This window comes from Denticeps clupeoides, chromosome 9 (genome assembly GCF_900700375.1).
Source record: "Denticeps clupeoides chromosome 9, fDenClu1.1, whole genome shotgun sequence".
Classification (NCBI taxonomy): domain Eukaryota; kingdom Metazoa; phylum Chordata; class Actinopteri; order Clupeiformes; family Denticipitidae; genus Denticeps; species Denticeps clupeoides.
This window is the reverse complement of record NC_041715.1, coordinates 8410987-8654779: the sequence shown is the minus strand read 5'-3', so window position 1 is coordinate 8654779 and position 243793 is coordinate 8410987. Positions and strand designations below refer to the sequence as shown.

General features: G+C 44.4%; 11 protein-coding genes, 1 long non-coding RNA gene and 1 pseudogene across 24 annotated transcripts; 8 read left to right on the top strand and 5 right to left on the bottom strand.

Annotated features, from left to right (window-relative positions):
- The first annotated feature begins 309 nt into the window (after positions 1-309).
- itga4 (integrin alpha 4) lies at positions 310-16150 on the top strand. 2 transcript variants are annotated; one of them, XM_028992196.1, is made up of 28 exons: positions 313-715; positions 1052-1167; positions 2299-2393; positions 2524-2653; positions 2853-2920; positions 3138-3267; positions 4124-4209; positions 4630-4695; positions 4785-4922; positions 5429-5537; positions 6093-6187; positions 6520-6610; positions 7238-7283; positions 7549-7703; positions 8537-8691; positions 10025-10177; positions 10265-10341; positions 11110-11260; positions 11434-11532; positions 11616-11692; positions 12502-12591; positions 12950-13037; positions 13109-13216; positions 13295-13420; positions 13512-13637; positions 13721-13819; positions 13908-14027; positions 15002-16145. In XM_028992196.1, the coding sequence occupies exons 1-28, from the start codon at positions 381-383 to the stop codon at positions 15092-15094; spliced, it is 3222 nt and encodes a 1073-aa protein (XP_028848029.1). In that variant the 5' UTR covers positions 313-380; the 3' UTR covers positions 15095-16145. The 2 variants fall into 2 exon arrangements, with proteins under 2 accessions (XP_028848028.1, XP_028848029.1); XM_028992195.1 differs by having other exon boundaries at positions 310-715; positions 13721-14027; positions 15002-16150.
- On the bottom strand, positions 14739-52903 carry cerkl (CERK like autophagy regulator). 2 transcript variants are annotated; one of them, XM_028992198.1, is made up of 13 exons: positions 52426-52903; positions 44557-44790; positions 35189-35320; positions 32159-32249; positions 28529-28671; positions 24149-24223; positions 21697-21874; positions 21421-21489; positions 21130-21161; positions 20931-21039; positions 18182-18278; positions 16560-16750; positions 14739-16375 (listed from the first exon to the last, which is right to left on the bottom strand). In XM_028992198.1, the coding sequence occupies exons 1-13, from the start codon at positions 52766-52768 to the stop codon at positions 16294-16296; spliced, it is 1776 nt and encodes a 591-aa protein (XP_028848031.1). In that variant the 5' UTR covers positions 52769-52903; the 3' UTR covers positions 14739-16293. The 2 variants fall into 2 exon arrangements, with proteins under 2 accessions (XP_028848031.1, XP_028848032.1); XM_028992199.1 differs by having other exon boundaries at positions 15975-16375; positions 32186-32249.
- Positions 52904-54093: 1190 nt separating this feature from the next.
- Positions 54094-57464, bottom strand: neurod1 (neuronal differentiation 1). The gene is made up of 2 exons (XM_028992200.1): positions 57150-57464; positions 54094-56525 (listed from the first exon to the last, which is right to left on the bottom strand). The coding sequence occupies exon 2, from the start codon at positions 56514-56516 to the stop codon at positions 55491-55493; it is 1026 nt and encodes a 341-aa protein (XP_028848033.1). The 5' UTR covers positions 56517-56525; positions 57150-57464; the 3' UTR covers positions 54094-55490.
- A 5359-nt stretch (positions 57465-62823) lies between these two features.
- On the top strand, positions 62824-87130 carry itprid2 (ITPR interacting domain containing 2). Of its 4 annotated transcripts, none has more exons than XM_028991364.1 (19): positions 62827-62995; positions 70643-70855; positions 70942-70984; positions 72486-72535; positions 73662-73715; positions 74912-74954; positions 75066-75164; positions 76165-76373; positions 78085-78713; positions 78953-79001; positions 79976-80061; positions 80300-81802; positions 82078-82152; positions 82465-82580; positions 82914-83058; positions 83772-83825; positions 83961-84311; positions 85166-85302; positions 86437-87130. In XM_028991364.1, the coding sequence occupies exons 2-18, from the start codon at positions 70684-70686 to the stop codon at positions 85271-85273; spliced, it is 3786 nt and encodes a 1261-aa protein (XP_028847197.1). In that variant the 5' UTR covers positions 62827-62995; positions 70643-70683; the 3' UTR covers positions 85274-85302; positions 86437-87130. The 4 variants fall into 4 exon arrangements, with proteins under 4 accessions (XP_028847195.1, XP_028847197.1, XP_028847196.1 ...); XM_028991363.1 differs by having other exon boundaries at positions 62830-62995; positions 86434-87128; XM_028991362.1 differs by lacking the exon at positions 86437-87130 and having other exon boundaries at positions 62824-62995; positions 83961-85297.
- Positions 87131-90283: 3153 nt separating this feature from the next.
- ppp1r1c (protein phosphatase 1, regulatory (inhibitor) subunit 1C) lies at positions 90284-98540 on the top strand. Of its 2 annotated transcripts, XM_028992179.1 has the most exons (6): positions 90284-90736; positions 91653-91713; positions 94726-94757; positions 95059-95125; positions 97129-97344; positions 97653-98540. In XM_028992179.1, the coding sequence occupies exons 1-6, from the start codon at positions 90656-90658 to the stop codon at positions 97718-97720; spliced, it is 525 nt and encodes a 174-aa protein (XP_028848012.1). In that variant the 5' UTR covers positions 90284-90655; the 3' UTR covers positions 97721-98540. The 2 variants fall into 2 exon arrangements, with proteins under 2 accessions (XP_028848012.1, XP_028848013.1); XM_028992180.1 differs by lacking the exons at positions 94726-94757; positions 95059-95125 and having other exon boundaries at positions 90285-90736.
- Positions 98541-101319: 2779 nt separating this feature from the next.
- pde1a (phosphodiesterase 1A, calmodulin-dependent) lies at positions 101320-136110 on the bottom strand. Of its 2 annotated transcripts, XM_028990809.1 has the most exons (16): positions 135372-136110; positions 133184-133210; positions 112732-112845; positions 110082-110264; positions 107291-107357; positions 107027-107143; positions 105725-105865; positions 105535-105635; positions 104036-104161; positions 103858-103959; positions 103565-103685; positions 102638-102719; positions 102397-102511; positions 102102-102289; positions 101784-101990; positions 101320-101559 (listed from the first exon to the last, which is right to left on the bottom strand). In XM_028990809.1, the coding sequence occupies exons 1-16, from the start codon at positions 135470-135472 to the stop codon at positions 101513-101515; spliced, it is 1839 nt and encodes a 612-aa protein (XP_028846642.1). In that variant the 5' UTR covers positions 135473-136110; the 3' UTR covers positions 101320-101512. The 2 variants fall into 2 exon arrangements, with proteins under 2 accessions (XP_028846642.1, XP_028846643.1); XM_028990810.1 differs by lacking the exons at positions 133184-133210; positions 135372-136110 and adding an exon at positions 121333-121735.
- LOC114796557 (uncharacterized) lies at positions 120983-121778 on the top strand. The gene is made up of 3 exons (XR_003750746.1): positions 120983-121283; positions 121392-121570; positions 121637-121778. It is a non-coding gene; the product is annotated as an uncharacterized LOC114796557 (long non-coding RNA).
- A 21892-nt stretch (positions 136111-158002) lies between the features above and the next one.
- Positions 158003-161252, bottom strand: dusp19a (dual specificity phosphatase 19a). Its single transcript, XM_028990631.1, has 4 exons — positions 160475-161252; positions 160295-160341; positions 160065-160217; positions 158003-159304 (listed from the first exon to the last, which is right to left on the bottom strand). Exons 1-4 carry the CDS (start codon positions 160695-160697, stop codon positions 159089-159091), a joined length of 639 nt encoding a protein of 212 aa, XP_028846464.1. The 5' UTR covers positions 160698-161252; the 3' UTR covers positions 158003-159088.
- Positions 161253-161893: 641 nt separating this feature from the next.
- On the top strand, positions 161894-189306 carry nckap1 (NCK-associated protein 1). Of its 5 annotated transcripts, none has more exons than XM_028990628.1 (32): positions 161894-162208; positions 165164-165181; positions 166401-166511; positions 170083-170169; positions 170610-170666; positions 170864-171006; positions 171211-171301; positions 171458-171595; positions 171832-171880; positions 172074-172230; positions 172351-172407; positions 172501-172597; positions 172980-173086; positions 173538-173670; positions 173881-173962; positions 174125-174183; positions 176710-176855; positions 177057-177189; positions 179436-179555; positions 180208-180347; positions 180815-180946; positions 181716-181934; positions 182328-182458; positions 182540-182637; positions 183533-183626; positions 185496-185578; positions 185699-185779; positions 185866-185959; positions 186572-186688; positions 186784-186893; positions 187275-187364; positions 188306-189306. In XM_028990628.1, exons 1-32 carry the CDS (start codon positions 162101-162103, stop codon positions 188420-188422), a joined length of 3399 nt encoding a protein of 1132 aa, XP_028846461.1. In that variant the 5' UTR covers positions 161894-162100; the 3' UTR covers positions 188423-189306. The 5 variants fall into 5 exon arrangements, with proteins under 5 accessions (XP_028846461.1, XP_028846460.1, XP_028846459.1 ...); XM_028990627.1 differs by having other exon boundaries at positions 170077-170169; positions 174128-174183; XM_028990626.1 differs by having other exon boundaries at positions 170077-170169.
- A 1601-nt stretch (positions 189307-190907) lies between these two features.
- frzb (frizzled related protein) lies at positions 190908-193422 on the top strand. Its single transcript, XM_028991656.1, has 7 exons — positions 190908-191572; positions 191656-191694; positions 191789-191845; positions 191934-191999; positions 192113-192317; positions 192393-192456; positions 192627-193422. The coding sequence occupies exons 1-7, from the start codon at positions 191137-191139 to the stop codon at positions 192669-192671; spliced, it is 912 nt and encodes a 303-aa protein (XP_028847489.1). The 5' UTR covers positions 190908-191136; the 3' UTR covers positions 192672-193422.
- A 3739-nt stretch (positions 193423-197161) lies between these two features.
- LOC114797527 (uncharacterized) lies at positions 197162-197298 on the top strand (annotated as a pseudogene).
- Positions 197299-201229: 3931 nt separating this feature from the next.
- Positions 201230-210628, bottom strand: dnajc10 (DnaJ (Hsp40) homolog, subfamily C, member 10). The gene is made up of 23 exons (XM_028991411.1): positions 210495-210628; positions 209645-209879; positions 209403-209565; positions 209265-209315; positions 209059-209141; positions 208847-208978; positions 208680-208773; positions 208450-208527; positions 208171-208214; positions 207951-208082; positions 207761-207850; positions 207569-207679; positions 207130-207244; positions 206455-206582; positions 206244-206360; positions 205629-205730; positions 205372-205527; positions 205147-205280; positions 204718-204771; positions 204059-204206; positions 203787-203909; positions 203569-203685; positions 201230-202468 (listed from the first exon to the last, which is right to left on the bottom strand). The coding sequence occupies exons 2-23, from the start codon at positions 209855-209857 to the stop codon at positions 202457-202459; spliced, it is 2397 nt and encodes a 798-aa protein (XP_028847244.1). The 5' UTR covers positions 209858-209879; positions 210495-210628; the 3' UTR covers positions 201230-202456.
- A 105-nt stretch (positions 210629-210733) lies between these two features.
- nup35 (nucleoporin 35) lies at positions 210734-214596 on the top strand. Of its 2 annotated transcripts, none has more exons than XM_028991597.1 (9): positions 210734-210883; positions 211727-211888; positions 211988-212112; positions 212232-212286; positions 212859-213000; positions 213261-213330; positions 213431-213559; positions 213648-213800; positions 213890-214596. In XM_028991597.1, exons 2-9 carry the CDS (start codon positions 211732-211734, stop codon positions 213965-213967), a joined length of 909 nt encoding a protein of 302 aa, XP_028847430.1. In that variant the 5' UTR covers positions 210734-210883; positions 211727-211731; the 3' UTR covers positions 213968-214596. The 2 variants fall into 2 exon arrangements, with proteins under 2 accessions (XP_028847430.1, XP_028847429.1); XM_028991596.1 differs by lacking the exon at positions 210734-210883 and adding an exon at positions 210932-211371.
- The last annotated feature ends 29197 nt before the right edge of the window (positions 214597-243793 follow it).

Sequence of the window (243793 nt, the reverse complement as noted above, 5' to 3'; positions counted from 1 at the left end):
TAAACTGGTCAGTGGCACCTGAGTGGTACCTTTGGCGGTTCAGGATTCGAACCTGCAACCTTGCTCAGCTTTACTTAGTAACGAGTTTGATTAAACCGGCCAGCCATGACGTCAGCTAGTGAATATCGTTGATTAGGCGTTTCCTTGGGGTCAAAAAGGTCAACTTTTTTTCTCACAGCCAAAAAAAGGGAGCCGCGCGGCGACGTCGACACTCTAACGCTGCTGAACGTTTCCGCAACGGAGTCTCAACGCAGCGTCCGCGTCCACGTTTTCTGGCCCTTTTCACCCCCACCCCCCCCTCCTGTGACGTGGGCGGGGTCGGCGCGCGCCCGCTTCAAAGCGCCGCGGAAAGTTGGAGAAGTTTCACGTGACGCGCGCGGATGCTGGGCGGGCTGGAGTCGGCCGGACGGACCTCGGCTTCCAGATACGCCGCCGCCGCCGCCGCCCTCCGACAGTCACCTCTTTCTTCCCCCTCTTCTTCTTCCTCCTCCTCCTCCTCTCCGTACACGAGCCGAGAAGAAGGAGCGCGCAGGGGAATGGAGGCGCGCGTCCGGGACGGGAGGATGTTCCTCGGCGAGGCGCTCTGCCTCTGCTACCTGTGGAGCTTCGCCGCCGGGTACAACTTGGACGTGGACGGTCCCCTCCAGTTCCGCGGACCGAACGGCTCTCTCTTCGGATACACGGTGCTGCTGCACCGGGCGCAGCAGCAAACATGGTCTGTACGCCAGGTTCATGGAAACGATATCTGTTTAGAGCAGAACTTATCGTAGCTTGTGTAATGTTTGCGTTTTCGGGTCGCCAAGTTGTCCTCAGAATAAACGTCTTGGCGACTTTTGACAAAGCGGCCCATTCATTAGTGGCGAGGCGCATGTGTGCATGCTAATGAATGCGTCCTCACGCACACTAATTATGCAAAATAAAGAGAGAGCAGGAAAGAAAAGGACTTTTGACGTGTGGCGTACCGACGCCCCATTCATTACTCTGCTGCTGCTGACCATGAGGACGAGGACGATGATGATGAGGATGATGATGATGTCTGCTCTGCCTCCAGGCTGCTGGTCGGGGCGCCGGTCGCAGATTCCAGCTTCAGCCGCGCAGCCAAGAAACCCGGGGCCGTATACAAATGCAGCGTTACGGACGGGAGACACTGCGAGCAGCTCCCTTTCGGTCGGTATCTCCCCCCTTTCCCCTCCTCCTTCACAGTCGAAGCCCTGTGCTGTAATCAAAAATACTGATTATCGACTAATGACCAATAGTCGGACTCACCTTCAGTCACATAGACATATTATGGACTAATACTTTCCCTCTGTATAACAAAACCATCAAATAACGCACGAGAGGCCAAAATATAGTGAGCAGAGCACAGGCCCCTACAAAGCGGCAAACCTCTCCGACTCTCAGCCACATACAGTACAGGCCAGGACACACCTTCTCATTCAACGTGTTTTCTTTATGTTCATGACCATTTACGTTGGTAGATTCTCACTGAAGGCATCAAAACTATGAATGAACACATGTGGAGTTACGTGCTTAACAAAAAGTGGAGACCTGACCTCCACAGTCACCGGACCTGAACCCAATCGAGATGGTTTGGGGTGAGCTGGACCGCAGAGTGAAGGCAAAGGGGCCAACAAGTGCTAAACACCTCTGGGAACTCCTTCAAGACTGTTGGAGAACCATTTCAGGTGACGACCTCTTGAAGCTCATCGAGAGAATGCCAAGAGTGTGCAAAGCAGTAATCAGAGCAAAGAAACTAGAATATAAAACATGTTTTCAGCTATTTCACCTTTTTTGTTAAGTACATAACTCCACATGTGTTCATTCATAGTTTTGATGCCTTCAGTGAGAATCTACCAACGTAAATGGTCATGAGAATAAAGAAAGCACATTGAATGAGAAGGTGTGTCCAAACTTTTGTCCTGTACTGTATGTCCATTCTGTGTTATGAAGCTGCATGTGATAATCCAGCGGTGATGAACCAGGTTCTTCCTCCACTCTAGTCTCCATAGAGTAGGACGGATGGACAGATGCCACGTGAAAATGGCCAGAGACTCAGAGAATTTTTTTATTAGCAAAGGTTAGACTGGAAAGCGTGGAGAAAAAAGAAGCATTTTGTGAGGGCGGAATTATTTGCAAGCGCCGGTTTGCTTTTCTCTGCTCTGGTCGGTGTGCTGGCTGCAGCTGGAGCCTCATGTTTGCGCCATGTCACAATGTCATGGTCACTTATCTGATTTATGGCAACCGCGAGGCCACGCCGAGGCCTTACGGAGACAACAGTGCGTTGTGTTTGTGTCGTAGGCCATCACAGTTGTGGGAAAACCTGCTACCCTGAAGACGACAACCAGTGGATGGGCGTGAGTCTGTCCCGGCGGCCTGACGGTGGTGACGTTGTGGTACGTGCCAGTCTGTACGCCAGTATTCTAGTATTCGCATCATATCGATTCCTACGTACGAACTCCAAACTGAAAACTCATTTGAACCGGTTTTGTGTGTGTGTGTGTGTGTGTGTGTGTGTCTCTGCAGGCATGTGGGCATCGCTGGAAGAACGTCTTCTACAGCAAGCAGGACAATCAAAACAAGTTGCCTCACGGCGTCTGCTACAAGTTCACGCCCGATCTGACCCAGTCGCGCGCGCTGACGCCATGCTACAGAGGTATTGCGGTATTTCGTGTTGCAACCGAACTGTGGACGCGCCAGTTCCGCGGAACGCGAGTGGCGCCGTTCTGATAGTTTGCAAGTATGCAGCCATGTGTTTCCTAACAGCGCAAAAAAATACTGTGTTCGTCCGATACTGGTATTAGTGTCCACGAGGGACGTGGACAAGTCGAAATTTTCACTTTATCTTTTGTCAGATCACCAGCGGAAGTTCGGTGAAGACTACGGTTCCTGCCAGGCAGGAATATCAAACTTCCAGACAAAGGTTATTGTTCTAACTGATTCTTTCAGTAGATTTAGAACAATTAAAAACATTTAAACAACGTACACTAGACCGTCTGTGTAGTAATACAGTAGTAAGCCAGTGCGTTGGCGAATTTTGGGATGTTTGCTACTGGTATATCTACATTGTGATTTCTTCAATTCCAAATATGAAATATGCAAGTAATGGCGCCGGTTTAATTCTGCTTTCGCGCCTACAGGACCTGATTATAATGGGAGCTCCCGGAACGTCATACTGGACCGGCTCGGTTCTGGTTTACAACACCTCAAGCAACGTGGTGGCAGCGTATCTGGATGATGACAGCACCGTTCAGTATGGCAGCTACCTCGGTGGGTTTTCTGTTCTGCAGCTACTGACTGCACCGCTCGTGGCTTTTTTCACATGCGCCACTCTTTTGACGGGGGTTATTTTGGCTGTTGAGAACAGGAAGCTGATTGTCAGGTGCAAAATCTTGCCTGGTGTTTTTCTTGCTCATATCTGCACATGTTGGCACATACATTGAGCAAGTGGGGGGGGGGGGGTAAAGATGTATGCAATAGAACAAAAACCCTCATAATGCGTTTTATATGTAAGGTTGGGTATACTTTGCTTTTAACTGAATTCCAATTTGCATTCCATAAAGGCAGAAAAAAGGTGTTTATTCTGAACGTTCAAAATGCATGGGAGTAAAATGCTGACGTGCATTCAGTGCTGTGCACCAGAAAACCAGAGGAGGAATGTTAGAGATGATGTATTTTAACAGTATGCGCAGTCTTTCTAGTCCTTCGGCGTCCTCTAAATAAAGCGGCTAATTCGTGTGAATTATTATGCTACATATGTATTTTGGCCTGTTTAAAGTGTTCTTCTGTTCAGTCTGAATATTTTATTGCAATTTATAATACACCTTAAAAAGGTGATAATTCTAATAATTGTTTAAATGTTCAAAATTTACCTGGGTAAAAGCGATAAAGCTGTAAACATAATGGCCACAGATGCACTTTCAGGCTGGGCGTTTGTAAAACATCCGTTAAAACATGCATATACCATGTTCGCACTTGGCACTTGGCTCCACTCTTGCAAGCTTGTGTTTTAAGCAAATAGTCTCTAGAGATTGATTCTAACTGAGAACCATTTCTTTCTTTTCCCAACCCTTCAGATATGTATTTTTCTTGTAACCCACCGAAATGTGTGCTTTGTCTCTGTTAGGATATGCAGTCAGTGCTGGACACTTTCTCCACCGTGAGAGCATGGAGATAGTGGGCGGGGCTCCCCAGCATGGGCAGACTGGTAGAGTAAGAGTTAAACTTCAAGTTCTTATCATCTGAAAAATATTATTTTCCACCCTCTTTTCTCCTGCTCTCGCACTCTGACTTTGCGAAACACAATGTCGTTGTTGATAGGCCTACTCATTTATGGCAGTAAATGGCAATTTGATTTAAGGCTTTGGCAAATTTGAAGAAGCTGGTCATTGTAGGACAGCACTGTTTGGTCACAGTATGGTCTTTCAGTTGCTTGAGACTGAAATTTTGTCCAACCGCGTGGAAGAGGAAGTCGGTGGTTATTATGAGCGTGGCTGCATGCAGCTTTACGCGCGTGCAGCCCGAGTATTTATGAGCGCAGCGAATGTTGGCTGCGCCTGATGGACTTAGCAAAGATCCGCGAGCTGTTTTTTCATTTGACTAACGACACGACCCCTCCTGTCCTGGGCGCAGGCGTACGTATTCAGCATGCAGGGGAACCTGCTGAGCATTATTAACACGGAACTAAAGGGCACTAAGGTGAGTGCTGTTGGTCGATGTAATTAAGGTAAAACATGACATTATCAAACATTATTCCTCACCTCAAACACACACTCTCCTCCCCACAGTTGGGATCCTACTACGGAGCCAGCGTCTGCGCCATTGACCTGAACTCGGATGGCCTGTCGGACCTGCTGGTCGGGGCTCCGATGTACAGCTCGGTGCGAGAGGAGGGCCGCGTGCACGTCTATATAAACCAGGGAAACGTAAGTGGATTTTTTTCATGATTACTCTTAGATTTCTCCACTCAGTGTCATAACATTCATTTCGTGGAACGCTGTGGCTCAGAAATCGTCTGAACTGGGCTCTTTAAAACATTTGTGGTTTTGCTTTTTACACGTTTACAGAAGAATGTGGCAAATGTGCATATACATTTAGTGAGATACCAAAAAAACGGTTCAAGCCACGGTCACGGGCACATTGGGCAGCACTCTCCCTGTAAATAATTAACAACATGCAAAGCAAAATGGCTTTTTTTTGGTAACTTGTGTCAGCAAATTAAGTTCTACTTGTGGCAAAAATCAGTATTATAATTTTACAGTGTTGTGTAATTTTCACAAAAAAGACAATGTTGTAAGTACATTATGAGTAAAATACTGAATTGACTTAAAGCCACAGTTCTCCGTATTCCCTGTGTACTTGCCCGTTATTTCAAAGTAGGTTTTTTACTAGCGATTAGCCACTCATCATGTAACATGCATGTGTCCCACAGGCAAATCTGACAGAGGCCAAATTTGTACTGGTGGGGAGAGACTCCTATGCTGCACGTTTTGGGGAAACCATCGCTAACCTCGGGGATATTGACAATGATGGATTTCCAGGTAATCATCTTTATGCAAATCTATTCTGAATAATATGATGATAGCGCAATTTAATATCTTTCATATGGCATCAACACCAGCGGCTGCATCAATGACCACCACCTTATCCTGATGCCGATGGCATTCCATCTTCAGTATCACTCTTCTATTATGACATCATTCTAGCGCATATAATACATGCACACGGGTAGAATTTCTACTTCTACATCCTGATCTAAATGTTTTTGAGTGACAGAGATATTACAATATTTTCTACTTATTTTTGTATGACATGATGCACAGCAGAGACACATGGGTAGCGGCAGTGTTTTGCCAAGTAATGGGTGCACATATCGGGATAAGAGAAGGCACCTGGCTGGCCAAGGGGAGCAGGCCGAGGTGGCAATAAAAGTCACAGTAAAGTCCATGCTTGGATGTGCCAGACGTATTCTGAAAAGGACGAGGTGTTTAGTACTTCTCAGCAACTTTGTTCATGACATCAGCGCCTACAGTTTTCCACGGTGTTGCTTGGCCCCCTGAGTCCCTGTAACCCCCCCGACTGTAAATGTGTTGCAGATGTGGCAGTCGGTGCTCCTCAGGAGGACGATCTGCAAGGAGCTATTTATATCTACAATGGGAGGAAGAATGGCATCACACGGACCTTCTCGCAAGTACGTCCCAGCTGGTGTTTGCGTGGCGTCTGCTGGCCCAGCAGATACGGGGGAGGAGGAGGTCAGGGCCTCCCTCCCCGGACCCCGGCTCTCCATCCTGTGACAATTGTCCCATTGTTTCTGTCCGCACTGTGGGATAGCTGGAGGGGCTTGTTGGCCGAATTGCTGCAATTTCCTGAGGCTGTTGGTTCCGTTCACTGTAGAGATTAAACTTTCAGAATTAGAAAAATTATCCTAACAATCATATTTCCTCATAAATGCACATAGATACATGCAGTTCACTTTTTTTTTTTTGCCATTATCTGACTTCCTGACTTCCTTGTCTTTCGTAGCGCATTACTGGAGCGGATCTGGGCAGTCCCCTAAAAATGTTTGGCCAGTCTGTGTCTGGGCTCATCGACATTGATGGAAATGGTTACCAAGGTAACGGTCACATTTTACACATAGCTGTCTGGGTCTTCCTTCTTTTAGAACTGTCCACTGAGTTGCCAGTCAGAGAAACATGTCTTATGTTTAACATACAGGTGTCACAATATAAAAGACCAATAATGGTCTGGTTTAGTGAGTACCTGATGATTGATGGAAAACCATTGATTCTATAGCCCCCTCATGGGACCTTTTTTCCCATGAGTCCACTTTGCACTTGTCTTGACCCTAATCATAGCAAGATAAACAGGATATTCTGCCGCCGGCTTGTGAGGTCCAGCCAGACATTGCCGTGTTGAGACTGTGTCCAAGTTTAACCACGGTCATGGAATGCAGTTCTTGAGAGGAAGGTGTCACGGCGGCAGTACAGGGCACGGTAGAAGGAAAACAAAGCAAAAGACAGGACAGGCACACACATGCAATGGCCCAACGAGGGCTAGACACAATAAGGCTGCATTTACATCAGGTGCACACAATAAGGAGATCGGGAAGATGACATTGACAACATAAAATTCCGGACTGGAACACGGAGCCGGGGCACCGCCCAGAGTCGGACCTTGACAGAATGGCAATGAAGGTTGATGCCTATGTCGCTTTAATCCCTAATCTTTCATTTTTTTGCAGATGTTGCAGTGGGTGCTTTCCTCTCTGACTCAGCCGTGGTGCTCAGGTAACTGCAGCCCTGGTACATGTAGCTCATTGGTAGAGTGCATGCTTTGCGTCTATGAGGTCCTGGGTTCAATCCCCGGCATCTCCATAGTCACAAGGGGCAGTGGCTCCTTTCATGGCTGCCCACTGATCACTGGTCAAAAGCAGAGGACACATTTCATTGTGTGCACCATGTGCATGTGCAATGACAATCACTTCACTTTCATATTAGTAACGACTGTACTTAGCAAAGCTGGAGCCCTTCAGTCAGTCTCTGTCCTTTGCAGGACGCGACCTGTAGTGAAGGTGGAGGCCTTCATGCTGCTGCCCGACAGGGTGAACCGCACCATACCTCAGTGCCGGGAGAACGGCCAACCCACGGTCTGCGTCAACGTCAGCGTGTGTTTCCGAGTGACGGGCCGTCCCATCGGCGGGCGCATTGGTAAAATTTGTTGTGACATGTAGCCTTGTCCTTCTTATCGTGATTGACTTAGACATGAGGATGGCAACTTCAACCGCCAAGTCCGCACCACACCTTTATCTGTACTGTACATGCCTGTGTTTTTCCGTTGGCCTAAACAGGGTGTACACTAGGCAAGAATCGTCAGATAAGACCACGTGATCCACGCACACTGGACAGTTTTGTTTGTGAACCCCATAGAACCTTCTTGATTTCTGCTTAAATATGACCTAAAATAGCCTTAAATATATTGATACATAGCTATATAGATGTTTTATTTTGCAAAGGTCTGGTCACATTCATGAAGACAAAATAACGAACTGAATGTGGGTAGCAAGACAAGACAATGGCCCTAAGCATACAAGTTGAACTACCAAAGATTGATGTAACATAAAGAGTGATGGGAATGTTTCGGATCGGGCGAGTCAAAGCCCTGACCTGAGTCCCGTTTGAGGGAGCCCACCAGCACCTCAGAGGTGAAGCTGTTCTGTACGCAGGAACGGGCTAAAAGGGCACCAGGCCAAAGTGCAAGACTGATCAACAGTTGCAGGAAACACCAGATACTGAAAGCAAAGGCATCGTTTTGATGTGCACACACAGATGTGTAATATTGCAAAAAGCATTCAATTTTTCTCATTAGTTTAATTGGGTTCTCCTTATCTACTTTTAGGATAATGTTTTAGGTCATGTTTATGCAGAAATATTCAACCGCAACTGTTAGCACACACTAGATAAGGATGTTGTATTACATCATAAATTACCATTTTGTTTCTGATCAATTCTTTTTCTGTTTACTGTTTCTGTTCGTTGTTCAGAAATGCGGTACAACCTCACAGCAGACGCGCACCACAAAGAAGCCTTTCCCCTTCGCTTCTATTTCCATGGTAACGGGACGTCTAACATCACCGTGGGCCGCGTCAAGACCAAACACAACGAGCTCACCTGTGAGACCCACCAGGCATTTATGAGGGTGAGTGTGTGTGTCCAGCATGCACAGAGCTGTTCTGAATTCAGGGGACCCCTGGCCCACGCACCAGCAGGAGTGGCCTTGTTTCTGAACGATGATAATGGTCCGGAAGAGCGATTGGAGTAGCAGGCACTGAAAGATGTTGGGTTTTGTAGATTTAGAAGTAAAAATTTTGATGCAAAAATAATAAATTGTTCATATATCACACAAGCATGTCACATCGTGCTGTTTACCTCAGTGCTTTTAAAACAACTGACCAATCAATGCCTTTGTTGGTTTGTGCCAAAAAGAATGCTTTTGTGAATAAAGAGTTCCTGTTTAGGGTCTATTCTGTGTCTTGTGTAGACACACCCTGAATGCGCATCAGCACAAACATATGAAAGGGTTAATGTTCCAGGTGTCTGAAGGGGACTCACAGGATCAGATCTGATTAGAGAACACATCTGATCAGGCTCATGTTATAGAGAATAATTAATGCCCCCCCCCTCTGTCTGCCTGGGCTGTTATAAATAGCCAGAGGCGGAGTTAGTGGCTATAAACCAGTGTGATTATCACACTGGCACCTGTACATTTGATGTATTTTTCAGTATTTTAATTAATGGTTGATTGGACTAATGAAGGGAATGTGCAGCAGATGTGATGGGAACCTTGTGTGTAGTTTTAGTTTTTAGAAATGTATATCTCTCACACACTCACATAAACACAGCATCCAAAATGTGGTGTTGCTTACCAAATGAATAAGATGCCTTTATCTTCACACATTTGACTTCACACATATCTTTCTGTTGTCCGGTGTGTTTGTCACATCAGGTTATATAGTATATGTGTTACATTACTGAATACATCCTGTATTGCTTCTCTTTTGTAGTATTTATTTTTGTGGACATGGTGTTTAGCATTCACTTAGTATTATAATGTAGTATTTTGTGGACAAGGTGTTTAGTATTCATGGTGCTGTCCCCACGTTTGGGTGTAAATCCTTCAGCAAAGGGCGCACGTCCCAGCTTTGACTTTGAGTTTGTGAGATCCAGCTGAGATCGGCCTCTACCGGTGGAATGAGCGGCTCTCGGGACGTCCGCGTGGCCGAGGTCCAGGTCCTTTAGACGGACGTCAGATCAGCGTGCCAGAGTCCAGCTCACTTGCCAGTTCCGTGGCCAAACTGAGCCCGGGAGAGTCGGCATGCAACCCTCGCCAGCTGAGCTTGGAATAAAAACGAGCCGTTTCTTACCCCACTTACCAGCCAGGGCTTCGTCTGTAATCAGGATGGAGGACGAGCAGGAGTTTTTTTTTTTTTTTCAACTAAACTGAACTGTTTTGTCATTTCTCTCTGTTACAGAAAGATGTCCGTGACATCTTCACCCCCATCTATTTTGAGGTGACCTATGAGCTTGGGGAGCACAGCACTGCAAGGTCAAGCTCGCGAACCCTGCCTGCCCTCAAGCCCATTCTGCAGCAGAGGGGAGAGAACAGCAACGTGGTGACCAATAAGGTGTGTCCTTCATTGTTCCAGTATTCCTCGCATGTCTGGTTCGGGCAAAAAAACAAAGAAATATGTTTCCTGACATCTGTTTTGTAGACGGAATTTGCTCGATACTGCGCCTGGGAGAACTGCTCGACTAACCTGCAAGTGTTCGCTCACTTGGTCTTACCGCAGTAAGTGCATATATTAGCACATTAATGGGAAAATTAATATTGATTCATTATTATATTTTACACCCTTCTTTTCTTTTTCTGGTATATTTCAATGTCAAAGCAAATAGTAGGTCAAAGGTCGAACGAAATGCTACCACTGCCCTTTTAAGCTTGCCTAATTAGGAGAAGTGTGTGTGTGTGTCTAGTGTGCATTTGCGAACAGATCCACTAATCCCCTAAACACAAGATAATTTATGGGCCTGCCTCCCACAACTCGGTAATAATACATGATTTGATTATTCATAAGGCAAGACTTTGCATCTGTGTGCATGTGCTCGTGTGTGTGTGTGTGTGTGTGTGTGTGAGAACTTGAGTCCTGTCACCCTCCCAGATGCACACCTGGTGCTCGTAGATGAGAAACATCAGGCGCGGGTCCTGGGCTCCACCAGCAGCCGTGTGAAACGCTCCCACCCCCGGCAGCCCAACTTATCCGGCCCCCCGGCATATGCTGCTGTTTTTTTTTTGTTTTTTTTTACAGCAATGTTTTTTTTTGGGGCTAATAAAGACCATCAGGCTGACAACATCTCTTCCTTAAAACGCCATCCAGCACAACACGCAGGGGGGTGGAAAGGGCCCGGTTCACATGACGGGCACCGCTTTCGAACTGGCACCATGCGCGGGGCTTGGTTGCTAGCGTAAGGCCAAAGGCGACCTCAGGACGTGCATAAATAAATGGGTGGCGCGGGTGTGAACGTTCTCACAATTCCAAACCGTATGTTGCTCTGCCAGGTCCTACAACAACATGCCGTACTTTGCACTCGGAAACGGAAAGACCATCATGCTGAACACAACGCTGGTCAACGCTGGAGACGACGCCTTCCTTCCCATGCTGCACCTCAGATTCCCCAGTAATTTGCACTACATTAAAGTGCTGGATGCAGTAAGTGGCTCATTACAGTCTTCCGAGAATAGCCCGGTAATTATTAACAATGTGAGCAAGACGGAGGCAAAACAGCTTTGCGGTGAGAGCGAGCTCACGAAAAAAAAAAAAAAATGGTTGAAGTCTTCTTGCTACTTAACACGTTTCTTGTCAACTGATAATTACCATTTCAGGAGGAGAAATATGTTAGCTGCGACATTACTGAAGAAAGCAAGTCGATTGTCGGGCTGGACTGCAGCGTGGGCAACTTGTACATCGGCCCTCACGCGAAGGTAAACGCACGGCCCGCTGCAGAGATGCGCACAATCGGGAAAATCTGCCCGTAGCCTATTTGACCGTGGCATCTCCAACGCAGGTGAACATCAGCTTCTTGCTGGACGTGAACCAGAACAGCAGCGCTGGGAATGTTAGCATCAGCATCAACGCTACAAGGTAAAGAGACCGCTGGGTCTGCAAAGTGACTTGTGTTTTGACGAAATGACTGATTCTGAAAGACATGTGGCTTCAGTGGGGTCATAATTTCAACACCGGAACAGATGACTCAGTGCTACTCGGTCATTTTTTTTGTTGGCTAGACAATTTTGCAATCTTTTTTTGAGGGAAAGAATGAGTCAGCATGGTTTACCACAGAGCTAGTTATGGTCATGTTTGATGGTTACTATGGCTTGTGTTAGGGTTGCCATGTCATTGCCATTTTTAGGTGGCTATTTACTGTCATGCAAATAATTCATTATTAAATAATAATTAATAATATTGTTTTAGAGTCAGTCTAATAACAGTAGAATTATAGCCATAAAAAGCAATTTTTTGCATTGCGTCCAGGAGTATATAAACAAAAAAAAAGCAAAAAAATGCATTTCAGCATATTGGATAGGTTAGTGGATCTGCCTGGGGTTTTGTGGATTTGTCACACCACAAATTTGACCAAAAGTGCACAGTGGAGACCTGTTTTTTGGCGTTGATATTACCCATGATGCTCCACTTGTAAAGTTAAATAGAAGAAGAATCGCAAAGAAAATATTAAACAAGCACCAGTCAAATATTGTGTGGTTAATAAAAACAGAATTGTTGATAAAGATTTTATCATTCTGTTTATAGAGAGAAACCGAAACAATTCTAAAAGCGAATCTTAAAATAAAATAATCTCAATTGTGTAATTATGCAACAAGCGTAGTTTTTCAAATTGCTTGTTCCCATTCTTTTATTATTTTTAATAAATATGTCTATTTTTATTTTTTCAGTGACAGTTTTGAACAAAGTGACCTCCTAAATGACAACTTTGTCACCGTGTCACTACCCCTGAGATATGCTGTTGATTTCAGTGTCCACGGGTAAGAAACCATTTCAACCAGTGTTCAGTAACCACTTACGCTGTAACTCGATGCAAAAATCTATTTTATTCATGAAAATATTTGGGGGGGGGGGAATTAGCTCAGTATTTTTGTACATCAGAATCCATGAGCAATAATTATCTTTGTGTGCAATGTCATATATATAAAAATTTGCTCCTGTGTTATCCCTGTGTTCTGACTCGGGGTAAATATGAGCTGAAATGTTTCTGAATATAAACTGTTTTATAAATAATTGTTTGTATGCTAGCTTTTAGTCTTTGGGGTTTTTTTGCATAGAAATGTGTGTGTGTATATTTAATTTACATAAACGCTTAAATTTTTTGCTCTTTACCTGCAGTTATGTATCTCCAACATCCTTTGTGTTTGGTGACCCAGATCTCATACCCATTGACTGCTATGCTGAGAAGTTTAATTACACATATAAGGTACAAACACTCACCATCACGTGATGTTTGTTGAATTTGGTCACATGTAACGCTTTCACCATGACCAACAGGTTGTAAATACGGGTCTGAGCAAAGCTCTCAGTGCCCAGGTGGAAATTCTCTTCCCGCAGACTGTTGCTCCGCATACGTACAGATTACTCAGGGTGGCAGGAGTGCAGGTAGGTTTTAAATGCAGTTATAGACGGAGTTTCATGAATGAGACTTGCAGTTTTCTAAGCTCTTTTTTTAAACCCTAGACCTCGCATGGTGAGTGCTTTGTTGGAAATGAGAGCCGGTGGACCGATGACGAATGCGAAGTACCCGAATCAAGTTTTCTGTCTGAGCTTTTCTTTTTCTTCTCAAAACGAAGCAAGCGAGAAATGGTGAGTGTTCAACGACTAACAAACATTAACTAATTTACCTGGGACAGGTCCTGTTCTTGTGGTAACACTAACAAAGGAAGTTCTCCTCCAGTTCTGCTCCCCTGGGGACAGCCTGTGCCTGCCTGTGAGGTGTGCCTTCGGAGACCTGGATGTTGGAAAGGAGGTCACCCTTCAAGTGGAGGTGGAACTGAATCCTATGGTTCTCCAGCTCTTACCGGTGAGCGACCATGTCTTGACCCCTTCGGAGGTGCCGGCAGATTGTTTGCCAGTTACTGAGGAATTCTGTTTAATGTCTTTCAGGGGAGACACAGCTTGATGCTTATGGAGAGCTTAATCTCAATCACCTCGCCACGGCCTGACGCCAACGTTATCCTGCTGCAGGACCACATCTCCGCTTCGGTATGTGACCTCTGGACGGTAGGAATGGCAGGCTTGCATCGGCAGGATAACACTGACCGCTCTCTTTTCACCCACTCAAACCCTGTAGGTGGCATTAGAGGCTTACTTCGACCAGAAGCCACACCCGTACATGGGGTTGTGCATTATTGTTGGCAGTCTGATTTTTGGGCTGATCATTCTGTCCCTGCTCATCCTGGTTTTGTGGAAGGTGAGTGGAATTTCTTTTTTTACAATTACTTCATATTACAGAATAGATGTCATGCTGCAATATACACTACCAGTGAAACGTTTGGCATACCGACTCATTTATGGGTCTTTGTTTTTTTTATATTGTAAATTGAAGATGCAGGACTATTAACACATGAGGTTATGTAATAAACAAAAAAAACAGGGCAAAATGTTTGAATATTTGAGACAAAAGCAAGAGCTTTTGCTGTGATGACGGCTTCTCTCCACCACCTTAAATCAGGATGATTTTCCAACATTATTGAAGGTTTATGCTGAACAATTTCTTATCATTCACTCATGCTAATGAGCATCTCATGAAGCGACTTTTGATGATGACAATAGCGAACAAAGCCGCCATGAAGGTTAAAAGAGGCGACTCTGAAAAAGCAGATTCATCAAATATACTTCACTTCCTCCTTAACCGTCACAGAGTAGGCGCGTCACAACGTTTGACTGGTAGTGTACATCAATATTTTTCATCTTGGCTTTGACTGACTGTTCAGAGCAGTGCTGGGTGCAATATCCTAAACACTATATGTTCATCTAACTGCATCACCAGACAGTAGAACCTATTTACATTACATTTTAATCATATGATTATATGATTTAGATTTTTTCAAATTAGTACTATGTGCTGAGAGTGCGGCTTGTTTGCTAGTGTAAGGTAAAATGCATCTACAGGATTTACATATACAAACAGAAACAGGATCTTTAATGATGGTGTGCAGGAGAGAAGTCAATCATTTTATAAAAAATATCATCGGCTGACGGAAATAATTACACACCAACAAAAAAAGGTAGCTAGCTTCTCCTCTGTGGGATAGAGATAACTAGCAAGCAGTAGATCCCGGGGAGACCTTTTACCTTACACTAAAGCAAAGTGCATCAACACGGCTACACCAGAAGTTGTGATTCAAGATTTGATGCAAACATTTCTTTTTTTTTTTGTGACAGGCTGGATTCTTTAAAAGGGAGCTGAAGAAAAAGCAGGAGGAGGAACGCAGAGACAGCTGGGACTACGTTTCGAAGAGGAACAGTGTGATATAATCAAGCAACAAAATGCGACGCCACAGACAGAGCTGGAAAACGCATCCGGAACGCCTTTCAAAACATAAGGGAAAGCTGGCTTGGACTATGGCTAGAGACATAGAGCCAAGGAGAACACTGATAATGACCAGTAAACGGTAAAATGACGGTGTCAAAACATGCACGAGACCTTTTTATCTCCTAATTGAGTCCTGGCAAATGAAAAAAGAAGATTGCTGTCAGCAGGAAGAAGAAGAAAATTCCAAATGCACTTTAGCATTGCAGTGGGCGAGTTGGACTGAACTCTTGCATACAGCCTCCAAATACAGAGTGGGCCGTCCGAGCCGAAGACCCACATCTGTGGCTGCTGTTGGGGGCCGAATGCGCCGCTGAGTCACAACGAGAAGAAACACTGGGGCCGCGCCGCCCTGCGCCGGTTCCCACGTGCATCGTGAAAGGTGTGAACCGCGCCCCCCCCCTCCCCCCTCGTGCCGAAGTTAAGAACCCACAAGCGAGAAGCGACTCTCGTTTCCTATTGCCACGCCCGCATTGCGGGCCTCTCCGCCCTTCTCGGTTCCCCCAAAAGGAAAAAAAGAAAAGAAATGTTTAAAAAAAAACAAAAAAAAACGGCGCAAGCGTCCGCGCGCAACGGCTAACATTTCCGCCGCGCTTCTAGTGTGAGAGAAAGCGAGCAAGACGAGTTCGAGTTCGAGTCCCTTCCCGCCGCAGAGCTCAGCATCTCCAGGGAGGAACGCCGTAATCTGCATGCAGCTGCGCCGGTGGAGGGACCCAGATCAGGAAAGCCCACCGAGGGTTGGGGGAGGTTGAGCTTTTAAGACACCGGAGTGCATTTTAATACCATGTTGACAGGACGAGAGGAAAAAATAAAATGCCGTCAGTATTTTTCAATTCAGGGAGCTACACATGAAAGCACATTTTTATTACAATTTTCTTTCATTTTTTTGAAAGTTTTTGGTGCATAATTCTGTTAAACGAATGTGTAAACAGTGTTAACATATTTGCTTTGGTTTTTGCATTTGTCATGCACTGGAATGTGTTGTCTTTTGCTTTTTATATAAAAAGTTGTCTATTTAAAAAAAGGAAGAAAACAGTCGTGTGTTTGGTTTTAAATCCTGACGTCTCGGAATGCCTTTCAGATACTGAGTGTGTTCGTATGAGGGGATGCGTGTGTGTGTGTGTGTGTGTGTGTGTGTGCATTTCTAAATGCAGCTGCACTTAACAGGAGACTCCTCTGCCTCCTCCACCGTCTCTCCGTACAGAGTCAAAAGCTCGGGGTGAACTCTGTAATAACGTAAAAACAAACACAGAGACCTCTGTTAACCATCACCACAGGCACACTGACAATCTGAAAACTCGCAATTTATGACAAAGCTGTCGAAACCCATTTCACATTAAATACATATATCCGTTTCACGTGTCAGAGGCTGCCTGTGGGCGCCGTGCGGTGAGCAGAGCTACCCCATACCTAATGAGGATTTCAGCGGGAGCTTCCAGAAGGTCTCCATCGATGTTCCAAGGGTACATGCCCTCTGAGGAGAGGATGGGAGTGCTGTTAGAGTCGTTATCCTCCGATGTGTCGTCTGTCCAAAAGCCCTGGACCCGCGGCCGGAGCTTCACCGCCTTGACGGTGTGTGTCTCCACGAATGAGAAGCTGAACTGTTCAAGAGACAGATGATATCCTTGAATACCAGTGCTAATGTAATTTTTTTTAAAAAGTATTTTAATTTACAATAACGATTTAGAGAGAAAACAGGTTCACAGATAAACACATTTACATTCGATTATTAAATAAAATCCCTCTTGACCGCTGTGTATATATTATCCTCCACAAGGGGGCACTGGTGGACGGTGCAGCAGCCCTCACTGCATGAGCCCGTCAATCCCCAGCTGACCTGAGGTGAACCTGGTCGTTGTGGCTGCTGTGGTCGTGGCCCCTGTACTGTGAAGTGTACATTTTAAAACTTGACTGTAATAAAAGCTTGTGTCCGACTTTATTTATATAGCACATTTTAACTCAAACAGTTTCCAAAGTGCAGCACAAAAGACAAAAACCAAAGTAAGATGCGGCATACTTGGCAAACATTAAAATTATTTATTTGTTTGTTTGTTTGTTTGTTTATTAATTAATAGGCTTAAAAATGAAAACATAAAACAATAAAGGTAATAAAAATAAATAAAAACATTGCCATAAGGCTAAACTGAGTGGGAGAGTGCAGAATGACTAATTCCTGTTTAAATTGCATTACAGACGTCCGCCTGTGAAAAATAAAAGTGTGAACAACTTCCTTTAAAGTTCTCAAAGATACAGTAAAAAAGGTTTTAATTTGGCTAGAAGCCTTAGATGACAAAACCTAGATTTAACAGTGCCGGTCACTTGCTTGTCAAATTGAAACTCACTGTCCAGGGATTTCCAAGGTTTGTGACCAAGGGCTTGAGGTGATTATCAAAAGGACCTAAATCAATTTGGGGGTCTCTGGTCCCAAAGTTAATCACCTTATTTTTACCCTAAGTTGTACAAAGAGGGGTGTCGGGGGTTGGATGACAGGTAAATCTGACAGTCCCTATTGTACACCGTGCATCTTAAAAATAAGGATAAGAGGGAGGAGGTAACAGGTGCCAGAATTGAACCCTGGGGGATTCCACAGTTGAGAGGTGCGGAGGGCAAGGTGGAGCCCCCCAGCCTCACAGAGCATGACCTGCCCCCCGAGGTAAGACCTGAACCATTGAGAGAAACGGCTTTCTATTTGAGTAAAATGGGTCCGCAGACACGAAACCCTACTGATGAAGCCAGCTAGTCTACATCACACGTATTGTACAGTAAATACATTTTAATATAGAATGTAGGTTAACAAACAGCCTCAGATTGGATTGCTTGGGGAAAAAAGGACGATCTAAAAGGGGCTAATCTGTATTAGCCTGAAAAGTGTTTTACGGAAATCTGACAACTGGGAACTAATTTGACTTGACAGTATGCTAATTCCGCTTAAGCTGGGAAGGGTTCTAACTCCATTAGCGTCTCCTGGATTTCCTGCGTGGGCCGCAGACACAGCAGGGCTCACTGGGCTGACAGGAATGGGATGATCTCACCTGATTGCTTCTGCCGCTGTATCTCTTCAGGTGCTTGATGAACTCCGACCTGGAAGCGTTCCGAGCGATGATCAGGGCCATGCTGCCATTGTTCAGCCTTGGAAGTGGAGAACGAATTGTGTCAGCTACTCAAACGTCACTAACAACACGCACGTTGTAACAACGCTCACAGATTCACAGGGAAATCATACTAATTGCCCCATCAGTGGAATTAATTTACTTAAAGGAGACAGAAATGAAAGTGTCATTGTACCACAAGCCACCAGAACAACATGTCTGTTCCCATACTGGACGAATGGGTACGCTTCCATTTGGTGTTTTAATGATGGTGATGAACATGCTTAGACTTCACTTCCACTGGTCTGGCCTATATAATACCTAATGGCAATTAATAAAAAAAAAACTCACTATATACAGTGGAGAAATGAAAAGTCTCAGAACAGTATCATTTTAATGGTAGGTTTACATTTACATTTACATTTACAGCATTTATCAGACGCCCTTATCCAGAGCGACTTACAATCAGTAGTTACAGGGACAGTCCCCCTGGAGCAACTTAGGGTTAAGTGTCTTGCTCAGGGACACAATGGTAGTAAGTGGGATTCGAACCCGGGTCTTCTGGTTCATAGGCGAGTGTGTTACCCACTAGGCTACAACCCACTAGGCTACTACCATTTTAACAGTGACAGAAAGCACATCAAAAGGAAAATTGAAAAAATAACTGAGTCATTGAGTGAAATAAGTATTTGAACCCTCTAACAAAAAAAGACTTAATACTTAGTGGCAAAACCCTTGTGCACAGGGGTCAAACGTTTCTTGTAGTTGAACACATTTTAGGAGGAATTTTGGTCAACTCCTCTTTGCAGATCATCTCTAAATCACTAAGGTTTCAAGGCTGTCTCTGTGCAACTTTGAGCTTCAGCTCCCTGCATAGGTTTTCTATTGGATTAAGGTCAGGAGACTGACTAGGCCACTCCATGACCTTAATGTGCTTCTTCTTGAGCCACTCCTTTGTTGCCTTTGTCATGCTGGAACAACCATCCACGACCCATTTTCAATTTCCTGGCAGAGGGAAGGAGGTTGTCGCTCAGGATTTTACGATACATGGCTCCGTCCATTTTCCCTTTGATGCGGTGAAGTTGTCATGTGCCCTTAGCAGAAAAACACCCCCAAAGCAAAATGTTTCCACCTCCATGCTTGACATTGGGGACGGTGTTTGGGGGTCATAGGCAGCATTTTTCTTCCTCCAAACACGGCGAGTTGAGTTAATGCCAAAGAGCTCAATTTTGGTCTCATCTGACCACAGCACCTTCTCCCAGTCACTCTCTCAATCATTCAGGTGTTCATTGGCAAACTTCAGACGGGCCTGCACATGTGCCTTCTGGAGCAGGGGGACCTTGCGAGCACTGCAGGATTTTAATCCATTGTGGTGTAATGTGTTTCCAATGGTTTTCTTGGTGACTGTGGTCCCAGCTACTTTGAGGTCATTAACTAACTCCTCCCGTGTAGTTCTAGGATGATTTCTCACCTTTTATCAGAATCATTGAGACCCCACGAGGTGAGATCTTGCATGGAGCCCCAGACCGAAGTCTATTGATGGTCATTTTGTGCTCCTTCCATTTTCGAACAATTGCAGCAACAGTTGTCACCTTCTCTCCCAGCTTCTTGCTAATGGTTTTGTATCCCATTCCAGCCTTGTGCAGGTCCACAATTTTGTCTCTGACATCCTTGGACAGCTCTTTGGTCTTTCCCATGTTGGAGAGTTTGGAGTCTGTCTGATTGATTGATTCTGTGGACAGGTGTCTTTTATACAGGTGACTAGTTAAGACAGGAGTCATTAATGAGGGGGACTAATTGAGTAGGCGTGTCTAACCACTCTGTGATTTGCATTTCACTCAATGAAATGCAAATCAGTTATTTAAAGTTATTTTTTTCAATTTTCCTTTTGATGTGCTATCTGTCACTGTTAAAATAAACCTACCATTAAAATGATACTGTTCTGAGATTTTTCATTTCTTTGTCATTGGACAAACTTACATAATCAGCGAGGGGTCAAATAATTATTTCCTCCACTGTATATAGATATCTGGAAAAATAAAATTACTCTCAGGAGCAATTATTTAGCATTTACAGGTCACATGACTGTTTTAAATACATGGCATGTTATGTCTGGATGGATGAGGAATGATTTCCTGTGGTCCCCTCTAAAGGTACCAAAACTTAACCAAAACAGCAAAACTGGAGTTACGGCAGTTTCCCTCAGATTTCTGGTTTTCTCCTTAATTTCTCATCCATTTCTGAGCTGGGACAACAGAGACGGCCGCAACACTCGCCATGTTCCGCAGTTCTGGACCTCACACTGCACAAGTTCCAGCTCTGGGGTCCGTGGAATCCCAAAGGCCCATAAGCAGATGCTCGGATCTTAAGGCTGCCTGCCACTCAGTTTAATCATAGTAATTACTTGCTGATTAGTCCAGTTTGATGCCTTTGACCTCAGTGGTCTGATCCAACCACTGATTCCAATCTCTGGGATTACCTCCTCCAGCCTGGCCCCCTGCCATCAGCGCCACCCAAGGGACTGTCCAGCCAGGATGCTGGAATCCCATCTAGCCTAGTGCGTTACAGACACGCTGACCCAGTCTCATGGGGTTTACATCACGAGACATCCTCACGACGGTCCTGGCAGGTCAGCCAGGTTTTCTGGAACCCGTCCACGTGTAAATCATCTTGATCGGGTAGACAGACTGACCTGGTGTTGGGGGCCAGTCCTCTAGGGGCCATGGAGCACAGGCATGGGATGGCCATGATGCTAATGTTCAGGAAAAGGCCCTGAGTGGTCTGCCAGGGGTCAGCCGCCTCTAAACGAAGGGATGGAAAGAGCCGGAATCAGAATACGGACCGAAGGTCATGCTATGAAATGGTCAAACGAAGGTCAGAAAAACACTCACCAGCCTCTCGGACGACTTTACCAGACTCACTTCTGTAACCAAGTTATTTTAAAAATGGTGAAATGTTGGTGGTAAAATAATATGTAGTTGAGAGCAGAGCTTTTTGTTAGCTAACAAAGACTAAATTTGCCTCCCATTAGCTGGGTGACCTTCAGCAGTGGAGAGTTTTCACTCTTTTCCAATGGCCAACTAAGCCAGGGGAGGCTTGTTAAAAATTACGAAAGCCATTACATTCAAACCGAAACAAAGAAAAGGCTGAGAGCGAATCCAAAGATGCCTGCTGCCACCCACTTTGTCTGTTCTGCGTTTTCTCCATGGGAGACCCTCAGAGGCAGATAGGACAACTCACAGTCTTCCGGCCTGAGCAAAAGAAAAAAGTAAAGTTTAACGCATGCGTTATCTATAAGCAGAGACGCATCTGCCTGCTGAAACCGCCTTCACAGAAGCTGGACTGAGAGCTTATGATTGAATGTTGCCAAGCCCCTGTCTCCAGAGGCGTTGGCCAGGGCTCTTTTAACGTCTAGCGCACTTTCGATGGGTTGAAATGCTGGCTGCATGGATGCTTACTTGAGGTTCGCCAACATTCTGATCAGCGCAAAGTCCCGACGCTGGCTGGGGGGCATCCAGCGGTGTTTCTCGGCCAGGGCAAGTGTCCTGCCGCCAAAACCAAACATGGCAGAGAAACCAAAGCGTAGGAGGCGTCCCAGAGAGCTGAAGGTGCAGACATCCACAGGCTGGTGGTGTCCTGCAAGCAAAACAAGGCAAAGGAAGCGCACAATAAAAGCTTTTATGAAAAACCCAGGCAATGGCAAGTTCAAATGGTGACAATGGGGTATTGGGGGGCATTTTACTTGCATGATTTGAGTTAATGTGACATATCACCATCTTATAATGAAACATTTCTATACTGATGGAATTGGTGTCCCCCAGTCACAGGACCTGAATGTTCATTTTTCTTCTAGCACTATATTTCTCACCCTCTTTATAAGTAATGCATCTTACATTCCGAAAATATTACAGAAGTAATACTTTTTAAATAATGTTATCGTATTGAAAAATGTTTGTACACAGAGATACTTTCAAGGTGCTACTGATTACACAGCATGTCCATAGTGTCATGTGCACTGATAATGCATATTTGATATGGTAGTGGGCGTGGACCTGAGATGTCTTGCGGAAAGGAGGATATGGGAGCTGCACTACACTTACATGTATGGCATATTAACCAGGGGTTAAAACTAGCCACAATGAGGAAGCAGGGTGGGTGAGAGTTGTCAATTATCACTATAGGGTCCTCCCATTAGTTTATCTTCTAGGTGTCAGAAAAAAATTACACACCAACATACATATAACTAGCAAGCACTGATTTCTTGTTTGTGTTTGTTTATTTCTGTAAATCGTGAAGACAGACTTACCGTGACAGAATTAATATGCCCCAATTGCTACCTTTACTGCGGTGGCATGAAAATAGGGCCCTTAGCATACATAGGCATTGCATCTGATCTCATGGTGCCAACGCACAGGTTCCAATTCAAGCACCCTGGTGCACTCCTGACCTCTTTCTGTCTGGCGTGCATACAGCTTGATGCGCCTCATGCATTATTCATAAGCGCGCAAAAAAAAAAAAAAAAAAATCCCGCCAGTTGGCCTTATTCACATGCGTGAATATTGCTTAATTAGAAATGAACAAGCCTTACATTGGACCACGCAAATAAGCATTGCGCCCTCGTTTGTGTAGCTTGCTTTGCAGATTATGCAGATTATAAGATGCAAACAAAAACAAAACAAAAAGTTATTTTTTCCTTTTGCAGACCTAACCGATTTTAAGGAAGTCTTGTGCAAATATGTCAGAAACTCTCGTGTTTCTGATTATTCATAAGCTGAGATGAGTCATGACTTAGCTCAGCAATTCATGCCAAGCGCTAAAACTTGGCTAATTAATCATATAGCCACGCCCATCCTCTCAAAAGAAGAATGACGGGCTTCTGGAACTGGCCACGTTCCCGCTCCGAAAGCCGGTGCCTTCCTCCGTCAAAGGCTATGAATTACAGGACCATATGGCCTGATTCTTAAGGCTGAGGACTTAATGATGAGGATTCTCTCGTGTGAGAAGGTCGGCTCCAGGTTAATCACACAAATGCACTAAAGAGCATGATGCCTTTGAGAAGATTTGTTCCGTCGGGGGAACCTCACCTCCCAAAGATTTGTTACAGTTCTTATGAAGAAAGTCTCGATTTTTCCAATTTTGTTTAAAAAAAAAAAAAAGTTTTTTCATTCTGATGTTTTGTCACTTTAAGAATGAGTAAACAAACACAGAGCTATTTCGAACAGAAGAGGCGGTGAAGCTACTGCTAAAGTTGTGCTGGCGCCTCTTGGCAGCGATGCGAGCCTTCCTCTCGAGTCTAATCCCCTGACACAAGCCAAATCGGCTTGTCTGTCATCCTAAGCCCAGAGGACCCTGCACAGCCCACACGATGGGCCGAACGTATCGCCGCGAACTTCAAAACACCCCACAAACACAGGTGTCTTGCCCTTCCAGAATGAGCAGAGAGTGAGCGGAAGCATGAAAACCCAGGCATTTGTGAGAATGAGAGCGGCCCTTTTCACGAGAGAGGAGGGATGAATGATTGACAGCAGAGCCTCTCCCCACCCTGCCCCCCCTGGGACTGGCTCCTCTTCCATGGGACCTGTTAACCGTATCTACCAGTCAGGAGACGGAACCAGCACAGGGGGCTAAAGCAACCCCCCAACACACACACACACACACACACAGAGTCAGAGTCTCTAATTAAGCAGCAGATTGCTGAGACCACACATTCTGCCATTGTGGCGAGAAGGAGCCGCTTCCAACACTGAAACGGGTACCAATTGCCCCGCCGCACATAACTCAGTGGAATTGAAAAGTAAATATGAATCGCATTTACATATTAATATCGTGTATGTTTTTGCTCCATTAAATCCCTGTTCCTCCAGGCCCCCGTGTCACCAAGCTGGCTCCGTAGTGTGGTGTAACGCATACCCAGGATGATGTGGAGGGCGGCGCTGGCGGCGTGTCTGATTCCGTGCACAGAGCAGGCGACCACATTGGTGGACCCTGCACAATTGAAGAGGGAGAGTGAGTGAGCACCAAGGGTCAAAGGTTACGTGCCACATTTTATAAATGACGCGTCGTAATGACGCAGGATCAGGACTTGGCCTTGGCCTTTCTGCATGAGGAAAAAAAAATGCCATTTATTTTCTCTGACTACTTTTAACTTGCTGCAGGTTTGCTAAGGCCTTGGTTTCTTGCTATTAGTAAAGGTTGTTAACTCAGCAAGTGTTCTGATGAACTTGTAAAGCACCCAAGGGTGCTGAAGTGGAGCTGCACAGTGAACTCTGGTTACAGCAAAATGTGCATCGCGGTCACTAAACCAGCTACTAAGCAAGAAAACAAGAAATGTGATCTGCATTAAAAACACCACAAAAAAACATGGCTGATTTTTATTGTCTTATTATTTTATTGGCCTATTACTACTAATAATAACTATGGTCCCAAAAATATTGAAATTCCTATTCTTTTTCCAACTCACAAGGGCTTTTTAATTACATATTACGTAGGTAGGACTTCCATAGTGCAAGAACCCAGATAAATAATTATAGCCATATACACGTTTATAACAAGTGTAATGCTAGAGAGAACAAAATACATTTTTCAAGGGTTTATATATATTATATATTATAAATATTATTTTTACTAGTACATTCATACTATAAAGTATGAAAAAAGTTTCCATAATCTTACTAGAAATTGTGCCCTATTCATCACAAATAAAGATGAATCTTTATGATGATTGTCCACAATCTAGAATATTACCTACAATCACTAACAAAAGATTCTGATTGTTTCTGAAAGGAATGTTTATGCATAGACACAATTCTTAATTGGGGCTTCTGTAATCTGAATTTATTGTCATTCTGTTAAGTATATAACAAAATTTATAATAAGCATTCACAATGATCTCTTGATTTGCCAATGTCTCTCTGGTTTAGTCAGATATAATCTCTAATCAAAATCAATTATAAAGGACACTATCACAGGCCTTTGAAGCCTCCTTGACGTTCCTCAGCTTTCCAGGAAAGTGTACACGTCCCATCGTGCAATATTCCTCTGTAGTGAGGCTCAAATAAACAGGGGCGGCCAAGTGTCCGTATTTTCTCAGTCTCGGCCTCGGATGCAGCGGCAGAGCGCACGCAGTAGGTGAGGGCGGAGTTAATGATTAAAACGCGCCGAGCGCTCGGTAAAGGGCATTAATTTAACGTGATATTGTCTTGTGCCAATTAAGCGGGTTTACCTTGCTGGCGGGGCCGAGGAAAGGACAGGTGTCTGTATTTGTCCTGATTACCAGCAGGGGCGAACACACAGAGCAGCGTGTCCTTGTCGGGTGAGTAGGCATTTCCTTTCATGCCGCTATCTCGCCATTTTGTTTGCTCAGACTAACAGGGTATGAAAGCAAATGTCTGTAAATGAGTACAGGACGCCCCCTTCCTCGGACGGGTGCCGGCCCCCGGACCGCGTGCTGGAGCGCGCAAGGTGGCGTCGACAGCTTGGCCGCAGGTACAGGGCCGCGTCCGCGGGCCCCCCCCCCCGCTTCCCAGGTTACCGGTTACTGGATGCCACCCCCCTCCCGCCCCTCTGGCCCTCTGGAGCCTCGCAGACCTCCAGCACTTCCTGGCCTCTCTGGGAGTCCCCATATGCCGCAGTGATTTTGTAGAGCAAGAGAGAGAGAGAGAGAGAGAGAGAGAGAGAGAGAGAGAGAGCAAGAGTGCCCACATCCCTGCCACAATGGGCACGATGGCTTAAGGCATCGCCTCCTCCTCTCTGTCTTGAGATGACCCTCTTCCTGTCTGCTCGCCATGATTAGCAATAATTGATTATTACCAACGGCTTAACTGTGTTTTACAAGCCATGAACATCCTTTCATTTCATCAGTTACAAGGAAATCAAGGTAAACTGTAAAGGGAAGATAAGAAAATGAACATGGGAATGTATAGCACCTATTTATCCACCCTTTTATTTGTTATAGCAACCTGGGATCAGATAGGATCCATGAATCAACCTCATCATTCCATCTTGGTGATAACGCGGTCCTTTTTTCTTTCCCGCCTCCTTTGTTTGGCAGCATTGTTGTTCGTGCCGCTTGTATCATCACCAGGAGTCGCGGTTCCATATTTCACCTCATTCATTTTCTCATCCCAAAAGGCACAGTGGTGCGGGCCGTGCCAAGAAACGTCAGGTCTCTCATACATTTGCATTATCCATTCCTGGGTGGCGTGACGGATGAAGGTAGCTAACATGCAGATATTTGTGAAAGGGAGGTGCAGGGGGTGGATTGAAAAGGGGAAGAGGAAGGGGGGAAAATGTCCTTGGAAGTGCAAGCACTTCTGCAGAACAATTAACTTAATTAAGCAGACAGCATGAATATTCATAAGGCTGTTAATGTCTCACCCACCCAGGCAAATGAATGTGATGCAATGAGTCGCTAGTCAAGCATGTCTGAAAGACTCATGAAAACTGCACCAACATTTTGGTTCTTTGCCTGGAATATCAAAGAAATTAACAGTCCCCCTGAAACCCTTAAGACCAGGCAAATTAATTAGGAGACTAATTTATATGCTATACATATAAAGCAGCATATATTGTGATATGCAGAAAAGCTCTTAATTGGTCTGTGCTGTGCATCCCACGTATTGCACGTCAATCTTTTAAGCCGGCATGCAATAAAACGCAGTCTTCGAAGCATTGAATTTTTTATTTAAAAAAAAGAGAAAAATTGCAATAAGGAGACTAAAGCTAAAATAAGGCTGTAATGAATCTTTTTCCAAAGCAAAGTAGAAAAACAAAGACATTTTTTTTATATATTTTTATGTTTATATATTTTGGACAGGGCTGTCAACACTGACACATTATTTTGTATTTTATGCCTGTTAATCATACACGCTGAACCTCACATGCTCCCATATTAAAATCCCATAATTGAAAAGCAGGGCGACCAGAATAACAGGAGACATCCCCTGGTGCATTTTGGGTCGTCAGCTGTCTTTACAAGCAAGGTGTAAAAAATGGAATGGAACATGGTTGCGTTTACATTGTGTTAAGGTTGCATGAATGTTATTTGCTTGTGATTTAGCACTTGAGCTGCATTTGTAACGCCAAATGCCAGAGATCAGATTCCGGTGTTTAGAAGACATCTAAAACTAAGATGTGATATATAAAAAAAATGGGTGATGATTCTGTGCCTTTCTTTGTACCAAGACCACGGATTTGTGTTGTGCATCTTCTCAAAAAACACAAGCAAAGTACTTGTCATTGTTATGAACTACACGTGTTTTGGAATTGATTGACACCACTACAGAGGCACGTGGGCATATATAGTTGCCGGCTCCTGTTTGACGTCTGCGTTGACAGGTTTATGTGAGTAACGTATGAGGAAGCAGCGGAGGGCCTCAGCTGCTTCGAGCTTCTCCTCAACAAAGAGTGATAACTGGGAACGATGGAGCCTTTCCCACCAGACTGACCCGCGCCTGGTACTGCGCGGCAATTCCTCGGGGGGTGCCTATCTCTCCCTGTTCGTGACAGGAAACTGTTTACAAATGCTCCCGTGGGACGACGCGCTAATGAAGAGAAACAGTGACCTGAGATCGGCCAATTTACGGCGAGTGCGGTTTTGGAGGGCTTCCATCGCTGCGAACGACGCCGCTTCGTTTCGCCGCAGCCGCGCGGATGACAAGTGAAGGTCAAACTGTTGGCCCAAAAAGTAGGCCCACGCTCTCGACAGGAGGGGGGGTCCTGTTGGCACCAGACCGGGGGTCACCGGCGGCCGTTTTCTGCGTTTCCCTGGCTTCCCCTCCCAAAAAAAAAGAAGAATAAACTCTGCCTGAGTGTTCCTGTGTGGTTTTTTTTCTTCAAAGAGGGGGGGGGGTTTGATAAGACTGGAAGCAGCTCCATTTCCAAAGTGTTCAGGCGCAATTAACTCGCGACGCAATCCGACTCTTCAGACGGCCGACTGCAATCGCATCAATTTGATAATGATACACCGGGTCGGCGCTTGTTTGTTGGTTTTTTGCAGGAGGGAAAGCTGGAGATCACGATCCGGCTGAATCATCCTGACATTAGGGGTGCACATTTAAAGTAAAGTGCTTTAAATTGGAGGTGCTTCTGGGTGCATTAGCCACATAAACCCACGTTCTCTCTGTTGAGCGTAATGGCTTCAAAATGTTAATTTAACCTAGAAAGTTCAACAACATTAGGGGCACAAGGAATAAGGCCACGGCCAATCAGAGGAGGGGAAAGGTGTTCCAAATCTCGGGCCGGATTGGGAACAGCTGCAGCGGCCAATGAGCCGCCGCGCTTGCTCCTCACCTGCTGGTATTATGCCGAGAGGAAGCGCTGCTTGGACGGGCGTGAAGATGGAGTCTGTGTCCCTTCCAGCATCCATCTGGGCCCGGAGCAGCAACCCGTGGGCCACCTCGGCGACGGAGCCGTCACCCCCGACACACACCACACTAGCAGATTAACACACAACGCAGGCATCCGTTACACACATAAAGAAACACACACAACACAAACCAACAAGCCAATCTGAGGCTCCAGATAATTAATACATTAGAGATAATTTCACTCTGCGGTTAACGCAATTATTTATGTTCAAACAATTAATTATTTAACATGTTTAAAGCCAGAATGTAAATGTAAATGAATGTAAATGTATAATTGATCTCTTTCTTTCTGTCCTAAATAAGCCACCAGTGAGTGCGATTAAAAATTCATAACCACAAACTGAATGTCGTGCAATAATTTCAATTAATCACACTCATTATTCCCCTTAAACATATTGAACGGATGCACATTTGTAATAGGAAATTTGTCAGATCTCCCTTTGCAAGATATAGCTTTTTTTTTTTAATGCCTGAGCCCCTTAATCTGCTTTAAGCAAATTACTAATAAATTCAGACTGCGGAGCAAAGCTGATTACGTTCATTTCAGAAATGCCTTTTTTAACAATACCTTATCAGCTCACATGTAGATTACTCCAGCCCCTGTTACAATGGTGCCACTATACACTACTCACGCCTAGTAACGGTTGCATCAATGACAAACATTCGGCTCAGGTTAATTAAGTCATGACCCATCCCACAGCCTTCTGCATATGTGCAAATAATGCAAATAACTGTTCTGCCATTTAAATCCGTGGATTACCATATCAGGACTCAATTAGTGGTTGTGTGTTAATTCGGTGGCTCTGCGGAAATGGCAAGCTCCGGGCCCTGACCTAGACTAGACGCGCCGTTCTAATTTCGGGGAAGCCGTTTAATGCTCTGTCACTCGCTGAAAGGTCCTACTAACAAGAGCTCAGGCCATACAACGCTTCCGGTTTACCATCCATCACCGGCAGTGAAAGAAAAATCTGTATAAATAAAGGCTTTTTTCACTTTGAGGTGCTGATCATTAACATTAATGTGTGACCGGAATAATTGCAACTCTGGCAGTGGTGGCACCTCTTTAACATTCTTATTGTGCCTCACTTTCCCGTGTCTCGTCACGTGAAACGGAACCAGACTTGCACACTTTCATTAAAGGCGGAGCAGAACTTTCAGATGGCAGAAGTAATTAATGAGTTATGATCTATTAATGTGCGATTGCCATTACCTTTTCGGGCTGAAATCTTAGGAGATTAATTAAACGAGCGCTGTAAAGTTAAAGTGAGAAAATGCAGCGCACAGCTCTGGCCGTGTTTCAGAGCTCGGCAACACATTTGTCTTCGGGGAAAAGTCAGCGAAGACAATGAGAGATCTGTGTGGAGAATTGTTGCTTGCGTTTAAGGTGTTGATTACAGAATTATCTGAAGCTGTTTTTAGCCAGAGAAATATCAGAACGCTTATTCGCTCCCATTTCAACAGCACAGGGGTGTGTTTGAGAGGTCTGTCAAAATAGTATAGATGATCATTAGGTGAGCAACACACACAGGAGCAGAAAGTCTCCTTTGTATAGGTTTTTTATTATGGGTGTGGCCTGATAGTAATTAGCATAATCTGCATAATGGTTCTCTGAACTAAAGAATAGAAGCATACTAACAAGTATAATAATATGCATATATTAAGAAAACCATTTTAAAATGGTATACTCAAACATACTTTACTTTTATCCACCTAGAGCAGAACTAAAGAAAGGTAATACACAACATGGTACCTATAATAGCAAACAAGTTAGAAAAATGTAATATAAAGGTCATAATAATAATTTAGCCCGGGAAGGTATTAGTTATAATCAATCCAGTATCAAACATGAATTATATTACCGTTATATTCCTATTTTGTAAGTATTGAACTCAGTTGACCCCCAGAAGGAATAAGCCACGCAGACGTACAGTAGATGCATCCGTGCTTTTTAAGTCACTGACGCAGATTTCCCAGATTAAATATTCTCCTGTTTTGCAAACAACAGGCTGCAGTTAGCCGAGTTAAGAAGCTTAGGTCCTGACAGCGACTTAACAAGTGATTTTGTCATGCAAGAAAAAAATAGAAAAATTAATACCCCCTAAAAAAAAAAAAAAAAACTCACTTAGGGATGTTTGTAAATCTTCAATAAGTAATGAGTCCATTCGAATTAATCAACTCTGACTAAAAATAAATTGGAGCTGCTACTGGGCATAATATTTAATTCATGAGCAGGTCTGTGGGACCATTTTTTTCCCACAGTGGAAATGGCAGGAATATTTTTTTATACCTACTTTTGACTGATGTTAGTCAGTATATTATTAACCAAATGCCTCTATGAGAATGCATAGGCTAACCTGACATATTAATGAGCAACAAACCATGGACTTGAGTTAAAGTACAGATACCCAAGATAAAACATAACTAAATTATTTCTAGACATCGACTCATTTTTTGGTGAAAATACATCACTACTTTTGTAATATCATTACTTTTGATCTGTTGTGCATTTTGTCCCCCCACTCCTATGCAAAAATGAATGACTGATTTTGAAAGTGGAGATACACTAAAGCTACTTCAGTACAGTCCGCCACTGGGAATAAAATATATGTATTTTAATGTGTATAACATGGAAATTAGTCTCCCGAACCGTGCGCTGGTGCCGAAGGTGGACGTAATCAGCTGGTGAGAGCAGGATCAGGGGCTCAGTCTCTTCAGTCATCCCCTTCACCTGCTCCATCTGTTGCCTGCAACCGCAGAACTCCATCGCTCCCTGAGAGCCCAGGTCCCCGCAGAAAGCCAGACCTCCAACGTGCCGAAAGGCCTGACGCGTGGCGTAATTAGCTCTCCCGCAAATTTCACCCACCACGTCCATTCCAGAGCATTTTTTGGGAGTGTGTGTGTGTGTGTGTGGGTGGGGGGGGTGTTGTCCTTGTCCTTTGTCTCCTATCAGAACTGTCATGCTGTGCTTTTAATCAAAGACCTGCAGCGCTGGGTCCATCCCCCCCCCTGCTACTGCACCCAAACCTGGTGGGCCGACGGCCTGGGCTTAAGTGACGGGTGGCAAACAGGAGGCCAGAGATGTTTAAGAGGGGCTAATTGTGACTCGCGCTGGAGAGCCAGGGAGCGGCGGTGTGGCGAGAGCCCCGGCACCAGCAGCCGCGCTGGACGGAGCCACTTCATCACCGCTTCCAAAATAGGTAATTAAAGGGCCACCTGCCGCGGCCACACAGGAGACGGGCTCCGCTACCGGAGAGCGGCGCGGCTGGTGCCCCGCGGCACACTGTTCTAATCAAAGCATTATCACTCATTTTTTAAAACCTAGCCCCGCTCACCAAACACTGCTTTATTCATTACGGCTAAATGCCACCTTAGGAGAGGCGAGCTGAGAGCAGGGGGCGAGATTACACCGTCATCTGCTTCCGAGGCGGTGCCATCGCTGCTCTCGTCACCAGCTTGTGCAAAAGCCCTCCTTTTAATTGGAATTTTTTTCAGCTGCACTTGCGACCGTGTGCCGGTGATGCGGTGTGGGGGGGGGGGGGGGGGGGGGTCCAACCTGTTCTGGCTCCAGGAGAACACGTACCCATCATACCCGTCCAGCTTGCACTCCTTCAGGATGGCGAGAGCGTGGCCCTTCCTCTCCGTGACTGTCGGAGAAAGGAAGACAAAACTGACATTAGCACTTTTTTTTTTAAACCCACTATGTGGCAAAATCATGCAGAGGAGCATATGGCGCTGGCCGTGAAGAAGAATTTACTCTTGTGTGCTGATACACAGACCCTGGCGAGTGTGTTCGTACATGTAAAATCTGAAAAATACGGACTGGATATAAACACATCCTATACACGTGACTTATTCCATATATGCGATAAATGCCAGACGTTAATGATACACCACTTTTCCCCACATTTTTATTAACTGACTGGCTTTATAATACTTGATAGCGATGCATTATTTAGCCAGGAAGGCTGAGTAAATCAAACCCTACAGTGTATGTTGTTAGGATTCATTTCCCACAATATTGTGAATATTGCGCTTATTCCTGCTGCATGTGCCAGCTGGTACCTGGATAAGGGCTGGTTTTTAGGGACTACATCCTGTGGGTGCAACGAACAATCATGCAGGGTGTGGTGAGACAATGAAAAGGGGCAGGGGGTGTGACACCCGCCTCTCAAACTCTCCAGAGACGTAGGGGAACTGCCGCTCCGCATGGCTGCCGTGGAAACCGCCCCTGCTTCGCGGCAGCCCAGGAAAATGCCAGCGAATCGGGGGAACGGGGTGGCACACCGCAGATGGCACCATGGGCCCGCGCCCCACTTAGCATTTTTCTGGGGCGCCTCCGCCAATGCAGCGGGTCCCAGCTGTATGCGCCCATCAAAGCCGTCACTCTGACTGATGTGACACTTGCAGATGGATTTTTTTTTTTGTGTAAGAATGTGCATCTTTATGGGCATGAATGTTTTATGCATGTTTGTCCCTGGTACCAGCAAAATATCAGTTCCGTACATAAGACCTGTGCGTATCCAGCAGACTTTATATTGCAAAATAATAAAGAATGCATGTAAAACTAAAAAAACGATAAACTATTAGGAAAATATATAACAAATAAATATAATAATTTCCTGCATGTACTATTTGCATCTAAAATTAAAAAAATTGATCTGCTTTGAAGAAACTTGGAAAAAATCAGAGCCTGTAATATTAATGGTGTTTTGATGTCCACTCATCCACTTGAAAACAATTTGTGAACACAATATGGCGCAATGGCGGCTGACGACCTTTAGGGGGAGCGTGAGCAAACTAAAAATAATGGCCAGACCGGCCTGACCAGACTGGCCAAGCCGCTGGCATTGACCTTGCCAATCTCATCAACAACAGAGGGCACCGAGGGCTCGGTGGGCACAGTTTACTCAGTTGCTCCTCAGTTGTGCCGAGAGAAGCGGGTTAGCATCCTTGGGATCATATACAATCTAGGATAATTAAGTATAGTAAGAACATTATCGTTCATTATCATGCAAATGTGATTGCCCGACATGCGCAGAAACGGATTAGAACCAACTGTAATCTCCAGCAGTGTTTGCTGAATAAATATCTATTCATCAGATTGTTTCAGTTATGTGATCCCCATCACACATAGTGAAAATTGCTTGCTTCACACTCACTTCACTTTCATTTTCGACCTAGGCGTTGTGTGTTACAATTGTGCTCTTGCGAAGGCACAGTTTATCAATTTTAATCAAATTTCAAAACATCTGTGAATTAGATAATCACATCTCACGGATTAACCCGTTTTATTCAGGATGCAACAAATACCAATAATTAAAATGGGGGGAAAAAAAATAAATCAATAAATAAAAGAACAAAATCCCCAGTAATCCAGCCGTGCTGGCTGGCCGCAGAATGAGGTCTTTCATTTCTATTAGGCGAAGCGTCTTTTAATGGCTCCGCCTTCGACCGCTCATCTGCTGCCCCCGGGAGCGCATCATCAGGAAGCGGATTCTATTACCGTTCAAATGGCTTCTGGACTCAGGTACCTACATTCATTAGTGTCCAGATTGCGGCATTCCCCTTCCCAAAAGTAGGGGGCGTCTGCCTTGCAGTGTGGCGGGGGGAGGGGGGGGGCTGAGACCTCCACCCTGTCGGAACAGATGGGTGCGGCTCCTCCCCCTGTGTCAGGTTACCAACGGGAGAGACGCGGCTCTTGTCGTTATATATGCGAGATGCACTTAAAACCCCTCCACATCGGTGTGTTACAGCTGCTCTGCCCCCCCCCCCCCCCCAACACACACACACACACACAAACACACACAAATCAGTGAGGATGTGCAGACACGTGTTCCATGAAATTTTACGCGCTAAAAAAATAATACAGTCACACACGCGCATGCTTGTGCACACATGCAAAAACACGGATAAACATGCAGCGCCAAATTATTCAGCGCGACAAACAGACGGAAAAACACTTGCACACAACAACAAAAGGTAAGTCTGCGGTAACGAGCCGAGCGGCATCCGCCTTATTCACATGCAAAGCGCGTTTGCGGCGGCTCGCATTACCGCGGCGGAGACGTGGCGGTCTTCCACCTGAGCTGCTGGTTTAAAACGGGGGGGAAAAAAGAAGACTGTTGCTATGAAGCCATATGCGAAGACGGCGGCGGTGTGATGTGGAGGGATGTGATGCGATGAGGGGTGAGTGATGCGAGTGAGCAGCGCCTGAGGGGTAGACATTAATGCACCTTTTTCCAGCAATACTGCCTGAGGGGCAGCGTGTTGCAAACACAAAGGCCTTATTAAGTGGCGTGCATGGACACACGGACACACACACACACACACACACACACACAAACTGGACGGCGTCAACCTGCTGCCGCTGCCCGCGTTCCCGTCACTGGTGCATGCAGCAGCCATCACTTTGGAGGATCTTCCAGTCATTTTCAAGATGGTGCCATTTATCCCATCCAATGATCTTATTGCATTTCTTAAATTCAATCTGGTACCAGTCTGACCTTTGACCTTTTGAGTTTGTCCTTGTCTTTGTTTGCAATCCTATTGCCACTGTATACAAAATGAAAAAAAAATGGCTTACTGGTGACGTTGGCATCAATGTCAGCCAACTTGAAGAGCGGTGCCACTTCGTCCAAGTAGATTTGGTACGCTTCCTTCTTATGGCTGGCGGGGTTCACAAATACCTTCAGAGACTTTGGCCTGTTCGGGAAACCTAGGAAATAAAAATGTTGCAACATTAAAGGCCGGAACAATGTAGTTACTGCTCTTTCTTTTATGGCTCTTTCTTCTTTCTTTAAACATTGTAAAAACTGTAACTCATTTGCACACCTTCACCCTACCAGTTACACATATTTTATGTTAAAGACGTAAAAGTGTAATATTTGGTTATGTTTGCAATATTTGCATATTGGTTCATTGTTTACTTGCAACATTTGCAATACTGTGGTCTGTAGCAGTTGCAGAAAGCATTTCACTGCGCATCATACCGTGTATGACTGTGTATGTGACAAATAAAATTTGAATTTGAATTTGAATTAGTTCACGTCAGAATTATTGAAATCAAGTGCTCATATTCTGATGCTTTGGTTTGGTAGTAATAGACTAGGATTAGGTAGACTAGCAAATGCTTTGGTCACCTGGTTACCTTGTTACTTGGGGCAGTGGTGGCCTAGTGGGTAAGGAAACAGTCCCATAATCGGAAATCGAATCCCGAACCGCCAAGGTGCCACTGAGGTGCCACTGAGCAAAGCACCGTCCCCACACACTGCTCCCCGGGCGCCTGTCATGGCTGCCCACTGCTCACCAAGGGCGATGGTTAAAAGCAGAGGGCACATTTCATTGTGACACAGTGTGCTGTGCTGCAGTGTTTCACAATGACAATCACTTCACTTTCACTTATCATCAGTTAAAGGCATTACAGAGATGTGACAAGACAAAAAATACGACTGTCTGGCATTAAAAACTATAGAGAAAAATGTAAATTTCCCACGTGTCAGACTACTAAAGGATCATCTTATCTCGAGAATCACCTGGACTATAACGTTACACGTGCCAGCAGTTTCCTGTCCTCCAAGATACAGATAACTTGTGATCATGGTTAATAATGCCATGACATTACTGAACATGCCCAAAGAACTGCAGGAAAATGGACCGATGGCCCCAAACTGTACAGCAAGACCACTGTTTCCCAGTTTACACTCCTCAGGAGTCACTGTCCCACTCGACACACTCCTTGAGACATCCAGACCTCCTGTCAGATCTGAGGGGCGCACATCTGTTTCCTGCAGCCTAAGCCCTCTCCCCATATGATCCCGATCTGTCCAAGCGTGTTTTGGGCTTCGCCACTTTCACACAGAGAGGGTTCAGTCTCCTCCAATTCAGAAAGGTCAGAGCTGCGGCTCTTGTTTACAGTGCCTGAAGCGCTGCCAAGACCGATGGAGAGTCATGAATAAAGAGCCGCATGGGCCCTCCCGTCGCGCTCCCTCGCTCCGTTCCGTCTCCGACGCTGCACAGTGCGGAGGGCTGGCCGATTATTAGTCAGAATTAGGAGAGTTCCCAACTGGCCTTCCCGGTGTCTGGGATCGATGGACGTCCACGCGCTCCGTGCCCTCTTCCCATTATCTCCCTCATTACTCTAATCCGGCCCCTGAAGGTCCTGACCCTGACCCGCTAACGAGCCGCCACTCTCAGCCAAACCTCCACCATCCGCCCTGCTGACATCACAGTCGCGGGGTTACCGGGGGGATGTGCGGGGGGGTCACAGGGTCGCGGTTTCAAACGGAGGTGCTGGGGAGACGTTGTCCCGGATGATGAGGAGGAAGAGGTGGGAGGGCGGGGCGGGCTTACGGAAGCTGAGAAAAGAGAACCGTGGGGGCTCGGTGGGGATGGAGACCTGATCCTCCAATCCGCCCAATCCTGGGCGCTCCTTGGTCCTGACACAGGGGAGCAGGTGCAAGGGGGGAAGCTGGAGCACGCCGCTGCTGTCGGTGGGGCTCAGGAGGCCGGGCAGCAGCAGGAGCCGGCCGCCTCCAAACAGCCCACAGCCACACAGCACACCCTCACTGTGCCACGGACTTTCACACCGCTGCGCTTGCGGCAAACTGTGTAAACTATCTTCTGTGGGTGTCCTCTGAATTTACCTAAATAAATAGATAAAACAAGAAAGATATGCTTGTTAGTTATCGGCATCTCCAAGAAGAGAAACTAATTCCCTTTTTTGTTGGTGTGCAATTATTTCTGTCGCCTGGAATAAACCTTTATTGATGTATCCACGAATGAGCTAATTATCGGGATCCTGAAAATAGGCCAAACGTCATTAAATATCATCTTCTGGGCGAACACCAAGTAAAAGGGTGCGTAGGACACCCTTGACTGATGAAAACGCTTCACACTCAGCACATAGTACTGTGCGTAGCGCCAATTTGAAAAATGTGCCCTACGAATAAGCTTCATAACTACAGCACTTTCAATTTTCTTCTATTCCTTTATCTAACTTTGCATTGTTGCATTTGTGAATTGTGGGACAGACCCACTTTAACTACTGGTCCAAGATTTGAGTTGAAACTGTCTTTGTGGTTCAGTTTGTTGAAAAGGAAGGCTACTGGTGGAAAGGATTTTGCCGTTTTCCTTGCTCATGTTCGGTCATGAGGCTCCCTGGAAGCCCGCTGCACAGGCCGTGTTACTATGGAACATAATCCAGTGTTTGTGTGGCTCCGCGGTGGGCCTCCAAGTGAAGCTGCAGAAAGACGACACCGAGGGGGAGGCCGGGAGTTGGGTTTCACAATGAGCTCCAAGGTCCTCATAAAAAATAGGCCAAAATAATTAGTGGCCAAAGAATTAATGTGACCTGCAATTTGCCTGCATTAATTAGTCACTGTGACCTTTAGGAACCCCTAATCTACATATAAAACTCCAACCTTTATTTTGAGGTGAGGCTGGTCAGTTTACCTATACAAGCATCACACAGACATTATTGATATGACAAAATGGGGAGATTATGTTTTGTCAATAAGTGTAATCGTTGAATATATAGCGATATTTAAATATAAAAAAAATGTATTGGTCCCAGTGTCACTTGTTCTTAGGCGTCCTTGTTGGTGAGGCCTGATCTACGTTGTTCATCAGGCCAGACACACATTCTTCCATCGCACCATGGTCACATTCTATTGCTCATGTCCCCACTCTAGGTACTTTAGGATGTGTACAGGGGTCAGCAAGGGGTCACGCTGACCTTTCTGCAGTTACACAGGGAGTTTAAATCCACACTCGGTGAACTGGCGTCTTGCTCCTACTCCTTGCAGGTGATGAAGAATGTGACAATGACTCTTTTACATGACCTGATGTGGCAAACAGACGAAAAGTACGCTTCCTGAATCGGATTCTTCATAGGCCCCTCTCTTAGCTTTCATGACTGTTTTACACATTGGCATCATCATTTACATTTATATTTACAGCGTTTATCAGACTGCCTTATCCAGAGGGACTTACAATCAGTAGTTACAGGGACAGTCCCCCCCTGGAGACACTTAGGGTTAAGTGTCTTTCTCAGGGACAGAATGTGGGCTGTGAACCTGGGTCTTCTGGTTCATAGGCAAGTGTGTTACCCACTACCACCACCATCATCACTGGCATCATGAGAAGATCAGTAACATGAGTGAAGTGCTTAAACATACAAACTCTTTGTACAAAGAGTTTTACTTATTTCATTGTTGTGTCATCAATTTTAATATCTAGTTTTAAAAAAAAAATGGCATGGTAGTTTATTCCGCAGTTCCAGAAACCTGGTCATTTGGACACCGGCAAAGATGTCGCTAATGTGTTCCCGTTAATATTTAAAAGCGGCGAACGGACCACTTCCTGCCACCTGTGCACATTCCATGAGGTCATCGGCTCCTTCAGATGATGCCTGCTCCCGCGGACCCTGTGGCCTAATGATGTTTTACCCCTGAGGGTCATCAGCCCAGCCCTAATTTCTCCCAACACTGCGAGTGCAGCGCTGTGCCGCCACGGCGGCCCAGGAGAGCGTCTGTGAAGACCTGCTAAGGGCCTCTCTCCGGAGAGCATTTGGCACCGGGGACGGCTCTCCCGGTAATGAGCAGTAAATTACCTGGAGCCGAGGTCACATTTCATATTGATCTCGGCGACAAGACAAAGAGCCGGCAGAGTACCGCTCTGCCGGCAATGTTTACAGCAGGAAACGCGCGGCGCCGGTTGTTTTCCCGCGTTGTATCCAATCGGTGTGGCCTCCTTAGCCTTCTTTGATGGTCTCTTAATCTCTAGTTTAAAAGCGTTTAAAAGACACAAAGACCCAAGCTCCGGCGACTGGACAAGAACACACACACACAGGCGCGGTGAGGGTATGAAAGAGAGGGAGGGAGAAAGACAAAGAGCGAGAGAAAGAGGGAGTGCGCGATGGTAGTTGTAGTCACATGTGCAGTTCAGCGCCCTGCTCCATTCACAATGCACCAATGGGCTTTCGGAGGTGCACCGAATATTTGCTAATCCTCAGGAACAGATGTCTTATTTTTTTTTTTTTTCGGTGAAAATCCCTGGCTGGCTGGCAGATCGGCTGACTGGCAGGGGAAACATGCCCTCTCATGGACGAGCCCGGGCTGGGGGCCTGGGTGTGGGAAAGGTCAGAGCTCCGGAGGCTTGGATTGGGTAGGCCTGGAGGGAGCGCTGGGCTTCGGGAGGGGGGCATAAAGGAGACGGAGCAGGAGGACGGGAGAGGCGCGTCCCCTGTCTTCAGCCGCTCTCCTCCTCAGCTCGTGGCCTCTGTACAGGGGGTGAACACCCAGACATTTCCTCAGATCCTCTGCCAAACCGGAGCATCTGGCGCTGTGTCAGGAACTGGCATTAGCGCGCATTAGCAGTGGGGGAGCCCCAACCCTCTCCAGATTTGTCCCCTCAAGCAGGGGGATCACCAGGCAGGATCTGCTGCTAAAGCCTCTATGAGGAAGATGTAGAAAGGATACTGGGACCTTGAGCCAATATGAGATTTAAAATATTTTTACTAGGTTCATGCGGCTTTGAAAGGACTTTTACATTTTATTTTGGATTCTCGGTCTATTTTTAAGATGCCTTTTCAAATAATTAATTTTAACGTCTATATAATTACATAATGCTTAGCAAAAAATTCTATATGTCTACAGGACTATATGCAATAGCTATGCTGACTTATGTGCAAAAATACAGGTAAATAGTGTACATCACAGATTTTTTTGTTTTTACTCTAATGAGCATTGAGGATAATCTTTGGTATTGCAAGGTGGATCGGAATGCAAGCCCATCACTCTGTGAATACTGAAGACGATATCAAATGAAATCCTACAATTTGCTGCACGTCAGCCCTTCCTTAAGGAAGCGAAATAAGAAGAATTGAGGGGAAGCTGAAGACTTTTTTCAGCACTGTATATACAGTATATGAGAGAACTCTGTAGTTCCACTTTCACGTGTGGCAGAAACACAGCGACATGTGTCCTGGGCTGCCACAATGGTAGATAACACCTCCACCGAGGGGCGGGGGGGCTGGTGTGACAGACAGAAAAATGAGGAGGCAAGTCTGCTGGGAATACGGCGAGAAACCAACACGCTGTATACAGGGAAAGTGATACCGCTGCAGTACCTCCAGCACAGACCGGCATCTGCCGAGCCCTGCACCTTCCCCACCGAGGGCCACGGGAACAGACGGTCTCGCCCCCTTCAACACTTCACCCGTTCGCCTATTCACTCGTTCATTCACTCACGCGACTTCCCACTACCCTGGTAACCATGACGTTTTGATGTTCATAACCCAGATACAATAACCCAGAGCCAACAGATGTATTATTTCAGTGGGACCAGTAAATGGCTCATGTCACACTGACTACTATAAAAATGATTTTGATGTGACAACCGGTCACACAGAGTGTTTTCCATAGTTACTGGTTAGTTCTTATCTAAAGAGGTACATGGAAGGACAACTGATGAACCAGAAAAAGTAGTGTAGTGCATTCTTCAATGAGACATGAAGAGGTAATGTACCACGTCTTGGTCTCAGGTAACACAGGACACTTGTGTCACAAACGACCGAGACACTATCACACACTGCTCCACATGATAACTAGTAGCTTCTTGCACAAATAGTGTTCCAAGGTGATGATTGAGGAGAATGTTCAAGTTCTTTACTCCAGTCAAGCTCTCACAGCCAATTATATGTTTAAATTGTTTTAATTTTATTTGCACAGCAAGTAAGTTCTCTGTCGAATGAAGAACTTGTTTAATTGTGGTTTCGGGGGGAAAAGGATTCTGGAATCACCATTATTAAGGGTTTTAGAGACATAAAAATCGTCCCATGGTGACCGCGTGATGCTCAAATTAGCACTTTCATTCCTAAGAGTGTACACTGAGCCATGGCTCAATAAGACACACCACTGAGAGAACGATATGTTTAAGCGGGCCTAGAAGAAAGTGTTTCCATGGATACCTAGGGTGACTTAATGGAAAATCTGTTAATATGTAACCTTATACACTTAGGCACGAATGCAGGGTGAGCAATGGAGAAATGTAAATGGCGTTCTGCATCCGCCAAATCTACAATGGCTGTCCAGCTCCAGACTCATTCTTTTATACACGCTGTAAAAAGAGCTTTATCCCCCCGGCCGCTCTCTTTATCCTGTTAAACAACTCAACGCGATTTTATACAGCGCATACACTAGGAGTTGCCTCGTCTTACTCCAGCGCTCGTATGAATTCGGATTGGACACAATGGCGGCTGGATGAACAGGATGGCCCTCGGCACTGAACTTTGCGCTCGCCCTTCTCCCCCTCCATTTTCTTCCCCTCCGCGGGCCTTTGCCGCGCCAACAATATAGTTCAGCTTGATGCTGGAGTGTGACCACGCACTTTGACAAGAGCACCAAGGGCACAATATCGGGCCGGGGCAATACGGCCAGGGGTCTGTGGGGGCTCTGATTGACCTGGCCCCTGCTGAAAGCTGCCTAATCTTTGAAAGGGGAGTTTAGAAAGCGTGGAGTGGCGCGAGGCTATCAGATAGATGCCTCGCCTCATACAGGTGCAGCCATTGTCCCGGTCCGGGCCCCTTGCGCACGTTTGTGTCGGCGGCCCGGCTGGACCTGCCGCTGGCCGCTTAATCTGTACCCTCGGCCTCCCGGGCCAGACCGCCACACCTCATGTGTCATGGTGCATCACATGGCCTGTCAGGGCGATTTCCCCCCCCCAAAAAAAAAAAAAGAAAAAGAAAGAGGGGGGGAAAAAAGAAAGGAAAACAGATTGGCCCGGAGTCCGGCATTCAGTCCACCTTTGAGAAGGAGTGAAATCACGGGTCCGAGGGGAGGGGGGTTTGTGGCGCACCTTTTGTGCCGAATGTCAGCTGGGACACACCCTCCATTGTGCCCCGCTATTGGGGGTTCCCTGGGAAACCCGGACCAGGATGCACCACTGTAACAGGTGAGAGCTCCTGTAATTCAGCGCGCTCTGTCTCCCCTGAGGCAACATGATTTAGTGGCATGGACTTAGCAGCCAATAAAACAACAGCGATAATCCGTCCATGGAAAACAGAGCGAGGCCAGGCGCTAAGAAAGGGGGGGGGAAAGAGAGCACCATTATTAACTATTGTGGGAAGCTATCAAGGTATAATTTTCGGGGGGCAGTCAGGTGCAGCAACATGTGGCACCTGCAGCCTTATTGCCACGGTGTGGGATAATGTGGGAACCTAACGTTCGGATATATGCCAGCGCGTCTCTGTTCACCTGGACGTCTCATTAAAACGGGATTATCGCACAGGTTTTCATGCTAAAACTGTCCCGCCAGACGCAGCCCCCATTTAAAACAGCGGCCTACGGGATCGTGGTGAGTCAAAAGACTGCAGTCTCGCTTTTCGATTTCTTTCGGGGGTCAGTCTGCACGTTACTGCAGATTCCTTGTCCGAACCCGAACTGTATTCACCAGAGCTCCCCCCTCGTCCCAACAATAAATACGCCTGTTCTGTGTCCTTTGGGCCCCCTCAAGGCATGTAATTTTAATTATGTTAATGAATTCATGTCAAGTACAAAGTGCTTGCAGTCCTTCTTTCACCAAAACCCTCCAAACACACACGCTCAAGACAACAGCAAAACAACAACAGCGGGATTTAAGTACTTGTGAGCGCAACCACGGAAAAACAAGGTCTTTCACCAAAAAGCCGAGGGTCCACAAAGGGTGAGGCGGTAATGACACACGTGGCAATCCACGGTAATTCCCCGTGAGTAATGCACCTACCGAGACGTGTTACATCATTGCTAAATTGCCCGGGATTAGGTTGTACTGTACGCGCCGGCATTACATGTGCTATGAGCTTCCAAAACGCGAAATCAGCAGTAGGTAATCTTTCGTACTCCTGGAGACACTGAATGCACTTGGTGAATGAACGGATGGACGGGGGGATGAGGGCTTTGATAACGTAGTGTCTCCTCTTTGGGATTAGCAGAGATTACACATCTTTTCTTAAATGACAAGAGCCCACTGATGCTGGCAGTATTTTCTGATGACACAGGATTTTACTGGATGCTCATCGCAGCTAACGCCACTGAAAAGGCTTAGGAAGGCGGGAGGGGAGGCCGGTCTAAGCGCGGTCCAGCTTGCCTTCGGCCCCCCACCCAGTGCCCAACGCAGGACCTGGAGGAAGAGACCAGCCACGTGGGGAAGGACACCTGTGCCTGTCCGGCCCGCTGCTTCGTCTTGGCAGTCCCCGGCGCTGGAAGGGGACAGATAATTACAAACTCCAGGGTGGCTGGGACCAACCTGTTCCTCCACCGAGGTCCAGCGGGTCCTTGTGGCCAACACCTCCACCCCCACCCCCCACACCGCCTCCTCCCTCCCCTCCTCACACGAGGAAACGGACGCTCGCGGTGAAGCAGACAAGCTGCACAATGACATGGTCATCATACAAAAGAGCAGGCGCCCCAGCACCTCTCAATGAGTGCCTTTGTGTCTACATTCCTCACCCTGACTTTGAGACCCCTTGGGAGGGATATCATGGCTGGAGAGGAGTGGAACTCTGCTGAGACACCCATGGACCACTCAGACTGAGAAAAGAGACATATTATTTCTATTTACATATAAATAATATAGTAATATTATATATTTAATTTCTCTCTCTTTCTCTCTCTCTCTATCTATATATATATACACACACATATATATAGAACCCTGTTTATCTCATTATGTTAATGAGGGCAATAAAACATAAAACTCAGACTGTGTTGCTGAATGGAGGCTTAAGACGTGAAGACTTATTTGGACTAAAAGCTTTTGGTGTTTTTGATTTTCCAATCAGTAATTTAGCAATTTAGTAATTTAGCTCAGCACCATAGACGCCCCTTTCATTCATCTGTAATGACATGTTGTGAATCTATGGAATGCGTGTGTTAGGAACGTCAAGGACATGCATTTTCTTCATTCAAGTTGCACCTCTGAGCAGCTCCTTCAGGTGTCTGAACCAGACCTCGCAGTGGTCCACGCTCAGGTTGTTGAAGTGGACTTCGGCGTCTTTGAGTTTGATGCCCTTCCGCCTGCAGTGGAAGAGTGTGATGCCAAGCAGGGTGCCCCCAGACTGCTGGCCAATCGAGCGCCGGCGCTTTACTTTCACGGCGAAGACGTCCTTCAGCTCCACGTGTTCTTCTGTACTTGCTGAGCCCGAGTCCCCTACAACAGACACAACAATATGACACAACTAAACTAATAGTCAAAAGTTTAGACACACATACTCATTTATGGGTCTCACATTTTTTAACATTATAGAACAAAACTGAAGACACAGGACCATGAAATAACACACATGAGGTTTTGCAATAAAAAAAAATTGCAAACAAGGCAAAAAGTTTGACATTTGAGTCTCTCCAAAACCTTAAGTTAAAAAACGGGGACAGTTTCCAAAGGTCTTGAAAGTTTATGCTGAACATTTTCTTATCATCGACTCATGTTAATGAGCACCTCATGAAGCGGCTTTTGATGATGACAATAGTGAACAAAGCCGCCTTGAAGGCGACTCTGAACAGGCAGATTCATCATACTTCACTTTCTCCTGCAAAAAAATTATACTAAATATGTATCTTGAATTGGGTTCTTCAAAATGGCTCCATCGTAGTTTCCAAGTGCATCCAATCCAAATGACACCCTATGAGCTTCTCTGCTGCTATATACCCAGTGCAGTGGTCTGGTGCACTGGTGGTGTATCAATTAAGGATTTCGTCAAGCGTTTAGTGTGTATATAAATATATTCTTTTATCATATTATTTTTTCTGTTTCTATTTTTCTTGGTTGTTTCACTGTGACAATATTATTATTGATCGGACAAAGAATTTATGTGGATTGAATATTATTATTCTCAAGCAATAAACCTAACCCTGCACAGGATGTGATAAAGATCTGTAACGTAAAGTATGTTATGTTTGCATGAGTGTTTATTCCAGTTATTGACATGAAGAATGGTTTATTAGAAAATTGCACACTGTGTCATATCCAAAAATGGCCCTGGTGGCAAATAGTCTGGCTCTGTACTTTGCTGACCTCCCGCTGAAAACGGTCACCATCAGACAAGCTCCAATTAAACAGCGCCGAGGTCCCTGTGCAAGTCGCATGCTCCAAGATGGCTGTCAGCGTCCCGACTCCTTCCCTTAAACGCGTCTGCGCCTCCTCATGTGAAACCCTTTCTTCATTAGCAGCGCCCCAGCCGCACCGCTATGTTTCAGAACATTAACTACCCTCTCACATTACTGAGCAGGACACCCGCCACCATCTGTTCGTGCTCAGGCCTCGCCTTAAACTCCCCCAGCATCTCTCTATTTATTTAGCTTTGCCGCGCCACTTCTGTGGCTACTGCAAAAAAAAGGAGTCAATTTAATTACAGGGAATAAAGATAATCTCTGCCGACAGGCCGAGGTAAGCGACAAACTGGCCCCGTGTTAACAGCGAAGTACAGGAAGGGGCCACTGAGGGACAGAGAGAGAGGGAGGGGACAGATTTTGGGCAGAAGGGTGCGAGCCCCTCCCCTGCTGCATTATTGGAAGCCGGCGCCCTGTCTTCATCAATCTTGGCACATCTGCCTGATGCGGACCGTAAACAGGATTAGAGGGGGACTTATCTGCTTGATGCTAATTGTGTTGCAGTTTCTGCACATGTCTGGCCTGTCAGGCGCTGCTTTATATATATATATATATATATATATATATATATATATATATATAGAGAGAGAGAGAGAGAGAGAGAGAGAGAGAGAGAGAGAGAAAATCAGGAGCCTCCAAAATGCAGTCCTGCAATGGACTTTTCTGCAAACTCAGCTGAGTTGGAAAAGAAAGATACAAGCCCCCCTGGGTCTGTCCACAAAGTCAGCAGCCTATGGGGCTTCGTTATTTATCACCCAATCAGAGGGAGCTGCAATTTGGATTAAATCATCTTAGTAGAGAGCAGACATATTAATAGACGAACATACGGTAGAGACAGACATCAACACAAAAAAATATATCAATTTGAATGGCATTCAAAGGATTTTTTTTTTATGAACAAAACAGAAATACTGAACAGAAATGCAACTCTCTTTTGTTTTATGCAGTCTCACATTGTGCTGCTTGAAAAGGACTAGCCTACACTGCAGACTAGCCTGCAGTGTAAATATGCACCGAATACATTTCCAATTTGTATATATATAGTCTTATGGTCCTATTGAGAGAGAAATACCTTGGTTAATTAATAATAATTTAATAAATGGACAACGAAGAGTTGACTAATGTTGTTTGTTAATACTGAGTGCTTCATAATCCTATCAGGGACTGCCAGGAACTACCTGCACGTTATGCAATCAATACCCTGCTGACGTGAACATGGTAATAAGGAGCAGAGTAGCAACCCTCGACATGTTCAGAGCCGCGCAGCATTAAGCCTGTTGTCAGGAAGTACAATAAAAGCCCCCGGGTGCGAGGAGCGTTAATCCATATCCTTTCATATCCTCTGAAATTCTGCAGCCATCGAAGTTTTTTTTGTTGTTGTTGTCGCTGCTTTTTTTTTTTTGTGACTGAGGGATACAGACAAGACTGCTTTTCATGCACAGCGTGCAGACAAATAAGCTGCTCCTTTCTTTTTTTTTTTCAAGTGACAAATTTCCAAGTCCTCAGGCCCTGACACAACAACACAATGCAGAAACTGTATGGCAGGATTTGCTTCGCCACCGGTGGGGTAGCGGCTCCGGGGCAAATACGTCCCAACATAAGATGGACCATATGCTCTAGGTCATTGCTCTGTATGGCCTGCCACAGGCTAGATCAATATGATTGGTCTGGTAACGCACCAGGTCATATGACACCAATCTGTACCCCCCCCCCTCCCAACCCACCCCCCCACACACACACAGCCTGTCTTTCTATGGATCTTTACCGTCTCAAGAGATCTTCCGAGCACGGCCTCGCTGAAAAATACATGCAAACACTCTGATGTGCCAAGATCTTCTCGTAAGGGTGTCATTATAGGCTGTCGACTGTAATTTAATACAACCCCCCCCCCCCCCATTTCATTTTAATTTCCTGTAAAAGATTTGCAGTAGAACAAAGCGGGCCATCGCGTGAGCTTTTAATCAAAAGTGTTTTGCAGATTTGACAAAATTTGACTAATTTAATAGCCCGAAACACCACCAAAATGTTTCATTACTGCTCCTAGTGTTTGTGTCAAAGTGGGGCGTTCAATTTTTTTTTTTTTTACTGCCTTTATGCAAACAGTGGTCTCCTGCCTGGCAAGTGTCATTTTTTGGCAAACATGAGGCTGATTTAAGATGACATGACGGGAACAGCCCTTCATTTGGTTCACAGTGAGACGCGCGGGGATTAAATAAAACTGTGCACTCTCCTAGAAAACTTTATTGCTTCCAGATGGATACAAGCTTCCTCCCAGCACTGCTCCTGTCTGCAGCAGACACGGGGGGGGCCGGCAGCATGTCATCGTGCAATTAATGTATAGACAAAAGAAATCAATTCTGCAACCATCTCGGGTGTAATCTAATACACACACATACACACAGGGTGTGCGCGCAGGATGAAGGATGTTCAGGAAACCGAGTGAAAACTCTAAAATGCTGAAATGTAGATGCGTTTTTTTTAATCAATGCACCATAAATTCACGCTCCGCTGCTTTGTTATAGGAGAACGGGTGTCTGTTGGGGCTAAGAACCCCCTTTTGTCTCATCCCCGCGCTCATTGTTGTTCGGGGCCTACAGCGCTCTCGCAGATGAAACTAATACTGTTGGTTGAAAAGTGTCCAAGCGCTGAAGGCCCGTGCCAGGTCAGCATGCTGCTCTTTGCCCCCATGTTGCGTGGGGCCATGTGGTTCCCAGTACGGCGCCCGAGTCCATATTTTCCACCTGTGCCTTCGGAGTACTCTGCGTCCAGACTGACACACCAAAACTCAATATTTACATTTTTATATTGCCATTTTCGGGCCCCCGGGAAGCAAACAAAGGAGATGAGAGTGTCTGTTTGTTCCTTGTGCGCAATTGCGACACTGTATGTCCCGCTTCCTAATAAAATGTTTCACCTTTCGCATCCTTATTCAGTGCAGCTAGCAGGAATAATTCAGTCGGAGATCTTTTTTGGCTGAGTAAGGCTCAGTTATTCCTGGTTAAAAGGAATATTTTGAATCCTGTTGATCAGGCTCAGGCTGCAATGTGGATGTAAAGTGTCTCTTCTTTAGATGAGCTCTGACTGAGCGTGAAAATTTCTGAATTTTCAGGACGGACCAGGTAAAAAAAAAAAACATGAAAAGCAATCAGTTGTATTCTGTTCTTACTGACTAGGGACAGGGACGTTAGGGAATCCAGGAATATGACGCTGGTTCAGTATGTTGCCCACGATAACAACGGTCCACCAGGAATAATTTACATTTCTGAATTTTATCATAAATCACTGTGTTTTTTTTTTTTTTAGAAGTAACATTGTCCTCGGTTCCTCACAAACATGCAAACCTCCCCTCTAAAATTCAATACTAGTCCGTTGGTAACGTATGACCATTTTGTGCAGCATTTCTTCTGTGCCGCCCACAAAGTCATACATTAAAATTGCAATAAGAGTATAAAGAAAATGAGCCATTGCCACGCATGGAAGGGACGTGATTGGCCCAACTTCTTTGCCGCTGCGCCTGACCTATTCAGGTAGCGGGGGTCTCTTTTCACTGTTTTAATCACTGCCGTGCACCTGCCCTGGAGTCCCTCGTACCGGAGTCCCAGGTGTTCCTGAATGAGCGGCGCATGACTTGGCATACGGAGCCGCCGCTGATGCTAATGACACCTTGCTTTGTCACTTGGATTTTGCGCCTGCTTATTTATTCAGGCTGGAGGGCTGGGATGAGCGGAGCAGGCAGAAAACATATGTATTACTTATGAATATTTAGCAGAAGACATTTTAGTGATGTTATGGTATCCTTGACCTGTCAAATATTACAAATAAGAGAAAAAGACGAAAGTTCTGTACACAAATAATTAAGCGACAGATAAGACTTAACTCTGCACTACTGGTGCACTACTTTTAACGTTCTTCATTGGATGGGAAAAGCCTTCAACTGAAAATATCCCTTTTTTGGACTCCCTAGACCACACTGTAAGTGACTGGATCAAATAACCTCCATGGTCCAATTAGCTCCAAGAAATGCGAGGACAGGCAAGATGGACCAGAAGAGCAGTAATGTCCTCAGTGGTCAGTCTTACTCATCAGGGTGCAGGAAAAGGGGTCATTTTAAAGATCTCATATCAACACTGGGGGGGGGGGGGGGGGGGAATGTTTTCCAACATAAATAAAGCTAAAAAGAAGAGTATTTGAAATTCATATGACATTATGAAAATTCTCTTCATTGTCTGAGTATACCTAAACACTTACATGAGCCTGTATTTGTCAGAATTGTCATTAAATTCCAGGACTATATATATATATATATATATATCCCCCCAGTGTATCCCTATTCGGTCTGAAACACTCTCAGTAGAGAGACGTTGGTGAATCTGCGGGTGCAAACAGATGATGAAAATGAATGAAGACCAAAGCTGAGGAGAATTGCATAAAGAGTCCTAAGCAGTACCTCAACACAGAGGTCAGACGTAAATGTGAACAAGGGGTGATCTAACAACACCACCACATCCAAAATCTCCTGATATATGTTCTTGTAAAATGTTTGACAGAACAAAGTCTAGACTATAGACTGTATAACCACTTATAACCACCATTTAGTAGCATAATAGCACAATGAAAAAGAAAAATGTCTTCTAATGCACCATCAGCTCCACCAAGGGATAAAACCAAATATTCTGATTCGCTGTCCCCAGGCCGAGAAGAATCACAAAGCCATCAAAAAGAGAGCCCCGGCAAATCGGCATTTCGGTTGAATTTTTTGGCAGTTTCATGACAGCATTTGGTAAAGGCCATAGGGGGTATTATTAGATGGATGCTTTCTGTGTAATGAGAGTGCTGGCTTAATAACATTAGCTTGGATCACAGATAAAAAAAAAAAAAAAAAAAAGTACCGTCTATAAAGCTTAAGCAAAACTAAACCCTCTTGCACTAGGCAACACCGGGGATTTAAAAAGGATCCAGTACAAAACAACGACGTTAGGAGGAGAAAAAATAATCATAAAAAAAAAAGGAGGCATGTTTTGGCCTCAAACCCTTGGACGTTCATCAGAAATGTTCCCGTTCTGGCTTTCCACGATGGGGATGAAACGGTCGTCATTCTCCACCAACAGCTCAGCACCTATTACATTTCGTCTGTGTGAACTAGGAACAAATGAGGAAGGCTTTTCCTGGCAAACTGCTTAAAGATAAGGATCAAAGTGAAAACAAAGACAGACAAGCGTTGATATATTATAAAAAATATAATATAATATATCAAATATCACGTTCCTGTCTGAAGTGAGCTACAAAGCCAGCAAAATCTGACTCTGTAGGCTAATGCTGTGTTTAGCCCGTGAATATGGACTGGACTTCGGCGGCGGATTTGAAAATGTCATATGGTTATCTTCTCCGCTCACTCATGCAGATGGTCGTTTTGAGTATCATTTACTTGGACATTTGCTAACTGTCCACAAGACTGACAGATGCCCTACTTTAGGTGGTCACAACAGTGGCCCGGGATCTGTTACCGGCACATCTGTTACACACGACTTCTGGCATCGCCAGCCGAGCCGTTCATTCCCCGCTTGTGTCTGTTTTGTCCTTTAGATGGGTATGTGCTGTTTGTGAGAATCCGGCCCACGTGCAGTATCATTAAGCATTTGGGAGGGTGCTGATGCAGGCCACACGGAACTAACATGCACTCAAAATAAGATTTGTTGGGTTAACTTAATTCAATTATGACCCCTATTTCCACAAATTTGAATTATGCTATTTGAAACTATGGCAGGCAAATAGAAGGGTCCTATCCTGCCTTAGTTTCAAACAGCATAATTCAAATTTTTTGAGTGTGGGTGGGCTCTGCGGGCTTCAGTGTGTTTATAGGGCAGTGAAATTTAGTCATACATCTTAACAAATGTAAAATAATCAGACGCCCTTATCAAGAGCGACTTACAATCAGTAGTTACAGGGACAGTCCCCCCCTGGGGACACTCAGGGTTAAGTGTCTTAGGTGGTAGTAGCCTAGTGAACCCAGATTCAAATCCCACTCACTACCAGCACATATCCTGAGCAAGACACTTAACCCTACGTTGCTCCAGGGGGAAACTGTCCCTGTAACTACTGATTTTAAGTCGCTCTGGATAAATGTAAAAGTCTGTAAATATAAATGCCTGTAAATATTAATGTAAGTGTCTTGCTCAGAGACACAATGGTAGTAAGTGGGATTTGAACCTGGGTCTTCCGGTTCATAGGCGAGTGTGTTACCCACTAGGCCTCTACCACCCTAAATAAAAAAAAGCTTATTAAAATAATAACAAGTAATAATTTTGCATCCCAAGGGCCAAATCCAGAAATGTTTGTATTGATGATCATGCTGTAAAGACATTGGAATATGTGCATCATGAATGTATGTTTTGGTGCTACACAGACCCCCTTAAACTTCTCCAAAACGGGCAGAAATAAAGAGAAGACCACGCAACATGATGTTGTTGTTGTTGTTGTTGTTTTTAGAATAGCCGCCATCCTGTAAACAGAAGCTCGCCTCCTGATTCGCTGGCTCCCCTCGGCCACGCGTCACGTGACCCGGACCGCTCGTCCACGCGCCCCGACCGTCGGCTTCGACGCCGATTTCCACGTGCGTCCCGGGACCGGAAGAGCGTGAGCTAGTCGCCGTGGGAACGGAGGAACCGCGGCCGCTCACCTGTGGGGCTCTCGGGCTGGATGGGCGTCCATGTTACCCGCCTGGCGGTCAGCACGACGTCGTGGCTCCGTCTCCCGATCCGAAAAATCCCTCTAATTATCGGCTCGTCCGCGTCCCCGGCCGCGCGGTCCTCCTCCGCCGTCGCCGGCGGGTCGCGGGGCGGCTGCGGGGCGGAGGCGCCGAGCTCGAGCTCCCCTCTCTCCTCCTTCCGCCTCCTCCTCTTCTTCTTCTTCTTCTTCTTCTTCCTCGTATTCCGGCCGCCGTCCGCCTCGTCGCTCGGCTCTTCCCGGCTCTCGGACCAGGCGCCGAGGGCGCCGGCGGACTCGCGGGGCGGGCCGGACATGGCTCGCGTCGGTGCGGGTCGAGCGGCAGGTGGCCCCGGGTCGCCTGTTCCCGGGTGACTGGCGGGTCGGCGCGCTCGCGGGGGCGCGCGTCGGGACCGTCGGTGGCGCGCTCTGCTGGGAAGGACGAGCCGGCATCTCCCAGCGTGGAGATTAGCGCTGTTCTCAAAGCACGGACACCAGCACGAACCGGTGCGATGTTTAAGGACAAGTTTTGGTCAAACTGCGTTACAACATTATTATAAACGTCGTAATGCAGTTTGATTTGAACGAAACGAAACGGGTTTGAAAAGCAACATTACGAAAAAACAAATAATAGGGGGTGATTGACAAAGTGATGTTATATATTCCATCATATTCCATCTGGACCGGAGTTTTCACCCCCCCCAGAAAAAAAAAAGCAGCCCAAAACTTTTGAACGTGGAGTTTTGTAGTTTTATTAACGACATTGCTTAAAAAGTACATTACCTATCAAAGCATTCCAGTACAGGGCCTACTGTAGAACAGGATATTTGTTCATCAGGAGTGGCGTGATGCTGTGCTATTATTGTGTTGCTACTGTTTTGGTCCGATGAAATATGGAACGTTTTGCCTCATTTCGGACGAGACGGTTACAGTCACAAGGCAAGTTATAACAAGGCAAACGTAGATTTCCAAACAGCACCCTGGACAGTTCATTCTCAGGCGTTCAGTCCGATGTAAGGTCCTTTTTCATTTCTTTAGAAGTGATATGGGGGGGAACCAAGATGAATTTTGCTTCCTTCGTGTGTTGACTTCTTCCTTGCATGTCCCCGAATGCATTAAAATACTTCAATGTGCCATAAGTGAACCGGGCGCGTCTCTCTTTTTTTTTTTTTTTAAGAATGTGAAATGATTGTGAACCCATCACCCTTGGTGAGCAGTGGGCGGCCACGATGAAGCAGTATGTTGGGCCACCACTGCCCCAACGGAAGTACTAAAGCATCCCTGTTCTGCTTTGGATTGTTTCATACCCTGGTAGACGTGTGAGGGATGTTGCAGGATGGATGTAGGGGCTGCATTGACTATTGATTCCCGGCGTTTTGGGGGTTAATGGGGGGTTAATGTTCCAACAGTTCTACTGGCTTTGTTAGATGCACTGGGCCAGGCAGCGAGTGTTCGTGCATAAAGAAAGAGATCATTTTCATGAATTAAAACCCCTCCTGCAGAAGCAACATCTGTGCCCCCCTCTCAGATTGCAGGAAGGCCTGGGCAGGAACAGGCAGGAACAGCCTAGAACCTGCAACCATCCGTCCACGCCTCGGTCTTCATCATCATCATTATCATTACTTAGATCACTTAGTCAAACAAAACTTTCGTTCTTTTATTATTAATACATGCCACAGGGCATTTTTTATTATTAATGAATGCCAGGAGACACAGAAATCACGGCTCAGCAAGGAGAATTATGATTGTAAGAACATTTACTTCCTAAAAGAGGTCAAGGAAACACACATTTTTTTTTCTTCTTCTTCAAATAATGTGCAGAACTGCAATGAAACTTAAAGGAAGAACGGATACGTTTTTCCTTAGAAACGAATCCCAGGAAATCCGACTTTCTCGCACGTTTTTTTAAACTTGTTCTGGGGTGTTTTTTCATTTTTTTTTTTTTTTGATATGTAGCAAAAGAGCGTCGTCAGTAATGTAACGTCAAAATTGTAATTATTCACTTTTATTCTACAAATAACGCGAGCGCGCCATCACATCAACATAAATGACAAGAGTCCCACCGGAACTCTGATCAAACTGGAGGCGAATCAATCAAAAATATTCTGGCAATACACATTTTTTTTTTTTTAACAAACATAAGTATACAGCACAAACTCAGACGGCCGCGCATGCAACAGGGGGGGGGGGGGGGGGGGGGGGGGCTGTCTTTTTCTTTTAAAAGAAAATAGATTTAATATGTTTAACGCGGGCGACTGATAATGTGCATGAGCGCCGCCCCCCTCCCCTTCCCGCACCACTGCTGATGGCTACGAAATAAAACCAAAAAAAAAAGGTGATTATAGTATTACACCGTTTTGGGAAAGACGAGGATCTTCCCGGGGGGGGGGGGGGGGTTGTGCAATTCCTGCGTGCAAATATGAATACTATCATCAATTTTTTTTTTTTTTTTTTTTGCTAAGGCAAAATTTTGATTCTCGAGCACTTTGCCTGCAGGTCACGCCACTAAATTATTAGTCATTTTTTGTTTATTCATATAAACTTGATGTAGATAAATCTATTGTTTTGTTTTAAACAAAAAAACATTAACATGAAGCTGCGTGGAATGATGGAACTCGTCTTTATAACAAAAAAAAAATCAATTGACAATTCCTTACAAAATCGCAACAAAGTAATTCAGCGTGGGAATCAGGTAAAAGTAGTAAAATGCAGGTTGGAAAAATATAGAAATCTCTTATTCGTTTTCATAATTGGCCCAGTGTCTCGTGGGGAATAAAAGAGAAACATTGCATAGATATTATTATTATTATTATCATTATCATCCAAATTATTGCTCGTGTGATTTTTTTTTTTTTGTAACGTGGATCGTTGAAACACATTCTGCGCATCAGATCGCACCCATTCCCTCCTGTAGAAGCGCTCTAGAATACAATACATACAGGTGAACGAGAATGAACATCCTCACTCCTCCTAAAGGCAGTATCGACAATAAATACACGGACGGAGGTTGGCGCGCGTGAAACAGTCAGTGGGCCGCGTTCACGAGTCGTGGAAGATGGCGTTGAGCTGCGCGCTCATGACCCGCTCGTGGTGGCCGTGGCCGTCGTACGACAGCATGCTCTCCATGGGCACGTCGCAGCGCGGCGCGGGGCCCGCGTACAGCGGCGGGTGGCCCTGCGCCTGGTAGTGCATGGTGAAGGCGAACTCGGACGACGGCTCGTGCTTGAACGAGAAGTTCCCGTTGACGCTGAGCGGCGGGCTGAGCGGCCCGTCGAAGGAGGGGCTGGCGCAGTCCGTGAGGGGGGCCTCGAAGAAGGGCTCCAGCGCGCTCCCGTACGCGTGCGGCTTGACGTGGAAGACGTGGGAGCTGTCCATAGTGCCGTACGGCGGGCTGGGGAGCCCGGGGGTCTGGTAGGAGTAGGGGTGCGCGGAGAAGGACGCGCTGGCGCCCTGCATGTGCGCGGGCATCTCCTGGGCGTGCTCCGGCAGGAACGTCCTGGGGTTCAGCTGCAGGCAGCCCGCCACCAGGTTGGTGGTGGGCTGCGACAGGCCCTTGCACAGGGCCTGGACGAAGGACATGAGGTCCGGGCTCTTGCCCGAGCGCAGGATCTCGGAGAGCGCCCAGATGTAGTTCTTGGCCAGGCGCAGCGTCTCGATCTTGGAGAGCTTCTGCGTCTTGGAGTAGCACGGCACCACCTTGCGCAGGCTCTCCAGCGCGTCGTTCAGGCCGTGCATGCGGTTCCTCTCGCGCGCGTTCGCCTTCATGCGCCGCATCTTGAACCTCTGGAGGCGCGCCTTGGTCATCTTCTTCTTCTTGGGCCCGCGTCGCTTGGGCTTGGAGTCGTCTCCCTCTTCCTCCTCCTCCTCCTCCTCCTCCTCGTCCTCTTCGTCGTCCTCCTCGAGCCGGTGGAGGGCCTCGTCGTCGTCGTCGTCGTCCGCGTCCTTGTGCGCGCTCTTCTTCTTCTCCACGTCGTGCTCGTCCTGCGAGCTGTGGCACTCGTCCGTCCAGCCGGAGGGGTTCTGGGCGTCCAGCATCACGCTGTCCTCGGTGTACGACTTGGTCATGGTCCAACTCTGGAGGGGAAAAGGCGCAGTGATGGCAACGTCAGCAAGAACAGAGTAGACAGACAGACATATATCTATATCTATCTATCTATAACTATATATCTATATCTCTCTATCTATAACTATCTATCTATCTATCTATCTATCTAGATAGATAGATAGATAGATAGATAGATAGATAGATAGATAGATAGATAGATAGATAGATAGATAGATAGATAGATAGATGTTTGTAACAGGTCCCGTCTCGTCACTCGGTGCGCAGATTAATCGTTTATTCGTTACGCTCCGCTGTGCCTGAAGACCGAACTTCGGCGTAAAGTCAACTCCGTTCGAGGCTGAAAACGAAGCACCGCTTCTAAAAAAAAAAAAAAAAAAAGAAAAAGAACGCCCTCTGTTTCTTCCCCGAAACACTTTTCGTTCCCAATAAGACTACCGTCGCCCCACGGGACGTGTTCAGACAACTCCGAGGAAAGAATTACACAGATTTGCCGTTGCAGTAAGAAACGAGAGAATGTACAACGAAACATTTATTTCTTATATAGTTCAAAATCACAAACAGTGTGTCTCAATGAGCTTTAAAAGGGAGTGAGTGGGACAGAGAGAGAGAGAGAGCTGAGGGGAAGTGGGTACCTGTGTGTTGCGGGATGGAAGGTTAAGATGCTCTCATGCCCTCCTCGCTGCTGCAGCTCCGGTGAAACTACGGTGAGTGGTGCTCGTGCCGCGGGATGCTGCGGTTATATAGGCGGTGCCGCCGCCGCCGCCGCTGAAGGTGATGATGATGATGAGGAGGAGGAGGAGGATGCTGGGAGACCAACGTGTACGTCTGGGCCAGGGAGCCCCGCCTCTTTCTCCGGCACGCGCCATATGGCCGCCTACGTCAGGAAAACGGCCCCAAGCGTCACGTGACCACCTCCATTCGCCCTCGCCAGGGCTCCGTATTGCGTCCCTTTGTGGCCGAAAGAAAGTGGCCATCTGTCGCCGGTTAGGGACTCCGCGGACCTGTTTGTACCCGCAGGACGGGTTAACCCATTCGGTACCGGGACACCGCGCACAGATTTTCCCGCAGAATTTTAGACATTTTAAAAGTGTCGCTGAGTTCGTTCGTCGTCTCGAACCGACGCCGGGCGGCCTGTAACATCTGCTCGTTATAATAATCATTTTAATAAGCAGGGACCGCAGGGCCGTGATTGGCCGGAGGGGCGCGGACGCGGCACGCGCGCCGCACGCGCGCGGACAGAAAGCCCGTTTCACGCCCGCCGCGCCCCGCCATTCACCCCCATACAAGCAGGACGACGTGCACGCATATACACCAAATTTATATACACACAATTTATATACGCCAGATTTATATACACACAATTTATATACACACAATTTATATACACCAGATATATATACATCAAATTAATACGCACCAAATGATTATACACCAGATTCATATACACCAAATTTATATACACCAGATTTATATACACACAATGTATATACACCAGATATATATACATCAAATTAATACGCACCAAATTTGTATACACCAGATTTATATACACACAATGTATATACATAAAATGTATATACGCCAAATTTATATACACTACGAGCAATTTCGTTAGACGCTGATCGAACGTCGAGAACGCGTCTCTGCTGTTCTCCATCTGTAGACTTCTAGCGCACCTCGACACACCAACACATTAATTCTCATCTTCATCACTTTTAAACAGCTGCCGCGTGGAAGATGCGCGGCACTTTTTGCACAGGACTGGACCCGGACAGCGTGGACGCGTTTTAAAGCGCAGGTTATAAAGGGCTTCGGGCCCCACGCACCGGTGTTTGGCCACGCGTGACAAATATGTCTCGCTCGGCGTGTTTGCCGAGCCGCGATTTATCTCCAGCCGACATCTGCTCGGGGCCCCGGACATTCGATCGCCAGGTAGCGGTGAAGTGGCCATGGCAACCCCGCCGGTGGAGAGCCGCTAATCTTCCTCATAAAATCCACAAGTGGGGCGGGGTCAAAAGTCCACCCGGTACCGTATAAACCAGAGAGAGAGGAGAGAGGAAGAGAGAGGCAGAGAGAAGGAGAGAAAGACAGAGGAAGAGAGGGTGAGATGGAGAGAAGGAGAGGGAGATATAGAGAGTGAACAGAAGAGAGAGAAATAAGGAGAGAGAGAAAGAGAGAAGACGATGAGATGGGAGAGATGCAAAGGGGGAGAGAGAGAAGGAGAGGACATAAAGAAGAAGAGAGAAGAGGGAGAGAGAGAGAAGGAGAGTGAGACAGAGGAATAGAGAAAAGAGGCGAGAGGGAGATAGAGAGGAAGAGAGAGGAGATACAGAGGAGAGAGAAAGAGGAGAGAGAGTAAGGAGAGAGAGAGAGACAGAGAAAGAGAGAGAAAGCGTGGAGAGGAGAGAAGAGGAAGATAGAGAGAGAAGGAAAAGACAGAGGAAGAGAGAGAGAGGGAGAGAGACAGAGGAAGAGAGAGAGAAGGAGAGAGAGACAGAGAAAGAGGGAGAGAGAGAGAGAGAGAGACAGGAAGACAGAGAGAGAGAGACAGAGAGAGACAGAGGAATATAGATAGAGATAAGGAAAAGACAGAGGAAGAGAGAGAGGAAGAGAGAGAGAGGAAGAGAGACAGAGGAAGACAGAGGAAGAGAGAGGGAGAGAGAGAGACAGAGGAAGAAAGAGAGAGAGGGAGCGAGAGAGACAGAGGAAGAGAGATAGAGAGGGAGCGAGAGAGACAGAGGAAGAGAAAGAGAGGGAGCGAGAGAAAGATAGGAAGAGAGAGAGAGTTCAGCACCACAGACAGCACCACCACCCCCGCCCCCCGCATCTACAGAGTAGGTCATGTTAACGCACAATAACTATTTTATATAATTAAGGATTAATGTATGTAGGATTGTTGCGTTTCAGATTATTTCCTCTGTAGTTACTAACAATAATTTAAAAAATCCTAAAAAGACTCTTTTAGTCGCTGGAATGCTTTCTGGGATTTAAATAAATAAATAAATATTTTTCCATTTGGCCGCGTTCTCACCGCAGCATTTGCATATGCAAAAAAAAAATGAAAAATGCAGATTGGTATTAATTAGTCGCTCCAAAATTTCTGGCGCGCCGGATGCGGCTCTCGGAGTTGAATATTAAAAGTCGACCTTACAGCAAAGGCGGGGTTGTGTTGCAGGTGAGACCCCCTGCTGCGCTGCTACTGGGGGGCGTCACCGAGGTCAGAGGTGACGTCATCATCAACAACAACAATAATAATAATCATTATTATAATACTAGCAGGAACCACAATAATACTACTAATGATAATATTTACTTTTGTTACTAAATAAATCAAAGATATAAATATACAGCTTGCATTACATAATAATGCATAATATAAAAATACTGTAGTGGAAGAGTGGCTCATATTACTGATTAATAGTAATAGTTTCAATGGCCTTTAATACGGTCCGGCGCTTTTAATAGATAGTCCTGTTTCTGGGGCGGTGGTGGCCTAGCGGTTAAGGAAGCGGCCTTATAATCAGAATCCCGATCCGAGCCAAGGTTCCACTGAGGTGCCACTCAGCAAAGCACCGTCCCCACACACTGCTCCCCGGGCGCCTGTCATGGCTGCCCACTGCTCACCAAGGGTGACGGTTAAATGCAGAGGACACGTTTCGTTGTGTCACCGTGTGCTGTGCTGCAGTGTAAATATTTCATTGCACGCAAGACACTCACGCCGCTTGAAAAAGTTTGCCCTGTGGATGAAACTCCTCTGCTGACGGCGCCACCTGGAGGCTACGTGTTTAATAGGCCTGATGTAGGAGAGACTTGAATAAAAAAAACAAAAAAAAACGTAAAATGTACATAATGTCAAGATAATATAATACAAATATTCTTTATATGTAGATATATTATAAAAATATAATATAGCTGCATCCACCTGTTCTCCAACTTTCACGTTCAAGAAAAAAAAATTATTTAACTTCCCTAAGGCTGAAGGAAGGCTGTAACAACTTGCACTCGTTTATTTATTTTTATTCCTTCACTCTGTATTGCATGAGAGCAGGTCTACAGAGATACAATGGCGCGACCCTGTGGTAAACCTTCAACATTACACCTTCCACTGACCAAGAAGGGTGGCATTTATCAGACGCCCTTATCCAGAGCGCCTTACAACCAGCAGTTACAGCAGGACAGTGCCCCTGGAGACACAATGTCCCCATAAACAATACTCTTTATTAATCTTGAACAAATGCATAGTATAGCACAGTATGTAAGAGATATTATATTTATAGACATTTACAGCATTTATCAGACGCCCTTATCCAGAGAGCCTTACAACCAGGAGTTACACGGACAGTCCCCCCATGGAGACACTCAGGGTTAAGTGTCTTGCTCAGGAACACGGTGGTAATAAGAGGGGGTTTGAACCTGGGTCTTTTGTGGTCTTCTGGTTCATAGGCGAGTGTGTTACCTGCTAGGCTCCTACCCCCGACATCAAGTTTTTACTTGAACAAAAAAAAAAAAACATTTATACATATATACAGTCGATATCCAAATTTTGTTAACATACCAAAAACCCCTGTGTCAAACATTAAGAAAATTTCCCTATTTTCATTAAACAATGACATTATGGGTGTACAGACACATTAGATTTTTTCCAGAAATCAAACAAAATGATTGCTTCTTTCATTTAGTTATTAGTTGTTATAGTGCAAAGTGTGGAGCAAGGCACAGGAAAGGGAACACACAATGTGACAACACACAGCAAGACAAAATGACACAATCTTGCACTCCACAGTTTCATATCCCTAAATCGAGAACGACTCCTCCTTTGTCCGTCTGGAGAAAAGAGACTGAACTGACGGTGGTTTCTCTGTGGTCCAGTCAGACCTCAATTGTCGTTTGCCAATGAAACGTTGGTAGAAAACACCAGAGAGGGGCATCCATCTGTAATTAGACAGCTGACGCCCTCGCTGCGGCGCCAGTTGCTCGGGGCCCGAAATGCAACATTGTCCAACTTTGACAAATAAATAGATAAATAAAGATGGAATTATATGGAACGCACAAGAAATGCAACCAAATGTGTATTTTATATACCGAAGAACCAAAATCGGAACAAAAAAAAAAGGTTCTACTGGTGACTAGTGAGCCCTGAGTCCAACACACACCATTCACTCACACCTATGACCAACTTCGGCGTCGCCAATCCACCTTGTGTGCTGACTTATGGGGCAGGTGGTGGCCTAGCATTTAAGGAAGGGTATTCATAAGGTTGCATGTTCGAATCCCAATCCGAAAAGGTGCCACTGAGCAAAGCACCGTCCCCACACGCTGCTCCCCGGGCGCCTGTCATAGCTGCCCACTGCTCACCAAGGGTGATGGTTAAAACGTATTTTGGACGTATTTTGCTGTGTCACCGTGTGCTGTGCTGCAGTGTTTCACAATGAGAATCACTTCACTTCACTTTGGATGGTGGGAGGAAACCGGAGAACCCGCAAGAAACCCACGCCAGCACAGGGAGAGCATGCAAACTCCGAGCATGCAAGGTCTGAGCTGTGATTTGCCACCCAATGCAAATGTTGTTCACAGTTGCACGGCTGATCTCATGCAAAAAATGCACAATGGAAAAAAACAAAACAATACTCTTTATTAATCTTGAATAAATGCATAGCACTGCACAGTATGCAGGAGAGATTAAATTTATAGACGTTTTATTGCATTTGTTAAGACGCTCCTCACGATCAGTAGTTACAGTCCACCCAGAGACACTCAGGGTTAAGTGTCTTGCTCAGGGACATAGTAGTATGTGGGCCACTACCACCCATGTGTGTAATACTATCTGCTACATGTTATGGCCTAGCGGTTAAGGAAGCGGCCCCATAATCAGAAGGTTGCCGGTTTGAATCCCGATCCGCAAAGGTGCGATTGAGGTGCAACTGAGCAAAGCACCGTCCCCACACACTGCTCCCCGGGGGCCTGTCATGGCTGCCCACTGCTCACTCAGGGTGACGGGTTAAATGCAGAGGACAAATTTCACTGTGTGCACCGTGTGCTGTGCTGCTGTGTATCACATGTGACAATCACATCACTTCTCATGTACCATGAAAATAGGACTCAGGTGAGCCATTGTGAGGCTTTTAATATTGGAACCGCACGTTTGAAAGGACATTTTGAAAGAACAAGTTGATGTTCTGGGCAACCTGGAGATCCTCGGGTGCGCATCGTTTAACCAAACGTCTCCATAACCAACAGCAAATGGCGTTCCGCAGCGGACCCCGACAAACGTGACGAACCTGTTCGCCTCGAGCCAGAGAACCGGGCGGCTGCACTTTGTCTTTCCTCCAGCAGGCTCCGGGACGGGCGGGCCGCTCCCGCCGCGGCCGCCGCGTTTACTCTCCGTCCGGAAGCGGAAGAAGTTTGGGAGAAGTTTGGGGAGCGCTGCGCTGCGCTGCGTGTCGGGCGTCCAGCGCGCACCGCGGGAACGCGGACTATGGTGAGTGAGCATTTCTTTCTTTTTTTATTTAGTTTTTTACCTTTTTTTTTTTTTTTTTTTAAACACTTTTACACGTCCGTGTCGTCATCTGTTGGCGGACGCCGCGTTTTGGACGCCGTCGTTCGCAGCACCCCGGTTTGCGGTGACGGGTGCGACGCTGGGGTCACTTTTCTTTTCTTTTCTTTGCTTTTCTTTTCTCTTTTTAACCCCACTTCTCGCCTCGTGTGCGCCACTCTTCAGAGGGCCGCGCGATTCTAAACAGACCCGGTCATACACCTCCTCCCACGACGACGTGCTTCTTTCACATATACTTTCACATTCACGGATCATACGGCGTGGCATCATACGGCGACCATCTGTACGTGGAGGGCGTTGGCCCGTGATTCCGTCCCGAGGGCGAATGACGCTGTTATCACCTGGATGCCATCCAGCCGTTTACTTTGGCGTCGTTTGTCACGCGAATTGCGTGCGACTGTCAATACAAAACAGTACGAGATATGTATATGTATATATTAGTGTGTATGATTTAAGTGTGTGTAAGCGTTCTTTCTAACTTTTATGTATATTTTTCTTTTACTGAGATTAGCGCGTGACACCTAGCGCCCACTTGCCCCGCCCACCAGAGGACTGGACACGTGACGACAGCGCGCCGATAATCACATTCGATCACCGTAATCACGCCGTGCGTCGCCCGCACGACCACGCTGGCCCGCGTATTCACGTCAATTCGCGTTAATTCACGTTATTAATGACTTGCGACGTTACCGTAATCACGACCACGCTGGCCCGCGTATTCACATCAATTCACGTTAATTCACGTTATTAATGACTTGCGACGTTACCGTAATCACGACCACGCTGGCCCGCGTATTCACGTTAATTCACGTTATTAATGACTTACGACGTTACCGTAATCACGACCACGCTGTCCCGCGTATTCACGTCAATTCGCGTTAATTCACGTTATTAATGACATGCGACGTTCAGGTAATCACGACCACGCTGTCCCGCGTATTCACGTTAATTCACGGTATTAATGACTTGCGACGTTACCGTAATCACGACCACGCTGGCCCGCGTATTCACGTTAATTCACGTTAATTCACGTTATTAATGACATGCGACGTTCAGGTAATCACGACCACGCTGTCCCGCGTATTCACGTTAATTCACGTTATTAATGACTTGCGACGTTACCATAATCACGACCACGCTGGCCCGCGTATTCACGTTAATTCACGTTATTAATGACTTGCGACGTTACCGTAATCACGCCGCACGGCCACGCTGGCCCGTGGTTGGACATTTTAGGGAACGTTCCGATTACTTTTGGTCTTCTTTTCATTTGGCGAGAGAGGCATTCGGTGTGCATACGATTAGTTTTCAATTTCCTTTGCAAATTTTTTTATTCCCATCTAAATAAGGACTGTTGCTATAAGGAAAAACACATAATAATTAACAGATAATCCCTTATTGATATTTGTTTTTTTTGTTTTTTTTTTACAGATTTCTTTCAAATCTGGCCTTTCCAGGCCAGTTCATTGAAAAAATGTCCTTAGCTACTTTTCAGTGTATTTCGGTATAGCTACAGTTCCTGAGGTCTGGCTATTAATCAACTAAATGTATTCGCATGTTCCATATAAACAGTTTTGGTGCGGTTTTCTTGCTGGAAAAGCTGGTTTAATGCTGCCGAACGTCTGCGCTGCCGGACACCCAGGCGCACTCAGGCTAGTTTACGTCTACTTCTCTTCCTCCTCTGATGCCTGTTGATGTTACGGAGGTGCCCAGCACCCACACCCCATCGGTCATCGTGTTTACAGTACCAACAGACCTCCGGGTGCATCCGTGTTCTGTCACATGACCCACGGCATTCCTGTCCGGCCCCTGGACGTGTCGTCAAAGCTGCTTACCGATCCACAATCTGGGTGATTGTTCACGATGACCTTTTAACGAATTGCCAGGGTGAATTGCCCAGATTGTAGAAACGGTGACCCTAAGGCAAGTGTAATTGCATTAATGTCACGCTTTAGTTTTTAGTTTTTATTTATTTACTCGCTCACGCAATTTCCATGACTGGTTAGTCCTTACGCAGTGTCACGGGAATCCCGAGCCGGGATTTGAACTCACAACCTTGGAGGCGTGAGGCCACGACGCCTCACCACGCAGCCCCCAAATCCGTTCCTCGTCTATAAAGTTATGTTTGCACGCAAGTGCGTTTCAAGTACGATCATCGCGTTGCCTAGTGCAACTTTGGGGCTACAGGAAGGCAGGAAATCTGTTAGATGAGGCCGGGTCGAGGGGACTTGGTGAGTTATCTTCAGCAGCGGGGTTAAAAGGTCCCAGGGAACATGCGCCCTCGTAGGATTCTTTTGAATTTAGTCCGGGGAAAATTCTGCACATTCAGGGCTATGTGAAGACCTTCCGGCTTTGGACACAGGAAATGAAGTTGGCTATAAGCCCACAGTCAAGCGCACACACACACACACACACACACAAGTTGTGGCCTCTACTAAAGGAGAAGAGAAATGGAGATCCAGATGTTGACAACATAGAATACGTCCCAGAATGCAACTCCTGTGAGAGCGCAGAATACATTTACGCGTATGACATTTGCCAAAGTTTCAGGGACCGTCCCCCTGGAGACACTCAGGGGGGAAAAAGAGTCTTGCTCAGGGACACCATGGTGGTAAGTGGGGTTTGAACCCGCGACGTTGTCATCTGGTTCGTAGGCGAGTGTGTTACCTACCAGGCTAGTGCCGACTATGACCACAACGTGTATACTGTAATGCCGTAATGTTCGTAAAAAGAAATGGTGCCAACACAGTTAGATTATATACTGAGCTATAATCACTCTTTGTGAGATGATTGGTCCTCGTCATCTTTTGAACATGACCAATGGGACGGCTTGTTTATTGGTGCGTCAGTGTTTGGCCCTTGCAAATATGTCGCTATTATTAGACGTTGCTTTGCATTTAGAAAGTTACATGCAGTTTATGCAAACATGCCAACATTTGGCTTTACTGGCATGGTGGCCAAGATCATCATACGCCAAGCTAAGAAAAATGTATGTCTTGCTGGTTATCCGTATGTTTTGCAGGGTTTAAGCAAAGCTGCAACTGTATTTTAATGGGGCTAATTTGATTTTAATGGTGTTAGCTGGTAATTGAAAGAACCAGCTTGGTAAGTAGCTGTGGCTGATTTGAGGAGGAAATACTGCAAATATCTTTTTTTAAAATGTGGAAGATTCAATGGGGTGGGGGCTGATCAATGTAAGATTTTGTAAAACTTTATAAATACTACTTTTTTTAAATTATTAAATATTAAATGTTTTTGATTTTATGAAGACCTTGTCTTTTCTTTCTGGGCCTATTTGTGTATATGTACAGTACGGGACAAAAGTTTGGACACACCTTCTCATTCAATGTGTTTTCTTTATTTTCATGACCATTTACGTTGGTAGATTCTCTCTGAAGGCATCAAAACTATGAATGAACACATGTGGAGTTATGTACTTAACAAAAAAAAAGGTGAAATAACTGAAAACATGTTTTATATTCTAGTTTCTTTGCTCGGATTACTGCTTTGCACACTCTTGGCATTCTCTCGATGAGCTTCAAGAGGTCGTCTCCTGAAATGGTTCTCCAACAGTCTTGAAGGAGTTCCCAGAGGTGTTGAGCACTTGTTGGCCCCTTTGCCTTCACTCTGGTCCAGCTCACCCCAAACCATCTCGACTGGGTTCAGGTCCAGTGTCTGTGGAGGTCAGGTCTCCACTTTTTGTTAAGTACATAACTCCACACGTGTTCATTCATAGTTTTGATGCCTTCAGTGAGAATCTACCAACGTAAATGGTCATGAGAATAAAGAAAACACGTTGAATGAGAAGGTGTGTCCAAACTTTTGGCCTGTACTGTACATGGATATAAACGGGGTTAGCAGTTGTTTCAGCAAATACAGCATGTTTGATTATGATTGAGATGCCTTCAGTAGTTTGTAGAAGAAGGTGACGAACATGATATTTTAGAATTCTCTGTAGTTCTGTTGTCGAGGGTTCCGGCGCGCATGTTAATCGCGTGAAAATGACTGATGACTTTCGCAACTCCAGCTTTACGGCCCCACGCCTCCACCGCTGCCCCCGTCTCCACGTGTTTGTTTTTGTCGCGTTGCTCGGATTGAAACCCGGGGCAACGGCGTGCGGGCCGGGGCTAATGATTAAGCGGTGTTGTGATAATGCGGTGGCGCACCTCGGGAACGGCGGCGGGGTCGGCCATATTCCCTTCAATGATTTATTCCAGTTTTCTTTCACATGATCTTCAAGCGCTTGCTTATAGGTTTGGAACGAACCATCGAAACGTTTGCCGAATTACGCCAACCCTCTAATGATGCATGTTTTAAGTTATTTCTTCCGCCTGCGTCTCGCTGTGCTGATAGTTGGTACGCTCAGATAAGGAACCGTCCCGCCAGAAACGGGACCATCCGGGTCTGCTTTACTTAAGTGGCCGTCTGTCGTCTTTGGCAAGTCCTCGCCGTCGCCTGGCTTTCTTCTTGCTAAATGGCGTAAAAGACGCAGAACGGTCACCGGCTGTGGGGACGGGGGACGTACGGCAGAGGAGCTCTGGCTCGTCCAGACGCCGACAACGTCCACTTGAGATCTCCAGATTTCTGGATTTAGGCTACGGTGAGGGAAAAAAAACCAACAAAACGTCTTGTTCTTGGACACGCTTTGTTTAAAACCGAAGCGGAAGAAGGACCTCCCGGCTTTAGCGGGGTCGCGCTGCGACGAAAGCGATGTTCCTGTAAGCAGCGTGTCAGGTCCAAAATAATGGACTCGGTTTGAGAGGATCCGGGGGACCCAGAGCTTTTTGGAGGTACGGCGAGAGGCCATTCCTCTTTCGTAATTGCGTTGGGCTGAGAGATGCAGCTTTGATTCTGGTTTCTTTCGACGGTGCTGATGGGATCCAGAAGTGAAGGTCCTCCTCTGGTCCTGGATTCGGCGCCCAGTAGGTGGGTGTTTGGGTGGAGTACAGGAAGGTGTGTGTGTGTGTGTGTGTGTGTGTGTGTGTGTGTTTTTTGCCCTCATGACTCACCCAGCACCCGGTGAAACAATGCCACAATGGATTGGACTCGGTTGTGCCAGGTTCACCCGGGCAAGTGCTTCCGTTCAACAACTGGTAAGGAGCAACTGAACCAACGCGATGAACGTATTCGTTTTTCGATTTAGATTTTTCCCCCCCAAAAAGAAGGCCGATTGACAGGACACCGATAGCCCGGCACAGTTGGAACCTCGGACCGGGCTCTTCCAGATGAAGCCGTCGGACCAGCGATCCGCTTTTTAGTGCCGCCTCAGATCTTGCTGTTTCCGCTGGCTATTTTTAGGGCCGTGTCGAGTAATTATTGACGGCGGAGGCCTTGTTTTGACCGAAGGATGATGCGCGAGACGTGCGGACCGTCACGGCGGATGGCCGCTCCGATCTGGCACGAGATGTGGGAACTGGAACATCCGGAGCCGTCGGAAAGGGGTCGCGGCGGGGGCATGTGTGGGGGTACGCTCAGGCACTCCAAAATAGTCCTTTTTTTTTTTTTTTTTTTTTTTCCTCTCGAGGCGTTGCGACGGACACGTGCTTCTGTTTATAGGCTCTTAATAATAGCTGCAGAGCTGGAAGGGGCCGGGCAGGATGGGAATGGACCCATTCCCATGGACGCCGACGACAAGGCTTTGATGGCGAGGGCGCTGGATAATGTAACCGCTCTCTCTCTCTCTCTCTCTCTCCACCGCTCGGTGCCTTCCGACACACGTCTCGGCTCACAAGCGATGGCTTCCCCTCGGGGGCCCGTGAGCCGAGGGCTCCCCTGCTGGAGCCCCCCCGCTGGTTGGACGTTTCGTTATCGCTTGTCCACCTGTGGCGGTTTTGCGTGGTGCCCGTGGACCGGGAACGGCTTCGCATGAGCTTGGCAGCTGGGAACGGCGCAGAGCGATGGGGTATCTGGACCAGGATGTTATCTACAGATGCTGGAGGAATGGCCGCCAGAGCATCTGTGTGTGTGTGTGTGTGTGTGTGTGTGTGTGTGTGTGTGTTGTCCGGATCTGGGGTTTAACCTCTTCCGCCGCTTCTGTTTAAAGCGGCGTACGCGCCTCCATCCGCGGTGGTTACGGTGGTGGCCGGGCGTCGCGGGTCCGGCATGGACAGGGTCCAGGGGTTGGGGCGTGTTTACTGAAGCAGGCAGATGCTCTGTAGGTCGAATTGCGTGTCTTCGCGTACGCACCACTCTACGCTCAAGGTGGCGCCGTCTAACTTTGTCTAGATTGTTCCCGCCACGTATTAAATATTAAAGGGCTGGCTCAATCATTTTATCTCATGTTCAAATGCGTTTTTCCGTTCACATAAATTGGAACATTAAGAAGAAGGACTAGCAGGAGGGATGAACATGCAAATAAGTTGTCACAAAACTTTTGTACTTTTAGACTTCTATCGGCCAGTTTTATTGCTAATTTTGGAATGAGTTATTTTGTGGGGAAAAAATGTGAAAGTGAGTTGTTTTTGTCATTGTGATGCACAGCACGAAATGTGTCCTCTGCATTTAACCCGTCACCCAGGGCACAGCAGTGTGCGGGGACGGTGCTCAGTGCGTCTCAGTGAAACACAACTTTGTTCAATCACGAGCCTTTGTCTTTGCAGAGGCTTCGCTTTAGAATAATGCAAAGGCGGAGTGGTGCTAGTGGACGTGAATAGCAGCTCTTCAACACGACGTTGAGCAGTTCTTCATCATCTCAGCCTCTTACCTGATCGAGAACATGTGAACGGGTCGCACGTGGCGGGCATGCCAGCTTCTGCCTTGTTCAACCGCGCGTCATTTGAGTGGATTTGATTTACTGCATTCATTCAGAAGTGGGTGGGGTTCATTGGAACCGATCGGTGCAAGTCATTGTTTACTTCCAGACAGGTATGTTGGTTTGCATCCAGTCCCTGGCAGCTCAGTAACTCACTTTTGCCGCATATACAATAACGTTCCAGCTTTTTATGAAAACGTCTCTGGAAATAGACACACGCTAATAATAACGTTCTTTTTGGAAGCCCTTAGCGAGGTTAGGCGCTTGAATGACAAATCCATCCATTCCCCTCAGAAATGTGCAGATGCAAAACAGGAAAAGACCCTGCACCAGCTCATAATCTTTCAACTAAACAGACATTTCCTGCTGCAATTTTTATATATATTTAAAAAAAAAAAAACTTCTCCGTCCGTACCGGGATCCCTCTGTCTGATCGCTCGGTGCTTCATTCAACCTTTTTACTTGTCGACAGGAGGAATCTGGTGGTATTATTGGTGTCTTGTGGTTTGCGTTTCTTGTCCTTTGTTCACTTTTATTGGATTTCAGAGACATCCTTGTTAGGTTTCTATGACCTTCTTTTTTTTTTATTTTTTGTAACAGTTGGAGTTATGTAGGGCAGCACTCTATGTTCTGTTTGCATTGTGGTTCTGACATGTCTGCAGCTGTCATGGCTGAGATAAAAGGTGAACTTGTGTAGAGGTGATTGGTTGGCCGTGTGATGTAACCCAGTACTCGGAGCCTGAACTCCACCTGACCCTCTCCGGAGCCGGACTGCAGCTGTCATGTGATGCCGAGCTGTCGCCTCTGCCCCCGTCCTGCAGGTGGCTTGCTCCGCTCAGTAGAGTCCCACAAAGCAGACCCCATGGAGCAGTGCGAGTCCTCCACCACGCAGCAGCACCCATGGAAGGCCGCCATGAAGAGGAGGGCCTGGGCCCAGAGCCGAGACTCCTGGCAAGGCCCCGAGTCGCAGGACTCTGAGCTGCTGCTGTCTGAAGAGCCCATGGAGGAGAAGCCCTCTCCGTCTGAGGAGTCAGGTATTAAAAAAAAAAAAAAATTTATATAGAGTTACTTATATCTTTATATTTTTGTGTGTTAATGCATTTTGTTTTGCACTTTTTAGGGCCCATACCTATCAAAATTGCAAGCTGGCTCAAAGACTGCAGGTAGGATGGCCCATAAAATATTTAATGTTCAGTTCAGTAGAACATCAGTAGAAACTGCATTTTGACAGACACCACAGAGAGCAATAAGGCTTCTCATAAACACTGAGAAAAGACGCACATTTTCCTGGTGACATTCTTGGTGACGTGCTACTTGTGGCTCTGTCCCCAGGGGCCTCTCAAGTGACGTTTGACCTCCTTGTTTAAATTGTGTCACTGTGTATGTTGAACAAACATCAGGATTGTCATGCGAGCGCCTGATGTTAATTGTTTGGCAGTGTGGGTTGCACGAATATGGATGTTGTCACACGTTGATGTAAAATTATAATTTTTTTTTTTTGTCCGATACGTAAGAGCTAGATTTATCCAACATGACCCGTGTATTTTATATTTTTACCTGTGATATTGTTAATGTCCACCCTTCGTTTCTCCTTGATGGACAGCGTAATATTGAACAAGTGTCCATGAATATCAGCAATTCTATTCATGAAATGAGAATGAATGCTTTTGGCTGCCGTTATGAAGCCGAAATGCAGCTTCATCCTCTCGCGCTGATGCGACAAGAGCCGAAGCCTCTTTGTGCAGGTAGACACTGGATCACCGAGTACGTACTCGCTTGTTCAGGCATTTAAACGTACCGACCGGCGTCGCCTGTGCTGAGCCCAGAATCCATTCTCGTTCTGCCACAAAACCCGCGAAACGCGGCTCGCGCCGTTCGTGTTCGTCAGTGTGCACCAGAAAACGGATGCAGAATAATGACGCGGTGAACGTCGTCATGCGTTGCTGTTGCCGAGGTCATCCGAGCACCACTGCCCCACCCCGCCCCACCCCTCGCGCGTTCTCCGGAGCGCCCTCCACTTAACCGGGGACGAGCGTCCGAGACGGTTCAGAAGGTGCGGTGCTCGGCCGCTCTCCGCCTCCTCGCGTCCTCCGCTTGTTTGACTTTCCACCCGGTGCCACGGCCGTGTTTGGTTAGACGTCCAGGGCTGTAAACATCTCGTCCACGGCGAAACAAAAGCGGGGAACAGACGGGAAATGCGCCGGTGTTGACAATCAGAACTTCTACACCGTGTCAATACAGAATCTGGCAAAACCTCCCCGTTTGCTTCTCGTGCCAAGTCGGCCTGGCAAACATCCTTCATGTGCGAGGAGCCGCGTGAATCTGCAGCCTGGGAGACTCGCTCTCTCGGTGGACCCGTTCCGGGAGAGATATGGCAGGATTGTGAAACGGCGGACGCCCGTCGGCCTGCGCGGCCAGGTTATTCTTAGTCTGGAAGCGGCTGTCGCCGGCGGATTCTCGCGGATTTTTCCGGGTGTCTTGATGAAACTGGCAGGAGGGCTCGGCTGCGCTGTCTTGTAAGTGCCTCGCCACCGACTTTGGAGGAAACTTTTTTTTTTTTTTATTTTAAATTGTGGCTCCTGCTATATTTACTCACGCGCCGGGCGCGCCGCTGCGATGTGTGGTGGCTGATAGTGGGATGATGTGTCCGTATTGCCTTTGCAGGTCTCCTCTTGGGGCCTCTCTGGACGAACAGAGCGCCACACCGACAAAGGGTGCGTATGACCACGCGAGTGTGGTGTGTGTGTGCGCGCGTGCGTGCGTTGTGGATGATGTTGTGTGAAAGTGTGGGGCTGCACAATTAATCCAGGGTGCAGCTACTGTTTATGCTTAATATCTGAGCGGTGCAGAATTTTATTGGCTAGAATCCCTTGATGCAGGGGTTACTCTCCAATACGCAGTCATGTATTTTATTACTGTGGTCATTAAAAATCTTTTAAAATGCAGCTGTAAGATTCTAAGCTGTATGGATAAAATCTTTTTTGATTGCGTGTGTAAGACCACACTTAATTCAACATTACTCTTCACCTGATTGAATAGATTGACACAAAAACTAAATCAATATTTCATTAAATCGATACCTTTTTCTTTTTTTTTTTTTTTTGTCTGTCTGTGATTAGGAAGATAATTGGATGAGTGTCCGCTCCCTTGTATACATTTGCACAGTAGTTTGTAGATACTCCCTTATTTCGCAGGCAAGACCCATATTCTCTTGAGATAATGCATGCCACCTTCGTCTTTTTATAATAAAAATAAAAAATAATAATAGAAAAAACCCGTCACTTACCGCTGATTGATGGTTGATTCCAATGAATGAATTAATTGTTTGTTAACATGGATTCAAATACAAATACCATTTTTTGGAAACATTCCTGTATAGACATAATGTACATGTCGCCACCATGCATATGCTGGGACATGATTTGCTTTGAAGATTTCACAATACAGCCTGCAGACTAGACAAAGACATAGAAGATTATCTGTGTGTGACGTGTGGGCCACCACACCTCATGAACTTTGGAGCGATTGCACCCATAGCACAGCCTGAGAACAAACAAGACAGGCAGAATAAAAATGACTAAAAAACAACTTAAAAAAAGAAGTTAAAAAAAAAAAAAAAGTTTTTCGGTTCACCAGCCGCTAACAGCGTAAGCACGTCTCGACGTGGCGGATCAGAGTAAACGTTTGCTTTGTACCGTCCTGGGAATGTGACACCGGTACAAGCTTTTTTTTTTTTTTTTTTTTTTTTATTGTTCCACACTCCATTCTGGTTTTACTTGGTTTCCACATCAGAATTCTTCACCATGTCAGAAGGTGAAGGAGTCTCCATGTCTGTTACAGGAGTCCTGAAGAACTTCTGCAGCTTTGAAGATGACTTATCCCTGGGAGCCGAGGGTAAGTGCCTGTGCCCTTCCTGTGAGTGCTTTAATTATTGCAAAGTACCCGGATACGTGCCAGTTTTTTTTTTTTTTTTTATTATTATTTTTGTTTATTTTCTCCATGGCTATTTTTGGTGACATTTTTCTCACTTGGTTGAAGGACCTGATGGGACTGATAGGCTTTTGTCTAACCAACATTACCCGCGCGTTTGACATAACTTTGCAGATTACTCATCATTCCATTCCACCAGATTTTGCGTTTCACGTTGCCGCAGTGCATGTTAACTTGCCATGCTTTATTCAGAAAGTGGCACAAATAGCTTAACCATGGAGTTGTTGGACAGGGTTGGGCAAAACATTTTGCAATGGCTGAACACTAAATGTGCTCAGTAATGTATTCTGTAAAAAAAAAAAAAAAAAAAAGAATACTTTTTGAATACACACAATATGTAATTGTATTGAAATGCATTTTTTTTTTTTTCGCAATACTTGTGGCTGGTGAATTTGACTCACACGTTTGCACAGGAAGCAGAAATCACGTCCCCTTCCCACATATGGGATTTTTATGACAGTAGAGTCACGGTCCCAAAATACGGGACCCTACATCATCGCCTACATCCACATTTGAGTTTACTTAGTTAATGAACTGAATTTGTGCCTGTTGAACTCCCAGCTTACAGCTGTGTTACTGTATGGATGCTGGTCGAACCCACAGCATATGATGTTAGTATCGGGTTGCGCAGCAGGTTCCCCCTCTCTCGGGGTGGGCAGGATGGCGGAGGAGGAGCGGCTCCGGGCCAAGCGCTGACCTGTCTGAGCTCAGCATGGGAGAGAGGAGAAACCTGTACGTCCAGGCCTCCATTGTGCTGCTGTCATCGGGAGCCGGGTTTCACTCCCCGCCTGGCACGCAAGCGTGAAAGCGAGTCGGGACTAGCCTGTCGCGGCTCCACCGCCGCTGAGAACAGCGCGGATCCTTTTAACGGTGCTTTTGAGGGCCAACTCGGAACTCTTGGGCAAGGTCCCCAGCCCCGTTGTGATTTTATTTAGGTTTGATTCGCGGCGAACGCCGAGATGGAGTCAGACGTCACTGCAGGCTCAAGGAACCAAGGGCGCTGCACTGATGCATTGTTACCAAAAGAGGTGTCATTTTCAGCAGTCCGTGTGAAACTTAGGCCTGCCCCTCCTTCACGTTGACCCCCTTCTCTTCCGCAGCCAATTACCTCGAGCACAACGGCACAAAGACTGAGCCCACGTGGTAAGTATGCCCGAAGCCAGCGCTCGCACTTCCTCCTTAACCCCCCTCATTTCCACTGCTGTGGTCCAGCAGCGAAACTGAGCGCTCGTGTGCTCCGTACTCCCCCCACAGCTATGGGATGCCCGCGCAGGAGAAGAGGAGTCAATTCCGGCAAAAAGCCAGGAGCATGAACTCCACGGGCTCTGGCAAGAGCAACACCACCGTATCCAGGTATGAGGGGCGTGTTGAAGTAAGGTATAACCCGCTGCGAGGTGAGCGTCAAATAGCCTTTTCATACCTCAGAGTGGATTATTCCTTCTTCCTAATTCATGCCGGCTTGCCAAAATAGATGAAATGGCATTTGTTTGATATCTGTGTATATATATTTATTGTTATTTTCACAGGTCTTTGGCGTGTTAACATTGTTAAATGAATTCTAGCAACATTTAGGCTCTTCCAGACCTTGGTTAAAATGGTTATACAGACTATTTTGCAAGATATTCTCCATTTAGAATGAAATATTCAGCCAGACAATGCTCTTACTTTGTATTTAGTTGTATTGAATTAACGGATATGTGTATGTGACCTGTTACCTGCATTGCATATTGGATAAATGGTGGATGGGGGGGAGGAGGAGGAGGAGTGTGTGTGTGTGTGTGTGTTTTGGCCAAGCTCAGTGACCTCAAATATATTTATTCAATTAGATTTTCCACCCTATTAACAAAATTGGACCCTACATATACATGCTTTCTTAATTTGACAAACTGTTCTGTAACTTAACAAGGTGGAACTTTAAGATTAAGACAAGGAGGAAAATAGACGGACATTTGAAGCTTATCTTGGTTTACACAATTGAATTCCCACGAATTCCTGAAAATGGGTTCAAAGTTAACTTCTGAGAACGTCACACATGTATGATTAGATGAAGTTGAGCTTGGTCAACAAAAAGAAAGTGTGTAAAATCTAAAAGAATCTATTGTGTCTCTGTTAAATACTAAAGAAGGTTAAATACCTTAAATTCACCCATTTATACCAATTTTTGAGAAAGCGTGCAGAAAAGTCACCACATATCAAGAACAATGCATGTCATTGTCTCTGTGTATATACGCGCTTTTTAATGTGCACAACCAAATGATTGCAGATCGATTGAATGCAGCAATATAAACATATGGGTATAATATTTTAGTGTTATAGTGCATATAAAAACATAACACTGCTTGTGAATTGCCAGCGTGTCAGAGCTGCTGGACCTGTACGAGGAGGACCCGGAGGAGATTCTGTACAACCTGGGCTTCGGTCGCGAGGAGCCGAGCATCGGCAACAAGGTTCCCTCGCGCTTCTTCAGCTCTGCCTCCGGTGCCAAGGGCATCGACATCAAAATCTACCTGGAGGCCCAGATGCAGCGCATGGAGCTGGAGAATCCCAGCTTCGCCCTGACAAGTAAGGCCAAGTGGACACGCATCTCGATAAGCCCGTTCACGCCATGATAACAGTAAAACACTGCTAGTGGAGCTAAAACAAAACCAACAAAGCGGTCTTAATCACACACCGTACCGCCAGACAGTGGTTTCAGTGCGAAGGCCCGCTCGCGTTCCATGTCGTTTTGGCTTCATTTCCCCTTTCCACCCCCTCAAAAGCACATCCACATCCTGTACTCAGTACTCTTATGTGAGCGACTCCGGTTGTCGAGTGAATAGGATCGCCGCACAAAAGGGTCTTTGTGTGCTGTGGGTACACAGTGTTGTGGCGGGCCGCGGCAGAGCGGCAGACCTGATTCTGCTCTCCCCTCACATCGGCTCCCTCTTGGCCGCCAGCTCGCTGCCGGCCCCTCCGCCGCCCTACATTTGCATAGCTCTTGTGGCCCGCATTGGAGGGACAAAGCGGCTGCCGCAAATCAACCGGAGAGGGACAAGGAGTAGCGGGACGAGACCGAGGGGGACGTGTGAACTTCCTCACACAGGGCCCTCGTTGTTCCCAAACTTCAGGAAAAACGCTCTGGGTGAAAAGAGTTGTGCACAAGACGTGGTTGCAGGGATGGATGGCATGACCTTCAAGCAGTATCATGACTAATGGAACATTTTACTTACTGCAATTAGTAAACTAGCTATTTATAATAATCTTATGAAAAAAAGGTCCCATTTTAGCTTTAACGTTAAAACGTGCGAGTCCAAGTTCTTTTAAAGCACCATCTCAGATGTGACTGAAAAAAAATGATAGCCAGTAGTGTTTTGTCAGGGTGATCAAGGTGCTTGGGGATTGAGTCTTCTTCCATGTTGCAAGTTGGAAGGGGCGGAATCACATGACAAAAACACCACTCAGTGTGGAGGGAAATATGTACATGAACAGATTCTCATTGTGTTTTTGTAGTATAATTTTTCAATTAAATGCCCGTCCCTAATGGTGGATTTAATTTTGCATTTTTACATTGAAATAGTGCTAGATTAGCTAACATCTTTATCTTCTGTGTAATAACCATAACTGGAGGCCTGTGTTCCTACTGCCAGACCCAATGGCATTTCACAACGGCCTGAGACCGAACGCGACTGGAAACGGGTGTGCATTTCTCACAAAGACTCATGTTGACTTATGTTATGTAAGCCTTGTTTTTCTTCTCAGAAACTGTCCCTTTGGGGACACAATCAGTAATAGAACATATCCTCCTCTCTTGGTGGGGGGAGAAATGAAGAATTCCTGGAGAATGTGCTTTTTTGGGTTTTTGTTCCCCCCTGCTCTGTTCCTCTTTGTTCCGGTTGCTTCTCTGAAGCTTGCAGCCCTTGTGCTGAGTCAGGCAGTCGTGCACAGGAAGAGCCTGCAGAAAGGGAGATAAATGCCGAGGCGTACTGAATGCGCCACGCTGTATCCCGCCAGTGTAGGTTTCAGGGCTGGACCTTCTTCAGCATCACCCTTCAGGACCATATCTACATTACATTGATCTTCCTGCTATTGTCTCCACCCTGCTCCCTGCCTGTAAGGTTTAAATAGGAGTTGATGTGGTCCTCCCATGTCAGTGCGCCTACTGTACATGCCTCCTTTGTTCCAATATCAGGCCCTGCCTCTGCCATTAATCATAGCTTGTGCTGAGGTTATTGACGCTGGCGTTGTTCATGCTGAATAATCCCGTCTGACTCAACTTCCTGTTGCTCCCCAAAAGGTCGTTTCCGCCAGATTGAGGTTCTGACCACCGTGGCCAACGCTTTCTCTTCGCTCTACTCCCAAGTGTCCGGCCTGCCAGTGGAGAAGATTGGCAACAGCGATAGTGACCCCAAGGAGCTCAACCTTGACAAGAAGCCCAGCCCGGCCCTTGCAGCTGCCAAAATTCTGAAAAAGACCATCAGCAGGCAGAACCTGCTTGCTTCAGGCGACTGTGCTCCGAACTCTGGGAGCCCTCCGGCGGACAGCCCGGCTTTCAGGAAGAAGGACTCGCCCCCCCTGGCCACAGTAACCGAAGAGGCTCTTCAGAGTAGCACTGAGCTCTCTATAGAAGTTGAAATTGAGGACCGCAATGGAACGGCCACCGAGCTTCCTGTGCTGAACAGCGAAGAGCCGATGCAGAAAGACGACCATGACCCTGCATTAGAAACCGTGCTCAACGGAGAGGACAAGACTCCGAAAGTCAACGCGAGCCGCGCCAGCGAGGTCGACATGGGCAGCGAACAGGTCAACCAGGAAGTTGTCACCTCTACACCCGACAAGGAGCCGCCGTCAAACTTTCTCCCCAACCCACACATCAACCACCTACGCAACTCTCTGCAGCCCCGGGACTCATTTGAGATGGACGAGGTAAATAACAATATTTGTACACTTCTATTTTAGCTCTATAACGCTGTATTTCTGCACAGAGCAGGCCTGGCATAGTTTTGCTATTTTTGCTCTTGTCGGCCTGGCAGACTCGTTACATTAGTCCTACAGCACATGTTTTTAGGATGCTCTGTAATATGCATGTCTGTGTCTCGGTGTCATCCGCTGGTTAATGACGCCGTTAATGCCACTTTTTTTTTCCTGTCTGTAATGATATTTAGTTGCAGGAAGATGAACCTGGGACTCGCAGTACCTCCAGAGCTGGCAGTGGTAAGCTGTGCCCTGTCATCTCCCCCCTTAAAAACCTCATATAACTTGTCTGGGTCTTTTGTTCCTCTCTATACGGACAATCAAAAGCAGATGCAACCAGTATCAAGAATTTGATTTATTTGTTTAAAGGCATGACCTCAATTAGTTCGGCCCTCCAATTTTAGCCACTTTGACAAGCAAGCTTTTGTCAACAGCTAAATTCAGAGCACTCTGCTCCCTCCGCTCTGTTCCGAAACAATAGATAGGCAAGCTTTTCACCATTTCAGGAGAAAAGCATGTGGTCTGCATCTGCCTTCTGTGGCGTTATTGAGTTAATGCTGGATTGAAATCTGCAGCTAAGAATGCCGCATATCGTAATTGCATTTTTGCATCCTGTGCCACAAACAAACATGGCCTGACTGGATTCAAAACTGTTGAGAGTAATGTTCTGGAACTCCTGGCTTGCAACATGTAGCAAGGCCTCCTTCTAGTGGTGGCTTTGAGTTTGGTGGGTAGAACTTGTACAGCTAATGAACAATTTTATTCCCTCCTGAAAAATAAAATTTTCAAATTGACTATGAACATCTTCATTTCTAAAGTCACCCCCCATTTTCAATCACATGTACCTATAGATTCAGGCCAGGTGACAAGCATGTGACAAATCAAATAGGATTAAACCATTAGAATAGAACCGATCCATCAATGGCAGTGGCTTGGTTGGACCACCTACATTAGTCAATTATGACCATTAATTGTAAAGTAGAAAAAAGGTGCCATCAGCATGAACATGCCAATACTCCCAACACCTTCCCATAATTCCAGTACATATTCTTTCCCTTTGGCTAGGGTCGACAGCTGCCTTCGTCGTGCAGTAGTAGTAGTAGTAGTAGTGTATGGATTATTTTGGTCCATTTTACAATCAAGCTAGAAAAGCAATTAGGATTCCAAATAAATTGCAAGAATTAACATGTTAACAACTCCCTTTCGGCCTCCAGAGCAACTACTGAGGACGGCTAGCCAGCAGTCAGACAGCAGCGGCTTTGCAGAGGATCCCTCCACTGATGCCTCTTCTAATTTGAAGGTATTCGCAAAAACCCTTCTGAACTTAAGAGTTCGCTTGGACCAGCCAGGAGTTGACTGTACGGGTGCTGGTCATCGTGAGACGGCACGGCGGTGTAATGTGTTTACATATGATTTGGCTTATCTCGCATTGCTGGCAGTGACGTCAAGAGTGTGATACGCGCAAATATTTTTGAACATGTTAATGGTTTTGTAAAAAATCAGCAGGCTTTGATCTTTATCACTGTGTTGCGGTGTAGGAGCAGGACAGCTCAGACAGCTGTGACAGTGAGACCACTGTAACGTCCAATGTGGGAGACGTGTCCAACTCTACCGGTCCCGAGGCACCAACATTGGACGTGGGCCTGCAGTCCACAAGGCAGACCCAAGTCGAGGAAGCTGAGAAGATTCCTGGTTATGATGCCCACCAAACTGGAGACCTGCAAATGAGCTCTACCGACGAGTCTGATCTCACCACTGAAAACCGGTCCACTCCAGAAACTGTAACCGAGCAAGAGCCTGGCCTGGCAGATGTTGGACTTGGCACTGACCAGAATTCTGACACCAGTCCTGTTCCTACCACTGACATTGACCTCGCTCTTGAGCCTGGTTCCAATTCAGAGATTGTGGAACGCCGTTCTTCTCCAGATCATCACACAGCAGCTGCAGTTTCTATGGGTGCCGGTGGCATGAGCGCTTCAGAACGTGTGCGTGTGGCCCTGCATCGAGCCCAGCTGAGGTCCTCCTCAGTGTGCGAAGAACGTCTGGGTCGTGTCTGGGTGAAGTCCCGTGACCTTCTCAGGGTCCAGGAAAGGAACCCATTCCAGCGGTCCAGCTCCCTACCCGATCCCCAGATAAATCCCACCCGGATGGTCTCATCTGTTTACATCGAGTTGGGCCAAGGCACCCGATCTGCCTTCTCATATCATTATACTCCAGAGCCAGAAAATCAGGAGCAGGCAGATGTAAATCCTGTCCAACATGAGGAGGCTGACGGAGACGGTCGCTGTCGTTCCACCCTTATCATAAACTCCAGTGGTCCAGTGGAGACGGGCTCTGCTGAGCCGCAGCTGACAGACGGGCCGTTCAGCAGACTCCCCCCTTACCCACTGCATCTCCCCTCCCACCTAAACCGCTCCACCACCTCCCTGTACAGTGTTCCCCAGGACTGGCCTGCAAGGCCTCTGGGTGAGGGCCACTCCTGGAGTACCTGGAGTGTGCCTAACCTCACCCAGCACACGCACGTGCCCAAGCCCCCACTTCCCCGTCCTCTCCAGTTCGTCTCGCCGTACAGCCAAAGCCCTTATGGGTCTCCTTACAACAGCCTCTCGTCGTCCCTCAGTGGCCACTTCAATCCGCCTCCTAATGCTTCCTCTACCGCACCGCTTCATAACGCCTACTTCGCCCAGCCACCGAGCTCCACGGAGCCCCACACTGCCCCCTACGTTCAGCCACCCTACGGATCCGCCTATTATCCACTCCACCACCAGCCGCATCCGGCTGCTCCTTTCAGCTCTTCAGTGACCCACCTGCATCACAGCACGCTCCCGCACACCCACAGCGCCCCCTACAGTCTGTCTTACAGCACTCCACCAGTGGCCCCCGCCGGACTCTACGGTCACCCATATGGCCTCCCGTACCCAGGCCCCGCCTCCTACCCCTTGCCCCACGAGCCAGCGCCCTCTTCAGCACCCTCCAGCACAGAGATGCAGCTGAGACGTGTGCTGCACGAGATCAGGGGGGCGGTGCAGAACCTGTCTCAGGTGAGCACAGCAAACACAGCTGGGGTCGCGCCCTTTTTGCCCCGGAGCAGTGCAGTACTTGACTGACATAGCGTCAGGGATGCTTACTTTACCCACCTCTGCAAATGCTGGTAGAACGTTTCCAATTTTGTTTGCTTTGTTTTCCCACCCAGACATTAAACACACACTCACGCGCACATGATCGATATTGCATGTTCTTGCCCTAGCCTGAGGTCGAGCATTATGGGATTAATGGGATCTCTCTTTTCTTTTTTTTTTGGTCATTGTCCGGGCAGAGTTCCTCAGTCCCAGGAGAAGAGAGCCCATGTGGAACCTACAGTCCCCAGAGGTCTCTTCAGCCACTTTATGAGGTACCGCTTCCAAGGGAAAAGGGTCTTGACCGTCTTCTCATGTCAGCTTTGGGGGGTTAACGGCTGCAACCTTGAAAGTAGCCTTTGTCTTACCCACTAGTAGCCTAGTGGGAAAGACGCTCATCTATGAACCAGGAGGCCCAGGTTCAAATCCCACTCACTACCATCGTGTCCCTGAGTAAGACACTTAACCCTAAGTTGCTCCAGGGGGGGGACTGTCCCTGTAACTACTGATTGTAAGTCGCTCTGGATAAGGGTGTCTGATAAATGCTGTAAATGTAAATCAATTTCCTTTTCACTCAATTCACTTAGGAGCTGCAGTTGAGAAGGAAGAGTCTGATCGTGTTCCGCAGGCAGATGATGGATATAGAGTTGGCTCTGATGAGACAGCAGTCTCAGGTGTACCAGCACCTAAGTCATGAGGAGAAGTGAGTCTCGCTCCTTGGCCCAGTACTTCATTTTTATGCCCACAGTTCGGCCCTGCACATCATAAGTCATGCTGACTTTGTATATGTAATGCCACCAAATGTGCGACACGTGGAATTTATGATGGTGCCACCAGCGCGTGCTTTTCCCAACCATACAGAGGCATGTTTTTGTTTAAGATCCGTTGTGCAGCAAGAGCGAGCGAAAAAGAACATTCAGTTCCTGATAGCACAGACTGCTGTAGTTCTGCGGTCGCTACTTAATGTTCCCTATGCTGGCCGCCTTGTTTTTCTCTCTCTCTCACTCACTCTCGCTCGCCCCCTTGTGCATCCCAGGCGGGAGGCGGAGCAGTTGCAGCGTCTTCGTGCTGAAGTCAGGCAGGAACTGCAGGAGCTGGAGCTGCAGCTGGAGGAACGCCTGCACTTTCTGAGCGAGCAGCTGCGTTCCGTTCAGCACCCAGGCATCTGCCGCCACCCCATGGTCAGTGGGTGCACTCACAGCAGCTTAAATGCTTTTCTTATGTTCTCGTGTTGCCAATGTCAGATTCCAGTGGGAATGGACTCGCATGCACGAAAGCACCACAACAAGCACACTTCACACATGTTTCTTTAAACAAAGCTTAATGTCTCTTAATGTTTCACGGACTGTTTGAGTGTCCCTTCATGGAACTGAAACATGTTTATATTGAGTGACAAAAAAATGATCATACTAAATCGAATCAGCCAAAATTTGAGATTTAGTTTCAGTGTGTCAGATGCAGGTTGGTAGTAGCCTCCAGGGGGGGGAATGTCCCTGCAACTACTGATTGTAAGTTGCTCTGGATAAATGCTGTAAATGTAAATGTCATTAATGGTAACACAGGAATGTTAAAGCGATTGGTAGCCACATGTGACACACTACAGCACAGCACCCAATGCGCAGTGAAATGTGGTGTCTGCGTTTAACCCATGCCCTGAGGGAGCAGTGGGCAGCCATGAAAGGCGCCGGGGGAGCAGTGTGTACTTTGCTCGGTGGCACCTCAGTGGTTCGGGATTCGAGCAAGCTTCCCATTACATCGGAAATAGAACAGGCGGGGGATACTCACCACTATACTAACAAGGAGATAACATAAGCATTCATATTCCATATGTTGCCCTTATTTAGCCTAATTAATCCGTTCCAGGTTCGATATTCTCTGTTTGTCTTACACACAGGGTCACAGTATGGACAGTCTGTCTAATGAATCTGGCGTGAGGGCCATGGAGCTGGTGAGTATCATTCCTGTGAGAGTTGAATGCATCCGACTTTAAGCACGTAGGTGGGAATTTGTCATTACTTGGAGTTTGTGTGTACGGGTGACCGGTTTGTGCCCGGACGACCCTCTCACCTGGTTTTGTCTGCAGGTGTCTGACCTCCTGAGGGAACAGCTGTACCTGCAGTCAGAGCTGGGCTATGATGGGAGTGTCAGTGTGGCCAGCACGCCCAGGTCTGGCCTCTCTTCACGGTCCGCCAGCCCAGTCAGGATGCGGAGGACGTCGGAGCGTTCTTCAGAGCAGAGGGGAGGCCTTTTCCGATCCACTCTCTCCCTGACCCCGGCCATCCCTCCGCGGCCTGGTGTGGACAGCCCACAGCCGACTGCTTCAGACAGGGAAGAGACGATGACCTCCCCTGAGGGTGAAGGTGATAGAGGCCCTGCTGCTGGTGGTGCTGATAGAGCTGCAGATAACCCCCAACTGCAGACACTGATCAAGGAGGTGAGAGAAAGGACCGACGACATGGTGACTTTTCCTGACTGTTTGTTTATCTTGTCAGTTGGTGAAGAAACACACTCATGGCTGTTGGGGGGAATTCTGGTTTTACTTATTCAACTCTAAACAAACCGTCTAAACCCATATCCTGCAGTGCAGGCACGGAATGGTTGATATATTTTTTCAGTTTGACCAATTTCAGCTAATAAAAATGACCTCTATTGATTACAAAAGCCCATCAATAGATCAAATGTTTATCCCCAGTCTACTTTTCCCAACTGAGCAAGTCTTGTTTTGTTAAAGCAAGTTTGAGGAAATCGAACATGAACCACCACGTACCATCACTCTATTGGATTTACATAGAAAACAACTTTACCGGAGTAACAGAAACAGAGCAAAATGGGTTTCTCCTTCAGTTGAAAATATGAAAATGATTATATGTTCCAGACTGACTGATGTGCTTCTACATTTGCCAGATTCAGACCTGGCAATGTCCTAGGCTTTTTTTTTTTCTGTAAGGAAACTTGGAAATGATTTTACGTTGGTGGGTCCTGGATGCTACTGTGTGTTTCTCTGTGGAATGATGTCATGGTTTGGCGGGCCTTCACGTGTTGTGAGTGAGATGTTCCCAGCCTGTGTGTCAGTGTGTGTGTGTTTGACACCCCGTGGTACAGGCTGTTCCTGGCAACGTTGGCTTCACTTTTAACTCCACTGTGTGTTTACATGATATCGCCACGCAGGTCCAGTCTATGTGGTGAGAAGGGGGGGTCCGTCCTACCGACGTTCTGTTCTGTATTAATCATCGTGACCTGCCCGCCTACCTTCTTTCATCTTTCATCTTGCCTTGACTCCTGTTTCAGATTCGAGACAGCATTGCTGATGAAATCCGGAAAGAGATTGTAAACGAGCTCTTGGCTGCTGTGTCTCCCCGGAGGTCTCCTGTGACACCAAGGGAACAACCACTTTGAAGAGTGCCTGTGGATTTGCAGAGGAGGAGGTATACACACAAAAACAACTTGTGCTTAATTTTTTGCAGTCCCCTGTCCTATTACTGTAATGCCCAAAGCTATTATCTTTCATTAAGATCTTTCGATTTGTCGGTGCAGGCTGAGGCTCCACACTTAACCAGCCTTTAATACCACAGGGTAAATGCACTGTGCAAAAGCCTGAGTTTACTTCACTTCACTTACAAGTTTGTGGCAGCCTCTTTGATTGGCCTGTATGTTAATGTGACATGATCTTGCCTCTAGCATACAGAAACCTTTTTTTCCCCATTTGTGGTCCCTGTGTGTCCATATTTAAAGTCGGGGCACCACAATTTTAAACTTTCGGAGCAAGTTCGTTTTTTAGACCCCCTAATCCTAACCATGGGCCTGATGTGTGATGAGCACTGGAATTTAATTTCTCTGTCATACACGATCATTAATGCAACTAATGCAGCCCTACTTCTCAGCCTTGTTAAGTTGGTGCTGATTTTTTATATATATATATATATATATAGATAGATAGATAGATATAAAGAGAAGAAGACAGTGTGTCTCCTCACAACTCTGTTATCTTGAGGCCATTCTCTGAGCTGTTTAAATTCTATAATCTATCCATCTATGGATCTGTCCGTCTGCCTGCCTGCCTGTCTGGCTGGCTACAAATGGCTGACATGAACGAACGTACTTATTCCAAATGAAAATATCAGATCTTAGTAATTATTAAACCTAGATCAAGGGTCTATAAAATATTTTCCATAATCTATAAATACAAGTGATATGCGCTTGATGTCACTTGGATATTTATTGGGATAATAATGTATAATAAAGTTGGGGCATTCACTTTATTAGTGCACATTTTTACTGGCTGCTTTGCCGTTACCGAAGAATGAAGTAGATAAGACCAGTTCTGCCCCCAGCCAGCCCCCAAACTGTTCAATGCCACGTCTCTCTTATTGTGAACTGAATGCCATTTGTTGCTAATTAAGCCAAGGTGATGCATGACGCAAGCAAATGTTGGGATTATTAGAGCGTCGTGCTGCTAGACGTCTGATGTATTGAAGGTGGAAAAAGAATATTTTTTTTGTTCAACAATCCATCAAACCAGTCACTGACGCACGTTCCCCCTCCCCCCTTTTGCAAAGGAGAACCCTGTGAAAGAGTCGCTTTGAACACTGTTGAAGCCTGCACTGAGAACCAACTCCACCCGTCCTCTCCCCCCACTGTGTCTGAGTCAGAGACCCAACCCCCCCCTCCTCCTCCCTGGGGCAACGCGAGACTCCAGTTCTGCTGTGCACGAGCTACTCTCAGCCGTCTGACTTTAACACGTCCCCGGTGGGACGAGGCGACCTGCCTGAACCCGGCGTGGTGGTACCGGAGGAACGTGTTTCTTTTTAGGGTGGTGGTTAAGTATGTGCTGTGGGCCCGAGTGCATGTCTGTCTGGGAAATATGAACAAGCCTGAATAGACAGTGGTTGGATGTGCAGATCTCTGAGAGTGTGTGTGTATAGGTGATATGTCTACTGTAATTAGATTCTCTTCTAATGCAACCTCTGTGAGGACCTAACTGTGCAATACTTTACATTTCACTTTCGACTTGAACTGATCAATAGCAACTACTGTTATTAGGTGTGTGCCACGCCCTTTTCCCCTCTTCCATCATGCAGACTTGTCCTGTTTTGTCGTATTTATGTGTGTAAAAAATCTGTCTAAAGCACATTCCTTATTGATGTATTCCCCATCTTTTCTGTAAGCACTACTTTTTTTTTTTTTTTTTTTTTAACATGGGAGATGATTTTAAGTGTTATCTACGAGGTTGTACTGCACCCCCCTTGTACATGGAGACAGAGGCTCATTTTCCTTATTTCTTTAATTTTTTTTTTTTTTTTTAAATAAGTGATTTCTAATACTAACTGATTTATGATTTAAGATTATGTGCGCTAATGAAATGCTTTACAAAGGGACTATAACTTGTCACCTGGGATACATGAGGGATAATCTCTAAAGCAAATCTTTAATAAAGATTTATTTATTTTCAATACGATGGGCTCTGCTGTATTTTTTTTGTCCTCGGATGTATGTTGCAGTTGCCTTTGTTGTGTCCACTTTTTATGAAATGCACGGCTTTTTCCTTCATTGTGCAGCATTGTTCTAAGCACACACATCCTTGTCCCAGTTTAATGCAGCCCTACTTATCGGCCCTGTTAAACTTGCACTGAGCCCCACTTTGTGGCTGTTCAGTGCAGCCCTCAGTTTGTTTTTCACCACACACCGAGTCACTTGTGCACACAGTGCCACAGACACTTTAAGGGCTCTTTTTGTAATGGGCGGTCATTAAAAGGGACGCTGCCCTGTCCACTGTTCTATTCGGGTAAAAAGGTGTGCATGAGAAAAGCACGTTCATTACTAACCCCTGTCTGCTGCTGCATTGCCATGGAAACCCATCATCTCTGTGAGAGGACACGCTGCAGGCCTGTCAGAGGTGCTCCGGGTGAATTGGTGCTTATGCGATTTGATCGAGCGATATGATCCATTCAGAGCCGCTTTGTGCAGTACAGTTCTGGGTCCGTGAACTTACGCACCCCTTAGACGAAAAAAAAAAAAAACGTCAAGGGGGTAAAGCTGGTGAACCAACTATCTTAACCAGCTTAAAGAATGTTTTTCTACATTTGTCATACCAGCTACAACCTGCTTTGACAAGCATAAGTTGTTTTCCTTCTGGTTTTACTGGTCCTACCAGCTAAGACTATTAAAAACCAGTTATGGCTGACTTTGTATGTATGTTGGTTGCATGTTGTTTTTTCCTACCTGTGTAACAGCTAAGGTCATTAAAAACCACCTAGGAACCAGCTGTGCTTTTTTTTTTTTTTTTTTTTTTTTCCTTCTTCAGCAGGGACAGAGGACACCCTTGCATGACGGACGGGTAAGATGTTGTTGATGTTGAATGTCACCAATGGTTTATTGGGAAGGTTTGTAAGTGTACAATGAGAAGCAGAACCAGATGTTGTGTGAACATCTCGGCCCTTTCCTGTTTTTCAGCGCAACCCTGTTCTCATTACACCACTCCCCTTTCACTTTTTCCACAAGAACACAAATCAGGCCTTGTGCTTCTTTTGGAGGAAAGAGGAGAAAAAGAAAAAAAAAAAAAACCCTCATGTTCTACAGGTAGAGTAACTGATGACTTCACTCGTCAGATTTTCTGATATGGCGTTCAGACCCGCCCCTCAACCCCAACATATGGATGACCTGTAATTCCTCGGCATTTCCTCCAGAGGTATTAGGTGTTCTGCAGACGCCTGTGGGAACAGGGGGATGACTTCATAGCAGGTAAATGGGCACGACTGACGAACTGGCAAAAACAGGACACTGAGACTGTGGGCTACTGTGCTTTGGAGGTGGCACTGGGCTCATGTGAATAACATTTTGTCCTCCAGTATTCACCAGCCTGTAACTAAATGGCGGTGAGTATTACAGAATTTATAACCAAACTGGTGGACTCGACCTTCTGTCATGGATCATTCTAGACAATCACTGGTTCTGCGGGTGGCAGGTCACCTGGAAGATTTCTGAATATAAGACATTGTACTACTGGGACATTACTGGATAGAAACTAAAAATTAATTCAGATCAACACGAGCTGGATGAGCGTATCGTATTTACTCCATAATAATCATTATTTCTTTTCTTCTACGGAAGCAAGAGAGCAACTGGAGAAAGATACTTCATTTAAAACGTATAAAACACTCACTGTCCATGACTGCTGGCCTTCTGTTTAACAAAGCTGATTTAGTCTAACACTTTAGTTCAATATCACTGATATCAGATGACTTAAGATAAGTAGTGTTTGAGTATGAAGGATAATTCACTAACAACTTCTAACAGTAATAATTTTTGTAAAACTCTTATAATATGCATTTTTAATAAATTTGTTATAAAATAATTATGTTGTGCCAGGCCAAACAGGAATGAAACCAGAATGTATGTAATGAAAGCTTAGTGGGTAAGACACTCGCCTGTAAACCAGATGACAACAACGTCACAGGTCTAAACCCCACTTTACTACCATTGTGTCCCTGAGAAAGACATGAGGGCTATTGTCCCTGTAACTACTGATTTTAAATCACTCTGATAAATGACATAAATGAGTATATGGAATATATTTTGTATGTACACTACCAGCCAAATGTCTGTACACACCTCCTTATTTATGGGTCTTGCAATTCTACATTATAAAACAAACTGAAGACACACAACTACGAAATAACACAAGTGAGATTATGTAAAAAACTAAAGGTTTAACAAAAATAGTTGAACAACTTCTCTCCACCACCTTAAGTTAGACAACAGGGATGGTTTCCAACAGTCCTGGACCATTATGAACACTTTATCATCCACTCATGTTAATGAGCATCTCATGAAGCGGCTTTTAATGATGACCATAGTGAACAAAGCCTCCATGAAGGTTAAAAGAGGCAACAGATTCATGAAAGATACTTCACTTTTTCCTAAATACTAAATATGTTTCTTGCATTGAATCCTTCAAAATGACCTCCATCTTCCAAAACTGCTACAGACTAAATGTTCCCAAACTTTTGATTAGTATTATATGCATTTATGTATATGTTTCTATGCACACATTGCACTCTTTTGCACTGCATTCACTGCCTACATTCATGTTCCATGTGAAAATTAGACAGGTTTGCCTAAAAATAAAATCTCATACTGAGCAAAGTGACACTGATTTATATTCACAACTGCAGGATTTATCAATAATGAATCGTCCATAAATGATGTGCCAGGATGATCAAGCACATTATGCATTATGAAGCACATTCTCCTGTCTCAAGGTTTACATTGACCAGGAAGGGAAGCTCAGGCACTGGGCGAAAATGGCCAGCAGAACTCGGATCATCAATAATTAATGGCGCATCAGCAGGTCCCGATGGGGGCTTATATTGCACTTCTTTTCTGAGCGTGGCTAATGGTGCCGGGAGGAGGCTGGGCTGTCTCGTCTCAGAACGTCCAGCCAGAGCAGACGTCCGGCAGCCGGGAGGGAGATTTGGATCCTCCAGGAGCCGCTGGGAACACTGGGAGAGGAGAGCTACTGGCCTCCGGAGTGGAGACAGCACTTCTCCCCCACCCCACCTTCCACTGGCGTTCTTTTCCCTCCCTGAGTGGACGAGGGGAAGGTGGGCCGTCCGGCTCGTAAGGAGGGGGCCAGAGGGGAGGCTGCTGCCGCTTACTCTCACTCGCCCGCTCACTCTCTCTCCTTCTTTACCTCCCTCCCTCTCTCCCACCCTCCACATCTCAGCTTCCCCTTTTTTTTTTTCCACCTTCCTCTCCTGCGCCTGGCTGCTCGTTCGCGACATGGAGCCCAACAGCCCCAAGAAGATCCAGTTCGCCGTGCCCCTCTTCCAGAGCCAGTTGGACCCGCAGGCGGCTGAGCATGTGAGTAGAGGTCCCTCAGAGCCTGCTGAGCTCCCATTACTTCCAGGCTAATGGACTGTAGGCTGTGGAGACGCCGGGTCCCTCTGAGACCCCCACCAAGTGCTTTGTTCTGCTAAATGTAGTTTGTGATATGGATGCATTAGAGGATCATGATGGCTGGAGAAGCATTTATCTGCCTTTGGTATTTTATGAAACGGTGATGTGACATCTCATGCTTTTTAGAAGAAAAGAGAGAGAGCCGTGCAGCTTGTTCAAGTTCTTCCGGTGATTCAAGCTAAATATTTGTGGGGATTCTGATTTAGATGGAGATTCAGTAATTTAGACAAAGGGCTGGACACTCGGTCAGCGCAGAGCCGTCCTGTGAACTTTTCCTGAGGCTGGTAAACAGAAAAATTCCAGGAATAAATTTATGGCGACGGCGCTCGCTGCGCCGGCCAATCGGCAGCGGCCTTGCAGGTGATGACTGCGTAAATCATTAGCGCAGGCACTGTCAGATGATAGTCCACAAATGAGCAGCCAGTCAAAAAGTCCCGGGAAGGGGGAGGGAGGGGGCTGCATGGTCAGGGCCGTGCCGGTGACGCTCTCTTGTTGCTTTCCTGCTGCGTCCATTACAACAGGGACGTACCACAAAAAAAAAACACGCCGATGGTCTGTTATGTGCCGATGGGGGGGGGGTGTTGAGAGAGCGGACTTTAGAGCGATCGCCACTTCAGTTGCAGCATTGATTGTATTGACGCACAGTCTGTGCGGCCTGTAAAACAAACACGAAGCCCAGACGGCGGCCTGAACTCATTAAAATAATTAGCTCTTCAGATTGCAAAAGCCATTGTCGCCGTCGGCTGATGGGCATTTTGCAGGTATTGACCGGCGGGCCGTCGACAGAGCGCCCTGATCTGTGCTTATCTCTCCTGTATAGATCCGAAAGCGGAGGCCGACGCCTGCCACGCTGGTCATCTACAATGACCCCAATTCATCAGGTAAGCCTGCACCGAATGACAAGCGTTGACTGATTCAATAAAACTGTCTCAAATACTCCGAAAGTTCAGACGCGTACAGAATATGTTGAATTGCGGGCTTTGTTTTTTGCATAATGCAGAACATTATTATTTTGTGATGTGATGCTGATAGAAACATATGTTCCAGATTAAGGGTTAATAAAAGAGTTCTAAATGTGCTCCACAAGTAGGGATTGTGTAATGATGCCCTTGCACACGTGCGGACGCAGGGCAACAGTTTTGTCTTTTTCCCATAATTCTAAGGCTGCGCTGTAACCTTGAGATAGAAACAGAGTAACATGTCGTGTGTGGCGCTGGGTCACGCAATCAGCACAAACATCCTCCCCGTGGCGTCAGCATATGGGACCGGAGGGACGACTGGGCCCTCCATGCAGAGTCATCACAAACGGCGCCCCGTCACATCCCCCCGCCTGGCCCTGGCAGCTGGTGATGGTCAGTGGGCCAAGGCTCTGACATCGGAGGGGACGATGTTGACTGCGTTCATCCTGCGTTCAACAACAGAAACTGGGCGCGCTGTTGTGAGCAACAAAAGCCTTGTGATCCTTCAACAGAAGAGCCACATCATCACAGGAGAGGTCTGCCAACCCTGGGAAAAAAAGATGCCCGTGCTGCTAATTGACGGAGCGCGTCGCTGCCCGTACCGATTTCCGACATCTTGCAGTTGCCTTTTTTTTTTCCCTCCGTGACAAATGCACAAATCTTCAGGGCTGCAATTAAAACGTCCGATCGCAGCCAGACCCCGCCAGCCATCTGAACAAGAGATAAATAAAAAGCTCAAGGAAGTTGTTCCAGCTCTCCTGATTCTCCCATACTGTCTTCCCTCCTCATCCTCTTTTCCACCCCTCACGTAATATCCGCCAATGGTGATTTCACAACTATAATATAAAACCGTGTTTACTTCTGCCTGCTGGAGAGCAGATTTATGGACGATGCTTAGATTTGAGCTGCGTGCATGGCCAAAAAGTTCTTCCCTAATAGCTGCATGCTTTCTGTCCCGCTGGCCTGAGGCTGGGATGTGTGTAGGCCTGTTTGTCTCACATGGCCTGTTGTGTGGCGTGAGCATAGTAGACAGTGTTCGATAATCTCCATGTTGTGGGGGAGCCGAGTGGGAGAACAGCATTCATTCGACAAGCGGCCCATTGTCCCGCCGGCATTTTCGCTCTCATCGCAATCCTTGCGGTTCGCTCCGTGTAAAGGCCATTAATAAATAATAAATAACGCTTAATAAGCTTGTGTCCCTTGGCCGCCGCGCGATACGCTATCAGAAGGGTCTCCGGCACTCTCTCGGCATGTTTGTGCAGCTGAACCGGGTTGTTTTTTCGAAGAGGCGCCGATCGCTACGTGGTGCGCCGTAACCGTTCCAAAGCCACAGGCTTTGGCTGGGCCTTTCTTGCGCAATCCGCTGTGCTAACAACGTCCTCATGTGCAGGAGCTTGAGCCGTGAGGCAGACGGGGCTAGTTAAAAACGGCCCCCCTGGGCTACCGAGGCGTTTATAAGAATGAACGGCGCTCTTATCCACATCCCATGTCCGTTCCCTTGGACGGCACTGAATGGCTGCGAGCCTCGTAACCGGGGAAGTGTAGTTTTCTTTTCCTGGCATGCGTAATCCGCAGTAGTGGCATAATAATTCTTTTTATCCATACATTTTTTTTTTTACTTTACAAGGGCAGTTTTTACATGATAAGTAAATATTTCAAACCTAAATGATAAGTTATATTAATTTAGTCTAATGCATTAAGCTAGAGTCAAAGAACTTATTTTGATGAGACCCATTCTTGACATTCCAGTTTTTTTTTTTTTTTTTTAAGTTTTTGGTCAAGACTTGCTTCATTTTGCTATTGCTTGGCTGACTGTGCTCACTGTGATGATAATTTGGTGTAGGGTATCTGTACACACGCAAAATGACTTACGAGCAGTTCAGTAGTCCCATTAGCCATCAGAAATACACTCCTCATCAAATGTACACACGTACAATGGCGCTGTGGTTAACGCATAAATCAACTCTTCCTGGTCGTTTAAATTCATTAAATGTCAGTGAGTCAGAGAGAGTGATCAACTGCTGCTGGATGGGACTTTTACTGTGGCCAGTGGAAGAAAATCCACTCAGAAACAATGAAAAGACACTCAGCTAATGTGGAGACAGAGAATATTTACATCATTGCTAATACAATCAAAGATGTCTTATCCCTTAAAAGATTTTTTTTGAAAATGATACAATTAATGATTTCTTTAGGTTCTAAAATGTGACTTAGAAGCATTCAGGGCATCAAGAGGTACTTTTATGTTGCATTTACTTTATTCAGCTTCGTGATTGCCACTTTATTCATTGGAATTTTATAAACTATTTAATAGAAGTCAAAAGGCACAAGGGATACATTTTTTTTATTGCAATTTAACGTTGTTTTATTACTATTTAGCATTTATTATTCTTTTAAACGCTTATAAATCGGTTCTGCTTATCCAAGACATGGCAAAATATTTGATAACCAACTTGATTGCTAAATGAACGCACTAAACTGGGTCATTTTATGCTGCTTTTGCAAATTTGAAGCTTGTCAACCATAAGCTGCCGATGAACTACATTTTTCACTTTTGTTTGCATTATGTAATTGTGCTGCTTTAAAAGCGCAAAGCCATTACACTCCTCATAAAACTAAGAAAGCAAAACTGCAAGACTGTGAATTATTGTGAGCATTTTCTCCCTGGATTTCACTTGGGCATTTGATGGAATGGCACAGTTAATCAAACTGCGTGCATTTTACTTCCTGCTCTGCTGCACAATACTGCATTCAAAGCCTCTGCACTCATTAAAACCAGGTTTTAATGAGCTAACAGACTGATTTTACAGCTTTTTATATTGATGAGGACCACAAATGTCATTTGTGACTGACCAATAAAGAAGCGTTCGCTGCACAGGTAAAGGTGGACTGTATGTTGTGGAGTAAGTGCGCTTGTTCTATTTCCTTCGGCAGATGACGCGCAGACGACAAGCAGTCAGGGAGAGGTACGTGCCTCCCCCGTCTATTTTATATGTCCTGAGCTTTAGAGTGTCCAGAAACCATAGAGGTCTCCTTCCAGCCTCCTCGGCCGGTATCTTCCATTTATCTTCTTTTTTCCCCCTCCTTTACTTGCGTTACAATCCTATATCCTACATTAGGCAGGCCTCGGCCAGGCTGTGGGGTATTATATGGAGGCCAGTGTGATGCAGTTGTCATTGATTATCTGGGAGAGCTCAGCTCCTGAAATAGAGTCGGGTGAAATCGGATCTCGGCTCTCATGCTGTTCTTTTCCATCCCTGGATTCAGGCGTCCAATGTCCAGCTTTCTCCTGCTCAGAGGAAGCAGAGTGTTTACACCCCACCCACAATGAGAGGTACCTTCTCCAGCACAAATGATACCGCACACCGAGCATCACGTTATATTTTGATTTCGTTCCCGCTCCTTGCCCATCCTTTTACGACCATCGCTTTGTTTTTGCCTGCAATCTTGTTTTTCGTTATATATATTTATCGCTTATTGGTTGGTATGTTCAGTTTATCAAGGATCGTTCAACTTACTTTGGCACATTTTGTGGGTTCATTTTATATAAGAGCATGCACTGTATTGTTGCTGATCCTGGTTAGGATCAGTAGCCACTGTGGTCGTGATGTTTATTAGGCTGCGACCGTGTAAGACCTATCTGAAACACTTCAAAGAAGCTGCTGTCAGAGACCTTTGTTCTGCCGCACAGACACTGCGTGCCGCTGAAGCGCAGTTCCTCCCAGGTTGGATATATAAAATTGTTCCTGCGTTCTGGCTGTTTAAAAGCGAAGGAAAGGAAAGGAACGGGAGTGAACGGCCTTGAATCGGTTGGGGAAGGCAGACAATTTCCATCACGGGGAGTTTTTCAGGACAAGACTGAGCGCGAGAGGCTCTTCGCTGACTCATGGCGAAAGCATTTCCTGTAATGGACGTGCTAAATCCACATTAGCTTCAGCTATCAATTGATGGGCCCTCGCAGCGTCCCGGCCATAAATGGGCAGCAGCCCGGCCCTCTCCATAATGAGTGAACACTCAGCATCCTTTCAGCTTTCATTAACTGGAGTAGCACTTACGTATAGGCGTTGGGCAGACAACTGGCACGCTCCTCGCCTTATAGATTGAAGCACAGACACATGATGTCATATTTTTAATCATTAGTAATGCAATAAAGGTTTACTTTACTTTCCAGTAAATTACTGCAGACACCGCATATATTAGTGAGCACAATCAAAATGGTTCATTTTCATTTAGCAGTGCTTACTAATTACATAATATATCTTTTTGATATATTATGACACAGCTTAATGGGCAAAATCTAGTATAAAACACATACACATAAACAAACAATTTTGATGCTGTTACCGAAGTTAGTTGTAATTGATAATCATAGTTCTATTTACGATGAGACGGTGCTATGGAGAGTAATAACTTTGTATGGCTGGTAGGGCTGTCAGGTAATTAAATAAAATAACAAATAAAAGTTAATTACACAAGATTTATCACAATTAATTCTTATCTCCCGCGTTAAACACCCTCGTCCAGGAGATGTCATTGGCCCTACATCTTTGTCACTGTCTGTCTCTATCTTTATGTAAGGATTGTCTCTGGCTAGGATGGATTTTACTGCCATGTCATTGGTCAGCTGTGTTCATTTGAATGTGTTAAATGTAAAAATGAATGGAAGCAATTAAGGCCAAGATTTTGACAGCCCTAATTTTACCATGTCACTCAATAAAAGGTTATTAAATCCAGTCACTTCTTTAATGCTGCTCAGAAACCGTCCCAGCAATTGTTTAGATTTCTTGGATAGTTGGTGGTCTCTTTGAAAGCCCTCAGGACCAGTAAAGCTTTTGATTTGGGTTTTTTTACTGTAGCACTGCAGCCCATATAAAGATGATTTACTACGCAATCTGTGCCTCTGACTGTGACCCAGGGTCTGTGGCATTGCATGTGTAGGCTTGGGAGCCATAAAATGAAGAATTGAAGCGTTCTTTGTGAGGTCATTGTTAAACATTTGGTCATTGATTTATTGATTTCTTCCTGCAGATTTATGTTATGCAGCATGCCTTCATCATGCTTCTATCACGCTTGTTCCTTTTTGGTTTGCATATATTTTTCTTGTCATTCAGTAGTTCAATCTGTAAACTCAATGTCATTTAACATATTGGGTATTAAAAGCCAAAAAAAAAGCAGTTTACATTGCTGGTTTATAGAGGATTGATTATGCTGGAATTGTTCCTGTTTAGACAGAAATTTGTGTTTCGTGTAGACGTGAGTAAAAACAGTGGCGAGCAGGGCGGTCAGAGAGCTGACCAGCGGTGTGGTGCTGTGCTCTCTCTCCTCTGTTGGGTGCAGAGCTGCAGCTGGTGGTGGAGCAGCACTTTCAGAGGCAGGAACAGAAGGAGGCGGGGTTCTGTGACAGCCCAGACACGCCCAGTCCAATCACGGCGCAGCGCTATGGCAACGAGGCCCAGTGGGCCAACCACAACTGCCCAGAGCCCAATGGTAATGAGGCATATGTCAGTGCGCCCCTCAGCTCTGAGGAGAGCCCAGGCTGCAGTGGTGTTGGGGGTAAGTTCGGGGCAGGAACAGGACAAAGTGCTCGAAAAATTCCCATGTACAGAATTGCATGAACGAGAGAGTGGATCTCAGTGCATGTGTGTAGTGTGTATTGTTGTGGCCAAATTTTTTTCTGGGCCTTAAAAAAGAATGCATGAATAAAGGTCATCAGACTGCATGAAGACTGATGCCACATATACAACTAGGGTTGTATACTGAATGTTTTTTTTGGAGATCTGGCTAATGGGCGCCATTTGTCTCTCTCTTTTTATATTTTTTATTCTTATGATTGTTGTTGTTATTTTGAAAATTTTATGCAGGAGAGTCACCAGAGGCCTCAGAGTGTCAGCAGAATAACTTGTCAAGTCCTTCATCAGTCTCTCGATAACCTCACATTAACAGCCTCATTCTCATGGATCTGTTCTCTATTCCTTTCTTTTAACTAAGTCAATACCTGCAGAAAGGTGTAATCATAAAAAAAAACTATATATGTATGCAAACAACCCATGAAAATCTGCTTACCTCTGGCTACTCAGTCAACAAGCATAAGACTGTTCAATATTTTCTACTGATTTGTCAAGATGAGCATAAAAAATGTCTTTTATTATTTTCTTTTTTTTAAAATGTGTAATATTTGGAAACTTCTTACCAATACGAAAATTCTCTCTGTGGTTCCAAATATTGTTCTGTTTTCCGGACACACACATACAGAACATTTGAACAATTGTAATTGTTTTATTTTGCATTCTGTTTGTGGAATGAGGTTTGAACATTAAATAAAGAGATTACTGTATTTTAAACGGATTAAGCCCTTTAGTTTCTTTGTGATGACATGTTTTAATTGAGTTGAGTATTTTGTCTTCTAGAAAAGGCAACCAGAGCTGTATGTTAGTGGAATTAAGTGCACATAAAAAGGCGGACACTGTGTTTGCAACATAGTACCTTGACACAAAAGTGTTATCGAGCTAACTTGCATGCAGCCTTTTTATTGGAATCCCTGTGATTTACTGCTAGCTAAAGTGCAGCCCTTACCAACAGATGTATGAAGCAGAGGTACATTGGTAACTGACTATATTATTTGGTTGAACTGTGAAACAAACTTCCCTCTATGGGCCACTGACACCAGACTTTTATCTGGAAACAATGGAAGGCGGCCTTGCCCCTCACCGTAGTCAAAGCAGCTGATGACTGTGATGGCGTGTGCTGATGGTGTGTCTCTCTGCAGGCAGGGATCATACAGAGAGCCAGAGAGGACACGACGAGGTCCGGGACACCCAGCACCCAGCCCGACACGCCCAGCCTCAGCTAGACACATTGTCTGAGGAGCCGTCTGCGGCCCCTCCGAGGCGTAAAGACACACCCTATCAGCACCAGCCACCCTTCTCTCCAGGTAACACGCCGAAAGGGCTGCTCATGGTCTGTGTAATGCTTATCAGTTCAATTCAAAGTACAGACACACCACCACAGCAAACGACCAACCCCTCATGCAGCAAATCTTATTACTGAATATGGAACATTGAATAACTGGAGACCAGTTTTTACCTTTCATCTGAATAAAAACAGTAAATTGTACATTAACTTAAAAATCCCAATTTAATATTTCAATAAAAGGTTTTTCACCAGAGCTGCCTGGAATTTTTATTGAATCTCTACGCAAACAGCAGCATACTGTTTCTAAGAAACTGCACAATTGACTGATTTAATAACAAATTACTTGCCCGATGAGTTCTGTGCATGCGCAACAATTGGGGTTGAGGTCAGGATTAGGCCGCTAACATTGTGGCTTTCGGAGTACGCATGCATACACACACAAATGCAGAACCAATTGGGCAAGTGGTACCGATTTGGTACTGACAAACACCACCATGAAGCCCTTACACTATCCTGTTATCATGTGAAGTGCTTGTCCCATGATCCTGCATTCCCAGCTTGGAAATTGTAATTACAACCTATGCCTCTCAAGTGCATACCTGGGAAATACACACAAATTAGGACAATGAGTGCGACTAATGTCATTTGAAAAAAATGATGTCATTTAAAAACAAAATATGCACAGACAGACACTCATCACTTATGTGCACTTATATATATATATATTAGTATTGATTATCTTAAACATGACCATTTTCTCATGTGATGCACCGTGAAAAAATAGCATTTAAATATTTGAATATACCAATGTAAATATGGGTTTGTTTCACCATTTATGTGCTCAGTACTCATAATTAGCACATGAAGGTAGCCTTAACCTTGATGAAACCACAATTCTGAATTTTAATAACAAAAACCAGTAAATGGCGGTCACTGTTACACAGCTTTGTACTTGTCCAAGGGGACATAAACAGGAAGTCTACCACATAAGAATTGATCTTCATGTTGACCTTCTTTGCATCTGACTCAAGGGACAAAGGTGCTGAAGACCAAAACAGCATCTCCTTTTCCTGAGGAAGAGGAGACTCTCGGCGATCAAAAGGACTGCAATCCAAATTGAAGGTCTCCGCAAGATGCCCCCCCAAATCAATTGGAGGGTCGAATGGAGGTTTTGTGGGTATTTTTCTACGGGGACATTTTCATTGCTTTCTTTAATTATTCATGGTAGCAATAGAGTCGACGTCAGTAAGAATGTCAAGTGCAGAAATGTTGAAAGCATTGACTTTAATCTGAAGGACGTTCATGTTTTTACTTTTCGTGTTAACTCAAGCTTCTCTGTGATAACTGCTATAGGGAGACTAGTCAGATCAGAAGCAATAGAGAACAACCCAGTTTATATTGATCCAAATGGTATATAAAAGTATGCAAACTGTCTTTTCTGACAGATGTGCTATTTTTGTAATATCTGCTGTGTTTCATATTGAGGTGCTGTATGAGATTTAGACTTAAATTTGAGTTTATGTGGGCCATAGTGTTTTGGGCTCCTGGTAAGACTTTTTCCTACTCTTTCTCATCTGATGTTTCTTTCCTGTCACATTTTTAAATGCCATTATCCTTCTCTCTGAGTTACAATGGTAAGCCAAGCTATTTTTTTTTTTTACCAATCATGATTTAAACAGATTAGTGCCTTAATTACAGGGGAATAATCAGGTAGTCCAAGAACTTCTACTGTTATGGTAATTATGTTACGTTATAGATAAGATGTGATCACATTAAAGGGTTAACTAAGACCTAAATGCCGTATACATGATTCATCTTCCAATTTGTGGTAATTTTCATTGCATAAGACCAGAATAACGCACACGACCATGAAAAAATGAATGGGATTAAAACAAGTAATTATGTTGTCATTTTTTTAATTACTAACAATTGATGAGTGATTGAAATTCCCGGGAACCCGCAGTGCAAAACTCAAGACCAAATATGCAACAGCCGCGTTCTTTCCCTGTGACTATGTGTGGAAATGATCTGACTGACAAAAACACAAAAACTGTGACTGGGGCTTGACACTTCTGCCAGAACCTTTTGGAATCGTTTTTAAAGATGAATGATGGATTATATTTTTTCCAAGGCATAATCAAATACACTCTGTTCCTCATCAACAGGACCCCCCCCCCCCCCCCCCCCCCCCCCCGTAATGTGCTCTTTGCTTTCTATCAACATGAAATAAATAAGACTGCTTATTTTTCCTTTTATTGAACTCCTTATATTTGTATGTGCTCATTTATGAAGTAAAAAAATCTAAAACAAACACAGATGAAGTGACTTTAGTTCCCTTAAAGTGCCTTGAAATGCATTCATTATGAATCAGAGCACTTTGGAACCAAGTGAACCTCCTCATGCTGAATTATAAATCATTACGACTGTGAGCTCTAAGTTCACAATAGTCTAGGTCCTGATGCTATTACCAGAATCCATCAGCACTTTCGATGTGAGAGATAATGACCTATGGCACCGAAGTTGCTTTATAAAATCTAAAGCCACTTGTCAATCAGAGAGCCACGGTCGTTCCTGTGAAGAATGACTGACTCAAACAAATGATGATGAAGACGGGACTAATGGTGGTGCAAATGGGAGCAGAACAATCTTTAATAAATAACAATACAGTTGACTGAAAATAAAAACTGATTTACAAAAAATAGATATAATAATCATAATCATAATAGTAATTATCGTTGTCATATTAATACATTAAAAATACAAACAAACAAAGAATAATGCCTAGGAAGCAAAGTGGCAGCATTGGGTCTCAAGGGCTCTGAGCATCTTCGTCAAGGGCTGGCTGGGGTCCTTCTCCTGCAAAAAAAAACAGTATCCATGACAACAACTGCACACAAGTGTCTTCTGATGACAGTCACCCTGAGGACACCTTACACATCAGTTACCATAGCGATACAGCGTGGCTGTCTTTTAATAACAAGGACTTTCTGAGGGGAGGAATATCAAGGCCAAAAGCCAGGCACGATTTATTAACATACTGCACACACACTGTATGGGGTTTGGTATAAAAGCTTTGTTACCGTTCCACGGGAGAGGGTCAGAGCTGTGGGCGTCTGCGGTGGAATTGTCCTCTGGGGATTCTGGGATCTGGTTCAGAGAGTCTTGGGAAGAGTTATGGGACTCTGTGTTGTTCAGTTCATTCAGAGACTTTGGCTCGGGGTCCCTCCCTCTGCCCGGACTGCGCTCCTTGGTGCAGGAAGTCAGCTCTTGCTCCTTCCTTGCCAGCTCTGAAGAGCAGAATAGTTGAGATATGACGAGACCTGGTTCTGACCGAGCAAAGCCACGTGACAATGCGATGTAGATGAAATACGTGAGTGAGTGTGTGTGGAGGAGGCAACCTTGAACAGAGAGCTCCTTCCAGCGCTCCTTGTTGTTGTGAATGACGTCAGCCAGCGTGTGGCGCACTCGCTTCAAGTCAATACTGCCCAGTGAGTAGTCAATAGGAGGCCCCTGATCGGACCTGGACCCAAGGCCGCTGTGTCTTTGTACGGACTCTACCACTGCCGCGGACCCCCTGCCAGTCAAACTACCAAGGAAACTAAATATTAAATTACAGATAAATTAACACTTATCGAATACTAACTATTACATTGGTGGAAGACAATATATTGGTAGAAAAAAAATATGGAGTACCTGGACCTCCGGACATCCCCTGATTTCAGTGCTTCCTCTATAAGAGGAGAGATAATTTTCTCTGTTGTATCGACTAACACAGAGAAAGTTGGTTCCACAATGAAGTCAATAAACCCTGGAAGAATTACAAAAAGTTTAAGTGAAGAAAAGCTTTTCATTCCTGAACAGGTCACTATGTGCAATGTCTATGCGTAACCTGAAGGAGGCAGTGTGGAGCTGTTTCAGCTTTCTGACTCCCTACCTATTTGGGACTGCGCAATCATGGTAGCTTTGCGATCACATAGCGGAGAGAATGGCAACCCCAGTTCAGCCTCCTTATCCCCCTGAAAAACCAGCAAGTCACAGTTCTCAGTGCTTATTTTAGAAATAGTCATTTTCCTGCAAAGAATTAAACCACAGTATGTCAGACATATCACCTTTAATCATATGAATCAAATTTGGGGAGTCCAGATAAACATAAATGATTACAAAGGGTTAATAATATTAGTAAAAAGAAGAACAACAGTCAAAATAATTTCAAAAGTAAAATGAAAGTTTAATTATTAGTAATATTTAGTCCTTTCTTGATCTGGAATAATTGATCCTTTCCTCCATTACATTACATGCAACTATGCTTTTAAAATCATACAACTTACAGTTTATCTAGCTAATGCTGTCTAGCTAATGTTGACACCAAAGGCTTTAACTTAGATATCATCAATGGTGTGTTTTTTACTTCTTTGGTAGAAAAAAATATTTTTTTTTACTTTTCAAAAACATTAGTTATATCTACAGGGTGGGCCATTTATATGGATACACCTTAATAAGATGGGAATGGTTGGTGACATTGAACACATTTTATAAGTGGTCAAAAACCTATAAATAACTAATGAAAGAATAAAGTTACGCTATTGCACACCATTGTTTTTCTTGTGAAATTACCAATGAATATGATGTCACATGACCCTCTTCCTATTTAAAAAACAAAAGTTGGATCCAATGGCCGACATCAAAATGGCCACTATGGTCACCACCCATCTTGAAAAGTTTGCCCCCTCACATATACTAATGTGCCACAAACAGGACGTTAATATCACCAAATATTCCCATTTTATTAAGGTGTGTCCATATAAATGGCCCACCCTGTATAGAAACTATTTTGCCTGGATATTTTTTTCAGTGGCTGTACCTGTCTGAAGAACTCCTCCATGAGGGCTTGTGTCCAGCGGTAGTGCAGCTTCCAGGCTTTAGCCGGGTGGCTTATGTCGGCCGCGTGTAGCATCAGTGACAGGGCCTTGGGCTTGTCTATTCTGCCAACCACAGAAGAAACAACACACACTTCAGCCCACATACACCGCAGGCCAATCACTCAGAGAAATGTGTGAGGGGGCAGCACATGAGGGGAGGATGTGGGCAGATAACATCCGCAGCTCCACGAGGGAGGAACAAGGCTCGGGTTGATAACATCTGCAGCACTCTCACCCCTCTGGCTGCTGGAGGGCGCTCCTCATGGTCTTGATTTGCTGGAAGTGGCAAGACATGTCTGTGCTCATGACCATTTCAATCACCAGGGAGCGCAGCTCTCTGTAGGGGACACATGAGACACTTAGCCCGTTAAGGTCCCAGACGCAGGAAAGTCAAAGATCATGGCCGCTCCTACCGCCAGTCATCCTTCGACAGGTTCACCAGGATATTCATTTCATCCTCTTGCATAAGACGGTAGGCCGCACTCACATGGTGGTTCTCAAGAACTGAGCGGTCGTTGTACAGAATGGCCACCTCAGACCTGGCAGAGCATCATGGTGTTACCTTCACAGCCTTTTCACACAGAATTCACAAGTACACTCATACACACAAATTATTTATATATATATGTGCGTGTGGACATTTTCCCCCAAAATTTAATCTTTTAATTGAGAACTAGAGCCTGCCAAATAGTTTCAGAAATGATTATTCTGCAAAATACTGTTTGCAAAAACTATTATTATGATATAATTAATAAATTTTTTCATAAATTATTCATTGTATTCAGTGTTTTTTTCAAATATTGTATTTTTTTTATATCAAAAATATTTAAATATATATAACATTGTAAATGATGCCTTCTTCCATTTTACTTTCAGTAGTCCAGGACTTTTTCTTGCATACTGCAATTGTTTCTTCCTTTTGCAAAAAAATTATATTTTAAATCATTTCAGGTCACAATACAGTGTGTCACTCAAACAGCTCAGAGCACAATAAGATACCTGAAAGGAACAATACCGATATCCTTTTCCACCACAAACGCTCATCATTCACAATCCGACAGCCAGGCCGGTTGTTTGTTCTGTGAGGGCGAGGCATATAAAGGCAGCGCTTTTTAAGTGGCACATTTGTATTCTCAGTAGCTCTGGCGCTACCCTGCTTTTTCCCAGTCTGAAGGCCAGCCCTGAAATGCAGAGCATCCTATTTATCCTCTCCACGTAATGACTCACAGTCGGAAATGTGCTGCTATATAAAAGGAGTCCTTTCCTGCGGAGTCTACCGTTCTCGAGAGTCCACTGGCATTTACTAGACACGATCAGACAGAACGTCTCGCAGGGGACGTAAAACGAGTTAAACCGAGTTTCAGCAGGATCCCGGGGTCAGCCTAGGCATGGCCACGTACCGTTTCCGGATGAGATGAAATAATGCGATGATTAACTGAATCTCTTAATAAGATCCTTAATGACTGTCCAGAACAGGCCAGCTCCTGATTCGATAAGAGAACCGGTGAAATGACTGCGCGTGTGCCGGAGTTAAATGGTTACACTAGATTTATAAGTATATTTCTTCTTTCTTGTGTCCTTTATTTTCTTATTTTCTAAAGACTTTTAATTTTTTTTACCTGTATTCTGATGTGGGTAAGGGAATTATAATGACAATCCGGGTGTTTGTTTAATTGTTAAAATGTGTTAATGTTTCTGGTTAGGTCAAATATCTTTCTGGATTTTTGTTTGTTCAATTTATGGTTATTGTAAAAAGCTATGTGGGTTCTAAAACTTTGATTTATGTACATAATTTATGTACATATTAGGAATATTTTGCATGTGTGTTATTTTGTGACATATTTTTGTACAGTTATTACAGTGCTAATTATGGCCATTGACAAGTAGCCCCACGCGGCATGCTGGCACACACCTCGTCTGGATGTGGAAGTTGTTGGTCGTCCCCGTGTGTTCGAAGTCATGGATCGCGGCTGCAAACACCATGGCCAATATTTCCAGTTCTGTGAGCCAGTGCTGAAGAAAGAGAAATATTCTCTCATAAAACATTGTTTTTTGCATCCTTCACTGGAGCTCTCAGGCTCTCCGTCGGGGCGTCGCCTCACCATAACACCGGTGTGGAGCATCAGGTAGTGCGCCGTCTGCGTGACGTCGGCGGCGTGGATCAGGTTGTGGTAGGGGTTTTTGTGCTTGCTGTATCCCACCTCCAGAGCTTCAACAAAGGACACGAGCGAGGCCACCGGTATCTAAGGGGACAAAGAGAATGGGAGAATGACGCTGACTGACGACTCTGCCCTCACAAACCGGCAACTGAACAGACATTTACATTTACGGCATTTATCAGACGCCCTTATCCGGAGCGACTTACAATCAGTAGTTACAGGGACAGTCCCCCCCCTGGAGCAACTTAGGGTTAAGTGTCTTGCTCAGGGACACAATGGTAGTAAGTGGGATTTGAACCTGGGCCTTCTGGTTCATAGGCGAGTGTGTTACCCACTAGGCTACTACCACCCATGAGTTGGTGGTTAGCTAACCCACATCATACACATGAGTTCAGAATATAATATGAGTATAATGTTTTGAGAAACAGATGAGAATTTACTTTTAAGATAATGATGATAAGATATCATGGTGGTGCAGCAGGAAGTTGAGGGTTCAAATTCGGGTCCAGGACCCCAACATCCTTAACTAAGCAAGCAAACAAGGTGGTGACTGGTGAGTGTAAACTGGCCGTAGGTGTAAGCGTGCGAGTGAATAGTGTGTTCGTCCTGGAACAGGCTCTAGTGCAGTTCAGCCAGCAACTGAATTTGAGTGAGTAAAATAAACTTTCATCTTTTAGATACATTTATCGCCATTATATTAAGTAGCATAGACAAATGAATAAAAACTGCAAAAAAAAAAAAAAAAAAACTACAACTAAATAAACCACTCAAGACTCAAACCCCTGTTATTAAGTAAGTAATAAATACTAGCAGCAGTTAAATACAAAATAAAAACTCTTATACTCAGGCCAATGCGGTAACAGCACTAGTTTTGCCCACTTTCGGCGGGCTCTACTGTGAGCAGTAAGACTTGATCGAAGCTGACAGAGCATCTGTGGGAATGAAGAGAAGCAGATGGAAAATACAATATGCCTCATGTGTGCGTATTTATACTGCATAAATCTTTATTTGCACATCACTGGAGACACGCAGCCCTCCTGGCCTGCTAGCGGAGAGGGGGCTGGCCCGCGGCCGCCAGGCCGTAGTGCCGACCAGGTTCACGTCCGGACGCCACGGACGGCGAGGTCTGAGGCTTAATGACCGCGCGGCGGTGCCTCATTAACTCCTGGCCGGTAATGAGCGGTGGAACTGTGGGCTCGACCCGGCAGGCTGCTGTAATGAGAAGTGCAGTAACGAGAGCCGTACCCTGAACCGGCTGATCAGATCGTATCTGGTGAGTAGCTCGTACACCAGGAACTTCAGCGCGTGTTCGCCACTGGCCTCGTGGAGCGCGAAGACGTCGAATGTCCATTTGTCAACGTCCTGCAGAACAAAACACACCACTTTCAGACGTCAAAATTCCACCAAACTGTTCCATCATGAAAGGAAGGACCTCAACCACCTACAGTTTTGCAGTTATGACAGAAAATTATGACGTCCTTAGATACTGCATACGAAGAAAAAGAATACCTTCAGCGCTGCGCTCACGGTTGGGGGGTACGTCAAGCCTGCCATGTTCGACGTTCGTCTGTACATCCTAATTTAGCAAAAACAGCAAACAACAAGAATGGTGTGACGTGGTGCAGCATTCTCCTCGGGTACTCTAATTCTGACACCCTGACCCTGAGTAACTCCACTACAGGTTCACACGTTGGTCATATGGGAGACACGGGGTCTTTAAGTCGAAGGTCATTACCACCTAGAAATAATATAGCAATGAGCCGCTGGATCCGTGTCGTTTCATACACCAATAATTAGCACATTTTCCTAATGGTGATCTATACACTATACATCACTGCTAATGCTATGGAAGATCCTCATTACAATGGCACCTGCCAAAGGGTGGTATTTAACAGGCAGCAACTGAGCGAGTTGATGCACTGGAAGCAGAAGAAATGGGCAAGTGTTAGGACTGCAGAGATTATGACCAGGACCAAATTATGTTGGAAAGATGCTGGTTTATTCCGGGTATGCCGTGGCTTGTTGTCTGATCCCAGAACAGTTACTCTAGCTGTAGTCACTGCGTAAGAACATGCAGAACCGCAAAGTACCAGCGGGGTGATGGAAGGAGGTTTCCTGGTCTGAGAAATCTATTTTTTCTTTTAATCTTACAAAGTATCCACGTAATATGTTACCTAATCGTTATTGCTGACCATGTACACCCCTTCATTAGCCTTAAATGACCTGCTACTGACAGCTCAGTGCCTGATACCTTCTAATGGACCTACCCAAAATTAGGTGGATTTTTGCGTCGATTAGACTAAAATAAGATTGTTTATATAAGTTTATTTAAATTTACAGCAATTTTACAGCAAATTTACAGCGCCTGTATCCAGAGCGACTTACAATCAGTATTTACAGGGACAGTTCCCCCCCTGGAGCAACTTAGGATTAAGTATATACAGGGATTTAAGATTTTATATATCCTCCTTCTTAAGATAATATTCCAGGACATCTGAAAGGCGTTGAAAATTGACATATTAGGCAAAATAGCACGCTGATCGATAATTTTTGGTGAAAACGTCTTACGGAATAGATTAGCATGAAGCTAATAAAAGAAGAAACGGAATTTGCCGATGCCAGAACAAACCCCAAATTCTCGGTCTAAGACATGGATTGACTATGGATATCTATGTGGCTTGCACCGCTGTCACCAGGCCTTGTTTTTTACGATCGCTCGCACTCGACGTTCCATAATCACTCACAGAGCCCCTGAGGGGTTTTGGGGTGAGCATTCCTCACGCACGGGGGAGCACAATAACCCTCCGAGCCGCCCAAAACAAGCAAGCGGCGTGGCGATGTGGAATAAGAGCGATAAGACTGCATTTGGAATTTGGCAGCCGCTAACAAAAGCAAGGTGTGACATGCTGAGAGACCAGCCAATTCACTCTGGACTTTCAAGTGTCCACGTTCTTGTTGTGGGGGAGGGTTTCATCGGGCTAACTCGACTTTGTGGAATTGGATGGCGCTCCTCTCGGGTCTCAAGTGTTCTAGGCAGAATATGCTTTTAATCATAGGGAGTAAAAGTAAGGCAGCGCATAAACAGTGAAACTGCTTTCCTTCTTTTGATTCATTAAGTGTGGCTCTGGAGAAATATGGAGTCATGACAAACATTTTCAGCGCTGCATCTTTACAAGAGTCTGTAAAATCTTTCGAAACATCAAAATTGCAGGGTGCAATTTTTTTTGATCGAATTGTCTGTCAACAAAGTTGACTAAAAATAAAACTGTAAAGTTTGCTGTGATCTGCTGGTTTTTCTTCTGAGTCAGAAGCTTTACTGTAAAGCTACTCGGCGTCTTCTGGACCGTGCCAGCATCACCCGTGGTAGCTGGTGAAAGCGAAGTCATTGTCATTGTGAAACACTGCAGCACAGCACGCGGTGACACAACGAAATGTGTCCTCTGCTTTTAACCCATCACCCTTGGTGAGCAGTCGTGACAGGCGCCCGGGGAGCAGTGTGTGGGGACGGTGCTTTGGCCAGTGGCACCTCAGTGGCACCTTCTGGTTATGGGGCCGCTTCCTTAACCGCTAGGCCACCGCTGCCCTTAGCGGATGCTGTTTCCGATGGCCGCTCATAATGCTTGTACTTTTATTGAATTTTAACACCGACTTGCAGAGTGTTACCATGCTGTTTGTGTGTATTGAAGTATTTCACTTACTGCCTCTGCTGCCTTGTCTCTCGTCTTGTTGTGGTCTTGTGCTTAGATTCCCCTTCCGCGCCAATGTTAGCACCCGTTTTATGGAGCAAATGTCAGTGTAAGCCAATCAGAGAGGCAGAGAGGGGATGGAAACACACAACTTGTCGCCTGGTCTCCGGGGTCGTCGATTTCTGCCTCTGATTATTCTGTTAATGCCCTAGTTTGCTCTATGCTAGCCTTCGCGATGCAGTGGGGGCTTATAGGCAACAGGTGTCTGTGCCATTCTGCAACTGTTGCCATGGAAATGAGAGATACTGGCCTCGGCGTATCCATGGAGGAAGGCTGATTGCTGTGAAGCATTACTCAGACGTGAAAACTCGAGGCAGGCAGCAAAGTTATCATTTTGAGCAATAAATGTCAGTTTCGGGGGAAGAACTGCGGCGGCTAATGACCCTTCTGCGCTTTCTCTGTCTCGGTTATCTTGAATGTAATTTTGTTTTTGTGCCTCGCAAGTGTTGATGTGGCGGATAATTCAATTTAGGTTTTTTTTTTTTTTTTTGAGTGAGTGTTGCTGGCGGGAAAAAGGCTTAAAGAAAGCGAGTGTGTCATCGGTGGTGGGCTACCTCTCGACGAAGATGCCCGCCTGCACGGCGTGGACGATGCTGCGGAACCTCGGCTTCTCCTCTGGCCGCCGCCGCACCACACCCATCTTCCTGGTGAAGGTCGACGCCAGCCAGTCGCGGACCTCCAGGGGCACGGAGTCGGCCTGGATGTCGCTGAGCTCATCCTCAGTGTCCAGCAGCCTCCTGTGGGTCAGTTCACAACCAATACCCCCGAAACTCATTATGGAACAATCCTAGTCCTAAAGTTCTACAGTGACAAGGTCACAACCACTTACTATCAAGCGGGTTTGGGCCTGGCCAGTGTTTGGACTTCATTCAACAGCTCCACTTCTGCTAGATGAGGTGTTAAATTAAGGGCTTAGCTTGTCAGGTAACTCTAGAAAAAGGATCAAGTTCCCACTGTGGCAATTTAATTCTGGCACCATCCCCTACTTGAATCTGAGGAAAGTGTAGATAGGGGGCAGATGCTGCATATCAATGATGGTGAGAAATGGTGACGTTCTTCAAAATATTCTTCAAAAACTACTGATAATTTTATTAATTAAAATGATGTCATTCATCAAAATCTGCACAAAACAAATTGGACAGTATTAAATATTATACTAATAATATTAACAATAACATTTAGGAAGGCTTAAGACTGTCAAGATAGTATGAAATTGGAAGGTTAAGTGGCACAACAGTGGTTCCCAATCCTTTCCTTTATTTGGCGAGGTTTGACTGATCTGATCATCTAATCAGCAGATCAAGTGTTGAAGAAGGTGTGTTTCAACAAATTCAACAAGTAATGGACATGGAATGGCTGCCCAAAACTTCCATAATTAGCCTTCCTCTAATTTCTCCATTTTTGTTAAGGATTTGTTGTCTACAAACACACGGATCCCAGGGCAAGCTGTGCATAGTAAAAAGTAGCCGGCTGCTGCCCACGCAGAAAGATCATGGCTCACCCCACAACAGTCTCTCTGCAGCAGCAACAGCAGCACTGCTCGAAGCCGGGCTAAATGTAAGTGCAATTATGGGTGGACGGAGCACTCAGAGCTCCTCCATCTCCATTTGTTTAGCATCTAACAGCAGTGAGTCATCCTCCCATCGCACGATTAGGTGGCAAGGAGAAAAGTTCCATGCAAAACAGTTCTTGAAAGAATAAATATTGAAAACTGTGAACTTCACAGGAAAAAAAAAAAACTCTAGCGTCAGATGGATGCATTCCACTGAACGCTTCCTGTCCAAATGTACTAGAAAATGTTCAAAATGTGCATGTAGAAATGTAATCTGCTCCGACGCTGATAAACACCGGATTGTCTGATGCTTTCTTCCTTCAACAGATATGTCCTGCGGGAGCACTTGGCAGACGTGACTATTGCTCTAAGAAGAGGATTGTCTGTTTGAGAGTGACAGTCGCACTGTTAATTAAGAAAAAGTGTTAATGGGGGTGCTGGGGGGCGGGCAGGATGGATTGACAGGACTACTGGCGTGGTAGGGGAGAGATGCTGCAAATTATTATCAGATGCCACAGCAACACAACGTAGCGAACATCTGACACAATCTGTATCAACGCTAGAGCCCTGAGAGAAGCTGTCTGTGTGGAGTGAGACGGGGCCGACAGCCACTCAAACACCCTCCCACCCATCCACTAGACCCCCAATTCTCCTGAGTGAAGGAGATGAGTGCTCCTCAGGGCTGAACATTTATCCTATTTCAAAAATGTTTCTCCTCCTCTTTCCCTGTCCAAGGAGAAAACATGATGGAGAAAATTATTGAAGTATTGTTCATAACAGTGTATGAACAGTGGGGTCCAATTATAGATTAAGACCTGTGAGTAAACTGAAAGTTCTACGAATTTATGAAATATTTGTACTGCTAATAAACAAATAATTATTTAATTAAGTTTGAAATGGGACAGCTTCAGCCTGATATGTTCTTACCGCTGTATAGGACCACTGTACATTAGAAGAGTTATTAAATATCTAATAACTGAAAAAATATTGTAATCTTTAATATGTTAATATACTGTAATATTATTTAAAGAAAAATAGCTTTTCATAGAAAACTATACAGATATTGAAATCAGTCTTACAGTATTTTAATATACTGACATGAAAATGAAAACATAGTAATAATTGTTTCCTTTATTTTGCAATATATGATACTTATGACGGTTTAGAAATTATTATAAAATAATTATAATGCATTTTACCCAGAACATAATGCATTATGCATATCTTTATGAAAGTTATTAAAAAAGGTTTTATATATTTAGTCGCTAATGCTAATTAAGTTTATTTCTGAAGCTGACCATGCTGACTATGCTGTATAAAAGGTCAGATTTCTATGTAATATCACATCACCCCTATCTGAAAGTGATCATAAAAGGATAACATGGATCACAAATCAGATTTTGCACAATACTGTGACGTAAATGCATCTCACGTGCTGTCATTGAAGCAAAATTTTATTTTACGTTGCATAAATATTGCTATATGTCGAATTGTTTTAACTTAGACAGTTAGGTTGAGCTTTAATGCAGTCAATAATGAACAGTATAATGTTTCTATAGAAATGTTTCATTTGAACATTTTCATTTTTGAAATTGCTCAATCTGGACTGGGAGAGAGTTCGTGCTTTGCGGGTGTGTTGCAGGGAAACTCACCGTGTCTCGTCGATGTACACGGCTTCCAGGACCGAGGCGGCATACTCAATGTTTTTCCTCAAGTCCACAACGTTCACCTCGCCCTTATCCAGCTGCTTAACCAGGCACCTCAATCTGCAAAAACACAGACCCAGTTGGCTGTCTGGATGCACACCAACCCAATAAATCACCACTCGCTCACACTTACTGCATTAGCCAGTGTTCGCATGCTCATTTCCTCACATGCCTTCTTCCTCAGGAAGAAGGTTATTACGCATTTAACCTTTGCTGAACACAGAGCTTTATAAATGACATCACAAATGGCCAACGCTTCCCATGTTTCTGATCGTATTCATCCTTTTTGGACATACAACACCCATTCAACCCTTCTTAACATTTCTATTTACGCGCTTTTCCAGAGTGACTTACAACATGCAGTGATTGTAGGTAGGCCATGATGTCTACAGTTTACTGTCAAGAGCAGCCAGGTGAGTTCAAGACAATGAGCCTCATCATCAGTGTTGCCAGAGGTATAATAATGTACGATCAATAATTCCAAAAATCCCATTATATTATACACCGACTTGTCAAGTTTTCATATTTTGTCTTTGGCATTAACTACTGAATAAGAAAGTGTATCCCATGAATCTTTCTGGAATCTTTCAGAAAAAAAAAAAAAAACATTATATGCTGTTTATTTATTTCTTTTTTTGCCATATACATTTTTTTGGTAAAAGTACAAAACCTATGAGCTGCACAAATTAGCCTGTCATTTTACGATGGTAGTTTGAAAAACACATTCTGAAAACCATGGATTATGATGGATACTGGTTTTATTGGTTATGACTAAGAGAAATTACGCAAATGCATAGCAAATGCCAGCTTGATCTGGTGATGCTGATTATTTCAGCAGGGCTGCAGGACCATTGAATCACTGATGGCCATAATAGCCAAGAAATAATTAAAATCTTTTTGTCCCTACATTTCATAGAATTTCCAAAATGAACGTTACCTACAGCCAAAGGTTACAGATTTATAGATTTGGTAAAGACTTTAAACAATAAATAAAAAAGTTTGTGTCATTAGCCTTATGTTTTGCTTGTGGGGATTGTAAAATGCTGCGGGACAAGTTTATATTGGTTTTAAAAACTACTGAACTGAAAGATAAATGATTGTCCCCTGCCCTGCAGTGTGTTTGAGGAAGGCATGCTCGGCTCTGGTTTCTCTCCGTCTTAAAGCACGCCAATTTACAACGTACCGCACAAACACTCCTGCCAGGCCGAGCGGAGTCAGTAGTTATGGGGGGCCATAAAAATAATGTCTCCATTGGAATCCTTCTTAATCCAATCAAAAATCTTGTGTGTTAAATCACCAAAAAATATCCTCCATGCCCCCTGCCCCACAAAACGTGCTGCGTTTAATCGCTGTATTTTATCTGGGTTTCAGAAGGGATGCGTAGAATGTACAACGCAAACCCGCAAACCGTTTCCTGGTTTCCACTGAAGTCTAATGCCACCTTTCCTCCAGCAGTGTCCTTGGCAGCGTGATTCCATTTCTTCAAGGGCAACACAAACACGCTAGCCTTTCAGGGACAAACCTTTTATTTGAATTGCGAAAGTCTAAAACGTGAAGGCATGAAAGCATCGTTAGTGGGTGGAGCTGCGGCAGCGCCGCAAAGCAATGCAGCCAACCGGAAAGCATCCTTTACCAATTGGCACGGCCCGTCCGACCAACAAAGCGTAAAGAGACCCCTCCCTAACCGTTAATGTGGATCTCGTACAACATCCTTAAATATTTATCACACCGCTGGGTCGTCTTCATAATCAACGGGGAGAACACGGTGAACTGTGAGCCTCATCTCTCCTACATATACACAGTTCTCGGCAGCTCCGCGAGATGAAAATAATGAAATTAATAAATATACTCTGTCCTATCCTTTCTGCACCCATATCCATGCCCCACGCCACCAGCGTGCAGGATAACACGGATAACACGCACGCCCAAACACAAACTCTCGAAAGCACAGGAAGCGACTGACAACACTGCCAATTTAAGAATTCAGGGAATTTAAGGAACAATGATATTGCAAACTCATTATCAGAGCAGAGGAGTAAAACATGTGGAGATATGTACAGTACACCACCTTTCAAAAGTTTAGGGTCAAATAAATATAAATCCATTACAATAACATCAATTTGAGCAACTCAAAATGGCTGATGGTACATTGTCATAAATGTAAAGAAGAGTTTTGAGGTTCAATGGAGTGCTGTCACTTTAGAAGCTTAATTGACTATTTGGAAACCCTTTTGTAATGATGTTACTCATTTCAAACTTTTTAATTTTGTAATTATTTCTATTTTTCTCCTCCTAACACTTTTAGGGCTATTTATCTAGCAAGACACAGATGCGAGGATCTGCCAAGGGTCCGTAAGAGCACCCTGAGCCGCCGTTGTTAAGGGCAAGTTTAAAATGGCACTTTGAGTCAGACCAGGAAATTACTTTGGAATCTTTAAATAATATCGACCTTTGCATGAGTTATGAAAAATGGGGGGGGAGGAAAAAATTTTCCAACCATTAGCTAACATTTGACATGCAAGTCACTTCACTCCGCCACACTCCTCCCTTGAGTATTTTTTTTATTTATTTTTTGTGTGCCATCTGTCCGCTTAATTTTTCCTAAGATGACGCAAATGAAATTTTTCACCAGCGGTGGGTATACATTAACGACACGGGCACCGCGTTCCAAACAGCAGAGCCCCACAACGTGCCATGACTCAGGCCTGTTTACAAGCGGTGTCAATGCCGACCTAAATCCACCTATCAGGGCCTATTTTTACCTGGTGCCTGTTGGCACGGGGCGTGAAGGAGGGATGCCATTTGGGCAGTGGGGTGTGAGGGGAGAAAAGGTCAACGGATTGATAAAGGCCCTGGAAGTGCAAGTCAGAACTGGATGATTCGTTTTTTTTTTGTTTTTTTTTTGGTCCTCTGGATGCACTTATACCAGACCAGGCTGTATGTGGAGACCTGCAGCAGATTGCTGCCAAGACGACGGCGATGGTTATGTAGTGGTGCTGTTAGAATCTCTCTCGCTCTCTCCATCTCCCGTCACTCTCTAACCAGAATGGAGCGGACACACCAGCCCAAATGCCACAGCGGGTATCATTATCACTCGGGGTCTGTGAACTGCAGAAAGCACGGGTCTGCCAAGCGTGAAAAAGCACAGCAAATTATTCCTTATGGCCTCCTGACGGACATCATTTGCAGCAATGCAATAATTATGGCCATTAGGCCTACAGCCTCAGAAAAAAGCCCCAAAACATTGAATTTCACAGGTTAAAGGCCATATAGATTTATAGACGGATTTTCTATCATATTACTGTAAAATTGTTGCAACCAGTAAATTTTACTTGTTGACATTGAATTAAGAATTGCTGAAAGGGTGGCGGGTGTCTTCCTTACACAGAAAAATAGTAGATACCATTATGATACTTTTCTGCATTTCTTGCACAATTGGTTTATTTCTACTTTTTTTAACTTTTAGCATAAATCAAATGCACATTTAACTATGAGACAAAGGAAACTGATTTCATTTAAATTATTTAAAAAAACACAATAAACCTTATCACCATTATTTACAAATCAAAAGCTCCCATTAATTTGTCTTGGCAAAAAAGGGGGATCAGGCCAAGCTACACTAGCTAGCCTACAACATTTATCAAAAAGTCCATTAGGGCATTAAAACTCCAAAAGGATATTAGATCAATGACCAGAATTACAGCAGTTACCGTAAGATAATGTCTGAACCGCACATCACATTCCTGGACTGCAATCAAAATGAAAATATGGGATTTATTATGGGATCTAGCTGCATCCGGACTGGCTGAATTCGGCAGTGGCCCTCCGTTCTGACCTCTCCTCCGTGACCGCCCTCCTGGCACGCCCTTGTCCAACCACGCACGGTCTGCCAAATCGGTGCGGATTCCTCGGAAACGTTTGGCCGGTTTCAGTTAGAATGGATGTTAGGATTCGGGACAGAAGCAGTGCTGCAGGGTTAATAAACCACCATACGTTCACCCGGTCATGCATGTGCAGGGGGAGAGTGGACGCGAGCATTTTCCCATGAGCTCGCGGTGCCATTCCCTATGTAAACTTCCTCCTCAGAGGGGGCTGCTGCCGTCACTTGGACCCAGACAGATCCCTGGAGGGCACAGCTGTGGGGAGAGCAGCTGCCAACCTTTGAGAATTCCTTGCTAAGATGGCACCCAGAGGACTGCTCTGTGACCCGACAACAATCTCGGAAAAGACAGAGGAGCGCGTGATTCCTTCAGAGCGGGAATAGCAGTTCCTTTTAAGTATGAAAAACGGCCCCTTGGCAGCATTGGCAGCATTCTGTGTGCACGACTGGCTTCCCACACCACTTCCTTACACAAATAAATGCAGCAAATGCTGGCAGAGGAACATTTAAACTTGTTTTCAAGATGCTGTTTTTTGTCCCCTTTAATAATAAAATGCATCGCATGCAGCCAGATATTTATTACATGAAATTAGGGGGAAAACATAGTTGATTGGCTCCACTGATCATCTGAAACCCCCAAGTGGAACATTCATTGCCATTTGTTGTCCTAAAATTCCATGTCTAAGTGAGGATTGGAAGCAGAGATAGCACTGAGTTTTAAATATGAAAAACTGTCTTTTTGGGTATGGCCTTATTACCAAAATGCTAATCATTGTCCCCTTTAATACAAAAAAAGGTAACATCTGAAACCCCTAACAATGGTGACTTTGCAGATTGGATGCTGGGAAATTCATTGCCCTTCATTGTCCTAGTATTCAGTGGCCTTTAAAGAATCTAAGTCAGGATGGAACGTAGAGTTCCTCAGACCCGCTGGACCCGTGACTGAAACTGGAGATTATATGGCTCGGCTCCGGGGGCCAGGACAGAAGCTGCCGAGCCCTGATTAAACAAACAGCCCCTTCTCTCCTGCCACTGGCACATATGCTCTATTACTCCACTTGAGATCGAGTTGTTCATGTAGCACGTTGGTTTATTTCCACTCGTACACCAGGCTCTTGGGGTCCCACTTAAAGCCCTTCAGTCAGGGCCTTGAACCGCGTTGCTCTTGTGTCGGTTTAATCCTGTTTTTGGCTGAAGCCAGAAGGGTCGAATCCTTCATTAGAGCACCACTATCTATGTCTGACATCGCTTTCGTCATGCGACAGTCTGGGGCCGACTGTGTGTCTTTTCTGTAGTGTCTCCGTTCTGCCATCTCGCTGGGAACAGTGCTAAAAACATCATTACAGTCCTATAAAAGCGACAAAAGAATCCCGCCGCTTTGAGCACAATTACATCACTCTCCCGGTTTTCGGGATAAATTAAATAGAGTAGCTGCTCAGAGATTCTGCCAGGAGAGCAATGAAAGGCAATTAGACATTAATATTCCCAGGCAGCCAGCAGACATCCCAGACTCCTAACGCATCATCTTTAAAAGCCAGTCTGGGCAGCGCTATAAAGTGCTGACTGGGTGACTTGATGTAAAACACTGTATTGTACATCCACAAGCAGCGCAAAGTAAAGGGTCATGGACATCTCACCATCTTACCACAGCGTGTGTAAGGGATCTTTAATGTAAAAGCCTGATCTAGATCTTAAACTACCATGACAATGCAAGCTTCTCAGTTTCTCAAATACCCACGTATACTCGAGGAGTAGAACACAGTAATTACATGTATTAATTATTCCCTAGTTGCTTGCTATCATAATATCCATGGCATTCATTAAATTCATTTATATTATATTAAATAAATACATTCTATAACTCTAGATGCTAGCTTTCGGAAGGACCTAAGTTTTGCGGGCTAAATTTAAAACCAAATGTTTCATCTGTAGAGATCACTCTACAGTACAGGGCCAGGGGTGCATTATTGAAATATTACACTAGTACAAAAAACGTTACCCCCAAACCGTTTGCATGATAATTACATAATTGCAAAGTTACGTACTTTAATGTTCATGCACAGAATATATATATTTTTTAATTTATCCTATTATTTAAAGGTTCAATATTATTATAGTTTTTCTTTTTAAATATATATTTATACACCACATTGAAAAGGGGGACCTGTATCTAAATTTGAATAAACTTTATAAATATTTTAAAAACTGTGTGTAAGTAGAATATTCCACAGTCTGCTGAATGTCTGCTCATGTGCCTGTGTGTATAATGACACGTAATAAACCTGTCATCAAAGGGCATTGTGATAAAACATTACAAAACAGTATAAAAAGAAAAAGAAAATGCAGGAACAAATTCAGCAACAGCTACATGATGAATCGAGACTGCAGTTCTGCACAAGTTAAACGTCCTGTGACATTATTGCACTAATAATGCACACTGATGGGTTTTTTTGAGCTGCAGCTGAGCTGGAGAGTGCCATTTTTTAGAGTACATTTTATGTATGATGCTTCTTAATGAACGCTCCCAGTGTGGGCAGCAGTTCAGCACGGTCTTGAACATGTGTGAATATCGACTGTGACATCACCGTAGAGCTTAGTTGCATCTACATTTTCACGAGTTAGCAATGAAGTAAGAAATATTTTTTTTCTTTTACAATTATTAAAATTAACCACGATTTACATACACCAGCATGAATTAAATTACTGTGACACAATGGCTGTACTTATTTCAAATGCAAACTTTAGGCTCAATACACTCTACATTAAATCGTGTCATATGTTACACAATCATCTAAAACATGTATACAGGCTATTAAATGCAAAATTATGTAAACTGAATTATGAAATTCTTATTTTGACGTTTATGATTACTATTGCTAGACATTAATTTGCAGTACAGCTATCGGGTCACGGGGTTAAGAACCAACAAGGAACAGGCGGCATTCAGTACCGAGGAACAAGTCCCCAGCCACAGTCTTGTTATTCACCGCAGTGCAGTTCACACACACACACACACACACACACACACACACACACACACACACACACACACACACACACACACACACAGCTGTCTTTAGTAGATGGGGGATATTTAACTGTGGGCCAGATTCTCCCCTGACAGCTGTTTCGACTTAGTTCATGGCAGCAGACACCAGACAGATCTTCTAATTGCAGCGGTTGTACTATAGATTTTGAAGGGCAGTTCGGGGACCTTTGGGGGACATCATGTGCGCAGACCACAGCACCGACGTGGGGAACAATTGTGGGTTAATGGAAGGCAGGCCGCTATTGGTCTAAAGTCCCTTAGCTGCACTTGACTACATTACCACTTCCTAGGAGATTTTAAACAATATTCCGTTTCCATTTTTTTAAATAAGTTTCAAATATTAATACATCGCATTATGAATGGACTACATACCGCACATCACTGTTTCTACAACGGCTTCAGAATGTTCAGTCTTACTTTGGTGTTCATACAAGGGGGAGGCCAATCTAACAGGGCAGCAGACTTTTGTTGCGAATGTGCACAAGATGCAGTACATTCAGATTTCCCCTTGATTTCGTTTCAGTATACCAAAAAAAAGAGAAAAACATATATTAATCAGTTAAATTTTTTTGATCCGCTCACTCCTGTCCCATCAGCCATATTTAATCTACTTTGCGGATCTAGATGTGCTCCCTGGGACCATTCAGTCATCCCTGTAGCCTCTTCGCCGTCCCACAGCAGATTCATGCGATGGCCACTGGGAGTTTGTTTTGGAGGAGGCTCGCTCGTCTACTTCATCCTGCGGTCCCAGAGTACACTCTGACCAGCGAGCGTGAAACGCTGCAGATGTTCGTCGCACTCCATCCAATGGGAATTTAAGTGCAGCGGGGTATGTCATTTGTAATAAATGAAAGACCCAGGGTCTCGTTTCCTTTCCAAAGTCCATAAACCTGAATATTACAGCCAAATTTGGGGGGATTTTTTTTTTTTTTTTTTATTCTCATCCCCCAGGCAGATACAAAGCCTCTGGGATATGGGGGAGCCTGGGGGACATCTGTATTCAGGCCTGTCCTTGGCTACATGAGGAGAGCACTTAACAAAAGCAAACTCTGGGGACACCTCCCATTCCACGAGGTGGCGAATGTTTTCCTTTCTTTTATCAATCCTTTCTCTTTTCTGTTGCGAAACGTAGCATGTGGAAGGCATCACACGGCGCACACAACAAGTGCAAGCCTATAAACGGCGCTTTGTAATAAAAGGAGGGGCTGGTAAATATTTATGTGACCTGCTTGGCCCGAAAGCTCCGTGAAGTACTTGTTGCGCAGCTGCTCCTCTTTAAGCTTCGGACTCACCCCCCCAACCCCACCCCACCGCCGTTTTACATGCAAAAAGGCTATTAGCGACCTGCCCGAAATAATGGGCCGGGTTCATTGAACCGCAGAGCGATGTCCTGCCTATAATGACGGTGCAACCACAACAGGCGGTAGCGTTTAGCTTCCCGCTCTTCAGAGACGCTGTGATGACCAGGAAGCGAGTGATCAGTAGACAAAGGAGGAAAACCAGAGGGCCTTTAAAGGACACAAGGAAGGAGCGCCTGCCAAAAAGTGGGCACCAGCATCGAGCTGAGAAGTAAGAAGAGTTCGAAAGAGAAAGCCCCCTCGGTGGTGTGTCCTCTTACCTGAAGATGGGTCTTTGGAGGAGCTTCTTGTTAATGGTGACATGCTGGTCCATTTACAGGGCGGCGAGCGAGTGGGACGGAGCAGGCAGGGCTCTGGCGGGCTCAGTTTGAGGGTGTCCTCGAGCCGCCGCTCACATTGCAGTACACGCCGGGGCTGGTCCAGCCTCCTCCTCTCGCACAGCCCAGTAGAAAAGGCCACAGAGGCCACATCAGAGAAGAGCTCCTCCACCCCGGGAGAGTGAGGCTTTCCTTATATACACACACACACACACACACACACTCTGATGGGACTGCTCTCTTCCAGGGCGGCTGTAAGACCCAGGCGGCGGTGGTGAGGAGCAACACTTCCCCCCCGTCCTAAAACAGCAGGAGATTTCCAACCCGGCAGCTTTCTTATCTCTCTCTCTCTCTCTCTCTCGCTCTCTCATTCCGTCACAAACACTCACCCTCCAAAAGTTTCTGCGCCTGCCGTAAACTTGTCCCGTGTCAGGTCCCCCCCCCCCCCCCACGTTTTTCTTTTCTTTCCTTCCACAGGGTCGTTCAGCAAATGTTCTGCGCGCAAATTAACGAAGATGGATCGCGGCTGGTCAGACGGGCTGGCCCGGCGTCAAGGAAATGCTCATTATTTCACAATCTGGCTTCTACACCGCGCAGATGATGTGTGGATACAGCTACGCAACGGCCGGGACGGGGGCCGCGCTCACATTTTAATCAACGGGACATTTGCCGTTTGTTTGACTTGTGATGACGGCACACACCATGCCCCCCCCCCCCCTTCTTCTAAACACGCCAGTGCCGCGGCACGGCACGCTGGGGCACAGGCTAATCCACCCCTCCACCCCCACCGGCGCTAAACGACTGTCATACTGGCGGGAAGGAGCCACCACCACCCGTCAGAGATTCAGGGAAATCGGCGAGGCTCGCGAGAATGTCCTGTGCTGTACACTTGGCATGGTGGCGTAATCACCGGCACATTTCGGCGAAGCGCGTTGATGTCACTTTTGTCTGTGCTTTCGTTTGAAATGTCACTGCGTGCGAGGATTAAATCGAAATGGAACTCAAAACACAACTTGCAAAGTGCAGTCATCTTGAAGGCGATTTAATAGTCGTAAACGTGGCAATAAGACACGCATTGCTGGTGAATTGGGTCGGGGCATCATCGGCTCCATCTAAACCTTCACAGCCATGGTAATATGCCTTGGCAGACGCTTGCATTCCCAAAAACGCCAAGGGGCGGATGAGGTGCTTGATGCCGATAGAGAACACTCCATTTCAAGCCAAGCTCCCCACGGAGCTCGTGACGCAAGTTGCAGGACTTTCGGGTCGCACCATGTTTTTCTTAATGGGAAACTTGAACCCTATCTTTTTACATTTTGGGAAAATGCTATTGAAACGCGAGCCTGTAACAACATGCGCACAGTTTACGTGAACTTGGCATTTGGAAAAACAGGAAAGAGAAGGGATGAAGGGCGCAATGAGTGATACCCAAACATGGCATGCATTCCACACACCACGGAGTCCGATACAGAGAGGTGTTTGTGTTCTGGACGCTGCTGGAGTTTCAGGTAGAAAAAGCACAAGGGAGGTTGAGGAAAAAAAAAAAATTGTTTACTTCAAAATGTATGCTAAGATTTTCCCCAGCCTCACAATATTACGCCAGCATTGTGTCCAAAAAGGAACTAAAAAGCACACTTCACTACACTGATTCCACATCAAAGGGTGGAAAATATGTATTGGCAGTGGCAACATAATGACTTACGCAAGCTTTTAACTTGAAAAGCAGGACCTTCAAAAGGCTCTGCAGGCAGCACAAACTTTAACTAAGTGGCCGTTGCAGTGCTTCTATAGGTATCACAAATGATTTCACAGAAATAGACAGGTTATGTACATCCGGATCCGATGTGACTGTTGTAAGACGGCAAACCCAACTGTGGAGGTGCACAATCAAGGTGATGAGTGTTGAACCCCCCCCCCCTGGTGTTTATGTGTGACACAGCGTGTAGGTGAACCAGTCAGGATGAAGAATTGGTTTAAGCTGGGATACGTGGAAGTGGATTCTGATCTTGGTGGTGGTCAAAATGGGATTCAGAACAGAAGGGCCTGTGTCTGGGGCCTATAGTCGGCCTTGGTGTTTTTGTTGCCCAGGCGGTAGGAGGGAGTGAAATGGAACTGTTTGAAAAAGATTGCCTACCAGGTTTGTCGGGGGTTCAGTTGTCTGGCCTGTTGTTATGGAGATAAGGTATTGGTGAAAAAGTGAAGTGATTGTCATTGTGAAACACAGCACAGCACACGGTGACACAACTAAATGTGTCCTCTGCTTTTAACCATCACCATTGGTGAGCAGTGGGCAGCCATGACAGGTGCCCGGGGAGCAGTGTGTGGGGACGGGGCTTTACTCACATTGAATTATGTGAGCTAAGGGAAGCTCTTGAAAGTGAAAAGTAAATGTGAAGTGATTGTCATTGTGAAAAACAGCACAGCACACGGTGACACTACTAAATGTGTCCTCTGCTTTTAACCCATCAACCGGAAACCTTCTGATTTTGGACATGAACCTGTGGTAGGGTGACTTGTAGGATGTGCAGACAAGAAAGGACAAGTCCGGGAACTGCACTTTTTGTCGTTAGGGCTGGTGTCGGAGCCTGGATACAGAGGGGGATCATGAGTGGAAACGCTCAGTGAAGTCCCGTGTTTTTCTCCATGGCGGGAGGAGGACACGTGGTAGACAAAAGGAGCAGGATCCACCATGGCATAGTGGATGTGGAAGGCAACAGGCTGGAGAATGTTCAGACAAGAGCGGTTGAAGTCAAAGCAGCAGGGACGGACCGATTGGTCGGCAGCATCGAGATCAAAACAGGAACCAAAAAGGATCATCCAAAAGTGTCATCAGGGCAACATGGAAGACGTGCTACAGTGTGAATAAATTTGACGTTAAGTTTGCACTAGTTAACAATGCCACTGGTCTATTGAAACAGGACGCTGACCTCTTGCTCGTTCACTTCCATGTCAGTGGTTCTGCGGGATGTCACGTGCCCCTTGGGGCCCCGGTGGGGGGGTGGCAGCAATGACAGATGTGCAGGTGCCCCGGCCTGTGCCCAATTTCCCCAGATGGGCCCGGCAGCCTCATCCCTGACATGGATGAAGCTGTTTTGGATAGACAGTGAATTTATTACATTTTATTTTCAGTGTTGTGTGTTTATTTGCTTATGATGTTCTCCACAATTCTTGTCTGTTCCGAGCATGACATCCACGCACTTAAATTAAACTTCTCGCACAATTATTATCTTGTTGCTATTGTGTTACTGACAGTTTGAACTGTTATTGGCCCTGCACTGGCTCTGATGTGCATGCTTCATGCTCCAACTCATACGAGCATGTAGACGCAGCTTCAAAATATATGGTGGTAATAATACTAAAGATGGTGCCAAAAATTTACAAATGATTGCATTTTAAGTTATGTGTATAATTGTATGTCACATTCCGCACATAAAACAGACAATATAATCAATTTCACAAAGCTTGTGGTAACAGTCATGAGGTCCTTGAAGCAAGTTGCGCAAATACAGAACTATTCAGTTTTTTTTCTGAATTTCAGACAACATTAACAGACAACATTTCAGACAACAGCCTGAAGGCACACATTATGTTTCAGCGCATCCACAGTCATCTGCAGCTATAAAGCCGCCCATCACATTTTACAGCTTGCAAGAGGTCACAAATGCTCCAGCTGGTAATGCGAGCAGCTCGAGAGGATGCCGGAATGCACAATTACCTCGTCAGAGAACCCAATGCTGTCCATTACCATGCAGGGTGTGCAGTCACGGTCCACTCTGGTCTGAGCAAAGGTCAGCACTCTATTGGTGTTGGCTCCCATGCACAGAACCCAGTGCTACATTTGGAGGACATTATGGTCATTTTAACGGTCTAATCATTTCCTTCTGTAATGATTAAATCCAAGGATACAATAATAGAAAACATCTATAGAACTTTTGCTCTCTTGCAATGAAAAAAAAAACAGACAACGGTTCCACTTCCACTAATGCACCAAACCCAGAGAAAAAGCAAATGTTGTTTTCAGAATGTCATGTACTGTCTACCGAGATAAGCAAACTAGCGTGTAAAAAACAGACTCTGACACATTTGGGTTCCACCTACTGTAATACCAGGTCCAGATGGTCCAATGTCCTGTGACAGCAGTGAATAAAAGAAAATGGGGGAAACTGGCTCACTGTAACATATGCCATATTTTGGCACTACTGCCTGGGGTCTGAAACACAGGATGGCTGTTTGGTTCCAGATATGGCCTGCATGCTAAATCGAACGGATCACACATGTGGGCCACAAAAAAAAGAAAAAAATAATAATTCTCAGACTAACATTATTCTTGCTATGCTCAAATGGCACTTTGTTGCACAGAATTAATTATCAGCATACAAATGGTTTGCTGGAGAGTGCAAACAGAAAACACAACAGCGGGTCCACAACAGCAGAACAGAGTGCAAAATGTTGGAGACTGCGGGACACATGATTAATTAGCACATTAATGGTAACATATCGCTAATTAGCCTGTCTGCATTGTATTAAGACGGAACTGTCGAAATCCCTCTGCAGGCGGCATAAATCCCTCTGCTGAGCGAGCGGAGCTGAGGAGAACATCACTCAGAGTCCCAATGCATCACTCGCACTCCCCTCGGTCAAACAGCATAAAAAAAAAACAAAAAAAAAAATAAGGGGGGGGGGGGTTGCTGCCTTTTATCACATTGACAACGATGATGTAATCTGGGGGAAAAGTGTGTGTGCACCAAGTGTAAAAACAGGAGTGTGAGCAAGGGCAGAAACAATGACCTGAACATTTCTCCAGCCACAAACACCCAACAAAATCGGATTTATTTCAACTTCAACACCAAGCCTTTTCTGCCCAGAGAACATCATACCATAACATAACCATTAAATAAGAATGTTGTTAGCCACTGATTTTGATTTATTTCTGTTGACCTAACCAATTAGATTTTGCAAATATATATGTATATTTGCACTTTATGTGACTCCAAATAACTTCCATAATTAAAAAGGCCCAACTCTGATACAGCTGTTGCTAAGTAATGCCATTCACGCAGCAATAATTTTTTTATGGTGGAATGATGATGTGACAGAATGCCAGCATCGTAAAATGATCTCAGGTTTACTCTGAGCCAGTCACAATTCCAGGAAAGAACAAGCTAAATTCTTTGTAATGTTCATCAAGCCCATTTTATACCTCTCAGACCAGATTATGCTAATAAACTTGATGTGAAACATTTTCTGTTTTCACATATTTTTCTGGTGCTGTTTAGGACACAGCGTGTTGGATGTTTGCAAAGATCGACATCGACATTTTTGGTTTACTTTGATAGCACAGATGATTGTAACAGAAACTGTATTGGTGATGTCAGGTGAATGCTCCATGAAGAACAAGCATGGAAAACAGAAGGGAAGAAGGGAGGAGGGAGCAGACAGGCGCTTGATCTCGGTGTTGCCAGAATGGTCATTTTGAATGTGGTATTTTGGGAAAATCTGCTTGTCAAGAACAGGCACCGAGGAAACAAGTTCTCATTTAAATATGTCAGGTAGTAACAACAGTTCAAAGCTTATGTGATCGTTTCAGCCCAAAGTCTTCCAGAATGTGCCAGAACTATCAAGAATCTGGCAACCGAGTGTATGATGTATTGACACTGAGGATGTAGGGTCCATGAGAGCTGCTCCTCTCCACGATGAGTTGCAAGAACTCTTTTACTTCGGTAATTCTTGACTTTAGTGACATTAGTGATTATTCCCCATAAGCTACATGTATTCAAATGCTTTAAACCAAACCGGCCTGCAGTGTAATATGGGTTAGGGAAGTTAGGGAATCTCAACCGGCTTCTCTGCACCTCTTGTTCTGCCAGGAACGGGCTATGCCCACGATCAGTACAGTTTGGGCCTGTGTCACTTAAATGCCTCATGAAGTATTCCTGGGCCTGGGTTTACTCTCCCTGACAGGAGTGGCAGGAAATCTTCACCGCGCTGCATTTAGCTCCACATTTTCTGAGTGATGTCATGGAAAAAGGGAACTTTAGCCCTGCTCCGCTTTAGTGTTTGATAGCTGTACTATACAGAGAACCTTTAGGGCTTGCAATGCGGGTTTTGACAGCGTATGGAACAGCACTTTGCAAAGTTTAGTCTTGCCGGCTGTTTCGCGTTCACTTCCTGTCATGTTGGACTACACATATGTAAATATATATATATATATATTTGCTAAGCTCAGAATAAATTAAATGCCACCAGACAGAATACCGTGCCATTATCACTGCCGTCAACATAACTTTGTGTAAAGAAAAAAAGAAAATGAAACTAAATTGCATAGCAATTCTTACATTTCTTGGCCTAAATGCCAGCATTATAGCACTGATCCAATCATAAGACAGTCAACTGGTGAAAAGTCATTTTCAGTTACATCCACAGACTTTCTGTCCAACTCCACTTCACTTTTATAACCTGCCCTACGAGGCCTTTAGAGTATTTGAGAGATCGGCCATCTAGAGGAATTACATTAGCGCTGAAACCAGAACTGAGACAGTCAGGCCAGGGAATCTGAAGATTCTTACATTGTTGTTCCAGTGTGTTTGCTCATACATTCCCTAATTCTACCCAGGGGTACACAAATTTCACTTTAAGGTTCAGACTGAGACTTCAGCGTCTTTAATCCGGGTGTGAGGATAGTCACGGTTCATTTTTTTTAAATTGATCATGATATGTTTCAGGTAAAGGGACCAGTGTAGGTTCCCCTAGTGTTTAAGTCTGTTGTGTTTATGATGCTGCTCACTGATCAGGTATAAAGCTGTGAACACGCCGGCAGCTGGATGGTTTATAATTAACCGCGTGGCAGCTCGCAAGCTGTCACTCCCGGTCCTCTGGGCCCGGTTCCCTCAGCCCGATGATCTCACCGCGTTCCTCTGCCTTCTCTGTTTACACCTGCTCCGAGTTATGCTGTTTACCACCTGAAGTTAACTTCCAGCATTTGTTCCACTCAGCAATGTCTTGAACGCCTTTAAGTAAAAAATGTATTATTTACTCAGACTTGGGATTTAGTTTTCAGAAACACCACTGCGCAAAATGTGCATTTTTTCAACATCCCACTGAATAATTAGCTATGTTAAGGGTAATTTACAATGATCTCACTTTTGATATAAAAACTAATTAAAATCCTGCCCAGGCATTTTTCATGATAGAAATTGCTGTTCATAATGGAATATCCGTGTAAATGTAGAGAAACAACATTTGGTCTTCAGTTCCAGTAGAGTTTACAGCATTGATTATTAGGAAGTAGTTGCACTGATTAAATACAAGCAATAAATCTGGCCTTCTTCAAAGTATCTAGTGCTCAGCAAATGTGGGTTGGGCAACATCATTCTTTTCTTATTTATCTTATTTATTTTTTGTAACATTTTCTATTCAAACTCAATTCCTGTTTTTCAAGAAAACCCTATAAACATGTACACCTTTTTGGATTTCAGTTTTCATATTCTTGTTGCAACCAAGATTGGCTGTTGACAAGTTATTGATGTCCACAGTGGTCCAAAAGATGCAGTTATAACAACCAAACCAATGAAAACAGCTCCTCCCAGCAATAAATTAAAAAGCAGAGGTGATTCTAAAAATCAAGAACCCCACTCTGCTGTTGTAAAGTTTGCAAAAATACACATATATTAATTGTGAATATAATTACATAATAATTACATAATAACATTAACACAGTGAATGCATTTTTATAAACAATACATCGTATAGCCTGATTCAGTTATAAAACTGTAATAAAAGCCACTGGAAAGGAGAAGATTCTTCTTCACCTTTACTATTGACCAATTTAACAAATGTCTGCCACAAGTGAAATGTGTACAAAAAGCATAAGCATTAGCTATTTGCCCAAGGCTTTAAAAAGGCTGAGGCACTTTCAGATTGGGAAAATAGAGAAAACAGTAATTGCACTGCAACTCTTTCATTTTCTGGCAAAATTGTTTGTCAGAGAGCATTCACTCATGGCTGTGATCTAATCAAAGACAGGAGCAGACGGCTCTATTTAGCCAGTCAGCATCAGAGAGTAAACAGAAAGTAATGGAAATGGAAATGATGAGCAGCACAAAGATAAATCAAATTTCACTCGAGCAAGGACAAACTGTTCACTTAATGCTGCCTTCGGGACATTGTTAAGATCGCCAGACAGGCCCTCAAATACAAATACTTTGCTCTGTCCCTGGGCCTGCAGGATTACAATTCAAGAAAATGGACTCTGAATGGAGCGAGTGTTGGGCAGACTTCCCTGGGCCAGCTATGGATAAATACTGGTGAATAAATAACGTATTTTCCTGGTGCTAAATAAGACTTTGCACATCACCCAGAAGAAATAAAAAGCTTGCTAAGCATCAAGCAAACTAAACCCAAAAGCAGTTCTGCTGCATGCTACTTCCACATTCTGGACAGTTTTAACCCAAACATATAAAAAGGTGTGGCAAGCAAAAAATGTATTCTCCAAAAACTGGTTGATATAAAAAGCAAGATCTACACTAAACAAATCTCAAAACCATACATATTATGTTAAGTTGAATTTAAATACAGACCAGGTCTTAAAAAGGTCAGCTGAATGTAATGTTCATGGCTGCCTTAATATATTTTCTTCAATATGGCAAGGTGGCAGAATTGTACTGTATTGACTCACACTTTCCATTTAAAAAAAATTATAATCCATTTGCACAGATATAATTTTGCTGTATGTCCCAACATATGCCAAGTTCATTGTTGCCTCCAGTAATTGCCTATTCATTAACATCTGCCAATTATTGGAAAGGCTGAAAACAAATATAAATGTGAAGGGCAAAGAACACGCAGTTGCCAGGAAACGCCACCGAGGCATATCTAATCTAATGTGAGCGAGGGTCCAGGGAGTTGGGCTACAGGCTGCTAAACGAGGAAGGACACAACGGGAGGCACGGGCGTACAGAGCGAGGCGTGGAATTGACTGACACCTGCACACACTGTACTATTACAATCAGACGACAATTAATATAAACCTCCTCCGCTGAAAAAAAACAAAACAATGCTGGCAGTGAGTGCCGACAATCGCTGCAGTTCAATCTGCCAAAGGATGCTAACAGAGCGTGATGAGGATTAAGCCTTAGCAGAAGCATACTGCACGCAAGCTGTTGGGAGGGTTCAAAATGAAAGAGAAAAGTGTAATGTGTTTATCCAGGGATGCAAGTTTGGATTGGTTTGGATTATGCTGGGTACTAGCAGTGTTTTGTACCGTTTCTCTTTTCATTTACCAGCAGATAAACCCCTAAACAAAATGAGGAATTAATTGCACACAAAAAGATAATCTATGAATTGTAAGATTACTCTGACCCCAAAAACAAAAAAGCTGAGAGAATAAAAAGCTATGAAAAAAAAAAGAATAATTAATTTTCAAGAAGAGGTACAGTAGGTCAATCTGAAAAAGCAAAGAGAAGAGTTTAATTCTCAAGATTATAAATGTTACATTACTTACTCCAGGGCTAAGAATAATTATGCCTAAATAAAAGGATTTTTTTTTTGGCCCTTTTTTACTTGATACAGTATCAAATCTTAATTACAAGTTGAAACGTGCTCAATGGTTTGTCTTATCGTGTTGGTTGGGAGGTGCAGCTGAATGGGGGCCTCTAGTGGAAAAAGGCCTTACATTCCTGAGATCCACCGAAATCTGACCAAGAAATCTAACAATTATTCTGCAAACTTAAAAAAAAACCTTAAAGGCAGTGCTACTGTTAACAAATGCTGACAATGTGAAATACTCTCCTTAAAGATCCTTCAAGATCGAACGCTAAAAAGTTCTCAGGGTATTCTGCAGGTACAGCTGATGGTCGTGAACTTGCTCGTGCATCAAAAGCCACTTAGCGAGTACGGAAGAGGTGTCATAATACTCTGTTATTAATCACGTTAACCCGCGGCAAGCCATCATAACATTAAACAGACCGTCAAATGAATCACGCACCAAATATAAGCACCTTTCTTCAACACCTCTACATGACAGAAGGTGAGGAATACTAATGTGGAACGCCGTTTCGTGTCCCACTCACGATCCCACATCCCGGTGTTATTTTGCGTGATTGACAGCCCGGGGCTCAACTTTTTCGATGGCAGGCCATTGTTGCAGAGCACCTCTTAACACTTGTTACATAAAGAGCTGCTTCCACCACAGGGAGAGGGTAGTTTGAGGTGGGGGCCGGTTATGTGGGGGCGTGTGCAGTTATGTGGGCAGCTAAGTGGCCACTTTAACGAGCTTTGGCCATTCCGATGGCGCTGCGGCACGGCTAGAGAACATCTACAGGGGAGGAGTGCGAACGCATTAGAGCTCTCCAAACGCCCAGGTAGGAGAGACATTCCAGAGACATTTACCTCTAGACCAACAGGCTTCTCCCATTCGCCCACTCAGGCATCTCAATTATCCACATCATCCTCCACATATTGCATTCTTCCAGTGCAAAAAGTATAGGAATGTACGCTTTTACATTTGTTGTTGTTAGTACCAGACATAAAAGTTCTTTGGAGCTTTGTTACCATGTGTTGTGTGAGACCATATTTACAAATTTAAGACACAGAGCTGCCATGTTGGTTCATTACAGTAAATCAAACCAAATGGAACCAATAGCTAATTAGCTAAGAGCAAGATCAATTGAGGGCAGAATAAAGACTACAAACTTGAAATTCTTCAGAAAATATCATTTAAAACCTGGTTGTCTATGTGGTGGTAGCACACTGGTGGGTAACACACTCACTATGAACCAGAAGACCCTGTAACTACTAAGGTTAAGGGCATCTGATAAATGCTGTAAATGTAAATGTCTATGTAAGACCTGATGCTGATCCACCATTCTAATGCTGTTCCCTAATTTTTCCACTGTTAAAAAATTGTAACTAATGGCTCAAAACCTGCTCCAAATGTAGCTGGTTTGGAAGAAATGGTGATGACATAAAAGGTGGGATAATAGCTAGACAATAGTAAATGAATAAAATGGTGGTAGTTGGTCTGGTTTGTGATGATTCTCTTTGTTTCTCCACTTCAACAAAAGTGAATTTTTTGTCATTGTGAAACACTGCAGAACAGCACCCGGTGACACAATGAAATGTGTCCTCTGCTTTTAACCATCACACTTGGTGAACAGTGGGCAGCTGAGACAGGTGCCCAGGGAGCAGTGTTCAGGGACGGTGCTTTGCTCAGTGGCACCTCAGTGGAACTTTGGCGGTTTGGCAACCTTCTGATTAACCGCTAGGCCACCACTGCACCCAATAGAACCAGTACTAGGACCTGTACAGTAATACAGTACATGTAATGTAAATGAGTCTAAACGTACACCCAGACCAAAAATACTACATACAGTTTGACAATTCAGGGTCATTGGGGATTGCTAGAGCCAATCCCATAAATTGGCGGAATTGATATCTTCCATTCGTTGAAGGCTACAGGCCTACTGCTGGCACAGATCTATGGCACGCCCATATCAATGTCTCCTAAAAACACCAGGGACTATTCATTTCAGTGCTCAAAATTATTCATTACTAGTAAGGAGAAAAAAATCCATATCGTATCTGAGAAACTTGACTTAATGGCCTGACCTCCAATGTTCATGTAAAATGCAAACACAACAGAAAATGTTGTGGGCCTCAGCGGTGCATGAGCTGACGCGCAAACATGATACTCTTAAAAAAAAAACATTTGCCAAATGTGGCTTGGTGTGTACAGTTATCATCTGCTGGATTATACGTTTGAGCGATCAAGTGGGGAGAATGATGACAGAAAGCTTACCTTTGAGAGGTGCTTTTGTACTTCTGCCTGCAATGCAAAATGGGCACATGTCAGAAAAACATCCAGACGGTGAAAAGAAACAACCTTACGAACCTGAAGGGACGTTAATGGGCCTGTAAAAGAACCAAGTCGTTATTCAGTGGAAACGTTTCAGTGCAAAACTGTCCAAGTGTTGGACAGTTCATGGAGAAACTTGTTAAAATAACCCGGGGAAACGTGCGGACTCGAGGAATACAAAATGTCCTGAGTTCTGACCTCGAGGATGGACACATTCAGCAAGGCTGACAACATGCGAATGAAAATCAATTTTGCCACGCTGCGCCACCAAGTTACTCTGGTTTGCAGCGTCCTCAGGAGACTCGCCGATTATTCAGTGGCAAACTGCCTCTATGCTGCTGCTGCTGGTTCTGCCTCCTCTTCATCTGTTTCCCTCTGCAGGCTTGATAGGAGTTCGGACTGGGCCAGCACCAGGATGTCTCATCGGGTGTGAAGAAATAAACAAATAAATGCACGAACCCGGTGAACGGAGCTCAGCGTGCAAATTATCACATTCGCAGAGATAATTTCAGATCGGTGAATTCATCATCTCACCTCGTTCGCCATCATCTGTTCACAAGCTGGGCCTTCAGAAACTTTGCATGCTTGAAAATGACAGTTTTGCTCCTCAAAAAGTGGATTTTGCCATCTAATGAGCATAATAAATGGCACAATAATTTGCAATTTTCTGACTACTGGAATTTGGAATTGAATGGTGTGTCTGCCACATATTCATATTCAGAGCTTGAGAGGTAGGTCTAATTCTTCCAAACGTTGATTCTGGTCACCCTCTGTCCAAACAGTGTGGTCAAAAATGCTTCTCAAACATTAACAAACAAATGTATACTGTAGATTGTAGGATTTTCAGGCAACACACCAATGACTGTGTGAATGCCAGTGACTGAGTGGTCAAGCAGGCAGTAATTGAGGGACTTGTCGCAGGCCCGGCGTGACTCAGAGACCTTTGGCCCTATGTGCCGCCAGGGACCAAGGGCAATTCACCGTGCCCTGTGTAGGTTAGGCACGCCGAAACTGAGATCATAACAGCTTGCCATGCACCCCGAGTGCTGGAGTCCAGCTAACAGCATGGGGGCGGCTTCTGATCCATGTCATTAGCACCCTGGGGAAGATTTTCTGTCTGTACAGTCTCCAAGGGGTCAACAGACAGTTCTGTCCTTATAATGGACAGCCCATGACATCATCATGTTACTCATTCTGGATCAATACATCACCAAATCGTTAAAATAATAATTTGTATTATGACAGTGTCACAATCGCAAATCTGCTTCATGGTGTAATGTCCAGTGATAATGGGATGAAAGGTTGCAATAATTTTAGGTGGACAATGAGCTTCCTTGGATCCGCCATCGGTCACCCATTCTATATATATATATATTTTTCCCATCTACAGCTATTAAACTGTTGCTACTGAGTAATGTTGTGGAGCTGTCTGCGGTACTGATTTCTGCAGCGTTACGGGGGTTAACTAGTTGCCAAGGTGGCCCGGAACAATTTTTCAGGTGACACCATATTTAATAAAGCTAGTTTTAACAATATTTAATAGTGATCCAGATTTTTGCCTCCAGCGTTACTTCGACTAATTATACTGTCAACTAAATACATTAATCAATGGTAATAATCACTGAACTAAGCTGCCTCTGCATTCAGGATTATGCACCAGATCTCAAACAACCACCACAAAAAAAATCAAATAACCATCACTTTCTTCTTCCTGGATGCCTAAATATGCATGCATAATGCAAAAAGTGTCCAGATAATTACTGCATCTCCACGCCACCTTCGCCTGCCACACTGACACAGGAATTCAAATCCATACATGAAAGGTCTCGACACATCTTAAAAACCCGCGGCAAGTCACGGAGGTCGTAGACTGCCGCACAATCACTTCCTAATAACATAAATATGTCCGACCTAATGAGGCCGATCACTGATTGTCCGGTTCTTCTAACATGAAACTGTGGCAGCAACATGTGTCAGGTTTCGCCGTAACAGGTTGCACTGAGAAGATTTTATAGGTTCTCCGATAACATCACAGTTTACCAGTGACGTTAAATCATAAACGACATAAAAGGATTTCCAAAAGATCAAAAGAGATCTAGCATGAGCGGCTGAGTCAACAAGCAAAACTTACATTCCTCTGAGGCGCATCCACATTTTCTCAGTCTGCTCATTCTTTGGATACTTTATGGAGTTGTTCTCCAGGCCGTCCGCATCGCTGAAGAGGGAGTCCATGGCAGGTATCCTACGCTGAATCAGCGGGCGTCGGGTAGCACATCTGCACGGCGCTGCTGCGCGTTGTCACAGCATCCCAGCTGCCCGGGGCTGCAAGCGTCTCCCGGCGGTGCTGCCTCCGCCAGTGCGCATTCGCTCGCGGAGAGGGGGAGGCTCCGCGCCGGTGGCCGCAGTCTTTGTCCCTCTCTCTCTCTCTCTCTCTCTCTCTCCGTCTCAATCTATCGAGATGATGATCCGCTCACTTCCGCACACAAATACGCGAGCAGTGTTGTTTTTCTCCCTTCTCTATCGCTCTCTCTCTCTCTCTCTCTCTCTCTCTCTGTTCCCGTCACTCCCTCAGGGTGTTCTTCTCTCCCTCCCACTCTCTCTCTCTTTCTCTCTCCCGCTCTGCAGTTCATGTAGCACCTATAGTGCCTTCCACTCTATCAGCCCTCGCTCATTTCTTCATTCTTCTCTCCCGCCACTGGGCTGGTTTTATACAGATGTTCCAAACCACCGGCAGACCAGACCTTCCAGCATCACAAGGGGGACGGGCACCTGAGCGCGTCTCGCGACGCGCCTCGGCCGAATGGAAGCGTCCATCAGTCCGCGAGCTGCGGTGACAGATGGCATCTGCCACCAAAGGCAGCGCCCCCGTGTTCCCGTGGCTCCGAGCTCGATCTCAAGCGCCTGCCACGCAACGGCGGAGGCTGCAGAGGAGGAGGGGGGTGGGGGGGGGGGAGCCGAGAAACGTTTCCACGCGTCCAATCCGCGCGCGCGATCCCAGCCGGAGAGCGGAGGCCGCGGCGACACTTTCGGCGGCCCAGACCCGGCAAATCCGCCCACCTTCACAACGAGGCACTTACATGCAAAAACACAGCAGCCACTAATGCCATTACATCCAATGCTGCTGTCACATTCCCCCTTTTCTTCTTCTATTCACCGCACACACGGCGTGGCTGGCGGGTTACACAGAGATGACGCCATCAGAGCTGAATGGGAGATTGGGAGGGGGGTTGGAGAAGCAGCTCCTCGTGGCAGATGCTTCGGTAATGAATTTAACCTGAGCGTCAGCATCCAGTCTCCTGCAGCTCACCCCTGCCGCCGCACACCGTAATCCCCTCATTCCAGTAGAGTGGCCAACGCAAGAGCGCCGCTGAAAAAATTTCAGGATTTGTTTGTGGGGCGAAAGCGTCATTCAGCCTGATTAGTGTGACGGGGGGGGGGCTGTAGGCCGGAGACCACCGCCCTGTGGCCAGACCCCCACAGACAGCGCAGCACCTCGTTCGTTTCCATGTATGAAAAAATACAATATAATACTTGGGGTGTCTTGGGGTGGTAGTGGCCTGGTGGGTAACACACTCGCCTATGAAGCAGAAGACCCAGGTTCAAATCCCACTTACTACCATTGTGTCCCTGAGCAAGACACTTAACCCCGAGTGTCTCCAGGGGGGGACTGTCCCCGTAACTACTGACTGTAAGTCGCTCTGGATAAGGGCGTCTGATAAAATGCTGTAAATGTAAATATAAATGAAACAATGGAAAACTGCTTAATTATTTCCAAACTGGCACGGACACAAAATAGATTGCAACCATGTTTGAGCTGCTTCGTCCGTTCTCTGAAATTGCTAGAATGTCTTGGGCTGTACATGATTCGAGAACACGAAGTCACATGGAGGTGCCGCTGCTGGCACCACTTGCGGCGCGAAGCCACCTGATGCCGACCAAACGTACGAGGCGCGACGGCAGACTTGCGCGCGAGCCGCAAATAAAACGGTGCTCATATTCACTTTCTGCTCCAAAATGGTGATTGATGAGAGGGGTTGCCATGGCAACGCACATTGCCATGTTACACAAATGGCTATGCGGGGAGTGATCGCTGCTGTAGAGAAATGGACGCGGAGCTCCGGGAGGGCTTCTTCTGCACTTAAGTGTGAGGAACAAAAGGCAGTAATAACAGGATAACGCTTGTGCTGCACGTTCAGGGAACTCGTTACTTTCCTCTCGCGGCCAATAATGGCACTTCTGCTCAGAGACATCAGGATAATTTCTTCTTGTACAACTACCGTGGCGCTTCGGAAGATATACAGCCGATGCTATCACTTCTGAACAACGAGGCCACGCTGCATTAAAGCAACTCTTGTCATAATTATGAGAATCTATTTAAATATCTTGTCTGGTGACAAGTGGCTTGTGTTGGTTAACAGCTAGTCTAACCGGTTTAAGATCCTATTACTCTTCCAGCCTGATAACATACTGACCATTTAGCACATCTCAATTCACGTTGCACATTTCTGCTCTTTTTGCACATGTTTGTCTTGTCTTGTTTCCTGTTTGAAATATCCAACATCTCCACTTACAAGCATCCTACATGATGTTGTCCAGTTATGCCCTGTTCATTGTACAGAAAAGTTTTCCTTTCTTTTAGGTTGTTGATGACCATAAAACATAGTGCATTCATTTTTACCTTGTAAAACTGCAAAGATTGCATATTATAAAAAAATGATACGGCTTCCTGTTTGTGATTATTTGAGTAAGCACCGTCCCCACACACTGCTCCCCGGGCGCCTGTCATGGCTGCCCACTGTTCACTCAGGGTGATGGGTTAAATGCAGAGGACAAATTTCACTGTGTGCACCGTGTGCTGTGCTGCTGTGTATCACAAGTGACAATCACTTCACTTAAAAAAAAAAAAAGATGCACGGAATGCTACAGCGCCTTGCTACAGCTAACTATCTAGGTGATCTGCATCAAAATAATATCCACCGGAATTAAGAAAGGACCCCATGTTTTCCAGCAGAACACTGCTTCTTAACAAAAAGTTAACAAAAAGACTGGTTATTTTATTTTTATTTTATTACTGAGGTACATAGGTCTTATCCCAGGTAGCGGAAAATGACATTGGGGGAGGTGCACTGTGCATTATAGAATTGTGCATTCCTGACGGTCCAGAATGTACCATATGTGCCCTGCCTCAAGCTTAAATGTGTTGTTAAGCAGTAAACCAGAAAAAAATTGAAAAAATGCATACGTGGAAAAAAAGGTTCTTTTTTTTCTACAGTGCAGTCAGCAGCCCGGACCATCTGATAGAGAGAGCAAATGGGGTTGCTGCCCCTGAAAGAGGCGTCAATCATGCATGCATAGAAGGGAAGTATTAAAGCAGCAGAGGATAACCTTCTCCTGTCCTCCCCATTATATAATGACAGGTACCTGCGGAGTTGCTGAATAGCAAATAATGAACCTCATTCATTGTCTTGCAAACATTTTGTGTTTTTGGCCCGTAACCAACTGTCCCGCACCCCTGATGTCAGCATGAGCTTGGAACAATCAATGGCTGCCAGGCTATTGTTACAATGCCTTGTGAATTTCTCCAAGGCCTTCTGAAATAATTGAGTTTTAAGTACCTGCCCTTTAACAATATTTATCCCCCTAGTCAGGATGCAACTACTACACGCCTCCCCAACGGAAATAAAAGCCAGAATATGATTATTATTGGGCAAATGAAGTGTTTCTGCAGGACACGGGGTCAGACACACTGACACATGTCACCACAGCGCCAATGCGCTTGTCTGATGTGATTGAACATGATAGATGCATTAGACAGCTCTCCTGATGTGCTCGACTGAGACCAAACAATCTGTCATGTGATGTCTTTTTGAGCCTTCGGAGAAGCCTTTTCCACTGCCTCCCTTTCACATTACTCAACCTTTCTATTTAATTACATACTCAATACATCACACGCTGACAGCTCACCTCATTAACATTAATATGCAGAGAAGTGAGGGGGGGGCATTTAAACCACCCCCTATTCTCTCAGAAACTTTTAAATGTATAATAATTGCGTCTGAAAAATCTTGCAGAGAACAATAAATTAGCAGTCTTCACGATAAGTGCCCACAATCTTCCCATGGAATTGATATTGACAGACTTGCGGGAACTTAGCCTGTGCCATCTAGAGAGATTAATAAAGAATGGCTCTCGCAGATAGATCTCCATCCAGACTTCCTAATGCAGGAGCCATCGACTGTCACCATGGAGACATGCCCAGACACAGTGGCTAGTGAAAAAAATAAATAAATACCTTGAGTTCCTTACGTTGCCAGGCCATTTGCAACAGTAAACTCAGTGGACATTCGTAAGAAATGCATTTAAATGCCTGTAAATGTTCTTATTCTAAAAATAATGGTAATAAGGAGTAAGGATCACCAGACACACAGTTAATGTTTTAATTTTCTGTACGGAAAAAGGAAGAATGAATTTTGGCAGTGTTGCAAGGGGCTCCTTTGTGTGTCACACTACAATGTGAGAAAGATCCCGGCTGATCAATTGCCAATGCAACAAAGGAGCAAAAAAGCATCTCCTCAAACTCATTAGTTATTGATTGCTTCTCAGAGGTAACGCTCCCAAATAATGGGATCCTCTTCAGAACAGACGCCTTTCAGCTTTGAGCATTCACAATGAGCAAGAAGACAAAACACAAAAACAGAAAGAAAAAAAACAAGCGCATGTCCAAGCGCATAAAATGAGCACATCTATCACATGCAAGTTGGAGTCACAGATATGGCGGCCGTTCTCCTGGCGGGTGCATTACAGGGAGTAGTCCATCACATTTTCTACACACTAACCTGAGTAAAGTGACATTAAGATACACAACGGAGAAAGAACAAGATGGTGTTACTAAGGTGCACTGCTGTCATTTCCTTGAGCTCATCAGGCCGCACATGCTACATAATTTAAGGCCTTAACTTGGGCTAAATTAGGATACTCTTTGGCATCCGGGCAATTTGTCTTGCATTAGCCCTTGCGTGTTCTGAGGATATCCAGTATTCCGCAGGGGGAATGGACTGGATGGCCTACTGCAGTCGACACAAATGGCGGTGAGCTAATTTGGATTGCGCCGGGCCTAATTAGCAAGGCTGTAATGTAATTCTCCAAGTAGCACAGCGGCTTAACTTCATCCTGTGCGGGAACAAAAAAAAAAAAAACACATAATTTTTCTCTCACTCCCTCTCTGGCCGCCTCCATCTCACCAGAACACACAACATGCATCGCATGACAGCGGAAGGTCAAGGTTTTTTGAATAGGTCCTATATTTTCTGCATACAGGATGCTATAGAAGTAAGTCGCTCGTGCATGCAGGTTGCGCTCAGAAACATGAAGGGTCTGAGAAAGGTCATGTTATCCTCCTGAAAAGTGCCTCATGCATGAAAATGTACTCTGAGAACACAATGGAGGGCCATTTTCTAGCACGATTCTGTAAATGCGCTTAACCCAAAACAGCCCTGAAGTCATAAATACGCTCCTCTTCATTAGTCAACAGCTACTTGTTATTAAGTGAGTAACAACATAATACATGCTTCTTTATTTGATACAATTTTCATCACAGACGCGAGAGGCATAATATTTTGCTTAAATTGCAGAATGCACTCAAATTGCATGGACCCAACGATCCATGTTAAAGTAAAGTAGGTTTTTGTTCTCGTTTCAACCATCCGCTTCAGTTCCTCCAAAACCATGGTGCAACACTACGCCTAGTGCAAAAGACAGAAATAGTGCAAGACCCCACAAAGCAAGCATGCAATGAATCTGACGAAAAAACTGTACTCATCCTGAACGTTAGGCTTTGATGCCACTGAATATTTGACATTTGTTCTATTTGGAGTTAACATGTTCATTGTCAAACATTTGATTTTAGTGGCTTACAAATAGTGAAGAAATTGAAAGAATCCAAACTTTTAAATTTTTAATTAAAAACAAAATACAGCATTTTAATATAATAATAATGTCTCTCTGTGATTTGCAAGGCCATTGAAATACAGTAGCATGAATAGCAGTTCTCACCTAATCCAACCAACATGCCCTTCTCCAGAGCACAGGTCTTCCTGCAGAGAACAGAAGGTCAGGGACATTGCTATCTCACTCAGCCAATAACGCTCCCAGGGACAAGGGCATGTGACACTTGCTTCAAAATCTCTACAGACCATCAGACATCAGGCACCGTGGAGTACCAACACTTACAACAGGGACACACAAATCATGTGTGATGGTTAATGGAACTGAAGTGAGGAGACCAGACCGAGAGACAGGCAAGACAGAGTTCAGATTTGAACCGTATGGCTTAAATCTGTGTTTTGGAAAAATACAAAAATGGCTGTGTGGCGCGCCAACCACTCTCAGCAAAAAACTGCAACATCGCCAATCTTCTGCGCCTCCCCAGTCTACCATTAGACTTCAGTGTGCCTTCAATTATCATCATTTCAATGCAGACACCAGATATCTAAGAGAGAATCAAAAGAGACTTTTGTGTTGCTATAGCTACTGTTCCTTGACAAGTTTTTCTTTTTTTGTGTGAGAATTCTAGCAATACATGCATGGCCACTTTGATCCCTTCTGAGTTTGCATAAAACAGGAAATAATCTGAGTGGGTCATTTACAGTGTGCACTAATTATTAAAAGAATGATGAAGCTTTGGATAAAGCTTTGCCTAGAGGTATATTGGCAAATAAAGATAATTTTCAGCATAGTGAAGCAGAGCATGTCCTAGACAGGCATATATGAGGGGGCAGACAGAACTGTAAAGGGCTGAATGGTGGCAACAGAGGCGGGAAATGGGTGAGGTGGGGTGCTCTGGATAACTGTTTTTGTCATGTTTGTCCAACTCAGGTGTCCCACCTGAAGGCTGAGCCCCGACAAGGTGGCAATTCCTCATAAGATTATAACACCATAACATTTACCTTAATTAGATGGCAAATATATTCAAACCCAGCAATAACTCTTCTCACTATTGCCAATATGTACAAAACGAAATAACGATTGGCATAGTTGAAAAAGGATGCATCTCACAGCATTAACTGCCCCCTCTTGCCCCAGCGTGGCGCCCAAGCCTGATTCCACAGTTGAATAAGGATAACAGATCATTTCTGGAGTGACAATAAATAGATAGATTCTCACTTTGCAACACAATCTAAAGTTATATGATATGTATTTATACGTTAAAATTGACAGTACCATTCCAACGCTTAGGGTTCTTTCCATATGTTTTCAATGGGAGAAAAAAAAAATATTGTTTTGCATAGAAAATATTACAAAATTAATACAAAAACTAAACTAAATTAACTGAACAATGATTTCGTTCAAAATGTATTTCTCATTTGCAGCAGTTACAGCTTGGCAGACCTAGCTGTCATTTTGCTGAGGTAATTCTAATAATTTACTTAAAAATTGACAAATGTGCTTTAGTTAACACAGCATTTCATTGGACCTTAAAGCTAATAAGTGGCTGATAAAAGGTCTTCTCTATATTTATGAAGATATTCCAGAATTAACATTGTCATTTACAACATGAACAATGTCTGGAGAGTCTGATGTTATTTTACGTCCAATTTATTTTCCCTGTATCAGACAATGACATTGACTGGGGACATGGGAGGACACACTCCGCAACAAACCTGCATGGCTGCCATTGCCAGTCTGTTGTCTTACCTAATCCTGGGGTCTTTGGCCACAGCATTGTCCCTCCCCGCCCGTCCTCTAGTCGAGCCACTGACAGCGCTGCACCTGCTTCTCAGTGGCCGGGAGGACCAGCAGTGCAGTGATGGAGTGCAGAAGGTCCCCTGTGGAAGGTCCAGAAGGTTGATGATAATATGATGAAGCGATTAGGAAGAGCTCCTCAAAAACACACGCAGCTCAAGTAGCACATCCCCAGGCAGAGAATGCCTAGAAGAACTGTACTAATGAAGTACTATGGCTTGACATTCAATTATAATTATAATATATTGTTTGCCATTTTGAGATTTCTGATTATTTTTGGGGGCACTGAGATTTCTGAGCGCATGTCATTAATCTCATCCAGGTCATTCGGGAAGATCTGCTGAAATGGTGAGCCAGGTTTGTGCAAAAATGAATTTGAATTAAGAGGTTATCATTTCAAGTTCATGTTTAATATTGATGATGTAGCGCTGCCTTTAAATAAGTGTACAGTAATATACAGTGATGCATAATGTGCATCAAATCAAATAAATACACCACTAGAATTATCTTCATAGAATCATAGAATTATGAGGGCATTATATAGAATGGAAAAGTTAGGGGGGGTTGAAAGGCGTATATTTATTTTTTATTCAACGTGGGCAAAATCGCTTTTATTGGATGCTGCGGCGATAAACTCAAGTTTCCCCCATAATCCACAGAGTGCAACCAATGGCAGAGTTATTTCATCCAGCAGTGTCAAATGTTATTGCCTATAAATACTTGTGCTCTGCGAGCCAGCAAGCATGAGTGGTATGGCGCGGCGAGTTGGAGCAGGAGACTGGCGCTGGGAGAAGTGTGCTACACACACAGAGAGGGGCAGGTGTGAGTGAGAACGGCTCAATTAAAATTTCACTTCCCATCTTCGCCAACAACTGTGTTACAGCTGAGGTCACAGCCATGAAATCTTAACTTCCCTCCCAACCCCGGAGAACAAATAGTCTCTGTGAAAATCTGCGTAACAACCATGGAACATATCGGCCTCAAGGGTCTGATTAAAAAAAATTATAAATAAATAAAAAACAAACAGGCATAGGGCGCATTGCCTCCAAAGATACTGTAGCTGTATTAGTGCCAATTGTGTCTCCCTAATTCTCCATCGTTTTTCACATAAAATATAAATGGACCATGTGTAAGTGTAAATTTATGTACAGAAATGTGTAAACTGCACCTATAAATATCATAGAATATAATACAGTAGAAATATGGGTGATTGGGGTTCAAGCCTGGAAGCTGTGTGCAACCAATTGATACAATACCAGGTCTGCTCCAGCTGTGCAAGGCCCCCTTATGTCCCTTTAAGTTTCCATCAGTGAGCACATTCTGCCACTGGTTCACCAGGACCCAGGCCATGAATAGCATTAGTATAAAAATTCAGTTGGGTAGATGAGTGATTTTTCAGAGGCAGCGGTGGCCGTAAGTAGACTCGTAATCAAAAGGTTGCTAGTTCAAATCTCAAACCCCCAAGATGCCACTGAGGTCCCCTTGAGCAAGGTGCCATGCATACACACTGCTCCCTGGGTCACCTTTCATGGCTACCCACTGCTCACTAAGGGTGATGGGTTAAATGCAGAGGACACATTGAGCTGTGTGCACTGTGTGCTGTGTTCTGCTGTGTACCTCAATGACAAAAGCTATTCACCTTAACTTCATGTAGAACAGATACTGCTAATCAATTTTTTTTTCATGTTGGAAGATGTTTCACTAACAATTTAAGCTTCGTTTCATTTTTTGTAATAGGTCACAGTCATGTATGGTGTGATGTCAACTTTTTTTTGGCAAACGTGAGCCTTCCCAGCCTTGTGCAAGATTGAGGAGGCTGAGGCTTATGCTTCCAAGTCGACCTGGGAGGTTGTGCTGGCATTGCAGGCCATTTGCAGGAAATTTGATTTGCTTGTGGTATAAACAGGCCTGTGAGAACATGTTCACGTTGCCATGGAAAAGTAAAAAAAAAAAAACAAAGAAACAGATGCCCTGATGCACTGCAGATCCCGACTGCAGGCCGATGACACTGTGTCGTCGTTTTTAGGAAAGCTTTTATAACAGGGACAAATACAGCGCTATGCAAATGCATGTCAATTGAAATAAACAAGGGCAGCGCAGGCAGCAATGTTACTGACACACACAAAACACACAAAATTAAAGATTTAGATCACTGCGCTACCCTTGGAGCATCTTGTAAATAAGTAATTAGCAAAGGTTTCCTTTGTTGACAGTCACAGTTTATACTTTGAGGACTGTAAATGTGTCATAAAGATATAACATGAATTATATAGTGAGTGTTTTATATGATGTATGTCTGACAGTTTAGAGTCTGATGTAGAAAAGTGACAGATTACAATAGAAACCTGGATAAAATTACACTAGTGGTAGTAGGGTGGTAGTAGCCTAGTGGGTAACACACTCACCTATGAACATGAAGACACAGGTTCAAACCCCACTTACTAACATTGTGTCCCTGATCAAGACACTCAACTCTCAGTTTCTCCAGATGGGGACTGTCCCTGTAACTACTGATTGTATGTCTGATAAATGTCATAAATGTAAATGACAGACCTGAATGCTTGACCCCTACAGCAATGGAGACTCATTGTCTCTCTCTTTAGCACTGACTGCAATCACCTTAAACATACATGAAGCAAAAATTCCGTTCTTGTGGGTGTGGTGTGTTCCAGGATCCAGGATTAGTAGGAAAGGTGTCCATCCCTCCAGTGCAGAAATTAAAGCTATGCAGACACTTTAGTTTTGTTCCCATGTCTACTGGTGAACAATTTCCACAGTGGCGGCAGCAGCTTTTGCGTTACCAGGGTAACATACTGAATAAGCAGTGTCTGCACTGATGTCTCTGCAAGGGGTTTTGAATAGAGAACTTTTGCACAGAAGTTTGCAAAATGGAACAGGGTGTACAGAACTTATATACATGGATATTATGCTCAAAGGTTATAATTTACATTTACAACATTTACAACAATCAGACGCCCTTATCCAAGGCGACTTACAATCAGTAGTGACAGGGACAGTCCCCCCCGGAGCAATTTAGGATTAAATGTCTTGTTCAGGGACACGATGGAAGTAAGTGGGGTTTGAACCTGGGTCTTCTGGTTCATAGGCGAGTGTGTTACCCACTAGGCTAGTACTCCCCTGTTTTTGGTCCATTAAAAAAAATTCAGACTGATCAAAATATCCTTTCCAGACATTGTCCATGATGTAAATAATTATGGTCATTTATATATATTTTTTTTACATTTGTGGCATTTATCAAATGCCCATATCCAGAGCGACTTACAATCAGTACTTACAGGCACAGTCCCCCTGAAGACACTGAGGGTTGAGTATCTCAGGGACACAATGGTGAATTTGTGGTCTTCTGGGTCATAGATGACTGTCTAAACCCACTAGGCTACTACCATTAATGATGGAACATATGAAGTGAGGAACTTCAGCAACAATAGTCTCAGTTTTCAGTGGAATCCTGTGTTAATTAACCCAAAAGGTTAACAATTCCACTTTAAAAGCTGTGTTATTTCTGACTGTGTCAATGAAAAAAATTACATTTCTAAACTTGTGAACAGTAATGTATTATCGTGAGATCAAGACTTGCATTTTTCCATAGAGCTGCAAGACATTGGCAAAGATTTTATTGGTATTGGTGAGATGATACAATAAGAAAACTATAAATAAATCAAGACAGTAAGGGAATGCAGGTTGAAAAAGCATAGCAATCGGTGGACTCATCTATTAACCAAGTAAAGGGTTTGCTTACACTTATCAATACTTAAACCTTAATGGACCTGTAATTAGTGAGTGCATATAGGTGGATTGGATATAAGGCCCACATTTGAGGATCTTTTCATCAGAGATTACAGAGAATCCAATATGATTGCAGCTCGTGATCACAAGCCCAGCTTGAAACTGCAGCGGGTTGAGAGATCTCTGAAATATTCAACGGCAGCTGATTGCTTAGTTTATCTCAAACAAATCTCGAACAAAATGACAAGCCACGTCATGTTTTCGTGTGTTTGCCGCCATTCTTCCGAAGACTAAAAGTGCATTCACGAGCACACTCAGCAGTGACATTAGCAGATCCATTGAAGCAACGAGAATATCTCATAAATGCTAATGCGCCAAATCTCTTTCACATCGGCATCATTAAGGTACATTATGAATACCAAATTAACCTCCCCTGCATGGACCGAAAAGAAAAAGGCAGCGGAATCGAAGGTTCTTTTTTTTTTCTTTTTTTTCCAGAGAAATCTCACCACCCCCGACAATTACGGCAACGCGAGCTCAAACATAAACACTCCAGAGCGGACTAATTTTTTTTTTTCTTCTTCCCAGACAGGACCTTGCGTCCACGGAGCTGAAGCACCGCGCGCCGTGTTTTTTCCCCACACTACAGGTGGCAGCTCCAATCTGCCGACGCAAGGCAGATGTCCAACAGCGCGGCTAACCGTGAGGGACTGGTGAGCCGAGGAGCCCGTCAATCATCATCCGCACAGAGGCCCACGGGCTGCACGGTGCGCCACTATAGGCGTCTCTACGCTGTTGTCTAATCATTTGTGTCACTCAGTTCAAAATCCTCCTCCATTTAGCTTTATCCTAACACGTTTCCATAAATTCACCGCAGCAGCCAGTATTGTATATGATGTCTGCCACTTACCAATCGTGACTTAAGTCAAGATTGTGTTTCACTACCCTACAATCACAGACAAGAGCTTCTGTAACTACGTGTAATGACACCACACCACATCAAGAGGTTTCTTTATTTACTCCTGTGACAGGGATCATTACAAAATGGGGCGCTGTGACCCATCAGTCCATAATCCAGTCCATAATGATTTATATAATACCTATTTGATCATGTGTGGGTATCTGATGTGTGTGTGTGTGTGTTTAGAGTGTGGGGCTGTTTATGTATGCAATGCTTTTCTTGCATTATTCTTGTTTTCAATATGATAAACCGTGTCCTTGATCTTGGTGTGAAATATCCACAAACTCACACGCCCCACTAACAAAAGACAGGACAGTTCACACGAACCGAGGCCTCGTTCTGACTACCACTCTGTTAATACAAAAAAAAAAACTCTATCAAGCAGCAAATCAAACTGCCGCATTTGATTACATCGCTGGCACGTAGTGCAGCAGTGCAGCATTATGCTATTTATGAGTCTGCCAGAGATGTTATTGGCCAATCAAGTGAAATAACCCGTCCTTTTTTTTTCATTTTTTCCAGTGCACCGTGTGCCTGGCTTCTCTGCTCCCTCCACTCCTATGAAAAGGGTCCTCGTTACACAGCAATTGATGCTCAACAGCCTGGTGGTTTTCATAGTTAACATTTTTTAACAAGAGCTTCGTCCATCATTGTTACTGTTATAACAGTGTTACTACAAAATACATGACATGGTTACAAACAAACATTTTTCAGAGGGGGCTGTGGCATAACTAAATTGTAACTGGAATTGTATTTTTTGCATTTTGGGTGAACAATGATGGACTGGTATATTTGTTCAGCCATCTTTGCACATATTCCTGACCGTTACGATGCTCCACATGTTGGATAAAGGTTCTTTCCTCCTGCAGTAGCATTCTAAACTGCAAATGGCAATTCTGTGTTCAGCCCATCTGTGCCAAGTTGTGGTGTGTGGTTTTACAATACATGCTGTTTATGACCTTTTCTATTAATCTGCTGTTCATGGGCAGTGGTGGCCTAATGGGTAAGGAAGCGGCCCCGTAATCATAAGGTTGCCGAATCATAAGGTTCGAATTCCGATCTGCCTGATGTGCCACTGAGCAAAGCACCGTCCCCACACCGTCCCCCCCCGAGTGTTTGTCATGGCTGCCCACTGCTCACTAAGGGTGATGGTTAAAAGCAGAGGACACATTTCGTTGTGTGCACTGTGCTGCGCTGCAGTGTTTCACAATCACTTCACCTTCATGAAGGTCTTTCAGGGGGTCACTTGTTGATTAAAAAAAAATGCATGTATATATTATTGTTCATTTACCTCCACACATGTAGTAAAGGTACAGCAGATTAAATAAAGTCAGACAGGCACCTGCATGACAAGCTTGTGGGAGTATGTTCATGTTGCCATGGAAAAGGAAAAGGAAAAGAACAGACACTCTTGCTCTAAAAAAAAATCTTTTTAAAAAAAAGAAGCATGAATTCATGAAAACACAAGGTTAAGCTCCCTTTCTTCTCAGTTTAATCACAGAAGGAACACCACAACGTGAGAGTCGTGCTGCATCAGAAGCGTCATGATCAATGAAGTCTCGTGCAGTAGGGTTCTGGGTTCTGCCGGGAAAGAAACTGTCAGTCATTGACGTGTCACTCCTTAAAAAATCTTCTGTTCTCCATTACAGGGCAGGTTCTCAGATCTGTGGCTTTAACCATCTCAAAGTTGTGATTGAAGCATTTCCATCTAGTTGTACTGAAAACCCCCATATTGATTATTTCAAATCCGAGTTGTTCAGGGCAGTTCGTTTAATAACTGTGTTACATTTAACTTCAGACATTAGGATCCCGGGTGCTGAGTGGTTAAAGTCGTATGTTCCTTTTTTTATTATTAATTCCAAATATAAAAGAAATGAGGTTCCGCTTTGCTGGCATTCTTCTGGCTCTGTGTGCCAGGTACAGAATTCATAAATATTCCTGATGCCAAACTCTCCACCTACACTACGGCTTGGCCACCACACACCGAATGGTGAACTGAGACCTTTGTCAGCTTTATGCATGCCACAGATGGGAAATTGTGAATAGGCATGTGGATGCACTAACCGTGAAGAGTCTCAGTAGATGCACTCCACAAGACCCCGGAACAGCTTTAGTGCTCCTAGTCACTGATTCTCCAGTCTGTATTAATCTACTGGAGTGATGGACACCATCCATCCTAAAGACACCCCCTCATTGGGAGTTTTATCAACATAAATAAATTGTCCAATAGGTGTCTGGTTAAGTTATGAGCTGGTGACTCATAAAGAATCCTCATGTCCTCTGAATGGGTTCTGGAAGACCAATTTTGATAGGAACGTTTCATCATAGATTAAAGGTGATCATTCTGTAATGATTTTGTGCTCGCGCATTTAGTTATTTATTTTTAAATTAAATCTTTCACCTGTTTATGCATCTTAATATGAATGTGCTAACCTTAGCTAGAAAGAATATGCTGACCAGAGGTGCTTGCTGTGTTTTTTGAACACCAGCTAGTTCTGATCCAATATGCCATGCTTGGCTGCCAATGCCCTAACAACCGAAAGGTCATCTTCATCAGTGCAGACAAACTGTCTGAGGCCAGTGATAATAATCAAGGGCACACTGGCCATCCCCGCCACAACAACACAATGTTGTGTGTGTATCTGTGTGTGTGTGTGTGTGTGTGTGTGTGTGTGTGTGTTTGTGAACTATAAGAGACAGAGAGAGGACTGAGAGCTGTGTGTAAAAGAGCATCGGCGTAAGTGGCTGTTTAAGCTGCTTAAACAATAAATGTTGCATTAATGAAAGGACAGAATGACACTGCTGCAGCTGTACGTCTCATTCATTTCCCATTTGTCCATCCCAGAGAGAGAGAAAGCACTGAACAGTGAGATGTATAATATACATCACGCCTCTTGATGGATAAATGCAGCTTTAGCAATCAATAAAATTCACTAAATCATTCCAGAAATGGGAACTGGGAAGTGCACATTTCTCCAGTGGGCACCATAAACAAAAACGAAAATCACACTCAAATATATTTTTCAATATAGTGATGGGTGCTTTTTTGACCAACTGCATGAATTTAGATTGTGAAATGGGATATCATGGGGAATCCTTCATAGTCCAACCAATTGAACTGCTTATGATCCAAAGTAATAGCTAGAGATGCTAGATGCATTTTTAAAATGCTAGTAGGCACTTGTATGAAAATTCAAAATCTGACTGCTTTGGGAGTAAATCTGACACGTAACATCCACACCATGCATGTTGTGTTGGGACAGTAGAATATATTAATTATGTTTTTGGTGATACGTCCTGGTGTTTTTGGTGTGTTTGCAGGATGCCTGGTGATTGCAAATTGAGGCCACGTGTTCCTGCTGTCGACAGCCAGAATAAAAGGGGCCTCAGTTTCCTTTTTTCGGGGCTGCGCTTGCCGTGCCATCCACCCCGCCCGCCTCCCTAGCATTTCCCGATTGCATCACTTCTGGTCTCCCCTGCATTTCCAGTAGGAGGTGACGTAACTAGTTGTGTCTTCCTGCTTTCTTTGTTTTTCTCTTTTTCCCTTTTTTGTTCGTCGTTGTTCGTTGTAATTAGTTTGTATTTGTTCTTTATTTATTTGTTTTTTTGTTAATAAAATACTTGCTAAATTTCTCTGTTTTGTCTTAGTAGGTTTTGTCTTTTCTTTTCTTTTGTTATGGACCGTACCCCGAGACTGGCTCGTAACATTGGTCAAACAACAATTAAAACGGTATAGAGTACAGTTCACTATGTGCACTGTCATCAGCACAAAATATGCCTGATAAGCAGTAAAATTAATTTAATTAATTTACAGTATTTATCAGACAATCAGTAGTTACAGGGACAGTCCCCCTGGAGCAACTTAGGGTTAAGTGTCTTGCTCAGGGACACAATGGTAGGGTTTGAACCTGTGACTCTGTAGTCTTCTGGTTCATAGGCAAGTGTGTTACCCACTAGGCTACTACCATCCCACAAAATTCACCATATGAAGAAGGCTACCCATTTCCTCAACAGGACAAGCAGGAATCTGGATATACCAGAATGCCACAGTTTAAAGGTCCCCTGACATGAAAATTTCACTTTGTGAAATTACTTAATATTAATACTAGTTCCCCTGGCCTGTCTATGGTCCTGCTAAAAATGGTGATATGTATAAAGAGTGCTTCCATCATCCTGCTTTGTTGTTCAGAGAGCGGCAGCTCAGAATTTTTCCCCTTACATCTTCATAAAGGGGAAAGGTTACACAACGTCCTTTCTGTGCCAAACACTGTTGTTGGTGAATGGTGTCGATGTCATTTCTGCGAATGCCCGCTCACTTCCATAGGCCGCTCTCTTCCTCGCCGTGCCTCTCTCCTCCTCATCAGCATTTAAAGCTAGAGACTTCGGATACAGTATTAGGGGACCACTGAGACCTATATAATAGCATAAAAAAAAATCATGTCAGGGTACTGTTAATAATATCTACACTCCTACAGGGGGAAAAAAACTATTAATTTTGTAACGTGTTAAAAAATGGCAAAGCGTAATTCATTATGCCTGATGCGGCTCTTAAATTAAATATAAGACACATTAAGGGGGGATAATATCTTCCGCCTGCCAATATAAAAATAGCGTTCTAATTGAAGAAACCACATATTCTACATGTAATCATGAGACCCATTGTTCAGAACCTTGAGCTTCCTTCCTCACTGCATCTCCGTCATGTCAGACACAATTCCCAGATTTAGAAACTACTTTGAAAGGACGGCCACCACACTAACCTAATGACTTCTTCCCTACTGCAGAATGTACATAAACCCACTGCGGCCGCTGTGCTGGAACTGCCGGCTGTAATGCAGTTGTGTGAAGACTTATTCCACCTAAATGGTTCTAAATCTGTTTAAAATGGAAGTGGACTAAATTGTTGAGTCTGGTGCACCGCCTCTTCTCTTCTCCTATCGACTCAATTGCCTGAATTGATCTTAATAGCAGACCCAAGTAGACCTGCAACCATTCATTCATCTTCTAAACCCACTTAGACACAAGGAAGATGAAGCCCCATTGATCTTCAGGCACAATCTCAGAAACAGACACCAGTCCATCATAGTGTACAGGGGAACCTGTTCGTGGCCTGGCTGTAGCCTCCTATACACTTCGGAGATTAACTTTTGGAGGTGAAGAAGGCCTGCAAAGGGACAGAGACTGCACATCTGGAGCAGCACATTGATCCGTTTACCAGAAACAGGAGCTTGGTGAAGGAAATACACCACAGTGTACCACCGAGGGTGAAAAAAAGACCACTTTGTCTAACATTAACGAACTCTCGAACCAAGGTCTTCTTTCACATTGGATCAGCACTAACTTTTATTAATATTAATCTGTACATAATATATACAAAAATGTAATATTTGTAATTTTTTTATACTTTAAGCTATAGTGTGCCAAGCTTGTTCTAAACTGTAAAAGTAAGGCTGCACCCTATTTCAGAAGACCAAGCCCACCCAAGAAAATTGCTTTTAAAATAACTTAATGGGGAAATAAGATGTGATTATGATTATGTGAGCTGTGTTTTGAGCTTCCTGTAAATTTCTCCTAGTATGGTGATAAATTCAGGTAGGCCTATAGATGGCTTCTTAAGAGCCTCACGTATTCTGTGCAAATGGTCCATGGCATAGTTATGGCTAACTGAAAACCTGAAGTTAAGTCTCAGGAAGTTGTTTTATTTGATTTAATCCTTGGGTGAATTTCTGTTCCACACTATTTTATTTAAACATATTTATTTATTTCATGGTGTGGTTTAGTTAAAGGTGTAATAAACGCTGAGATTTGTCATGATATTCGGGCTTGGTCACTTCCAAAACAAAATTTTGATGGAGTGGAAAATGATGAATCTATTCTTTTTCAGCTATCACTGCAATCACTTCCAAATCATTATTCTGTAAATTAATCTTTATGTACTGGGATAGAAAGGTGAACCACAGACACAAGACAGGAAGTCAGCATGTGAAGTGGCGATGTATATACATGTGCATGCTTTATTAGTGACTTTTCATTATGAGAGTACAGGCAAAACTGTATAGTACAACATTATCTCCATCATTGTAGCTTTATTTTTACTACTTTCTTGCATTTACAACAATGCCCAGTGAACAGAATACAACATGGTCCATGCTGGCTTTAATAAAATAGACACTGCTGCTATTTCATTGTGAATTATGCATAAATCTAGAATGTGCTAGATACACAGTCCTTTGCAAAAAATGAGTTTTGACTAATACACCAATACGAATATCAGGATTGATATGGATGCTTAGGCTATGAAACCAAATGCTGCTCTACAGGTTGACAGAAATGGCATTTCTCTATGCAAGAAATCGTTTATTGATTGCTTTAAAAAAAAAGACACTGTGTGTATTTTTGTGTATTTTTGTGTGTATTGATATTAAGTAGCCTTTGAATTTTTTAATTTCTAATACAACATTTTCGATGTCAACACTTAGCTTATGGCTTCCTACAGTTATGGCTTCACCCTTCCTGCAGCATTATGTCATTTGTGAAGCATTTAACTGTACTTCAACATAAAATTCAAAGCGCATCCTAATGTTTCAATGCAAAGGTGAAACACTAAGTGTTTCATGCACTTTCATCAAGCAGGGGACAATTATGTAAAATAATAAATATTGCATAAGACTTATATAACAATCAGTAGTTGTACACTAGTCAAACCTTACCAACTTCTAATGTAGATTCAAGGAGAATGTCACAGAAGAGCACAATAATGGGAAAGACGGGGCAGGACTGAGAGTGTTAGATGGTGTGAGGACAAGGAGCTGATACCATGCCACATGTGAAAACGTCATTAAATCTTTTTCGCTTCTTATGTCCAGGCTTCAGAGGACCCCATTATCATCACTCATCTGTAATTTTTAAAATAAAGATCAGATCAAACCTTTGGTTTAATCCCAACCTGCGTCAAAACAGCTGAGATGCACCTTAATCCTCTGGCATGTGACCTTTTTGCATAAGCATATGACGACAGTGGCCGTGCCGGAAGGGAAAAAATGAAGCTAAAAGCAATAATGTGAGTTAATGAATGTTTGATCCTTTTCTCGGCTGCAGGTGACCAGATAATCTCTTCTGACTGAACATGACATCAATGCATTTGGGTACATCCAGCAGCAGTCATCACTTTTCCACATGAGGCTCATCTCGCCACCATGCTGCACAAACTATTCCTCCATACAGTCGCTTCTCGATGGTGAATTCGAAAACCGGTGAAGTAACAAATTCTCTTACATTTAATCTATGTACTCGGCTCTGGAGAAAAGGCACGTTCAACTTTATTTTGTGATTATGGGGAGCCATCTGGTGGCCACATCCATTATTTAACCACTTTACCATACTGAACGGTTTTGCCTTGAAGACTGAACAAATTTTAATGTACTGTGGTGAGTAGGTTATTAATTTAAGATAAACTCTACCTTTCCTATTCATTTCATTTTCAAATAAAGTTAAGTTCATTGTGCACACCATCAATTCATATACAGCCATATAACAGACTTCCATGTGGTTATATTGAAAGGCAAAGGTCATATGTTGTTCTTCTGTACATCACTGATTTTCTTTTGCCATTTCTAATAATTAAAAATAATTTATTATTTCCTTCTATGCTCATAACTTTGTGGTTCACTTCAATGGCCTATCATTAAAGGCACATAAACAGGTCTGTTGCAAATATAGCCAAGGTCTTTTGTCAAAAGCAACATGGTGAATTGGGTGTCACAGGGTGAAATAAGAACTAAGATAAAACAATTTACTATGCTTGAACGGCAAAAACATTTATTTGTCCTAAGCGGAACACTTCTTTCTGATCATTCTGATCAAAGGTAAATAAAGTGGCACAACCAATCTTTCAGCCGCTCACATCCCTACATCATTAAGCCAGTTGGCACTAAATCCCAGGAGCTGGTGCAGAAACATTACATGTGTTGAAATTCTATTCAGTCTGAGAATAGGACTAGAATTGGAATAGGAAGGATAGAAGGCACGCATTAGGCACAATACTTCACTAAATGATTATTTGCTTTGTGCAAGTATTGCCAGATTGATCTGTTTTGATCCCCGTCGAGAAAAGATATTAGGGAACCCATCCCTTCAATGTAAGAAGGCAGTCACAACGGTTAAATATTTACCAGATTTTGTGCAGTTTTCTTTGTGCAGTTTTCTGTGTTGATGCATCTTTGAAAAACAAACCTTTTATCTGGCAACACATCTTCCAACTCACACTGTGCTGAACCCCATCCTTGAGTGCTTAAACACCCATGCATAATAAATGCATGATAATACACAGGTATACAGTAGATTTGAATGCGTGTAGAAAGACCAGGAGTGACACTCATGTACATCATCAAATTAAAAAGAAACGATTTATATTCCCTAGTGTCTTGAAAGAACACTTCCAACCATAAAAAGACAAACCAGGCAGCACTTGTTTATAATGTGCATTGCTCACACTTTTGTCTACAATTTCAGTGAAAGGGTCTTATTAGTAATATTATTAGCCCATAAACAGATCTGGAGCAAATTTTGCCAAGGTCATTTTGCACTAATCAACAGCTAATATGGCACAGGGGGGTGATGACCACGTGCACAAAAAAGATAAATAAATGATTATGCTGACTGTGTTGCCAACTGCGGCACCCTTATTAGGCCCAGTGGGCCCGTGAGACTACCTGAAGGGTGTGGTGCTGTGGCTGAAGTGGTGTGACATTAAAAGGCACTAAATCTTGCCTATGTACCACATCCATCAGCCTGAGGTCTCAAATATACAGGCAGCCTCTATGAGCTGCGGTGAAATACTAAAGGGTACAGGCTATTACAATACCAGCCATTAACGAAGAGGAGCCAAACACCTAATGATGCATTATTAATTATAGATTACTACAGCAATTAACAAAATCACATTGGTAACTCGAGCATGGAACAATGGCTTTAAAGGGAATTATGCAGTCTGCAGGGCACTGGTGCACAGGTACTTCAAAAATTAAATATCCATAGGGCGCAAAAACAGAAACTTACCTGCAAAAACCAATGAATAAAAGTAGCGCAGATAGAGCAACTGCAGGAAAGTGTGTGAAAGTTCTCCCCTGGACAAATACGATGCAAACTGACCCTGGCAGCAGTCGTGCTAATCTAACATCCAATGGCTCTTCACAATGATTGTGAAATCAGGAGGCCACATTTGCTCCTCTTAATTATGCTTCGTTTGGCTATAGGACAAAATCTTTAATTGCTTTCCTCGCAGCAATTCAGCAGCACTGGCAACCGAAACGGTGAAGAGCAAATTAGGCTCCAATCTGCCGAGCACAATCTACTGCCCAGAGAGGCATCATAATGAATTCCACGGCTTTGTTCTGCCCACTCAACCCTGTGCATCCAGGGGGCTTGAAACAAAATAGTAAGATTGAGTCATTATAATGCACGCTCTAAAGCATGAAGACTGTACCGATGCGATATTCCAATCATAATATTGGCTTCAGGCTTTCCAAAGCCCACTGAGCTGCACAAATAGTATATTTCTACATTAAAGCTGCTTTTTACAAATGAGTTGACGCACACATCCAAAGAATCCTATAAGGGTACTGAATCATCGTGCAAAACAGCTTGGCGACTTTCACGTGAAAGGTCAAAAACTGCCCTACAAGGTTTAATTTAGATTTTGCAATATAACCCAGAACACTGCATAGTGTGTGTGTGTGTGTTTGCAGAAATGCCCTACTTACAAATAATGAGCGCATTGTTATTTCTATTACTTACACATGTAGAATCAGGTTGAATAATGCATCTCAACCCTTGTGACTATATTCCCCAAATTACTATGTAATATGAGAAAACAATGTACCATGAAATTCCAAGAGGATGCATGCGTGTGTTGCATAAATGCACCACATTTACTGACTTTTCTGTTTATAAATATGTTATGGTTTTTTTACTCTCTGCAAAAAATAATAATAATAATACTGGCATACTTGAGAGGCGTTGACAACAGGGACCAAAGTTCCACCCCTTGCCTTCCTCCGCGCCTCTCGTGTGACCTTTTGAACCGCGCCGCCGTCTGCTGGAGCTGTGGCGGCCTTCCTCCTGGCCAGCGTGGAGGACAGGGTGCCCATGTGGAGAGAGGAGGAGAGAAGGTCCTCGTGGCCGCGTCCGGCGGGGCTGCCCAGCCTGCGCACGACGCATCGCGCTTTCGGCTAGATGCAGTTCGCACGGGCGACGCAGGTGGCGCTGTAGAGCGGAATGGCCGCGGGAACGGGGAAGCGAGCAGGAGGCAAAAATGAGAGGGCTGAAACATGCTTTTATTGTAATGTTCCATCTACTTCAGCCTGTTGTTCCTCAGCTGTGGTCTTTTTTTTTCTGAGGATTTCTACATTGCATACAAACGAAAGAAAAATGCAGTCAAAAACGCCCACATGTGCAGAGCTGAGAACAGTCACATTATGTAAGACACATACATGTTAGCTCATAAAATATTTAGAAAAGGGTCAAAAACCATCCTGGTCAAAAAAGGTAAAAGCAAAGGCAACTGGCTATTTTAAGACAGAAAACCCAGAAAAGGTTTCTTTTTTTTTTTTTTTGCTTCAAAGTGTAGGATAGAATAATAGCTACTCAACAAAAAAAGGTTCAACAATTTCATCAAATTACAAAATACTAAAAATAAATAGCTTTATTCACTGCAGGCGAGTGTTAGTGATATGTTAGTGTGGAGGGCAAATTAAGAATCTGTTCAAAATTCCCATAAGGTTATCATACAAACAAAGAATGCACACTAAGCTTTAGAACTACACACATGCACAATCCATATTTAGCCTGAACAAATTGATTTTAAGTACATCTGGAATTATGGGATTTGCTTGTTACAATATAATCCTTATATATCAGGGATGATTTACAAATAGCTTAAAACTTTATGTATTAAAAATTCATGTCTATGTTCATCTAACTATAGATACCATATCAGCAAATTATGTCCTTATCAACTATCAACAGAAAATAGACCCAACAAAAAAAACTACTAATAAAACATCTGCTGGATTGGGGGTTTCCAGTCCTGTTCCTGAAGACCCTCTTGTCAGAAAGTTTTCCTTCCAACCATTGATTAATTAGCATATCATTAATAACCTAAGGATATATGTAGAACATTGAAAATATTCCATCAAGGAACAGTACTTTGGACCCATGTATGATATATCAGGTAATCCTGCCCAGTTCTTAAGCTTTAATGCACACAGTAAAAATTGTAGAGGATGCATAACTATTTTTGGGCAATCAAATTAAAAGGCACCTTTACAGGCTTTATATTTACATTATCAATAATAAGCTGCATTATATACCAGTCATAGATTGTAAAAAGCATGTCTTACTCAGTGAGCCAAACCATTTACGTGCATGTTTTCTTGTGGTTTGTAATTTTTCAGCTGCTCGATGAAGCCTGGGTTCGGACTCGAGGTGGGACGTGCTGATTTCACGCAGGCAAGCGCATCCTGAAATGACAGGCCTTCCCTGGACATGAGGTATCCGATGACTACGGCGACTGAACGGGAGACTCCAGTATTGCAGTGGACCAGCACAACTCCTCTCTGCAAATAGAAGAAAAGGCAACAGTCACCCCCTATCTACCCAATCGGGTTACAATGGCACGGCGATTAGAAAGGGTCAGTGGCCACAGAAGCACTCAAGCATTCTTATGGCAAAAAAAAAAAACTACTGACTTATTCAGAACAATATCAATTACACCGTCGCAGGTTATCTTAATTTGTGTAATAAATACGATGCTAATCTTTCACAATGGCAGAATCACAAGCCGTAAGGTGAGACAATGACTCTGCGTTTAGCTAAAAGCAGCATAGTTCGAGTAATTAAGGTGACGTTACACCCATATCATGGGTTACATGGCAAGCAAGGGGCCAAAAGAATGCATACTCATTTTACAGAGGAATGGAAACTTATTTCCAATGGCCGTTGTAATCATAAACCATTGCGAATTTGCATCATGTGACAGTGTCAGGTTGAGGGTGACTGGCTCAACTATTTGGTAAAGAGGTTGTATGACAGACAATGGCCGGTAGTGATATGATCTTTCTACAACGTGCTAAATAATGTATGGTGAAAACTCGACATCCATTATTTACCACGCTGTGTGGATACCTAGAATAAGGGATGTTTCACCTTGGCTGACCATCTAATGCCCAATAGGCCAATCGCTAACTCTAAAAGGTCCTTATAATATACTTTGTACATTAAGTTTCAACCTTTTTTGTGTTTAAACATCACCCTTGCATCCAACATAGGCAATTTAAAATACAAAAATTGTACATTTAAGCGTAATGAAAAGGATACCTCTTCTCTGGCCTGTTCGATAAACTGGGAGCATTCCTGAAGATGAGCGGTGATGTCTGTGTCTGGCAGGTCACATATGCTCTGCGTTTTATAAATGAATAGGTCTGGGAATGCATTCTCCACACCATATGCAACATTCAGGATATGCGTAACCTGAAATCAACAGAACGAGCTTTAGAAAACGTGGTGTTAAGACAGCAAAAATTAACACCGTTGCACAAAACCCACACCTTGTACTTCCTCAACGTGCCAAAGTCATGTGCTGCATCTTGAGACCCTGTCAGTGTAAAAAAAAAAAAAAAAAAAAAAAAGAATCGATTCTATTCTGTTTTAAGGCAACGAAAAAAGTTAAACAATTATGCATTCCATAACATTCAGGCTATACGTCAGTGCCTACAGCCAAAGCTCACCAAGCAAGAGATGGGGCTTTATAAAGCCAACTTGAAGATCCCAGGTGTTGTCTTGGACATAGCCCACAGCCGTCTCCGGCTGGACGGTGTCTTCGACCACATGAACCGTGGATCCTTTCCACGTCTCAATAATCCGTCTTCCACTCAGGGTCGTCACCCGGGTGCATTGCTTCCTCAAGTTGTTTTTTGAAAAAGCTTTAATTTCCTGTGCAAGCGACTGCATCACATGTGTCGAGAAATTCACCAAAGCAGGAGAGAAAAAATAAAAAAAACAGCCTCCGATGGTTTTCGTGCTGCGGCCTCGTCGGCTGACGCTGGACTTCGCTTTATTTTTTCTTGCCCAGGTCCTGGTGGCGAGCGCATCTTACCTGCAAAGGTGTCACTAACACTAACATGTGTTACCTGTGGGCGGATAATGTGACAGCAGCGGCACCTATCGGTGATGGCTGGCCACACCTTTCCCTATGTGTTCTCAAACCATGACCGTGCAATACTGCAACATTGCAGACACACATGTTTCCTTATTTATCCAAAGTTATAGGATGGGATGACCCTTAACTTTTTTTGGTAATAGGAGGAGCTTCTTCCCGTAGGCCATATAAGCTCTCAACAACAACAACAACAACAACATAATATAGAACTCTAATACACTCTAGCACTAATATACTTCAATCAGAAGGGTGTGTTGTAGCCTAGTGGGTAGCCTTGGCTAGCAGTTAGGAAGCGGCCCCATAATCAGGAGGTTGCCGGCTCACTGCTCACTCAGGGTGATGGGATAAATGCAGAGGACAAATTTCACTGTGTGCACAGTGTGCTGTGCTGCTGTGTCTCACATGTGACAATCACTTCATTTTCACTTCACTTTAACACACTCACCTATGACCCAGAAGACCCAGGTTCAAATCCCACTTACCACTATTGTGTCCTTGAGAAAGAAACTTAACCCTGAGTGTCTCCATGGGGGGGACTGTCCCTGTAACTACTGATTGTAAGTCACTCTAGATAAGGGCGTCTGATAAATGCTGCAAATATAAATCACTTCTGGACTCAATCGCACAAAATTTAGCAAATATTTTGCACAACTTCACTTTAGACATTTGCACCCCTTCACCCTACCTGTTACACATATTTTCTATTTAAAAACATACAATTTGCAATATTTGCATATTGGTTCCACTTGAATATTGAGGTCAACCGCAGTCGCAAAAGCATTTCACTGCATATCGTACCGGGTACGTGAAAAATATGTTTTAAAGTATACTCCGCTTTTACTGTCCCTCGTTCATTTTAAAGTGCATATTGCTTGAACTCATTCGTTCGGATTTTGAACCTGGCAACAGCGGCGGCGGAAGTGGCGGGGGCCGCGTCACGTGACGCGCGTCGGCGTCGCAGGAAGCAGCCTCGTTCTGGTTTCGGGGCGACACCTAGAAGAAGGAAAAAAAAAAAAAAAACAGCGAGCTGGAGGAGGGAGAGTGTGGCGCCGACGAGGATTTCGGGCCCGGAACATGGGCAAATTTTAACACTAGAAAAACGCTCGTCGCCAGTTCGCAGTCTTCTCCCGACGCCGCGCCGAGGGACGTCGCGGCCCTGCCGGATTTGGTGGAGCGCCCGAGAGGAGCCGTCAGCATGTCGCGGGGCGTGTTGCAGCCGAGCCAGCAGAAGCTGGCGGAGAAACTGACCATTTTAAACGACCGGGGCGTCGGGATGCTCACCCGCATCTACAACATCAAAAAGGTAAAAGCGCTCCGCCCTGGCATCTCCCGTCCCCGCCGTCGTCCCCCCGCGACGACGCGGTCCGCCCCGAGTAGCAGCAGACCGCAGCGGCGGCGCGGGGGACGACAACACGCAGGAATTCGGTCCAGGCCCTGACAGGGAAAAAAAGGGAGAATCTCGGGGAGAAATGACGACGCGGGGATCGTTATTTAACGCGACACCGCTTCAAACACGATCTCGGTTCGGTTTAAGTAAGCCTCGGGGGAGAAAAAAAAAAAAAAAATCTATATACATATATACACATCATCAATGCGAATAATTAGAAAAATACCCATCATACAGAATGCATAAAACGCAGCATCCTTATGTGATTTTTTTTTTCTTTCTTTTTCATAATTGTGATTTTTTTTTTTGTTGTTAATCAATGGCTTTTGGTGTTCCGTGAACAAATACGATCGTTCATGCGCAGGCTTTAATTTTTTTTTTTTTTTTTTTGTTGTTTTGTGCATTTCTCCCAAACTGATGCGTTTTTGATAATCAGCCTTCAAATCAGTCATTTTTTTTTTTTTTTTTTTGCACCACGTTATTCAGCCGGAGTTGTGTGAGGTTGCACGGGATGTTCGGGTGTTCGATCCGATCCGGAGTCAATCCCATAGGAATATATAACGGGAGTAAACCTGAGGGGGCAGACCAGGCCTGGCACGTTTCATCAGGTTTGGTGCTCACCGGCGAATTGCAGGACACTCCTCTAATTTTGCAGTGGTGTTGTCCGAGAAGGGTGTCATTTACCTGCCATTTGCCGTGGATTCTTACAGCAAATTCTTTCCACGAATATTAATGGTGGGCTTGCAAGGAGCAAACATAAAGTTTATAAGCAGACGTTATTATGATGAATGAAAGCATGGATGACATAAACAAGTACGGGCACAATTGCTGTTGTCACTGATGTGTTGATTTTGATCATATTTCTGGGTCTGGAATTGTCGCTGTTAGGTTGTATCGGTAGGGGCAGGAGCTTTTTTGTGGTGATTCTTCCCAGTCTGACTTTGCAGCCGGCGAAAATGAGAGCTGGACGTGGTCCTGTGAAGGTGGTTCTCATCTAGAACAACCAAAAGTTGCTCCTGGCTCCCCTTAACTTGCACCTCGTCATCGAGCTGAGGGACAGGGAACGGTTGATGTTCACGCCGCCATCCGGTCACCCTTTAGTATACAGACAGTAGCCTAGGATTAGTGATGAGTAGCGGAAGAGCGACCGTCCATGAGCTTCATGCGCTCAGCGGCATGGCCAGAATTTTCAGAATGTTCCGTGTCTGTGCACCTCCATGACCCATGATCATTCACACATTCGGTGTAAAAGTCGTACTTAAGACTGTTACAGTGGGCTGGCCAGCCTCGTCTGACTCGTGATGAGATGTTGTGTTGCTTAGCAACCATTATGGACCCCAGATCTGTCACTTTTGGGCTATGTTGTTATTGCAGTTGTTGTCATAATCTAGTTAAAAACTGAGATTGCATTAAAAAACTTGAAACATTGGACGCTCATCATCTTCCTGTGTTGACAGTACATAGTTCTTACCACTGTTAGTTGTGAAAAGTTGTGTTTTTGTCCCTGTAAGATGGGCAGGAAAGAAAGAAAGAGGGGGGGGGGGGCAGGAAATGGCACAGCATCCTCCTCTGGAAACATAAAAAAATGGATGGAAGTCCATTCTTATCTCAGACTGACTCCTCAGGGAAGGATCATAGGGTGTAGGGGGTGTCTGTAAGAGCCTACATGTTAAAAGTAAGCAGTTTTACAGTGTTGGTTGTCATTATGTAGAACATGTGGATTGTAATTTATGATAAAATACGTTATAAAAACCTAGATTAAATATGTGGTCTTTTTTTTTTTTTCGATTTTTGGGTTATGAATATGTAATGAATATACCCCAAATAATGTGATAATATTAAATAGTCTATTTAAAGCCCTATGAATACACATTTTCTAGTCCTGAGTATATGCTGATAGTATTTCACATGACTGTCCCAGCCTGGTCACTACAGAGTAATAGTGCAGTTTGTAATGCCGGCGTAGGCTCCGCATCTTGAAACTGTGGGTTTGGTGAATTTCTGCCAGACCTCATATGAAGGCAGTAGGGAGCAGGCGCTGACTCCACCTCAGTCTGTTCCTGAGAGGTGTCTCTCTTCACCGCTGGCCCAGGGCAAATTCGAGGTGGATTTTTATTTATTTAGTTATCCATTACCGACAACTGTTAAACGAGATGCCACACTTCCCCATAATAAATGACATATTACCATTAAAAATAGTCGTATGGCCTGCATACTAAGCAGTGTAGATGTTAACTTGGGTGGCCGACTGCATCTGAGGCGTCACTGTAGGTCAGTTAAGTGGCATTAATGACAAGCCTGCAGGCATTTGCGCCAGCCTCGCTTACACCTCTGTGCATGAGATATCTAGCATTTGACCTGTCAGTAATTATTATATTTATTAATATTTGTGTTTTTTTTTTTTTTTGCCATTATCTCTATGTTTTAATATGTTGTGAATACATTTACCTTTGTTGCATTTATGTCCATTTATTTTATCATGCATGATTTTTAATTAATTTATTTATTTTTCCTTTAACCCATCACTTGATTCCTGGTCTATTATCAAAGTGGACTTGAATCCTTTAGTAGTAGCTTTCAGTGTCCCTGCTCCAGGACGAGTGGACTCTGCATGATGTGTGTGGGGTTTTTTTTATTTTTAATTTTTTTTTTAGCTCTGGGAACAAAGCACAGAGACCAATGACCCCCAAAAAAATAACTGAATGTCCCTCTCTACCGACTCGCTCGAGTGGGAATGCACAAGTCTGCGACGCACAAGCGACTTTACTGTTAGTTCCCAAAGCTAATTTGTTGAAGTAGGCATGCATTATAGACATTGGAACCTGTGTTTATTGTAATTTTCTCTCTTTCTGTTACAATGCTTCCCCCCAGCAAGGACAAGTTTGGAAGGTTTGCACAGCTTTTCACCTTCCCCAAACCTCAAATCTCCCTCTACCCCCACCCCCTACCGCTTTCCTACCAGCCTCATGTGCCATGACTTCTCTGTACGCAACTCACAACCAACGCCATAGCACGGCTCAAAGAAAACAGCCATTCTGGGAAACGTCACAGCATCAGGGATTCCCTCTTCTTCCTTTGTTCTGTTTTTATTTCATTTGTTTACATATTTTACATATTTTTCTGCATTTTTTTTCTTTTTTGTATCATTTAGTTTTTACCGCTGTGTATCAGAAACAGAGGGTCAATTTCGTGGATAATTCAGCTCAGATTTATTAAATTTTTTTGTATGCATATCTGGATCGACGCTCTCATAGCTGACTTCATCCAGGTTATGAAATGCCTGTAACCAATCTTTGTTTTTTTTTTTTTTGTTTTTTTTATTATCAAGCAGTTCCTTTTGGGGAAGTGATAAGCTTATATTATATTATATTATACAAGGCATGGGAGAAATGCATAGTTGTAGCTTTTTTTTCTTTTTTTTTTTTAACACAAAATCAGTTTTAACATGAGAATGAACATGCGTGGACTCTAGTAAGACCCATATGTAAGAATGTCCGGGGGGGACAGGAACTCGGGGTGCCATGCGCAGGTGTTACCAGGCGTCAGGTGCATGTCCGGCATATACTGTTAACCATGTACTCATTCAGCACTGCCCCGCCCTCAGATGCACGTCTGCTGACTCTCTCCAGCTCCCGAACTCTGTAAGTCCATCATCCCTTACAGAGAGGCCAGTCCAGCACATTCGACACCTACAGGGTGGCATCTGCCCATGCACAGCGTCACTAACTGCCCGCAGACTTGCCATGCAGCACCCTGTCCGTTGACGAATCTTTCTCTTTCTTTCCTCCTTTCTTCCTATTTGTCTCACTGTCTATTTTTCTACCTTTCTGCCAGATCTATCAACCACACATTGCATTTTCTAGCTGTGACCAGATCAAATCCCTGCACTCTGCCTTCTCATCTTATCACGTTTTCTGGAAACGTTCTGTGTGTGTGTGTGTGTGTGTGTGTGTGTGTGTTTTTTTTTATTTTATTTTTTATATATAATGGACTGGCTGTATCATACACATTGTGTATCAACTGCTTCTGTTTTTTTTTTTTTTTTTTGTTTTTTTTTTGAGCATTTTTAGCCAAGCGTCTGTGTTCTTTCTCTTATTCTCCATCACAGGCCTGCGGGGATCCCAAAGCCAAGCCCTCTTACCTCATCGACAAGAACCTGGAGTCGGCGGTGAAGTTCATAGTGAGAAAGTTCCCAGCTGTTGAAACCCGCAACAACAACGTAAGTTTTATGCCACAATTGCTGCCTGGTTATTATAAAAAAAAAAAATGTAATTGAATCATTTAATCATAACTAGTCTGCTTCTGGATGCTACTTGTTTCAAGTTCAATTCCCTGTCTGGTATTGTATCAGACCATGCTCAGGAATGGTACAGGGCGAAATGCACTTTTCTCATCCCAACCGCTTCAGCTTCACAGCGGAGTGTTGAAACTGTCCGCCTTAGGAATGTGGGCGTGTCTCTCCCCTCACACCCTCTTTTTTTTTTTTTTTTTTTTTTGTTTCTTTTTCTCCAGCTACTCATAGCACCCTGTCATTGAAGCGAGGAGTGTGTACGCCACTGTGGTTTACTACGTTATTCTGTTGCAATATTGTGTGCTGTGTCAACTTGGGGGCAAGTTACTTTGACATTTTCTTTTGAACGAAGATCTTGGGGGGGAGACAAAAAAACCCAACCCAAAAAAACCTTTATTGTACATCAGATTCTTGCCAATGCAAATACTTTGTACACTGCACTCCATGTTGGTTTCCTGTTGATTTGCCACATGTAGCATTAAGTTTTGAAGCTGGCTGCGACCAACATGGTGACCAGACACTGGAACCCTGCATGTTGCACACATTTACATATATGCGGGCAAATAGAATCAGATCTTGAAAGGTACCACATTGCCATTACATTTACATTTACAGCATTTACCAGACACCCTTATCCAGAGTGACTTACAATCAGTAGTGACAGGGACAGTTCCTCTCTGGAGACACTCAGGGTTAAGTGTCTTGCTCAGGGACAGAATGGTAGTAAGTAGGGTTTTAACCTGGGTGTTCTGGTTCATAGGCAATCACACTAAACTTGTTCTGGTGCTAGGTCCCGGTGCAGACACTCGGCTGGTGCTGAACCAACCGAGACCCCATCCACATTTACACTAGAGCTGCATGATAATACGTCACAGGTCACACCCACTAAACCGAAGTCTCACCACCGAATCTATTACATCATAGTACAAATCTTTCAATCCTCCACCATTGCCACTTTTATAGTTCTTTTGTCCCTGATGTCTTTCTTCCATTTCTGTTTTTAGGGTGCTAGTAGCCTAGTGGGTAACACACTCGCCTATGAACCAGAAGACCCAGGTTCAAATCCCACTTACTACCATTGTGTCCCTGAGCAAGACACTTAACCCTAAGTTGCTCCAGGGGGGGGACTGTCCCTGTAACTACTGATTGTAAGTCGTTCTGGATAAGGGCGTCTGATAAATGCTGTAAATGTAAATTCAGGGGTAAAGTGTAGTCCTTCTTTCAACCGCTGCGTGTTCTTAGAAGATCATTTGCAGCTGCGGCATCTATGAACATTAGTGTTTTAGAAGTGAGCTGCAAAAACGCATCGGAATATTCATATTTGGAGTTTATTAAATCGTGCAGGCAAATTCCATACGAAGGGCTCAAAACATACATTCCATGTTTACAGTGTTCCGTGTTTGTGTGTGTTATCTGTAATGATCAGTCGGCGGTCCTGTCTTTTAAAGCGTTTTTGTTTCCAGATGCTTCTTTAGCTTTCTTGTAGCCTCTGCCGCCCTGTTTGTGTTTAAAGATGTTTAACTGCTTTTTTTTTTTCGTATGACGTACAGCTGCCTCATGTTTAACTGTGTTTGAGTTTCTTTTGGTGTTTATATTTTTATGTTCTGCATATTTGTCTTTGTTTTTGCATGCTTAACATGGCTATTTTCTGGATTATTCTTTTTGGTAAGTTCGGGACTCCTCAGAGTCTCTTTTGCTTTGTTTAGCGCCTGTTCGGATGGAATATTTTAGTTACTCTCACTTATCTCTGTTCATTCTTAAATATTTGGGGCAAAGGAATCTAAGAATGGCACACATGCTTACGGATAAAAAAAATAAAATAAAAAATAAAATACCGAAATGTTTGAAGAAGAAATTTGCTTTGGTGCACAAAGTGATGATGGTATTATTATATTGATGTGTTCTGAGATTCCTTCGTCTTCAACTGCATGGGTTACATGAGACTTTTATTCATTCTTTAACCATCAAGTTTAGCTTTCATTCACTCACTGGGGAACAGGATTTCATGGAGAAAGAGCAAAGATGGAGGCAATGAACAGAGAAACCGGCCTGTTCAGGCCGCCGGCACATTTCAAAAAATCAATACCTCCATCCAGGCTGTTTTCTCCAAAAATAGAACAAAGAAATACATTTAGGTTAAAGCATTCAACTATTTCCTTAAGAATATGACTTTGGTCCATTCAGTGGGGAGGCAGTGGGTAGATATTTTTTTATTATTATTTAATAATTCTTATTCTGTTCAATAGATACTAACGTAGATCCAGAGCAAATCTGCATTGCAATTCTCTATGAGCCAAAACATTCTGATGTTCAGGAAATTATTTCAATTTCATTTAATAACTGCATGTTATGGCACACTTTTAAGCAAAAGAGCGTTCATTTTACAAATACACACGTTTGACCCAAATTATACATTATTCTGGATATTTTTTTAAGCACACACTAGTCCGCCTCAACATTAAAACCAGTGATTGGTGCAGTGAATAGTATTGACTGTACGATGATTTAAAAAAAAAATAAAAAATCATATTGGCCTGCCTGGTACGTATACATCATTCAGCAGGGCTTGAGTAGCAGCACAATGTTTTCATGGGGAAGAGGCGATGTGACGATCAGGGCAACGTTCTGCTGCGAAACTTCTGGCATCCTGCCCCCAGAATCGCGCAACTGTTCGTGGAGGCTCCACCTCACAACATTTGCTAACATCTTTAGCACAGGTCACTTTCAGAGATCTAATGTACGGAACGCAACAATTCTGAGATGTTTTGGTGTCATAGTGGTCACCTTCACAGTTTAGACTGCTGGTTTTAATGTTGTTGGCTGCACTGATAAGTCTTTGACTTTTTTTAAAGGGTCATGTCAAGCTCTTTTTTTTTTTTTTTTTTTTTTTAGGCCATTTGGAAAAATCGCTAATAACTTTGGAACTCTGTTCCATCCTGCCTTACAGCTACTCTCTCGCAGTGCATATTTGTTCCTGGGTCACTAATCTAGCACAGGTTCAGACATGAATGGCGCACTGGCCCTGACTTGATGCGAGGTTCATTCACTAGTTAGACTGTCAGCATGAATGTGGTGGCTGGTGGCTCACCGACAGATTGCATCACAGAGCTCAGTTTGGCCCGATGTGGGTCTTGAACTGAAAGATTGCATCGCGGACCCTTTCCTACCTGCCTACTGGAAGGTGCAGGTACTCCACAAAGCATGTAAAAACACACACAACCCTGCTGGGAGGGTCCTCTGTATGCTGAATCCTAAATAACAGCAACAGCAATAACAACCATTGTAGGTCCTGTAGATTTCTCTGGTCAGGTGCTGGGAGTGTCCTCTGGACAATACGCTGCATTCATGACTCATTAGTCCACATTAAAATCTCTGTTGACACGGAATTGAATGAACCTTGCTGATAAGTTGGAATTTAGGGAGCGGGAGGGGAAACAAACACAAAAATATGCTTTTAAATATGCTAATCCTTGTTTTTCCCCCTCCTCCACAGCAACAGCTTGCAGCACTACAAAAAGAAAAGTCAGAAATACTAAAGAATCTAGCCTTGTACTACTTCACCTTTGTTGATGTAATGGAATTTAAGGTAAAATTTGTACTTTTTTAAAATTTAAAATTTTTTTTTTTTTTTTTTTTAAACGGGTTGCCAGTCATTGCTCAGACATGGGACAGTCGTCAAAATCATATCCAAAAATCACATTCTGTCTGGGTTTAGCTCACACACCCCAATCATCAACAATAAGTCACCATTTACATTTTTATAATATTTGTATATGTATATGTACATAAATCAGGGGCGAATAAATACTGAAATCTGCCCCACCCAGTCACATAGCACTCAATACTCCTCCTACCCAGCAGCACATAAATTGCATGCTATTCTAGACAGAGAAATAGATTGCTGACCCGTACTTTTCAATTACAAGTACAGTAGGAAAATACTGCATTAATATAAAATTAAATAATTATATGTGTGTTGCATATATTGTCCTTATTTTTATTCCATTTCTCTCCCCCCCAATCAAGGACCATGTTTGCGAACTGCTGAACACTATTGATGCCTGCCAAGTTTTCTTTGATATTGTAAGTGAATGTTGATATTAGCAGCTGAATTTTGATTTCTGGATAAATCAGGACTTATTATTTTATTCTGGATGTAAGTAATTTAAATTTAGACATATTCCAACTATGGTACATTGTTAAGACAGCGTTGTTTGGTTGAAGCCTAAAAAATGTGAGCACATCCTTACAGTCTAACCAGAATTTGGTTCTTCCATCAGACTGTAAATTTTGACCTGACGAAGAACTACCTTGACTTAGTCGTGACCTACACTACATTAATGATGCTGCTTTCCCGGATTGAAGAACGCAAGGCAATCATTGGATTGTACAACTACGCACATGAAATGACACACGGTTCAAGGTAATACTTGCAATTGTGCCAAAAATGGGAACTGGGTAAAATGTCCTTCTTTTATTGCAACATCAATTTATTTATGTATAGCCCAAATCTCAAGCGGTACGGCTTAAAATCTACTACAGATGACACCCCTTATACTTAGAACCTCTATTAATATATTTTTATTTATATATTATTAATGCCTTTTTTTTTTTTCTTTAAACCTAGTGATCGAGAATACCCTAGACTTGGACAGATGATTGTGGACTATGAGAATCCACTAAAAAGGATGATGGAAGAGTTTGTCCCACATGGAAAGGTGAACTCAAACAACAACAACAACATTTATTTCTTATATAGCCCATACTCAATGGGACAAACCCCACCTCTTCCCGCAATTCTCATGTTTTCCCTGTAATCTGTAGTCAAAAGGCTTCACATTTTTGTTTTTATATCCTGTTCTCCCCGAATGCAGTCTCTGTCGGACGCCCTGATCTCGCTGCAGATGGTGTACCCACGCAGGAATCTGTCCGCAGATCAGTGGAGAAATGCCCAGCTCCTCAGCCTGATCAGCGCCCCCAGCACCATGCTGAACCCAGCACAGTCTGACACGGTGAGCAGCGCTCATCACTTACTCAGTGGTCTGCATACATGCTTCTGATCTGTTGGTATGGTGTTGTAAAGTGCTGGTCGGCTTGTGGCTTGTGTTCGAAGTTACCAACCCCAGTTAACCCAGGATAGCTTGCGCCATGCTAAAGCTTGTTTGCGCCACAGTTGGCGCTGTTGAAACTCAGCCCTGGCTGCATTAGTGTATTTGGTTGCTTTAATCCTTTGATCTCTGCTTTGCAGATGCCCTGTGAATACCTGTCCCTGGACACCATGGAGAAGTGGATTGTGTGTAAGTGTGTGGGTGTCTTGAGGTGTTGGTGACCTAGCTATAGCGTTTTAAGATGGCTATGAAATGGAAAATGGTAGGCTAGTTTTAAGTGAGCAAGTATTTGACATCAAGAGTTCTCCCGGAGAACCACATCTTTTCAGATCTGTGGGAATTGAACTCTTGTTTTCCCCTGTGCTGGTTTTTATTGCTGTAGTCGGCTTCATTCTGTGCCACGGGGCTTTGAACAGTGACCCTGCGGCCCTCAGCCTCTGGAAACTGGCCCTGCAGAGCAGCTCCTGCCTCTGCCTGTTCAGAGACGAGGTCTTTCATATCCACAAGGCTGCTGAGGACCTGTTTGTCAACCTCCGCGGGTGAGATTCCTTTGCCCAGCACATGTGGCCATTTGGGTTCTTAGTAAATGACCACTTATATCATTAAAATTGTTTGAAGGAGACTATAATGAAAAGTTTTTTTTTTTTTTTTTCCATTAGGTATAACAAGAGAGTGAACGATATACGAGAGTGTAAAGAATCAGCTCTGTCACATGCGTAAGTCATGAACAATATTATGCTTGCAACATCCACTTTTTTCCCATTTCTCAATTTCTTTTCTCTAAATCTGTGTTTACATTATGGTTGAAGAGGCTCCATGCACCGAGAGCGCCGTAAGTTCCTGCGTTCCGCTCTTAAAGAATTAGCCACTGTGCTGGCTGACCAGCCCGGACTGCTGGGCCCAAAGGTACTTTTGTTCTCTATTAAAGGCGACATTCCAAAAGCTTTAAGATTTTCTGCAACATCTTTCCCAGAAATGGTGCATGTGTGAGCACATCTTAACACCAAATAGTGGTGGTAGTAGCCTAGTGGGTAACACACTCGCCTGTGAACCAAATCCCACTTGCTACCATTGTGTCCCTGAGTTGCTCCGGGGGGGACTGTCCCTGTAACTACTGATTGTAAGTCGCTCTGGATAAGGGCGTCTGATAAATGCCATAAATGTCAATGTAAATAGTCTGAAAGTAGTGCATGGTTTTCTTGGGGGTCATGCTTCGGAACTCTATGAACTGACAGATGAGTTGGGAGGTGACATATGGGGTCAGTGTCTAATCAGTGTTTGTTTGCAGGCTCTGTTTGTGTTCATGGCCCTGTCTTTTGCCCGAGATGAGATAATATGGCTGCTACGGCATGCCGACAACATCCAGAAGAAGAGCACAGATGACTTCATTGACAAGTAAATACCTTTTTTTTTTTTTTTTTTTTTTTTTAAAGTAATGTATTTATTTATTTAAATGGTTGCTTGAAAAGCAGAAAATAACAGTTATAAATGCAACAGTTTCAGGGCAATAGCATGTCCAAATACATAACTTTTGTACTTCTAAAGCCTGGGAGTTGATTGCAGATCCTGTCTGCTGAATACAGAACACAAAAAGTTAAATGGGGACATTTTCTTGTGTTCAAATGGCTACTAAAAAAAAGAGTTTGCTGAGGCTTTTGATCTGTCATGTCTGTCTAGAAGAGATTTACAGATTATTGGTGGACTCTGGGGCCATGACTACCAATAAATTGTCATATTAGTATTGGTATATGAACAGAACATTAGTAAATATGAAAACATAATGGCATATTCAGTACTCATAGTGCCACGTTTCACTGGTCATTCATTCAGAGTCTTGTTCTTATAGGCACATTGCAGAGCTGATCTTCTATATGGAAGAGCTGAGGGCCCACGTGCGCAAGTACGGCCCTGTAATGCAGAGGTACTATGTGCAGTACCTGTCTGGGTTCGATGCTGTGGTCCTCAATGAGCTGGTGCAGGTGAGGAGATGCAAAATGCATGTGGTTATAATAATCTTCACCACTAGATGGCAACCAAGTGTTTTTATAGTATTTTATGCTTTGAAGAAAGTGTCTTGCATATTTAGACTTTTAAACCGTATAAGCAATATTCAATGAATCTATGATTTACACCTCAAATGTGTTTATATATTCATACCTATTATTCAATTTGTCACCTGCCCCCCTCAGAACCTGTCTGTCTGTCCCGAAGATGAATCCATCATCATGTCCTCCTTTGTGAACACCATGACCTCTCTGAGTGTGAAACAAGGTACTGCTCAATTACAATAGAAATATGTGGAAATTTAAAACGGCTTAATGTTTTTATCCCAGTTACATATACTGACTAGAATATAATATTTAGCATTGTGTAGTTATTTAAGACTGAAGTTGAAGTGCTGAACCCCTGCCCTGACTGTTTTATGTCCTGCAGTAGAAGATGGTGAGGTGTTCGATTTCAGGGGCATGAGGCTGGACTGGTTCAGGTTGCAGGTAAGCCATCAGGAACCTGATTCCTCCCAGGTAGGGCTGGGAGAGCTCTGTTGTGGGCTGGTCTGCATATCACCTTCCCCTCGTTCCTCATCGGGTCAGATTACCACACTGTCCGTAATGCTCATCAGTGAGGTTGCAGCGTTTAGCTTTGCTCCATTTTGTAGTGGCCATAGAAAAAGTCTGTAATATATATCAAGCTTCTTTTGATATTTATTATATGGTTTAAGGCCTCTGATTGATTATTAATGGGCTTTGTCTAGATAAGTCAGTTCTTGGCAGCGTCGCTGCTGAACGACATTCTGTGACCTGTTCCCCAGTGCTGGTGATGCAGGGAGAGGCTGACCCATCCCTCGCTCCCGCCGAATACCGTTTGATCTCAGCAGACGCTCTGAGGCAGGACCCGCCCCGCTTCTGTAGCCTCTTCTCGGTTTGGTTTTTCACTGGGTGTAGGAACCGGAGTGCCAGGAATGGTAGCTGCTGCCGTGCAGCTGAACAACTATTTTCTCGTGCCCTCTGCTGCCTCTGAACGAGGATCAGCGCTCGGACCGAAATGCACAGATAACAGGAGCGTCTGTTCGATCGGTGTCCGCACTATTGGAACGTCCCATGTTTACCAAGACCATTTGAATTCAGAGCGTATTTTAAGAGCCGGTAGCAGAGCACTGGAAAATTGTTCTTATTTCTACTAAATCAGTGCAGTTTCTGAGAGCAGTGCGGTTTCAAGCCGAAGAAAAGTGCATATTGAACAATCAAACATCTGAGCAGAAGATTTATTTTTTTAGTTCAGTTTACCGACGTTAAATCTACGGTTGAGCACAGACACGTCTTATTAAACGTATTGACACAATTATGGTGCCCATCTTGCATAGTCATTATCATGAAGAAAAAAAAGAAACAAGTGTGTGTTTTAGGACTGCAGCTTTTGCCCCTTTTAAATTAAGTAGAATAATCAATGAGGAAAAATCTAATGAAGTATAATAATTAAAATCATTTGTTTTTAGCAACGATTAACAACCTTAACTTTGTGAAAATAAATCGAAAAGGCTTGAAGGAATTGAGGCGAGGAGGAGGGCCTGTGCTAAGAAATCATTTTAAATTGCTTGACCGATAGCAAAGATATAGACATTTTGGACACTTTTCTGGCATTTCTCCCTACATTCCGTTCCTGCTTATATTGCTACAGGTCACCAGAGACAAATCAAGAGGAGAAGCGCCGTACAGAGGCTGTATTTCAGAGCTTCATATTAATAGAACACTTGAAACAATGACGTTAGTCTATATTGGAAGCGTATTACGAGGTGTGATTTAGTGATTCTTATTCAGTCGTGACTGTAGGTTTTTAAACCTAAAAATAAACCTGGTGCAAGGCAGACGTGAAGAGTGCACTCTTCAGTCCTGTTGGATGCTGGAACTGTGCACCGTTAAATCCACATGTTTGGATCACGATCGGCATCTTATCTGTTACACAACTGCTCCAGGGTCTTAACACACACATTCCTGTTCTCCTCAATCTTAAGAAAAAAAAAAAAAAACTGTATTCTTCCCCCCCCCCCTTTCCAATGGAAATGTGTTGCTCGAGACGTCTTTTCACCAGAGACGGCACACACGCGGGTTCACTCAGTTCATCTCTCTTTTCCTGTTTTTTTTTTTTTTTCTTTTCCTCCTCTCGGCATGACAAGTTATCCCTCCAGCTGTCTACACGGCACAAAGATGACTAAAAATAACCTTTTTTTAAAAAAAATAACATGACCTAAAACCTATTCTTAATTTGACTTTAATGCCTGGGGTATTTTTTACTCACCTGCCCTTGACTTGCAAACCGCAGTCGGAGAGAGTTAGCACCTGCTGAATGTCTCCATGTGTTTATGTGGAGAGTGGTACCATGTTGGCACCAGCACTCTTTGACTTGGCAGCCTTTAAGATGATGAAAATTCAACGGATCGCTTTTAAGTACGCGCCCTTGCCACATTTTTCAGGCTTGTAAGGTGCTTGTGGTTTCCAAAACCTTAAAAAAAAAAAAAAAAAAATTATTATAATAAATTATTGTCAGTACGTCCAAGACTGCTGCTTGCTGGTCTGGGGCATTTGTTTTGACCAGACAGAGTAGGGTGACAGCCATTCTTCTCCCAACGTTCTTGATTTCAAAGCGCTGTCTCCTACCCAAACGCCCTGAGAGAATCTGCTTTGCATACCGTCTTCATTCCATCCCACATGTTCGGCAGGACGTTGTGTTGCTTGGCCATTGTCTGCATCAGTGGTATCAAGTTAACATGAATGTTTCCCAGAAACCCTTCTTAGAAGTTAACTCTATGGTAAAGCATCAAACCACACTGTTCTCCGGCCGAGGCCCAATTTCCATTTGGAACCGTTTCTCTCTATTGCTTGAGGTTTCGTGATGGAAATCTAGCCAGACAATAGCCATGAGATTTTGCAGAAGACTCTTAAAGTTCACAGGAAACGTGTGGAACAACACATGCTGAGATCTTCTGTTGACTTTGCTATTTCCACTTGTTTCCTTGTGCCTAGGCTTACACCAGTGTCTCCAAGGCCTCTCTGGGCATTGCTGACCACCGGGAGCTGGGCAAGATGATGAACACCATCATCTTTCACACCAAGATGGTGGACTCTCTGGTGGAGATGCTTGTGGAAACCTCCGATCTCTCCATTTTCTGGTAGTGAACCCGCCTTTTTTTAAAAATTATTATTCCATTTGTCATGGCAACCAGCTTTCAGGAGTTTTGTTTGGATGTGTTTTGGTGGCTTCTTGGCACCAGAACCAGGACGCGGATAGGCGCGCGTGGAGCGATTAGATATGAGCGTACCAGACGGATGAGCGCGCTGGCAGCTCACGCTCTTTCTCTCCTCTCTGATAGCTTTTACAGCCGCGCGTTCGAGAAGATGTTCCAGCAGTGCCTGGAGCTGCCGTCCCAGTCACGCTACTCCATCTCCTTCCCTTTGCTCTGCACACACTTCATGAGCTGCACCCACGAGCTTTGCCCTGAGGAGGTGAGTCGCACTGCCCACTGGTAAAAAAAAAAAAAATCAGGAAATGCTACTATACTAACATGTTATGTATGTTATATACGGGCAAAACAAAGGTAAAATAGGTCAAAAATGTCTTAATTTGGGGTTTTGTTGATGTTGAAAGTGATGACTACAGACTACATGATTTTTAGACTTATTTTGAAACTCACTGTCTGCTAAATGTCTGGTCGAGTCACTGATAATCTACAGCCAATGAGAGGGCAGGACACTGGATGACTTAAATGTGAGGTCCTCACCTTTTCATTTTTCAGCTCCAGCACCAGCCTCTTGATACCACAAAGTCCAGAAGGTTATGTGGTATGAATTACCATTAAATCTTGGCATGGGATCTGATGACATATGATGACATTTTTATTATTTTAAATTCTTACAATTTTATGCTCAACTAGTCAGTGATGCTCATGATCCATAATGATGCAAAAAAGCCTGGATTTTTCCTCATCTGCCATCTGTACGTTAGTTGCGGCCACAGCATCTGTCAGAAGAACCGCCATGCTCATTTGTTGTAATCATTTTTCATCCCCTTGTGTTTATTGTGAAATTCTACATGACTTCGAAATGCCCCCTCTCACTGGTGATATTTTCCAGGCTTTTTGACCCCCTGCTCAAAATGTGTGTTAGTAGACGTTTTGAGCCTGAGCCTGAAACGTTTTAGATTTGGGTTGGCACGCTCGAGCCGCTTATATTCCCAAAACACTTGAACGTGTTTGCAGAGGGAACCATCCCGCTGAATCTGAAGAAGTAGGTGTCTGTCGTCTCCAGCCTCCTCAGCCGACAACGGGCCCTAGCAAGCACGCAGGAAGGAGTCACACCGACAAACCGGGAGGTTCCGCAAGTTTTCTGTGGGCTGAATGCGATGCGGCGGCAGTCCTCTGTGCAGTCCGTGTATCAGGATGTTGTAGCGAGAACCTGGGTGGTAGCCCAGTGAGTTAAGTCACTCGCCTGTGAACCAGAAGACCCCGGTTCAAACCCCGCTTACTACCGTTGTGTGCCTGAACAGGACACTGAACAAGTTGCTCCAGGGGGGGACTGTCCCTCTAACTACTGGTTGTAAGTCGCTCTGGAAAAGGGCGCCTGATGAATGTAAACCTGTGCCATACGCCGGTGAACGGAACCCAGGTTCCTGTTTGCTTGGCCTGAAAAAAAAAAAGCTCCGGCTTGCATTCGCCGTGTGTTTGTTCCTGCTAAACATCATGCCCTCTAGTATCCGTTTGATTTCGTAACTAAGCCCCAGGTAATTTTGTTCCTAATTGGCTGACAAACACCCTCGAAATAAGCAGCACAGTGAGGCGTTCTCATGTGGGTGTGCTCGTGGTCAAAGGAGGGCCTTTGCGTCGAGCTGTCCGAGGGCACTTAGAGGAATAAAAGAGATTTATTGAGCCATAGAAGGCTTGGATTTCCCTTATTCAAACACGAAACTCCCTCTCTCAGCATGTCTCTGAAATGTTCCTCTTCCTATGTCCACTGCACGGAGCTTTGGACAGCTGCAGGCTTTATTTATGTTGGAAAAGCACTAAAAAGTTTCCAAGAATATTTCCATTCTATACAAAAGATGGGGGGAGGGGGGGACGGACGAAGAAAAGTCAAAAAAGAGAGCGAGCGCATGGGTTTATAGTAACATTTTTAAGAATCTGTGTAAATAGATAGGCTTCATTGTTATTGTTGGAGGGTGATCTTTTGCTTTGTCCTCGATCGCCAGGGAGAAATGGGAGCGCGGGAATGGCCTTGGCAGGGCACAATTCCACGCGCTCCTTGCTCCGCGTGCAGTACCTGCACTCGGCCGAGTGCCACGCCTAAAAAGTGAAGACCCGCGGCGCTAGTGCCGATGTGTTAAATGATCATTATTTCGGCCCTCTGTGGGCCTGGCTTCTTTTCTGTCTGTGGAGATTTCCAAATTCGTTTCACACACATCCTGCACACACAAACACACACACACACATGCACTGAAACGAACAGCATTTTGCTGTGTATTCGTACAGGGGGCAACTTGTTTTGGGCTTTTCTTTTTTTTTTGAGAGTGCGTCCTGTTAGCTCAGTAGGGGCCGGTCAGGTTCTTACAAAGAGCCTCACTTAGAGCCTGTCCGCCATGGCCGGGTGAGGCCGTCACGAACGGATCTTCAGCCCCGTCGCTGCCAAACAGCACGGCGAGCAGAAACCAGAGCTCTGTCACTTCAACCGGCCGCTTTTTCTCTCCCCGTCTTCTCTAGCGGCACCACATCGGCGATCGCAGCTTGTCCCTGTGCAACATGTTCCTGGATGAGATGGCCAAGCAGGCGCGCAACCTCATCACAGACATCTGCACTGAGCAGTGCACTCTGAGTGACCAGGTGACGTCACGCTACGCTCACACGACACACGGGGCCCTCCGGGACATTTCAGGGCTCTGACGTCGGCTTTCAAAAACCCTGATTACAAACAGTACTTTCTTTTTTGAAGCTTCTGCTAAAGCAAGAAGAGAATATGCAATTTGCTGCTGCAATGTGAACGTTCCTTCCTACTCAGCAGCACCGTTTCTTTTGAAACCAATTGAACACAGTATGGTTGTCATAGCTGACATCAGGTCTAACACCGTATCTCTCTCTGTGCATTCTACTCACGTTTTCACATAACATACCCCAAATTTATTGCTGTGCATGGAGGCAAAATGTGTTTTCATACTGACGTGAGCAAACAAGTGCTGCTAAAATTTGGATTAATTTCGGTAAAAAGCAAGCAAAACCAAATCGTTCAATATGCATTAAAACAAAAAAATGCGGGTCAGACTAGAAAACTGCTAGAACAGTACGTTGAGTACAGCATACTGGACTGTGGGACCTGCGGCTTCCCTGTTTAACATTGTCCTGAGGTTACCCCGCCAGATAGATATTTCTCCTCCTTATTGCCGTGGTGGTGTGAAGCCACTTCTCCTCTGTTTGACAGGTGTGATTTTTGACATGTATTTTGAACATACGCATGTTTTTTCTTCCTTCCTTTGTGCAGCTACTGCCAAAACATTGTGCCAAAACCATCAGTCAGGCAGTGAACAAGAAGTCGAAAAAGCAGACGGGGAAGAAGGGCGAACCGGAGCGCGAGAAGCCCGGCGTGGAGAGCATGAGGAAGAACCGGCTGCTGGTCACCAAGTACGTCAGGCCCCACGTCATTTTACTCTCTGTTCTTTGATGGCGCTCACGTGACCTACATGCTATTCATAGTCTGTTTTTACGTGCCCCTGTCCTGCTGTGGGTCCCTGGGATTATTATAACCTTTGACCTCATTAGGAACGGCCCTGCGTTCACAAGTTGCTCTTTCCCAACATATCTTCTCTGCTTCCCTGTCTTTTGATGGTGTCTCACAGAAGCTCTCAGTTTACCAATAGAAATATGTAACGCCGCAGAAACAACGTTGGCCTTGCGCAAAAAATGTCTGGAGATAAAATATAACGCTGGTGCATATTGAAGCTTAAGCCATGTACTTAGGTCACCGATTTACCCCTTTAATCTGAAGGAAATGAGTTTGTAATGCCCAGTCCTGTCTGCTCTGTTTTCTTAACTTTTTTTTTTATTATTTTATTACTACTATTGTTTTTTGTCTTTGTGCCTCTCCACAGCCTGGACAAGCTGCACACAGCGCTGTCAGAGCTCTGCTTCTCAATCAACTACGTTCCCAACATGGTGGTATGGGAGCACACCTTCACTCCGAGGGAATACCTCACCTCCCACCTGGAGATCCGCTTCACCAAGTGAGTTCATCCACACAAATTCTCTCATTAAATTCCTTGACCGAAATCGGACCCCCCGAGCTGCCTGGGCCGAATTGGGCATGAGAGACAAAATGGTTGTTCTCTTCCCACCCATGTTAATTAAACTGAAATTTGAAAGTAAAAAAAAAAAAAAAAAAAAAGCCTTCTCATGGGTTTATATGATTTGTGTGATTTATTGGTCCAGCGGACAGAGTTTTGGTTAGAATGATTTTTGACGCGGTTCCAGAATCGAGCCCGTCCAACAAAATAAACAGGGGGCTGAAGAATAACAGGTATTTTCCACTGTGGGATTCAAGGCTCTGACGCGGGTGCCTTGGCTGGCCCCTCTCTCCCAGCCTGTGAACCCCTAAAATGGCCGTGGTTCCCGGTGATGAGAGGGCCTATTAGTGCTGCTTAGCGCTCCACCCTGCCCAGCGGCTCCAGGTCAGCGGAGGATAAAACTTTTACTGCCCTTTGGCGCCATGCCCGCTTCCAATAGGGAATTAAGGGCCGTGTTGTTTAGTGGTTGGTCTCGAGTGTGAAAACTGTTTTTTATCACGGAGAGATAGCGGTGGTCAGGGCTTGACGTTTGATCGCCATTTCGCCGCCAAATGGTGTAGCTAGCGCGGAAAAGTTGGGAAACAATATGGCCATTGTGAGGGTTGAAGAGGTTGCTTAATTCCCGGGAGCGTACTCACAGGGAAAGCCTGATGGGTATTTTTTTATTCTTTTTTCCCTTCTTCCTCCTCGCCTTCTCTCGCTCTCACAGGTCCATCGTGGGGATGACCATGTACAACCAGACGACGCAGGAGATCGCAAAGCCCTCCGAGCTTCTGACCAGCGTGCGGGCCTACATGACGGTGCTGCAGTCTGTTGAGAACTATGTCCAGATCGACATCACCCGCGTCTTCAACAACGTCCTGCTGCAGCAGACCCAGCACCTGGACAGCCACGGAGAGCCCACCATCACCAGCCTCTACACTAACTGGTCGGTAGAGGTGGCACCAGTACCCACTGTGAAATGCAAAACGCTTGATTTCCATTCAAAACACACACGTTTCTGTAATATACATTTTACACAAAAATATCCATTTCAGATTCATATTTCACACCACTAAGAAGCATTCATTAATTGTTTGAAATGGCACTGATTTACCACAGTTTAAAGCTCTGCTTTAGATGCTCCACAATGTATCATCGTGTTAAACTACATTTCAGTACAGTCATTTAGCAGATGCTTTTGTCCAAAGGGACTGTCCCCAAGATGTAGAGCATTTAGAGCATGTTATGAGGAAGGCTATGACTAGAAAATGAATGAATGTGTCCAATTATCTTGAGGTGGTTGACTGTTCTCTCGTACGGTTATTCCTGGAATCTGTAGGTATTTGGAAACACTACTGCGGCAAGTCAGCAACGGCCACATTGCATACTTCCCGGCCATGAAGGCCTTCGTCAACCTTCCCACAGAAAACGAACTGACCTTCAATGCCGAGGAGTACTCTGATATATCTGGTGAGAGGCATCAAGTATTTTTATTTTTTTTTTTGTTACTACCGGTCCTGTACATGCAGCTCTAACCCAACTCTCCTGCAGAGATGCGGTCGCTGTCCGAGCTGCTTGGTCCGTACGGCATGAAGTTCCTGAGCGAGAGCCTCATGTGGCACATCTCCTCCCAGGTGGCGGAGCTAAAGGTAAATTCGAGGGAGTCAAAGGTGACTCCTGCCAATCACAGGCCTCTTTAATTGAATTTTCTCTTATTGCTTAACAAGGAGATTCCCAGAGTCGGTCTGAGGGCCATACGTGTAGCCAGATTTGGGAACAGCCCTTTCTAATGCAGAACAGACAGCAGAATAGCACAACGAGGGAACGGAGTCTGACTTCTGTAATCAAATGAATTATTTCGTGCGCTACATCGTGTTCTGCAAGTTTTTTCCAACCGTGGTGTTTTCTGTTACTCCGGAGAAGCGGTTCAAGATGGGTTTGTTGGTGCGCCGACGAGGTGGTGGGGTGGGAAGTGTTCGCTGGACTTGCGTTTACATGTAAGCAATTTTTCCGAGTAGCGGAGCACTGTGCAGCGATTACGAATCCATTTGAAGTGCTCCCGTAGTTTATAATGGTTGGGCTGCTTCCACAGGGGCGAGCGAGCAGCGTAAAGCAGCGACTGGCACGGAGCCCCGAAAAGTTCTATCATGCAAACCTCTCTCCTTCATCTGAAAGCAATTTAACGAGACAGCACGCTCCCTATCAGCTTCACAGTCAGCTGCAGAGCGAGACATCTTTGGCATATTGTTTGTTTACACATCACATTGTCCATCAGTTGCGCAGAGCAGGGATGGGCGAGTCGTGCAATCGCTTGTTTATTAGTTTACTTAAGTTTATTCCAAAAATCACAATTGCAGAATTTATTTGACTTTCCAATGGCTGATTTTAATGGCTGTTTCTGGCTTTCATACCAGCCTTTGTTTGTGTGTGTGTGTGTGTGTGTGTGTGTGTGTGTGTGTGTGTGTGTGTGTGTGAGAGAGAGAGAGAGTGTGTAGGCCAGTTCAGCCATCCCATGTCTGTCTCTCTCTTCTCTCCCCTGCTCAGAAACTCGTGGTGGAGAACGTGGAGGTTCTGACCCAGATGAGGACCAGCTTTGACAAGCCAGAACAGATGGTCGCCCTTTTCAAGAAGCTGACATGTGGGTAGTGAGGTTTCGCAGCGCCAGACTGCAGACGAGTGCAAAACTGCAACAGATTGTCATTATTGTGCACTAATCCAGTCTCTTTGATATGCAGTGTCTGTGGCTTCTCTAACACCATAGTTTTAAGAAAAATGCATGCGTTTTTCCAGAACCATTTATCATGACAGTTATATCTCTATATACACTGCTCAAAAAAATAAAGGGATCACACAAATAAGACATCCTAGATCTGAATAAATTAAATATTCTTATTAAATACTTTAAATGCTCTTTACATAGTTGAATGTGCAGACAACAAAATCACACAAGAATTATCGATGAAAATCTAATTTATCAACCCATGGAGGTCTGGATTCTGAGTCACACTAATGTGGAAAAACACACTACAGGCAGATCCAACTTTGATGTAATGTCATTTGAGTGGCCTCCACGTGCCTGTATGACCTTCCTACAACGCCTGGACATGCTCCTGATGAGGTGGTCAATGGTGTCTTGAGGGATCTCCTCCCAGACCTGGATTAAAGCATCCACCAACTCCTGGACAATGAGGCATTGCTGGATGGAGCGAGACATGATATTCCAGATGTGCTCAACTGGATTCAGGTCTGTGGAACGGGCGGGCCAGTCCATAGCATCAATGCCTTCAAACTGCTAACACTCCAGCCACATGAGGTCAAGCATTCTCTTGCATTAGGAGGAACCCAGGCCCACCCACACCAGCATATGGTCTCACAAGGGGTCTGAGGATCTCATCTCTGTACCTAATTGTACCTAATGGCAGTTAGGCGACCTCTGATGAGCATATGGAGGGCTGTGTGGCCTCCAAAGAAATGCCACCAACACCATTACTGACCCACTACCTTAACCGGTCATGCTGGAGGATGCTGCAGGCAGCAGAACGTTCTCCACAGCATCTCCAGACTCGGTCACATCTGTCAGATGTGCTCAGTGTGAACCTGTTTTTATCTGTGAAGAGCACAGGGTACCAGTGGTAAATTTGCCTTTTGTGTTCTCTGGCAAATGCCAAACAGGCTGCAAGGTGTTTGGCTGTAAGCACAACCCCCACCTGTGGACGTCAAGCCCTCATACCACCCTCATGGAGTCTGTTTCTGGACATAATTTGCAGGGTTCTGGCAGTGATCCTCCTGTTCCTCCTTGCACAAAGGCAGAGGTAGTGGTCCTGCTGCTGGGTTGTTGTCCTCCTACGGCCTCCCCCAGGTCTCCTGATGTACTGGCCTGTCTTCTAGTAGAGCTTCCATGTTCTGGACAATACGCTGAAAGACACAGCTTGCCACAGCTCGCATCGATGTGCCATCCTGGATGAGCTGCACTACCTGAGCCACTTGTGTGGGTTGTAAACTCTGTCTCATGATACCACCAGAGTGAAAGTACTGCCAGCTTTCAAAAGTGACCAAAACATCAGCCAGAAAACACAGGAACTGACATGTAGTCTGTGGCCACCACCTGCAAAAGCACGCCTTTTATTGGGGATTTCTTGCTAATTGCATATTTTGTCTGTTCCATTTGCACAACAGCATGTGAAATTGATTGTGAATCAGTGTTGCTTCCTAAGTGGACAGTTTGATTTCACAGAAGTGTGATTGACTTCGAGTTGCATTGTGTTTTTTTGAGCAGTGTGTATAAAACATTTACTTCTATTTTCTTGGTTAACATTATATATTGTTGTGTAATTGGCCCCATAGTTGTCCTGTTCCAGTTAATTACCACAGCAACGCACAGAAAGTTCTACATTACCAGCTCAATAACAGCCTGGTTTTATCAACAAACTTAAGATTTGAGCAAAAAAGACCAACAAAAAAAAACAGGGGTCTTATGGTTTGAGTTTTGCATGTCTTTTTCTTTCAGCTGTTGACAGCGTTCTGAAGAGGATGACCATCATTGGCGTCATCCTCTCATTTCGCTCCCTGGCACAGGAGGCACTTCGAGATGTACGTCTGCGTCTATGCTGTTTGACTTCATTTAAGACTTACATCTAACCTTTTGAACCAGATTGTTCTTCGATGTTTGTGCCTTCGGAGGTAAAAAAATCTCTTGTCTGCTTTCCCCAGGTGCTGTCCTGCCACATTCCTTTCCTGGTGAGTTCCGTCGAGGACTTCAAAGACCACATTCCCAGAGAGACTGACATGAAGGTGAGCCTCTCTTTGCCCCTCTTTTGGCTCGCCGTCGTTATGGAAGTACATTTCTCAGCGAGTCTGTAACATTCTCTCCCTCGCAGGTGGCCATGAATGTGTATGAGCTCTCCTCCGCTGCTGGTCTTCCCTGTGAGATCGACCCGGCCTTGGTGGTGGCACTTTCCTCCCAGAAGTCCGGTGAGGCTTCGTGTGTTTGGACTGAGGCCTTATCAAAATGAAAACATCCAGCCGACCCCTCAAAACATGCATAACGGGTTTCCCATAAGTGGACGTTCTGGCAGAGAGGAGACTAACAGGAAATATCATGGCAGTCTGGTGGCCACTAAATTATTCTGCTGCCCCGCTTTCCCAGAGACCTCCCTGCTAACCTCCGAATAATTCTGGTCGCCTAGCAACTATACACTCAGACTTCTCCTCCGTCATTTCAGTCCAACTCCGTTTTTCCCTGAACAGAGCTGGCCCAGCAAAATGTTCTGCCTGAACAGCGCCTAGACAGGAACATGTTTATGTGCACGGATCATATAGAGCCAAGCTCCTCTCAACTGTTCCCACACTGCACATCCCGCTTCGGTCTTCGCGCTATCGCACTACGGGCCCCGCCCCCCGAAAGGAAGTAGAGGGTTACACCGTTGTGTGCACGTTTCCTTTATACTCCCCTGACGAGGCTCCAGTGTTTACTATCCAAATAGCGCACAGACTCGGCCTCAGACTCTGCTTCATCGAGCCACTTAGCATTTGCTGCATATATAAAGGTTTTTTTTTTTTTTTTTTTTTTTTGTAATTCAACAGAAAACATCAGTCCAGAGGAAGAATATAAGATTGCCTGCCTGCTCATGGTCTTCGTTGCCGTTTCCATGCCTACCTTGGCAAGCAATGTCATGTCTCAGTATAGCCCTGCAATAGAAGGTATGAAGCTGTGCTATTATTGCTGTTTGTGTGTTGCAGTAAATCATCATCAGAATAGTATATTCAACAATAATCGTATTGCTTGTGTGCTTCAGGCCACTGCAACAACATCCACTGTCTGGCAAAAGCTATAAACCAGATAGCTGCTGCGTTGTTCACCATCCACAAGGGCAGCATTGAGGACAGGCTGAAAGAGTTCCTCGCTGTGAGTTCACCCCGAACAATTTGTTTTATTCTGCTCATATTTCAAAGTTCCGTAATTGCCATAACAAACGGTCACTTTTAGAAGCAGCCCTGTCCTCTGCGGCCTTATCGGCCGTGGCGTGGGAATTGCTTCGCCTTTTATTTATGTGGTTTATTTGTGCGAAATGCAAATATTTTATTTGAAAGGGAGCTGGCAGACACTGCCGGTCTGCGATCGTCGGGCAAAAACCCACACCAGACGGGCCCGAGCTGTGGTTTGTTGCTCTCGTCCATGGCCTGTCAGTGAATAATGGTTAACTTAATCATCGCTGAACAAAGTAATAACACCTGCTTCCTCTATGCACGTGCGTTTATAACGCCCTTCTCGCTCTTCCTCTTTTAGCTGGCTTCCTCCAGCCTGCTGAAGATTGGCCAGGAGACAGATAAGACCACAACAAGAAACAGGGAGTCAGTTTACCTGCTCCTCGATATGGTACGGTCTGTTGAAATTTGCATTAATGTCGAGAAAGGCCCCAAAGTGTCTTCTGCAATTTGCCAATTATTTTCAGATTAGACCTAATAGTGTTGATGTACTATACTGCTCTTTTTTTACCGTTCATTTTTCTTCCAGCTTTTTTCCCCCTTTTTTATGAGACATAAAAAACCTGGAAAGGAGAAATTTCCAGGTCTTGAAAAGTTTTGGAATATGAAATATACAAAAGGTCATTGAAATCTGATTGGCACATGAATGTATAATGAAGTACATAGTTCCTGTCAAGCACCATAGGCGAGTGTGTTACCCACTAGGCTACTACCATCTACATGTACAATTACAGAAGCTCTGTAAGAGCTTTTTATTTGTAATTTGCCTTAGAGTAATTGTAAAGTCATGGAAATAATTTTGTAAAAATGTGTAAGTATCTTGTAAATATGTCATAAACTACTGATGGGAACACGAAAGTCTTAATGTCATGGACAGTGGCCCCACAGATATCAATTCAAATGATCTTCCATAAACCATTTTTTTAACATAACTTATATTGTGTTCTTTTTTGGAAAAGTAAATGATCCTGTAATCTTTGTTTTTATTATTATTATTATATGCAGTCATGCATGACTTTTGACCAATAGAACTTCTGCAGGAATTTGTCTGTGGGATTTTCCCCCCCTCTCTTCTTTTTGATGCATAATCTGAACAAGAGCATGCATATTCCGTAATGGAAAATAAGAGAAACGTCTTTATCTTGTCGAGGAGAGACAGACTCCTCCCGCGGCCCAGCGCCACCACCGCGTCTTCGGCCGCATACTGTTTCACGATAACGTCCAGACAAGATCACAAAAGCCACCGCTTTGTTATTACAGAGGTTATGTTTGGCCCACATTTTGTGTTTTTCTTCTTTTTTTTTTCTATTTACTCATTTATTTTTTTTACAGATTGTGCAAGAGTCACCATTCCTTACAATGGACCTTTTGGAGTCCTGCTTCCCCTACGTTCTTCTCCGAAACGCATACCACGCCGTCTACAAGCAGTCTGTCTCCGCCTCCGCCTGAGGGCCGTGTGTCTTCTGCACTCAAGACACCCAGTTGGCCGACGTGACCACCATTCCATAGCCCCAAGTAGTCCTCTTTACCCTTATAGTCTTAACAATAACAGGCTTTTTGTGGGATCAAACCTTTCATAACAGGAAAATAAAATAAAATAAAAGTGTATAAACGACTTGTTTATTGAACATTTAAAAGTAACCTATGAGTTTGGTTGTCAGGGACTAGTGAACACTACTAAATTAAATTTTTGGAAAAGTTTGTTTCTAGATATACCGTGCAGGGGGGGGTGGAAAAAAACAAACAAAAAAAAAACATGATATGTGTCTGTGTTTTTCGGGGTGGGGCATACAAGTAATCTAAATCATGCTAAATGCTCGTTTAATGACCGATGCCTCTATGATAAACGGTGATTCTTTTTAGATGTTGTTCTAGATTTCATCTGTGTGGGTTAATGCGTGCTTTCTTTTTCCCCCCTTCCCTCCCTCTTTAGTTAATTTTCCCCTGTGAAATTTGCATTTTATATTTACACATTTGTGTTCCTTTGAAGACATTTGCCAAACTGTTGAAAGAATTGCATCTCATTTGGTCTGAAATGGCAGAATTGTGGGTTAATTACATGTTATTGAGAAGAAAAAAAAAAAGGGCAACCAGTAGTGTTGTTTGTACAAAGCATAGTATAATTTTTTAACTAACTTCATGATGCCGTGTTGGCATTAACACTCCATTGTACCTGTCTGTGCGGTATAATAAACATTCTTACATATTTATTGAATGTTTACCAGTTGTTCACCCTAAACCGGTTTTATATGTTTTGCAAGTTTTTTTTGGAGGGGGGGGGTGACCATGTACCTTCCATAACAACATAAATAAACACGAGGTCATGAATAATTCGTAAGGAGTGCGGTCCATCACTGGCTTTTTTTCGGTGAGGGGTTCATCCGAAAGTCCTTCCTTTCAGGTCCTAAGGACCAGCAAGACGGTGGAGCCTTTTCTTTTCCTTTCCGAGAGGGAAATGGGCTCGTAGCCCGGATCCTTCTGAGCCACTGGCTCGAGTTCTCGACACCTGCAGAATGTAAAGAATGAGGCCTGCGCATTTCCATTGTCCGTCCATCGGCTGTGTCAGTTCACCTCGGAATAATAGCTGACATGAACGATCTGGGGGCCTTTTGATCTCGCCCCGGCTCCACGATACCTCTGAAGGCTTCATCCACAACCTGCGTTCAAGGCCACGGTTCATGTTCAGGGCGGTTTCCAACAAAAATGTTCAACTCAACCCGTTTCCAACACTGGTCACATCGCTTTATTCAGTCAGCTGATAATCAAGGGCCGTGGTTGGGCTTACTGAAATATAATCTGCAGGAAATGACCTTTACTTCAGTGGCCGTGGGGTTTTTGTGTTTCGTGAATCGGATTAGTTCCCCGCCGCCTGTCTTTACCTCCACGACTTGGTCAGCATCAGCAGCATCATGAGATCGTCCTGGACGTGGACGTGGGTGCGGGGGCCCCGGAGGACCGTCACCGTGGTGCTCCGAGAAGCCTGTGACGTGCAACGTTCTGGAACACAGGCTGATGATGATGATGATGATGATGATGATGATGATGATGAGGAGGAGGAGGGGCCTATTGTCGCCGGGCCCTTAATCAGGCGAGTCGGGGCTCTTCATCTCTTAGCGGGTCGTTAGCACGGCTAATGAAACGCTTCATCTGCGCCTTTTGATCTCATTAACTTTACAACCATGCTAACTAATTGAAAGGCGCCGCCGCAGTATTCACAGTTGTGCACAAATAGCGCACATAGTGAATATTTAATGGCACAATACCGATAATATAACAGCGTACGTCACGGTTTATGTGTACACATTGCAAAGTACGTAGACAAACAAGCTAATATTAAAAACAAACCATAAAGAGTCATTGAATGCGCACAATCGTCCTCTTTTTTTCATCTTTACATTGGATAGCTTCTCCACTGTTACTCTGTTACTTTAAAATAATACAGATAACAATTGTATTGCTGTTTCCCACCACAGTGGTCAAACAACTAAATAAGATAAAACTTTGGAAGTTAAAAAGGCGGTAGCGGAGTCGTGTTTGAAAGTTTTTTACGTTTTCAGTGACTTGGTTTGACGGCTGTTCGGCTGTAGCTACAGTTGCTTTTTAATTTTGGAAATGCGATACGTGTGTTCGGTGTCCTGATGTAGAAAATAAACTGAAAGAAAAACCAAACCATCCGGATCCGCGCTGTAAAAAATAACATCGTAGAGGCACCAACCATCACGTTACAGAACAAGAGCCTAAAAGTTGGTGCAGAAGTCAAAATGTCCATGTTCATCAGACGCTGCGCGGACCGGTCTCTCCATCTTTCTCTCTTTCTTTCTATCGATCCACCCATCCGTGCGTGTGCGTGTTGCCGGCAGGGATGGACTCCGGGAGGAGGAGGAGGAGGAGGAGGAGGAGGAAGGTGGGCCGCTATAAGGGGCTGCTGGCCGCTGGTGGCCTGAGATCGTGGACGCCGTGATGGAATAAGGGACGGCGGCACGCTCGTCTGATAGTAATTATTATTATTATTATTATTATATATATTTTTTTTCTCGCAAAGATGATTTATTGAAGGGATTTCTTTTAAAAAAAAAAAAGGAGAAAAAAAAAAAGATGACCGTCGTCTTTTATCCGTCCGCGTGACGCGCGCTTGGGAACTTTTCTGGGGACACTTTTCGGGAATGTTCTGCTGCCTGGCGCTCGCCTGCCTGGCGGCCCTCCCCCGCGCCGCCGCCGCCGCCTGCGAGCCCATCCGCATCCCCGCCTGCAGGTCCATGCCCTGGAACATGACCAAGATGCCCAACCACCTCCACCACAGCACCCAGGCCAACGCCATCCTGGCCTTCGAGCAGTTCGAGGGGCTGCTGGGCACGCAGTGCAGCGCCGACCTGCTCTTCTTCCTCTGCGCCATGTACTCGCCCATCTGCACCATCGACTTCCAGCACGAACCCATCAAGCCCTGCAAGTCGGTGTGCGAGCGGGCGAAGTGCGGCTGCGAGCCGGTCATGAAGCGCTACAACCACACGTGGCCGGAGAGCCTGGCGTGCGAGGAGCTGCCCCTGTACGACCGAGGGGTGTGCATCTCCCCGGAAGCCATCGTCAAGGCAGAAGGGCCAGGTACGAATGATGATGATGATGATGATGATGATGGTTATTACCACCACTACTGTTTAAATGCATGCTCAATTTTATTTTTCAAGACAACCCCTACTATCAAGACCCCTCCAAATGTTCCTACGGTGAGAGGGGTTTTCCCCAAATAATGATCTTTGCAAATGATTTGGATCGGCGAGACTGGCTAATGAAGTGTTTTGGTTTTTCTTTCGGATTCAGAGTCGAACCCAGACTTCCCAATGGACTCCCACAACGTGAACTGTAAAGGATCCAGTGGTATGCGGTTTACACTCACTCGCGCCGCTTTCCTTCCTTGGTTGGGAATTTGGTTAAAAAAATGATTGTTTCTTTCCCGTTCCTTCAGACCGATGCAAGTGCAAACCTGTCAGACTTAATCTCAAGACATATAAAAGGAACAATTACAATTATGGTAAGTACGGGCAGTCGTGGTAATTACTATAAACAATGATGAGAGCTCAAAGTAGCAAAGTGTTTCATAATTAAAACAGAATTAAAAATGAATAATCGCGAATGTGTTGGCAGTGATTCGTGCCAGAGTGAAAGACATCAGGGCTCGGAATCACGACGCAAGTGCCATCGTCGAGGTGAAGGACGTCCTGAAGTCCTCTCTGGTGCACATTCCTCGGGACACGGTCACGCTGCACTACAACTCGGGGTGCCAGTGCCCTCCCCTAACCACTAACGAGGAGTACATCATCATGGGCTACGAGAGCGAGGAGCGCTCCAGGTAACGCCGCGGCGCGGCCCGCTGTCGACCGGGGCGGGGCGCCTGCCGCCGGCTTCAACTGTCTCTCTGTTCCAGGCTGTTGCTCTTCGAAGGCTCAATTGCACAGAAGTGGAGGGACAAGATAGGAATGAAAGTCAAGGTACGAGCACGCGTGCGGCGGTGACGTCCTCAGAAACCCGGTCCAGGGAAGGGCGCGTCCGCGATGAGCTGGGGAGATAAATGCTGCGGTCATATTTTTGCCCTGGTGCTTTTTTAAAACAAAATAAAATGGATGCAATTCACTAACCTTGCTGTAATGTGCCTCCGTAGCGTTGGGACCAAGCCATTCGAAAACACATGCGAAGACGCCACTGAGTCCTGAGGCCGTGACCCGGATGCGAGGGGAGGAGGACTTTTACCTGAAAGAAATTGCACTATTCAACTCAAGTCTTTTTTTTTTATTTTATTATTATTATTATTATTTTTTTCATTCAAAAATGAGTTACAGCCAAAGGTAGATTGTTGTTTTAGTTAATGCTCTATTTGTGTATTTTAATTCTGGTTTTGTAAGAAACAGAATGTCCATTTAGATGTATTCTATGCAAAAAAGAATTATAATGGAAAATAGAAATATGGCACAGTGGAGATGGGGGTGATCTTAACAGGAGGAGGCATGGATTTCCTTCCTTCCTTCCTTCCTTCTCTCTCTTTTTTTTTTGTTAATCTTTGCAGCACTGGAATGGAAGCAGAAGATGCCTATGAAATGCCGAAGGGCCTTTGACACTGTACAGCAGGCCAGCCATGCCACGCCCTTTTCGATCGCTTGCTCACCATCGAGTCGATTTTGGGGCGGTGGAAGGGTCGCTTGGCCAGTGGTACCAAAAAGCATCCGGATGATCCAAGACCGAGCGCCAACGTTATCAAGGATTATCGCTTATTTTTATTATACACAATAATACTGTATAGTTGTGATTGTTTTAGACGTTTTTCTTTTACGGACGTTTAATTTGACTGGACTCTTGTGAGTCTGACTGATGTTCAATCCTATCAAACTACACAGGCGTCGCCCGGTTTGTTAACGTGTCTTCATTCTCCATTAAACATGTCCTCAGTAGTTCTGAGCAGAGCTGTTAGTGTGTGTGTGTGTGTGTGTGTGTGTCTGGACTCTCTCCAGATCAGTGCCCTGGCCATCTGAAAGCATTCCTGCTCCCGGGGAACTGGCATCTGTTTATCCTCTCCCGGTGAGGAGCGTTGGGGCCTGATGCGGAGCTGAGGTGTGTTTAGACCTCCGCGGGCAGCCCGGTCACGCTCAGCGGGGCGTCGCGGTATCTGCTGACCTCATGCCATTCCGGGTGCTCGCCCTGGACGGGCCGCAGGGTTCACCTTTTACACCTTTGCTGCTTCATTTCTGTCTTGTTTATGGCCTTTCCATCACGGTGATTCGTTCCTCATCCCCGCTGCGCTTGCCGCCGTGCGCCCTGATTCGGTGGTTCATCGATCACTGGAGGAGACGTCCTCAGAAATGACTCTGGATGTGAAATTTATGTGCAAAGGGGGTCCCCTTAATCACACACGTGTGGGTTTATGGGTAGGCCTGACACAAAAAGGGATATTCACTGTCACATAAATTCACCGCCGTCAGTCACCACAACCACATCACCGGGCGAAAAGAAGAAGAAGAAGAAGAAGAAGCAGCTTTATTACCACCTGACATCCATGATCAATCTGGCCCACCGGCCTTCTTCATTTAAACTCGGTGAAATCACGGAGCGTAAGGGTGCCATCAAACGGCATAAATCTCCTTCTTCACAGACCTTCCCGCGTTTAGCCCCTTCAGCAGAGCAGACACCAGCGTGGCGGACGCTCCTCCAGAAGACGTGGAGGTCGGCAGCAGTGACCTCTGATCCTGTGACAGTGGGGGGGGGGCTATTTTACGACTCGGCAGAACAAACATTAACATGCAACTTAAAGGCCGAGAACTAAATACCCCAGAGCAGAGCAAACCCGTCTAGAGCGTCAGACTGCGTTTTGCCGTCAGCTTTGGTTTTGAAAAATTGAACCTTGAAATTCAGGGTTGTTTTGTCCATAAGTCTGTCAAAATCCTGTTCCATTTTTTCCCAAAGCGGGTGATGAGTGTGACCTGAAAACTGGTATATTTTCCTCCAGTCATCCAGGGCGTACACACTAGGTGAATTTGTGAATGAGTGGAGTGTGAGTGTGTGTGTGTGTGTGTGTGTCCATGCACCCTGTGGTCCCCACCCTGCACCCAATGTCCTGCGGTGGGCGAGTGAGTGGTCGTCGTGCAAGATCACCACGTGTACAGCGATCCTTAGTTTCACTCTACCTCTAAATAGACGGAACTAACAAAAAAAATTGTGTCAAGGATCCTCAGTAGGTTCATAGCGTCTGGAGAACATATAGTCCACATGCTCGTAGAACTGTCACCTCGCCAAGTCACGTCAGGTATCCTAAAAATATATATATATATAGAACTAAACCTGAAAAGAACCTGAGTTTCTACAAATATACTGGCTGCTATAATTATATCTCAACAGCTTCAAATTCCAAAAAACTTCCAGGTTTGCAAAAAGAGACAATTTCCAAAAACTCACTATCATATTAATATTTGGAGTCTTCAAAATGCAGAGATATTCAGGTGCCTGTCAGCTGCTCGGCGGGTGTAAATGATGAGAAGGAGGCTGAAGGCGGCTGACGGAGTTACTGTCCTTCCCTTTTTCACACCACCAGGAACTGCTGACAAGGTTTCTTTCTTTTCATTTCCTGCGACACGGAGGGTAGGAGCGTTCACGAACCAGTGCCGTGATCAGAAACACGTGTTCGAATGTGTAGGACAACCCTGCGATGTGTTTACATTTCCAGCCATGCAGTCGAGCTTGGGTGGTGTCTCGGCGAAGGTATGAGGACAGAAATGAACTATAATAGGCTACAAAGCAGAAAATGACATTCTTTATTTTGCCCACAGTGCCCAGTCTAATTACTTCTCTGTGGGTAGGGTGTAGTGGCCTAGTGGTTAACACACTCACCTATGAACTAGAAGACCCAGGTTCAAATCCCACTTACTACCACTGTGTCCCTGAGTAAGACACTTAACCCTAAATTGCTCCAGGGGGGGACTGTCCCCGTAACTACTGATTGTAAGTCGCTCTGGATAAGGGCGTCTGATAAATGCTCTAAATGTAAATGTACTTCTCCATGCATGAAATTTATTGCAGAAAGATTGGAGGTGGGCAAAGTGCCCCTGTCCCCCCAACTCTGGCCGCCAAGCAAGTGTTTTTGCTGGTGTTCTTCGATACCAAAGTGATTTGCAGCCCGAGCATGTCTGAAGAAATGTTCCTGTTATTCCAGGAAACGTTAATTAAGGTCTGCACGCAATGGGCTGCAGAGAGCCGAGCAACGCCAAGAGAGCTTCTCGGCGGTAACCTTCGCGTGGGGCTCACATGGGCCAAATGACAACATGGCTTCATTAGATTAGAACACTCAAATGGAATCGAGTTTGTACCTGCGGGGAGTGTTTTGGACGCGATGCAAATATTTTCAGCTCCAGAGCTCCAGAACCCTACCAGCCAACAGGCCAGGATCCGACTCGGATGACGTCCAGCACATGTCACTCGCTTGAATGTGAGCATTTTTCAACGTTGTACCGTTGCCAGGCGGTTTACTTAAATGTGGGGCTTTTAAACATGAATAATATTTTCATTAGACATTAGATCTTTTGCTTGCAGAGAGTGGCTTTTACTTGACGCTGTTTTTTCCTCATCTACTTGTTATAAGCCCCTCCCCTTTACCCCTCGCATTCAGAAGCCGCGCAAGACATAAATATTTCTGTTCTCAGTGGAGGCCTTGGACACCATGATGGAATGAAGTCTGTTTCTTTACAATCATGACTGCTATGTTCAACGCAGAAACTTTCAGGGTGGTTAGAAAAATGCTGTCGTCACTGCAAAAGCTGTTCAGTTTTGTGCTACAATTAAAAACGAACAAACAAACAAACAAATAAAGGACATTTGTTCAAATCTTTTACCAGGAACTGTAGGACTTGCGTTCGGACTCCAAATATCTTGGCTAAACATTACCCTGTTGTACTTCCTTCCAGCTCCCCTTTTAGCTGCGTGCCCTGCCCTGAAGTCGCTGAAAAGAAAGAAATAATAATAATAAAAAAACCCCAGAAACTCAGCCTCAGCGAATTTACAGAACTGCTTATGAAAAGGGGCGAGATGTCCAGGCGTCTCCTGCAGGTGCACATCAGCCGTGATGAAGGGCCCGCTCACTCCGGCCCGAAGCCCATCAACAGATGTTTGGTGTGTTCGGCCCATCGGCTCGGGAATGTTAAAACAGCTGTACGGGCGGCATTAATGGCTCCCTGTTTCGCCCTCCGCCACAGAAAAACAACCCAGCCCTTTAATGGGGTGCAAGGCAAGTGGAGCGCCGTGAGAGGAGGATTCATGGCTGAAATTGCACTTAAAGAGGCCGGGGCACGAATGACACAGGAAATGATTAGCGTGGCCAGGGGAGCTGAGGATAACTCGTGTTTGCGCGATATTTTTACACTCAATAATTCCAAAAAAATCCCAAAATGTGTGATAATGTTACGCCTTCAAGTTATCTCACTAGCTCGACAGGGTACAGACGCACAGAAGAAACATACTTGGCTTGTTAATGCGCAGTCTTCACATGGTGCCTTTTCAATACCCAGTCAATGCACGATGTGACACACATTTAATCATTTAACAGACATCTATTATCCAGTGATATGAAGCAGTGACAACACACAAACCACAGATCCCATAATGCAGTGCTTCAGTTGCCTTGTGAACACGATCCAGAATGCGCTCTGTGGGTAAAACATACTTACCTGGCAGGATGATTACCATGATCAAGAAGGCGGATCACCCAGGGTGAGGCTCAGCCATTGCACTCTGCGAATTTCCCAAATGTGGGAATCATTTCTGGTTGTGGGGGACTGCATTCGTGCTCTCCCCTGATTTGGGGCAGTGGTTAAGGAAGCGGCCCCGTAATCAGAAGGTTGCCGGTTCGAATCCCGATCCTCGAAGGTGCCACTGAGCAAAGCACCGTCCACACACGCTGCTCCCTGGGCACCTGTCATGGCTGCCCACTGCTCATTAAGGGTGATGGTTAAATACAGAGGACACATTTTGTTGTGTCACCGTGTGCAGTGCTGTGTATCACAATGACAATCACTTCTCTTCATTATTAAAACTTGCATTATACACTATAATATACACAGCCTTTGATAATGTGTGTTATAGCAGGTCTTCTGAGCAACGTCAAAATGTAGAATAATTGATCTAATTAACATATTTTAATGTTAAGATGCCGGTACCATATTTCAACATTTAGGATCCCTGCCGCTCTCAACCTCCTGCAAAACGAATCAGCAGAGGCCGCCTACCGCTCAATACGAATCGACTTATCAGCTGTAAATAAACGTAAAGCTGCTGCTAATTACTACGCCAGGAGCCTCTGAGGAGGGCCTGAATACGCAAGATCTGCCGGAGAACAGCGAGCGGATTTATCTCATATGGACAATCGTTAACTCCTACATAAGTCGTTAGCACCATCAGTTCCATGCCATTCAATTTCTTATCATAAATGCTGTGTTGTGAGTCAATTACAGGTCAGCCCTACTTCGGTGTAAAGGACGGGTCAGGTGAACTGGGCAGTGTTGCCAGATCCTAAATGTCGACGCATCAGAGGCAACCAATCAGCTTCCTCGCTGGTGACAGCGTATCCGCTCAACCCACAATAAACCTGAACGTGTTCAGAAAAATTGCACATTTTTGTTTGAATGACTGATGTTCTTCCACAAGGATCTACCTGTGATCTATCTGTGCATATGCCTGGAAATATATCATTTAAAGCACTTTGAATTATTATTAACATTAATTTTTTTATATTAATCGTGTACAATATAGATTGCATTTGTTCTCTTAGAGTAGCTATTCACAGGATTAGTGCATTATAACCTCAGGTCTGGAGTAGCCTAGAGGTCAAATGTCAACCAGATTTATGCAAAGTCAATGCTGGCAAACTACACTTTTGCAAATTCTGGTTGTTCCCGCATTAACATACCTACCCCAGAATCCTCTAGCTGGGGGCTGAAATGCATTTTATTTACCGATTTTTAAGCTCACGGTGCAGTGAGCTCTGAAACGGCCCGTCAGTAGTAACTTTTACAGCCCTTTTAATTGAGGATATAAGTCAAGCACCTGATGGAGGAAAATCATTAGGTCTGATCGAGGAGCCCCGGGCACTGAGCAGTGAAACACATAAACAGATAGAATAAGGGCCATGTGGGACTCATAAAGCCCTTTTTCCCTTTCGGTGTGAGTCATTTACTTTCCACAATCAGCAACGAATCAAAACTGCAGCAAAAATTAATTGTGAAAACAGCTTTGTTTTTTTTTTCCCCCACTTTCATGGTGTGACATTTAACAACGTAAAAAAGCAAATGAACCTTTGTGCGTGACTATTTTTCATTTATTTGAGGCGTATTGTGGGTTTTCCGTGAACTCTTGTGTTCCCCTCGTAAAAACCACACCGTGGTTACAAGGTGTTACAACTCTCTGACGCCAGAACTTGCGGACGTGCTGCCAGGCCGAACCTCTTCCAGTGGCCCCAGGTGGGATTTTTCCACCACCGAAGAGGAGGAAAATAAACATGGAGCACTCGCTCGGAGACCCCCACCCCACGCGCTCGGCCTCACCGGCCGGGAACCAAAGCTCCTGGAGGCCGTTGGGGCTTCACGCAACAGATGCTTCACGTCCTCCGTGCGTAAAGAGATTGTCCGCCGTCCAACCGAGCCTTGGTTTGCTTTCGAGCCACTCTGCTCCCGCCTGACCCCGTAATTTTCAAAAGATGAAAAGGTTGGAACCTGACGGCCGCTGATGTCAGTAGGGTCCAGTGCGGTCACAGTGCTGAGGGATTTTGTTCCAGTGGCTGTGAGGCTTGTGTGATCCCTTGTCCAGTGTAAGCAGCATGTCCTTGGTGTCAGCATGGTGGCCACAGGGCGTGTCCTATTCCAGCGGCCGTGCCAGGACACACACTGAGAGGCCGAGGCTTGATGAGTGCTCCTGACAGGGGGAAAAATGGGTTTTTGATGTGTTGCCACGGTGCTCTCATCCTTGGACCTCGCAAATGCCCAACATCTGCACAGCTGCCATGAAGGGTTTTGAAACCTCCCTGCTACCTCCTGACCCCTCCTTGGCCAGAGTTGGACGTGAAAGGATGAGTGTACGAAAGAGGCTAATGCAGATACCTAAAACAGTGAGATCATTACATCAAGGTCCTCAAAAGGGTGTAACATATAATCATATATATAAATAAAAATAACACACTGCTAAAATAATAAAGGGAACTCAAAAATAAGACTTCCTAGATCTGAATAAATTAAATATTCTTATTAAATACTTGTAATGACAACAAAACCTCACAAAAATTACAGATGAAAATCAAATTGATCAACCCATGGAGGTATGGATTTGGAGTCACACTCAAAATGTGTGTGGCCTCCACGTGCCTGTATAACCTCCTGGCCATGCTCCTGATGAGGTGGCGGATGGTCTCCTGAGGGATCTCCTCCCAAACCTGGACTAAAGCATCCGCCAACTCCTGGACAGTCTGTGGTGCGACGTGGTGTTGGTAGATGAAGCGAGATGTGGGACGGGCGGGTCAGTCCATAGCATCAATGCCTTCATCTCGCAGGAACTGCGGACACTCCAGCCACATCAGGTCTAGCATTGTCTTGCATTTGGAGGAACCCAGGGCCAACCACACCAGCATATGGTCTCACAAGGGGTCTGAGGATCTCATCTTGGTACCTAATGGCAGTCAGGCCACACCATTACTGACCCACTGCCAAACTGGTCATGCAGGCAGCAGAACATTCTCCACGGCATCTCCAGACTTGGTCACATCTGCTCAGTGTGAACCTGCTTTCATCTGTGAAGAGCACAGGGTACCAGTGGTGAATTTGCCAATCTTGGTGTTCTCTGGCAAATGGCCAGACATGCTGCACAGTGTTGGGCTGTTAGCACAACCCCCACCTGTGGACGTCAGGACCTCATACCACCCTCATGGAGTCTGTTTCTGACCGTTTGACCAGACACATGCAGATTTGCGGCCTGCTGGAGGTCATTTTGCAGGGCTCTGACCGCGCTCCTCCTGTTGCCTATAATTTCCACCTCTTGTCTGTTCCATTTGCACAGCAGCATGTGAAATTGATTGTTAATCAGTGTTGCTTCCTAAATGGGCAGTTTGATGTCACAGAAGTGTGATTTGAGCAGTGTATTTGACCAGAGTAAGATGGGTTCCCCCTCTTGAATTTTGGTTCCATTCGTCTTCACTTGGGCTTTGAGCACCGTATCTCATTCATGTTAGGTGCTTTAGGCCAATTTGACTTGTGAAAAGCCCTTAAAAGGGGTATCCGGTTGCCCTCAGGATATTCAGTGCTAGCAGGTCTCCCTAATATACTCCCCATGGCCATCAGATGCCTATTGAAATGAGAACAATAGGTTTAATTAGCATAGCTGCAGGAGGTGAATAATCTGTCCGCTGCTTCATCTCCCACCAGGGGTTTTGTTTGCATGGCTGTAAAATTTACTTGGGTCTGCACCCCTCGAGCATTAAGAGTGTACCGGCATTTAGGATGGATTACAATTGAGAGGCACAGTATCAAATCTTTTCGATAAAATCTTTGCTAGAGGCATAGCAAAAATATCTGTTGCTGCAGAAGGAAAAAAAGTACCCCAAAACCAGTGAAGGAAGGCGAAAAGGGGTCTTCCAGACTGTAAATGAGTGAACTCTTCATGTAATAGCTGTGTTGTACAGCCATCGTGTGGCGGCTGGAGGAACTGCACATTTCTTGAGAATTTAATATTAAGGATCAACAGACATAAAAAAAATATTTCTTTACTTGATGTAAGGGCACTGTTCAACTTACACATGTGACATCAGAACAAAGGCCATACCACAACAAGCCAGTCACCGCACAGGGAGAACACCTTCCTTGTTGGGGGCACGTTCATTGGCTGCGACCACACTGTAGTCGCTATTTGGGAAAAGGACCACAGGAACAATCTAGAAAATAAGATCTCAGATATAGTTCTGATTCATCCAATGGGAATGCCTGTTGCTTCTTTTGAAATTCTCAAAACGAACGCCTAGATAACACCAAGCAGAATCAGAGAGCAGAGTTTAAAAGGTACAAAAAGGCGTAGCTAAACTGAGACATGCCGTTGGGGAAAAGTTCTGCAGAAAGACGAATCAATGACGAAATACTGCGATAACCATCAGACAAGATCATGTTTCCTGCCAGCAGCAGGATGACACTTTGTATTATCAGCACTAACTTCACTCTCACTCACTCACACTCACACACACACACACACACACACACACACACACACAGATCTGAGCAGAGATGTAGCTGAGCAGGGAGGGGGGGAGAAAAAAAAAAGTACATTGAGCTGCAGAAAAATGTGCAAACATATAATAATAATAATAAAATAAACTAAAAAAAACATCACTACCCCAAAAGACAACAGACGTTTTTCCCCAAACACCACCTTTCTGTTCAGGCGTGTCCCAGTTATCCTGATTAATTTTCATACAAGTACCAGTAATGAATATTGGCCATTGGTGACATCTTGCTGAAGTTAAAACCATTTTACTGCTGATGTTGATTTTTTTTTTTTGTGTGGCTATGAGCCTTATTTTAACACAGGACAACTTAGGACAAAAGCTGTTGTAAAAAATCCAGCCCCCTTCCTGAATACATCTTCATTTCATTCCTCAACACTGGTACAGTCATAATCGTCATCATCTTCTCCTTAAAGTACAGTATGAAAGTCAATACATTCAAATTTCAGACAGGGGCATCTGCCCCGCCCCCCTCCTTACACCAGCAAGCACTGAAGTAGAGGCTGAACTGGAGTGTCAACAGTGAGAAAACAGCGTCGCAACATGTCCCAGAATGCAAACGCTCCCATGATGCCTTGCAGCAGACATTTGATGTAATCTCAGCGAGGAGTCTTTAATGTGTGTGTGTGTCTATGATGTCCGGTCTGCTTTACCAGCCTCGTGTCCTGTGGCGGGCTGTTTTTACCACTGCTGGGGTCTGGTTACAGCTCGTCCTGTGGAGTTCAGGAGAGGCAGCATCAGTTACAGGATTATTCGTAAAATAACGTTCTTCGCATACCAGCAAATATGCAACAAATACATCATTACACCCTCTAGCAATAAATATGCAGAAGAAGCATATTTCACAATCCTGCTCTTTTAGGACATGGTGTCCAGCACATTCTCGGGTTCTCAACTGATATGACACATTAGATCATATTCAGGCCCCTTTTATGAGCTGGATTAGGTGGACCAGGCAACAGAAAACCTGAAACTGATCAAGGCTGGTTGGATAACCTCCAGAAGGATGTTGTAAACAGTCAAACATGGCAAATCAGTTTCTGTCTGCTTGAATATTTAAATAAAAATCCTTGTGTGAAGGACAAAGTATGGAACCCAAAACCAGTAAAAACATACAAAAGGAAATAAACTTAGAGGGAGGATTCATGTGTGTCACAAATCATCCAATCACAGCTGAGGTCACATATTAAATGATGAGAAACTGTTTGTTTCATTCTAGGGCCAAAGTATAGTGCACAATAAATGGTGTGAAAGTTACATTTTAAAATATTGAAATCACAAGCTACAGTCTTGTTAGAGTTACAGTGTTAAGAACAAATTTAGTGTTGAATCGTTTTTAGAGGTAAAGTGTTCTTATCTCCAAAAGGGGGGCTCTGAAGAAAATGGTTGGGAACCACTATTTTATCTGGGGATGAATAGTAAATATAAGCTACAGTAGTGTGTGTGCACACACACACACACACACACACACACCTGTTTCCTAAAATAACTTTCTAGCCCTGGGGTGGGCAAACTTTTAAGATCAGGGGCCATCTTTAGTGGGCCAAATTAAAAAGACCAATGGGCCTGTTCTAGCCCAATATGCTCACTGTTTGCATTCGGTCAATTTTGTAGGGTGCCATCATAATCTCAACAAGTCACCTGTCACACTCGAGAGCCACCAGACCGCAGCGACACAGATGCGCCTTCAGGCTTAATTCTCTCATTGCTATGCTAAACCCAGAGTCTTTTGGGCCAACCAGACAACCAGGGCAGAAAAATACACAGCTGGATTAAAAACCATGGTTATTGCAGAGTCACCTAAGAAGCTTACCTTGAATTTGGAGGACTTGCCCTGTAACCATGGCGATAACTCCTGAAGCCTCCGCTCCAGAATGTCCGCAATGACATTTGCATCTCTGCTGTTTATGTGCTCTCCTTCTTGGTCACGCTTTATGGGGACAAGAAGAGAACAGGACTATGGATTAGCCATGTTATGGAGTGGCAGGTGGTCACACTCAACCCTACTGGCAACCCTACAGTCCCACTCACCTTCTTACTGCCCAGATAGGGATAGAAGCGGACTGAGGGGTAGGCCCTAATGCCAGCTTCCTGGCACGTCTGATAGTGGGCCTGACAGTCCACTTTCCCAGCTCTCACCTTGCCTTTCACCATCTGCCAACAGAAATGCCACACTGTAACATTCACCTGGTGACAGAATGCGACAGATGACAGCGTCCACCCTGCTTATCTTGCGCACTTTACACTGGCAGGTCTGTGATCAACAGAGATGTGAAAGTGGGAGATGAGTCTGGCCCTCATACCCGAGCCAGGAGCTCGAACACGGGAGCAAAGTGCTGACACGGTCCACACCAGGGGGCATAGAAGTCCACAACCCAATGCTGCGTCCCTCCCAGGATCTTGTTCCTATAGTCCTCAGGGGTCAGATCCACAGATGCTCTGGGAAGAGATCTGAAGATCAAAAAGTTGGTAAGATGATGATCCCAAAAGCTGAGGTCAATGATAATTGAATAGTTAAAAAATATGAAAGAAAGTGACATTTTAGGAAGCTCAACTCTCTCCCGGCTCTGCCCCCACTCCCCTCTTCTGCCCCACAAACTTTCTGAACTCTAACACACACACACACACACACACACACACACACAAACACACACAAACTGACCGTGCACCAGTCACTCTGTGCAGAATTGGTCTGCCAACTACCTCACTTTGTCACTTTTACACTTACAAGCTCTGTTGCACTACATTGTTCACATTGTTTACATGGTTTGCACTCTCCACCATGTGCACTTATTTGTATATTGTGTTAAAATTGTATTTATACCTTTGTATTTAATGTTACTGTTTGTATTTAAATGTTACTTGTAAGCACCATGAGTCTGAGAGTAACTCAATTTCAATTCTCTGTATGTCCTGTACATGTGGCAGAATTGACAATAAAGCTGACTTTGACTTGACTTACCCCATAGCCCAGGTTCTGAGGGAATGTGCATCTCTGTGCCAGCCATTATAGCTTCTATATAATGGCAGAAGAGAAGTCAAGAGACTTTGCAGTACATTTTATATTATTATTGACTGTCATGCAAACAACTGGCATTGACAATTTAATGAAAATAAGTGTCTCACAGGAGAAATGTACCAGTTACTTTACGTTTGAAAACTATTAAATGGCGACAAAATATAACATTTCTCTTTATAAAAATAAACAGCTGAACGATCAAGTCATTATGAAATTTATATATAAGTTAGTGGAAACACATGGAAGTTAATAAAAAGGGGCTTCAGAAAGGGGGACTTGGGGAAACATCTGAAACACAACGTGCTCACAGCTGTAACAGCTTAAATAAATAAATAAATAAAATTATATATATTTTTTTTTTTCGTGACGTACTGGTACTGGTCGCCGCGGTTGCTGTTTTGAGGGTAGAGCCGGATCTCGGGGTAAGCTCTCACGTTCTCCCCTTGGCAGAAGCCATGGTGTTTCTGACAGTCCACTGATCCCGCGCTAATCATACCATTCAGCATCTTAGGGTGCAAGATAATGAGTGACATACACAGACAGGAGAGTAAACAAAAAAGCAGCACTGAGAGATCTGAGGGGTGGCGTCCTCCGTACCCGAGCCATTCTCCTCCATTCAGGAAGAAGGGCCTGGCAGGGGCCACACCAGGGGGCGTAGAAGTCCACCATCCACGTCTCACTTGACTTCCTCTTCTTCACCAGCTGCTGGAAAGTGTCGGGGGTCAGGGTCACCACGACAGGGCTTACGAGGTCCTGTGGGAAAGTGACGGAGGAGACGAAATCTCATTAACTCACTACAGCTCAGTGGGAACGAGGCACAGATTAATTAGGTGGAGTCTTCCGAGGAGTCACACCTGAATAAACTCCAAGATGCCATCTGCCGAGTGCTGTCCCTCATATTCGTGGATGCTGGACTTGTTGAAGATCACAGTCGTCGGATAGGCATGAACGTTGTACTGCAAAACGTAACGGCCTCAGTCACTCCAACTCAGTCTCCGACCACAATCTCCACACGTACCCACGTATACATACATAAGATAACTCACAATTAACCTTCTTCGCCTCTCCTCAACAGGAACATAGTCTGATCTTTTTTTTTTTTTCGTCTAATTTGACACAAATCATACTTGAGAAGAATGTTACGGTTCCCGGTTCAATTATCCCAGCAAGGTCCTGGTGTGTTCACATGTCCTCTGGCTAATTCTGTGGCCATCTGTGCATCATTTCAGATGATGATGATTATGATGATGTCAACTCTGCAGTAACCCTCCTCACCCCTCACAGTCACAGGAATGACTCACTGGTGTTAGCCTGGCTCTAAGAGGACAGGGGAATTTGGGGAACATGGCTTCTCAATGTGCTTGCCAGGCGCCCGCGCCCAGAGGCTTCGCCATCGTGCCACAATTACATTTCTCGCTGTTTGTGGACAGATTTGAAAAAATCACAAGTCAGCGTGCCAAAAAGCTCACCATGTTGCAGAGGCCCTCGTGAATAGTGCAGTCAAGTGTGCCAAACTTCATCTGTCCAAACAGCTGGATGGAGGCTTTCCTCAGCTCCGGCAGCAGAGCTCGGCATGGGGGACACCACTGCGGGAAGAGTTCACCTGCTCACTTACTCCCATCCTCATATAAATAAATATGTGAATGTATTTAAAAAAAAAAAATAAAAAAAAAACCTCACAGGAGCAAAGAAGTCTACCAGCCAGGGCTCCTTCTCATGGCTGGGGAAGTTTTCTGGTCTCAGGGTGGTGACGTGGGCGCTCACACTCTCTTTAGCAAAGGCCACAATGTTATACAGGACATCCTTTCCTGTGAGGAAATAAGAAAAAAAAAGAAAAAAAAGAAAGTGAAGTGATTGTCATTGTGATACACTGCAGCACAGCACACGGTGACAACAAAATGTGTCCTCTGCTTTTAACCATCACCCTTGGCGAGCAGTGGGCAGCCATGACAGGCGCCCGGGGAGCAGTGTGTGGGGACGGTGCTTTGCTCAGTGGCGCCTTGGCGGGGATTCGAACCGGCAACCGTCAGATTACGGAGCCGCTTCCTTAACCGCTAGGCCACCACTGCCCCAAATGCCAAGCTGTACAATGCTATGGCATATCAAACATATCTATGAATAGTGGAGAGGAAGCAGGGGAAAGAGAATTTATATAAAAAAAAAAAAAAAAAAAAAAAAAAAAGTCTGCCATATTTATACTGGGTACAAAATGGGTGGTGGCAGAGTGTCCTTTGCAAGTCATTACAGTATACTGCACAACTTTGGCATGTCAGTATGAACATGCACTACTAGACACACCTCATCTCAAATAATGGCTTTTATGTTTTTTTTTTTTTGCTTTGGCCATATTCTCACCGTGGTGTATCTCAAAGTTGTGAACACCGAGGCCTTTGAAGACTGCAATGGAGGGTTTCTGGATGTAGAGAGAGCTGCACAGTTCTGGTTCCGTCAGACAGTCCACCTTGCCGACCTGCACAAGAGCAGCACTGAATATTGAAACATGTTGGAACTTCTTTTAACAGCTGCTCCACACACACACACACACACACACACACACACACACACACACACGCACGTTACCTATACCCTCTGAATGTGGGTGATTACGTGTGAGTGAATTTGTTAAACCTGCCAGCTACAGTGGGTGTAGAGCGAACAATGATGATTCTGGGCGATTTGTGATATTTCAACATGCAGGGTGACTATTCATGTTTTATTTGGACACTTTAAAACCAGTTAAGGACTCTTGGCTTGCAGTGGTAATACAGTCTGGTTATATTTTTTAAATAATCACCTGAATGTGGTCTTCTTTAAGTAGAACACTTAGCTTCTTGTATTCGTGTGTTGCCAGCGTATTCTGTCCAAACGTGAAGCTGATCAACCAGCGATGGTGGGCCAGTTTATTCTGTCAGCATACAAACAGAACAGTAATAAAATCACAGAACAGATTTTTAAAGTAATACCTCCTCAAGGGAAATTCACTCACATCGAAGCTGTCCTTCGTGAGAGACTCCAGGTCAGGCAGGTGCTTCAGAACTTCAGCATAGATCTCTCTAGCATCCAGACTCTTCAGGTACTGTAGCAAGGCAAGGGAACATAAATGAAACTCTACATGAGACTAATTATAGCTGAACGGTGTCCGGTAAACACACGAAAATCAGATAAGTCAGCCTCACCAGCACACTCCCTTTCTGCTGCAGTGTACTTCCAGGAGGGAAAAACGCAGTCGTGCTCGACGTCACGTCAAAATTCTCACACAGCTCGGCCTGCGTGGAACAGTCAGTCCAGCCGACATTCACTAGACCATCCTTAAGAAAGAAAAGCAGAGGCTACCATGAAACACACACACACACACACACAGCACCTTAAAAACGATCTAGTTCATTATTCACTCACCAGCATTCCTGATAATTTCTGTCTTGTTTGAGCTTCCAGACAATCTTTTTAAATAAATGAATAAAGTCTTACTTCAATTCGTACTTCAAAAGCACGCATAACATCTTGCAGAAGTTAGATTTCGCTCAGTTACACGCAGCCGTAAATTTTTCTTTTTTAACGCTAATGAAAAACATCTCGGTGGTCACAGGGCAATAAAAAAAACGTACACGTAATTAGCATGTACTGCGTGACTACTGTTCTATGCTAATGAGAGGGATCTGACAGACTCTCTCTCACCTCCGCTGTCGGCGCAAAATGTTATCAGCCACCCCACCCTGGACACAAACGCCCGCTCGATCTCGCTGAAGATGTTTCCTGAAACGGGAGCGCCGTCTCGTTAATGCCTCTTTATTTGAACAGACAGAAATAAATAGAACTAGTGGCAGGTTATCCTAACATTTCTGGTCGAAATGATCCGACCGCACCTGCGACAGTTGAAGTTGTATTTTTTTTTTTTTTTTTTTTACCTTGCCACAGTTCCGTGACTCTGCTCTTCACAAACTGCATGGCAAACTTAGTCAGGCCGCCTTTCGACCGGTCTCCGAAGAACTTCTCCGGGTTCTGTTCGGCAACGAGGGCAAAAAGTATAATGGCACGTCGGCATCGGACACGGGGCTGAGCGGCGGGGGCTTACCATGCCGCTCCTGAAAACGTACAGGCTGGGGTAGCTGTTAACGCCCTTGCTGCGGCACAGTCTGCTGTTGTCGCCGCAGTTCACGGCGCCGATCCTGATGATGCCGTCCATGTCTTTGGCGAACTCCCGCCACTGCACAAACGCGGAAAGACAGATGCGTACGCAGACGTGACTGGCAACCGACGCGAGCGGGAAGATAGAAAGCGGCTTACTGTGGGGGCCAGCTCGTGGCAGTGCGAGCAGCGAGGGAAGTAAAAGTTTATGAACCAGAGTTCGCCAGAGTTCACTGCAGCATCTGGAAAGCAGACGGACAAGAAAATAGCAACTCCAATTGTCCGTAGTGATCTAAAAAACGGCCTTTTAAAAAGTCAACCAACGAAATTATTTTGTTATGGCGATTCAATAAAACAGGACCTACCAAAATCTCCTCTGTCTAAAGTTATAATTTCCAGATCGTCGTCGTATATACCTGAAACACATACAAGGAACAAGTTAAAACCACGCCAAATTATTCATCCACAAGACAACAGGCTGCCACTGAAGAGGCGTCACTCACCAAAATCGTATCTGTAATAATTCCAACTCTCGTAACGGCCACCCTGCTGCTCGTCCAGCCCTTTCTCCCCGTATTTGTCATATTTCTTCCTCAAGTCTTCATCCTTCAGCACCTCATAAGCTCGGTTTATCTTCAGAAACTTCTCGTGAGCGCTGGCATCGTTCTGAAAACATAAAACGCGCGTGAATGAATCTGAGGAGACGTCGCCTTTTAACGTGGCCTCGTCCCTCCCCCGTACGTACTGGGTTTTTATCTGGGTGCATGGTGAGGGCCAGCTTCTTGAAGGCTTGTCGTATTTCCTTGGTGCTGGCTTCCCTGGAGATGCCCAACAGCTTGTAGTAGTCTTCGTCAGCGGACGCCACAGCAGCATGGCTTATTATGATCAGCAGAAGCCACAATCCTCCCCAAGGAGCCCGGACGTGCCGGCTCGGTCGGTTTGACAGGCGAGGCGCCATCGTTGCGGGCTTTTCAGAACCTCTGGAACAGTATGTTACACATGCTTTTTATTTATTTATTTATTTTTTTATTAAGGTCTGGCATACATGGCAAGTGAACAATGGACTTTTCGGAATAATAATAATAATAAAAAAGCTCCCACGTCCAGCTCAACGTAGAGCAAATCGCTACTAAATTCCGACTAAAGACGCTTTCCTGGAGTTGCATTCATCCCATCGGTCAGCTGAGAGAAGCCCGACCACTCGCCTGTGAACCAGAAGACCCGGGTTCAAACCCCACTTACTACCATTGTGTCCCCGAGTGTCTCCAGGGGGGGGGGGGGACTGTCCCTGTAACTACTGATCGCAAGTCGCTCTGGATAAGGGCGTCTGATAAATGATGTAAATGTAAATATCGTTCAGCCACGGGCAGGCAGAGGCTCGCTGCGTGTGCCAGAAGCCGACACGGACGCTCGCTGCCCGGTGGAGAAGTTGTTTCAAGTTTAAAGCCCACAATTACCCGACGAGCTAGCAAGTTAGCTCCAGTCAGACCGGACCCCTTTAGCTGAGGGGCTAGCGGCGAAAACCCGACTAAGCGCGTCACGCCGGACGTTTTTTTTTTTTTTTTTTAAGAGAGTTTGAAGAAAACGCGTCTTACCGTGGGAACGTGTCTTGTATTCCGGCGGAGCGACCTCCCGTCCGGCTTCAAATCCGGGAGGCGAGGAGGGCGCTGCGCTCCGGTTACATGCCGGGGTGTTGCGCCGAAATCGCACTCCCCGGCGGAAACGCGCGCTGCCATGTTCCCGCCCGGCTTCGGTTTTTCAACGCCGAGTTAGCGTCTCACAGCTTAACGCAATACATATACATGCAAACTAAACGCAATAACGATTTCGACGATTGTTGTAATATGTTTGATGGCTCTGCCGAATTTCCAGCGGGGACGCATATTTTGGCACAACACCGCCATAAAGCGTGACGTGCAGACGCCCAGCGAGCGCCACGTTCTCCCAGGTTTCGTCCCGTGCTCGGCCTCCACAAACTAAACAGGTGCTTATTACCGGACATTCGTATGTTCGGAGCCATGTCACTTTAACGCGACCCGTTTGTTCTGCTTCTCTCTTTCCGAAGTGTTTCCTCTCCGTTGTCTCAAACTGTTTTCTAGTTCGGTAGTGCTAACAAAAAAAACATGACCTTGTCAACACAATATAGCGACATAATATTCCGACGTCACTTAATAAATAACCAAACACTTAATAAATAACCAAACATGATTACAGCAAAGGGGGGAATGTGACATATTTGCTTGTAAGTATGGGTGGGAACACCTAGAAATAGAACGGGCGCTAGAGATCGCTCTGCGGCTTCTATTTCTACGGCCGGACCGCCGTGACGTGGCTACGTCCCATCGTGCACCGCGGTCCCGTAACGCGTTTGAAATCCCTGGGTCCGCTTCAGCCCGCTAAGTCGCGTTGCTCCGCCGCAGCTGCTCGGCTTGACCCGCGTTCACTCGTCCCTGGCGATGATGGAGTTTCAAGGTTGGTGTTAATTTTCGGCCTTGTGTTTTCAGCCATTATTAGAACATAACACGGAGCGTGCCGACTGATAGCTAGCTAGCTAGCTAGCTTAGCCTTGCTAACATGCAGGTTATATGGGGAAATCAACCCTGCTATCTAGTTAATATAATGCTGTATTATATTAAAACAACGCTCTACAGCGTTTAATTAAAACAACTGCTTGAAATATTGCCGTGATATGGCATTAAATAATATTACATGTTATGTCATCACGGCATTATTTCAAGCTGTTGTTTTAATTAAACGCTGTAGAGCGGGGGGTTTTCTGAGGTGTCGAGGTGCTTCGTTGAAGTGGCATCTCTCTCTCGTGGCACAGAACCAATGTCTCTGGGCTCCCCCACTTCCCCTAAACCTGGAACCGGTGCTCAGTTTCTACCGGGGTTTCTGATGGGCGACCTGCCGGCACCTGCCACACCCCAGCCTCGTACTTTTGGGGTCACTGGAGGCGGGATTGAAATGAGGTCACCGGCTTTGCCAGGTGAGTGTCCGTTGAAGCAGGAGCTCTCAGTTTCGACATCCAGTGCCAGTGTTCAGGCTCCTTACCTGTGACTGGTGGTTTTCTCTCTGTATTCTGTAGCTGGATCTCCCCCCCAGCCGGTGGTGCCAACACCCAAAGACAAGAGCGGCGCTCCTCCAGTCAGAAGCATCTATGAGGAGCTCGGTAGTCCAGGTGTAGGCATGTCCCCGCTAACTGCACGTAAAGTACGTTCTTTTAATACGTTTGTGCTTTTTTCTTTTTTTTTTATTTGCCAACGTGATCTGAATGATGAGCGCTTGGGTGTTTTATGTTTTATTGCGTTTCCCCTCCTGCCGTTCAACAGCCATTTTCAGTGCTGCAGACTCCACTGTCTGGCTTTCCTGGGACCCCGGGGACCGGTGAGTTTCAAACCTGTCGTCTTCCTCCTGTGGCTGCTCCCATTAGGAGCCTCCACAGCCACGTCTTTGTAAACGGCTTCCCAATTTATCCAGGCTTGGGACCAGCAACGAGAAGCACGGTCACTCCTACGTTCATTAAGAACCTGGAAAAGTCATGCAATTTGAAAGGTTTTTGAAATAAACATGTATAAATACCCGGAAAAGTCATTGAAACCTTATTGTGTCAATGTGTAACAAAGTACATACATCTGGTAAGACTGAGCGAGAAATGTTTTTCTACATTTACAACTGCAACATTTAAAACTAGCGCAGGTCAATAGTATCTTTGCTGGCCTTATGTAGTGAAGCGTCCCCGTTTAAAAGTCATGTAAATTACAGCCGGTCTGTGCTGGAACACGATGGAGCCCATTTTACTCGGGCTTGGACTGCAAACTTGGTGGAAGAAAGACTGTTTAAGTTAATATTTTCAGTTTAACAATTGTCAGGTAAATTCTTTTGTAGAAATGCGTAAGAACCCTGGTCACTGTAGTCATTTTCTGAAAGCTGAAAACACTCCTCTTTGTTCTTCGCAGCCACTGGTGTATTTAGTCCAGCCAGCATCGGACAACAGAAGAAGTCTACTCTTTCCCCAGCACAGGTTGACCCCTTCTTTACTCAAGGAGATGCGCTGTCTTCTGATGACCATTTGGACGAAACCTGGGTGACTGTTTTTGGGTGTGTGTCTCTAGGTGCACAAGGTCTCATGAATTGTGTATGGCAATATATCATTACATCTTATTTCAATTATTTTTAAAAATATTATTTTTATCTTCTCTAATTATACGAACGAGAACTGTCCTGCAGTGTGTCAACAGTACTTGGACTGCATATTGATTTTCTCTGCGATTTCCTGCCTTGTTGTATGGTAATGCAGAAATGACTGCATTATTCAGCTGATAAAAGTAATCCTGGATGCTTGTTCTGTCTTCAAATAGGTTTCCTCCAGCCTCGGCCTCTTACATCCTTATGCAGTTTGCACAGTATGGAAATATTCTGAAACACGTGGTGAGCCATTGGGTTCTTGAAATCGATTTCGAATGATCATTAGGCAACCCAATGTTTAGCATTTTTAATCATTTTTCTTGGAATATCTGTGATATTGCAGATGTCGAATACTGGTAACTGGATGCACATTCAGTATCAGTCGAAACTCCAGGCTAGAAAAGCGCTCAGTAAAGATGGAAAAGTATTTGGTGAAGCAATAATGATAGGGGTCAAACCCTGTATTGACAAGGTAGGGTCTGTTTAATAGTTTAATTAACTTTGATAAGACTCGCACCTTTGTTTGAGCAGGGTGAATGACTGTTTTGTGCTGGTTCCAGAATGTTATGGAGGCATCTGATAAGGGCAGCTCCAGTGCCGTGTTCACACCTCCAGTGAAGGCCTGCGGTACTCCCAGCCACCCGTTATCCACGCCCCGCTCCAGCATGAGGCCGCTCAGCGCTGCGTATAAAACCTCCAGCAGTGATTACCAGGTACAGGCTGTTAGCGCTTATTCAAATGAAAGTGTGTGTGTGTGTGTGTGTTCACGGTTAGTAATCGTTACGTAATTTGTTATTTATAGGTTGTTGCCGACCAACACACACCAAGAAAAGATGACAGCTTTGTCTCCAAGGCAATGGAATACATGTTCGGATGGTGAAACCGCAGTTCTTAATGAGAGGACTTGATCAAACAGACTCAGTGACCATCAGAAGTCTTATGATTGTGACACTACGTGGTCTTGATGGTAAATGCCAGGTTTTAACTAGCACATGGGAATAACGAGCACTTTAGGGGCCAAAAAAAGGTGTGGGTTTACAGGTAACGTCTTAAGAACCTCATTTGCCTGAAGATTTTTAGATCCAACAGAGCTTTTCAGATTTTGTACAAAGTGTGGCTGTTTATTTTCCTTACGTTGGAGAACCGGCACGGGAGTTGCACCGATTGAGCACCTCTGGTTCTATAAAATACCAGCAGTTTTACGCTTGTTGGGGGAATGCATCCTGCTGTTCGCAGCGTATTGCGGAGTGGAAGTGTGCATTTATGCAGGGTGCTACATTTAAATGCAACATATTTGTACATAAGCTTATTATGTGGGTATGATTGAGACCATGTTTCAGCCAAAAAGACCATATACACGTGGGAATATTTTTCTTTTTTCTTTAGTATGCTTTTAATACATGCAATTTTGTGTCTGTGTGCTATTTTGCTTCTTTTTAAACCTGATACTACTTTTCTTATGCACAAACTTATACCCTGTCCTAAAATAAACAGTGTTTTTTTTGGAAAGTGCTTCATTAATGAAGTAATCCATGGTACAATATGGAATTTACCTAATTAGAGTGGAGGTGCATATCAAATAGATTTACCCCCCCCCTCAACAATTAATGCGGTGTGAATTAATTTGCTGATTTCTCTGCGTAGGTATGTTTGCTGATCAAAACCACTGACAACAGCACAGTCCATACTAATCTAAGCTGTTGTCTGTGCTCGGAACATTTATTCATTTATTTTTCTCCAGCATCTTGAGGCGTGAAAGGGTGATTGTGGCTTTGCATTTGAATAAATTCAGCATCTGGTAACGAGCACAATGCGACATTATCACACGTTTATGCATAAATAATATGCATAACAAGAATTTGTTTCTGTAGACCGCTTCTGGTCCACCCACATGAGGTGTTGATTGTGTCCCTTCCTCTCCCTGTGCTCAGCCTGGTTGTGGCGTAGTGCTCCTAACGGCATTGGTGAAGGTCACACAGGTGAGTCCACAGGCACTGCTACAACAGTGTGGCTGAAGGTGACACTGATCCAGTCTCAAGCGATGAAGTTCAGCCACCACCACCCCCCGCTGAGGCTGATGCGCAGTGCCAGCTTGCTGTCGAGGCGACGTACTTTGGGATGCATGCTGCCTTGGGGGTGGCTGCAGATGTAATCCATCCTGATCACCCCGTGTTTATCTGGAGGTGTTATTTACCTCTGACCTTGAATGTTGTTTTTACTGTGAAGCCGGCCAATTGGAGGTTGAGGGAAAAAAAAAAAAGTGTGATGTTCAGAATTTATTATTCTTTTAAAAAAAAAAAAAAATTAACATCTAAATTTCTACCTCCAACCTCAACAATCGGCAATCAAGATCAACATACTACAAAAAAGTAAAAAAAATTTTTTGAGTGGATTTCTTGCTTCATCCAGAGAGATTAGGATTAATGAATAACATTAGTTTTCTTTAACTTGTCTCTTGTTTCATTTGCACTAGGAGTTTTTAATCACCGAAGCACATTCATATTTTATACATGTTTCTGATTTTGTGCCTTTCTGTACATTTTGGCTGGAAATTGCTAAAAATAAGAATCAAAAACAATGGATTGTATTCTGCTAGGACCCGGACGAGCAAGTATTTAATCCTGTGATCATGCAGTAAACCTAGCATGAAATTAAATCACTGCTGTCCCGAAAATACAGGATTTTCTGTATTTCACTCACTATCCTTAACCACTTAGTTTTGATATTCAGGGACGTGGCACAGAGCGGGGCAACACAAAAACACCATTCATTCACACCTACAGATTATTTAGTCACAAACAAAACGAATGCCTTTGGATGATGAGAGGAAACCAGAGAACCCAGAGGAAACCCGCACCAACACGGGAAGAGCATGCAAACTTTGCACTGCACAGAATTTAAACTGACATCCTTGAACTCAAAATTAAAATATGTAAAGCTCTTCATATGTGACAGTGTAACCTCAGCATAGCTGTCTTCTGCATTGCATTTTCAAAGATTTATGCTTTGTGTAAAATATAAAAATGAACTGAATTATTTATTTTCATATCACAACCAGAACACAGAACGTATTGACAGATTTGAACAGACAGCAGTAGTGAGTCCACAAGAGGGCAGTATTTCCATTTTCTATTGACTTCCTTATCTAAAACTTGGGCATTTATGTATTAGTGCCATAATGAATTCTCATCTGTCCCAGTTTCTGCCTCAACTTTATTTCCTCATTTATTTTTTAAATACGAAAACAGTGTGATAATGAGATGAACCCCCCCCCCCCCCCCCCCCAAAAAAAAAAAAAAAAAAAACAGCCAACACCCTAAAACCGGTGCGCCCAGACCAGTTTTTCTGTCACCCGAAGCAATTTATATATACATATATGTATGTAAATATCAACAAATAAAATACATTTGACCATGCTAACAAAGACCCCGACCTCCCTTGGTATACATTTTAAAACAAGTTTTAGATGTAATTGTACTATTTCTGTATGCATTTTTGTACTATTCAATCCAGTGGGATTGTAATTCTACAAATGCCCTTTGGAAAGTAGATTATTCTGTGCTGAAGGAGAAGATTTATGCTCTTAACAGTTTTTTTTTCCTCAACTGGATTAATGAAACACCAAGCAACAGCAGTACATTGTGGTATTGTGACTTTTTCACATACATCTCCTGGTCTCAGCACGTTTGTGTGGTCCAGGTGATTTTAAAGTAATATTTTATGTGTGTGTGTGTATATATATATATATACACACACACATTTCTTTTGCTTCATGTGCATACTTTTCGATCCACACTCACTGAATATTTACCTAATACTTTTTTGTCTACTTACCTTTTTGTCTACTTATCATGGCATCAGGTAATCTTAGCAAATTAATACCTACACCCTCAAATCCAGGCATTGGTTCAGAGTCATTCCAGTCGTGATTTGCATTATTTAATTTGCCGAGATGCTGGAAATGTCGGGAATTCTGCACACTGAATCAGGACTAAGCTTGACTGACAGCCTACACCGACTGCTCTTTGAGCTCAAAGAGATTTTAAGAGGTACTAATTACACAGCCCGCCTCTCCCGTTGGCTTAGAAGTTGCTCTACACCCACCACTGTCACGGAATAACACTACTTAACAAGCCAAGGAAAGAAACGGCCTCTTCCAATATGGAGGCTGGGGGGAGAAACTGATTTGTTCATATATTTATTTCTCCATAACTATGTCATTAGCCGCTCATGTGCCACAAGCTGTGAGGCGCGTGACCTCCGTCCCCTTCTGCAGGGGGTAATTGACATTGCCTCTTCAAAGGATGGCCGGCTTTGAGCCACGTTTGAGACACTAATTCAAAACAGACCAGGATGCAGGCTTTGTTAGTTGCTGTGTAATCTTGTATTAGGAAGATCAGGAAGGAATTAAAGGGGAATTTGACCCGTGCAATAGGATTTCGGCAGGCCCCTATTACACTTATTAATTTTATGGATTTAATTAAATCTCAGAAAGCAGCGCGGCCGACAAAAAAAAAAAGCAGGGCTTTTTATTCAATCAGTCGGGTTCCTGGGCATGTGGAATGAGGGCCATCAGTGGAAATGCCGCCGTAGACTCGCCCCCCCCCTCCCCCCTTCCTGTAATGAGGGGAGGCAAATGAAGCCAGGTCAGGATTGGAAACATGGCCATGGAATGAAATGGCCCTTTATTTAGCACCGACGGGAAAAAAAAGGAGTCTGGAAAAATCGATAATAATATCTCCCAATTGCCATCATCAAGGTTTACTTCTCTTTTGAAATTATTCGCATCAATTCCCTTAAGAGCAGCAGCCTGTGTGAAGGATCAATAAAACAATGGCGCTGTGGTTTTGCTTAATGCATTCAGCCTGGGGGATCTGCGCTGCGCTTGCATTGCGCCACAATGGAGACGATCTCCATTTCCATCTCCTGTGCAGTTTTTTTTTATATTTGTTTAATCTGCTCCAGATGAGGTCAGGGTAACGAGCCGATTGATTTCGGGCCCGGGTAGGTGGCGTTGAAGAAGCCCCTGTCATTTTTGCTCTTGTGGACCTTCTGACAGGAGCGGGAGGGTAGGACAGGCGTCACATCGGAGGTGTGAGAGTGTGAATCACAGTTCCTGAGACCCCCGTGCCCCCGTCATACCAGCTTGCTGAGCTATGAGTGATGCAGGGTGACACCTTTTTTTTCAGGTGGGCCTGAAGAGCAGACCAGGCACAAACCAGAGACAGGAGGGTTATCAGTAGACATGGTGACTGCTGGCCAGAGCTCATGAATTGCATTCTGAGAGGTTGTGTTCTGGTGCATCTGCCATGATATGATAGGGACAGAATGCGAATGAACCGGCATCACATCAGTGGTGGTGTCAGTGGGGATTACGATCAGATGGTGACAGTGGCAGCAACTGAGAAGGTTATTTCGTTTCAAAATGAGGCCATGGCTGTTTTGTCAAATGTGGCGGTGCTGTGTTCATTGCAGTGAATAAAGTATCATCCAAAAATCACATCATTCAGGTGGAAATGAGAACATCCTGCACTACTAGCAAATATAATTTCATTCTGGTCACAGGAAGGTGTGTTTTTTAAATATCAGCTTGACAGTCATTCAAAAGGCACATTCAGATAATGACGTACCTTCCGACCCTTATCCATGGCTAGTGAACTGAGCACAAATCCCCTTGCATTGCCACAGCGGGTATGACTAGCTCAGTATTCTCAGTATGGACATAAACAAAGAGGTTGAACAATCCAGAAGAATCCATTGAGGAAACTATAAAGACCAAGAGCAGGGAAGACTAAAGACCCTATTTTCAAACTAGCACAAAGCATGGAACTTGTTTGCTAGTTCAAGGCGTCCTCAGGATTTAGAAAAGTAGATACAACAAGAAAGATCCACTTCCTAGTTATTCATATAAGTCTTTTTTAAGTGCCAGTCAGAAAACAGTGCCCTAAACCCTGTCTTGATTCTACTTGTTAACCCTGCCTTGTTGTACTGGAGCTAAAGGTTGTAAAAGGCTTTGAGGCAGACAGTGTGCTTTTGGACCCCTTCAAACTGAGGTCCCCGCCATGGTTTCACTCAAGTTGATTTGGTGTTAGGAAGGGTCAACCAGGGTGTAAGACTTTAGTTGTGCAGACACAGGTCAGTTTCGATATGGATGCACGACCTGGGTGGCTAACAAGGAGAGATCAGATTTCATGCAACCATTTAATTTATATTTACATTTGAATCTTACATTCAGTTTAAGCTACCATATATGAGATATTTTTCCAGCATGCAAACTATTGATATAAGACCTACAGCACAAACTTTTTTTGTTGTTGGTAACTTATTTCATTTTGATTGATGCATGCACTTTTAAATTATCACTCTTTCTTGCACTGCACCATTAATATCTATGGCATTTGCTTAATCTTTATTTTTCTTTAGTCGTTTATATATATATTTTGACATTCATGTTGTATCAGAGACAGTACATTGTAAAATTAGAGCTAATCTGTAATCTGTAAAGGAATTCATGGTCAGTTTTTGTGACCTCTTTTCCTTTTATTGCAATCGTGTCTTTTTCATTCATTACTAGAAGGTGACATCAAATGACTCTTGAACAATTGCAGCTTTTGCAATGTGGCTATGGCAAAAGAACTGTCTTATCTTTATGTGATACATTGTGCAGCACCATTTTGTTTAAAAGGCCTTTAGTGAAATCCTTGGCTTGGCCTGCCAGGCCCCACATAATCTTAGATAGAGTTTCCATGCTGGGGGAGAGAGTGTGTAATCAGATAATGTGCAATTGTTCTATTTTTCCTCCCATGTCTAGTCATGCCTTGATGTATCTCTGTAGAGGTCCACGGCACTCCCATGTCTCTGGAAATAGCCGATGCAGATATGAAAAATTATTATTATTTTTTTTAAATTGAGGTTTATAACAGCATGCCGAACGGCAGCTTGCGTGAGGGATTTGCAAGACGTGGGCAGATTGGGTCCTAGGCTCGCCTGAGGGGATAATATTGGAGACCCCAGAGTGCCCTGTACTATTACAGCATTACACAGCGTCCGTCTGCTGCTGTGGATACCAGCAGATGTGCTCTCCGACTGACCAGCTGCCTCTGATCCCACCACAGCTCTCCGAGAAGGTCACACGCGCTATTGCTGTCAGCGGCTGTGCTACCCACAATGCCATGGCACTCCATCATCAACACAGTCTGTCTTGAGACAAGCAGGGCTGATGAGGGGCCGCTCTTACAAGAAGCCCTAAAAGTTGTAGAAGTGGATTTGTCTACAAATGCGCTGCCATTTTTCTTCATTTCAACAAATGTATTCAACATTATGGGACACTATTTCTGAACCGGTCACTAAGCACAGATGTAAGGCCAAAGGCATCCTCACGATTAACGTAAATAAATGAAGTAACAAAGATCTGTATGATAGTTGCCTGCTTTTGAAGAAAACTGCCTCTTATGGTGTGTAATTATTTCTGACACTCAGAACACAAACATGATGTTTTAGCCCCCCGTACACACAAGAACTTGCGTCTACACTGGACGGTTATCTGAAATGTTGTCGTGCATAGTTTGACTGCTGTAATTTGCTGTTTTTTGAGAGGAATTTTACCGTTTTTGGAGACAAAATTGCTCGTGTGGACGGAGCCTTAAAGTTTAAAAATGGGAGTTTAAAATGGGAGGAGCCAGATGATTGACCGCTCTCACATATCTTTCCTTTCTCATTCCGGATGATTTAAACCTGCAACCTTCAGTAGGTCACATCACGAACATCATCAAATATCATTTCTTGTTTCATCTATTTATTTAGTTAAATCCTGAGGATGTAACAAGCTTTCATGTAGTGCTTAGGTTCAGCTCAAAAGCAGTGCCATAAGTATTTGATTTATTAACTGAATTTGATATTAATATGTGTCAGTGTAATAAATGCATTTAAAGAAGCACACACATCACATTTATTTTAAGTGAAAGGATCTTTAAACCTGAGGAATTCACTCCTTTAAAACACATGGTGTTACTGATATGGAGACTGTTGTGTTACCAGATGAATTTGTGCAGGATTTTAATTTATGGCTGTGAGGAGACATGACATTATCAGTATCCCGGTTTGATCACCTGAATGACAAGTGGCGGTGACTTAGGGGGACTTGTTAACGTGGACCAATCTGAAAGTGCACGTGCCTGCCAGAAGACAATCTGCAGTCAATCAGTCAGATGTTCATTCATCCCTGGTAAACTCCTTCACAAAGAGATGTCTGCATTTCCAGCACAAGGGATAATCATAAAAAACTCTGATGAAAAAATAAACGACTCATAGGATGGGAAATGGACAGGAGGACCAGAGTTCGTAGAAAGGTAGCTGGGCACTCCGGGCGACTCTCCAAGTTCACGGGGTCAATCGACTGCACGCTTGAACTTAATACCAGGCAGCAAATAAAACAGGCAATGAAATCAAATGTTTTCATTGTTTTGTACATGATTACATGGACATGTGCCACAAATTTTTCAGATCACTTTATCCGCATTCAATCATTGCCGATGCATTGCTAAACAAAATTACGAGCACTGGGGTTAATGCAAAATCACAATAAATAAAAGCAGATTAAAACAAAAAACTATGAATGGAATATTGCAATGTGAAAAAGGTAAAAAAGTTATGTGTAAGTGTAGTGATAAAATAAAATAAAAATATGCATTAAGATATGAAAGTGAAGTGATTGTCATTATGAAACACTGCAGCACAGCACACGGTGACACGACAAAATGTGTCCTCTGCTTTTAACCATCACCCTTGGTGAGCGGTGGGCATCCATGACAGGCGCCCGGGGAGCGCCCCACTGCACTTGTACACATATACAATATGCATACATGCAGAAATATTCACACATATACAGAAATATCTGTGAGTGTCTTGTGTTTAAATGTCTGATGGCAGTAGGGAAAAATGTTCCAGAACCTACATTTACATTTACAGCATTTATCAGACACCCTTATCGTGAGCGACTTACAATCAGTAGTTACAGGGTCAGTCCCCCCCCCTGGAGCAACTTAGGGTTAAGTTTCTTGCTCAGGGACACAATGGTAGTAAGTGGGGTTTGAACCTGGGTCTTCTGGTTCATAGGCGAGTGTGTTACCCACTAGGATACTACCACACCTCACTGTCATACACTACAGGCTGTGGTATGTTCTGCCTGAAAGCAGGAGAGAGAAAAGATTGTGGCATAGATGGGTTATGTCCTTTATGATTTTACCCTCGAGAGGCAACATTGCTTGTCCAGGTTCTCCTCAGATGGTAGTGAGAGGCCAATGATCTTTTCATTCGCTGCTGCTTGGTACAGTACATAAATTCAGCACTAAATGGGAGCCTACAACTGCCTACTACTAATAACTAAGACAAAACAGATTGTCTGAGTGATTCGGATTTCATTATTTTAATAAATGAACATACAGACATACACAGTTTGCAGACAGAAAGGAGAATGGATTTTTTAAAATACAGCTCTGGAAATACAATTAAGAGGTCACAGCAACCTGTTCTTGTGTATGAAGAAAATATGACACTCACTCAAAGTAACCAGTTAATTGACAATTGGTTGTTGGAGAGATATCCCAGGTCATTGGGCCCCCTCCAACGCACCGGGAAAACCCCAAAAAGCACTGGGCCGTTGTGTCTGTCCCTTTTAGGAACAGGTAGTTACCTGCCTACCAGCCTAACTGTGTAACTGTTCCGCAGGTCTACTAGAGATCTCGTCCTGTCTTGGGTTAGAGACTGCTTTGTGTGTTATAGTGGTCATGTGATTGTGTGATTTGCCTTTTCCCCTTCATTTTCCTTTTGTATTCACCTTTCCTTTTGTGACCCCTGCCCTTTCTTAGCTTAAGCTTTGGTTGTGTTTGGTTCGTGGTTGCTTGGATATATCCCTTCTCCCTCACTCTAAATAAAGGCATTGTTTGTATCATACTTCACCCTTGTGTGTCAGACAACTTTTCCCCTCCCCGCCCTTGTCACGTCACTCACACCCCTAGACAAGGACATGACAGTATTGAAAATCAACACGTAATGGACAGCTGCGCAAGAAATCTGTGTTGCCATTTTTGAAAAGAGAGTTTCTACTTTTCTGAAGCACACACACACACACAAAAAACTAATTGGGGGAAAAACAGCGTGGGCAAGGCCACCTTTCCCTGTGAGGCACCTTCCCCGTACCTCCTCCAGTATTTACTAGATGACCCGTGCCATCCATCTTGGACGCACTTCTCCGGCGCTCAGCGTGAGGTGGCCTTCAGCCAGGGCTCTGGACCCCTTGTTATAAATCTAACAGCATTGTTCGCTGTGATGCTCAGCCTCCAGCAGCCTGTCAACACGAGGAGGCTCTCACCGCCTGAAGAAGGATGCATGCGGCACCGCCCCGTTCCTCGGCCCCGTTTTTCCACTCCATATTACCTTACACGGACCAGATGGAAGGGAAACATCAGACGTGAGACCTGGCAGCCTGGTGGCTCTGAGCGGTCTCCCCGTGCGTACGCTCCGCTGCGATTGTCTCTCTGCCTTTGCCCCTGGTGTTAGAGGTCACCAGTAATCGCTGCTTTGTACGTGTAGCTTGTCAAGATAAGGGAGGTCATTCCTCCAGCACAAGAGGACCCCGGGGCCCGTGCCGGCTTTGGAAAGCGCCAGGAGAAAGTGTCAGGTGGAGACCAATCAATGTGTGTTTGCACATCTGACTCTTTCATAATTCTAATAGATATGCATTTCACTTGACCTCTGAAAAACGCTTTGGACGTCGTGATCAGCCCAACCTCAGAGGAGCTTGTTATTTTTTTACCCTCCCTCTACCTTTGCCTACTGCCGTTTCCATGCAACAGACACACAGATAAAATATTCAGCTTGACCTCAGCGTAGGCTGTACAAAGCTTACAGTGTCTTTTCAAGCCTGTGCATTTATAATGCTGGTTTGACAATGAGTGATGGTCACCTCATGGGAGCCTGCGGGTGAAAGTGAGATTCACCTCTAAGGGTCCCACTGAGAGGGTAAAATCTGATCAGAAATAGATTTCTGCCAATGCCAGAAAAATGCATTGCAAAACAATCCAGTTGGGTCTCCATTGGACTAGCAGCAGGAACCTATTGTCCCTCGCCAATGAGAAAAGGACAGAGAGCCAGGAGGGGTTTTAGCAGAGATTTTTTCCCCTGCCCTCTGTGAGTTACAATCATGTTGTCGATCGGATTCTATAACTGCCTTTAACTGCTTTTTAGATATTCAGGGGCTATTGTATTGATCTGCATCAGGGGCTATTGTATTGATATTTGTTCTCATTTATAACAACTAGTGGTTGACCTAGCGGGAAAGGAAACATGCTCGTAATCAGAAGGTTGTCAGTTCGAATCTTGAACCATCAAGGTTCCACTGCGGTGCCACTGAGCAAAGCACATTTCTGGGCGCCTGTCATGGGTTACACAGGGTTGGGATTAAATTACGTTAATTAAAAAAAATTAGAATAACTTTAGAATACATCTGAGGATTTAGAATACATCTGCTCTACAGAACAGGTACTAATATATACATTTATTGTAATTATGTTTTTAGTTTCCAAAATGTTTGTCACTGCCTCTAGTGGCACCATAAAAAATCCATGAATAAATACATCCATTAATATCCGTTAATGTTGATGCAAAAAGTATGTTAACTTTAATCAGTATCAAGACAAATATTTTGCCCAATACTACCTACATATATACATATATATATATACACACATAGTCTGTGAAAAGTACATGAAGGACATATAAATTCCCAGAACATATTGCTGGGCGTCTTGCTCATTTGTATTTCCCCCTTTTTTTTTTTTTTTTATCTTGCAGCCGGGGAAAAAAAGCACAATCTGATTCGACTCTCCGCTTCTCCCGACTGCTGCAGGTTTCCCTGTGATCAAACAAATTGCTATTCCAAATACCTGTGGCCCCAAAACACGGGCTGGATGATAAAAAAAAACGCTGTTTATCCCTGTTAGTGGAGAAAAAAGAAAAGAGTCTTCTATGTTGGAGGCCCCACCAGGAAAACACTTATCACACCAAGCCAGAAATACCTGCTTTAGCAAGCCCGGGACGCGTCCACAGGCAGGATTAGCTGAATTGATCCCATCTGACAGACTGAACTATTTGAAAGTCAGAACAATCACATTATGTCCCGGCCGGGTGAGCAGATGTGCGCTCGGAAATTGTAGATGTAATATCCTGCGGGGAGATACAGGAGGGCGGCTGCTTACCCAAACTGTATCACCAGTGCTGATAAAAAAACCCAAAAAAAAAAACCCCAGCAGTTAGGAGTTAAGATTATCACCCACCGCCGCTCGTATAACTCTCTCAGGCCCGTCCTCTGTTTAACACACTTTACAGTGTATAAAAGAGCAAGATGAGAGATTTCTAATTGTGTGCCTCACCATAAACATTTTACCGCAAAAGAAACTTTGTACCTCGACTAAAGGTTACTCTTTTCCCCATCAAACCTTTAATATGATTTTTTACTAAGTCCTGCTTTTTATGTACTTCCTTCCTGGGTGACAGTGGGAAAATGGGGAGTAGAAAACCTTACCAGACAACAGAATAAATACTGAAACATGCAGAGAAAACATGGTCTGGCGCTTCAAAATAAAGATGCTAACATGCTGTAAGCTAATTAAAGGTAGTCTTTTTTGGCTAATATGTTGGCTTACAGGCTCTTGCCTGAGAAAGACACTAAGCTGGCGGAGGCAGTGTGACACTTTGGCCTGTCTTCTGCTGAGAAGCCACGGCTCCTGAATTCATGCGGACGTCACCTCGACACGAAACACCTATCTACAAAACCCCTTCATGGAAACAGTGTTCCCTCATTTAGATGCCTCCAAATTCTCCGTATCACAATTCTAATTGTGCTAACCTGTATTTGCAGGTTTCTTTTCTTTGTTTTTGTGATTTTAGCGAATGGCCTAAGCAAGATTGCCACAACTTTCAACAATTATGTTTCTCTTTTGTTCGAAGGGTTAGTGATGTTAGCATGCTAACACGTAAATATGTGCTTTACAGGGAGTGCAGAATTATTAGGCAAGTTGTATTTTTGAGGAATAATTTTATTATTGAACAACAACCATGTTCTCAATGAACCCAAAAAACTCATTACTATCAAAGCTGAATGTTTTTGGAAGTAGTTTTTAGTTTGTTTTTATTTTTAGCTATTTTAGGGGGATATCTGTGTGTGCAGGTGACTATTGCTGTGTATAATTATTAGGCAACTTAACAAAAAACAAATATATACCCATTTCAATTATTTATTTTTACCAGTGAAACCAATATAACATCTCCACATTTACAAATATACATTTCTGACATTCAAAAACAAATCAGTGACCAATATAGCCACTTTTCTTTGCAAGGACACTCAAAAGCCTGCCATCCATGGATTCTGTCAGTGTTTTGATCTGTTCACCATCAACATTGCGTGCAGCAGCAACCACAGCCTCCCAGACACTGTTGTAAATCTCACATTTGATGATGGACCACAGGTTCTCAATGGGGTTCAGATCAGGTGAACAAGGCCTATTTCATGGCCTATGTTATTAGTTTTTCTTCTTTTATACCCTTTCTTGCCAGCCACGCTGTGGAGTACTTGGACGCGTGTGATGGAGCATTGTCCTGCATGAAAATCATGTTTTTCTTGAAGGATGCAGACTTCTTCCTGTACCACTGCTTGAAGAAGGTGTCTTCCAGAAACTGGCAGTAGGACTGGGAGTTGAGCTTGACTCCATCCTCAACCCGAAAAGGCCCCACAAGCTCATCTTTGATGATACCAGCCCAAACCAGTTGGCGTCTGAGTCGGACTAGAGCTCTCTGCCCTTTACCAATCCAGCCATGGGCCCATCCATCTGGCCCATCAAGACTCACTCTCATTTCATCATTCCACAAAACCTTACAAAAATCAGTCTTGAGATATTTCTTGGCCCAGTCTTGACGTTTCAGCTTGTGTGTCTTGTTCAGTGGTGCTCGTCTTTCAGCCTTTCTTACCTTTGCCATGTCTCTGAGTATTGCACACCTTGTGCTTTTGGGCACTCCAGTGATGTTACAGCTCTGAAATATGGCCAAACTGGTGGCAAGTGGCATCTTGGCAGCTGCACGCTTGACTTTTCTCAGTGCATGGGCAGTTATTTTGTGTCTTGGTTTTTCCACATGCTTCTTGTGACCCTGTTGACTATTTTGAATGAAACGCTTGATTGTTCGATGATCACGCTTCAGAAGCTTTGCAATTTTAAGAGTGCTGCATCCCTCTGCAAGATATCTCACTATTTTTGACTTTTCTGAGCCTGTCAAGTCCTTCTTTTGACCCATTTTGCCAAAGGAAAGAGAGTTGCCTAATAATTATGCACACCTGATATAGGGTAGCTCATTTGGGAGAGCGTTAGACTGAATATATATAGGGTGTTGATGTCATTAGACCACACCCCTTCTCATTACAGAGATGCACATCACCTAATATGCTTAATTGGTAGTAGGCTTTCGAGCCTATACAGCTTTCAGTAAGACAACATGCATGAAGAGGATGATGTGGACAAAATACTCATTTGCCTAATAATTCTGCACTCCCTGTATATCCTCATGCTATTTGGCTTATTAGCATGTTTTGCAGTATACGCATGCCATTGACCGAAATGCATCATATAGCCCTGTTTTGACCAAATATGAGGTCATTACATTACATTTACATTTACAGCATTTATCAGACGCCCTTATCCAGAGCGACTTACAATCAGGGTTTAGGGTTAAGTGTCTTGCTCAGGGACACAATGGTAGTAAGCGGGATTTGAACCTGGGTCCTCTGGTTCATAGACGAGTGTGTTAGGTCAAAAAGCATTGCTGCTAAATTACATGGAATCAAGGTTTTCCATCACTATGATGGATTTCTGTCAACTGAGTGCACTAAAGGACTTCACAGACCAAACAGCTGTGCTGTGCTCTGTATCCCATTGTTTTCTATGTATGCCTTGCACTGCACCCAGCAGAGTGGCGAGCGATGCTCCGTGAGCCCCTGCAAACTCTGCGGCCAAAGTTGAATATTGTTGCAATTTGACGAATTATAACGGGCAACCATTAGAAACAAGGCATTGAAGAAGGCACTCAAACCAAGGCTGATTATAATTTAATAAATAATAAATACAATACAGTATAGGCTTAAAGTTTGGACACACCTTCTAATACAATGTGTTTTCATTGGTAGATTCTCTCTGAAGGCATCAAAACTATGAATGAACACATGTGGATTTATGTATTTAACAAAAATAAGTGAAATAACTGAAAACATGTTTTATATTCTAGTTTCTTCAAAATAGCCACCCTTTGCTCTGATTACTACTTTGCACACTCTTGGCATTCTCTATGAGCTTCAAGAGGTAGTCACCTGAAATGGTTTTCCAACAGTCTTGAAGGAGTTCCCAGAGGTGTTTAGCACTTGTTGGCCCCTTTGCCTTCACTCTCGATCTCGATTGGGTTCAGGTCCGGTGACTGTGGAGGCCAGGTCTCCACTTTTTGTTAAGTACATAACTCCACATGTGTTCATTCATAGTTTTTAATGCCTTCAGTGAGAATCTACCAATGTAAATAGTCATGAAAATAAAGAAAACACATTGAATGAGAAGGTGTGTCCAAACCTTTAGCCTGTACTGTATAATATTACATAAACAATATATAATATAACTTAAATAATGAATTACAGTTCTGAAACCCATTATGTGGTGGGATTCTGAAGGTGGTGCTAATTTTTGGACATTTGGTTTAGAAAAAAAAAAAAATCTGATGTTTTTTTTTCTGCTTTAATCCATGCGGATTAGACCTGTTAGCACATTTGATGTCGGCATTGTTTTAAGTGTGTTTGTGAAAGGTCACCCTCATTTAGGCCCCCTGCTGTGTTCTCGACTTCATTTTCTCACCCTCAACAAATATGTAATATCACATCATCTTAATGTACAGTAATTAGCTGTCATGACATTGGCAAGTTCAAAAATGCCACAAATTCTAATCTATGGCAGCATCTGTTCTCAAAACCACGCTAAGTGCCAGTGCTCATTATGGTGCTGCTTTTTGACCCGCTTTTCACTGGTAAAGCTGAATGCTGAATCTGTTACTCATCTGCTGAACATTTTCCACCCTGCAGAGATCGCCTGTCCAGCCTGGGCCTCCACAGGCGTCCTGACCCATGTCCCCAACCTCGTCCTCGTCCTCCTCGGTGATTCCTCTAAAAGCACGGCCGCTCCTCCCTGCACTTAAGGGATGTCACTCGCTGGTCCTGACTCAGCAGCGCCTGCACTTTTGTCCACATCACAGTTTGCTGATGGCAGGGGGTCTTTAATTCCCAGGGGGCCGGAGGCTAAAACGGTACCGGATGCTGCCTGTAAAGCTCTCAGGGGCTGTCGGGGTGATGGCAGGCCAGTCTGCCTTTAGCTGCCGCAACTCCCCTCTTTCCCCGAACGGGCTCGAGGAACACAAAGAACGCCTAGCATGGGTTGAACCACCCGGCTAATAATCGGCACCAACAGGAGGCCGTTGTGGCTCCTTGGCAGCTTCTGTAAACCCCAGCATTTCCTTTCTTTGTACCTTTGTACCTTTGTAGTTTTGTATATGAAGTGCACTTTCCTTTGAAGTTTTTTTTTTTCCTCTTACGCGTTTGTGCACTAATGATTTACACTTGTTCTATCTACAAATTAGTCAGCCGTCGGAATTTAAATTTATTGTCGGCCGATTGAACCGAAAAGGGTCTTTCATGGCTCAGAAACTGCTTCAGACCACTCTGTCGAATAATGCTCTCAGATTTCCAAGTTGCTTGATAATGAAGAGGCGAGGGACCTGAAATAATTAGCTGTTCGACATGTCAAGCATCTTCATCACGTGGCAAACTGGGAAGGAGGGAGACCTCGATAAAAATGTGTTTTTGCTCCACTCATCTGTGCCTCCGTGTTTGAACTGCACTTGATCATCTCATAAAGTTGCAACTTGTATTTATCTAAAAGAAAAATATTAAATCTCCCTTTGGCAAATGATTTGTATTTTGGATCTCGTGGATGTCATGCATTATGCAGCATGGCAGGTATTCAGCAGCACAGCATCTGACGCATTTACAAATGAATAGTGCCAGCTACACGGGGATCCATGCCTGTTGTTTGATGTCACGGGTCAATGGAAGCTTGAATTAAAATTCGCTGCTTAATCCCACGGGTTGGAATCGGCTCGAACATGCCAGTTTCATGGGTCTAGGCGTGCGTGCGCTTTGATTCCTTTCGCGAGTGCTATTACAACCCCAAACGATTGTGGGGCTTTTGCGGGCTTAAAATATCAAATATTCAAAATATACAGTTCCATCTTTTTTTTTTTTTTTTTTTTGGTGCTCCGTTGGTGCTGCGGGCAATTTGCGATACGCTCACCATTTCCAAATGGATTTTGTCATGCAATCAGTGTTAATGTTATGTGTTTCTCTGTAGAAATCTGTGAAAATAAAGCTGATGAATAATACAGCCAAGGATTTCATGTAGACCCACTGAAAATCTCTTCAGCGGAATATGGAATTACGCACACTTCAAATCTGCGGCTCCGACTGAAGGAAATGTGGGAGAGAGAGAGAGAGAGAGAGAGAGAGAGAGAGAGCAGAAGAAAAAAAGAAACATCTTCAGAGGGAAACTGGGGAATCAAATCCAGGTCAAACTCTGCGAACCAAAGCAGATTGCTTTTATTTCATCCATCTCAGACTCAATGGCCTGGGCCATTTGCAAACAATGCTGAGAAATAAATTCACCTCTCTCTCTCTCTCTCTTTTTTCTGCCCTCCGTTGCAGAAATCCATTCCCAGCCAAGTGGACTGTTGGCCTCGGCAGGGCTTGGGGGCTTTAGATGTGACAGAATCAATTGCACCTTGCCTTAAAGGCAGGAATTAAGAGTATCGATGCCCATGTGATTTTGTTAATGGCTTGTTGCCAGAGTGATCACTTAATTAACTTCAAATGGTTAAAAACGAAAAAGAAATAAATGAAGAGAAAGAAAAACTCAGCGGGATTTCGCGCAGCAAGAAAACAACAAAAAAAAAAAAAGTAATTACGTATCAGGTGACCTCTTCTGGCCTTAAGACAAAATCCACAACTATCAGCAAAAAAAGTAAAGTATGAATATAAGTGTCGTTGCCATGGGAACCAAGTTCCTTTAATAAGTAACAGCTTGCCAGGTTGCAAGCTTTGCGTTTAATCTTATCGGGCAAAGAGGAGTAAGTGATTGGGCGTGCACTACACTGTGCGGGAGTAATGAATGTCGTTGTTTTTCGATCCTGATTTATTCCTTGGGGTGGAGAACTCCCAGAAATAATTATGAGCGTGCATTAGCCTCTCAAGCTGACGGTTTCATGTTAAGTTTTCTTCTAGATTCTTTTATTCTTTTTTTTGATTGCCTTTTTTCTTTCCTTTATTCAATTATTTTTATTTCATTTGGGGCATACAGCCGGAGTTAATATGGAATGAAGGGACATTTGCAAGTTATGTTTTGCTAAATCAGATGTCTGGTTCCATGTATGTTCAGTTTTCTGCTGTCAAACAGACTTCCATTGAAATCAGTCCGCTGCTGGCGGCCCCCTATTTCATTATGACAGATATTATTAATGTACCGGCATAAGAGGTTTTTCAAATTCCCCTGCTACAGAAAGCCCATCAAAGGCAATCCCTTGGCAGCAAACGTGTAGGTAAAACGGGACCGTGGTGGATGCTGCGCATGGATCGCTCCCCCCCCCCCCAACTGCGGCCCGGCCCTGGAGAGCCAAAAGTGGATTTGAACGCAGATCCACCGCTGGCCCTCCCGCCTGCGAGGCTGAAGCCTCCAACTAAGCCAGACCTGGAAGCTGTCAGGGGGATTGTGCTGTCGGGCCGCGCGCCTTCAAATCTGTCATTTGTGAGAGATTTGGAGGAACACTCGACTGTGCTCCTGCGCGTCGTTAACAGTCGCCTCGTTCCGGAGCATGCAGGGGTTCCAGGGACGTTGCCGGTCCCCGCTTTAAAAACACTGCGCCGGCGTTGCACTTTATTTTTCCTACCTAGATGAGCAGAGGGATATTTATGTGGACAGGCGTCACTGAGCTGTGAAAGTGAAATGGAAACCCATTTTCCGACACGAGGAGTTGGGCCGTTATCTCGCGGCGACGGGCTGCCTCGCCTTCCCTCGCCACGTCGGCTGCAGGTTCCTACATCCCGATAAGTGAAATACATCTCCACAGGCGGGGTCGTCGTGAGCTGCCTCGGGAGATATTCCCGATCGGAGTCGCTCCGTATCCGTCTCTGGTACAGTTGTGTCGGTGCGATGCCACAGGCGCAAATGCCAGCTGAGGACAAAAGGAATAAATAAATAAAGAGATAAATAAGTATAAAGTCGTTAAAAGGGCCAAAACGATGTATAGTAAACAAATGCGCGTTGGCCCTCACTCTCGGTTCCATGATAATTCTCCAGAATGGGAGTGGTGTCCTTGTAGTGAAGCTGCGACTGTGACTTATTGTGTTTATGGTTTAATGTTCTCAAAAAAAAAACATTCTTTAGCTTATCTCAACACTAGAAACGGTTCCAGGTCCATTTAAGGCACAATTTGCTGTCAAATAGCGTTTGTGTTTATATGGGTTTTCAAATGGATGCACTTTTGGTGACCTTGAAAAGACGAGCCAGTAAATTCACATGAAAAGGAAAAGAAATTAAAATTAATTCTCCACGTTTTAGTCTGTAAAAACATCAGACGGCATAGTCTGATTGCATCATTTGACCAAATGAATGCTACGTGTGTTTGGTTCAGGATCAAGGAGGTGCAAACAGGAGCTGGAACCTTTTTTTTTTTTTTTTTTGTGTTACCACGAGGCCGTGACAGTAAAGTTTTGGCAAGTCGATGCCTTCATGCCGGCGGACACATTGTGTTATTTACCAACCCCTCGCTGTCAGGCGCAATGTCGTAGTACAGAGAACTCACTTTTATTCATTCTGCCACCTGCCCCTCGGAGGGCCGCGCCCCACCTACACTCGCTTGCTTGCTTCACTGAGTCAGTATCTGCTAAACTCGTGTTTTTTTTTTTGTGTTCCCCTCCCCTCGGCATTCGGGGAGACTGAAGAACGGAGCCTTGGGCTAAACGCGGGTTACGGCTTCTTGTGGCATTTCAACTTTGCATAATTTGTTTGTGGAGCTCCTCAAGCAATGGCTGCTTCCATTTTGACCTATCACATTTTTGTCACAAAATTGAATTCGCAGAAACAACGGGGCTAATAAATAATTTATCCTCACCTCATCCTTGGCTATAAGCGTAGGGGGGAAAGGGCTCTAGCTGACATAAATCCAGCGCAACGCCAAGGTTGGGTTTCAGTCACTTGGGTGTAGCGCTTTGCAACACAGTTTTAAGGTGCGCCATATACCTGAGATTATTAATTCATAAACGTATGAGTAGAAAAGTGCATCCCTTGTCAGTTTAATGTATGGCGCAGGATCTTCTTGCACTGAAATGTCTCGGCAGAGGCATCGTCCAGACGTACACCTCTCCAGGGGCGGAGAGGCACAAGCGTGGTTTCAGGTTCAAGGTCAGTCGCCGCGGTCCTAAAATATGATCCTTCAGCGTGTAGCCCACTGAACACATGTCACCCTCTCCTCAACGTCAGGAATATGTTAAGTTCACTAAGGGTTCCTGTAGAGCCGTTTCCAAGCATTTGTCACCATAGCAACAAAGGAGAATGGAGGCGAGTCTGGGAGTGTTTAAAAGGTCCTTGTAGTTAAGGAAACCCTTTCTCCAAATGGTGACAAATGAACACGGAAGCCCTTCATCGTGATAAATGTTGAATAAGTTTATGTCAAACCTTCTGTGGAGAACTTAAGTATATATATATATTTTCATAATTGCATCTACATAACAATAAAACATTGCCTAGAGGGATTATATTTTTAACGCTATAATACGATTTTGGATGGCGTCTGTTTTCATGTCTTCTTGACTAAATCGTTGTCGTTTTTTTGCACAACTGGGCAGAGCTTTACAGCTCCCACTAACTGATTTATGAGCACTGTTGCTGTGATGCATATCTTAGTTCTTCGCTAATTGTTTGATCTAAAAAGGGTGGCGCACATGGCGAGATTGAATTAACCTTTTAATCGGAATTATTTGGCATCCCCACAGGATGCGCGCTTTGCTAAACAGAGTCGAATATCATTAATCCTGGCGGCCACCCCACCCAAAAATAAAACAAAATGCCGGCGTGGCACCCAGAAGGAGACCCAGTCACACAGATGTACACTAATCTGCCGGCACCGGCAGGGAAAAAGCACATTTTCACAGATGAGCTTCCCCCTGATTGCTGCATCAGGATCCGTGGTGTGTAGTTAAGGATTCCGGCCCAAACCCAACTTGACAAATTGTGAATGTAAAACACACATTTGCATGCTGATTTAAAGTTTATGGCTTCATGCATCAAGATGAGTGTCAATTTTTTTTTTTTCCTGGAGAAGGTGGTAAGGCCTCGGCCGGCGGTGCTGCCGGGAGGGCGGGGGGGAAGGCCTTTTATGAACAGAAACTTCCCTTTTCACTTGTAGTGTGTTGTGAATTGTGTTCAAGGTGGGGAAGGTCACACTTGGAGACAATGAGATTAATCAGATTGCTGTTCTGTGAAAGCCAAAAAACGAAGTGACCCCCCCCCCCTTCCCGCCAAGAGATGATTTATAATCTAATTGAAAGATGACTGATGAACCGAGTCCTTTGTTTAGCCGATACGCTCCTTCAATCACATCTTTAGCAACTCTTAGAAGAGTGTGATGTAATTGTCTGGAGTCAAAGGGACAGTTTTTCCATTTTACGAACTGAAGGAAGACGGAATGTGAAAAAGTGGATGGTAACCAGACTCCATTAACACACAGGGCAGAAAAAAAGGTCTTAGCACGCTTCATTTACATTTGAACATGAACGGTGACAACGAAATCATTTCGAAAATGCACATAGGGGACTGTGGCAGAATATAGTGGCAAGCTCACATGAAACATGTTTTTTGGAAAGTACCAGACATGATTTAGAAAACCCCTGTTATTGGGGTTCGTTTAACATATATGAAATTACAGTGTCTGTGCCAGAAATATTTGTGCTGCTTGCATCCTATGGTCTTTGTTTTGGATAAAATTAATGAAACAAATGAAACAAAGAGGGCTATAACTAGGAAGAATAATCTATATTATATTCACCAAGGGGTAAATTCCTCAGTATTTACAGCATTTACATCTGTTCTGTCATTTTCATTGTGGCCTCAAATCACAAAGTGATGGATTTGAGCAGGTTCATCCCGACGCTGTCGGCCAACCGACTCCATAATCCGGTAATCTTTGGATTTCTGAGCAGCTACTGTGGATGACTTATCATTGGGTGAACATTTGCACACAATTTTTTTACAGCAACTATGCATTTTACAAATATATATATATTTTCTGTGCCCACATGCACATGCAAATACATGCATGACGTCACTGACTGTGGTTAAATTAAGCATTTTATTTATAAGGGCTAACATGCCTCAGGTAGGAACACTGGACGCATGAGCACTTTTGGTTCGTGCTGATGTGTTAGGGTTATATTTTGCTGCAACCTTGCGGTAATTTGGGTTACATGCCTTGCTGAAGGGCACGGCAGCAGTGGGCAGTGGACAGACCAGACCGAATATTTTTAACCAGGAGCCCTGGGGCTCCCACAGGTTCAGGTTTCGGCCGAGGACCCTGCCATCCTAATTAACACGATTCCACACTTAAGGCCACAAATGGAAATGCGGGGCAAGCCCTGTGGCCTGTTATTTTGGGGTAGAACAACGTGAATTCATGAATGAGGGTTTATGGTCGGATGGTTTGTCAGAAGCCCTGCATGTTTCATGACAGCCGCTTATAAAATGACGGTGGCATGGAAACCAGATACTTGCCTCATAGTAAACCAGCATCGCCCACGGCAGTCAACACAACACAAAAAATGCGAAGTTTCCTGAGGAACAATTGCGTCAGCACTTCAGATCTTAGTTTTGATTTATGATGTTACATTGACTGGCATGTGCACCAATGCAAAAACAACACTGTTTTGGCCAAATGTAATAAATCAGTATAAACATTGGGTGCAAGTTCCCCTTGTGGACTAGAGTAATTAAATTGCTTGTGCAACATGATTTAGTTTGCATGCAGTCAATTGCTATTTGCTCCATAAAAAAGCAAATCTATGCTATTGGGCTTGACCTGGCAGTGGCTGCTAGGAGGAGAAATGGCAGAAGGCTGACATTCCATGGAAAGAGGGAGCAAATATTCTCCAGTTGCATATAGTGACGTTGAATAACAAAGGAAAGCGTTTTCGGAAGATATCAACCTTTCACCATATCAACTTTTACACAAGATAATGTTGTATTACTGTAAACATGCAAATCCATTTTGAAATAGATTCCCTTCATGATACCTTTATTCCTGAGAATTACATTTAAATTTGTGGCATTTACATTTACAGCATTTATCAGACGCCCTTATCCAGAGCGACTTACAATCAGTAGTTACAGGGAAAGTCCCTCCCTGGAGCAACTTAGGGTTAAGTGTCTTGCTCAGGGACACGATGGTAGTAAGTGGGATTTGAACCTGGCTCTTCTGGTTCATAGGCGAGTGTGTTACCCACTAGGCCACTACCACCCTACATTTAGCAGACAGTAATTACAGGGACAGTCCCCCTGGAGACACTCAGGGTTAAGGACACAACGGTAGTAAGTGGGATTTGAACCTGTGACTTTGTGGTCTTCTGGTTCATAGACGAGTGTTTTACCCATTAGGCTGAGGTGCCACTGAGCAAAAGCACCGTCCCCACACACTGCTCCCCAGGCGCATGTCATGGCTGCCCACTGCTCACTAAGGGTGATGGTTAAAAGCAGAGGACACTTTTTGTTATTTCACTGTCTGCTGTACTGCAGTGTTTCACAATGACAATCACTTAACTTTCACTATCACCCTAATATATAAGTGATGGTATACACTAAACTATTAACTTTTTGTCATTGTTTCTTTGCCATTTTTTGTGCTTTGATTAGTAGATTGGACACTTCCATTCTTAAGTATTTGCTTAGTAAATCTGGGCTTTAATATATGGAGAGGTGAGAACCATATAGGCATAAGTGATATTTTGGGGCGAAACTGAGATGTACATTTCAAATAAAGGCTCCTGATCAGCTATTTCTAATGATAAATGAAGAAAAATTGCATATTTTAAAACTGTTAAACAAAAAGTATGCAGTTGGTGCCAAAAATGCACAGCAACATTTAAAATATTGTTTATCCATGTACGGAAGTCTGTGGAGGACGTGCAATTTCATTATCAAGTTTTTATCGCCAAAAAAACAAGCGTTGTTATCTTGAGCTTAACTTAATTTTCTTACCACGTCGCACGAATCCAACATTTCAGGTGTATTGTAACAACTCTGGCAATGGTACAGGCACTTTTAAAAGATATTGTCCCGCACTGATTCATGTCTTTTTACTCTTGGAAGCGTAAACGCTTTTTCTGCTTGTGTCAGCCCCTGATTACAGTAATAATGAATGTGTTTATCCATGATGCTGTGTCTAGCAACACGTTCACCAAACCAGTAAAAAAATCTTGTTTTCTGGAGAGGACAAAAAAAGGGAAGTTGCATGTCCCCTATGGAGTCTTGTATGAAATCGACACACAAAGTCGATAATTTTTTTCTCCTCATCTGTAAAGTTGGCAAAATGGTTCTCACCCCTCAATATTCACTTTGATTTATGCTATTTCACAGGTGTGTGCTACCTTTCACTACCCTGTGTCCATAAAAGGAAATGCTTGATGGTCCCGCGCAGTGCATATCTCCTCCCTCCTTTAGTGTTTTTTCCGTTATCTGTTGTCCTCTCTGTAGCCCTGTTCATCGCTGCATTAAACACTGAGGGAAGGGACATCAGCTCTGGTCGGCCGCTGTTCCAACCTCTTGTTTTCCTTTCACAGTGCATTACAGGGTCGTAAACCCTAAGCCCTGACTGATTGAATGCCATCAGACATACAGAGGGGCCTAATCTCATTAAAGGCCCCATCTAGCACCTCCCGCCCTCGCAGGGCACAGGTTTATTTCAGGTTTTGTGTGGCCTCCATTAACTATTACAGGAACATATCTATTTTTTAACCTAAAGATTCAAATACTGTTCCGGTAGATTACAAATGTAATCAATGTATTACTAAACAAGTGACAGTATTCAACACAGCCACACACACACACACACACACACACACATATTGAACAAAGAACTTTGGACACATATATATGTAAAAATCTAATGTTTTTTAACTGCTATTATTGGTCTCGGCCGGAACTGAATCTGACAGTTTTCTTTGAATTACATTCAATTCCATTCAGACATTTTAACAGTGAAGCAGTTGGATAATTGGCATCAGGCCTGCGATTGGAACACAACTGTGACAACATCGCACAATTTAACATGCATCACTGATAATAATGTAAAGTAACTAAATACCTTAGATTTATGCAGACACTTTTTGGAAGCTGACGTACCTAGTTGTTTCTGCATGGCTCCCTTCTCTTCAGCAAATGCACTGCCATTTGAATTCAGCTGCAGCAATATTGGTATATCCAGACGTCCCCCCGCACCATACTTTAGTCTATTTTTCAGTTTGGGGGTCTTATCTAACCATATTTGCTGTAAAGAGGTTGACTGCTGTTGTGCACATGATAATGCACAATCCTTACTTGATGTGTGGATAAGAGTCTGGCTGATCGGTGCATGGAAATAAATTTCATAGCTGGCATCCTGATGGTGGCATGAAATCTATATACATTTGTTGCTCTGGAAATACTTGTTGCAGCATTAAGTACACAAAAAAAATGATTTGCACTCATGCCAGATGTACTCCGTGAAGCAACATCTGTATGAACCTGAATTCTAGGCGGGCCTCGCTTTTTTTGTATGTTTGTAACACGAAATAATGTGAATCTGTAGCGACTGTTGTGACCTTGCTGTGCCTTTTGGAGTGAACGTTGAAATAAAACAAGACACGTCGGATCAGGAACGCAGCGCTTCCCATCCCTTTTATCGCTGCTGATTTACAACAAATAGCCTCCTTCGCTATAAATTAGAGGCACGACGCTGTGGATGAGGAAAAAGATCAGTCCGAGCGCTTACCCTGAAATGTTCTCACTTGATAATGGCAAGTGAACGAGAGTGATGAGACACACACTCAAATAAATCAAGAGCTTGTCAGAGAAATAACCAGCCTGGGGGAAAATTCAGACGGACCATCTCTGACGGGACGTACAGGGAAAATTGAGCCGGGACGCCGGGTCCTTCCATGCACCATCGGCACACATTCAGAAAGGAAATAAAATAGGTGCCATGAATGTGGCAGAAAGAAAGCGCCACTTTGTTTGGCGTAATGCATCCTGCAAGGGAGCTGGCGGCTGTGTTGGGGTTGATTATGGGTAGAGGGTACAGGGCTGGAGACAAGTCATCGCCCGAGGCCAGTGCAACTGCAAACATGCATATGGCGAAATGACAAATTCTGTTTTCGGCTAAACTACTTGAAATCACAACCCCTCCCTTTTTTTCTGATTCGCTGTTAAGAATTCATGACAATATATTCACCTAATGCCCACTACACTTTTGTTATTTTCATGTTGTAATATTTTATACACATGCCTGTACATTGGTGGGGTGAAAGAGGCATGACACAGACATACACATTCACTCAAAAACACATAAAATCCACAATACACTGAAGTGTCAGAGGGGCTCAGGGCAAACTACTCACCATCAATACTTAATGCACCCTAGAGAACCTAATGTAAAAGAAAACACACGCACACACTCACGCATATGCACACACACACACACACACACACACACACACAAAATCATTTTTATGATACAGTGTTTGCCTTTAAATAACAAGTAGTGCATTTGCCCATTGAAAACCCATCCTGGCTGGTAAAAGGTCACCGGCTGGAATTGGCTGCATACCCTGGACAATAAGATGATGAGAGATGGTGATGAAGCGCAAATTAGATTCTCAAACTATATCTCTGTTTCGTCTTCCCAGATTGAGTTCTCAAGGAAAAAAAAAAGTAATTTCTCCCAGGCCAGATACAGGGCAGATTCTATATCTTTTAATATCCGGGCCACTGGGCTTTTGTTTTAAGGCTAAGAGAGGACGGCCACTTGTGACTGTTCACCGAGAAGGCTTTTTATATATTTTTTTCATGTTTTTAAGAGCTGAATCTGACTGAACACGCTAACTAATAACCAGGGAGAATGAGGTTCAGCCAGTCCTCAGAGAGGAATTATCATTCCCCTACTGAGTTAGGGAATGTAAATTGAAATTCGGATCATTGATTTAATTTTTTTTGGTACATACTCTGCATTTACATTCTATAGTAGGGGGCTGACCTACTAAGATATATGGGCTTGCTTTCTGGGATAGAAAAATGTGTGCGCAGTCCAAATGTGAGTCCAATACATAATAATAGAGGCTTTACGCTTAATCTATGAAGTCATTTTTAGAAAAGTGACATCCCAACGGCGTGTCATTATGTGTAAAGGGTACAATACTCCATGTTTGTATGGAGATTTTCATGGTCATGTCATATGACAGAACCAGCAGAGAAAGTACATTTCAACAGCCTATTCAACATGACATTTTGCTTACTAATGATGAGCATTTGGGAATGCATAATATATGACATGCAGTATTGAAATATTTTTTTGAGAGTGTGTGTCAGCTCAAGTTAACTAGGTTTTATTGCCTTCATTCAGTGATACAGAATAATATGTATCCCTGGAACACGGTCTGTATAAACATATGACAGTGGAAGCAGTATCACAAAAATGATAATGCAAAAATCGATGTGATATTGTTAGACTAGTGTATATTATACAAATATAAAACAAATATTACAGTTCAGCTTGTTCTGATATCCCGAGAGGAGTCAATTTACTTCCAACTTATTTCATTGGAACAGATATTATTCCTTACACATTATTCCTTTAATCATTTGTACATTTGATTATTCTATAACATAATCTATGGTGAATAGGTTCTTCTAAAATCAACAGTTAAAGTGGATATGTGCTGGGGCATTATGAGCAGCTTTTTAAAGTAAATTTGGGTTTACTTTGGTTTCCTCTCCAGAGGAACTGCAAGGCACCTGCGTGCTCGGTCATTGCTCAGATGAATTATGTGGCAAAATATAACAACGACAAATGTGTTTTGGTCTTCAAGCAATCAGTCAAGGCAGCAGAGTTGCACTGCATCTTCTTGGGATCACAAGGCCCGATTTCTCTCGCAGTCAGACTCATAATTTTTCCATGTGACATCACTGATATCGGCAATTGAAAGAGTTGTGTTTGTTCCATGCCACCGACGTGTCATTGGAGTCTCGTCTCCTTGATCATGCTGATGGTGATGTGGGAATTACTGTTGACATTGTACAGATGCACACGATCTGGCAGTTGCCGGGTCAGTGGTGAAATTCAATTTTTGCTCGAATCTGAAGTTGAAAATCATTCTGGTCGAGGATTATGTGGGAAGTCATGCGAGCATTTGCCATCTGCTGTAACTGAGGCGTCTATCACGGAGGTCATAAACCTCCGTCTATGTTCATTTTTGTAATTGCGGAAACATTTATCTCCTTTTTATGACTTTTATTCAAGTGGCACCACTCTAGTCAATTAAGACTAGAGACACTCAGACATCAACTAATTTTTTTTTTTTTTTTGTGAGAGATAAACAGATTTTAATTTAGATGCTCCAATCGTCCCCTAGAAATGCTCCTAATAAGGTTTCGAACCCATTGCAGCGTAAGGATAATGGTGCTTCATTTCCTCCGCAAGAGCACTCAAATCAAGATTCCACACAAATGGGCTGGTGGTAATGGATTGACCTTAACGTGACCTTTTGGCTTATGTGGTTACTAACAATGCAGTGAATGCGGAGGGGTCCGGTTGGTGGCACGTGGTTGTGGAGGGCTGCCACGCGCCCTGACTCCCTTTCATTTTCTTTCATCTTCGCCGGGACGGTGCTTGTGAACAATCTCCCGTGTAGCAACAAAACTCCCTTGTTTTTTTTGTTTTTTTGCTTTTCCGTAATTAATGAGCGTACGCGAACGGGCCCTGTGAATGTCTAATTGATGCGCTGGTCTTCAGAGACCTAATCCTATGCGTTAACGAGGTGGAAATGTGTTTGATATCCGCTCTGGCTGCACCGGCAAGGCGCTTGACGAGTGCACGCCGGTGCGAGCGAGCTAACCAGTAGCACGAATTGATCCGTCATTTATTTTTGGCACGTCTCATTATCTTGTCATCATGTCTTTCTGTGCGGACTCTTGATCCGGCTGAGTCGAGAGCTCGCTGGGTATTCAGTTGCGAGCGAATCGGACGTGGAGCGGCTGCCAGGCACGCGTTATATTGTTATACATCTCATTTCCTGCCGCCTGACAATTATTATTCCTCCTATTTTTAGTGGTTATCAGGAGAAAGCCAGCTGCTGAGGAAATCACAAAGGATATTAATGCTTTGAATGAAATAATAACAATGTCATACATATAAATACTTCATAATGAGTCTCTCCCCGAATTTGTTTTGCTGACACAGTAATCGTGGCGAGAAGTTTATAATTCTGATGGGGGTTATTGATATTGCGCATCCGGCAGTTTTGCTGGCCCTAGAGGGTGCAGAGAAGGAGTTTCCCCCTGCCGTTACTGGACAGAACACTGGCCCGTTTTCCCCCTCACTTTTATTTCTTCTTGCTCAACGCCTTATAATTTATTCAAAAAATAATTTTTGCGTGTCTGCCCTTCAAATTGCTTGGATGAGCAGGTCGAGCGCGAGGGCTCACTCACTTACATTTACAAACAGGTACCAATCTAGAAACACTGTAGTATGAGAGTTGCGCCTGTCAAAATATATCATCATCATAAAATGATTGCTATAACCATGACTGGCTTGCTTTTTAAAAGCCATTATTCACTGATATATTTTTCCCTGGGCTAAATAAGGCATTGTGCATGGGCCATGTTTGCTAATGTTTCATATATTCCTGTGCTCATCTGAATGCTTGAATTAAAGCATCGATAAAATATGAAATAACACATGCCGGCCGTCGTTGCAGTCATGGCCCCAAGACGTCTACAGTCCTAACGAATTGGTGAGAAAAGAAGAAGATAAGAAGCTGCATGACACTAGGGTGAGTGATGCATTGAAAGAACAGGCTTAAATGCTTGACATTCCAAATGAGGAAGAGGGGTGTGTCAGAGATGTTGATCAAAGCCTTTTTCAAAAATGATAAATACGATTTTGAAAAAGTTGTGCCAAGGGTGCAGCTTGATGAAGACAGCTAGCCAGCAGTCCATTCATACATTTGTTTAATTCTTCAAAATACAGAAGACCTGATGAAATTAGAGAAGTCCTATTTGTTATTTTATTATGTGAAAATACGGTGCATTATGCAGCAAAACAGTAATAATGAGTATTTTTGTATTCAATTAAAAACACTTTTTTAAAGTTTAATTGTGTCGTGGTGACTTTTTGATATTCCAAAAATTCACAATTGTCACGACTACGGACTTACGAGGGAAGGAAGCACAGAGGTTTGACATGCTGGGAAGGGGTTTTATTATAACAAACAATAAAGAAA

Bases quoted from the DNA above. Each gene is read 5' to 3' on its own strand.
- itga4 (XM_028992195.1), top strand. From the start codon at position 381: ATGCTGGGCGGGCTGGAGTCGGCCGGACGGACCTCGGCTTCCAGATAC. The intron at 4,210-4,629 runs GTAAGAGTTAAA...TCCTGGGCGCAG, and splicing joins AGCATGGGCAGACTGGTAGA to GCGTACGTATTCAGCATGCA. The intron at 8,692-10,024 runs GTGAGTGTGTGT...TCTCTGTTACAG, and splicing joins CCCACCAGGCATTTATGAGG to AAAGATGTCCGTGACATCTT.
- cerkl (XM_028992198.1), bottom strand. From the start codon at position 52,768: ATGTCCGGCCCGCCCCGCGAGTCCGCCGGCGCCCTCGGCGCCTGGTCC. The intron at 35,321-44,556 runs GTGCAACTTGAA...TTTATTTCCTAG, and splicing joins CCTGAAGGAGCTGCTCAGAG to GTTTCCCGAACAGGCCAAAG. The intron at 21,040-21,129 runs GTGAGTGTTTTT...CCCTTCGTTTAG, and splicing joins TAAAGTCGTCCGAGAGGCTG to AGGCGGCTGACCCCTGGCAG.
- neurod1 (XM_028992200.1), bottom strand. From the start codon at position 56,516: ATGACCAAGTCGTACACCGAGGACAGCGTGATGCTGGACGCCCAGAAC.
- itprid2 (XM_028991362.1), top strand. From the start codon at position 70,684: ATGGAGCAGTGCGAGTCCTCCACCACGCAGCAGCACCCATGGAAGGCC. The intron at 70,856-70,941 runs GTATTAAAAAAA...TGCACTTTTTAG, and splicing joins CTCTCCGTCTGAGGAGTCAG to GGCCCATACCTATCAAAATT. The intron at 73,716-74,911 runs GTAAGTGCCTGT...TCTCTTCCGCAG, and splicing joins CTTATCCCTGGGAGCCGAGG to CCAATTACCTCGAGCACAAC.
- ppp1r1c (XM_028992179.1), top strand. From the start codon at position 90,656: ATGGAGCCCAACAGCCCCAAGAAGATCCAGTTCGCCGTGCCCCTCTTC. The intron at 91,714-94,725 runs GTAAGCCTGCAC...TTCCTTCGGCAG, and splicing joins CAATGACCCCAATTCATCAG to ATGACGCGCAGACGACAAGC. The intron at 94,758-95,058 runs GTACGTGCCTCC...CCCTGGATTCAG, and splicing joins CGACAAGCAGTCAGGGAGAG to GCGTCCAATGTCCAGCTTTC.
- pde1a (XM_028990809.1), bottom strand. From the start codon at position 135,472: ATGGACTCCCTCTTCAGCGATGCGGACGGCCTGGAGAACAACTCCATA. The intron at 107,144-107,290 runs GTATTCTTTTTC...TTTGTTCTGCAG, and splicing joins CCGTGAGCGCAGCGCTGAAG to GACGTTGACAAATGGACATT. The intron at 105,636-105,724 runs GTGAGGCGACGC...CTCTTTCTTCAG, and splicing joins TGCTCCACACCGGTGTTATG to CACTGGCTCACAGAACTGGA.
- dusp19a (XM_028990631.1), bottom strand. From the start codon at position 160,697: ATGCAGTCGCTTGCACAGGAAATTAAAGCTTTTTCAAAAAACAACTTG. The intron at 160,342-160,474 runs GTGAGCTTTGGC...TTACACTGACAG, and splicing joins AAAGCCCCATCTCTTGCTTG to GGTCTCAAGATGCAGCACAT. The intron at 160,218-160,294 runs GTGTGGGTTTTG...TGTTGATTTCAG, and splicing joins GCACGTTGAGGAAGTACAAG to GTTACGCATATCCTGAATGT.
- nckap1 (XM_028990626.1), top strand. From the start codon at position 162,101: ATGTCGCGGGGCGTGTTGCAGCCGAGCCAGCAGAAGCTGGCGGAGAAA. The intron at 170,170-170,609 runs GTAAAATTTGTA...CCCCCAATCAAG, and splicing joins TTGATGTAATGGAATTTAAG to GACCATGTTTGCGAACTGCT. The intron at 176,856-177,056 runs GTAGTGAACCCG...CCTCTCTGATAG, and splicing joins TCCGATCTCTCCATTTTCTG to CTTTTACAGCCGCGCGTTCG.
- frzb (XM_028991656.1), top strand. From the start codon at position 191,137: ATGTTCTGCTGCCTGGCGCTCGCCTGCCTGGCGGCCCTCCCCCGCGCC. The intron at 192,318-192,392 runs GTAACGCCGCGG...TCTCTGTTCCAG, and splicing joins GAGAGCGAGGAGCGCTCCAG to GCTGTTGCTCTTCGAAGGCT. The intron at 192,457-192,626 runs GTACGAGCACGC...GTGCCTCCGTAG, and splicing joins AGATAGGAATGAAAGTCAAG to CGTTGGGACCAAGCCATTCG.
- dnajc10 (XM_028991411.1), bottom strand. From the start codon at position 209,857: ATGGCGCCTCGCCTGTCAAACCGACCGAGCCGGCACGTCCGGGCTCCT. The intron at 209,566-209,644 runs GTACGTACGGGG...TTATGTTTTCAG, and splicing joins TGCACCCAGATAAAAACCCA to AACGATGCCAGCGCTCACGA. The intron at 208,215-208,449 runs GTGAGAGAGAGT...TTATTTAAAAAG, and splicing joins ATTTTGCGCCGACAGCGGAG to ATTGTCTGGAAGCTCAAACA.
- nup35 (XM_028991596.1), top strand. The intron at 211,889-211,987 runs GTGAGTGTCCGT...TGTATTCTGTAG, and splicing joins GAGGTCACCGGCTTTGCCAG to CTGGATCTCCCCCCCAGCCG. The intron at 213,801-213,889 runs GTACAGGCTGTT...TGTTATTTATAG, and splicing joins CCTCCAGCAGTGATTACCAG to GTTGTTGCCGACCAACACAC.